The 264,232-nt window shown below is 42.8% G+C and overlaps 11 protein-coding genes across 37 annotated transcripts; 5 read left to right on the top strand and 6 right to left on the bottom strand.

Annotated features, from left to right (window-relative positions):
* The first annotated feature begins 30,208 nt into the window (after positions 1-30,208).
* On the top strand, positions 30,209-51,893 carry usp46 (ubiquitin specific peptidase 46). Of its 2 annotated transcripts, XM_080473039.1 has the most exons (9): positions 30,209-30,539; positions 37,573-37,653; positions 38,005-38,218; positions 44,652-44,890; positions 45,367-45,443; positions 45,555-45,638; positions 45,728-45,925; positions 48,328-48,406; positions 48,524-51,893. In XM_080473039.1, exons 1-9 carry the CDS (start codon positions 30,504-30,506, stop codon positions 48,623-48,625), a joined length of 1,110 nt encoding a protein of 369 aa, XP_080329165.1. In that variant the 5' UTR covers positions 30,209-30,503; the 3' UTR covers positions 48,626-51,893. The 2 variants fall into 2 exon arrangements, with proteins under 2 accessions (XP_080329165.1, XP_080329164.1); XM_080473038.1 differs by lacking the exon at positions 48,328-48,406 and having other exon boundaries at positions 48,524-51,885.
* A 14,347-nt stretch (positions 51,894-66,240) lies between these two features.
* Positions 66,241-72,931, bottom strand: spata18 (spermatogenesis associated 18). Its single transcript, XM_080473909.1, has 12 exons — positions 72,437-72,931; positions 70,430-70,535; positions 70,144-70,259; positions 69,842-69,960; positions 69,653-69,748; positions 69,426-69,560; positions 69,107-69,338; positions 68,869-69,027; positions 68,610-68,785; positions 67,886-68,009; positions 67,699-67,773; positions 66,241-67,506 (listed from the first exon to the last, which is right to left on the bottom strand). The coding sequence occupies exons 1-12, from the start codon at positions 72,521-72,523 to the stop codon at positions 67,450-67,452; spliced, it is 1,482 nt and encodes a 493-aa protein (XP_080330035.1). The 5' UTR covers positions 72,524-72,931; the 3' UTR covers positions 66,241-67,449.
* A 972-nt stretch (positions 72,932-73,903) lies between these two features.
* sgcb (sarcoglycan, beta (dystrophin-associated glycoprotein)) lies at positions 73,904-79,786 on the top strand. The gene is made up of 6 exons (XM_080473977.1): positions 73,904-73,944; positions 75,030-75,239; positions 75,331-75,516; positions 76,304-76,495; positions 77,112-77,243; positions 77,335-79,786. The coding sequence occupies exons 1-6, from the start codon at positions 73,930-73,932 to the stop codon at positions 77,533-77,535; spliced, it is 936 nt and encodes a 311-aa protein (XP_080330103.1). The 5' UTR covers positions 73,904-73,929; the 3' UTR covers positions 77,536-79,786.
* A 300-nt stretch (positions 79,787-80,086) lies between these two features.
* lrrc66 (leucine rich repeat containing 66) lies at positions 80,087-92,726 on the top strand (the record flags this gene model as incomplete). Its single annotated transcript, XM_080473967.1, has 6 exons — positions 80,087-80,162; positions 80,311-80,733; positions 83,258-83,427; positions 84,183-84,516; positions 84,623-87,606; positions 92,715-92,726. Exons 2-6 carry the CDS (start codon positions 80,322-80,324, stop codon positions 92,724-92,726), a joined length of 3,912 nt encoding a protein of 1,303 aa, XP_080330093.1. The 5' UTR covers positions 80,087-80,162; positions 80,311-80,321.
* A 4,639-nt stretch (positions 92,727-97,365) lies between these two features.
* dcun1d4 (DCN1, defective in cullin neddylation 1, domain containing 4) lies at positions 97,366-105,401 on the bottom strand. 6 transcript variants are annotated; one of them, XM_080473949.1, is made up of 11 exons: positions 105,328-105,401; positions 103,985-104,055; positions 103,840-103,879; positions 103,620-103,707; positions 103,445-103,533; positions 103,265-103,335; positions 102,833-102,924; positions 102,296-102,404; positions 100,839-100,943; positions 100,607-100,709; positions 97,366-100,515 (listed from the first exon to the last, which is right to left on the bottom strand). In XM_080473949.1, the coding sequence occupies exons 1-11, from the start codon at positions 105,344-105,346 to the stop codon at positions 100,460-100,462; spliced, it is 843 nt and encodes a 280-aa protein (XP_080330075.1). In that variant the 5' UTR covers positions 105,347-105,401; the 3' UTR covers positions 97,366-100,459. The 6 variants fall into 6 exon arrangements, with proteins under 6 accessions (XP_080330075.1, XP_080330076.1, XP_080330078.1 ...); XM_080473950.1 differs by having other exon boundaries at positions 98,738-100,515; positions 103,445-103,524; XM_080473952.1 differs by having other exon boundaries at positions 98,738-100,515; positions 104,892-105,337.
* A 3,631-nt stretch (positions 105,402-109,032) lies between these two features.
* On the top strand, positions 109,033-114,559 carry ociad2 (OCIA domain containing 2). Of its 2 annotated transcripts, XR_013935746.1 has the most exons (8): positions 109,044-109,217; positions 109,295-109,379; positions 110,459-110,512; positions 110,598-110,645; positions 110,719-110,869; positions 113,721-113,795; positions 113,899-114,003; positions 114,158-114,559. XR_013935746.1 is itself a non-coding variant. In XM_080473928.1 (7 exons), exons 1-6 carry the CDS (start codon positions 109,122-109,124, stop codon positions 113,785-113,787), a joined length of 501 nt encoding a protein of 166 aa, XP_080330054.1. In that variant the 5' UTR covers positions 109,033-109,121; the 3' UTR covers positions 113,788-113,795; positions 113,899-114,559. The 2 variants fall into 2 exon arrangements, 1 of the variants encoding a protein (XP_080330054.1); XM_080473928.1 differs by having other exon boundaries at positions 109,033-109,217; positions 113,899-114,559.
* A 6,287-nt stretch (positions 114,560-120,846) lies between these two features.
* On the top strand, positions 120,847-202,999 carry fryl (furry homolog, like). 13 transcript variants are annotated; one of them, XM_080472981.1, is made up of 63 exons: positions 120,847-120,974; positions 126,966-127,036; positions 157,797-158,005; positions 159,267-159,320; positions 160,363-160,502; positions 160,650-160,746; positions 161,459-161,538; positions 161,868-161,948; positions 162,051-162,219; positions 163,381-163,473; positions 163,561-163,659; positions 165,191-165,292; positions 167,162-167,206; positions 169,250-169,353; positions 169,472-169,580; positions 169,697-169,783; positions 169,871-170,042; positions 170,149-170,281; positions 170,387-170,494; positions 170,587-170,824; positions 170,928-171,104; positions 171,214-171,300; positions 171,392-171,660; positions 171,932-172,133; positions 172,791-172,915; positions 173,007-173,064; positions 173,162-173,253; positions 173,347-173,519; positions 173,620-173,780; positions 173,864-173,974; positions 174,709-174,863; positions 174,961-175,060; positions 175,177-175,345; positions 176,652-176,920; positions 177,028-177,168; positions 177,275-177,443; positions 177,532-177,616; positions 178,281-178,393; positions 178,487-178,637; positions 178,727-178,830; positions 179,050-179,232; positions 179,449-179,650; positions 179,969-180,090; positions 180,191-180,378; positions 180,816-180,910; positions 181,008-181,603; positions 181,844-182,112; positions 182,189-182,329; positions 183,975-184,175; positions 184,262-184,423; positions 185,184-185,294; positions 185,475-185,651; positions 186,308-186,508; positions 188,477-188,677; positions 190,460-190,869; positions 193,979-194,186; positions 194,302-194,451; positions 194,601-194,699; positions 195,477-195,545; positions 197,458-197,475; positions 198,249-198,359; positions 199,797-199,990; positions 200,579-202,999. In XM_080472981.1, exons 3-63 carry the CDS (start codon positions 157,886-157,888, stop codon positions 200,823-200,825), a joined length of 9,297 nt encoding a protein of 3,098 aa, XP_080329107.1. In that variant the 5' UTR covers positions 120,847-120,974; positions 126,966-127,036; positions 157,797-157,885; the 3' UTR covers positions 200,826-202,999. The 13 variants fall into 13 exon arrangements, with proteins under 13 accessions (XP_080329107.1, XP_080329114.1, XP_080329110.1 ...); XM_080472988.1 differs by lacking the exons at positions 120,847-120,974; positions 126,966-127,036 and adding exons at positions 138,507-139,075; positions 141,672-141,737 and having other exon boundaries at positions 185,184-185,258; positions 186,308-186,469; XM_080472984.1 differs by lacking the exons at positions 120,847-120,974; positions 126,966-127,036 and adding exons at positions 138,507-139,075; positions 141,672-141,737 and having other exon boundaries at positions 185,184-185,258.
* A 4,495-nt stretch (positions 203,000-207,494) lies between these two features.
* On the bottom strand, positions 207,495-210,646 carry slc10a4 (solute carrier family 10 member 4; the record flags this gene model as incomplete). The annotated part of the gene is made up of 3 exons (XM_080472757.1): positions 210,255-210,646; positions 209,783-209,993; positions 207,495-208,016 (listed from the first exon to the last, which is right to left on the bottom strand). The coding sequence occupies exons 1-3, from the start codon at positions 210,599-210,601 to the stop codon at positions 207,495-207,497; spliced, it is 1,080 nt and encodes a 359-aa protein (XP_080328883.1). The 5' UTR covers positions 210,602-210,646.
* A 1,701-nt stretch (positions 210,647-212,347) lies between these two features.
* On the bottom strand, positions 212,348-215,844 carry zar1 (zygote arrest 1). Its single transcript, XM_080473035.1, has 4 exons — positions 215,085-215,844; positions 212,872-212,964; positions 212,655-212,729; positions 212,348-212,586 (listed from the first exon to the last, which is right to left on the bottom strand). The coding sequence occupies exons 1-4, from the start codon at positions 215,661-215,663 to the stop codon at positions 212,443-212,445; spliced, it is 891 nt and encodes a 296-aa protein (XP_080329161.1). The 5' UTR covers positions 215,664-215,844; the 3' UTR covers positions 212,348-212,442.
* Positions 215,845-221,254: 5,410 nt separating this feature from the next.
* On the bottom strand, positions 221,255-239,295 carry slain2 (SLAIN motif family, member 2). Of its 8 annotated transcripts, XM_080473028.1 has the most exons (11): positions 238,570-239,295; positions 235,499-235,641; positions 229,708-229,875; positions 229,459-229,632; positions 229,010-229,363; positions 228,772-228,921; positions 227,588-227,674; positions 225,103-225,141; positions 224,450-224,687; positions 222,854-222,888; positions 221,255-222,388 (listed from the first exon to the last, which is right to left on the bottom strand). In XM_080473028.1, the coding sequence occupies exons 1-11, from the start codon at positions 239,031-239,033 to the stop codon at positions 222,363-222,365; spliced, it is 1,878 nt and encodes a 625-aa protein (XP_080329154.1). In that variant the 5' UTR covers positions 239,034-239,295; the 3' UTR covers positions 221,255-222,362. The 8 variants fall into 8 exon arrangements, with proteins under 8 accessions (XP_080329154.1, XP_080329153.1, XP_080329157.1 ...); XM_080473027.1 differs by having other exon boundaries at positions 221,255-222,888; XM_080473031.1 differs by lacking the exon at positions 225,103-225,141.
* Positions 239,296-239,856: 561 nt separating this feature from the next.
* On the bottom strand, positions 239,857-251,385 carry anapc4 (anaphase promoting complex subunit 4). The gene is made up of 29 exons (XM_080474196.1): positions 251,282-251,385; positions 251,122-251,162; positions 249,378-249,495; positions 248,103-248,208; positions 247,872-248,004; positions 247,707-247,781; positions 247,591-247,617; positions 247,441-247,485; positions 247,272-247,356; positions 246,870-246,977; positions 246,622-246,792; positions 246,471-246,535; positions 246,249-246,291; positions 246,072-246,148; positions 245,874-245,974; positions 245,638-245,689; positions 245,503-245,558; positions 245,354-245,400; positions 245,220-245,276; positions 245,086-245,142; positions 244,909-244,999; positions 243,224-243,321; positions 243,031-243,092; positions 242,912-242,947; positions 242,732-242,833; positions 242,573-242,650; positions 242,312-242,464; positions 241,756-241,879; positions 239,857-241,453 (listed from the first exon to the last, which is right to left on the bottom strand). Exons 3-29 carry the CDS (start codon positions 249,483-249,485, stop codon positions 241,223-241,225), a joined length of 2,388 nt encoding a protein of 795 aa, XP_080330322.1. The 5' UTR covers positions 249,486-249,495; positions 251,122-251,162; positions 251,282-251,385; the 3' UTR covers positions 239,857-241,222.
* Between the last annotated feature and the right edge of the window lie 12,847 nt (positions 251,386-264,232).

Raw genomic sequence — 264,232 nt, 5'->3', positions numbered from 1 at the left:
GTAGGGGGTGGGAGACGGTCTCCATCAGGGATGAAAGCTTCTTCAACATCTTCCTGTCTCCCACCACCTCCACAGGGTCCAGGGGGCAGCCCAGGACAGAGCTGGCCTTCCTCACCAGTTGGTTCAGTTGGTTCCTGTCTGCAGCCGGAGTGCTGCTGCTCCAGCAGACCACTCCATAGAAGATGGCTGATGCCACCACTGAGTCATAAAAGGTCCTCAGGAGTGCTCCTGGTACTCCGCAGGACCTGAGTCTCGGCAGCAGATGGAGTCTGCTCTGGCCCTTCTTGTAGAGAGCTTGTGTGTTGTCAGACCAGTCCAGCTTATTGTTCAGGTGAACACCCGGGTACTTATAAGAGTCCACTATCTCAATGTCCTTTCCCTGGATGTTCACCGGTGTACTCGCCTGGAAAATTAGGAAACAACTGTCAGGAAGCACTGTCTATAACATTTGAGCTCCAAAAACAAATAAAATGACCACCAAACTTGAAGACATTCAGAGGGCATTTGAAAAATACTATACGTCATTGTACACACAGCCAGACAAAGCAGACAAAAGTACCATACAAAAACTTCTCAAATCTCTCGACCTCTCCTCCATTGGTGAAAATGTAAATGACAGGTTACCCAGGACATTTCCTCTCAGGAAATTGATAGTGGAATCTCAAATCTCAGGACCAATAAATCAGCAGGTGGTGACGAATTTACTCCGGAATGGTATAAGAGTATGAGAGAACTTCTGCTTCCATTATTAAAGGCTTCCTTTAACTATACCTTAAAAGGAGGTGCTCTCCCACCATCTTGAAATGAGCCATATATTTCAGTTATACCGAAGGAGGGGAAGGATATATGGACTGTAAAAATTATAGACCAATTAGTGTCTTAAATGTAGACTAGAAATTATATGCAGCAAAACTGGCCAAGAGAGCCCTTCTTGATAGATGAGGACCAGACAGGTTTTATACATAACAGACAAACACACAATAATATAAGAAGAGCCCTTCATATCATTAATCCTATCTCTCAAGAAGACTCAAGCGAAGTCCTGCTCAGTCGTATGACTTTTTATTTGAGGTTATGAAAAGATTTGGTTTTTCTGATGCATTTATATAAAGTATAAGAGCGCTGTAATCTTCTCCAACAGTGAGGAATAAAGTCAATGGTGGTCTTTCAAACAGAATTACCTTACAATGAGGGTGTAGACAAGGTGGCCCGCTGAGCTCTCTACTTTTCAACTTCTTCATTGAGCCTCTTGCCCAGGCTATTAGGGAGGAGAAGAACCTGAGAGGTATAACAATTGGTAATGTTGAAAATACAATATGCTTATATGCAGACGACGTTCTGATAACCATTGAAAATCCGGATCGGGTATCCCTCTGGTCATGAATGTTTTGGAAGCATATGGAAGATTTTCTGGTTATACACTCAACATCCAAAAAACCCAGGTGCTGACCTTTAATTTTGCACCAACGAAACAATTACTTGACAGGCATCAATTTGATTGTTACCAATCACAAATTCAATACTTGGGTGTGATATTGACAAAAGATCCTTCACAGTTGAATGATAACTACATGCCGATAAAGAGAAGGATCTATGATGATCTGGACCGGTGGAGCTGCTCCTCCTTGACCTCGGCAGTAAAATAAAGGATAATTAAAATGAACATTCTCCCGAAAGTACTATAACTATTTATGGGACTTCCAACAGAGGGGCCTACAAAACAATTTAGGGAACAGGATAAGCCTTTTTCAAGATTCATTTGGAGTAATAAACGACCATTTCAATTGCTGGGGGGGGGGGGGGGGGGGGGGGGGGGGGGTATGGCTCTGCCATTCCTGTATGGTCATTATCAGTCAGCCCAGCTCAGGCCTCTGGTGTGCTGGGGTAACCCAGGCTATGAAGCAAGATGGAGGACATTGAATTGTCACTAATGCACATTCCTATAAAGTCTGTTTTGGGTTGTTTGAACAAGCTCCATGAAACATGCCAGCTGCAAAACTCATGGGTTGATTTATCTCTGAATACCTGGTCTAACGTCGTTCAAAAGTATCAAGGAGAAATACAACTGTTGAGCTGGCCTGCATTCCATCCACGCTTCCTCCCTGCTCTGCTGGATCATAATTATAAACAATGGACCAAACGGGGAATCACCTCCATCTGTAGTATCACCAAAAGTGGGGAACTAATTAGTTTTGAGGATTTCTATATAAAATATGATTTAGCTAAAGAAAACTTTTTTCGATATTTCCAGATCCGCCACTTTATTATAAAAAAATATATAAATGAAGACTCATGGACTTAAAGAAAATTCATGTATAATTCAAATATTTAACGAACCATATGAATCTAAAAGCCCAAAAGGTATTATTGGGAATCTATACAAAAGTTTATTGTCCAACAATAAGAACTCCACAGATCATATTAGACAGCGTTGGGAGAAAGAAGCCAATATAGTAATTTCGGATGACGTATGACTACAACTCTGGAAAAATGGATCTTTACCAATACGCTCTTTACTATGGCGGGAATTTAATTGGAAGAATCTTATTAAATTTTTTATTACCCCAAACCAGATATCAAAATGGAGTGGTTCAGAGGTGTCCTGCTGGAGGGAGTGTGGAACGCTTTCTGCAGACTGCTTCTATATATTCTGGTCTTGCCCAAATTTAAAGAAATTCTGGAAGGAGGTAGAACAACTAATATCAGAAACCCTGGATATTGTACTGGATCTCTCTTTCATTTCAATGTACTTGGGAAATCTTTTGAAGGGTTTGAGTAAAGGAGACTCATACCTGCTGAGGATCATTATGGTTGTCAGCAAAGAGGCAATAACCAAATGCTGGCTGCAGAGGAACCCACCCACCATGAAACTGCTTAAAAACATCATAAACCTGATTCACAGGATGGAGATATTGACTTTCACGCTATGACTACAGAAAGAAAAAGGAGAGGAATACTGGGGAAAATGGGATAGCATCAAAAATTCTTAAGGACTGTGAATATTAGAGTGCATGATCTAGCGTAACCTGTGTATTGCTCCTGTCTGATGATTTCAGTATTTTTTTTATTATTGTAAATATCCTTGCCCCCAACTGTTTTGTATGTTCATGCAGGATGTTGGAAAAAAGCTAAAATTAAAAGTTTCCACACAAAAAAAAACCCTAAAGACAAAACAACTTCACAAAAAGCAAGCAATCACATTGGGGAGAAACCAAAATGTCCGGACTGGTTTCTTTGAATCATTTCTATTCTTTACTCTGCATCAAAGACCGTGTCCCACCCGGTCCCTTGCTGTTTCTGGCTATGGCTTGGCCAATCAGAGCGGAGTTAGCTTCAGCGTTTCCAGGGCGTTTTCTCTGGCTGAATGGCGTTGGTTGATCCCCCTCGTGGTGAGGTGCAGGGATACAGCTTTCAGGGGGGGTCTGAGGGGGCCCCCTGGTGGGGGGTGAGAAATTGCGAATTTTTCCAGTGGTGGCCACATGTTCGTTTGTTCTCAAAGAAACGTGGTCCCCCCCCCCCCCACACACACCCCTTTGTGTCCGAATGGGGGTGAACCATGGATGCCAGGCCCAACAACCGGTGCTTTAAGCACTGGATGTTCCATCTCGTGCATGTGCAGGTCGGGTAATTATATCAACAAAGTCACCCATGAGCCCTGGATGACCCGGAGAGTATATATCTACCGGCGTCATCAGGTGATCTGTTCTTGTCAAAATCTTCTCGCTAGGACACGAGGATCTTTAGTGACAGGATGCTCTGGCAGTCAACCAGGATTCATAGAACTGTAGTTACATGCAGACCTTTCATTCTATTTCATCCTTCCAGACTGCTTTAAGCACTGGATTATTTATACCAGAAAGGTCACGAAGAATCCTCACCTACTCAAGGGTCTGAAGCTGTGGACAGTACAGAAATTGCTACAGGCTGGACACCCGCCGCATTCACCCTTTAGAAACGTCTTTAGGTGCAGGAAGCTGCAGCACAGATGTCCTGCAGGGGAACGCCTCTCAAGGCGGCCCATGTTGCAGCCATGCCTCAAGTAGAATAGCACTTTATGTCCTGAGGCACCGGGATGCTCAGTGCACCAAAGGCGTACTGAATGACCACTGCCCAGTGAAAGAGTCTCTGTTTAGAAGGCGCAGACTGGCAAACTGCTGCCTGGTCATAAATGCGAATGTCTGCAGAGAGGCATCGCTGAGGGACTGGGCCGAAAGGCTCCGCCCCGGAATCATGCAAGGTACGTGACAGAGCTAGTACCAGGTGTGACAGCGAATTACCCAGACTTCCCATACGGGCAGCAATGTTATAACTCTGGGTCAACAAGTCGTCTGTCAATCTGCACTGAGGCCGGGGGCAGCGTGCATCTAGTCTCATGGCCTCATCCGGCGAAACTATCAGTGCTGGAATGGCAGGCTTTTAAAGTTTGGAAGTTTGGAATCCATAGCTGCCAGCATCATGCGTGGCTGCCAGAGCTCTACCATTGCTTGTGTGATGGGAGAGAACCCTCGAGTCCGGCTAGCATCTGCGGAGCTCCACAATGTAGGGGTCAGAGGGAGGCACCTCAAAGGCCGGGGGGTTGAGGGCATGTCTTAAAGATGACGATGTGTATCGATGTTGTCATTGTGCATCGATGTATTGTTACACCCATAGCGCTTAGCACCCCCAGTGGCTCTACCTGAAGACGGCAGGTCTATCATGCCCTCTGCCTCAACCAACCTGGAGAGTCGCAGTGCATAAGGCATAAAACTGCAGTTCATGAGTGGTCACATTAGTCAAGCGGCGCTCTCACCTGCCACCGACTGTGGTATCCCAGCCACACTTGAAAAGGAAAACAGCGAGTCGCAGCTTCTAGCGGACAAGAATACTCGAGGCGCCAACCTTACGGTTACGAAGCGGCGAGCGACAAGCTGTGAATAGCAAACACCGACCTGCTATCGTATCCGCAATCATGAGAAGATAGAAGGAACAGATCACCTGATGACGCAGGTAGATTTAGTCTTTCCGGGTCATCCAGGGGTCACGGGTGACTGTTGATATAATTACTCTACCTGCACATGCGCGAGATGGAACATCCAGTACTTAAAGTACTCTGGAAGGATGAAATAGAACCTTACAGCTGTGGCACAATCCAAAATGGAAGTAAACTGGCTTTGATAAAACAAGTACAAGGTTGATGATAGAAGCTCTGCTACAACACAGAAATAATCTTCAAAACAATCATTTTCACACTTGTATGTTATGTTTGCTTATAGTGTAACTTCTTTAATAAAAATGAATAAAAGTAATAAAATCATCTTTCCTGAGCTGTCATGGTGGTGGTGTCCAGTGATTCGGACACTGCTGAGACGGGTCTAACCAGGACACAGTGTTTCTGGGACAAGGTTTACAGGTTTGACCCGTTTGACCCTTTCTGAGCCTCTGGGCTGGTTAACTGCCTCGTAAGGCCAGTGGTTCCTGCTGAGGACCAGAGTCGGGCCTCTGCAATGGTTTAATATAGACAAAGCTTGCTTGGAGGCTGTTTTCAAACGCTGTTTTGTTTTGGTTGTCAAACCCTGCCGGCTGCACGTCCCAACTATTACATAAACAGTATGAGAAGCCAATGCATAATCAGACTGTTCGTTCTGTGCAATAATGCAACACATGTGAAATTCTAAGTTTCTAAAAGCAACAATAGTATAGGATGAAAAATATTTTTCAGATGTAATTCTTTTTTTTTTTTAAACAATTATTTTCATCATTTCATAATACAGCACCACAAAGTGAACACATACAAAACATAACAGATGTACGATGTAATTCTGACACTAAATCTGCCCTTTCTATTGTGGGTGTTACTAAAATCCCCAGTATCTCAGCGGAGCACGGTGACCCGATTGGCTCATCAACTCACAAGTAACAAGAGCTCTGTTATGAATAGGGGTCAAAAAAATAGAAGGCACAGAGCATGTGCAGCCTGATTCAGGCGTAGAATATATTAAATTAAACATGAAAAATAGAAGAGCACTGTATGCATGTTGAAAATGGGCAGTGAATATTCATTTTGTTTGTTAGTCAAACATTTGTCCACGTTCTTAAGCTTGGTTTGTCACGTAGGATCATTGCCTGGTTCTTTTGAGATGTTCTTTATGTATCTGTCGTCGTTTTCTTTTGTCTGTGCAGGCAAAATCAGTTTTGGGGGTTTCGACTGACAGACAAGCTCAACTCTGTCACTACCTCTCACAGAAAGAATGGGACGTGGATGCAGGCGGATTAGACACCTGTGAACATATATCTGATGGTACTAATGTGCACGTAAGAAAAAAAAAACTGGGTAAACATCAGTATGGAACTGTTCTGCTTCGTGAATGAAGCATGTTCAGGCTGCACAATAATGTGACAAGATTTGGGATCTGGATGTTCTGTTAGCTGGTAGCAATAAATGGCACTTCCAGTTGAAACGACCAACAAAAGAAGCTGCAATGAATCACTACAGAGATGGATGAGGTAAGGTGAAGACTTATGTCTTCAGGGTTCATCAACCCTCTGCTGAGCACCCCGGTATTGAGGAGATTTAGACCCTATTTGCACGACAACAAATTCGAGTGTATCCGCAAAACTTTATTCACTTTTGTGGGGTCCATTTTACGGTGCACGGACAACTCGTCCACAAAACTGCAACCCCAGAAATCTCGTCCACAACTAATTTTTCCAGCATTATTGATTTGAAGGATTGAATTTCAAAGTATATTTGACACATCTGGAAGGTTTATTAAGTATAGTTGACACAGAAAACCCAGTACCCCCGAGGCTATAGCAACTCTCTCTGTTTGAATAACTTCTGGATATGAGGTGGAAGATTATAATTATGCGCCTTATACATTACAACTAGTGTATTAAGGTCGACAATATTTCCCAATATTTCCACACCATAACTCCGATATGGATCAATGAGGAGTTTTATAATAAGATGAGTGAATTTTGATCTAATACTGATCGGATTTTACACATTATGCCAGTATTTTTGGCTAATTTTGACTTCAAGATATTTATATGTGGCTTCCAACTGAGCTTTTCATCAAAAGTAATTCCTAAAGATTTATTTACATGCACTTGTTCAATTTGTTTACCATCAAGAAAAGGTAAACAAAGTGAACGAGTTGTCCTCTGAGGGTGCTGTCCGTGGACGAGTTGTCCGTGGACGGTGGGCAGATCCACTGTATCCGCAACGTTTTTATCCCGGCTCCCAAAGCGGAAAGATTCTTTCACGGTCGTGATTCCATCCTGCAGAGACTGACGGAGGCTCCGGAGCCTGTTACTGCGGATTTCTCCCCCTCCCTTTCCGTTGAAAATAGTTCCTTCTGCTCATCCACTTGTAAACAAACAAGGCGGACCCCTCGGGGTCTGACTCACGGTCCGTATTCTAGTTTTATCGTCCATATCAGTAATTTTATAGTTGAGACTCTCCCCTGATAGCATCCGATTTGTCATCTGTCCATACGAATGCTGGGTTCTCTCCATTTTTTTTTCACGTTTCTAGCGTATTTTTCACTGCACACATGTCTGTGTGGTTACTTTACTCAAACGAGCAACAGCGCCCTCCCATGGCCCGGCATACTATCTGCATCGTTGTCAGTGTGTCCTCTGCTGCAGTGTAAACGCAAGGCTTTTTTTTCATGGATTAGGTGTTGTCACGTGAAACATTGTCATCACTTAAAGGAATCACTTCAGCGTGGCAGAGAGATAATTGCACGTGTGCCCTGGCTGACAAGAGAAAGTGTCTTTCACCCAGACACTCACAGTCACGCTGACTCGGTGGTGTGCTTCACCCAGATCTTTGTGATTTCACAGTGTTTTTGTTCTTTGTTTTTAGGATTTTCAGCTTGACATCCATGCTTACGTGACTCCATCCATTCACAGTGAAGTTTACGCAACACATCCTGCTAACAAGGTGGCATAATCGGTCAATGTCCACTGACTCACACAGCAACATACTGTATATGAATGTTTCCAAAGCCTGCTGCTCATGGATAAACATGGTAAACCTTGTGCTCATCATCACGAGAAGAATAACGACATGATCAACACTGTGAATTACTGCATACAACAAGCCTTCCTGATGAAAACTGATCAAAATAAAACTATATTATCAAAGGGCGTGGCCATGGCGCTCCAATGAATATCTGATGGTTCACCATGAAACAGGAAGTGATGTGTCACTCTGCTCCACATGCTGCAATCTGCCTGAAACTGCATGTATACCATCACAGTGCTGCACTGAGCACATCCATATGCTGATATCTATTCACAGTCGTAGCGCCACCTGTTGGCAGTGTTCTGCCTCAACAAGTTCAGTGAACGCTAGTTCATGAACTCGTTCATATTTTAGGCGAATGTGAACTGAACGTATCATATTTCTGCCTGATGAACGTCACTGTGAGCGGCGCTCACTCTGGTGTTAGTGAACGGCTCTCACGGTTTAATGTTGTTTTAGAGAGTTGCCAGATTTCCGAGCCTTCCAGTGGAAAACCCGGCTAAGGCTCACTGTAAACGGGCCTTAACGTGTCGGAGGAAAACAGCCAATCTGGCAACAGCAGCCACCAGAGTCGCACCGTATACGTCATCATAATGCGAAGCGTCACGGCAAAAACAAATAGAAGACAGCAGCACTACCTCAGACTCTGCCTCCACCATTACTCCTCGTATGATTACTGTACTTTCTGGATGATAAACCGCTACTTTTTTTTTTTCTCTACATGCTTTGAACCCTGCAGTGGACTCAGCTTTTTAAGGGTTAACGAGCTTCATGCAGCTGATAAGTGGGTGATGCGTTCTGGTGCATCACGTAACTCCAAATTTCTTTTTCTCATTTTTAAATTTGGTGGCTGCGGCTTATATACCGGAAATCCTGGTATTTAAAAGAAATTCATGAAAAAGTCAGTGATGATCCAGGTGCATAAAAATCTGACCTTTTTGTGTAAACTTTGCCCGCTGGGTTTCAAGAAGCAACTTCGTAAAACAAACCTGAGACAGCACATTGAACCCGGCTGGTCTTTCAAGGTAAGTGTGAGTAACTAAATAATTCCTTGAGGGTTTTACTATTTTAAGTTGTAATTTGTTTGTAGAACCTGCCTGGCATATTTTCCTTTGCCCCTTAAGAACTACAGTCCGTTTTGGTTTTGTTTTAATAATTCCTCATTCATAAAGTCCATTCAAGCAGCAGGTTTGTCCTCATGTTTTTGAGAATATACTGTCGGGGTGGGAAGCTGCAGCTGCTACCAGTGTGGACTGACTGGGTGGCAACAATGGGGAAATGCCAGTATTCTGAGGGTAAGAGCTCACAGCAACATATTAGAAAAAAAAAAAAAAAAGAACTATGAACTAGTTCATTTTTGGAACTGTGAATTTAGAACTATGAACTGAACTGGTTCACTTTAAAATTTGTGAACTGAGTTTTGAACTCGTTCCTGTAGAAACTGAACTTTCCCAACACCGACTGTTGGTATGAGGAAGTTGAACTATTTCCACTTGAATTCTAACTCCCATGTGCTCTGCTACATGTGGCCACAGTGATTCAGAGACAATAGCTTTTGTTATGGAACCATGGAACCAGGAAGTGACTTCAACCTAAAGCCAGGGAGCTGGAGGTTTGAGTCTGCCTACAAGATAGGAAGATGGCTGTTGGTCAAGAGTCCTCCACTGTGATTGGCCGAGAGAGGACAGGGAGTGGGCCACAGGACATACCCAGATGGAGGACTGCCCCTTGAGTATAAGAACCACTGTTTGTGTTTGAATCACTCTTTTCCTACACCTCAGGTGCAGGGGGGAGCACGGCCGGACTTGTATGAACTGCCCAGTGGTGAGAATGTTCTTGTTAATACTTGTGTAAAGTATAACTATGTCAGGTCTGTTGTCCTCAGCTCACCACAGTTTGGGAACATAAAAGAAACTGAAAATATTTAACAAAGTTTAAAGAAATATATGTTCACATAGCACGGCCCCAAATTTTGTGATATCATCCTTGAGATTGGTCGGGTTGTGAGGCACATCGGGGCAAACCAAAAAGTCACTAAACCATAGGGTCCCAAAGTGCAGCCCGCGGGCCAATGGCGGCCCGCAGCAACTATTCTGGTGGTCTGCAATGAATTACAGTTAGTTTTAATCCAACTGTCCATCTTCAGCTGTCATGTTGGGGTGGATTAAGTTCTGATGCATAATAGTGGCCTTACATTGGATTCGGATTGTGTTTTTACTGTAGGACATAATGTGCGGCTGGTACATTAGCTGTACTGGCATAGGCAACAATACCTTTTTTTGGTGGGGGATTTTATTACTGCTGGCCCTGACTGAAACACCACTGCACGCTACTGGTTAACACGCATCAACAAACCAATAACTGACACCAAACACGCATGACCATCAGAATTTGAAAAAAAAAGGTCCAGACTACCAGACATCCAGTCCTCAGCATCATCATATACAACACAGTGCTGGATATTAATAATACAGTTTATTGACATTATCTTCAGACAGAAACCACCAGAGACCTGGTTCAGCTTCCTGTTGATGCTCCTCAGAGTCCCCCAGCTTATTTTTCTTAGGAAATCTGAAATGTAGGAGGTTTCTCTGTTGAGCGGCTGTATGATTTAAAGGATCTTAGGACTTCTCGTCCACTGACAACTCGTCCATGGACAGCACCCTCAGCAGATAACTCCATGGATGAGATTTCAGAACTTTCTGGAGAAAATAAATCCTGTACAATGTAATTTTTACATTATTTCTAATTGATATTTATATATGTTTCATATATCTAGTATACCAAATATATTTAGTATAGTACTTGGGGGAGCACTGCCGCGTGCTGCGCATGCGTGTTCCAGCTCGCTATTGACTGTATCAGTCGTATTTTAATCATGTTTATCATGTAACGTCACCATTGTAGGAGCCCCGCAGCTTGTTAACATGTCGGAGGACGAACTTACGTGATGCACCTGAACGCATCACTCAAAGCGGTCAGCTACGAAGCGGCGTTATCCTGTTCCGACATCGGGGCACTACAATGTCTTTACACCGTTATAAAGATACTTTGGAATCCAATCCTTCAAATCAATAATGCTGAAAAACTATGTAACGTCGCTACTGTATGAGCCCCGCAGCTCGTTAACATGTCGGAAGGCCGGTTTCCGACATGTTAACGAGCACCTGAACGCATCACTCAAAGCCGTCATCTATGCGTTTGAACCTTACGACTTGTGTCAAATATACTTAATATCTTATGTTTTCGTGTCAAATATACTTAATAATCCTTCGAAATGTGTCAAATGTATTTTGAAATCCAATCCTTCAAATCAATAATGGTGAAAAAAATAGCTGTGGGCGAGTTGTCCGTGGGCGAGTTGTCCGTGGGCGAGTTGTCCGTGGGCGAGTTGTCCGTTCACCGATTTAAAGTGACGTTTAAGACGAGCGCCCCCACACTTCAATGGTGAGGACAAGAACTGAATGGGGCCTAGAACTTTATTAAAACGAAAGAGTGAAGAGTCACCTTCATGCACAAATAAAAATAAATAAAAATAGCCTAATTTTACACATGATCATGACAAAACTGAAAACAAACAAAAAACAAAAGCTTGCAGCTTTAATTTTTCCTTGCTGCTGCTCATGTGAGCATTGTTGATTTCATTTCTCCTGTAAGGTTTTGACCTCTTTATGAGAAGCGCTCTGAAATAAGTATTTATTATCTATTATCATTAGTGGAGGACAGTGAGTTTGCAGAACACTTTGTCATGAAATCTGAGAATGGAGAGGTCCTCTAACACCTTCAGATGATTTGCTCTCAGGCAAAATACTCTGTATAAATTCTTGTACACCCACTCACACGCCCGCACTATGGTGAATCCACAGTAATTACGTAGGGCACTCACAGACATTTGTGTGTGAATCAGACCAGACGCCTGATTCTCAAGGTCCTTCTCTGCACACATCAATGCTCTGCAGAGGCCGCTTCACCGGAAGCAAGGGGGGGGGGGGGGGGGGGGGGGGGAATAAGCAATTTTTTAAATAATGGGCTGCATTCACTGTCTCACTTTAAGACAGAGTCAGAAGACCTTCACATTTTGTAATGTGTAGAGAGTAAATTATTTGCAAGACAAAAATGCAGCTGAACTTCCATTTCGTGGCATTTAAAACCTCAGTTTTAGAAAATGTCCAACTTTTTGCAAATGCAAATTAAACAGGATGCAATCATTTGCAATTCATTTTTAATTTATAAAGGAACAACCCAGTCAAACCTGGAGTCTCAGGCTTGAATGGGCAATATAACAAACAAGGGTGCAGGATGTACATATGTACACATATATACATGTATGTATGTATTTTACCAACTTTTCGCATAAAATACTGACCCGAATTCCATGAGGGATGATTTGTCATCATCCAAGGACCAATCAAATAGATTTTGGGATAGATCAACTCCTGGAGAGGTTAGATATTTCTTCCGTTGTGGACACACTGGAGGTCGGCGGTGAGCCGTCAGTCAGAATGCAGCAGTTAAGCCGCCGTTAGCCACCTGCTAGCACACTGCTAACTCCGCTGCAGAGCTCGCAGCTCAGATCTCAGTTTGAGAAATATCCAGAAACCCCGGTGGGAGCGCATTGACCCGGGTAGTGGTTTATCTGTGTGCCCCGATCAGTGTTTCACACGTAGGGCTTTTCCACCAAAAAGAACCAGATGTTAGTTTAGAGCCGGTTCTTAAATGAGCACCGTCAAAGAACCGGTTGTTCTTCCATTGTCAACGGAGCCACGTCACTGCGTCACTCCAAAACGTCGTACGTCACTGATTTCACCAATGTAGCGCTGACAGTGCTCATCCAGGTACCAGGAGACGGACTGTAACAGTGGTTTAGTCCGGGTCGCTCCATCTCGTCTGACCTGAACCTCGGATGCAGACCGAAGAGCCAGAAGACATTACGTCTCCTCGTATCTCTATTGGTGTTTTTTCACTTCTGTCTTGTCTTCTGTCTTTAGTCCAGAGCTCCTGATTGGACATAGAAACTGACGGCGGAGGAGCTCTGCAGCAACAGTTCGAGAGCCACGGCTCCACCGTCACGGATTAAATAATCTCGTTCCCTCGTATTATTGACTTGAGAGAACAATATATCGTTCCCACATAGGGTTGCCAACTCCCTAAAGAAAAACCAAGGGACAGCTCACTGGCAGGGCCGGCAGACCCGTTCCTGGTGTGTGGAATTGGTTTTAGCTCTTTTTTTCTGTGTGAGAAACAATTTTTTTACCATCTGACTTGAACCTGAATTTTAGTAGATGCATATTATTTGTGATATGAACACATTGAAAACTGATTATTCAGCTATTTATTTTTATTGCAAAATACCAACATTAACAGAATAAAATCTGTATTTTTCTGAAATCTGTTTTGCTTCATAGAAAAAAAATACATATTTCTTTAACAGAACTCCGTCTGGCTTAAATTAGAACAGAAAAAATACAAATTAACTTGACATTGAATAAATTAATAGAAAAGAATAGAAAGCAGAACATTCCTGTAATAATGCACATTTAGTGCAATAAGAAAAGTGCAAACAGAAAGTCTGGAAAAGTTCTAAACATAGATATTTGTTCCTCAAAGTGAATGAGGGGAGACTAAAGTAAAATAGAAAAAAGATTGAACTCATGAACTCAAAAGCTCAATGCTCCATCATGTACACTCAAAAAAACCCTCATTGGATTAACTCAATTGTATTTTGAGCAGGTTTTCCATCCAATAAAGATTCTTTGCTCCAACTCAATTTGAATCTGCTTCTGCACAACAATCTAACTAAATGTTTTCATATTTTGCAAACCAAATGAATCACATATATGTAAGATAATTTATTTAGTTCATTACTATTATATTCAATTAAAGAGAGTTTCAACTAATTATTAGTATTTTAGTAGTTATATAATTTTTCCTTTGGTTAACCCAAAAAGACATAATTGAGAATGAATTTGGTTTCTTAATTTATAAAAGAAACACAAGAGTGAACCTGGTTGAGGTTTCTTTTTATTTAAATGTAATACAAGCTTTACAGGATGTACAATGGAGGTCACATTTTAAAAAACCAACAATGTAATGAATAACATTTAAATAACAGAAAAAACCGGAGTCTGACCGTTTGCACACTTTTCCAAAGAAGAGTATATGATAACACAGTTGGCTTAAAATAATGTAGTAAGTTGAAATATTAAAAACATATCTATACTTAAGACTCAATAAATCTCCATTTAAGGTACATTAATATTTTGGGGAGAAATGTGCCGTGTTATACAAATGTAAATCCAAATTCAGCTCCAGGCAGCAAAACAGCAGGAGGAGCTTGTACAGAATAATGATCGCTGTCTAACAAAAACCAAATATCTTGAGAATGGGCTTTTACAGTTTCTTGGTAAAATAAACTACTTTTGAGGACGAAAACTAAGGTTCAACCTACTGAGCCAAGCAAACACTTACAAAAAGCACCGAATCACCTCAAGACTTCATGGCCAAAAAATGAATGTAAAATGAAAGTAAATATTTTGGAAATATGGGATTTTGATTGGGCAGTGACACCATCAAATATAATGACAAAGCATTGTTCTGTGGAGGCCACACCATTTTCACAGAATCACTAAGCAGCTTCAGTTCAGACCAGGATCACTTCACTGCAGACCAAACTGGGTTCTGTTCAGATCCAATTGAGTTCATTACGATACAGGAAAGGTTGGTCTCAGTCCAAAGCAGGTTAACGTGCGGCTCCGTTCAGAAAATGTTAAGTTCACTTCTTTTTCAACTGCTGAATTTCCGTGCTGAGCCTGTGTCCGTCCAAATTCATGAGCATCTTCTGGGAAAACTGAAATCCGTTCTTCAAGTGTCTTAGAAAGTGAGATCCAGGGTCGAGATCAGCCCAAACAGAAAGATGAATGTCATTATGGTACGTTCCATGTTGTTGAATGTCATTATGGTACGTTCCATGTTGATGAATGTCATTATGGTACGTTCCATGTTGTTGAATGTCATTATGGTACGTTCCATGTTGTTGAATGTCATTATGGTACGTTCCATGTTGATGAATGTCATTATGGTACGTTCCATATTGATGAATGTCATTATGGTACGTTCCATGTTGATGAATGTCATTATGGTACGTTCCATATTGATGAATGTCATTATGGTACGTTCCATGTTGTTGAATGTCATTATGGTACGTTCCATGTTGTTGAATGTCATTATGGTACGTTCCATGTTGTTGAATGTCATTATGCTACGTTCCATGTTGATGAATGTCATTATGGTACGTTCCATGTTGTTGAATGTCATTATGGTACGTTCCATATTGATGAATGTCATTATGGTACGTTCCATGTTGATGAATGTCATTATGGTACGTTCCATGTTGATGAATGTCATTATGGTACGTTCCATGTTGTTGGAGAATGTGAAGCCTTCAAAGACGACTCCACATCTTCTGAAAGACTCTTGTCCTCTGAATGTGTAAAGGGCTTTAACTGAGGTGAGGTCCCCTCCACATCCTCAGCAGCCAACGGCTGGAAAACACCAACATGAAACACGTTATACTGTGTACTTTCCTGAGTGTTTTCATTTCTATAGTCCCAAACTACTATCACAGTGAGATGGAGCAGACAGCTTCAAGGAAGGTTGTTTTTACTTTGTCTTTAGAGAGACTTTAACACGTCCTCTGTATCAGCAACTACGTTTGATAGTTGACCTCTTTGAAAGTTTGACCTTTTGCTTGGGGTTTGGCCTGAATTGACCCCCAGGCCTTATGATTGACTCTCCTGCTCTAAGTAGTGAAACCCTAACCCACCTTACTTCCACTGATCCGTGGATCTCTGGAATAATGTGAGTGCACAGCTTTACAAATTAAAAAAAATAAACTACTTTTGGGATATTCAGGGCAGAATTCTCACACAGTATATCTGCCTACTGTACAGACTCAAGTCAACACTCGTGTTTTGATGGAAATGTCAGGATGAACAGATGAACTATTGAGTTATCAAGATCAAGCTGCAAATCACAAAGTCTTGAACAATTTTCTTCAACCCAACGGGCCAACATGCTATATTTAAACTTGTTTCAAAGTTCCTATAAACTTTACTTTTTTTAAAAATATTTTACATCTTATTGTATTGTATACATTAAAATGTCATTTTAGATTTTGTTATTTTTCTTTTAAAGAACATAAGTATTAAAAAAAGTTACAATATTTTGTGGTGTCATTTATCTACAGACTAAACATTACATTCATGAATGTTTCATTCTTATGGAGACTCATCAGAATAAATGTGCCAGTTTAAGAAGAAGCAGGTAACACTGCTCCATGGACAATATCCAGTGATCAACTTACCCGGTCCTCCTTAAGGAGAGTGTATTGATCTTCATTAAAGGAAACAACCAGGCTTCTGAGGACACACACTCGTCCTCCTGATAGCGAAGACATCAGACTGAAACAGGAGACGGACAACAGAGCAGTTTAGTCCCATGTAGAAGAGGAGAAAGTCAGCATGAAGAGGACAGACTGTGTGAAGTACAGGCAGCCTGATTTGACTTGTTTTCACCAGGAAGACTATCAACACTCTTAAAACCACACAAATGCACCTGGAGTTGTCATTTCTAGTAAACAAGGGGTCGTTGGTGGGTGTACATGGAGTAAAATGAAGACACTGTCCACCACTGGAAATAACAACACTTCACAATCTTTTATGGAAAGATACCTCAGACAGTTTGTCTTCTTCTCGATGCTCTCTCTCAAACTGGAAGAAAATCACAAACTGGGAAAAAAAAATGGCCTCTTAAGACATAAACATTATCAAAATGCTGAAATACTTCGGAGGTCTCCTGTAAATCTCAATATAACCTAACAAATTCATTAAAATGTTGTTCTCTACATTTTTACTGAGCTTACATTAGATTGTGACGATGCTCTTTATATTCTGCCCCTTCACTCCTCCTTTACCCTGGAAAGTTTTCACAAGTTTTTCTGTGGTGGGACCGCGCGACAGAGTTGGGTCTTGGTGCGCTTTGCCATAGCGTAACCTCCCGCTCTGCCCTGCTCCGCAACGTACTGCATGGTGGAACAGCGGCTTTAGACCCTGATAGGCCGCGGCTTTGGCGGTGGAAAGACAAAGAACTGATGCTAAGATTGCCTCTGGCTCCGGCTCCAAACTAGCATCTGGTTCGTTCTGGTGGAAAAGCCCCCACAGTGATGTTGCTACCTGGCAGGCTGGTTCGCATCGATATGAGCTAACATGCTCACGATGCTAACTCGGTCCCGCAAACAAATGTAGCGTTGGCGAAGGCATGCACTCTACCGAGTGCCTGTTTCTAGTTATTATTGGTAATGTCATTATTATTTTGTCAATAAGTTCCTAATTTAACTCCAGCATCACACATTTATTTTCTTTTTTTTAAATGTATTGGTGGTATCACAGTCATAATGGGCACAAAATGTTTCAAATATGAAGAGATTTATAAGAAATGTTCTTAGTTTGGTTATGAGGGTACTTTGTGTTTGTACTAATTTCAGGTACATATACTGTTTACATGATCTACATATCACTGCATTTTTCATTGATGTCTGACGATGTAAGTTGTAAGGAAGTCCCACTGTGTGTTTATGTTTGAACTGGAGGATCAGTGTTTAAATTCTTTTTCAAGTACTTAATCACAGCAGCCGGTCACTGGGATTGTGACTCCACTCCTTCTCAGCTGCTCCGCAGACAAGACTTTTATGTTGGAACACGCCGTCTCATCACCATCAGTTTGGCTTTGAGGAACAGTCTGTCTGCTGCAGAGAGGTGTTGAGGTGCAGCTGGGCCATTAGGACACCACTGACTGAGTCAATGAAAACAGATGGGAGTAACGGCCCCAAACAGCCAGGGGGTAATGATGGAGGATTTGTGTCAGTGTTTTCAAAGTGTACAGGCTGTATTCAAAGTAAAAACAGGTAGGAGGATGTGCTTTAGACATCCTAGAGAAAGCAGTCACTTGCTGCTTTTATTAGACTATTAAATACCTGAAGAACATTTGATGTTTCATCATCGACTGCTGTGCTTAAAAACAACTTTGTGTTGAAACTGAAATTAATGAGGTATTCTTGAAATGATTTGAGAAAATTCTTACGTTACAAAAGGATTCATATGTTACAGATGGTGATTGCACGATAAACATTTTCAAAGGAGCTCTCATCCATCTCGGTGGCACATATTCTTCAGGTTTGATGCAGGACAACAGTCAACTCCAGGTGAGTGTAAAAATGCCTTTCATTCCCTCAGGAATGCTTCTGCTTCAAACAAATAAAACCTGGCTTGCAGATGTTTTACTGCAGTTGCCTTAGTGGAAAATTAAACATGCTGTGGAATTTGAGCTTCTTGCAGACTGAGGTTGAATCAATAATTGGTGTTTACATCTGGCAGACAGAGAATAGTCTCACATTACAAGTGAGTATTTAAAGGTTCATTTGACAGTGTGATCAGTTGGCTTGAGAGTTGCAGCATTAAAATCTACGCTTTGATGCCACTGCACAGTCTTAAGTACAACCCCAACTTTTTACAAGAATAAATGATTTGCAAATGTCATAAAGCCTTATCTTATTACCAGGAGAAATACGGACAAACGCTAACATGTTGAAAAGAAAACATCTTGTTTCATAGCTCATGAATTTGAATTCAGTTTTGCATCTCAGACAAGTGGGTCAAGTGCCATGGTATCACTGTGTTCCCTGTCCTCCTCATTCACCAACAGTCTTCGTGGGAAGACCAGCTGCTGGAGTCGGAGGAACAAGTCCTGTTATTTCTGTCTGATGTGTGATGTTCGCACTCCTGGGTCTTATTTACATAGACCTTGCCATGGATGGAGACATTGAATGGTTTATTATTAATTCTTTAAAAAGCTGCCGGCATTTCTAAAAGAGATGTCTGGATGTTGGCAGAAGTTGTACTGAAACCTCTATGTGCTTTTCAGGAGTGACGGCACGTTGGCACGTGTGAGCAGCCCATGTCTCAGCTGCAAATTTACCTTTGGCTCTTTGGCAATGTACTATTCACTGAAATAAAGCTTCATATGGAGGAGAGGGATCATGTCTGCACATGACGATTCGTCCAGATACTAGGAAGTTGATGTAATCTTATGTAGGTTTAAACAACTTTCTGCAGATTGGTAACACTCTGCTTATCCAGTCTGAGTGACTACGCCTCTCTAACGTGCTCATTTGATATCTGGTAATGTTGCTAATCAAAAGCTATATTGCAGTGGCAGCTGGCCAATAGAGGGTGCTGTCAAAAATAACGTGTTAATTTAGTTAATTGATTTGAAACGTTTAACTCTTTAAAAAATATTTACATAATTAACGCAGTTTTGTTTACTTCTGGGGTTTTTTTATTTGGCTTTTTTTACTGCCCCAGCAGTGGCAATGCACAGCACCGTGGCTACAGTGCAGCATAGTACCCAGTGGAAAAATATTAAGGCAGAAAGTTTCACATTAAAAAGTTCCCTGACAGCTGATTCAGAAAGTGAAAGTCATTAGCTTTACTTTGTAAAGCCGAATTTAATCACCACAGAAGTAATTCTGCAGCAGAACAGCAGGTTGCCATGTTGGCTGACCAGGAGCCACCAAACTGCTAAAGCTGGAGGAAGTACTTGCAGGTAAAATATCAATTTATTCTCTTTCTCTCTTTCCCTGGCTTTCCAGTATAGTTATTTTCAAATGCACACAAACAGAAATATGTTGAGAATTTTGCAAATGTGTCCAAGTTTGTTAATGTTTATAAATGTTTGGATATGCTCCTATTTAAAAGTTTTAAAAGGCACACTGTATAATTTGCACTTTTGTTTTTTAGATGGATTGATGTATTGGTAAAAATAAACCTGATACCTTTTTTTTCTAAACTCAGACTTTTATTTCAAGTAAACCAGCTACAAAACACATTCATTTTCTAAAAGGGACTAATGAAGCTTCTCATTTATTTTTATTTTTCTATTTATTAATTTATTTGAATGGGACAGTGCATATTGATGAACAGACACCCAGTGCTATAAATATGCCAGATTTAGCTCAGAGCTAATTTCCATCTACAGTCCCATGGGGTAAAACCATACCACCAAACACAAACACTCTGCTTGTATTTGTTTACAAGAATGTTAATAAAAGACTCATAAGTGCTCACGATACCGACAGCGTATCAGACCATGTATCATTATAAAAGTACAATAACTTTCCTCACTGGGGGCTCTCTCAATCTAAAAAAGGAAAGGTTGTTGTGATGTGGTTTGTAAACACACTGTATTTAAATGAAGCTAACATTGTCTGAAATTGAATTATAATGAAGAGCCCCACCAAAGAGATTTATCACTGCTTTATTGGTTGCTGTTTGTTTGTTTTTTATAACATATTCACTTTTCACACGTCATCCCATCAGTTTGGAAGTTAAGTTGATGAAACCTTTTCTGTCTGTTGAACTAAGTGAGTAAGCATAATGAGTTAAAGGAAAAAGAAAAAGAAAGTATGCAGTTTCAGCCGTCTCAGGAAACACCCCCACGGCTAAAAACAAAACTCCAAAAAGTGCATGCATCTGGATGCATATTTCATTCAGCTTGTGTCCAGTAATGAGGAGGGAACATCCAAAGTAATCTCCTCCCATCTGTGGATCAGTAAAGAAGCCACTGTAAAGCTCACCGAAAGTCCACAAATATAACGACTTCCCCTAATGACATGCAGACAGTTCCTCCATAGTCCTGAACCGTTTTCCCACCAGTGTACATTGATCAGTAGTTTGGATGAAAAGGCTTGTCTATGAGGGCCAGCTTTTCTCAAGGATGTCCACATACCTGAATCTGACTTTAAATTCTTGTGTCTTTGTACAAATACCAGCTTCAAGATTTTTTTCTTACCGTTTCACATCAAAATGTCAGACCTGAGTCTGTGCCGTGTCGAGACAGAAAAAAAACTCCAGTAGGTTCACTGAGCAGACCTCCAGTCTCCTGAGCACCTGGCAGAATGAATTAATGCGGTTCACGGGACTGGAAAGTGGGTCAAGCTCCAGCGCTTTCTGCAGTCATCTCAGCTCTCTGGAGACATGCAGTTATACAAATACATCTATTGTTATTGAACGCGACCAGGACACGACACTCAGTAGCCTGCCAATGGAAAGAAGGGGAGTCTGGAGCTGCTGAATGAATGTGGGAAATATGCGGGATATATATATACACATTGTGTGTGTGTGTGTGTGTGTGTGTGTGTGTGTGTGTGTGTGTGTGTGTGTGTGTGTGTGTGTGTGTGTGTGTGTGTGTGTGTGTGTGTGTGTGTGTGTGTGTGTGTGTGTTGTGATGTCCTTCACACTGTATGCTAAGCTCTGATACTTATTCAAAGGGCATTAAACTTGTCATTTGTGCTCGTATGCCTGCAAAGCATAACATCAGCTCTTCTCCTCTTTCATTCAGTCTTTTTCTGTTGTCCAGAAATAGCAGTCACACAGATCCCTGATAGCAAACAAGTTCAGAAATGTCACTGTCTTTCATTAAAATGTGTGAAAAATTCACCAAAACTAGGTCAGTGCTTAATGTAGACTGACCGCTGGTATTATCTTCTGAAACTCTGAACTCCCATCAAAAACCTGAGTGCTTAGTTTAACTCTTGAGGGACTGTTACACACACAGCAATTGTGAGCCTCCTCCATCTGGGAGGTGTACATTAATTTAATAACATCATGAGACACAAACACATTAATCAACTCTCACTTGAATGCAAATATATATGGAGCCATGCTGTTTCCAAGGCTGCCTGTATTACATGGCCACAGTGAACTCGTTTGCTCCCCGCTTTGAGAGATGAGAACAATGTCTTTCTTGTTGTCCCGGTCTCACTGGCTCAAAGTAGTGTTGCAGAACAGGTACATATTGGTATTACTCCCACAGACAACAGGAGAGACAGAATACACCATTTTCCAATGAAAGTAAACAGTTTCTTGACACGTTTTCCAGGATAAAGTATGTCATGTGTTTTTAACTTCCACAGACTGACAACTCATGTCACGCGTGTCTTGATGAGCACTCACAAGTGACAAGTTTAGTCGGGTTCAAATGTACCCTGGTGTGACCTGGTGTGTTACTGTCGGTAAAGGTCCATTTGTGTAGGAGTGAAGGATGCAACATAAGCTGTGGCAAAGTCTCCTGGAAAAATACGTTGCAGCAAGTTTCCAAACATACTTTTGTTTACTTCAAATAAAGTTAGATTGAAATTCAAAGACCAAACAGTTATAAGTGGATGAAAGACAGGACAAGACCGATACCAGCTGTGCTGTGGCTGTGCCTAAAAAATGAGTTGTTATACCCAAACCATGATAATCAAATGCTGTGTTGTAGTTAGCTCAGTGCAATATGTCAGTGTGAGCATGAAGCAAACCATACCCTGAGAGGGAATTTCAGTTTTTTCTTTCCTGCTTCCAGTGTGACCTGGATGGAGAAGTTTAAAATGAACTGAATAGAGACAGCTTAGGTAGAGCAGTTATTAGATAAAGCTAGACAGCCCAGGCTGTGATGGTTTGGACATGTGGTGAGGAGAGACAGTGGACATGTTGGACAAAGGATGTTGGTGATGAAGCTTCTGAGGAGCACCAGAAGAGGAAGACCTCAGTGAAGATGTGTAGATATTGTGAAGGAGGACATGGGGATGGTGGTGTAATGGTAGAGGAGTAGGAGGATAGGGCGAGATGAAGGCCGATTCATCCTCCATAAGAAGATGAAGAAAGTTTGGCACTCCGGGGTCCTGCCGAACAAAATGACATTATTTTCTTCAGCCAGCTCCTTCTGGCCAAAGAAATGTGGTTCTGCTGTGCCAGCCGTCCAGGCCGAAGTATGTCGGAGCTGCTCTGCCGTGTGCTGCACAGGTGTGTTCCAGCTGTCTAATGACACTCAGTCATATTTTAATCATGTTTAGCTCGTAGCCTCGTTACTGTGTGAGCGCCACAGCTGGTTAAGATGTCAGAGAGTGGGCTTACGTGATGCACCTGAACGCATCACTCAGCTCCTGCGGTTAAAACTGGACCAAAATGGCGGCCCGGACATAAACTTTCTCTTTTATTGAAATGAAATGAAGTTTTATTTTAGTTGTTCACATTTTACAATTGTATATTCCCTTCAAGAACACAACCAAAACAGGGTTTGGGCAGAAGCAATGTTTTTTTTTCAGCCCACCCTGTACATCACATCAACTCAACAACAATAAACAAACAAACTTTTGCCGCTATGCTTACCTTCATCTATAACCTTCAGTAAATGTTATTTTTTCAATTAAGGAAATGTACTGCACTGGCTCTTCACATAACCGATATGTATTATTCATATCACATTTGAGAGATTTTTTGAATTTTAACAGAGAATGGATTAACTTAAATCATTAAGATCGTTCCATAATTTTACCCCATTGTTCACCCACTAATAGAAAAAGTTCAGAGAAAATGTATTTCTGAAAACACTGAAAGTGAGAAATAAGCTGTTCCATTGAAAAATCAAAACGCTGCTTTACAGATGTGTGTTTGGCCGTAAGGGGGCGTGGCCTGCGAGTTCGACAGCTTCTTCTCAAAGTATGAACTCTCCTGCCAAAAAAGCTTTTTTTTCGGCATCTGGCTGACGTCACAGCCCGACTTTTCTTCTTGTTCTTATGGGTTCTTATGGGAGTCTGCAAGGGCCTTGACTCCTCTAATCCCTGGAGAGAGAACAGAGAGGAAGACTGATCAGGAAACCACACGAGTGTAAACACTGACTTGTGAAACTCCTTTTGTTGTGTGTGCCTTGTGCTTGTACCAGCTCTTCAATTGGCCTCCTTCTGAAAGGATCTTTTCAAGGCCACATGTACACGTACCCGGGCATTCAAAACAATTGTGATATTTCTCTGCGTTTGAGCCTTGAATTTGCACATAAATGCAGCTACGAGTCTCCACAAATGATGATTCCTGAAAACTCCGGCCAGAGTGGACATTTTGATCAACTCTGCTTCTGTTTGCATCTGAAGGGGGTAGGGGAAGATCGACGTCACAATTTGTGACATCGTGGTTTTTTTCAAGGATTCTGATTGGCTGTCATGGCTTCATGCTACCCGTTACACTGCCCCCTACAGGTTTGGCTGCTCATAGTAGCTCTGAACCAGATGTACTGTACATGCGGGTCCGTGTCAATGAAGATTTTTAGTTAACGAAGAGGGGGAAATATCTGAAAAACCCGGGTTCATGTAAAGGTGGCCTCAGTGTTTCTCTTTGTGTGTTTTAGTTGTTGGTGTATATCTCTAATACATTGTCAATACATTTCTGAAGGAAATTCATCATTATACTCATAAAAACATGCATTTCCAGCATTTAGATACCTGACCTTGCGGTCACGGAAACGCCCAAAGATTCCCAAACAAGATCCAGTTTATACACTCGGATCTTGAGAGATTCTGATTCGCACTGGGAAAACGATCAGATTTACAACATTTAAAACTATTCTTGAATCCTCTTTGTTTGAGAAAGTCTGGCTTTTGTCTTTTGTATGTTACCTATTTTCACTTGAACTGCAACGACGCCATCTTTGATATCCCAGAAACCCTTGTGGCAGGTTTCCGAAGACGACGTCAGTTTGCGACATAAACACAGTTTGACAGCTACAAATTCCAGTTTGTTCGTAAATATATCGACTTTGGTGTGATCGATTTGGGGAACTGCGGCTTGGAAATTTGTGTAAATGAGTGCTTATGGTCTTGTTTTCGTGTATTGGTTTATTCTCTGTGCAGAAATGATACCTTTTATGGGAAGTGTATTTTAAAGATTTGTTGTTGGCAATTAACAAAGAAACTTTCAAATGAGACTTTTCATGGGTTTTGAATTATTTTATTATGTTTAACAAATAATTAGCTTCTAAGATTAACAGATTAAGGAGCAATAAACCTCCTAAAGGAAATGAGCACTTCTGGGCTTTATTCTGCTGTTCAGATCATTACTTGAATTATTAGAATTACTGTATGTGGGTATATTACATGCTCATTCGCTGAAGACACAGAGAACTGCCAGCATGCCAATGTGCTTATTCTTCAGTGAGCCCAATATGGAGTCCAGGAGCTCTGAGTGCCGTCACCTGACATGCCCTTCTCTGTTTAAAGAGGCAAAGATACTTGAAACTGGGGACTAGATCAGCTTGTACCAAAGACCAATGAACCTGCCACACCTGTGTGCACAACTAATTCTCTTACCTCTCGTCTTTGCTGTTTTTAAATCTTCTCGCTAAGCTCTTTTAGCTTTTTTTATCACCTCTCAGTGCAACAGATGTGGAGCTTATTTTATTAGGTTTAAGTGTTCAGCATGCAATGTGGAGAATGCAACTTGATTATGCCGAGCAATGTGAGAAAGGGACATAAAGGAAAACTCAGATACAAGGAATAAAATGATCTTAAGTGAAATCATTTTACAAATCCAGTTTCAGAAATGCTGGGAGACTGTGGAAAGTATTGCATATTATTATCATATTATTATACATGCAGACTGTTGATTGGCATCACCGCTGTGAAAAACATATATGTTCACACTATTTGAAGTTTGACTTATCAGAGCTCAGTTTAATTCCCTGTAGTCCATCTTAAGTGACATCATATTGTTGTGATTATTAGTTATTTTTCTTTGTATAGTTTAGTTTTCACATTTGTGGATTCAGTGATGATTTGAGCTCAGAGACAATGGTTCCCCGAGCCCATGCAGTGACTTTAATTAACTCGTGATGTTGTTTTTGCTTGTGAAGCCAAAACATTGCAGGAAATTAATGTTGGTTTACGTTCTTGTCTCCTCTGACAAGGATTTGTGCACACTTTTTGAATCATTTCATATTGTGTATCTTATTTGATGAAAGTCTCAAATGTAGAGTAAGGTTACCATTGTAGTTCCGGGAGTACCTGTTGGGGCACGAGTGCATCGTGTACAGTGACAACAACCCGTTGCGCGACCTCCAGTCTGCTAATTTGGGAGCCACTGAACATTGATGGGTAGTCCACCTTGTGGCTTTTGACTGCAACATTAAATATTGTTCAGGCTGCTGCAACTAAAATGCTGATGCAATTTCACAGCAGTACCTGCCAGCTTTGAAGGTGGTTGCTGACTCCCTGCCTGGCACTATATTTCCCGCTGACCTTCAGCAAAACCCTATTTTAGTCCCTGTGATGCCATCCTGGCAACAGAAAGCTTTACCTACCTGAGCTGAGCGACAACAGCTTCCCAAGGCAGCCTAGCCCGATTGCGCCAATGGGAGCACCTGGTGGAGAAAGACGGGGTTCTTGTCCGCTGGGTCTTCCATTCAGATGGAGGAGAAGAGTGTCTCCAGCTCATCTTACCAGCAGTCCTGAAACAGGAGACCCTAAACCAGCTTCACCAAGAATATGACCAGCCCTGTCAGGAGCTGATAGTGATGTTCCCCACTGTTTTGTCTACACATGCCAGCAACATGAACATCGTCATTCATGCAGGCTCTTTTAACATACGACTGGTTCTGAGGTCCTAGAACAGAACTTTTCCTGCCACCTCCTAATGATGTTAATAAAGTGTTGTTGATGTTAGTAAAGTCATCATCATTCCTGTGTTTCAGATGCCTGTGCCCAATGTAACGTAGCTTCATGATTCATTCTTTACTGCAGGACTATTTTCTCTGGCTTGGTAAATATGCATAATTCATTCACTTTTCTGGGAGATGGCTAAATGGATTGTAGGACAACTCGTCCACAAAACTGCAACCCCAGACAACTTGTCCACGGATGAGATTTCAGATTGTTTTGAGAAAAGAAATCCTGTATAATGTAATTTAACATAATAATTTTAATTGATATTTTATATATGTTTCATATATCTAGTATATCTCCACATATATTTAGTAAAGTATCATATGGCTTTGTCTCTCACGAAGAATGGTCTTCTTTGTGCACATGACCCCCCCCCCCCCCCCCCCCCCACCCAAAACTTTGGCACTACCATGCACGTTCCAGCTCACTAATGACTGTCACAGTCATATTTTAATCATATTTATCATGTAACGTTGCTACGGTATGAGCCCCGCAGCTCGTTGACATGTTGGAAGGCGGATTTACATGATGCACCTGAATGCATCACTCAAAGCTGTCAGCTATGAAGCGGTGTTTTAACTTTTCAACTGCACAGCCCATTTGTTTTCAGAAATACATTCACCCAGAGCAAAATCAGCCACTGCTTATGTTTTTGTGTCAAAAATACTTAATAATCCTTCCAAATGTGTCGAATATACTTTGAAATCCAATCCTTCAAATCAGTACTGCTGAAAAAAATTGCCCTTGGCGAGTTGTCCGGAATCGCGTGGACGAGTTGTCCGAGGTTGCAGTTTTGTGGACGAGTTGTCGGTTCACCAGCTAAATGACAGGAAGGTCATCAATGCCTTAAATAACACAGCCGGTTTCTGGAACATGTCTCTATTTTTCTTTTTTTTTTTTATGTGTGTGTTGCAGCAGGGCACGTACGCCCACATATAAACCAAAACATTGAGCCACACTGCTGTTCTCAGTGGAGAAGGTCCTCCAACGTTCACCTGCCTGTTGGACAAAGGACATGTGGTGAATAAAGACGTCCTGTCAGCACCATCCAAACACTGGCAGGAAAACAAATGCACAGGAGAGATTAAAACTAACTTGTAATTCACCTTCTCTGGTCTATTGAAGCCTGATTTTAACACACAAGCTGCCCTGCGAGGATAACAAGGACCTCATTACATGTACAGAACAGGAGGTGTTTTTCTGCATAACTTGGTTTCACTGCAAATGTTTCAGAAGTGAGCACATCATCCATCTCTTCATACCCATCAGCGAGCACTCAAAGAGCCGTGATAATGACAATAAAAGCCGTGTGAGTCAGGAAAAGGGAAACTGGCTTCCACAGTGCCTCTCAGTTCTATAAATACAAGCTGGACTGAAATAGAAAATCAGTCTGGGAATGTTAAGAACCCACTGCACATAATTGTTTTGCTGCCCATCAAAGCACCCATAAATAAACCACAGAAATGCATCAATTGGCAGCTTTCTCAATAACTACCTGGTACATAGAGCACATCTGATGAACAAACGGATCCCCCCCTTCCTCTCCTGAACTAGGAATCCTCTTATTTGATTTTCTGTGAATACCTGCCTTCCTGTCTCTGTTCCTTTGGCGTTTGAAGTGTGTCCATCATAGTTGTTTTGCTGTTTCCTCTCTTTCTATTGACCTTCACATGATAAGGAGATAATTGCCGGGGTACTGGTTTGAAAGCACAAGCAAAGCCTGTGGTGAATAGGAGCATCCTGAGGGAGCCCCAGGGCCCCCCCTGCAGAGCCTCCCTCTTTCTTATGCTTGCCTAATTGCGTGCCGAATACCTGCAAATGAAATGATTTGAAATTAAGTCTGAGGAATGTCTTCATCAACAGCCTGATAACCAGTGCCCTGCATAAGAGTGGGAAGATTTTCTTCAAAGTAATACACCAATGCTCCACTCTTTGTTTACCCATTTCTATTTACATTATAAACAAATACTCTGTGAGTTCTCTCACCACATACTCATACACAAGTTATACTTCAACATTAACAATGTCAACAAATCTGTTTATTCACTAAAATCCATCAATTGACTGAGAAGGTTTCCATCATAATGCCGGCATATTTTGGGCACTGTTGTAATGTTAATAATAAAAACTGAAATCTTTCCTAAAACTTTCTGAAATGTGTGATGTACCTGGAGGAGCCTCGCATGGTCATAAGAAAAATCATCCATCAGTTATAGTAATGCTGAGAAGGTTAATTGTCTTATTGATTTCTAAAATGCCAGTGAGTAGACATACAAGTTCAATTAGTGTCTGGCCTGTCCACCTCTAGTACTTTGTAGAGCCCGTGTACTGTACATGTGTTTGAAATTAGAGTTAAACTTTTGAAATAGAGCCTATCAGACTGTTTTATAAGCCCCATTTCATTGTGAAATATACAAAAAAAATTTGAATGAACAGAAACCACAAGTAAAATGAAAACAAACAAAAAAAGACAAAACAAAGTATCCACAACTTCCAATATTCTTGCCAAAATGACTCTCTGAACATATGCAGCACTTACATGAGTATTTACATGTTTTTCTCTGCAAAACACATTTCTGGATATTGGTTAAGAAAAAAAATCACTGCTACTCTAAACTTCATAATTTGTACTTTACAAACTCAAAACAAGAAGTGGAGAAGTATGTCGCACCCTTGTCTCAAACCGATAATGTACCTGGTTCAAGTATGAGCCAAACTTTAGCTTGGTTGCATTTCAGTGTATTCTCCCTTTGCCTGCATGGCTTCCTCCCGCAGCCCAAACGCGAGAGGTCAACTGGTGTTTCTGAATTGTCAGGGTGGATGTGTTACTTTCTGGTGGACCCTGCCTTCACCTATAGTCAGCTGGGATCAGCTCCAGCACCCTGCAACCCCAAGTTGGATAAAGCGGTCATAGAAGATGGGTGTATTAAGTCCATAGCATGTGTGTTGATAAGAGATTAAACTACCTCTGGTACTGGAGGCAATCCCAGTTTACTGGGTGAGGGCGGAATACACCCTGGACAGGTCAACAGCCCATCTCAAGACAACTACACACACTCACATTCACACCTCGGGGCAATTTGGTGTCTTCAGTTAACCTCACATGCATGTTTTGGGACTGTGGGAGAAAAAACTGAGCATCTGGAAGAAAAACCACACACTGACAGGGAGAACATGCAAACTCCAGACAGTGATTTATATCTCAATTTGAACCCTTGACCTTCTTGCTGTGAGGCGAGAGTGATGACCACTGCTCCCTGAATGTTATCATGAACAATGTAACTGTTACGAATGTTTGCAGTGATTTAAGACTAGTTTAATTGGAGTTCTATGTTTCTGTACTTGTCTTGATTCACTGCAGAAACCCTTTTCCCTGTAAGACCCGGTAGTTTTACATAAACGTTACAGCATCTCTTTAAACGCTCTTTGGATATGAACTACAACTCCCTGCAGCCATTGCTGTAAATATCTCCTCGCGGTTGGCTGCAACTGAGGTGAACTTCCCCGTGCAGCTCTGTGAGTGGCTCGCTCACTGTGTCAATCAAATGTGACAACGCACGGACCAATCAGATCTCTCTGTATGGCGCGGTGGGCGGGGCTCCAGCTTCCTCTCCGGGTCGTTGTTGTCAACCTGCTGGCTGAACTTGGTCCGTCCACTCGGAGCTCGGTGTCGGTCTCCAGCTGTGCCTCCAGCTGTGCCTGCTCCGGTGTGCGCCAGGATGACACCGTGGTGAGGGTGAGCGCGGTCCGGGCCTCTGCTCCGTGCCGGCTGCATGGTGCTCCGTCTCTCCGCCTGCAGTCTGGCCTCCAGCCACGAATCAACTTCATTCCTCCGCGTCGCCGCTCCTGGTTTCTGTTTTTTTTTTTTTTTTTTACGAAGATGGCGGTGAGGGGGACACTGTGAACTAAATGACTGTCAGAAACATCGCCTCCATCTGTAATATGGTGAGTCTCTGTCCTGTGTGTCGTCGTGTTGATCCCAGTGTGTCGCGTGCCACCTGCACCCGGGCAGCCTGTACGGTGCAGCCCCCCCCCCCCTAACCCCCCAGGCCTGGACAGAAACCAGTGACATTTGACATGTTGCAACCACAATGTGCATCAGTGTGTCTGTGGGTGTTGAGTGGCAGGTGAAGGCACGCAGCTCGTGACAGCCTGTTGTGGTTGCGTAACGTGGTGCTGCTGCAGAGGACTGGTCACATCCCGGCGGCACTAATCTCTGTTTATGTTCACAGACATTGAAGAGTGTGTAAGAACAGACTTAAACGGCTCTGCTCTCTAAAGCCAGCGGCCTCGGCTTTATTTAGACCGCACTAATGGCATAAGCCTGCAGAGATGCTGCACACACTATACTGCTGTGTTTCCCTGCAGGACAGTAAAACTACATCTACCTTTTAATGTGCATCACGGGGGAGTCATTGCAATCTATGGTTTTTATGATATCAACATGTGCAATGTTGATATCGCCTGTGCTTATCACTAAAGACTAAACTGCAATCAATTGTGTTGATTCACTTTACCTTCATGACCTGATCATTCAAAATAACAGTATTTTTAACTTCTAGGGAAGTGTGACAAATTGTGAATAATTCACAAACATGAATCCTAAGCCCCGTTTACACGACAACGTTTCACGTGACACCTAATCCGCTAAATAAAGGAGTGTGTTTACACTGCAGCAGCGGACACACAGACAACGATGTAGTTAGTATGCCACGCCATGTGAGGGCGCTGTTGCTTGATTTTGTATTGAAACTACACAGATGTGTGCAGAGAACAAAACACTATAAACCTGAAGAAAATGGAGAGAACCTGACATCCGTATGGACTGATGAGGAACCGGATGATATCAGGGAGAGTCTCAACTATTAAACTACTGATCTGGACCATAAAACTAGAATACGGACCGCGGGTCGTACCACTACGGGTCGTACCACTGCGGGTCGTACCACTACGGGTCGTACCACTGCGGGTCGTACCACTGCAGGTCGGCCATGTTTGTTTACAACTGGAGAGCAGGAGGGAGGAGGAGATGAGCAGTAACAGGCTCTGTAGCCTCCATCAGTCTCTGCAGGAGGGAACAGTGACCATAAAAGAATCTTTCCACTTTGGGAGCCGGATTAAAAACTTTGTGGATACAGTGGATCAGAACACTGGTACCGTGTAAACGGACCCCCCAAAAGTGAAGAAAGGTTTGCGGATACACTCGTGTTCGTTGCGGTGTACACGGGGCCTAAATCATTTCATACCTGCTGGTGAAACGACTTGTCAGGAGAAAGGTGCTTTGCTGCTGCACAAAGACACTAAACACTCCTGACTTTTGATGGTGGTCAAGGAAAAACTGTCCAAAACAACAAAGTGAACAAACTGCTTCACTTCCTAAACATATCTGCAGCAGCACAGACCAGCCTGGTTTTATAAAGCAAATCAAGTAGATGAGCAAAAACAAATTCAACAATAAACAGTAACACAGAAGCAGCAGCAGCAAATATCAGAATCATAACGGCAGCAATGAACAGCACTGCAGCCAATAGAAACACTTTACCTTCACGGGGCTCTTCCTTGTTTTCCTGGCCGAGTGCAGCAATGCATTCATTGACTGATATGAATTGAACCTTTTTCCACCTTTCTTCTTCTTATGAAGAATTAAAGAGCGTATCACACCAACACAGATTTGAAAAAAAGCAATACAAATAAAAGTATTTTTATTATAAAACGTTATTTTCAAACTGCCACCATCCGCAAGTAATAAACTACTAAAAACGAGTGAAATGAAGTCCTGATTCTTGATCTCCGCCCATGGAGCTTTCTCAACCTCCTCCATCTTCCTGTGACGTAGGAGGAGTTAGAGGCTCCAGCTGCCGGCAGACGCACAGGAAAGTGAAGAAACAGAACTATTTTCTGACATTTCACACTGTTCAGCGGTAGATGAAGACTTTTTTAAAGAAGAGTATGAGAGAGTGTTCGCGGGAGCGTTGGAGGTCAAACCGAACAGATTTGGGGGAAAATTGACGATCAACCGAGCAACAGATTCAGATTCAGACAAGAAGAAGACGAGACGCCAACAACGATCGTGAGGAGTTTTCATGTTCTCTCCGTGTGTTCTTGTTCTCCTCCGGTACTCCGGTTTACTCTGATAGTCAAAACAACCTGCACCGTGACTCCCTGAGCTACACCCCCGGCCTCCGTCACCTCCTCCTTAGTTACACCCCTGGCCTCCATCACCTCCTCCTGAGTTACACCCCTGGCCTCCATCACCTCCTCCTTAGTTACACCCCTGGCCTCCATCACCTCCTCCTTAGTTACACCCCCGGCCTCCATCACCTCCTCCTGAGCTACACCCCTGGCCTCCGTCACCTCCTCCTGAGTTACACCCCCGGCCTCCGTCACCTCCTCCTGAGCTACACCCCCGGCCTCCGTCACCTCCTCCTTAGTTACACCCCCGGCCTCCATCACCTCCTCCTGAGCTACACCCCTGGCCTCCGTCACCTCCTCCTGAGTTACACCCCCGGCCTCCATCACCTCCTCCTGAGTTACACCCCCGGCCTCCGTCACCTCCTCCTGAGCTACACCCCCGGCCTCCATCACCTCCTCCTGAGTTACACCCCTGGCCTCCATCACCTCCCCAGAGCACCGCACTGTGTGGCTGCTTAAGACGTCCATTTGGTGAAGAAATGTCCCGTCGGAGGACTAACGAGGGACTTTTAATAAATTAACTCCGTCAATCTGTCCTGTGTAGTGAAGTCTACTCCAACGAGCCGACAGCGTAGACATATGCTAGTAGATGGTTAACTAAATGTGTAGAGAGCCTCTAGTCTACGCCATCTAGACAATGATCTACTACTGTATGTCTATGTATTAGATCATTCTGTGTTGAAAATCCCCTCAAAAAAAGCACCAACACGATATGAAAACGCAGCGTTCCCTGCAGACCGAGAGAACGAGTTCCTCCTGCTACGTCACTTCCTCATTCCTCTCCAGTCTCCGACCCTCATAGTGTTTTGACTCATTCTGCTTTCTTTGCTTTTCAGTCCATGAGCCACTTTAAAATGCGACATGTGGCATCCAATGTCAGGAGGGGTTGAATTTATGATCCAGCCCTTTTCTTGTTAATGTTTTCTGTAGATTTGGACGAACTTCCAGGTCCACTTATTGTACTCTTTACCGTATTCACAGCAGAGTATCCGTATCTGTACAGTGGGTGACTTGAATTTTTGCGTTTTTCTCAGACTGGAAGCAGTAAAACGGACAAAGGAGCATTCACCACCTGCTTTGACAGACAGAAATGACAGCTATTAAAAGTCAAAGCCTCCCTCAACCTAAATGGTCTCCCATGTTCGTTCAACAAAGCTGTGGTTTATGTGGAAATGCTTTGAGCTCTGACAAGCAAAATGGCTTGACAAGAGATAAGTGCTCTGCTGGTGCACTAAGACGCTAAATACTCCTGACTTTTGATATGGTTCTACTCGTTTGGACCATATCCGCTTTCTACTTTGACAGAGCTCTGTGGCGTGTGTGCATTTTTGTACATTCTTGTGTAAAGTGAGACCTCAGCTTTGTGTGAAACGGTCACTGATCAGTGTTCAAGTGAGATCTCTCACTTCGGCCATCTCTTATAAACTTTATAAACTTTACATGCCTGTTGCTGCTCTCGGACGACTTTAAATCAGCCACGTATTAGAAATAACTTGATTATGGATTTATTAGAAAACAATGTCACTTGGTTTTGTTTAGACAATCCTGTAATGGATTCGGTTCAGGATCGTCATGTGCACACTAGTGTTGTCACGATACCGATACCACCATGTATTTCGATACTTTTGATACTTTCCCAAATAAAGAGAGAACACAGTTGCGGCCTTGTGGATGTAGCAGCAGCCATTGTTTCCCTTCTCCCTCTCTCTCTTTTATTCCTCTCTTTCGCCAGACTCTTGCTCTTTGCTGCTCCGTTAGTGATGCACTCGATTTCTTTTTACGGCGTTTCCACGAGTCGTTTGAGTCGGTTACACATGCTCACTCTCACATGGACACAAACGCCGTGTCATTTACGCATGCGCATCCGGTATTCTTTTCAAAGTACAAGCTCGGTTGGGAGAAGATTGTTTTTAAAATACGTTGTTTTGACTTTTATTTTGAAGTTGTGTCCAGGAATGTTGTTGGTAAATAAGGTCGAGTTTGAAGCGCTATTCAGTTGCGGATCTTAGGTCGGAGCTCGGGAGTGCACGCGCACCCCGTCTCCCCACCACCACCACAACCACACACACACGATCGCGTAAAGAGCCGTCAATATCTCGCGCGCACCCTCCGACAACCATGGCTCTCCTAGAGGGATCCCCGGTCATTCGCCACGCTCCCACGTCTACAAGCTCTAAGTGAATGAAAGTCAGAAAGGAGCAGCCCGTCAACGCTTCCCCCACAGAGACACTGACGACTCTCCTCGGTGCAAATTACAACACAGTGACGCTCCGCAGCAACATAAAAAAGATACCGGTACAGGCTGGGCCCAGTATAGTATCATTTTAAAGGCGTCAGTACCGCGATAACAATACAGTACCGGTATACCAAACAACCCCAGTGCACACATACATTTGTATGCTTTGACAATCATGAGATGTAACTTTTTACTTTTGTCTTCCTCAAGCTTCCAACAGCAAAATTGTTTAGAGCAAGTCAGAATAATAAGAACAATATCAGTACTTACATTTTCGTATGCCAAGTGGCAGTATTGTAATTTGTTATTGGTCCAGTCCATGTTGTGTCAGCAACACCAAAAAATCACACTACTAAGATTAATCTCAATGCAAGGTATTGAGCATGTCAATTAGGGATGGGTACCTTTCACTTTGGAACTGATACGGTACCGATACCCGGTATTGATACCGGTACTCAACGGTACCAATTTTCTGTACTTTTGTTTGTGTTTATGTGATAAAAAACGGTAATTTGTTTAATAATAAAAACATTTGCATATTTATTTCCCAATATCTAAACTTTACCAGATATATCAAAACAACGTCCAGCTGTTTGTATGGTAACGCCGCAGTTGTTTCACAAATTTCTACAGTGTTTTTTCTTAATAATGCTCAAATCAGAACCGGCTCCAAGTCATGGTTTTAGGCAGCGAGCCGTCCAGCCGTCATTTTGATGGTCAATTTTCGGATAAGACGAAAAAAAATAACAGATGTGTTGCTCAAAGCCTCTAAATTATGTGTATAATGGCCAATCACTACTTGTCACCGTCTGATTTAGCTTGAATTCATGTTTTTACACCAAAATATAGCGAATAATTATCGGCTCTAGTAAACAACTGGCGACTGACTTCCGGTTTGTATTACGCCCAGCAGCCAGCAACATGATTGGTCAATTGATACCATGTGGTATACACGTTTTGAAAGGCGGCCTCTGATTGGTTTGTCATTCTCTGACTCATCCTTGATGCGTTCAAATGGGGCAGAGAGGAGGAATTTGAACAAATTTTCTTTCCAAGATGCTGAGGGATTATATCTGCAGAATCCACACAGGTGGGACTAATTCTATGGACCTATGATCGATCTGATTTTTTATTTCCAAAATGTTGACACTTGTTTGGATAACTGCACATCATTCATGCTTTTCATTGAAGAATAAAATATTCTTTGCGGTGATTTAAGTATTGACAATCATGTTTGCTCCATCAGCAATTTATTATTACGACTGTGACATTCTACGGTCTTGGTCTCGCTATAGATGGCATCCAGATAACAAATAAGCATCTGATATTCAATTAAAAACTTATAAGAGGAGAATAGAAACTATTTCAGAGTTCAGAGTCGACAGGTGCTCAGTTTAGGGGTGCAGATAGAAGCAATGTGCCAACTACAGGAGGAATAAACAAATACCTGGAGTAAAGTTTGGAGTGAAGTGAGTCAGGTACAGGTACAGGTACAGTTACAGGTACAGGTACAGTTACAGTTACAGGTACAGGTACAAGTGAAAACCATCACCAATGAGAACAAGCTATTACATTAAAAGAAAAATACAACATTTTAACAAAGAAGAACAAGAAAAGATATAGATGCATCAGCAAGGAGAAAAGGAAATACATTACTGTTAAGAAGCTAAATCTACACGTCACATTGGGGGCAAATCAGTTTAAAACAAATGAGAATCTCTTCAGCCTGGAGAAACATCTCGTGCTGAACCAGGCGCTTCCTCAGATTAGAAGTATTCCCGCCGCCGGCCTCCCACTTCACGTCACCACTAGTTAGTGAGCGTAATCCGCATCGCGTTTTGAAAAACGGAGCCTCTCGAGTGCTCAGTATGCTGCACAAGGATGCGTTTAGATACCGAAACATGGTACCGTTTAATTTGATGTGAATCAGTACTCTGTAGTACTGACGGAGTTTGGTCGGTACCTATAAAAATACCGAATTCGGTACCCATCCCTAATGGCAATTAAAACCCATATAGTGAGTTGTTTTTGTTATCTGATTTGAAGGTGTATCGAATTCCCTCTCACACAAAATAGTGAAAAATAGGATGATTTGGGAGTGAATCTTTACACCTCATGATATTATCAAGTGTTTAATTGAGTTTGACAAATATGATTTCTGATGACTGTGCAGTTCTTCAGCTAAACAACAGCACAAAAATAAAGAATATATATTAAAACTGTAAATTAAATGCCCTTTAGTGCAACGTTAGTATATGTCATCACATGTCAGATGACGCTCTGAGGAAGCAAGGTGAAAACACCCTGCTCTACTTTCTGAGTGTAAAAGAAACTATAACACACGTTTAAGATGACAAAATGAACCTAATTCAGCCAATAGTATGTATATTATGATAATGCAGAGATGTTTCTTACCTGTTTACTTATACAAGTCTATGTCTTCACTGATCTACACTCTCTTCTCGCTCTTTAAAGCCACCGGTGAGAACATATCTTTGTGAGGCGACTGTGAAAATGATGGCAGAATGTCTTTTTGTTTTGTTCTCTCAGGGCACCAATGCCTCTGCTCTGGAGAAAGACATCGGCCCGGAGCAATTCCCAATCAATGAACACTACTTTGGGTTGGTCAATGTGAGTATCACCTAATCCTCTCATACAGCAACAACACTGGTGTCGTCTTTCAGAACAAAGCCACTGACTCATGTTTTTTAAGGTATACCATTTTAAGGTATCAGTCTTGTTTTTGAGTCTCGTGGCCAGTCGAGGGACGTTCTGTTTCCTTCACCTGGTATTTACAGAAAAGATAGGCTTTCACAACACCTCTGTGGGCCTCTTGGATGTAAACAGTTGACAAAGTTTATAGGTTTCATAGGCAGTTACTGTACTAGCAGAGGCTTTTTTTGTTGTTTTTTTCACTAAATTGCCAAAGTTGATCTAAATGACTGTTTAGAAATGTGTCTTTGTTTTGCTTCCTTCTCTCAGTTTGGAAACACATGCTACTGTAACTCAGTGCTCCAGGCTCTGTACTTCTGCCGACCTTTCCGGGAGAACGTGCTGGCCTACAAAGCCCAGCAGAAGAAGAAGGAGAACCTCCTCACGTGCCTGGCTGACCTCTTCCACTCCATCGCCACGCAGAAGAAGAAAGTGGGCGTCATCCCGCCCAAAAAGTTCATCTCCCGACTACGAAAAGAGAACGGTAACAGCATTTACCTCCTTTTATTTTCATTTAATTTTGGAAAAACATGCAAAATGTCTTGCCTTAGTTCAGTCTGTTACGCAGTCCAAACCCGACTGAAGCGTTCCAGTTTTCACCAAATTGTTTCACGTGCATGTGCAGAAATGATCGGACCGCAGCGACTTGTGGTTTCGTGTAGGAGCGGAGCTTTAATGCAGTCTGACTGGAGGTGAAGGGCAGGTGCATGTTGGTGGTAAGGTCATTCACAGTAGAGCTGACAGAAAGGCCGACTGTTCTCCGCGGTCCATATTGAGGAAGCCCTTTATGTGAGCGAACAATGCCATCTCTGTTGAGACCAGGCTCTGGCCAGCTGCCTCATCGCTGGACCTGTTCTTGCTCTCTTGCCTCTCCTTTCCAATTCCTCCTCTTCTCAGTTTTCACCTTTCACATACAGATCTCTGAAAGCAGGACAGTCTCTGATGGTTTATATTAAATGTGCGGACTGTATTTATTTATATAAACAATCAGTGGATTACACGCTGTATCTCAAAGCAGAAATACTGATGCTGCCTTGTTTGAGGCCCAGTTATTCAACAATATTAAAGTTGATGATTATAACTCCTGTGCCTGTCAGCTTGTCATCCACTAACATAATCTTGTGGTTCATGTCTGTTTTTGATTTTTTGTTTGTTTTTTTCTCAAATGAAAAAGATGCACACACACACACACACACACACACACACACACACACACACACACACACAGCTGGAGTCTCAACAATGAGACAGCAGTCTAAATCGAATACATTTCCTTTTAAACACAATCAAACATATTGTTGATAAAAGCATGATTTAAAACAGGTACAACATTTCTTTGTGTTTTCTAAATAAGTCATCTGCATTTAATTCATTTATGTCACGAAACTACTAACTTTAAGCATTAACATTCAAAGTGTAAGCAGCCGGAGTGGAAGTGGAGGCACGTCAGGATAAAGGGAGAAGATAAATTGGTCGTAAAGCAAAAAGAGTATCGAGAGAACTGCATAGAATCTGGCTTCCTGAAAATAATGGAAACATTTATTGCTAAATGCACCTTTAGTGGCGGAAAACTGGTGAATGAAAGTGTGAAACTGGAATCCCTCGACAGTGACCCGGCCACTGCTTTTAGTATGTGTAGGTGAGGTTAGCCACGGAAAGGAGTTAATTGAGGAGACATAATAAGGCATGTTATTAAGTCCTGAATTGATTTTATTTTCTTGGCTGTCTAAACGCTAGTAATAGTGTGATATTTGTACTATATGCCTGCGTTCGTGTCTATTATTAATGTTTTTATTGTTCTAAGTGCTGCTGATCTTACTTGTTCTGACTGAGTAATGAAAGTTGACTGTGATGAAGAAGAACTGATGACTGACTTATGATGAATACTTGCAGGACTTCTAACAGTCGCTGTCTCACTAGCAGAATAGTCATAAATATACAGGAAGGTGTGTACTTGCATATCTGAAGGAGAATTTTTAAAACAGACCAGCATTCTGAGTTTCTAGTTGGTTTGATGGACCCAAAAGACCCAGCTGTGTGGTACTGCGTCACAACTTCACAAATCCCTCCTGTGCTCGTAGTTTCATGTCCAGATTCAAAACTCATCAGAAAACTTTACTATATCTTCTGCTCAGACCAGATGAGCCGGACAGGAATGTGGGCAAAATGGAAATTCCACATTTTTTTGAAGCACTGAGTTGTGTACGTTCAATTAAGTCCAACAGCTGTGTCAGAGTTGGTCCGCACCACAGCTGGACCCGGCCGGTCTGAGGGGGAAAACACACAAATGTTGTTTTCAACATCAGTTTTGACACTGAGCTTTTTACAGATATGAATCTGCAACATCTTCCATTTAGCTGGTGTAAGGTAGAACATGCATCGAACATAGGAATATAGGCTGAGATTAATTCTACTCTTTTTCTTTTTGTTTGTTTGTTGTTTGTCTGTTTGTATTTTTAAAATTGGCATGTGATATTTACATCGTTGGTTTTGAGAGTTTTCCTGGATAGCATAATTCAATGAGGACCAGGGTTCTGAACTTTCTGACAACTGCTCGTCCAGAGGGATTGTAGCCATGACCGTAACCACGCGCACCACTCTCAGAACCAGGCCTTGTGTTGTTGTTTCCTCTGTTCACACTATTAGAGACGTAATGGACACTGTCCAAAGGTTTCTTTTTTGTCAGCTTATCTACTGCTTCCATGTACAGTAGTATTGACAGACCGTCCTTTATAGAGAAGGACATGATTTAATATTCTAAACTGATATACATCACTTATTACAGGTAAACAAGTGAGAACCAAAATATGCAGCAATCTGATGTTGGTGTTCTTATATCTCAGCAAGCGATGATGTCAGGATTCCTTGTTTTTAAATAGATGTCCAAACGTGCACAACTGGAAGGTAGTAGTTTATACTCATATGAGTGTTTATTGCGTCTCCTTGGAAAACAACAAGCACATTTTGTCTGTATTGCAAATTTATTTTAAAACAATTCAAAACTGAGATGAGACTCATAGCCAGGAACCTCAAGTCAAAGTGAACACAGTCCTGAAAGTCAGTATTGCAGCATGTGGCAAATACTATAATATTGAATATGAATCAATTATCGCTCAATCAGTCCATCTCATATACTCATTCTGGGGGAGCCAGGACAACAAAGGACACACACACACACACACACACACACACACACACACACACACACACACACACACACGCACACGCACACACACAGCAGAGTACTCAAGAGAAAACTTCACCCAAGTACAACATGCAATATCTACATCGAAATGCTTGAATCTAAAACCCTCAGTCCCTCACAGTGAGGTAATGACAATAACCAAGACATCAATGTGTCTGTCAACATTTTGATGTGTGTGTACAGGTACTTCTCAAAAAATTAGCATATTGTGATAAAGTTCATTATTTTCCATAATGTAATGATAAAAATTTGACTTTCATATATTTTAGATTCATTACACACAACTGAAGTAGTTCAAGCCTTTTATTGATTTAATATAGATGATTTTGGCAAAAAAGTAAAGAAAAACCAAAAATCCCCATCTCAACAAATGAGCATATCATGAAAAGGTACTCTAAATGAGATATTAACCTAATCATCTGGAGCACCACACCCACCCTTGAATCAACGAATTAACTCTAAACACCTGCAAAAGATTCCTGAGGCTTTTAAAACCTCCCAGCTGTTTCATTACTCAAAACCGCAATCATGGGTAAGACTGCCGAACTGACTGCTGTCCAGAAGGCCATCATTGACACCCTCAAGCAAGAGGGTAAGACACAAAAAGACATTTCTGAGCGAATAGGCTGTTCCCAGAGTGCTGTATCAAGGCACCTCAGTGGGAAGTCTGTGGGAAGAGAAAAGTGTGGCAGAAAACGCTGCACAACCAGTAGAGGTGACCGGACCCTGAGGAAGACTGGGGAGAAGGACCGATTCCAGACCTTGGGGGACCTGCGGAAGCAGTGGACTGAGTCTGGAGTGGAAACATCCAGAGCCACCGTGCACAGGCGTGTGCAGGAAATGGGCTACAGGAGCCGCATTCCCCAGGTCAAGCCACTTTTGAACAAGAAACAGCGGCAGAAGCGCCTGACCTGGGCTACAGAGAAGCAGCACTGGACTGTTGCTCAGTGGTCCAAAGTACTTTTTTCGGATGAAAGCAAATTTTGCATGTCATTCGGAAATAAAGGTTCCAGAGTCTGGAGGAAGACTGGGGAGAAGGACATGCCAAGATGCCTGAAGTCCAGTGTCAAGTACCCACAGTCAGTGATGGTCTGGGGTGCCATGTCAGCTGCTGGTGTTGGTCCACTTTGTTTTATCAAGGGCAGGGTCAATGCAGCTAGCTATCAGGAGATTCTGGAGCACTTCATGCTTCCATCTGCTGAAAAGCTTTATGGAGATGAAGATTTCCTATTTCAGCATGACCTGGCACCTGCTCACAGTGCCAAAACCACTGGCAAATGGTTTACTGACCATGGTATTACTGTGCTCGATTGGCCCGCCAACTCTCCTGACCTGAACCCCATTGAGAATATGTGGGATATTGTGAAGAGGAAGTTGAGAGACACCAGACCAACACTGTGGATGATCTTAAGGCCGCTATCAAAGCATCCTGGGCCTCCAGAACACCTGAGCAGTGCCACCGGCTGATTGACTCCATGCCACGCCGCATTGAAGCAGTCATTTCTGCAAAAGGATTCCCGACCAAGTATTGAATGCATAACTGAACATAATTATTTGAAGGTTGACTTTTTTTTGTATTAAAAACACTTTTCTTTTATTGGTCAGATGAAATATGCTAGTCTTTTGAGATGGGGATTTTTGGTTTTTCTTTACTTTTTTGCCAAAATCATCTATATTAAATCAATAAAAGGCTTGAACTACTTCAGTTGTGTGTAATGAATCTAAAATATATGAAAGTCAAATTTTTATCATTACATTATGGAAAATAATGAACTTTATCACAAGATGCTAATTTTTTGAGAAGTACCTGTATGTGACAGAAAATCCTGAATAAGGTTCTACCTGCATGTACAGTTGTGCTCATAAGTTTACATACCTGGGAGAATTTATGATTTCTTGGCCGTTCTTCAGAGAATATGAATGATAACACAACAACCTTTCTTCCACTCATGGTTAATGGTTGGGTGAAGCTATTTATTGGCAAACAACTGTGTTTACTCTTTTTAAATCAAAATAACAAAAGAAAGCATCCAAATGACCCTGATCAAAAGTTTACATACCCCAGTTGTTAATACCATGTATTGCCCCCTTTATCATCAATGACAGCTTCAAGTCTTTAGTGGTCGTTGTGGATAAGGTTCTTTAGTTTCTCAGATGGTGAAGCTGCCCATTCTTCTGGTAAAAAGCCTCCAGTTCCTGGAAGTTCTTGGACTGTCTTGCATGAACTGCATGGTTGAGATCTCCCCAGAGTGACTCAATGATACTGAGGTCAGGAGACAGAGGGCCACTCCAGAACCTTCCCTTGGTTCTGCTGTAGCCAATGACAGGTCGACTTGGCCTCGTGTTTTGGATCATTGTCATGTTGGAATGTCCAGAAACGTCCCATGTGCAGCTTCTGGGCTGATGAGTGCAAATTTTCCTCCAGTATTTTCTGAGAACATGCTGCATTCATCTTGCCATCAATTTTGGACAAGTTCCCTGTGCCTCTGTAGCTCACATCCCCCAAACATCAGTGTGCACCTCCATGTTTCACAGTAGGAATGGTGTTCCTTCCATCAGAGGCCGTGTTGACGTCTCTCCAAATGTAATGTTTATGGTTGTGGCCAAAAAGTTCAGTTTTGGTCTCATCACTCCAAATGACTTTGTTCCAGAAGTTCTGAGGCTTGTCTCTGTGCTGTTTGGCGTAATGGAAGCGGGATACTTTGTGACATTTGCAAGGAAGAGGCTTTCTTCTGGCGACTCGACCATGCAGCACATTGTTCTTCAACTGCCTCCTTATTGTGCATCTTGAAACAGCCACACCACGATGTTCCAGAGAGTCCTGTATTTCAGCTGAAGTTATTTGTAGATTTTTCTTTGCATCTCGAACAACTTTCCTGGCAGTCGTGGCTGAAATCTTTGCTGGTCTACCTGACCATGGTTTGGTTTCAACTACTTTTCTACTTCTTCATCAGCGTTTGAACACTGCTGATTGGCATTCTCAATTCCTTGGATATCTGTTTATATCCCTGTCCTATTTTATGCAGTTCCATTACCTTTTTCTCGCAGATCCTTTGACAATTCTTTTGCTTTCCCCATGACTCAGAATCCAGAACCGTCTGTGCAGCACTGGATGAAAGATGCAATGGTCTGTCAGAAGCCCAGAAACTCACTGACCTTTTATACACACACACTAACTACAAACAAACAGGTCAAAGGTCAGGATGGGAACCTTGATTAGCCATTCAAACCTCTTTGTGTGTTATCAGGTCAAAGTCACTGGGGGATGTAAACTTTTGATCAGGGTCATTTGGGTACTTTCTTTTGTCATTTTGATTTAAAAAGAGTAAACACAGTTGTTTGCCAATAAATAGCTTCACCCAACCATCAACCATGAGCGGAAGAAAGGTTTTTGTGTTATCATTCATATTCTCTGAAGAATAGCCAAGAAATCATAAATTCTCCCAGGATATGTAAACTTATGAGCACAACTGTATTTCTGATGCGAAGCTTAGGAGCTGCTTTCTTATAGTCCTATTAGACAGATGTTAATCTTTTCTCAGAAAAGCATGTTTGATCCAGATGTTCCTCCGTCAGTTATGTTTAAAATGTTTGACAGATTTAAATAGTGACATATGTCAGTGTGGTGTTGTTTGCAAACTTGAAAATCAGATCATTTGTCTTCTTGGAGTCTTCTTCCTTCACTTACACTCGGTGTCACCTTCCCCTCCAGATCTGTTTGATAACTACATGCAACAGGATGCACACGAGTTCCTCAACTATCTGCTGAATACAGTGGCCGACATACTGCAAGAGGAGAAGAAGCAGGAGAAGCAGAATGGACGCCTCAAGAACAACGGAACCGCTATCGTCACGGAGACCGAGACGGAGAACAAGACAGAACCCACATGGGTCCACGACATCTTCCAGGGAACTCTGACCAATGAGACACGATGCCTGAACTGTGAAACGGTTCGCGGCCCCACTTTATCACTTTATCTGTTGAGTTTGGAGTTTGTCCGGATGTAATTTGTGTTGTGATGTCTTCAGCAGACCTGTCTGTCCTCGAGTCACCTTGAACAAGGGTCCTCTCCTGAATGAGTCTGCAAAAGGGATTAGCCCTTTTCAGAGATTCGGAGAGATGTGCACACACACAAGAGAGAGAGAGAGAGAAGAAAAAGAATAAAGTCTCGGCAGTCTCTGACCACCTTCTTTGCGTCAGGGCTCGCTGGAGGCTTTGTCCTCATAGTGTTGAGGGAGAGGTGTGGGATGGGTTGCCCAGAACAACCTCTGCAAACACCACAGCTCCGCACTGCGCAGAGACAAAAGCTCGTCGGTAAAATAAGCATTTCAAAGACGGGCATGTGTGTCGGTGTAGGTTTGTCCTCACTGAGTCAGTTTAGGAAAAAGACAGTTGAGTTGCATGAGTTTGTCTCATTTGTCTGCAGGTGAGCAGCAAGGATGAAGATTTTCTGGATCTTTCTGTGGATGTTGAGCAGAACACATCAATAACACACTGTCTCAGGTAGTGTTGCTTTATAATATGATTATTCTCAGCCAAAGAACCTGACATATTCCCTTTGGTTTATGCAACATTGAGTAATTGAGCCCTGTGTTGTGATGCTCTTTTGTCCAGGGACTTCAGTAATACAGAGACTCTGTGCAGTGAATATAAATACTACTGTGAGACCTGCTGCAGCAAGCAGGAAGCACAAAAGCGGTCAGTGAAGCGTGGGAAGAGTTTAATACCACTGCGATGTGTCATTGTACACGAACATGCCCCTCCTATTGATGCTGTCTTCTCCTCAGGATGCGTGTGAAGAAGCTTCCCATGATCCTGGCACTCCACCTCAAGAGGTTCAAGTACATGGAGCAGCTGCACCGTTACACCAAGCTGTCCTACCGGGTGGTTTTCCCTCTGGAGCTGCGTCTCTTCAACACATCTGGGGATGCAGTCAACCTGGACCGCATGTATGATCTCGTGGCCGTGGTGGTTCACTGTGGGAGGTACAGTACGCTGATTACCAAGTCAAAATAAGTGTGTCCCGTGGTGTGCTCATATTTCCTCCTGCCCGGGATGTGGAAATATAGTGTGAGGTGTGGGGATAAAATACAAAGCTAATTCCGGGAAGCCTCTTGTGACTCGCTGATCCGACTTTGCATTTGCTGATCTCCGACCTGCTAAAAAGATTTGGCCAAAAGAAACAGGTTTTACCTGGCGATCATCTGTCTAGGAAACAGTCTATTAAATCAAGCCCCCTCACTCTGTTCTGCTTGACAAAACTGAAGGATGCAGTGAAGGTGCAGCTATTTATTCCTCAGATACTCAAATACTTTATACTATAATGTGTATTCAGCTCATTTGAGTTAAAAGCTCAGGATTCAGACATTTAAGTTCTTGCTTTGTCATAATTTCCATTTTTTTAAAAACAACCTTTTGGGTTTCTAAAGCCCCGTTTACACGACGTTTCACGTGACAACACCTGATCCGCAAAAAAAAGTAGTGTGTTTACACTGCAGCAGCGGACACAGAGACAATGATGTAGTTAGTCTGCCGGGCCACTGGAGGGCGCTGTTGCTTGATTCTGTAATGAAACTACAAAGACGTGTGCAGAGAACAAAACACTATAAACCTGAAGAAACTGGAGAGAACCTGACATCCGTATGGACTGATGACTCATCGGATGATATCAGGGAGAGTCTCAACTATTAAACTACTGATCTGGACCATAAAACTAGGATATGGACCGCGGGTCGTACCAGTACAGGTCGTACCAGTACGGGTCGTACCAGTACGGGTCGTACCAGTACGGGTCGTACCACTACGGGTCGTACCACTACGGGTGAAACGGCGTTCTCCTAAGCACCACCAGTTAACCTGACATGCATGTTTTTGGACTGTGGGAGGAAGCCGGAGCACCTGAAGGACAACCCAGGCCGTACTTGAACCCACAACCTTCTCACTGTAAGGCGACAGCGCCAAGCGCTTTTCCAAATACATACATGCATAATGCTAAAGATCATCGGGATTCTGAATCTGAAGTCAAAAATGCAAAGTCGGGGATCACGTATGAGATACGGGCATTTGAATGAGACGACTTCAGATGAACCACAAATCTTAATCTGCGTGTGCACATTTTACCGATGTTAGCTCAGTTGTAAACTTTCAAAGTTTCACCAAGACACTTGGATTGCATCTTCATGGTATATCTTTCATAATGTTTTGTCTTTCAAAGAGGATAAAGCCAAACAAGTGTAACCTCAGCTGGCCCACACTGGGCCCAGGCTGATCGGCGAAAACTGACTGGAATCAGTCGTTTCAGTTCAATCAGCTCCCAGACCAAATAAACCCGTGGCCTTCCAGTCGCCTGGCCACAAGCTGATTCTAATAAAATACATCTACACGTCCACATGTCTGTCACCGGGCAAAAAATGCTGGCGTGAATCTCTTGAAATATGGCTTAATCAAGGTTACTTTGCTGTAGCCAATAATAATCGGTATATCAAAGTAATATTTAAAGTAATAAAGTAAGTACATAAGTTTTTTTACAACAACCCTTTTTTTTTCACACTGCGAGGAATGCCCTGCCCCACTTTGTTCATGCCTTAACTGCCTACACAATTTTAAAATGTTAGAATTGATGGATTGTGTTTTATATCCACCATAAAACTGCAATTATAAAGATGTATGACGCATCTTTTACATAGGAGGTTTTATTGTACATTGAAATGATTTGATATGTGGTGAACCAAATTTTCAGTGTCTATTTTTCTACTCCACCTTCAACCCAAAGAGTGAACATTGTTTTTATTTTCTGGGTGTCAGGGAGGCGAAAACATAATAAACTGTTTACTAAGACATGTGGTCAACTGGACCAACACCCATTATGCCAAAATAAAGTGATTTTCAATTAAATATTAATGTGCAAAAAATATTTACTCTCCCAAAAGCAGGGATTTTTGCACGTTTTCACTGACATTTTGTTTGTGATACAAAAACAATTTGAGAAACATCAAATCTGACTTGATTTTCAGAAAGTACACATTCTGGGTTTTCTAATGAGGTACAGCAAGATGAAAATCCCCATCATTAAACTTGCAGGAGTTTTTGATGAAATGTACCTGCGATGTTGAGCTCACAGTAAAACACCTGCAGCATAACTATCAGAGCCAAAGTTAGGTAGAAATATTTCATTAAAATTACCTGACATTGATTAATTGTTCTGTTACTTTAATTCAAGTCGTGTATAATTTAGTAATGCTGGTGTTTTCATACCATTGCATGTGGTGGAGCAGTCTTCTGTCTGAATGTGGGACCCATGTCAAAGCTTGGACAGAGCAGCATTGTAGGAGCTGAACGACTGCAGCATGCGTACGATGAAGCCTCTGTTTGTATCTTGTTTCCTCAGTGGACCAAATAGAGGTCATTACATCACCATAGTGAAGAGTCATGGCTTCTGGCTGCTGTTTGATGATGACATTGTGGAGGTGCGTCACTCTGACTCTCTCAGCCTCTCATTGTTTGCTTGATGCTCTTTGACTCATATGTTTGTGTGTGCTGCTGTTCACATTGTCAGTAAACACCGTGTCACTTCCGTTGTACAGAAAATTGACGCCCAGGCCATTGAGGAGTTTTACGGCCTTACCTCTGACATCTCCAAGAACTCTGAGTCGGGATACATCCTGTTCTACCAGTCCAGGGAGTGATGGGGAAGCCGGATCAGTGACGCAGAAGACGACTGTAGAAGAAGAAACCTCTTATTTTTTGCCTCTTCTTTTAAATGATGTTTTACTCAGCAGACCTTGACTCCTGCAATCTCTAACCCCCTCCATGGAGTCAGAGCTGTCTGACCTATGTGCCAATTCACCGACCCTGCTTCATCCTGTGGGTTTTCCCTGCGCTTCATCTTCCTGTCTGTCGTTCTCTATCTGTGTGTACGGGTGCAATTTGATTTGTCGTTTTGCCACCTGCATCTGGACTGCACTTTAAAAAACAAAAACAAAAATGCTCTATAGCACGACAGAAATGAAAAGGCATCATGTGGCGCTCGGTGTCGCTGCTGGGGGGAGCCTGGAGAGGGCGCTCTCTGCCAGGACGCATGATGAAGGAAAGGGTCTGGTGCACATAGAGTTGTCACAAAATGGTACAAGCAGTATATCATTTCTGTGTATATTAGGTCGACTTCCATGACGTGTCACCCAGTTTACCTCCTTCATGAGTGATATTTTCACCCCCTTTACCACTGCCCTCCCTCTTCCATTGTGGTGTCCTTCCTGGACTCATGAGAAGGTAATGAAGTTGTCTAACATACATCCACAGATTTCATGCAGTTCTGATGGTTTTCAAGCAATAGATGGACAATAATAAGAGAGGTCTCACAAACTACCTAAACCTGCCAGCCTTTATGGGCTGACAGGTTCATATGGAGGTCTGCAGTGGTTGGCGCTCTCGCCGCTCGGCGAGAAGATCGTGGGTTCAAATATGGCCCGGGGCCTGACTGTGTGGAGTTTGCATGTTCTCCCAGTGTGTGTGTCGGTTTCCTCTGGGTGCTCCGGTTTCCTCCCACATTCCAAAAAGCATGTACCGGGGCCTCGGGGCTTTTCCACCGGAAAGAACCAGGTTCTAGTTCGGAGCCAGGGCCAGACTTAGCACCAGTTCTTTGTCTTTCCACCACCACAGCCACAGGCTGAGGTCCTCATGAGGCAGCAGGGGGCGCTCCGCTATGAGATGCTCCACAAACTTCTCTATAATGAAGCCAGACTTTTGGTTCCTCAGGAACTACTAAACAAACTACAAACTACTGTAAATGAAAGCTTGGAGTTTTTAGCCATAAAATGAGTCTTTTAATGGCTTCATGTGAACGAGAACTTTAATCAGAGCGTTTACGGAGGTTACCATGGTAACGGCTGTAGAGCAGCGTTCTATCATTCTACACCTCCATTCCTCCATGTTGAAGCTTTTGATTCAGAAACGTTCAGAATTCAGAATGTTGAAAACTAAGACCCGACCTCATTCACCCATTGTTTTTTAGGGGTTTTTTCTCAATGGCCGCTCTAGGGCTCCAGACTAAAGCAACAATAGAGCGACAAGGGGACTCTATGTTTTCTGGCTCTTTGGTCTGCATCCGAGGTTCAGTGACGTACGACGTTTTGGAGTGACGCCGTGACGTAGCGCTCACTTTGCTCCTTGTCAATGGCAAAACAACCAGTTCTTTGGTGGTGCTCATTTAAGAACTGGACCTGAACTAGAACCTGGTGGAACCTGGTGGAAAAGCTCTACCAGAGCAAGACTCTCGGCTCCCCTGAGCGCTGCCCGGTGTGGCTGCTACCGATGGGTCAATGTGGGAAGGACTTTCCCGTCTGGGGACTGATATAGTGCTATGAAATAAGAAAAATAAAACCCTAATGTAAACGAGGCTGCAGCGATTTAAACACTATCTGGCTGAGCTGCATTCTCACGTGACTAAAAAAGAGCAATGCCTCAGTTCCTCTATCAGATAGAACCAGCTTAATCTTTATAATATTTTTATTGAATTTAAACCCCTATTTATTGAATCAAACCTATTTATTACTGTTTTATGTGGAATGTGCTTTTGCGAGCAGGTACGTGCTGTAACAGAACACCCAAACTAGTTCTGTGGTCAATTTTGTTTCTCTATGTAAAATATTAGAAGATTGATGTGCTGCAACGACGACGCCATCAACCACTCGTTAATCTTTTGATTTGACAGTAAAACATTGAAACAGAATTGTGCAATAAGAGGCAAACTCTTCCAGCTGGAGACACAAAAACCATCCTCGTCTTCATCAAGTCAACACAACTGGTGGGTGAGATGACGCTCGTCTCAATCTCATCAATAGCTAATAAACTGGGTCCAGTCAGTCGGGCTGCATCTTCAATTAAATTAGTTTGATATGGTGAAAGTTCAGATTTTAGACCTGGTACGACTCCCCCTTCCTCATGAACACATGAGTTACTTTAGTCTGTGTCTCTTACTTTTTAACGGAACCTATTTTGCACAGCCTTTGTATTTTCTTTTCCAATTCCCTGTTTTTTTGTCTTTGATAATATAAACTGTGTCATATTTAAAGCGTAAAGTTAAAATTCATATGTTAATGTTAAATACAATATCCCTTGTACTGTACTTTCCAAAGGTTTTTGGCCCTGCCTAGTAGAATAGTGCAACATCCAATGACTTTGTTTTCATGTGAATGACATTCCTGTAAGCTGCACATAAAAGGAAATGACCATTTCAAACACGTTGTTGCAGGTAGAAGTAGATAGGCTTTGGTAGGTTATTGTCTGTGTCTGAAGAGTCACCCTCTCTTCCACGTAGTTTGTTTCTGGGCGAAGTCACGAGGAAAACGTGCCAAACTGGAGTCCGTACTAGAGTTGCAACAGTCTTCAACAAAACGTTATTTTCTTTGTAAAGATGCATCTGTACATATGGAAAACTCTTCTGGAAATAGCAAATTATTTTTTTAAAGCAAAGATCCTACAGTGTAAATGCGCTCTATTAATGAAGAAATGCTGTGCTGTTTTACAATCATAACATAATCAGACAAGTGTCGGCCACAGTACTGTTTAGTTTGGATGGAAAGTAGCAGGAGTGGTCACAGGCATTTTAGACCTGGCTGAGAAGAAAGAACTTTTTAACACACTGATCTTCCATTAACTTATGCACTCGCTCTCGCTGAGACGCTCGGTCAGGAGCTGCTCTCTGCGTCCTGTATAGTGACTGTGACGGGGAGCCGCCGATCACGGCTCGGGTGCAGCGACTCCGGCACCAGCCGGGGCCTGATTGAGCCGGTGTGGAGCTTTAAAAAGAAAAAATGGAGAAGAGTCTCCGTTTGATAGTTAACTGAAAGTGCACTTTACTAGTGAGGAGCTTCAACGCTTTAACTTGACGAAACACAGTCGGACACGCTCACTTTAAATTGGTTCTTCAGTTCAATAAAATGACTATCAGCTCACCTGCAGAAGTGCCTGTCTTTATTTGCATGCTGACACTGATGCCGAGGTTTGGACTGGCATGTGCAAGACGACGTCTGGTTCCATTGTTTAAACCAGCTTAAGCTTTGTTTCCAGTGTCAACAGCAGTCAAGCCATTTCCTCTTCCATTGAGGAGTTTGCTGTACTGCTCCACTGGTACGTTACTGGTTTGAGGAATCATTTGACCAGCTGAAGAAAATGATGTTTAAATTTCTTCTGTCTATCTCACACGCCTGTCTTAAGTCTAAAACGAGTGAATTCTACAGTACTGACCCGGTGTCCTGGCTCGACCCTCAGGAGGGTAAAACCTGAAGCTGCTGGGAGTCTGAGACAATCTCCACTGTGAAGCTGCAGCCAACCAGGAAACACAAGAGACAGACTCGGTATTCTTCTGTGGAGTCTTGAACCTCCACAGGCCTGATGTAATCATACTTCTGTTTCCTGGTTAGATCCAACTCCTGTGCTGCCAGGCGGAAACATTCACCTCGTATGTATTTATATTCTACGTGTGTCCACTAATGATTGTTTTGGAGGTTAAACCACTTCGATGGGCTCTCAAGCCCCCTTCTCTCTCAATCCTTTTCACAGTACTTTACTGTAAGAGTGTTCATTACATGAAAATTATTACAAGTGAGTTTGTGTAAAAAAAATAAAGAAAACCTTCTGCTTCTATTTTCAGTCAAAGGCGGTAAATAATATATTAGTTTGTTTTGTAGTTTTATAAATTCACTCACTAGAAAAACATGTTTACAGACTCAATGGCCTGTTCTTTCTTTTCACAGTGGGTTTGATGTAAAGTTTTACAGTGTCATGATCCCAATCAGGCAGCATGAGGTTGGTGTTGCTTGGTTTTCCGAGTATTAACATTACAGTTACTATCAATCAATAGCCAGGGAATCTAAATAACACCAACCATATTGAAAGATTCCACATATCGACTGGGGCTGCCGCTGTTCACGCTAATAGAGTTTAAGGTTAAAACAACCACTGCCTCTAAACACAATCCAGGAAGTGAACTGTGTGTCAACATGTCAGTCATGTTGAACAAACCTTGTTGAGCATGTGTTGTGTTCATGCTTACCGCTTTGCAAAGGGTGCAGCTGATTCACAAATTTTAATAATCCATAATTGTAGTAATCATGTGCATCATTACCTCGCCACATCCTGCACACAGCCATGTTAATCCAGGAAAGCCTGCTGCATGTCAGATTAAGAGATAAATTACATAAACCACTCCCGGTGATGAAGAACAGCTGATTTAAGAAGGTTTTGTCAGTGGGTGAGTAATGCACACCGCTCAGTGACACATTATGGATATAGAGACGTATGATATTAAATCTTGTACCTTGATTATGTTTTCCAAACCCTTGAACATTCAGGCCATGAGTCCGTCTGGGTCCTGACATGCCAGATTATATTATGGTTACACAAGCTGATTTACGTTATTTTCAGGAGTGAATACACTTCTTGCTGACGTTCAGCACTCACTGTGTCTCACTGTGCCTGGAAGCAGTAACAGGAGAGAGTTTGCACACTCATCAAAGTTGAGCACTGACTTTGACACATGTTGCTGCTTTCAACGCACGTCTGTGATGCCCGGACCACCGGTTGTTTAGTGTGACTTGAGTCACAATAAGACCAGGGGTGGCGGGCTGTTTGTCGTCTCCTGTAATTTGTTGTAAGAGACAGACGTGGAAACTCAGCAAGGCCCTCGGTGGGCTCGGACATGTTAAGACCTCCTGTTGGTTTTCTAAGAAAAGACTCCAGGTGCTTCTCAGAATCACTTCCTCTCCCACAGATCAACAGCACAGAGGGATACAAATGCTCATTGTTGTAAAAAGACAGTATCCTTCATCCTCTTCACAGAAACTGACACAAGATCAGGCTGAGCTTTAATAATCCAGCTTTTTATCTCTGAACAACACAAAATTGTGTGACAGTGTAATTTGCACTGGATCATCAGGTATAAAAAATAGAAATATAAAAATACTGTTACTTAAAGAGACAGAAACAGTCACCAAATCAAATCAAACAATTTAAAATCAGTGTGAACGATAATATGTGTGTCACAGAAAAATACCTGAGGAACAGCAGCTTTATTTTTAGAGAAGAGATCACGAAGGTGTAAGGTGTAATGTCTACATCACGTTTTTCATTATCATTTTGCCAAATATGGCAGAAACCAGGATGCACAGATAATTCAATAATAGATCTTTGGTGGAGCAGCCTTCCTGCACAGTGACTCTAGTTACTGTTGATCAAGAACAAATAGTTACACAATGTGCAACTTTGCCAACACAGTAGATTAGATCTATGCTTCCCAAATGTTTTTTTATCTGCAAAATACAGAGAAATGTCCAAAATAAACATTTCTTATTGCTGTTGCATTATGTAGGTGTTGTGTGCTCTCAGTATGGCAGATCATGACAAATCTACTATATTACTAAGAAAAGCCACACAATGATAGTTACAAGCACTGAGCTACAATATCAAGTGTTCTAACCTTTCATGTGTCCAGCAGTCCTCCTGATGTCTGGGAGGACATGTCATATCTGATGACAGGATGGATGACAGAGAATCTGTGTGCAGCATTGTGAAATATGTTCCCAGGCTCATGTGCTGATCAGGAGGTTTTCTATGTGCTGGGATTCTGTCAGACGTTCACGGTTCAGGGCCGACGTGACGTCACACTGCTGCTTTGTGGCCCAACTACAAGAAGCTGAGCATGCAGAGGTCTGAAGGCCGACCATGATGCTCTGGGGGCTGCTGCTGCTCCGACCTCCAAGGTGGAACAGGACCCGTCGACGGCTCGTGTCCTCCGGTGTGCCAACCTGTGAGGCAGCACAGCTGTTCAGCTGAAGGATCCTCCGGAATTCTGCATCTGCGTGTGCGCAGAGTTCACGTGACATCAAAATTGTTATCCGCCCCGCTGTGCTCGGGTCCGCTCCGACCCTCTGAGGTCGACTGCACATGTGCCCCCGACCTGTGGTCTGGGGTCCTACGGTCTGCAGTCTGCGATCTGCAGTCTGTGGTCCTACGGTCTGTGGTCTATGGTCTGTGGTCTGTGGTCTGCAGTCTGCAGTCTGCGGTCCTACGGTCTGCGGTCCTACGGTCTGCGGTCCTACGGTCTGCGGTCTGCGGTCTGCGGTCTGTGGCCCTGTGGTCTGCAGTCTGCGGTCCTGCGGTCTGAGGTCTGCGATCTGTGGTCCTATGGTCCTGTGGTCCTGTGGTCTGTGGTCTGTGGTCTGTGGTCTGTGGTCTGTGGTCTGTGGTCCTGTGGTCCTGTGGTCTGTGGTCTGTGGTCTGCGGTCTGTGGTCTGTGGTCTGCGTTCTGCGATCTGTGGTCCTGTGGTCCTGTGGTCTGTGGTCTGTGGTCTGTGGTCTGTGGTCCTGTGGTCCTGTGGTCTGTGGTCTGTGGTCTGCGGTCTGTGGTCTGCGTTCTGCGATCTGTGGTCCTGTGGTCCTGTGGTCCTGTGGTCTGTGGTCTGTGGTCTGCGGTCTGTGGTCTGCGTTCTGCGATCTGTGGTCCTGTGGTCCTGTGGTCCTGTGGTCTGTGGTCTGTGGTCTGTGGTCTGTGGTCTGCGGTCTGCGGTCTGCGGTCTGTGGTCTGCAGACTGTATGAAGGCTGTAGACTGGGCGAGCCAGACCCTAGAAGGCCCGTTGATAGGCTGGTATAGATTTACCTCTAAACTGATCAAACATTGGCTCAATAGTTCACATAATTTTTAACCTGCAGTTGGTATGACGGTTTCTATAATAGTTACAATCACTTTAGACTTTTTTTTTAATATGCACAGTTTAGTACTTTGCATCCTGCGTTATTTTTTAACTACTCTTTCTACTTTCTCTAAGTACTTGTATGTTCTTGCTTTATGGACCATCAATACCAAATAAAATGGTGCTGGTCAGTGTTTAGTTCAGGCTGTTTTGATAGGAACCAGTAAAAACAGCCACTCAGTCACACTAACGTCACGATAACAGTGTCAGTTGTTTTGATCGACGAGTAACTGGGGCAGTTATGTCAGCATGCAGCGAGAGCCAGATGTCATCCTCATGCTGATTCACTCATTCACCTGTAAACACTTATCTCTGTTGTGCCTTGATCTACTTTTATAACCGACAACTTGTTGACCATGTTGGTGCAAGCGTGAGCATTTTATTGAGATCTGACCTCCCTTTCCCTCGTCAACCTCAGAAGACCAGACGGTGACGTGCAGAGTTGAATAAGACACAAAAAGCCAAGTATAAGTAATCTGTTTTCAAGTGATCTTCCCTGACCAAACCATCAAAACTCCATTCTACTCTCTTATAGTTAGTTTGAAATCCATTTAGTTTACATTGTTGATATAAACTGGATTTCCCAGCAGCTAAATATTTATTTATTTCTTGAATTGAAATCTGCAGATAAGAAAAAAAACCTATTAATTCATTGATGGTTACAACAATTGACTCATACAAAGTCCTCCTGAGGACCTCAGTGAAGGATCTGTGAAGGTTTGTATGAAGCAGGCAGAGGGAAATGATGATGCACAAGCAGGAGAAAAGGATGTCGGCTCCTGTTGGGTCATTGACGTTTTGTCATTTGACAGTAGAGTGTAACAGTAAAGCTTGGAGGAGCACGTTCTGTCTCCATGTCTGAAGTCTGAAATCACCTCATCAGAAAGTCTCTACCAAAACAAACATGCAGATCACAAACAAACCACCTCGAGATGCAGCCTTGGTCAGCTGACCAAGAGGGTGGGTATGGGCCAAGCAGAGGATCCAATGTGGAGACGAGCCCAGTAGAGACCACGAAGTCAGCAGGTAGGACGAGCCGGGTCTTTCTAAGGGCGAGCTTAAAAAAACTATTCAGAATTCTGCTGGGTTTGTGTATTAGGGAGCAGTTTCCTTAGAGCTTCATCTTGTACGTTGATAATAAATAATCCTTACACCGTGTCTACAGCCCCTCCCCCCTGTACTTTGTGAACACCATTACTTTGTACTTTGTTTTTAATTGGTTCATACTTGGACGCTGCCTAAGCTCCGCCCCCAAACTCTTCCTCAACCTCACTCCACATATAGAAATACAAAAGGACTTCAGTGTCGTGTGAAACCTTCCATGTTTTAACTTTAAATCCCCTCTCCAGTTGTAACCCCCATCTCTGCTAAAATATGGGTTTTGAATATTTGACGGAAGTTGGTTGTGTATTGCTTTATACATTGATTGTGTTGGAGGAAGATTTACCGGGTGGGGGAATTTTACTAATTTTGCTTTCAAGAAGAGTGGATTTGTATGATCTCTATAGCCGGTATTATGGATTATACATTTTGCTCTTTTTTGTAAAATTGATAGTGGCGGTAGTGAATATTTCTAAGTATTGCCCCGGACCTCTGCACAGTATTTTAGATACGTTGACACCAGTGAGCAGTATAACATGTGGAGTAATCTGTGGTCCAGAATGGGTCTTACTTTTTTGATTACTGAAATGCTTCTTGATATTTAGTTTTTTGGTTTGTTTTATGTGAGATTTCCAATTTATTCTATCATCAATTAAAACACCAAGAAATGTACTTTTATAAACTCTCTCGGTCTCTACACCATCTCCCTGTAACTGTGCCTCTACCTCTACTTTTAGTTTTGTTTAAGTTTAATGATAATTTGTTTATGTGAAACCACTTTTGTAATTTGCACATTTCACCACTGATTGTTCATCTGCGAAAGGAAATATCAATATGAGCTTTGATATTTTGGTAATGTCATTTATATAGAGCAAAAGTAATTTTAGACCCAATACTGACCCCTGGGGGACACCACAGGTAATGTCCAAGCACGATGATGAGCACTGCCCCATCTTCACAAACTGTTTCCTTCCTATTAAATAACTTTTCAGCCACAGCGTTCTAATGCAGTGATTGTAATGTTTATTGTGTCAGAAGCTTTTAGGAGTTCTATGAATACTCCTCCTGCAAACTGTTTCTGATCTACAGCATTTGTAATTTCCTCACTTGATTCTGTTGATGCCAGTGATGTGGACCTCTTTGACTGAAATCCATATGGACTGTCAGAGAGTATTTTGTGTTTGTCTAAGAATTGATCTGATCTGTTGATAAACTGTTTTTCTAAAATGTTGGAGAACCGTGGAAGCAGAGAACCGGCCTGCAGTTGGTGAAGTGGTGTTTATCCCCAGTCGTATACAGCGGTACTACTTCAGCTATTTTCATTTTGTCTGGAAACTTACCGGCTTGAAATGATCAATTCCAGATGTATGTTAGTGGCTCAGATGTCCCCTCAATGACCATTTGAACAGTTTTCATGTCTGTTCCATTATAATCAGTAGAGGTTTTCTATTTAGTTTTATTTACAACATCTATTAGTTCCTTTTGCTCCACTGCAGTGAGGAACATGGTGCTGGGCTTCCTGTCTCTTACATCATCACTCCTCTCTTCAGGGATAGCTCAATGTTTACAAAGAAGTTGTTAAAACTATGAACAACTTCTTCCATATTGTGCTTTTTTGTTCCATTATCAATAAAGTATTGAGGAGAACTTTGTCGTCTAGAATAAGTTTTGATAAGTTTAATGTGTCCCATATTCTCTTCACATTATTAGAATCTTTGTTGAGTCATTCTTGTATTATTATTATTTTTATATCTATCTTCTGCTTCTTTAGTTCTTTGTTTGATGAATTGTCTCTATAGTGTCTTCTTCTTTTCTATTAATCCTTTTGTCATCCAGGGTCGATCCTCGTGTGTTTGTTTTCTGCTCTATTGTTTAATTGGACAGTTTTTATCATATGATGATGTGAATATATCTAGAAAGGTATTATATGCTCTGTTTATATCTTTTCCTTTGTACACAGTTTCCCAGTTTATTGCTATTAAGTCATTTTTAATGTGTTACTGGTTTCCTCTGTCCTCTCTCTGCTTTGACTCTGTTTTACTTCGGGGTGATTTTTTCGGTACTTTCTGTTGTACATTGTAAACACCGGCAGATGATCACTAATATCGTTGATCAATACTCCACTCACAGTATTGTTTCCTTGGTCATTGGTAAAGATGTTGTCAATAATGTGGGGCTGTGGGACGTTATTCTGCTGGTCTGGTGATCTGCACTGGATGTTAGTGTGAACATGTTAGTCCCAGCAGTGCAATTCCAAGAAGACATGCATTAATTATATGGTACAGGTCAGCACAGCACTCTACTCTACTCTACTCTACTCTACTCTACTCTACTCTACTCTACTTTACTCTACTCTACTGATTTTGATTTCGCTTTCCTTTACTCACATGTAATATTTCAGACTGTGTTTTAAGTATTGTAAAACGTTATTTGAATAACTTCCATTTTAAGCACGACCCGGCTTATTCAGGTTAATATTATATAAACTGTTGATGTGATTGCAAACAGTAAAAGTTGATCATATCTGTATATTTGTCACTCACATATGTAAAAAAAAAGAAAAGAAAAGGCCTGTGAGCTGGAACAGGTTCTCCTGTATTGTTGTGGTCAATCAGATCTTCTTTCACAGGACTGGAATCTACCAGGAGACATTTCATCTGCTGGCTTTTAAATATCAGCAATTAAAGATGTGATTTTGTTATTGCATTCCTATTTGACATGTGTTTGTTGCGTATTTGTTGTATATTGCAGGAACACACTGAAATGAGGGGCTCTGCAATTGCGTTTATACCAAAGACTGAATTCAATGGAAAACTTGTGGCGCAGTCGTTTGCGCCTCGCCTCGCAGCAACAAGGTTGTGGGTTGAAATATTGCCCTGGGTCTTTCTGTGTGGAGTTTGCATGTTCTCCCCGAGTGTGGGTTTCCTCCCACATCCCAAAAACATACACTGGGAGTCCCTGTGCAAGACCCTCGACCCCCACCGAGCGCCACTCTGTGTGGATATACAGTCGGGTCAATTCAAGAAGAAATACAGAGAAATAAAACTAAAGAAAACCATTGCATTGATAGTGAACGTTATTGGTGACGTGAGAGAGGAAGTTTTAGTTCTACACTACCATCTAGTGACGACATAGTGACATAGTCCAGCTGACTGTGGGTGAGCAGTGTACACCATGAACAACACAGAGCAAACACTGAGACAGACGAACACACACACTCACACCCATTGGCAAACTAACCTGTCACCAAATAACCTGCCGGAGGAACTGGGAGAAAACTAATGTCTGCACTGTGAGAACATGGAAACTCAGGACGGCCCCCACCCGACTCCAAACAGAGATGAATGAAGTGACCCCCCCCCCCCCATCAAACAATACTATTCTTCACGAAGTAGCAAGGAACGAGGACCAAACCTCAGATCCAGTCCAGCCTTTTTTATGTTCAATCATCCACAATTAAGCTGAAAAACAAAATGCCACCAGACTGAGAGCATAATTCATTATTCTGACTGATCCTGTCTCCGGGGTGTAAAACCTGTGTTTGATTTGTGTTTGATTTGTGTTTGGTTTGTGTTTGATTGGCTGCAGTAACATTTTGCCTCCTCACATCTGTGTGACACAAAGAGATGAACGACAGAGACATCCAAAGACATGTTGTGTCTGCACAAGAGAGGCTGTAAATCCTACCAGAGGTCAAACCATACTCACAACAAGGTCTCCACATGTCTTACTGCACTTAAACCCTCCTTTCTTCCCTCCCGTCCTCCTTATTTCTCTTGCCGCTGGCCCTTTACTCCTGAGCAGTTCGGGGCTGGGACTGTTCAGCACAGAGGCTATTTGGACTCCGGCCTGGTGCCAGCTTTGATTGCATGTTTCCGTGAGAGGATCAAATACCAGAGTAACAAGCCCCAGTGGGGCAGTAACTTTCAAAACTCACACCTGCAAACACGTCACTCCACTCTGCCAATGCTACTCTGTAATGTAATGTAATGTAAGGTAAGGTAAGGTAATGCTGAATCGCAGGCTGTTAGTCACATTAATCACAGCATCCAGATGTGTTTTTTATGTGAGGGGGGGGAGGGAGAGACAGAGAGAGAGAGAGGGAGAGAGAGAGAGAGAGAGAGAGAGAGAGAGAGAGAGAGAGAGAGAGAGAGAGAGAGAGAGAGAGAGAGAGGGGGAGAGAGGGAGGGAGAGGGAGGGAGAGAGGGAGAGAGGGAGAGGGAGAGAGGGAGGGAGAGGGAGGGAGAGAGGGAGAGAGGGAGACAGATAGAGAGAGAGAGAGAGAGAGAGAGAGGGGAGAGAGGGAGACAGAGAGAGAGAGAGGGAGAGGGAGAGAGGGAGACAGAGAGAGATGGGGGGAGTGGGGAGAGAGAGAGAGAGAGAGAGAGAGGGAGAGAGAGAGAGGGAGACAGAGAGAGGGAGAGGGAGGGAGAGAGGGAGAGAGGGAGGGAGAGGGAGGGAGAGAGGGAGAGAGGGAGACAGAGAGAGAGAGAGAGAGAGGGAGAGGGAGAGAGGGAGACAGAGAGAGAGAGAGGGAGAGGGAGAGAGGGAGACAGAGAGAGATGGGGGGAGGGGGGAGAGAGAGAGAGAGAGAGAGAGAGAGAGAGAGAGAGAGAGAGAGAGAGAGAGAGAGAGAGAGAGAGAGAGAGAAACTCAAAGAGAGATCTTATGAACATCTCGTTGCTCTCCTCCATCCATTACAAAAGCCTCCACAGCTTTAATGACGTGTTGAAAGTCAGGATGTGGAACCAGACGACTCAGTCGGGTTCCTGCTGCCAGTGTGTCACAGCTCTTCTAAAATAAAAAGTTACACAGAAAGCAGCTTCACTTTGAATTCTTACCATTTTAACAGAGGTTGATGGGATTTCTTTATTATTCTTTAATAAACATTTAAACATTTCAACCTGCTGTGCACTGGCACCGTCCTTGTAAGACACCTGCTCAGCTAATACATTTGTCACACAATGATGTGCTCATCATTTATAACTCAATAATTACACCGTAGAAGAACTCATGTGACAGAAGACAGCTGCAACTCAGGCAACAAAGGTTTCCGTTTGCTTGATATTCAATCTGTTTATCACTGCATCACAAATATTACATTATTGCCATTATTGCATTTTTGTGGCCAAGGTTGTAAATACCTTGATTTATTTTATTTTATTTTATTTTATTTTATTTTATTATATTATATTATATTATATTATATTATATTATATTATATTATATTATATTATATTATATATAATAATAATAATAATAATAATAATAATATTATTATTATTATTATTATTATTATTATTATTATTATTATTATTATTGTTGTTGTTGTTGTTTTTTAAATATATATAAAAAAAAGGATCCTCTTTTGTTCTGCTAGTGATGCTGTGTAACTGCCCAAGACATAAAGGTACCTCACAGTGTTAATTATGTTATTTCTGTACAGAAACGATCTCTTATTTGGCCAAAAAACAAACAAACAAACAAAGAAGAACAATCCACAAGATCTTTTGCTGTGACACGTTCTTGAGCTTCTCCTTCCTCCACCAGTGAACCTGTCCTTTTCTTTCTTGTCTGTGATTTTGAAGGATTAATTCTATCTTGGATGTACTTTCTGCATATAATCATGTTGCTGACTGTTTGTTGAGCTTTATTATTTATATGTTTTATCATTTATGAGTTATTCTATCAGGTGTTGCTTAAACATTATACAACTTTATGTGTCCCAAATGTTTTGAAAGTTTTTCTTCTCATGAAACGCAGTAAAATAGCTCAGCACCAACATTTGTTGAGCTGTCATATTGTTTTCTAATAAATCGTACTGTGATTTTCATAATTTATACAGCTTTCTCTGATTATCAAGATTCCACATAATGTTCTAACTTTTCTGGAAAGAAGAATTTGTCAGTAGAATTTTAGGGGAATACAAATCACTTGATTTCATTTTTGCATGTGATAGCCCAGATGTGCAACGGAGGACAGGAAGGAAACGGTTTGTCCAAATGTCTGCTCTGGGAAAAAGAGAGTCCAAATTTCAAAGTCGTTTTTCCTTATTTGATACGATAGTTGTCATAGAGAGAGGAAGTGAGCATTTATCTTCGGTCACTTGATGCCTGACTTCATTGGAGCTGTGAAGACATTCGGTGGTCACGCCTGTTGGCTCCTCAACATCCACTGGACTGAGGCCTCAGGGTCAACCCACAGGCCGCCTCATGCCGTGGAAATCCTCCCCTGGGGTTGTAGCATGACTGAATGCAGGGTTAAGGAGGGTGCAGGGTGGAGGGTGGAGGTTGTAGTTTTTAGCCACAGCCATGAATACTCTTGTTTTCTCTCCCGACAGTCATAAACTGTGCAGCACTGCTGTATAAAGCCTGCATCCTGCTCTCCTCCAGATGTGTGTAATGGCTTTTCTGGGCCATAGATAGCACCAGTCCCACCTCGGAGAAACAAAAGCTGCTTCAGCCTGCATTTGTCCTCCTCCTCCTCCATTAAGGGGTCAACCAAGATAAAGCCTTCTGATTTTGTACTCGTGGTTTTGATTTCACTCAATCCTTCTGCCCTTTGTCCATTTCAGGAAATGGTTTTTGACGAACGCAGTGCAGTGCGGTCACCAATCACCGTGTCACCCTGTGCCTCCATTATATTCCAGCTCTGGCCTGGCAGTGGGATCAGGGTGGTCATCATGCTCACTCTTGCCAGAGCGAAGCACATTAAGAAGAGCCAGAGGACAACTCACTTGGTCCAGCAGCTTTCAGTCAGGCAGCGCCCAACAAACTGGAATCCTACCTCAGGGAACTACAACTTCCACTGTCCCTCCAGTTTCGGCCATGAACTAAGATTTAAACTGCTGAAACTTTAAATAAGACTTCTGTAATTCCTGCAAGCAAATGACTGAATGTAATATCAGGGCCAGAGTGTGCTCGGTCTAAAGAGGTGTGAGGCTGAGGACAAGCGACATGGTCCTTTGCGATCATCTCTCTCATCTCCATCCAGCCCCAGTTTGGAGTTGCTTTGTCCATGACCATTCTGCACCACAACACACCTGAATAAACAATCCCCATCTCCAACCCTCCAGCTGAGCTGAGAAAGTCTGCCAGGCCTCCCCCTGCTATCTCATGGCAGCAGGACCTGGAGGGTGGCTCAGGAGTCAGCACCTCGCCGAAGATCCCACAACACACTCATTGTTTGGGAATGTGACAAAGAGGCATGCTGCAAGTTTCCATGATGGTTTCTGCATGTCCCATACTCTTCCTCATCGTCATTCCATAATCTTTTTATACTACAAACTAAGGTTCTTACAGTGGACATATTGTCATTACTTCTATGAAGAAAAACTTGTATTTGGAAGCTTTTCCCATCTGGTAGTTTGGAGTAGAAGAAGTCGAAGGAAGAGCCGTACTTTATTAATCCCCTTGGGAAGATTTCTTTACCGACTTGACCCATCGGCAGGAGCCACACAGCAACTGGTGGGGGTGGAGGGTCTTGCTCAGGGACCACCGGTGCATGTTATGTGGGACCAGAGTAGGCCTCGGGGACCACTAACAGCCTTTTTTCTTGAATTGTTCTTTTTCTATTGGAGTTTTTGTGGAAGAAATCATGATGAAACAAAATAGAAGAACAGATAAACCTGTTCATTGTGATTGTGTGCAAATGGGTGAATGTGACGGGTAAAATATATTAAAATCAGCCATTAAAACTCAAAACTAAAATTACACTTTATTGTCAGCGTCATGCAGATGATTAGAGATTATAAAATAAACTTGAACATAACATACTTATATCGGAGAGATGCAGTCTGCACTGGAAAAAGAAAAGAGTTGGAAATAGTTGGACCAACTTCACTGAATAGCTTCATTAGTTTCATTAACTTAATGAATTTGATTAAGTTCTAAGAATTTGATTCATGTAGACATTACCAATTGAAGCTATTCAGCTAAATTGGTCCAACTATTTCCAACTGTTTTCTTTTTTCACTAATATTTCACATTTTTAACATCTAACTTGCAAAGGAACTATGATGTTTTTAATTGTCAATTGATTTCATTTTCGATTGATAATCTATTTATAATGTGAAAAAACATTAGGAAGTTTGATATTGAACCAAACATGACCACTTGGTGTGAGACAAACTTTGTCCAGTCTCCGCTAAAAGGATTCATCCTCCCATATTTTGAAAGTCCCTGGTCTAGAGGATGAATGTGAGTCCTGTTTACACTGGAAGGACACCGAAACAAACGTTCACCCTGTGAGGATGGATCCATCACATGATATCAATCAGGTTGTGCTATTCTTAGACGGATGTTTTGTTTTGGATTTTTCTCACACACTAATCACAGCAGCTACGATCTTTAATCAATCCCATTGCAGACCCATACTGTGATCCCCCGGGGAAGCACCGACTCTAACCACCAGCAGATGAAGATGATTCTCATCTAATCAATACTGAAGTTTTATTTCTTTCAAGCTCTCCAGATGTGAAATAGTTGAGGACAAGACGTCATTCAACACCAGCCGACAGGGAGCTGTCAGCTAAAGCTAATACAAATCTTTACGGAGGCCAAATCAGTTGCAGCTCAGCGATTCAAACGTGTGATTTGATATATTAGATTAGAGCTGAAGCTCTGGCAGTGTAATTAGTTTGCGTGGCTGAGGCAGTATGCTGTGAGCGAGGCCTGCGGATACAAGAACTAATTAGATGACGGGAAAACAGTCAAGGCTGGGTTGTTGTTGCCCACAAGTAAATTTTTCACTTGTCAACACAGTGTCGCACTGACATGCATGAATTAAGCACAGTTAGAGGACTAATATCACACGTTTCAAAAGAATTTAGAATCAGAGTGAAGTCAGATCATAACTGCATGGTGGTGCAATAACTATAATAATCTATAAGAACGTATTTACTATGTAAACGTATTTACTATGTAAAATACATCCACCCCCATATTCTGTACATGTCCACACTTATAAGCACCGTGTGCATATTCTTCTGTTATATTGTATTTTTATCTGCTTTTTTAGTTCCTGCTATGTGTGCTTCTTTCTCTGTACTAGCCTGCTGTACCACTGCAAATTTCTCCACATGCGAGATAAATAAAGGATATCTTATCTTATCTTATCTTATCTTATCTTATCTTATCTTATCTTATCTTATCATAAAAGTACATAAAATATCATAATACAAAAGTACATTCAAAGCTGTAACCAATACTTTGCATTATGTTTAGTTAAATATAAAGACCTCATCTTACTAGTTTGAGGTTTACTTGGAGAAATATGAATTGCACTGGAATCACTGCTCGGTGGACTGTAGCGGTAGAGCAGCAGCGCCCCCTAGTCCCAAAAGAGGTCAACACTTTTTACTGTTGCGTCTCAAACAGCCAGAGAAAAAACACACAAAACCCAAAACATAAATGTGGAAAAGTCCCTGATTAACCAGGTTGTACACAGATGTATCAAGACAACAGTAAAGTGTCTGGAATTTATTTTCAAAAAGACAGACAACAATTTGAAGAATCAACAAAGTAAAATAGACCATTTCTTTTTAGAAGATCTATCATAAAGTATATGTTCAAAATATAGCCATCACACATAAAATCGTAATAAAATCAAGATGATCACAAAGACCCTTCAGACGAATAACAAGTTATGCAAAGTAGTACTGAATACAGATGGTTATGTACAGTACACAAATAGTAAACTGGGGGGAAAAAAATAACAGCAGTGTAATACCAAATCTAACTACTTTAACTATTACTAACTACCTATAGGACTGCTCATAGCGTTTCACAGTCATCAACAACGTTGGGTGTTTGTATCTCTGTAAAGCCGTCAAGTCATTAAAACAGCAGCACCACAAAAAACCTATTAAAGTGAAAATATGAAAGAGAAAAACGTGAAACACAATAAACGTCGACTGATATCCGTCGCTCAAGTAGTGGAGGATAGCACTGATGTTTAGCACCACACTGTTCATCTTAGTCTGCCTGTAATCTCATATTATGCTGCACAGAGGTTGTACCTTAGTGGAAACAAATATCCAGAGATATGTTGAATAATAAAAGCTGCCTGAAAAAGTGCTACGATGCAGGTGAAGTGTTCCTTGAAAAATCCACCTGAAGTCTCTCAATATCACTTAAAATACTGTTTAAGATTATTAAGACCTCTCCGTGGAAGTAAACTGAAATTATATTATGTTATAAAGCTATTGTAAGTAACTGGGGGCTCTGATCCTCAAGCCAATTATAAGGTCATTTAAATACACAAAAACATGATATAAATTGTAATTACTGTTTAAAAACTGTATCACGACAAGTGAAAAATATTCTGAATTTAGATGAATCGACTGGTTGTTTTCCTGTAATGAGTGGCGGTAACTCTAACACACATTACTGGTAGAAGTGCTTGTTCATATTATGTCCATCTGGACGTGAGGATAACGGGGGTCCATCCTTCATCTCTATTGTCCTGCATGTGACATAAGCCGGCACGCCAGTGATTTAACCTCGGATCAGTCTGTGGTTGGGACCTAATAAAGGTTGCATTGTTGTTGTTTTCTTCCAAGTGGAAGTCCGACAGAAACCATTCTGTTGCGATGAGCTTTTAAATGCCTCATAGTCTGTTCACACCTTGATTGTGGGGTTGTGCAGTGCTGACAGGGGCTTCACAGGTGGCTCGCTTTGAGGCGTTCAGGAGACAGACTTCTTCTGCAGCTAAATACCTGAAAAAGATGACGATGATGTCAATTTAACTTTTGTGATAAAGTCAACTTTAGACATGTCCAATTGAATAAAGTGCATTCTGAAATACATACCCTTTGAGCCATAGGAGTGCAAGCATGTTGTTAAGCAGAAATGGTCAATGAAAAGTAACACAAGCTCCAGCCACACTATCACAGATCGTAGAAACTTACAAGAGATCGACTTGGACTGAGAGACCGGGAGCGCACCGGGCTGGCACTGCTGCTTCTACTTTGGCTTCTACTCCACTAAGATAGACAAAAGAAAGACATTAATTACAGATGAGCCTGCAGTGTCATGATTCCTAGATATTTCTATGGAGCGTCACATGGACTGATATTTTAGAAGCAATGTCCTCACCAGGACGCCCCTTCGTGTCACTGCTTCGCCTTTCACCATCACATTGGTGCCTTCAGCCAGAGCAGGCCACACATGATAGATCACCAGAGGAGCTGAGAACTCGGAGTCATAGCTGCGGCGGTACCTGGTGAAAGGAGAGAGAAGGTTTAGAATAGTTAGGGAGATGTGGTAGCTCGTGTCATCTGAGAGTTGAGAGTGACATCTACTGGTTGTCATAGGCGAGTCCTGGGCTGCGGGTTCATACAATAAAGTGTAGAGTGGTCGTCCTGGATGAGCCACACAGGCCCTGTTAACAAGGACCACCATGTACTGTGGATCTGATACACTGCATACTTTACATGGCAGCGCTGACTCACTGTAGGATACAGTCTGACCTTCAATGACACTCCTTTGTACTTTCTGATAGTCATTCTTTCTTTTTGACAAATTACATACGGCATCATATTCTAGTATGCTGCTGTGAAATTGGACAGGTGAAGACAAGTTGGTTTGTTTGCTGGACTCAGTCCATTACTTTGCAGACTGATGAGCGTATACCTTTCCCTACTGTGTGTTTAAATATTTGAAGTTCCTTCTGATGCTCTTTAAAAATGACATGCTGTGTCTTTACATTTAGTTCAGTTATAAAAGCATTACTATTTAGTGAGTGAACTTGGTGGCGTCACAGCTGAATGTCTGCGCTTCACAAACACAAACATTGTGACAAACAATGCAGAGGACTGACTTGCTGTCATTGTACAGCTCGCCATCACTTGCAAAGGCCAAGTCAAGAGGAGGGTCCAGTGTCTGCATGGCGAAGGCCACTCTGCATGTCTCCCTGATCAAGGTGCTGATGAGGACAAAGTCCACTTGTGGCGGGAAGGAGATCCGAGGGTTCACATTCATGGCATTGATCACGTCCTGGGGAGACGAAACACACAGTATGAGGCACAGCAGTGTTTTGTTGATAAGGAAACACAGGACGAAGTATTATTTCACCCTACATTGACGCTGGCCTGGACATCATAGAGGTCCAGGTTTCTCACAATGTAGTCCACAGCTGCATCTTCCAGACTCTCGGGCCCAAAGTGGGTTGTGGACAATGTCTTTTTCACGCGCAGCTTGAACTGGCGGTAAGCCAGCTTTGCTATCTTAAACGACTCCTGTGACATGAAGAAAGCAAACTTCCTGAGCACACAGTTGTGATATTAACCAGAAACTCAAACCTAAATTGAGTCATACCACGACAGCAATGAAGATGATTTTCTGGACCAGTTCCAGGTCAGCGATGTAGCGCCGGAGCAGGGTTTGGGCCTCCAGACGCTCCACAGCGTACAGGTCACTGAGGCGTGATACGAGGCGTGCATGGCGAGAGGAGCTGGTGAGCTGGGCCCTGGTGGGCGACTCATTCCTCATGGGGCTGGAGGAACGGCTGAGCCTGGGCAAAGGGCTCGGGGAACGACTTCTCACCAACCTGAGAGGCCGAGGAACCACGAGCAATATTCAAGACCCTCCGGGGAGCTCTGTGCACACACAGTTTGTTTGGTGTGTTTGTGATTACCTCTCCTGCAGCATGGCCTTCTCTGTAGTCAGGTAGGACACTTCGTCTCTGAGCAGGCGAATCTGTCGTTCATAATCATCAAAAGCCTCCAGCTTCCTCTTATAAGTGTCCACCTGTTCATGCGCTGATCGCAAACTGAAACACACAAACAGAGTTAACATCCAGACAACGTGCGGAGGCTCAGAGGAGGACAATACCTCATCCCAGTATTTGAGTGTGTCACTCACTCTGCTTTGAGTTGGAGTATTTCATCTTCGGAGGCAAAAAGAGTGGTGGCTGATTTGCTCCTTGTCTCGTCAAGTTCATTCTGAGCATCTATTAGTCTATCAAAACAAATAAAACAAATTGTGTTCATCCCATGAATTTTTGTGCATGAAAATAAGGAATGGTAACTCGCGGCTGTGTTTTGGACTCACTCTGCTCTGACTGAGTCCAGCTGAATACGAGTGGAGCACAGCTGAGTCTCCATCTTCTGCATGTCACTTTCATGGGAGACAGAGAGCTCCCTGATCTTCCTGTCTTTTTCCACCGAATCCTGACAGGAACAAATCACACGCTTCAAATGTAAATTACCTTCAAGATGCAGGAGACCAAACTGCTCCTAGAAATAGAATATATTGAATCTTTGTGTGGGTCGTTAAATGTCAATGATGGTGATGATGATGATGATGATGATGATGATGATGATGATGATGATGATGATGATGATGATGCACACCTGTATGAGCTGCAGACTGGTGTCACCAGTCACTGTTGGCCTTGCCATTGAGAAGCAGGTTCCAAGCCACGGGAGCAGTCGAGTCTTAAGAGTGTCCACGCCGGCATACTGACCGCCTGATCCAGGATAAAAGACACGGTAATCATTGGTTCGGTAGAGGCATTTTGAATTTATATCAAAGTTTCATATTTGACTCAAAAGTTCATATGAATAAATAAGAATAAGATTTTATTAATATTCTTCTTTTCATATTTTAGATTAATTTCACCTGATATTTAGAGCTCACCTTCTGCAGCTGTGAGGTTAAGAATGGCAAACAGTTGGCCTTGAATCTTGGCTGTGAGTTCAATCAGCTCGCAGCATCTGTTCAGATTCTGGTCACAGGAAATAACCTGCGAGGAAATAATGTGATGAGAAAAGCTGCTCGTCAAATTCTTTAAAACATTCAAAGCACTTGGAATTCGTGGCACACACTTGACCACTACATTCTGCATTTTGGTTCTGTTATACTTCACAGCATGTATTAAATTGCAGATGGATCAATTTTAGAATATTTACTAGAGAGTATCATTGTAGAAAATCCAAAATCTCAGACTGTATTTTTCAATCTTTGACCTTGCCTACGTATGGGGCGACTCTGTAAACTCAAATATTCCTACCAACAAAGGCATTGTGTCTGAATTTCTACTGGCCAGCACGGCCAGAAGGTCAAGCTAATGAGGGTGAGAGCTGTGGTGATAATCCTGTGGGGTTAACAGATCATCATGAACCAGATTAGATCAGAGACACAAATCAAACACCAAAAGCCAAACAGCCCAGACAAGATGTCCAAATAGAAACTATTACCTTATTTTGTTTAATATCAATGAATGCATCTTTTATTCATTGTCACTTCATTCATGTAAAGGCAAAGTAAAAGGTTGGTTCTTATGATAAATGAGATTTTGCAACCTTAGATGAGACAAACTATAGATCCCATAACCTCTGAGAAATGAGGAGTGTGTGTGGAGATCAGATCTTTCATCAGACAGAAACAGTACAAACGTTGGCCTGGAACTGCACTCATTTTCTCTTTTGAAAAAAAAATCCCTCAATTTGTCTAGATTTAAAATTTTGTTTTAAAGATTCTTTCATTACAAGTTAAAGCTCTTTTTTCTAAAACAAGCATTAGGGGCTAATTGTGCATTGGGTATTTTATGTTGTGGTTTGTCAGGTCTGGCCCTTGATCTAAAATGAGTTTGGCACCTGAAGTGTTATAATGAACTTTGTAATTTACTGTCACGCTGATGTCATCTTATCTCATATTCACATAGTCTGCTATGTCTTCTGCGACTTCTCCTGGAAAGATTCAAACATCCCAAAAGGATTCACTGATTCACTTGGTATAGTTTGGTCTGCAAAAATTTATATTCATATTTTCATCTACATTTTGCATTGTTTTCCTAATTGTGTGCTCGGGATACATCCAATAATTTATATTAGATGCCAGGTTTTAATTGTATTGACCAAGAGAAGAGTCAGCAAAAGGGGGGATAAATAAAATATTTCTTAGATATTTTCAATCGAAAATTCTCAAACATTCTAACATTTTAAAACTATCAAACATTCTTAAAACTGTCTATGTTTAACAATTTTAAGAATATTTGATCAAACGTGTGACCATTTTAAAACGTGTGAAGTCAAAATCAAAGAGTAAAAAATGTGCAAGAGGAGTCACGCGCTGCTCGTCTTGCGTCGATGTAAGAATTCGTATAATAAATGTTTTAAAACCCGATGGAATGATTGAATGTTAAATCTAAGCTGTAGATCTCTAAAACTCCCCGCAATTCGGCTTCGGGCATAAAAGTTGTTCTGAATATGTTTGGCGCTGTTGTGCGGCTTGTGTCCACAGGAAACAACAGGACGTGAACCATCTCAACACGGCCTCTTTGGTCTGGGTCAACCGTAACCATGGCGACGGGCGTCCATAGCAACCAAACTCCACCGGAAAATCAATGTAATCTGAAGGCGCGCATTCCTCCGCTGAAACGAGTTAAATGATTTATTACCTCAGTAAACATGTCGCTTCACACGTGTGCTATGTATAAAAGAGGAAAGTACAATATTGTGAAAATATCAGTCTGACTTTCCCCGTGAGAAAAATCAAATATCCACAAGTGTAAACAAGGTAATTCATCAATCCTGGATGGAGCGACCTTTTGATGAGAATAACTCCCAGGTCTTCATTAATTTAGGCTGTGCTCTGGACCCGGTGGTCAGGTGCAGGTTGATCCTGACTTATTGATGAACTTACATGGTAGTCCTTGTGCCAGCTCTCTAGTTTGTCCTGCAAGACGCTGAACGAAGACGTGTTGGTCAATCTCCTCAAAGAATCCGCCATGGCTGAGATCCTCGGGGGCTTCAAACCTCCTCAGGAGGGGATGGATGGGGGGCTCCTCTTGTATGAGGAGGGACGTAAAAATTCCTTGTCCCGACAGATTTCTCCACCTATACGACACAGATGCCAAACACCGCCTCAGTTGTGGCAACCGAAGAGGAGGAGGAGACGACACGAGACGAGACGAGACGAGACGAGCCCGCAAGGAAAACAAAAGAAAAGCTCCCAGAAAGAAAAGAAAAGAAAAGAAAAGAGAAGAGTTCGTCTGTCTGCTGCAGGGTGCAAACACCAGTGTAATACCACACTGTCAGCCGAAACCACACACACACACACACACACACACACACACACACACACACACACACACACACACACACACACACACACACACACACACACACACACACACACGGTGCTGATGTTAGTTTAGCCGTGCTTGCTGGATTAAATCCGATTATACCCTGCCTGACACTCTCAATCATATTAAATGCGCAGTGGGCACAGTATCAGTAGAAATCTGGGGGTCAAGTGGAGCCCCACCCCTTTTCATTCTCGAGAATAAATCGCGATGATCAGACATAAGTGTAATTCATTCCGTTGAATTACACATTTGAATTACTGAATATGTAATAAGTGTACTGCATATAAATTACAACAAGTTTTACTGTAAAACCATTGATGTTATAGACTCGGATCCGAACAAGCTCAAGTGTAGTTATGCTGTTTATTGCCTATAAATCCCCACAGCTATAGAGCCTTGAATGGAGTTTATTTCTCCAACAGGTCCATTTCGGGGCTCCGTAAATCTCCATTAACGTTACATTTTTTTTAAAGAAATGTATCCGAACATAAATTACTACAAAAGTTGCGAGTTGAAGCAGAATAGAATAGAATAGAATAAAATAGAATTGACTTGCTTCACACAATATTGAAATGTACAACTACCACAGTAAAGAAATACACACATAATAAATAAGCAAAATACTTTAACCACTATTTTAAATAATTATATTTCACGTAAATGTGTGTATAGAGAACATGCTGATAAATCGTTATTTCAGATGTTTAACATGTGTAGGCGGTGGTTTTTTTAACGCTGCATCACACATGGAAAATATGAATGGACGGGTCTCTATTTTGGGATCCTTCTCTCATTGGCTACCCGAACTCGGAATGCACCATCTATTCTTTTTGGGCCCACGACTTTCTATTATTGTAACCGCCGACAAAAAGTAAGGCAAAATCTTTTTTACTTGTTTATTCTACGTATTGTTATTCTTCTTTATTAAATAAAATAAGCAAAATAGCATGGAATGATCAGCTCGGAGCACATCGGGAGAAGCCCTCCCCCCCTCGGCTGTCAGATGGTACCTTCCCGTCACTCCGCAGGCAGAAGAGGGAGGGTCAACATGGCGTCCGAACAGGTCCGTTATATTTTTTTCTATTTGTTGTTATTATTACGTTTTGCTCATCTGTAAACCTTCATTCCATTTGCATGCCCATTGCACGGCCGTCGCCGTTATACAGAGTATGAAGTAAAGCTTACAGCCTGAACGTGCTGGTGTTTCTTGTTGGTGCGGTGGTGTTGCTGCTGACATGAATAACAGTAGAGCTAAATGGGCTTTGACATTGAAATACTAGTTGTTTGTTTGTTTGTTCGTTCGTTTGTTTGTTTGTTTTTGTTAAACCTGGTGTCAGACCTTGAGGTTGGTGTCGCTGTTCTCCACAGTAAGACAGCAGCGTGTCCCTCGATGAGACAGGCAGCGAGTTGAGCGGAGGACCGTTTATTTTTAGTCCGGGCCACAGACAGCTTGTCGGGGCCCGGTGGACGGCCGCATACCGAGCTCTGGAAATGACAAACAACTCAATTCATGTTTAACTCATTCTCACACAACATGGCACAAACACAAAGCACTGTGGAATAAATAACACAACAGTTCGAACGGACAGGTCACCGTGTGTGCCATGGTGTTCTGAAAATAGAATAGAAAGGAAATACCATGTATCACCAAAGAGAACCTCTTTGTAACGCTGCTTCACACAGTGCATAGGAGCTAAATGTCAATAAGACAGAATAAACATGAAAAAAAGTTATGGAAAGTATTAGATATGAATATATGTACAGGGCTAAGCAGTGACTGGTGCACAGAAGAACCAAAGTACCAGAAAAACAGAACAGACACTATTTGCAAGGAGTTACAGTTTTATTACCACAGAAATGAAGGATCTCCTGTTCTGCACTTTACTGGAATGAGTCTGTTGCTGAAGGAGCTTCTGCTGCTGACCGGGACGTCATGGAGGGTGAGAGATGTTGTTGGATGGATCCTCCTCTCTGAATCCACCTTTACAGAGTCCATCTCCACCTCCTCCACCACGTCGCTGAGCCCTGAGGACTGAGGAGTTTGTTGAGCCTGTTGGCGTCGGACACCCTCAGTCTTCCCATGTGGGATTTCAGTGAGACATCATTTGTTCAATACTGTGTTTACCAGTGAGTGTTTTGCCCTTGTAGGAAAGCTCCAATGGGCCCGTGAAGAAGTCCATGCGGGAAAAGGCTATAGAAAGACGTACCATCAACAAGGAGCACAACAGTAACTTTAAAGCAGGCTATGTGCCCATCGAGGAGGAGCGGCTCCATAAAACAGGCCTGAGAGGACGCAAAGGAAACATGGCAGTGTGCATCATTGTGCTCCTTTTCCTTCTTGCCTTAATTAACCTCATTGTGAGTACCTCAAACATGGGTCCTTCTCTGTTCGGAGCGTCGGGGGTTGATTATTATATGTTATTGCATGCATTGTTACCCTGTCCCTCAGATCACACTGGTTATATGGACGGTGATCCGCATCGGTCCTAATGGCTGTGACAGTATGGAGTTCCATGAGAGCGGTCTGCTGCGCTTCAAGCAGAAAGCAGACATGGGCATCGTTCACCCACTGCACAAGAGCACAGTCGGGGGCCGTAAGGACCAGGACCTGGTCTTTGTGGGCAACAACAACCCGGTGAGAACAAACTGTGGACATTCTGGTGTTACTTTCAGAGTATATGTTTTACTCTGCTGTTAGAACGAACAGACAAAAAGCCACCAACCTTGTATTGCCAAGGAACAATCATCATGTAACTTTGAGAGAGAGGCTCCATTCCTGATGCAGTGAGTCAAGTTCAGAGTAGTTTATTTTGCAAATAACAATATTGTCATGCAGCGGTCCTCAATAGTGTATTATAAAGCATGACATTTCACAGATACGCAGTTTGAAATATTTGCAGCTATAAATTGGAGAATTTGCATTTTACCCTTTCTATGTTTTGTGTTTCTTACAAATTGTCTACAATAGAATGTTTTTATTAAATAAATAGGAAATAGTGAGTAATGTCGTAAAAAGCATTCCAAATATCTTTAAATAACAACTTTCCATTTTGAAAGTTGAATGTTTGGAAGGTTCAGACTAGATTTGTCATAATGTGATGGGGGCATAAATATCACTGACTCTTGTGCTGAACAAGTTGAGTTCATGTAGAATACGCTGGCTCGTTTTGACAGTTTGCTCATACTGAATTGAATTTGTGGACACACTGGCAGTAAGACATGCACTGCAAAGGAAAGAGAGAAAAAACCAAGGTAATACATTTTAGTTTTACTATGTGAAGTATATATTTTTATATTTTCCTCTTGTCGTCAGCTTATCCCCACTGGGTTTAATGAAAGTACCAAAAGTAGGCAGGTAAAGCTTTACTTCAATAAGTAAACTGTTAAATGTTTCCTTTTTCATTTCACGTCTGGTGTTGCAGGTCGTGTTCCAGCAAGGAAACACAAAGCTGAGCGTGGAAAAGGACAAGACGTCAGTAGTCAGTGACGTCGGCATATCCTTCACAGACCCTCGGACACAGACCACCTTCTTCAGTACTGACTTTGAAAACCACGAGTTCCATCTGCCCAAAGGAGTTAAAGTCCTCAGTGTTAAAAAGGCGTCCACAGAGAGGGTGTGTATCGTCTTCATCACTGACCAAAGAGCGTCAACAGCATCAGTCACTAATTCAGCAGAAGTGTTAGAAGCAGTGCACAGGCCATGAATTCAGGTATCAGAACGTTGTCATAAAGAACTGTATGGCCCAGAAGAGGAGTACATTCAATCATTTTGTTAAACATTAATGCTCGGGGAGGTCTCTAGATTGTCCATCATGTGAATGTCTCTCTGTGTTGGCTCTGTGATGGACGAGCAGCCGGCCCAGAGTGTCATTTTCATTCTTGCATAGTGCGCAGGAATTGTCTCCCGCACACCGCGACCAGCATAGAGAGAAAGGAAACAAAAACACTTTATCGTGAGGAAATGATTTCCCTGGACATGGTACGAACAGTGGGCTGGCGCGGAGCGTCGTACCTGTCAGCAGCGGGATTCAAACCTGCAAACTCCTGATCAGGGGTTTATTTCTGAATAGCCATAAGTAGTTGAGGTAAAAGAGAAAGTGGAGACGGGGTTAGTTTGCTTTGACCACTCCACTGTGACCAGTATGACAAAGGAACGCTGATGATGTTCCCTTCATTTCCATTTCTTTGTAATTGTTGACCAAATTCTCACATTTTGTTTTGGATATTTAGATCACCAGTAGTGCAGCGTCAGATCTTAATATCAAAGGCGACGGGAAGGCCATTATTCGTGGTAATGAGGGTGTCAACATCATGGGACGCACTGTGGAGTTCAAAATGGGCGGAGACATCGAGCTCCGGGCTGTAAGTACAACATTCATCTGTACTGAAGCGTAAAGCTGCTCAATAACCGAGTCAAATATCTGATGACTTACAGCGGATCCTCTCTTTGCAGGAGAATAGCATCGTACTCAATGGATCAGTCATGTTCAACGCGACACGCATCCCGAACTCTGCGGGTGACGTGTACTTCAATGACGGATTGGAGCGGTACAAGCTCTGCATGTGTGAGGACGGCACTCTGTTCCGTGTGCTGGTGAAATTTACCAACATGGGCTGCCAGACGTCAGATAACCCATGTAGAAAAGTTCACTAGGACTGGAATCGGCCGTCACGTCACCCTTCAATCCGTCACCACCCAAACACAACAAACCACTTGCAGATTTGTTTATTTTCAGTAGAATATTTGGAGACCATAGGACATTTTTAATTGCTTGCACTTGAGGTCTTTGTGCATCACCTGACAGATTAATGGTTTTTTTGTTTGGTTTTTTTTTTCCTTATCTTTGCCAAATGCAGATTGTGTTGTTAAGCTTTGCCTTTCGGCCAAAGAAGCGTCTGAGTATTTTATTGTTCTCCAGATTTGTCATCTCAGTCAAAAAAGCTTCTTATCAATGCACATTACTTTATTATTTATGGATGATACTCTGGTTCAAGGCTGTCTGCAGCGAGAAACTAAAGTATTTATTTTTGCCTTACCGTCCAGTATTACTAATATTAAAAAGCTACAGAATGGTTTTTTTATTACACTTAACTTGCCATTTCGTGTTTTGGGCAGCTCTGTTTGACATTTTCACTGTCATAACCACTGACATGTGTGAGAACCTACATTGTTATTATGATGTATGTAAGACCTGCAGGTGAAATTTGCATTTTAGGGAAAGAAAATGCAGTAATACATGTATATTTAAATATAGGATCAATTTTAAGCCATTCAGTGGAAAAAGTGGAAAAGATTTATTTTTTTCACATCTGGGACTGTCAGTTCTGCATATGCCAATAGATTTAAGTCTGGCACACACTACAGGATGTTTAGAACCTTCACAGATCACGACACCAGTGACTTGATGATCACAAGACAGATCACACAAGATCTTCCTGTGATCTGATGGTGAGGTGGAGTGACCTGCAGAGCGATTCTTCAGCAGAGTACCAGGCTCTGCACCATATGCTTCTATAAAACTATTTATATAGGTCTATGTTCTTCACGCTCAATATTCCAAATCTGGCGCAGTCAAAAGTGACTTCAGATTAAAACACGGCCTGTACATGTAAACAAATCCACCTCGGGCCGACGTTGTGACTCAGGAGTTTCTTTTATGGAGGAAACTTCAGGATTAACCTGGGATTTCAATCCTGGGAAGCAGATTCACTTCTTACCAGGATAAATCACCCCGGTACTCTGATGTTTAACTCCGGAGCAGAGAATCTACTGACCAATCAGATCTCTTGGAAAATGACCTGCCTGTTTTTACAAGATCCTGATTGGTGCACGGATTGTCCCGGCTTCTTGGGAGCGGAGACGGAGTGGTGAGAGCAGTCCTTCTGACAGAATAAAACAAATCCTCCTCACGAGGCTTGAAGGACGTTTTGGTTCTTGTTCTTGACTTGTTCTCAAGTCTGTCTAGTTCCACAAGTGTTTATCTGTAATAATGAGGTTATTAATAATGGTCATGTCTGATATAACTGGCGAAACATGAATTTATGGAACGCACATCTACTCTGCTGATGAATTAATATTCCAACACAAAATGTATTCACACGGGGAAACAGCCTCAAAACAACTTGATAGAAAACAGAAAGTTAAAGAAGAGCAGTGAGGAATGATGAAGTGGAACTGAGTGATCACGCTGCCATGCAGGTCTGCTTATGTTGTCTAATGAATTCATATTGTATATTAATGTTAATACTCATGAAGTCAGCATTAACAAAGAAAGGAACGTTCTGGCTTTGGCTGCAGCAGCAGTGTTGCTTTTGGCCTGGTTGGTTCCATAGAATGCCGCCTGGACGTCACAGCCTCTGCTGCTCGGCTCCTCGTGGAGCAGAACACACACTACAGGATTCCTCCTCACAAATACTCAACATGTTCATTATCTACCAGCTCTCTTTCTGACACCTTCCCAGTGGATCGGACCAGATGAAATCACTCTTAACACACCACACACCACAATTTTCTTTTGCAGACATCCGACACTCGGGCCTTTGCTCCCGATGCTCGGGGGGAGAGGTTGGGACTAAATGGGCCCGATTATCCTGTAGTGTTTGCCGGCCTTTACAAGAGATGATTAAAAAAATACTCCCATTTTATTGCAAAAGGTGTTTTTACTGTACAATACCAGGTCATGCTACAGGTTAATAGAAATCTTTTAAATGTTGAGTTTACAGTTAATCATTAGTGAATTGAGTGAAGACTGTTTTGAGTGGTTTGAATTTTGTGCAATATACTTTTACTTTGCTCTGAGATGTGTTGTTGGTAATGGTGGAGACCCTTGAGTTGGTGGTTCACTATACTTCTCTTGATCGAGCATTCATCGGTATGTTTGTTTCAATAAAGGCACATGTCTGTTGCTATGTGAAACTCCTTATCGCTGAGTCAGTAAATGTCTTGAGTGTTTGCTCAGTGATTTAAAGTAATAAAATAGGGCTGCACCTCATTTTGCTGCTTTATAACCTAATAGAATGTCAAGCCAGGGCTGGGTTCTTCTTCGCCATAAACTTCACTCAGGAGCAGTTATCTGGCGTACAATAAGAGAAAAAGAATGACTGTAAGACATTAACCCGTCATGTAAATGATTGAATGAAATACAGAAAGGCATCTCTGTGAGGCGTATGTTAAGCTGGGCGCAGCAAAATACCTTTCAGACTTTGATCAGGAGTTGCTGGAGACAACAAAGTTGGTTCACTGACAACAACGATCGGTTTGGTGAAGAACACGTAACACAGGTGAGTTTTCATTTTTCATGCAAGTGACAGTTTATAGACAAATTTCAAGACTTGGATTCGTGGAATTTTATCTCGTAACAACTGATCCTACTGGTTGATTTGTAACTTTATCAAAAGGATTACTTCAGGGAACTCTCTGTGTCCACAGGAAAGGCTGCCATGGCAGCCCGACTGCTTGTGGCTGCTGTGCTGCTGCTTGAGTCTACAGGCCTCCTCCGCTCCTCCTCGCCTGCCTGTCCAAACTCCTGCACCTGTCAGACACCTCTGCTCTTCAACTGCTCTTCATCAGGCCTGTCCTTAGTGCCACAGCTCATCCCAGACTCCTTCACTGAGCTCGACTTGTCCTGTAACCAGCTCAACTCTGTAACGCTCCACCGGCCTCATCACAACCTCAGCAGCATATGGCTGGGAAACAACAGTATAACACACTTGTCTCTCTGTATGGATTGGAACTATGGAAGTCGATATCTAAGAAGCAGGCGACGGCTGAGCACACCAGAATGTGTTTCCTGGGCCCCCGCCCTGCAGCTGCTATCTGTTGAGAGGAATCAGCTCGAGCGACTTCCACAGGGTGAGTCTGAGTAATATGTGCACTTATATATATATATATTAAAAAAAAACAAAAACAGCACTGACAACACATGAATTTTCACTCTCAGTTAATCTAAAAGACCATTTCAGTTTGTCCACATCACCAGGAATCAGATGTAACTTTGATGACCTTTTCCCTAACAGTTGATTTCTTTATATTATATGTTTTTATTTGGGTTATTTTTGATTAATTTTCATCTTACTTAAATATACTTATTGGTGATGAAAGTCCTCGTGATCATTTGCTGAAGTAGTAGGGTACATATTAGATTCAATGCTTTATTTTGTAATATCTCAATCTAAAGTGTGACTGAGTCAGGATATGTAATACATTTATATTTGAAAACCACTTTATTGCAAGTAACTGCCTGAAATACTGATAATCTATACTGATTAATTTAGATAAATGCATTGTATTTTATACAGATGTACATACAAATGTATTGCATGACATATGTTATACTGAGATGTAACAGCAGCTGTTGGCATTAAGCAGATGTAGAGAACTGAAAGAAAAACCACCCTCATAATGACTTGAGGTATAAATAGGATTACTCAATTAAAGTAACTGCACATCAGTCAATAGCTGCACTTTGTTACTTCCCAACTTTATTGAGCAATCACACTTAATATATCACAGATATTAATTTATTTAAATATGGAACAGTTCCCACCTGGCGCGAATGAAAGATCTGAATTCACATTATTAATTTTCATTCTATAAATTAAACCCAATTTTTTTCAAAAACTTGACCCACGACTTGCTTCAATGTTCACCAAAGAAATCCATAAGATTCAGGAAAAAGGGTTTCAAAATATAGATGGGAGTACTTGAAGGATGTCCAAACAACTGAAAAGGAGAGTTATATATTCTCAAAACAGAATCAAACAGAACAATATTTAGAGATAGTGTGATTGTGGGATCATTGTTTTCCAACTTTCTAGAGTAGAGTTGGTTGTCAATGTATTTTTATTTGTCTGAAGTAAAAATATAGAATGTATCCTGTGTATATTCTTGAAAGTATTAAAAACAAACACACACTCAAGCGATACTCCAACTGCATTCCAGCAAAGCAACACTTGGTTGTCTCGGCTCCATGGTTGGGTGTCACTGGTCATAAATGACATAGGTTGGATTAGATTGTATGATTGTACAAATTGTATAATTACAAGCTTGCATAGTATCCAGGGACTGAATGTAACTGAACAAGCAAACTCATGAGGGGTTCCCAGGTATGAGGGGACGCTCATTAACTGAAGATAAAGAGAAATCCTGGGTTGAAGCATGAGTGTCACAATGTTCAGAACATGTTGAATAAAGCTCATTTAAAGCTGAATAACTTAGGTATATTCACATTTTTGTGAAGGTCTTTGTTCCAGATTTGATGTGACCTATAGAATGGTTTTGTGGAGAAATAAAACCAGTGTGGTGAGATGCCCGGCGGTGGTATAACCTTTAAATCACATATATTATCCAGGAGTGTAACCCTGGTGGGAGAGTCAAAGATAACACTTCGGACAGGGAGGTTGCAGAATCACTGCCTTTTCTCTCAGGAATGTCTTTGATAAATGTTCTTGGGTTACCTCTTAATCATATTAATTATGAATGTCTGTCAAAAACAACATTTTGAGGCCCACAGTGGGATCAATCTGAAATGTGGACACACCACTGTTACTGTTCTCTCTTTTGTTTGTTTGTTTGTTTGTTTTCTTCTCCATAGTAAGGGCGTCACACTGATATCCTTTATCTTTTGGTACTTTGTTCCCTGCAAAAATGATTAAACCTCACCAAGATAATGACACTGTACAGCTTTTAAACGGCGTTATAAAAGTGTTAAAGACATTCCTGTGGTAAGAAAACGTGCATAGATGTAATGCATGCAAAGTTTTTTTCTTGCACCTTTGTTTTGCTAAAATAAAGTTAGACAGTCCGTTCAACAGAACATGTGCATCTTTAAGATAAAAACTCACTCCTGTTGTTTCTTTTAGAGACATTTGCAGACAGTCCATTTACTTAGCAAGTGCTGTGTTGACAGTCAAAGACTCACTGCTGTTTGGTATTCAGATCACAGACCCTCCTTGCCTCTGTAATGAAGCACAGACCCACACTGTCTCACTTCAGCCCAGGAGTCTCAGGGATTGTGTCAGGATACTGAGAAGGAAAGGAGGTGCATGGCAGAAGAATTCTGAGCCCCTGATGAGTCTCATTATAAGAAAACAAAACAGAGGAATTTGGATTCTGGGATGAACTCCACATTGATTCAAACATTTTCTTTATTATGATAGACAGAGGCTTGTTGCTCATATCGTATAAACCAAATGTAGCAAGCACACAAATAAATGGCATTCCATAACTAAAAAATAAGTTCTTGCGAAATCTAAATGAATATTTCATAGCAGCCTGGCATTGAAAAGACAAGAGACAGGCCTGCTGTTATTGCTGAAAACCTGCAACCGACGTTCCACGCGTTTTCTAATTACAGTTCTTATTTCCTGTCATACAGGACTGGGAGCTGTCAAGTCTCTGAAGGTTCTGCAACTGTCTTTCAACAAGATTACTTCTCTACAAATAGGAGACATGAGTCACCTTCAACAGCTAAAAGAGCTGCACTTACAACATAACCTCATCACAAGTCTCCATCCTCAGATCTTCAAGGATTTAGTCCAACTCAAGGTAAGAATTATGCTCATCAACTATACATGTTGTATATTGTATGTACTTCAATACTACTACAACTACTACTGATGATAATAATAATAATAATAATAATAATAATAATAATAATAATAATAATAATAATAATAATAATAATAATAATAATAACAAGAAGAAGAAGAAAGCTTTTTTCCCTTTTCCTTGCAATATATCACCCAATTACTGAAAAATATTATTTAAACGGAAATTTATTCCATAAAAAGATTCCGCCACTGGTTGATGTTAAGGGCCTGCTTATTTTCCTATTGAGTAAGATTGTTTTCTTAGCGATGAGAGGTGTAAGTCGTGGATGTGATGAGTTGTTTGTGAGGTCAATTGTGGTTAGATCACCAAAGACACACGCTGGGAGAGAGGGGAATCCTGACGTCCATTATATAAGAAAGGTGATGAATAATTATTGACTAAAATTGTTGAACTGGTCAAAACAGCCAGAGGGCGTGGAGGTAAGTCGCTCTCATAATTTTATTGCGTAGAGTGGATATGTCCGCGTGAAAGAAGCCCATTCTTTTCATTTGTTGTTGAGTAATATGAGTCATGTCAAGGATTTTAAATGGGATCAGTAGTAGGTTTATGTTTCTTGTCATACTGAACATATTTTCACAGATCCTGGTCCATAATAATAATATTTTAATGAAAAGAAAAGCTACATTTATTGCAGTTGTGTGCTTTTAGTTACCTGTTGGCTCTATTTGAATATTTTGTTCCTTTCAAAGGTCATTGATCTAAGCTTCAACATGCTGACAAGCCTGCATCCGTTGACGTACCTCACTGTACGAAACATTGGCGCGGACATTCAGCTGTCTGAAAATAGGTGGCAGTGTGACTGCAGCATGCGCAGCCTGAAAATGCGGATGGCCTACGACAACAGCAGAGGCCTGCAGGCCTGGCCCTTGGTGTGTGCATCCCCCTCCACTTTGTCAGGCAGAGATCTACTACAGTTGGAGGAGGACGACCTGAACTGTGGCAGAACTGAAAACAACCCGGGAATCCGTCCAGATGTGACTATCCAGATTGGCTCTGAGATACTCCTGTCCAGCTCTACACCAGGTAATACTGTAAACATGACAAACGAAAGTAAAACTAAATAGATATATTCTACTGTAAGGCTGTTTTTCAAAGTACAATTGCATGTCCACGTTGTCTTTTTTTGTAGGCACACCGTGGTGGATGCCCAGTGGTCAATCATCTGTAAGCCAACCTCAAACCGGTCTGCGTATCAAAGACTTCACAGAGAGAGACACAGGACTGTATGTGTGTGTGTCTGATGGGCAGCAAGTGGTGTCAGTTTTTAACCTCCAAATCAGTAATATGGGAGGTTCAAAAAGAGGGCGTAGAGATTTACATCTGGTCGGCCAGCACATAATCTCAGAAGCTACTGCAAACAGGTTAGGTGAGGGTAGAAATCAGAGTCCTACACAATATGACCTGACTCTTGCCGTGTGTCTGTCTGTTTTTATCACATTTCTGGTAGCTTTTATTCTTGGAGTTCTTGCAAGGCCTTGTATTGACATCCTTTGGAAAAGGGTGACCAGCAGGAGAAGTGTAAAAACAAGTAGATCTGTGTCATCTGTTGAACAAGGACAATATAACAATGAGGCATACTATTCCAGTGATGAACCAGAGGTGATTGGAACAGGCAGGGAAAGAAGAGTCACGTTTAGCACTGTAGATTTTTTAGAGAATAACTCTGTACCATATTATGACACTGTGGCCAGTGATAGTCAGCAAGGCATTGATAACAATGTAGTGATTCAGTGTGATGTATTTGAGAAACACAGTACTGGAGCTTCGGGAAGTGAAAACAGTTCACAGGAAACGCATCCAGTTGATGGCAGAGATGTTTCTGGTAACACCCGTGCAGACCGCAGACACAACATCAAGTTTGAACCCACCCCAGACCCCGCTGAGCTGGATGAGAGGTGTAGTCTGTCGTCTTCTTCTTCCTCCTTTTCTGATTCTTCACAGTCTGAAAAGGGACTTAAAGGAAAACAAGTGCAGCAAAAAGCAAAATTCTCTGGTGACAGAAAAGTGGAGGTGTGTCAAATTTCCATGGAGGGCACAGCTAACATTATCAAAGGTTCTTCGGAACCCTTTGCTGACTGGTCACCACATGCAGAAACAACAGACCCTAATTTCTCCCCAGAGGTTGGAGAGCAATTTGACTTTAGTGATTCTGGTCAAAGCACACCTGCCAGGTCCAACAGTGTGTTTCTTTCTTTCAATAATCCAAAACAAATTGTGGCACAGAGTTCAGATGAACAGAAGAGACATGAGACATCCAGTTCCAGCTCCTATGTCAGTGATGGTGAGCCAACAGAGTACACAGTGAACTATGACCAGACAACAGAACAATACAAAAGTTTGAAACTGAAAAACATCAACACAGACTTGATCAGGCCCACTGTAGTTTTAAACCAGGGTGACAACAGATATGAAACAGAAAGTCCTGCAGTGAAGACTGGTCACTCCTCCTCTGATTCGGCTGACAGCGATCAGGAGCCAGGAAAGCGCTCATTCAAGCGAGAAACCATGCAAGAGATATGGACGGAGACCAGTTCAAAAGCTACACCCATGTCTCATTCAAAGTGGCGGGACCTGGCTTTGAGCGTGACCAGTAATGGTAAGATTCTGGATACCAGAGCACCTCCATCCACTGGACAATCGTCATCCTCTTCTTCAGGCAGCGACACTGAAGTAGAAGTCCCAGACCACACATTAGAGGAAGAAGGCACAGGGAGTCAAATCAACAAATATTTGAATATCCGTGCTTCTTTACCAGTTTCGACTTCATCTTCCAGTGATGAGAGTGGAGACCAAACCAAGCACCATGTGCAGAAGCAGAAGCATCAGGGGGCCAAAATCACAAGAACTCAGTTTGAAGAATCTCAAAGAGTAACTGTTGTTTCCAGTCAACGTTGGCCTGAAATTGATCTTGAGCATATTCCAAGACCTGGGAATCATCTCATTATCAAGGCACCAGCATCAGCATCCGCCTCTGATTCATCTTCTGGTAGTGACAGTGAGATTGAAACAAGCCACAGAAGCAAACACAGAGCTGGAAAGTCGGCTTTGAATGGGGAGTGGCCTACGATAGATCTCAAACGTGTTCATAAAATTAGGAGGCGTCTTGATGTCAAGTTTTCATCACCAGCTTCTGGTTCATCTTCCAGTAGTGATAGTGAGTCTGAAACAAATAAACAGATTAACAGCCAGGAACAAAAGATGGTTCATGTGTCAAGGCCTTCAGTGAAACCATCCCAAGTACTGAATCGTGAGCAAGAAACACAGTGGTCTCCTGTTGTCCTGGAGTTTCCAGCGCACACCAAGACTGGTCTTGATATCAAGAAACCAAAGTCCACTTCTTCTTCTTCATCATCATCTCATAGTGAAAGTGAGGATGAAACTACACGTAACACAAACAAGCAACCATTGGAAAAGCTAGGCGTTCCAAGGCCCCCAACTCAATCTTCTGAATTAAGAAATTCCAATGCATACACAGAGAGACCTGCCATGGACACTCAGCACATTCCCCGCTATAAGATGCATCCAAATATCAAACCAACATCACCGTCGGATTCATCCTCTAGTAGTGACAGTGAGGACGAGAAATCAAAACACATGGACAGAAGCCCCCAAGAGGAGTCTCCACTTAAAGTATATCCAACAGTGAGTAACAAACTCGAAGCACAATGGCCTGCTATAGATCTTCAGAGAACCACACGTGTCAAGAGACGTCTCGATATAAAAGCACCACCGCTGTCGTCTGATTCATCCTCTAGTAGTGACAGTGAGGACGATACAACAAAACCTATGCAAAGACGGGAAAATGGAGAGTTACTCTTGTCAAGACCTTCAACTAAACTGTCTCAAACAGTAAGTCATCCTGATGTAAATGTCCAAATTACTCAAACAAAAAAGAGAGCCCCCCCACCACCACCACGTCAAGCAAGACATGGGTCAACTAAAGAGCAGCCATCCTTGGATCTGGAGCATACAGCACATATTGAGAGGCTTCGACATGTCAAAGCAGCTTCATCATCTTCTGATTCATCCTCTAGTAGTGACAGTGAGGACGAGAAATCAAAACACATGGACAGAAGCCCCCAAGACGAGTCTCCACTTAAAGTATACCCAACAGTGAGTAACAAACTAGAAGCACAATGGCCTGCTATAGATCTTCGGCGAAATACACGTGTCAAGAGACGTCTCGATATAAAAGCACCACCGCTGTCGTCTGATTCATCTTCTAGTAGTGACAGTGAGGACGAGAAATCAAAACATATGGAGAAGAGCCCCCAATGGGAGTTAATGGTGCCACGCCCTCAACTTAAAGCACCTCAAACAGTGAGTTACAAACCAGAAGATCAGTGGCCTGTTATTGATCTTCAGCGAAATACACGTGTCAAAAGACGTCTCGATATAAAAGCACCACTGCTGTCGTCTGATTCATCCTCTAGTAGTGACAGTGAGGATGATACAACAAAACCTATGCAAAGACGGGAAAATGGAGAGTTACTCTTGTCAAGACCTTCAACTAAACTGTCTCAAACAGTAAGTCATCCTGATGTAAATGTCCAAATTACTCAAACAAAAAAGAGAGCCCCACCACCACCACCACCACCACGTCAAGCGAGACATGGGTCAACTAAAGAGCAGCCATCCTTGGATCTGGAGCATACAGCACATATTGAGAGGCATCAACATGTCAAAGCAGCTTCATCATCTTCTGATTCATCCTCTAGTAGTGACAGTGAGGATGAGAAATCAAAACATATGGAGAAGAGCCCCCAATGGGAGTTAATGGTGCCAAGCCCTCAACTTAAAGCACCTCAAACAGTGAGTTACAAACCAGAAGATCAGTGGCCTGTTATTGATCTTCAGCGAAATACACGTGTCAAGAGACGTCTCGATATAAAAACGTTGTCATTGTCGTCGGATTCATCCTCTAGTAGTGACAGTGAGGACGAGAAATCAAAACACATGGACAGAAGCCCCCAAGAGGAGTCTCCACTTAAAGTATATCCAACAGTGAGTAACAAACTCGAAGCACAATGGCCTGCTATAGAACTTCAGGGAACCACACGTGTCAAGAGACGTCTCGATATAAAAGCACCACCGCTGTCGTCTGATTCATCCTCTAGTAGTGACAGTGAGGATGATACAACAAAACCTATGCAAAGACGGGAAAATGGAGAGTTACTCTTGTCAAGACCTTCAACTAAACTGTCTCAAACAGTAAGTCATCCTGATGTAAATGTCCAAATTACTCAAACAAAAAAGAGAGCCCCCCCACCACCACCACGTCAAGCAAGACATGGGTCAACTAAAGAGCAGCCATCCTTGGATCTGGAGCATACAGCACATATTGAGAGGCTTCGACATGTCAAAGCAGCTTCATCATCTTCTGATTCATCCTCTAGTAGTGACAGTGAGGACGAGAAATCAAAACACATGGACAGAAGCCCCCAAGACGAGTCTCCACTTAAAGTATACCCAACAGTGAGTAACAAACTAGAAGCACAATGGCCTGCTATAGATCTTCGGCGAAATACACGTGTCAAGAGACGTCTCGATATAAAAGCACCACCGCTGTCGTCTGATTCATCTTCTAGTAGTGACAGTGAGGACGAGAAATCAAAACATATGGAGAAGAGCCCCCAATGGGAGTTAATGGTGCCAAGCCCTCAACTTAAAGCACCTCAAACAGTGAGTTACAAACCAGAAGATCAGTGGCCTGTTATTGATCTTCAGCGAAATACACGTGTCAAGAGACGTCTCGATATAAAAACGTTGTCATTGTCGTCGGATTCATCCTCTAGTAGTGACAGTGAGGACGAGAAATCAAAACACATGGACAGAAGCCCCCAAGAGGAGTCTCCACTTAAAGTATATCCAACAGTGAGTAACAAACTCGAAGCACAATGGCCTGCTATAGATCTTCAGAGAACCACACGTGTCAAGAGACGTCTCGATATAAAAGCACCACCGCTGTCGTCTGATTCATCCTCTAGTAGTGACAGTGAGGATGATACAACAAAACCTATGCAAAGACGGGAAAATGGAGAGTTACTCTTGTCAAGACCTTCAACTAAACTGTCTCAAACAGTAAGTCATCCTGATGTAAATGTCCAAATTACTCAAACAAAAAAGAGAGCCCCCCCACCACCACCACGTCAAGCAAGACATGGGTCAACTAAAGAGCAGCCATCCTTGGATCTGGAGCATACAGCACATATTGAGAGGCTTCGACATGTCAAAGCAGCTTCATCATCTTCTGATTCATCTTCTAGTAGTGACAGTGAGGAAGAAACTACAGGCCAAACACAAAAACAGACAACAGAGAAACTGGGAATTACAAGGCTCCACTATCAAAAGTATCAAAGAGAAAGTCGTACTGAAAACTGGCCTGCCATAAATCTTCAGTTTATTCCTAAAATCAAAGTCAAGAGACGTCTGGATATCAAACCATCATTACCAAAGACTGATTCTTCTTCCAGCAGTAACAGTGATGATGAAGCAACAACACATATAAGAAAACAGACACAATGGAAATCACACACGTCAAGGCAAAAAGTATCTCCATCACTGAGTCAAGAGCCAGAAAAACAGTGGCCTGTTGTAGATCTTCAACGGACTACACGCATCAAGAGACGTCTAGATATCAAACCAACTTCACTATCTTCTTCTTCATCATCCTCCAGTAGTGACAGTGAGCATGAAAGGACCTACCACAAACAAAAGCAGGGACCAGGAAACTTGCCCATCACACGACTCCCCTCAGAAAAATATGACCCAGAAGCAAAGTGGTCCGCCATAGATCTTCGACATATCCCTCGAATTAAGAGGCGCCTGGATATCAAACCAACAAAACCATTGTCTGATTCACCCTGCAGTAGTGACAGTGAGGATGAAAAAACAAAACATGGGTTGAAACAGGAACATGGAAAGTTACACTGGTCAGAAACTCCCACTAAAGTAGCTCAAACAGTAAGTCAAGGGCAGGAAACATGGCAGGCTGCCATAACTGTTGACAAAATTACTCTTACAAAGAAAAGAGCCCCATCTCCATCTCGTGAAGCAAGCCATGAGTCAACTAAAGAGAGGACTGCCTTTGAGCCCCAAATTCCTCGAATCAAGAGGCGAATAGATATTAAAGCTCCATCACCAGCATCTGATACATCCTCCAGTAGTGAAAGTGAAGATAACACTAAAGGCCACATGCAGAAGCAAACAGCAGAAGAACTCGGCTTTCCAAAGGTCCCATCAATAAAAACACATACCCAAAGGCATTCCCCAGATGCAAAGTGGCACACCATAGATCTTCAGCGCATTCCTCACATCAAGAGGCGTCTAGACATTAAACCAACATCCCTATCTTTTTCCTCCTCATCCCCCAGTAGTGATAGTGAGTACGAAAAGACACACCACGACCAAAAGCAAGGACCAGGAAAGTTGTCCATCACAAGGCTCCCCTCAGAAAATTATGAGCCAAAGTGGCCTGCCATGGATCTTCAGCATATTCCTCATATCAAGAGGCGTCTGGATATCAGACCATCATCAACAATGTCTGTCGCATCTTCCAGCAGTGACAGTGAGGACGAATACACAGTACATATTAAGAAACAAGAACATGGGGAGTTATACATGTCAAGACCTCCAATTAAAGTATCTCAAACACAGAGTCTCAAGCCACAAATGCAGTGGCCCATTTTAGATCATCAGCAGAATACATCCTACAAGAGGCCTCAAGACATCAAAGCACCATCACTCTCTTCTGACTCCTCTTCTAACAGTGAGAGTGAAGATGAAACTGTCCATACAGGCAAGCAGGCAGGTGAGATGTTTGGAATTATGAGACTTCAATCTCAAACAGGAAGTTATGCTCCAGATGCAAAGTGGCCTGCTCTAGATCTTCAGCGTATTCCTCACATCAAGAGGCGTCTGGATATCAAACCATCTTCAACAGTGGTTGAATCATCTTCCAGCAGTGACAGGGAGGACGGATCCACAGAACAAAGAATAAAGAAACAAGAACAAGGAGATTTTCATATGTCAAGACCTCCATCAAAAGTATTGGATAAACATGAAATGCAGCGACTTGCTGTAGACATTCATCCCACTGCAGACCTTGAGGAACATCTAGACAGAAAAAAAACATCATCATCTTCCTCATCCTCTAGTAGTGACAGTGAGGATGAGATTAGAGGCCCGACTCAGAACCAAAAAGCAGCGAATGAGGGAATTACCATGCTCCCATCCGAAAGGTATGATCCAGAAGCAAGGTGGCCACTTTTAGATCTTCAGTATATGACTCCAGTCAAGAGGCGTCTGGATATTAAACCACCATCACCCAATGAAACAATAAAACTAAAGACAAAACAAGAACAAAAGGTTCCAATTAAAGTATCTCAAACAGTGAGTCATGAGTCAGAAATACAGCCTCCTGCTGTAAACGTTGTCAATATCACCAAAATAAAGTCAACAGCCCCATCACTGCCTCATGCATCACAGTTAAGTGGTGGGAATCCAAACTATACCCTTAAGGTCAGGAGAGAGAAAACTGACAAAGGTAGTTCAAGTCAATCTTCAAGCAGTTCCGATGAGCAAGAGGACAGAGAGGATTTTGGCCCTTCCAAGCTCAAAGTCATGCCAGATAAGGATTCCAGCTGGTCTGACCTGGGCTTCGGCAGCACCCTACAAGTTAAAAGGCGTCTCGATATCAAGACTATGTCACATAGACCTGAGTCATCTTCCAGCGATTATCGTGAATATGGGACAACAGACCCGACTTTGAGTGAAATATCTAATGTTGAGCTCACAAGTTATCAACCAGGGGAAAAAGTATCTGACTTTGATGAAAATGTCACTTATAAATCCTACAACAGAAGAAGCCTCAATATAAAAGCACCATTGGGAAAATCAGATCAGGGTCTCAGTGGCAATTCCCTCTCTCAAAAGTCTGAATCAAGCTCCTCCAGTGACAGTGAAGGAGACGATAAACACAACAAAGCTCAAACAGAAATGGGAGCATCTTTCACATATAAAGCTTCTAAAAAGGAATTACTTGGGTCTCCAAAAGGCTCCTTGATTTCTCACAGTTCAAAGATGGATCATGACATCAAATTAGAGAAGTATAAAACTATTTCAGATGACTTGGCGGACAAGACAAGGAGTGACTCAACACACATAAATCCAGAGCTTCAGTCACGATGGGCGACAATGAATCTTGGCTTTTCCCGCTTCAGAAAGCGCCTTGAAGTGTCATCGCAGACACATGAACCTCTCCCCTCATCACCTCCACCTCACTCGCCCGACTTCTCCAGTGGTGAAGTTGGAACTGGGAGTACAATCAACAGGCCAAGGCGGAGAAGGGTTGTTGAGATGCAAGGAATAACTCAAACAGACTCATCTCCTGCACTGAAACAAACACCAACGTATGGTTCCTACACTCTGACGAGTCAGGGTAAGTCCAGTGAAATTAAAGAAAGCCTCAGAAAAGACTACAGCTTCTCCTCTACTGAAGAAAAGTCAAACAAAGGCTTTGTGGTACCACATATTAAGGGCTATCAGGATATCGGGATGAGTGAAAAGGCTCCCACAACACCACCACTACGCCAACGTTCCGATTCGTCGTCGAGCAGCAGCAGCGAGAACAAGGTAGACCATGTACCTGACCTGAGACATGGTATCCCACGTCTTAAAAGGCGTCTGAATATTAAGACGCCTTCACCCAAGTTAAGTACTTCCTCATCTTCAAGTGATGGTGAAAAGGAGGTGACAGGACATGCATCAAGCTGGTCAGGAATGACAGATAACGATTCTATCATTGCTTATAAGCGTATAATCATCAAAAGTCCACCACTGCCAAGCAACTCATTCTCCTCAAGTGTCAAAAGTCAAAGTACTGACAATACAAACAGAGTTTCCAGCAAGAGCGTTGATGGTGTAATGGGGAATGGTCAACAGTCCAAACACAACACCGGCGTAAGCGTGCCACCTGAGATAAAATGGACCGGCATTGGTCATCATCTGTCTGACCTTTCAAACTCCACTGAGAGGAGAACTCTGAATTCAACCTTAAAATATCCTGACACAACACCTCCAGTAGTGCCACAAGCCACTCCACCCAGTTCCTCTGACTCATCCAGCAATGACAGTGACAATGAAAAAAAGCAAGAAGGTAGGAAACCAAAGTCAACATTAACCAATGAATACTCATCTATTAGTCCATACAGGGTTTCAACTGCATCCAACATTCTTGACAGGCTTGACGAGTCTCCTGACAGCGTGAGTGAAACTTTGAGGACTGTATCACTGGACAAGCGTGAAAGAAAAGGTCTCAGTGCCCTAAAAGTGATGTCATCAGCAAGGCATAGGTGGGACACAGAAGATGCAGATATACTTGGTAATCCACAAGATGAGGTCAGTTTTAATTATCGCAGGTCTCAGACGGACATCAAATCTCTGTCCCCACCACCGCTGGCACCAGCACATTTTTCCTCCACTTCAGCATATGCTACAAGAGAAACAGATTTGTTACACACCATTCCTCGCTACAGGAGACACGACATTGAATATACTGGACCACAACAGGAGGCTCCATCTCCTGTTCCAGCAACACCACCGCCAGAGGAAGCTGCTATGTTGAGATGGAGATCTCCCCAAAGCACGAGGAATCAAGAGAGGGAAGTGAATGCATTCAGTCAGCAGAGCAGGAACACAGACCTGACTGATCCTGTCTCACTTACATCAGAAAACCTGGCACAATTTGACTCCATGAACACCATCAGTGAAGTTTGATTTTTAATTACTTTTTGTAATCCGTGCCTCTTGGAACAATGAGGCTCATTTTTTGATCTGAAGACCCCCTGGTGTTTCTGCAAATTTTGAACAAGTTCTTAGGTTTTTAGCCATATTGGAAATGGGCCTGAGCTAAGAAAAGAGTGCTATCCTGGCCCCAACAGGCTGGTCGACAGCAAAAGAATCAGAGGGGATGGTTTTAAACAAATATGAGACCTTATGAATCAAACACACACACATCCTTTTTGTAAAAGTCACTTATGGATCTTTTATGATTGTAACATGCTTTTTAAATTAGTTTTATGTGATGATGATGATGATGATGATATTCATATTCATATTCATATTTATTATTGTAATAACATTTTAAAAAATAATCAGGGATTTGCAGGAGATATCATTTAAAATGGATATGCTTGTTTAAAAAGATACGATTTAAAAGAGTCCAGAGATGGAATGTTTCTGTTTGGTGGGAGGGAGATCCAGAGCTGGGGGCCAAGCGGCTGAAGGCTTGGGACCCCATGGTGGCCACATGGGCTGGAGGCACAGTGAGGCTGAGAGAGCAGGCAGACCTGAGAGTGCAGCTGGGTGTGTGGATGTGGAGGAGGTCAGTGAGGTCTGGAGGTCTGGAGGAGGTCAGTGAGCTCAGTGAGGTCTGGAGGTCTGGAGGAGGTCAGTGAGCTCAGTGAGGTCTGGAGGTCTGGAGGAGGCCAGTTAGGTCTGGAGGTCCTTGAATGTCAGTGGGAGAATTTTTACGTGAATGCGTCGTTGAACTGGGGGCCAGTGGAATTTATGGAGAACTGGGGTTTTGTATTGGATACAAGGAGTTCAGATGATGATTGAAGCGGCAGCGCTTTGGACCAGGTGGAGTTTAATTATGGATTTAAAGGAGACCAGACAGGAGGGAGTTGCTGTCGTCCTGGTGGGAGGTGACCAGGGACTAGTGTGGCGGTGCTGCGAGCTGAGAGGGAGGGGAGGAGGCGGTTGATATTCCGATGATGGAATAATTCTGACTCAGTGATGTTATTGATGTGTGCTTGAAATGATAGTGAACTATCGAGGATGACACCCAGACTCTTAACTAGAGCCGAGGGAGAAACAGAGGAGCCGTCAAAAGTGATTGAACAACTTTGGTGAGGGCGGACCTCACCTCCCGAGCCCAGGAGGAGAACCTCTGTTTTGTTAAGTTTGAGAGAGTTGAGGGAGATGGATTTGATGTCCTGTCGACAGGGTTGAAGAGAGGGAGGCGGGAGGGTGGAGGTGGGTTTTGTGGAAAGGCAGAGATAAAAGATAAACCAGTAGTAGAACATGGAGGAGACAGCTTGAAGCTTGAAGTGTGGTCATTATTTTAAGTTTAGATCCCATTTGAAAATGTCTGGGAGAAAAAACTAAGACATCCAGAAGAAAATGACTATTGGTGGTAAAAAAATTAAACAATGCTTCATATTTAAATTTTTTATATTTTTCCACCATATTAGGATCCTAAAAGTGCAGAAAAGCTAAAGTCTCTGTTTAAACAAAGAACTACATATAGACTGACTTGAACCTTTAACATGCTTTTCAACCATTCGGTGGAGGAAATCTTGAGCTGCTGTTCTTACTACCTTTTTTTAAAAATTCACCTGCAGATACTATTTCAGAAAACTCAGCTTTATCTTAATTTAAGGTGTGTTCACTTGAAAGACCCCATTTGTACCTCAAATAGTCTGGATTTGGAATTAAATGCCCCAGTGTAATTTAAAGAAGATTTTGATATGTGTAGGGAGGTTTTTAAAAAGTCCAGGTGTGACAACATAAAAATGGACCGATTTCAGGTACGTTTGATCGGTTCAGGTGTTTCAAAGCATCTTTATTACTGTATAAAGAGGAGTCCGGTCTCAAGAAGCAGGTGTAAAGAGTCCAGTAGAGAGAGTCTAGATGTTGTTGTAAAAGAAGAGGGTTGTTTGAAAAGTAAAACGTCTACTTTCAAGAGTCCAGGTGTATATTGAAAAATGTTCTGCCTATAAAGAGTCTTGTTCAGGTATAAAAAGAAATCATGTTGAATGTGAAGAGTCCAAGTAATTTAAAGTCTGATTGTGTTTTAAATAGTTCACGTAGGGTCTGTAAAGTCTGGGTCATATGTTAACAGGTGCAGTTTTAATGGATGTGGGTCTAAGTTAGAGAAGCCCGCACTATCATGAAAAGTTTTACTTTAAGGTGTTTGCTTGTTTGTTTCTCTGTTGTTTTCTTTATCAAGAGGACAAACAAACCAATTTGTTCCTGTAACTTGAACCGACTAAGAACCATGGATGGAACTAACAAATTACAAATACTGTCAGTATATTGTATTTCAGGGTACTTGTACTTTATGAGCATTCTATCGTTTTTGAAGTATGCAATTGTCTTCTCTTAATTGTAAAATCATGTGTCACTATTGAGTGTCAATATTTAAACCTTTTAATTTGTACGTCTGTAGTCAATTTGTTCTTTATCAGAAAAGAAAAAAACATTTTCTTGCCTTACAATTGCAACAGTGGCTTTTCATGTACTTTCAACAATGTGCTTGAAAATTAAGTTTGAAAAATGTAATTCCCAGGTATTACAAGGCCCTTTAAATGCAGTTAAAGATCACTAATGCTTGGAGAAGTTTTTGAGAATGGTCCTTTGTACTGCTTAGTTTTTTTAACTGTACTTTAACTTGCAACTGAATACATTTGAAGACCAAATTTTCAGTTCTCCTTCTCTGATGATCGACTGTTGCAGGTTGTGAAGCAGCGTCTGGCTCTCGGGAGTGGAGTTTTAAGAACAAGGACCCGTGTTATTTCATGTTGAGCTGACCTATAACTGATAATATTATTGTGAATTGAATGTCGAGGAACATTTTGTGCCGTTGTACACCATTTAAAAAAAGGACCCCATGTGTATCACATTTATGTTCTTCACCGATATCTGTATACAATTTTAAAAATAGAAAACTAAATGGTGACATATTAAATGTATCATCAATTATACCATTACAACAGACGACTGTTTTTTGAGGAAAGAACATCAGCGGCAGTAAGTTAAGGAACTTGTGCTTTGTAATTAAACTTCATGACTGAAGAAATACAAGCCAGTAAGGTAATAAACCTTTTTATTTAAGTATATAGACATAGGTTATAGTGAAAACGGACATATAGACACATAGTTTACATACATATATACAGATGGAACAAGGCTGTTCATCCTCCTGCATTGTCAAGGGAAAATATTAAAACACGGATTTCCACACAGTATTTGGTAAGCAATCCAACAACTAGAATCTCACTGTGTATGCTGATGTGATGGGTTATATTGAAAAGAGGTTTCCACTCATTGGATTCAACAAATGCTTGCGTGCATCATCTTCCCCACCTATATTCAGTGTATAACTTGATAGCGTCGTGCAACAGCCTACAAAAGACTGTGTGCACCACGAATAAATAAAATGAGACTCTTTAGCTGCATGTGTCGATGTGGAAAATGGGTCTAAATGCAGGAGGGAATCCCTGTTCCAGTGTGAGGTTACAGGTGTGTTCCAGGTCTCAATAGACACAATCACATTTTAGTCATCAGAACTAAAAATGACTGATTGTGTTTATCAAATCAAGCACAAAACACTTGCACAAATTTCTGTACAAAACAAAAACACTTCTGAAAAATGTATCTTGTTTTCAAAAATTTCTCATCCATTCACAAAAGGCTGTGTTGGAACATGCATGCAAATATTAAATTTTTCTGACAATTCAGCATCACATTACAGCCAAAGACAAAAATTGTATACATGTGTTACAAGAACATTATACTAAGCAAAAAGAACAGCATAGCATCATCACACAGCTCCAAACCGTCAGTGTCCACTGTTTTCATAGGGTCTTACGGGTGGAACGAAGCAATGCTTTGACCAAAGACTACCTTTAACTCAGGCTTAAATGACCGTGTCCTGAGAAGGTCACTGGTCTTCCACTGCAGTTGTATTAACACTGCCAGTGTTGGGAGAGATGCTACTGGTAAGAGGAGACCTGAAACTATCAGTGGACTAAGGAAGACAAAACAGATGCCACATATGACAGAAATGAACACCACCTAGCTCTAGGACAACTTAGAACACAACTCAAACAGTCTGATTTCATCCTGAAATAATCCCTGACCACTGTGTTTGTGTGTGCGGCATTTATTCTCACAAGTGTATATACACATTTCTGTTTGTTATGTGTGTGGGACACACAAAGTGACTTCCATGTTTTGAGGCACAAGAATACCCTTACCTAAACAACGTGGATACATAAATTGGTCACCAGACCAATAAATGCTAATCAGAGCACTAGTGGCTCACCGCTGTACTGTGATAAGAGTTAGTAAGCAGCAACGCTGATTCATTTGGTGTTATGAGGTCCAAAGCCATTACGTGCAGGGGGTTAACATGAACTTGGGCAAAAAAAAAAAAAAAAAAAAAAAAAAAAAAAAAAAGACTGGCACAAATAAACAGTAAACGGCACAGGCATCAGAAACCTGCAATCTACCATTTTGACACAGTGTGCTTCTTGAAGTACTCCTATCAGAAGAAAGACATGACAAGAACTAGTGCGGTCTGTCCAGAGAAGTTCAAGTTCATTGCACGGATAATACTTGAATGTTTCCAGGTCAAAGAGACCCCGTTTTAAGACTCAGACACAATGCATGAATGGTCACATCTGTTGGTTTCTTCTGTGCTGAAGACGAGGAAGAGGTCAAGGAGTGGTTTCCACACACGCCATTTTGCTCCCACCGTCTCTGTCCAACGCCACAAAATCCTAAAGGTTCGTTCATGCTCTATGTACGCACAAAAACAGATGACTGCCTTTCAAATTGTGTAAACGTCACTGCCATAATGCGTCCATGTGTCTATTGCGCTGAAATGATTTCATGGCCTTCAATTCACCTGAAGGGCGCTGCTCTGATTCAACATACTGGCCAAATGTCATGAATAAGATTAGTCTTTCATTTAGAGATTAAAAGAAGAATGTCAATGATAACCAACGTGGTGAGGAGGTAGCACTAATGTTGAAACTTAAAAAGAATGCTTTATTCGTCATACATACAACAAATGTACAGCGAGTTTTCTCTGCCGTTAACCCATCCTTATGGAACAGCTTGCAGGTACTGTGCAGCACACGGGGGGCCGTTGGGGGTCAGGGACTTTTCTCGGTGACCCACAGTGACAACCCACCAGCAGTTCGATTTCAACCTACAAACTTGTTTCTGTAAGATCTAGGCCACCGCTGCCCCGGATATTCAGATGGAGGTACAATCAGAGGCAGCACTGCACGCGGCGGCGCTGGTCTTTAAGGCCAGTAAACTACTCTGAAGCACGCCGATAGTGATTATTGTTGGTAGTTTCTCTCACAGTTGCTTGTCAAACATTTCTGTTATTAGCCTTTAATCTCAACATTACCCCAAGGATTCTCTGTGGTACTGCAGCATTGGGTCCATATCCAGAAGATGGACAGATAAATAGTGGCTTGCAAAAGTCTTCATACCCCCTTGAACTTTTCCACATTATGTCACAACTGTACAATGATTTTTTTTATGTGATGGACCAACACCATGTGCCATATAATTTAGGTGGAAGCAAAATGATAGATGCTTTCAAAATAAAAGTGTAATTTCCCTTCCACTTCACAATTATGTGGCACGTTGCGTTGGTCCATCACTTAATATCGCAATAAAATACATGTACAGTCGTGGCTGTAATGTGACAAAATGTGGAAAAGTTTAAGGGGCATGGATACTTTTACAAGCCACAGTACGGAGATAAGGAATGCAGAGTACGGACGGATGGCTGTGTGCATATCCGTATCCAACGTAGAGCATGAATGAGCCTCAACACTGACAGCAGTACGACACATCACAGTGAGAGAGAGCAGTGCTGCCAAGGATCGCACCAAGCTTGCTCACTATGCAACTTCAGGAAGGAACATAAATCCACAATGACAATCCCCTTCACTTCTGCACACTTTAAAGCCCCAAGGCCCACCACCCCCACCCACAGCCAGAGCCCCCCTTCTTTACAGGGGAGCCACACACTGTCAAAGCTTTATCGTTTTTTTCGTTGGGGTGTTTTTGTATTGTTTACTTATTGTTTGGAGATTCTCAGAGTTGTCGTCACAGTTGTATTCAAACCCTCCTTTTAATTTTCCATTTAGCTCCACAGCTATGACATCTGTCTTTCCTTGTACCATTCAACAAACTCGTCCAACAAAACGGGCCCTGATGAGAGGAGGAGACAAAGATTGGAAAAATTAGAAATCTCAATTAAATCCCTCTTGTTGCTTTCACACACTAATGATGGTTGACTCACAGGCACCGTCCTCATCGTAGTTGCTGAGGTCCAGGTTGATTGTCCTGCTGAACTCTAAAACATTACACCATTGGTCTTTGTTGATGACTTTATACTTTGATTGCTGGGGAATGAAACATGATGAATTGAGATTAGGACTACGCCACATGACAAGAGGTACCTCAAATGATCTTGTATACGAGCTACAGTGTGGGGCGTCTGTTATCCACTAAAAGGTCGATAATACTATTACCTCTAGAAACTGATTGAAGACAGGAAACAAAGACCACGTCTTTCCCAGAAGAAGGCCCAACATGCACTTCGCTGTGTTCAAGTCCAAACTTCTCTGATCCTTTTCCTGTCCAATCAAAACACCCAAAAGTTTGTGAAAATTCATTGCAAGTGTCAACCACACTTTGAAAATTCCAAATGCAATGTTAAGGTGATGCTACTTGTGTGTTGGACGATTACTGCATCTAGGCCCTGTTTACACGACAACGTTTCACATGACAACACCTAATCCGCTAAAACAAAGGAGTGTGTTTACACTGCAGCAGCGGACACAGAGACAACGATGTAGTTAGTATGCCGGGCCACTGGGGGGGGGGGGGGGGGGGGGGGGGGGCGCTGTTGCTTGATTTTGTAATGAAACTACACAGACGTGTGCAGAGAACAAAACACTATAAACCTGAAGAAACTGAAGAGAACCTGACATCAGTATGGACTGATGACTCATCGGATGATATCAGGGAGAGTCTCAACTATTAAACTACTGATCTGGACCATAAAACTAGAATATGGACTACGGGTCGTACCACTACGGGTCGTACCACTACGGGTCGTACCACTACGGGTCGTACCACTACGGGTCATACCACTACGGGTCGTACCACTACGGGTCGTACCACTACGGGTCGGCCATGTTTGTTTACAACTGGATGAGCAGGAGGGAGGAGGAGATGAGCAGTAACAGGCCCTGTAGCCTCCATCAGTCTCTGCAGGAGGGATTTGTGCCATGAAAGAATCTTTCCACATTGAGAGCCGGATTAAAAACTTTGTGGATACTGTGGATCAGAACACTGGTACCGTGTAAACGGACCCCCCAAAAGTGAAGAAAGTTTTGCGGATACACTCAAATTTGTTGTCGTGTAAAGAGGGCCCTAGTCTGCACAAAGTCTGAGTATTTTACCAAGAACTTTAGTCGATATTGTGTTGACCATCTCATTAACCATTGTTGACATCTGCTCTTATAGGTTACCCTGAGGTGAGGACAGAGCAGACGCTACACCACACAGGGCTACACATCCTGAATATCAGGAGAAGTGCAAAACAATCATATTTGAGACCGAGTTGTCAAGACAGACATAAGCAATGTAAAGCAAAATGTTGTCAAAACTACAACTAACATTTTCCATTTGATGAAGTGACTTGCTCTTCTACTACATCTATGTCAAAGTGTTTTAGATTATTAGGATTCCCAAGTTTGGTTATGTATCTATGCTTAGAACTTGCTTTTTCACCCCCAAATCAACTTGCGAAGGGTTTTGAAACCTTCTCAGTGCATCAAGGTAGACGACAACATGAGTCCTCACGAGGAATTTCACCCAGACTGGGTCGGTCATTGACTTTTCTATGGTGATGAAATCTATTTAAATTGCTTCAGATACGGTGTGTGAGTTTTCTTCATAGATGAAGGTTTGTGCAACTCACCCGAGCAAAATCAAAGGCATATCTATAAATGAGCTTAAAACTGGTGCTTTCGTTCAGGACAGATCTCAAGTAGTCGAGCGAGTTCCTCAGCCTCTCTGTGGAATCGCACCTGACAACAACAGAAAAATGTCTGAGACACACTTTTCCCAACAACACACGCTCAACTGAGAATAAATGGCACTTATGAAACATAATTCCCCGAGACAGAAGACATACAGCAAGGTGATAATCTATCTTTACAAGAGCTTAAAAACAGAAGACCTAAGGCCAATTCATCCTCCATGAGAACAAGAAGAAAGATCGGCAGTGCGGGAGGTGACCTGCTGTGAGGGGGCGTGGCATGTTGTGAGGGGGCGTGTCCTGTTGTGAGGGTGCATGGCCTGCAAGTTCAACAGCTTATGGAAGTATGAACTGTCCTGCCAAAAAAGCTTTTTTTTTTTTGGGCAGCTGGCTGACGTCACTGCTGAATTTTCTTTTTGTTCTTATGGCTTCAAAAAGGGAGTATGCAGGGGCCTTAAAGGTGGACGCCAGACATACTGCAGTGAGCCCATGCCTCTCAGCCACTCCTGCAGTGTGAAATATCCCATACTCTGGGCATCCAGCTTCCAAGCCAGAACCAACATCACCACCTGGACACAGAGAGAAAAATGACCACTGTAGACAAAAGTTCCTTCACCGAAATTGTGTAAGTGTAGCAGTGAAAGACATGGAAAAACTGATCAGTCACCACAGAAACAAACAAAGCGTGACCATGAAGCGACAGTGCCAACAGGCTTACTTTTTCTGTGATAAATAATTAAGAGCAGGTTTTAACGAAGCCTGAAACGATGATGCGAGATACTGATTTTGCGTTACTGCTGCCAAAGATTGTCTTAGAAAAGGACTAAATTTGTCTGCCTGGTGTCAAGAGAAGAGTGAGCTGGATTAAACGAAACCTCCTGGATAAAACAGGAAGTAAAGAAACCTTACATTTTCTGGTTCCACCCCAATGTCCTCACAGAACTTTTCCATGCCCTCTGGGCCCACCACATCGTCACAGCCTATTTCAGACAGACATGAACACAAGTTTCACACGTAGAGCTCAAAAAACAAAGAGCTCTAATCAGGGGTCACAGCTGACTATTTCAAGAATTTGCCACAACTGCTCACCTGCATATTCGTAGAACCATTCCAAACACCTTTTACTAGAAAACGTCTCCTCTTCACAGATTTGCGGTGTTTCGTGTTTCCTGAAAACACTGAAAATAAAAAAGAAACTCCACAAACAAATTCAACTGGATGCGAGTAAGTACAGTTGTGGAAGCTGCACGACAGAAACTCAGACCTGTCCTGACGGCTTTTCTTGGCAGACATGTCATCTCCAGCAGAGGTTCTCCTCTTTTTCCTAGGAGGCATGGCTCTTGAGCAGCAAGCTGGGAGAAGAAAAGACAAAAATGCGTAAACTAAATACATTGACCCGTCTAAATGGATCAGTTCAATTACTAAATCAGCAATAAGACCAAGGAAGCATCTCAACGTAAAAACTTAACAGGCTGCATTCTTACCCGAGGGGTGGCTATCCTGTCCAACGTCTTCTGTCAGGTTCTGTCCAAACAGACACAAGTGAGTTCGACAAATGCAGAGTGCTCTCTGACTCCCAACCACAAACATGGTGGCACACAAAAACACACACTTCTAATGTGTATTTACCAGCCTGTGCAAGGTGTGGTGGATCTTATGGATGCTAGCCAGTGTAGTCAAGTGGGAATTCAGCGGAAAGTCTATCAACACACAAAACATCACAATATAAATGCAAACTAAGGCTTGGTCACAGCCATCTGCTAATCAAGAGTGTGCAGTGGACAAGGTGACATCATCTGGAGCTTTGGACCTAAACATGTTTTGAGTATTTTGCTTCAGGACAAGCAATAGGCCGGCTGCACAGTGCACACAATACTTTGGTGAGGCTCTCCAGTGCAATGGTCTACATTTCAGAAAACGTAACGAAAATACCTCACGACTGAGGGAGGGACTCTGCGTTCCTCGAAAGACGTGCAAACTGGAAAACACTCGGTGTTGCGCACCACCTTGTCGCGCTAAGTCTTCAGCACTGTCGAGGTACAGCTTCATGATTCAAGTCACTGGAAGGCAGACAGACCGACACAGTGCCGAACACAGCAGTCGCTGCATACCTAAAATAGCAGTGTAGACGCGCAACTTGCACAGAGTTTACAAAGTATCTGGAGAGTTGTGCGCATGGGCGTTGTAGTTCATTTCCTTCAACACAGCCATGGCCAGCCACTCTCTGTTCGGAAGATTAAACTACAATTCCCAGGTTTTAACAAGACAAGTATTTCCTTCAGACCCCTCTACCCCTCGACGTTTACCCCAACTGATTGAATGCATTTAGCTTTGTTTGAAAAATCCAGACATTAAACGCTCACTGGAGCAAAAGTGGTGCGCAGACGTTTTGCAGCAGCTGACGCGACAGCCGCAAAACTCGACAGCACTGCTGCAGCAAGCAATGAAAGATGTTTTACACAACTGCGTCACAATTTTCAATCTCTGCAACAGTCCGCAGTTGACCAGAAAACTGGCCGATATAAGCGGGACTCACCCGGGTCCCGAGCCGGAGTGGAACCGTGCGGGACACCGGGAGAGGCGACGAACACGAAGACCACCGCGACCTGATTACCATCGAAGACCGCCTGGCTTCAACTAGAAACGGCTGCATTTCTTAGAGCACAGCTGAGGCACGTCAGAAAAAACCTATTCGAAAAGCTGCCGTGTCAAAAGCAACGAGCTGAATGTCAAACCCGACTGAGATACAGAAGCGACCCCCCCCTTTGTTGTCGCCCAAGAGCTTCTGGCAAATACAAAGAGGAGAGAGCAGCAACGAGCCCCGAATGCTGGCGTCCCCGTCAAAGCCTGAGCCGCGGGACTGAAGTCACTGCAGACACCCAGCCAGCCGCTCCACCTCTTCGCGATACTTGGCAGCGCCCGCGAAAGGACGCGGCTTCACGCAGGGGAAGCCTTCGAGCGTTACTACTTACTTGCCGCATCAGAGTGCATCTTTATGAAACATACAACTGAGTCTGTGGGAAGTCCGCAGACCGGCCAATAGGCGGGCCCTGTCGACGGAGAGCACGCCCGCAGACTGTGATTGGCTGCCTGCGCCCACAGGCTCCCCCTCTGCTGCATGTTGATTGGCTGATAGAAGTGTCTTTTTCAGGACAAGGAAGACGGAGGAATAGGCTCCGCCCACTCCCTGCTGTGATTGGTCCGGTTTGCTAAACAGGCCGCGCCACGGAGCCGTCAATCACTGGAATTTCCTCGTGCACGCCTGAAACCAGCCCACGACGAAATGTGATTGGTAGTTTGAATGTAGGTTCACGACAGACTCGGCTCTGTTTATGTTCCTTCAATGTTTCTGCAAAAGGTGAAGTGCCAGTGTGTGACATGATGCGCTACTGTGCCTGAACGTCTCTGGCCGTCTGGAGTGACAGGTTCCGATCCCAAACCATACCGGGCGTCTCATTTACAAAGTACTGTCTTATCAGACTGACAACAACAACAACAACAAACCCCAGTGTTTCTTAGTGATGCACGCTTCAGTTTAAAAGGATTTTATTGCAAAATATCACACAATTTTATTGGCCTCTCGGCAATGTGATTCAGGATTTTTTTATTTCAGAAACACTGCTGCAGAAATAATGGTTTAGTGTTTTCTGTCAAGACGCTTTCTAATTGTTTATTTATTGACTTAAAGGACCATCACACATTTCTTTCCAGGTATCTGATAAGAAGGTATTTTCTCGTGGTTACTGCCATCACACTGGTATTGGTATTTAAACATACTGGTGTTTACTAAATTGCTGAGACAAATCAAGTTTGTGACAGGGATGGGATTACAATGTTGTTTATAATGGCATGTTTACCTGGTTTTATCAGATGAACGCAAGCTCATAGGCCATCTCGCCATCTTCTATACCGCTTGCATCCTGTGCAGGGTTGTGAGGCGCTGGAGCCACTCCCAGTTTACTGTGGGCCAGGCCATCAAAGCACAAACACACAGAGACAGACAAACACACACTCACATTCACCCCAAGAGGTGGTTTAGGGTCAACAATTAACCTCATATGCACGTTTTTGGATTGTGGGACAAAACTGGAGTACAAGGATTCTTCCTTGTACTCCCTATGCACACACAGGGAGAACATGCAAATTATTCAAAGAAGGGCCCTGGCAGTTATTGGAACCCACAACCTTCTTGCAGTGAGGCCAGAGTGCTAACCACTGCCCCACCATGCACCCCCGAGGCCTAACTGTTACTTCTTGTTATTTTTTAGCATATTGGAGCCCTATCAATCTAAGGCCCCGTTTACACGACAACGAATTCAAGTGTATCCACAAAACTTTCTTCACTTTTGGGGGGTCCGTTTTCACCACACCAGTGTTTTGATCCACTGTATCCGCAAAGTTTTTAATCCGGCTCCCAAAGTGGAAAGATTCTTTCATGGTCACTAATCCCGCCTGCAGCTACTGATCCTGTTACTGCTCATCTCTCCCCTCCCTCCTGCTCGTCCAGTTGTAAACAAACATGGCCGCCGCATAGTGGTTTGACTCGTGGTCCATATTCTAGTTTTATGGTCCAGATCAGTAGTTTAATAGTTGAGACTCTCCCTGATATCATCCGATGTGTCATCAGTCCATACGGATGTCAGGTTCTCTCTAGTTTCTTCAGGTTTATAGCGTATTGTTCTCTGCACACGTCAGTGTAGCTTCATTACAAAATCAAGCAGCAGCGCCCTCCAGTGGCCCGGCAGACTAACTACATCGTTGTCTCTGTGTCCGCTGCTGCAGTGTAAACACACTCCTTTTTTTTTTTTAATGGATTAGGTGTTGTCATGTGAAACGTTGTCTGGTAATCAGGGCCTAGATGTTCGGCGGCTTCAGCTCTATTTTGTTGCTTTGAGTGCTTTCATAAATATGTTGTCAATTCTCGAATAGCGCTTAGCCTGATTTTATTTTCACGTATCCCATGGTATTGCTTTCTATGTTTTTATTGTTTATTTTAGTTAAGTACTTTGTAAGATCAATAAAAAAAGAGAAAAGTGCCATACGAATAAAGTTCATTATAAAAATTGTCAATATTAATGAAACTTTGACAATCTGTGTCTGTGTGTTGGTATTTACCTAGTGAACTGAGGATAGACTGAGCATGGGGATATGGGCAGGTATTGACCTCTGCCCTCTCCTTCAGTTATCTTATCAGTGCACAGCGACATGATATTTGTGTTTTTGTGACACAGCCAGGAACAAGACAAAGAGAGGGACAGCTGCAGAATAAGCCACTTGTGTTTTCAATTTGTACGTTCTTATTTTTTCTTTTTCTTTTGTTATTATCATTTTTTTTTTCACATGTTCAGAAATAAAGATTCATTCATTCCTTTTTGTTCTATTCAACTGAATTCCACTGAAGACATCATACTAATACCTGGGCTACCCAATCAATCTGATGCATGGCGTTGAAAAGATGACAGTTGATTGGTGTAACAAATTCATACTTTTAATATTTGTGGAAAAACTAAATCACTGCAGTCACTTTTTAATGTTGGTTATTAAGTACAAAGTTTACAATGTGTGATATTTGATCAGATTTTCTTATTAAAGCAAAGTTAAAGGCATACCCTCAATGGAAGGGATTCACATTACAAGGTTTATTCTATAACTTCAAATAAGCTGCATATTAACAATAGTAAAGACATTTTTCTCTTTTACCCACCTTCAGATAAAAGCTGTAGGAAGAACAGACACTGTGGCCCTGATACCCTTTGAACTTTATTAGTGGTGATAAAGAAATAGCTATATGACTAAATATAATAACCATTCAACACTGTCTGATAAAGGAGAAACTGTCCTGACGTTGGACTAGAAGGAGTGTGCACCACATTAATCTACTGGTTTTTACACTCTTTCCACTCCACCGATGAATAAATAATCTGTGATTTAGCGTACAGCGTGAGTTCATGTTAACATTTAACCTCATATGTTTGCAAGTAGCAAATACAGTGACTTTAAGAAAAACTAAAGTTGACAGGAAAAAAACAGCGTGACATCATAATACTGGTAAGCCTCATGGGTCCTCATTGTGAAGCAGAATTCAAGCGGATCGTTCAACCACTAATAGGGAACTTGAGCTGGGTTAGACTGTTTTGAGACAGGTTAGTTTTACCCTTAGGATGATGTCTTAATATGTATTGCACGCTCCCTGTGCGTCTTAATTTAAGACACACAGAAAGCCAGAAGAAAAGGATATCATATCAAAACTTTTTAACCAGATGAATGGAATGTCAGCTTCTTAATGTGTGCTGAAAGGTGACATTTTATGGGACATTGGCCTCTTACCACACTCCTGACATATCATAAAATCAAATAAATACAGCCTTGCTTGAATAAAGGCGTGCCACTCTTGATTGTACATGTTAGTCTACAGAGGTCAAGTCCCGTCTTTCACTAAGAAGACATTCATAATATATTTTTTTTAATGATTCCTATAAATTGTGAATACGATCCAATTTATATAACCCCAAATTTATATTTTTACTGACTTTTTAATTAAATATAACTTTCTATTTGCAAGCAAGTGTGTGTGTGTGTGTGTGTGTGTGTGTGTGTGTGTGTGTGTGTGTGTGTGTGTGTGTGTGTGTGTGTGGGCGGTCCTAAACACGTAGTGGCTGGGAGGAGCCACCAGTTCCACTCTAGGTGCTGTGTGAGAGAGGAAGTAGACATTCTGCTGGGAACACTGCGCAGCTCTAAAGAAAGCCCACCAGCAGACCTGCACATCATGACTTCAGAAAGCAGTGAGCCGACTGTAACAGTGACTACAGGGGGAGCAATACCACCTGAACCCGACTCAGCGGCAGGGAAAGGACACTGGAAGGTGAGAAGCAGAAGAAAACCACAGGACTTCAATTGTGGGTCATGCAAGTCACCTCACTTGACCCGTGTGCTTCCCAGTGCCCAGTGAACGACGGCCACATCCACAGAGAAGATGTCAGGAAGATTTGGAAAGAGTGTCAGGAGGAGAGCTTCTGGTACAGAGGTAATCTCATTTAAACAACCACACACTCGCCAATCATTTTGGTATTGTAGTAACTTCTGAGGCAAAAACAAGTCAGTCAGACGGGAGTAGGTGAGAGGCCCTATGTGGCTGCATTGTGTCTGTGCTTATGTTGTAAGACCTGTGAACGGGGCTCATTAATCAATCTCCTATTTATCTAACGGGTGTGTTTATCTCTTCACTTTGGAATTCACTGTGAGGCACCGAAAACACTCCCACATGTGGGTACATTGGTAGAACACACACACACACACACACACACACACACACACACACACACACACACACACACACACACACACACACACACACACACACACACACACACACACACACACACACACACACACACACACACTCTGTGGACTGTAACTTGTGTGGGTGGAGTTTGGCTGAGATCATGAGTCCTGACATCTCAGACCTGATTTTAAGACCTGATTTTGAGTCACCTGCTCCAACAAGTGTAACAAAACTACCAAAGAGTTCAGTGATGCAGACTGACACAACTCCAATGCTTGAAAGGGAAGCTACTGTACCTACACGCTGTTAGGATTTAGACAAAGAATTCCATGTAGACATAAAATGCTGCAACTGTCACCCACCTGACCAGCCAGGATTAAGGTTCCACTATGTGATAATCATCCATGTCTCAAATGATAACTTTTTCTGTTTCATGCAAATGTGTCAGCTGTTCCAATCCGTGCCAGCAGTGCAGCTGCTTTTTGTTTTCTCTTGTCAAGAAGTTATGTTAATGTGAATCAGTGACAATGACAGCTTTCTGCTATCATCTGTTACCTTATATGAGGAGGTCAAATGGAATCTCCCTTACTTCTACATACCACAAATAGTTTTTTGGTACAGTCCAAAAACGTGTGTTTGGGGTCAAAATAGCCTGTAGGTGTGAATATGAGTGTGTGACTGTATATTTGCTTTGTGATGGACTGCTGAGCTGTTCAGGGTGTATTCTACCTTCACACCCATGGATTCTGATTGTATTTCAAAATGTTGACGACAGTTTGATCCCCAGCTTCAAATGACCACCCGTCTGTTTTTCTCTTCAGCGCTCCCCCTCTCAGTGGGCAGCATGGCTGTCACTGGGGGTCTCATCTATAACGGTAAAACTCTTCTGAACATGTAAACTATTGTTATTCTTGTCATTATTGTTCAATTCAACAAATTCAACTCGTTTTTCCTTTACAGGTGTTTGGAAAGCGTCAAAGAGATTTGGTCCATTTCCAAAACTAGCCGGTTTGTAATTTTCTTGGAGTTCATTTTACAACCTGTATTGGGGCTCAGTCAGTGAGCTTTGATTTGCTTACAGTGGCTGGCATCCTGGGTTACGCTCTGGGGAAAGCTTCATATGCTCCGACTTGCCGGAGCAAGTTCCAGACCCTGGGCCTGCAGGATGGGCCGGGATTTGGACCTGGATTTGGACCTTGGTCCAGAGGGAGGCCTCGCGGTCCTGGACACAGGTGCAGAATTCATTGAATGTTTTTACTCAGTTACATAGCCTAATGCTTTAAGGTGATTGATAATATGGACAGATCCTGCCATAAGTCACAGAAATTTAAAGTAGCTGGGCTCAGCACAAATTAGCTCCCATAAGGACTCACTATGGCCAGTTAATGCACAAAGGTGGCACTGAGACGTCAACATGTACGGCGGACTATATGTAGTACGGAGTATCTAATTATTTGATCCCTCACTAATTTTGTTAGTTTGCTCACTGACATGGAAGTGGACGGTCTATAAATTTAAAGGTGGGTTCCTTTTAACAATGACAGATAGAATATTAAAAAGAAAATTCAGAAAACCACATTCTATAAAAGATAGAAATTGATTTGCAATTTATCAAGTAAAAAGGGTATTTGATCCCCTGGCAAAACATGGCGTGGTACTTGGTGGCTAAACCCTTGTTGGCCAGCTCAGAGGCCAGAGGTCTCTTGTGGTTGATTACCAGGTTTGTGATATATATCGTACCATATCAAGAGGAATCTTGGTCCACTCTTCTCTGCAAATCATCTCCAAACCCTTGAGGTTTTGAGGTTGTCGCTTTGCAACTCTGAGTTTCAGCACCCTCCACAGATTTTCTATGGGATTAAGGTCCGGAGACTGGCTCGGCCACTCCATTACCTTAATATGCTTCTTCTTGAGCCACTCCTTCGTTGCCTTGGCCGTGTCTTTTGGGTCATTGTCGTGCTGGAAGACCCATATTCAGGAAGGGGGGAAGAAGGTTGTCACTCAGGATTTCACGTTACATGGCCCCGTCCATCTTTACATCAGTGCGGTGAAGTCGTCCTGTCCCCCCAGCAGAGAAACACCCCCACAGCATGATGTTTCCACCTCCATGCTTGACGCTGGGGACGGTGTTCTTGGGGTCATAGTCAGTATTTTTCTTCCTCCAGACACGGCGAGTCGAGTTGATGCAGAAGAGCTTGATTTTGGTTTCAGCTGACCACAGCACTTTCTCCCAAGACTTCTCTGAATCATTCAGGTGATCATTGGCAAACTTCAGACGGGCCTGTACCTGTGCCTTCTTGAGCCGGGGACCGTGAGGGCACTGCAGGATTTTAATCCATTGTGGCGTAGTGTGTTACCAATGGTTTTCTTGGTGGCTGTGGGCCCACCCAGCTGCCTTGAGATCATTAGCAAGCTCCCCCCGTGTAGCTCTTGGCTGATTTCTCACCTTCCTCATGATCAGTGACACCCCACGGGATGAGATCTTACGTGGAGCCCAGAACGAGGTCGATTGTTGGTCATTTTGTGTTTCTTCCATTTTCGAATGATTGCACCAACACTTGTCTCCTTCTCAGCCAGCTTCTTGCTGATAGTCTTGTAGCCCGATCCAGCCTTGTGCAGGTCTACAGTCTTGTCCCTGATGTCCTTAGAGAGCTCTTTGGTCTTGTACATGGTGGAGAGGTTGGCGTCTGATTGATTACATGGACAGGTGTCTTTTATACAGGTGGCTGATTGACACAGGTGTCTTTGCTGGAGGTAACACGTTTTTTTCTAGGAGTATTTAAGCAGTCTGTGGGAGCCAGAATTGTTAATGGTTGCCAGGGGATCAAATACTTATTTCACTTAATGAAATGCAAATCAATTTATATATTTTATATAACTTGTTTTTCTGAATTTTCTTCTTGATATTCTGTCTCTCATTGTTAAAATGAACCCACCTTCAAAATTATAGATCGTTCACTTCTATGTCAGTGAGCAAACTAACAAAATTAGTGGGAGATCGAATAATTATTTCCTCCACTGTATGTGATTAATAGAATTTATTGAAAATAGCAAACGGTTACCATGCCACAGAAACAAAAATACTGGTTTGATGTGCTTTAATTTCTTTTTACTTTAACACGTTTGATGACAGAATTTCTAGGCACAGCCAGGGACCGGAGGGGGTCTGGTTTGGGGACCACAGGATCTCGTCTCTGCTTTTTGCAGACGATGTGGTCCTGTTGGCTTCATCAAACCTGGACCTTCGCTGTGCACTGGCGCGGTTCACAGCAGAGTGTGACGCAACTGGGATGAGGATCAGCACCTCTTAATCCGAGGCCATGGTTCTCGACCGGAAAAAGGTGGCTTGCCCCCTTCAGGTCGGTGGAGAGACTTTGTCCCAAGTGGAGGAGTTCAAGTGTCTCGGGGTCTTGTTCAGGAGTGGGGGGAAGATGGAGCGTGAGATCGACAGGCAGATCGGTGCAGCGTCTGCAGTTCTGCGGTCGCTGTATCGGTCCGTCGTGGTGAAGAAGGAGCTGAGCCAAAAGGCGAGGCTCTGGATTTACTGGTAGATCTTCATTCCTACCCTCACCTATGGTCATGAGCTTTGGGTCATGACGGAGAGAACGAGATCCTGGATACAAGCAGCTGAAATGAGTTTCCTCCGTAGGGTGGCTGGGCGCACCCTTAGAGATAGGGTGAGGAGCTCAGTCACCAGGGAGGAGCTCGGAGTAGAGCCGCTGCTGCTCCACATCCAGAGGAGCAGCTGAGGCTCGGGCATCTGTTTGGGATGCCCCCCGGACGCCTCCCTAGGCAGGTGTTCTAGGCATGTCCCTCCGGTAGGAGGCCTTGGGGCAGACCTAGGACACGCTGGAGGGACTAGGTCTCTCGGCTGGCCTGGGAACGCCTTGGGGTCCCACCGGAAGAGCTGGAGGACGTGTCTGGGGCGAAGGAAGTCCGGGCATCCCTGCTTAGACTGCTGCCCCCGCGACCTGGGCCGGGATAAGTTGAGGACAATGGCTGGATGGATGGGTTTGATGAAATGACCACAGACTGCCCATGTCACAGTGTGTCTGCATTAATCTGTGCATGTTGTCTCCACAGAGCCTGCCACCATGTGTGTGAAGAATGTAAGCAACAAGCCCAAGTGGCACCTGCAGAAAAAGTTTGAAATCCGAGGTGACTGGATCCAACACTTACAGTTCACACAAACCTCATGCTGTACCTGTACTTCTTAAGTAGCCTTGGATTCTGTGTTCATCTAATTCTTTGCTCTTTGCAGCCTCAACGGGAACACTGAAGGAATGTCTGTCGCCATGGATCTAGCAGTTTCAGCATTTCCTTTCTTCAGTACCATGAATACTGCACTTTGTAACATTTATCTCGAGCATCTTTGCCTCTAATGCAATTCCTAAAAACGCCAGCTGGGGGTGCCACTATCCACTCAATCACCAACCAGGAAGCTTTCATTTCCATTCTCATCTGAATAAAACCAACACTTCCTCTGCAGAGGAACAGTCTGTTATTGGATTGCAACAGAGGCATAAAACAGAAGCTATACAGTTTAATCATTAGCAGCCAGACAAACCATGAGGTCCAAAATATAAAACAAGTTTTATGTCTCTCATGGTGCCATTTATTTTTAAGATTGCCTACCAAAGAGTAATGACCAACATGTTCATTTCATGAAATTTCCATAAAAATACAATCGTTCCAGTGTAGACAAAAATGGTTGCAGTGGTCAAAGTGTCACATATGGGAATCATCATCATCATCATCATCGTCATATTCCTTGTCATCAGTGATCAACAACTTCATTCTTGTTAAAGTGTTGAATGTCTCTGTAGACAAGTTTTTCTTTTATCCAACTACAAACAATAGGGCAAACCTGAAGTAGTTTGTGTTGCCTTAAAGTACCTAACCAATAAATAACTTTAATAATTCAGAGTGATTGTGTCTTCTGTCTACCAAATTATATTTTTAATGTTGTTTGAGTTTACAGGCATGACGATGCTCATGCATTTGTGTTCACTGGTGTCGACTTCAGGGTGTCTTTTATAAGCTGTCAGTGTGGGTATACTTCAGCTTTCTACAGGTTGTCATGCCTTTTGTGTTTTTAAACATGTACCAAGTTCATTTTATAACATGTACAAAGATTAAATGGATGTCAAATCTGCAGGTGATCCAAAGGATAATTAATAGAGCTTAAGCTGTACATTTGGACATTGATGTTATTCTGTCCATCTTTGTGGAAAAGGAAGTTCAACTGAACACAGCAGAGCCAAATTGTGAACCAGTGTTTCATTCATGGTGAGAAATCTTGATTTCTATAACAGCAGCAAATGAGAGCAATTGAAAGTTATACAGACATCAGCAAACCTTTTTTAGTTAAATATGAAACACAAGAGACGTGTAAATTAGGACTGGATAAAAATCCAACCTGACCATGACGCAATAATAAAAGCTGGAGAAAAATACTAAGAGGAGTTTTTGTCAGTTATTATGAAAGAGATTTTTTCACTTGTCAATATTGCAAAGTCTTTGTTTTAAATTGTGGCAAGATCTTCACTGTGATGCAAACTCCCTCTTATGTAATGATTCAAAAAAGGAAACACTCAATTTGGCTAACTTTGTTTAAAAAAACTGGGGGGGGGGGGGGTGTTAACCTCTGAAATGAGGGGAACAAAAATTAAACTTAAGCAGTGACTTCCTTACAGTGCAGCATTTATAAATGGTAGTGCTTCTTTGTAATTCACAACTTTTAACGACACAAAACATTTGATGTATGACAACTTAACATGTATTCTGGAAATAAGGTGGAAAAAGTCTACTTTTCCAGAAGATACATTACTTAATTTCAGTTTGATCCATAAAATGTTTACGCTTTAATAAATGATTCACTCTCCCAGTCTGTACATCAAGCACCAGCAACTCTTTACTATTTATGTTTTGCACAGTGTAATTGAAGCAAAACCTGTATAAAATTAAGATAATTATACACGTGCAAACACAGCCATAAGGCACACATACAGTGAGATTTATTAATTGTTTTATTTTTTAATTCTCTTTTTATTTCCAAAGGCACAATTCACATACAATATATAGAGCGATTGTCATTCAAAGTCCCAATGTAGCACGGTTTGGAAAAGTCCAGCTGATTTTCTCTATTTTGCTTTTCCTGCATTTTCTTTTAACAACAAATTATATTAGTTATTTTCATGAACAATAACACACAATGAAATAAAGAACAAAGAGAACAGAAGAGGAGAGTGCATCTCCTCAGGTCTTCAAATCATCTTGTTGACGAGGAGTGTTAAACATAAGGCTCATGGGCCGAAAGCGGCCTGCAAGAAACTCCAATCTGGCCACCAGGCAAAGTATAAACATTTTAAAGAAAACTCTTATTTTTTAAAACTGTTTTCTTAAGAGTAGCAGACACGACGCAACACTGAGACCTGAGCTGAGATATCGGGGATGCTGCCATGAAAGATAGCAAACTAGCATTAGCCACAGAGCCATGCTGTCAGGCTGACTGTGTAGAATCGGGCATAATTAATCAACTTTAGGAGATTTTCTTTTCTTTTCTTTTCTTTTTTTGTGAGACTTAATTGTCTTTTGCGCCAGAAGGTTTCGTTAAAATTGGCTTTATGTTGAGATTGTAGTCATTCCTCTTAGTAATTGTTAGGTTTTGTGAAAATATAGACATTTTCATTATGTATATTCTGTGCCAGAACAAAGTAAAATGAAAACATGATGGCCCACTCAAGATAAAGTTTGGCTTTATGTGTTTGACAGCCTTGTTGTTGACAATGAAGCAGGCTCATACGGAGCACATGTACCGTCAAAGAAAGTCAGATCTAATCACTTTTACACACTCAATCCATTTGGTCCAGCTTCTGTCAAAGTTTTATTTTTCTATCTCGACAGAAAAGGATTTTTTTTTATGGCATAACTCTCCTACACATGTTAACCATTCATCCTTGTAATGGACTTGTTACTGGCTGCCATTAGTACAGCTTGAAGTTTTTTTTGACATTGTCATTCCATGTGTGTTTATCCTAATACCTTGTTACAAATGTATATTGGATATTTAATCCTAAGATATTTTTGAAATGTTTGTGTGTCTCTTTGCAGTAAAAGGTCTTACTACCTGGCAGTCCCAAAACTGATGGAAGTGGTTGGCTTTATTAGATCCACAAAACACAAGGAGATTTGAAAACAAAACTTTGTTTTTGACCAGTTTTAAAGAGATCAATAACTGATCACTGCCTAATCTGTGCAGAATTTTTTATTTTATTTTATTAAAGAATCAGAACAATTGAACAATAGCACAAACAAAGACAATTCACATAATTTCAGATTTAATTGTAAACATCTTAAATGCAACATTCTTCATTATTATTATTTTTCAGCCAATGTTAACTTAATTTAAATACAGTGCATTTATAAACCACATTACAATATTGCCTTTTTTTAAATTGATTGAGGCCCTCAGTGATGAAAGTTATTGTACTTTTAAAGAGCTAGTGAACAGAGAGCACTTAATAAAATCTGACTCTTTTATTACCAACCTTGTAAACAAATACAAGCAGATGTTTCATTAGTCCCTTTAAGAAAATGAATGTGTTTTGGGGCTGGTTCACTTGAAATGACAGTTGGTCTGAGTTTAGGGAAAACGAAAGGTATAAATTTCTACTTTCCAAACAGGTAAATTAGAAGAGATGTGACTCACCGCTTGTTGTCTTCATCTCAACATCTTGTAGAAGAAACACGTGAGAACAAACCAGAGGCCTGCACTACGAACCCTGATCTACATATCCAGGATCTCTCTGTTTCCTGGGTTAACTTACCCAGACACTTTGGATCCTGATAATCATTACTACGAAGCAGGTTATCAACTCACTAGTTCAACTCAGACCTACGTGTGCATGTTCACATGAAAGGGGCGGAGCTTGCAGCGTCTGACCAATCACACACAGGGAGAAATCCTGCAGAGCAGATTACAGATTACTGAAGGATCAATAATTCTCTGAGAATATGAAGAATTCAAACTCATCCTCCAGGATAAAAACAACACTGCTGCTGCAGCCAAAGCCAGAACATTCCTGACTTGTTAGTGCGTGATTTAGTGAGATTATATGATTTTAATCCATCAGACGATATAAACAGACTGTGATCACTGTTTCACTTTATTACAGCAGAAACGTGTCGGGCTGAACGTCCTCACTGATCTTCTTTCAGTTTAGATTTTCCATCCAGTTGATTTGAGGCTGAGTTTCTCTTGTGTGAGAGTTTTGTGTTGGAATATTAATTCATCACTGTGATGGTACAAGAAGTTCTGTGTTCCATAAATTCATGTTTCTGCAGTTCGATCAGGTGTGATATTAACTCCACAAGGGTTGATCTGTAATAAGGACGTTAAACTGACCTGGAACAAGTCAAGAACCAAAACATCTTTCAAAGTCTCAGTGACCAGGACTTATTTTATTATGTCAAAAAGATAAATTACTTTCTCACCTCTGCTCTGCTGCAGCTCAGTGCTGAACCCTCCTTTAAAGGAGACATATCATGCTTTTAAATCCTTCCTTTTTACATATAAATCATACAGTTGTGGTCTATATAAAGCGGAACTGCAATGCTTGGGTCTGAATTCCTCATTATTAGAGCTCCACAGGCCCCTTTTCTACCCCTTTTCTGATGCGCTTCTGAGAGCAACTCGTTTTGGGGCGGTCTCTTCAAATGCAAATGAGACACTTCATACCCCGCCTCCTCTCCAGGTTGCAGAGGTGACACTCGGTTCAACGTCACCCTGTTCGGCCATCTTTGTAGTTTGATAGAACAGATACAATTATCTAGTGGCAAAGAAACTTTATATTCACACATTATTTACAAAATGTCAACAACGGAAGATTTGTCCATCCAGCCATACATGTTGGAGCCAGAGTCGGACCCGGCGGAGCGAGATGAAAATGACGATGATGCACCTGAAGAACAACGTCTTCATATGGATGTAACGCAATGGTGTGTTACTATATTTACACTAACTTCTCCATCCATGCCCACTACTACAATACTGCCTGTATTACAACGACTATTTAACACAGAAGTTACATTATAATCTAAAAGGAGCACACAGCGCTAACATATGAAGACGGTGCAACTGCTAATGCTAACAAAACAATGACAGGGACGTCTTATCATCACACTTTTTAGCGTTATATACAGCTTACCGAAGTGCTCTGTTCGTCGTCTCCATAGATAGAAGGAACTGACCGCTCAATCAGACCAAGTCTTTCGGCAAATCCTTCTTTATACTGGCGGAGGTTGCTGAAGCAGTCGTCCTTAAAGTGATTCGCGCACACAAAAATGACCTTACCCACAGATGTGGGTACATTTCTGTGAAAAATAAAACTCAACCAGGCACTTGGAAAAGGTTCTGATGCTGGGAGACGGTGTAACGAAGCTTGTGGGTTACTACATCCAACAACCGAACATTTCGACTTATCCTCTCGTAACTTCGGTTGGACTACAAAATCGCAGCGAGAAACAAAAATGGCGGATTGCTCGAAATGTCGATGTCCTAATTTGGCAGTTCCGCTGAGAATACTGTGACGTCATTGTTCAAAAAACGTAATAGAGAATAGAAAAATCGAAACCGATCGCAAAATATGACCAAAACAGAATATAAAGATATCAACGGAGCACCTGAAGAGACTACTTTGAACTTTTCTGTACTTCTAAACACTCTAAATATACAACAACATGCATTTAAGGGCTAAAAAAGTGGATTTAGCATGATATGTCCCCTTTAAGAATGGGCGGTCATTTTCAAGAGATCTGATTGGTCAGGAGGCGGAGCTCTGACCACTTCTCGAGAACATAACCTGCTCCTACGCAGGTTAGACATTCAGCATAAATTGTCAGGGAGATTTATCCCCGTGAGAAGTCAGTGAGTTGTAGTACGGAAACCCCAAGATTAATCCTTGACAAAATCCAGTGTCATAGGACAGGCCTCAGAACTGACTTTAACTAAACACCAAGCAGCTCAGAATGGGCGATAAAAAGCTCCAACTCCGGGACATGAAATGACGCTGATTGGTTGAATTTCATGTCAGTCACTCTGGAGTTAATCAGTCATTGGTGGCATCACTACTTAACCCGCCTCCTCGGGGCAGCTTTCTGTAGCACCCCAGGCTGCTCTCTCTCTCTCTCTCTCTCTCTCTCTCTCTCTCTCTCTCTCTCTCTCACACACACACACACACACACACACACACACACACACACACTTACAACTAGAGAGAGAGAGAGAGAGAGAAATCAAGAAATCTTCACTTTAATTGATGATTATCTATAGAAAATGAAATGAATACCATTCAGGGGCCCATTGTTAGTTTGTTGGCAAAAAATATAGTTTATTTAAACTAGAGCTACACTCGGTAGAGCACATGTTTTTGCCAACGCCAAATTTGTTTGCGAACCGAGTTGGCGAGCATGATTGCCGTTAGCTCATATCAATGATAACTAGGTAGATCATGTCACTGCATCACTGTGTGAAACACTGAGCAGGGGGCATCTCCATGGCAACAGATAATGATCTCCTCCATGAGGTGCCTCTCTCATCTGCTTTGTATTAGAAATTGTTTTTGCAGTTTTTGGGGATTTTTTCGGAAACGGCTCGCCATTAATGTCCCAAAAGCTAATCGAATCATCCCTGAAAATTTTATGCAACTCCAGTGAATAGTTTTAGGGAAAAGTTGGTTACATACATACATACATACATACATACATACATACATACATACATACATACATACATACATACATACATACATACATACATACATACATACATACATACATACATACATACATACATACATACATAATAAATAAATTAATAGATACACGCAGACGAAAACATAACAGTCTTGACCCAACTTTCGTTGGCGAAGGTAAAAAACAAATAAGTAAACAAGTAAACAAACAAGGGGAATCTGTGCATAAGTAGATGTACGTCGGTTGCAGTAAAAGTTCGCCCCGCCCCTAAAAGACGTTATCCAATCAACAGGTCGTTCTGTATTAATTGACACGCATTCTGTCAAACGGGACGCAGAAGTTTAGGGAGGCGTTTAAACAACAGCCAATAGGAATGAAAGGAGGCGGGACAAACGGGCTGCCGTCCGCCGTGACAGTGGAGCTCTTCCACCGCTGAAACGGAACGAAGGAGAGAGAAAATCACACTACTACGCAAATCCTTCCAATGGAGGAGGGCCAGGACGTGGACGCTTGTTCGGCAAATGAAAAGAACGTCTGCAAGCTAGCCACCTAGCTCAACTACACTGAGGAGAAAGAAAAGTTGTGAGTAGCGCCAGTTGGGTCTCCGGAGGAGGAAGCGAGGACGGAGCGCCGCTTGGCGCAGTTAACGCCGCCTCGCTCCAAGTTCCGTCATGAACTTTGCCGTTGAGGAGACCGTTAGCTTTCCTCCGTAGCACCGGGACTGGCAGCCGTAGCATGCTAAAGAAGGAGTTTGGTCGCTGTGCTGCTGAGAGTTCATCGCCGGCTGGTTTTGCAGCTGAATAGTTGTTGAGGTGAGCCGCGGCCAGGGAGGTCGCCGGGCTGGCGGTAGCGGTGTGATGCTAGCCTGGTTAACTTCAGCTGTCAGCTGAAGCAAGTTGCTGCTAAAGCTAAAGCTAGCTCCTGCTCAACATTGGCCACTTGCTCATTCCAGCTTTAACAGCAGGCTAGTTGCTAACTAAAACCAACTTCAGTGATTAGTAACTTGCGCTTTAGGCAACCGAGCTCGTTCTGTTTGCTGCTATCGTTGAGTTGTTTTGCTCGTATTAAACATGAACGTGACAAACTTGTTTTCGTTTTTTAACCAACCGTGATCAAAGCATCACCCAACTCAGAAGTAGCCCATTGTTTTCTATCATCGTGTGGTGTCTGGAGCAGAAATAATCAAGACAGTGGCCGTGCTAACACCGGAGCCACCCCGCTGATTTGTGAGAGGTTACACTCCACCGTGCGTCTTTTAATACCTTGTGACTCCAATTGATTTGGCTTAGAAGTGAAAGAAATGTCTTGTAAAAGCTGTTGTATGCGACATTCCCAATAGAACTTCATTCTCTTTGTCCAGAGTGCATCAGATGTACAATGAAGCATTTGTACGGGTTCAGTAGAAGAAGTGGCACTTGGATACAGACAGAGGAATCTGCTCAATCTGCTGTGTGGCTGACTGGAGGTGGACACAACCAACGTGTTACATAGAAAGGCACATTGACAGAAGAAAAGCTGGTCTGTGTTCATTCAAAAGCCCATGTGAGGGTGTACGATGCTGAGTGATAGGAATTTTGCAATGCATATTTTCTTGTAAATGTTTCACAACAGCTGATGCATAATTTTGCAATTAGAAGGTGAAACAAAATGTTGGACTTGTTTATCTGTAGTTGATTGTGCGTCATTGTCTTCCCCCTTACTTGAATGTGTTACAACAGTCGCACATCACGTAGTTTTCGCATTTTACACACAAGACCATACTTGTCTTTGCAACTTGCTGACCACCTCTTCCCACACAGCAGGATAAGCCTCTGATTGCATTGCAGATGTGCAATCTTTTGTCTTTTACACACACCAAACCAGAGGGAATCCCCCTAGATTGCAGCTCGCTCGTCTATCTGTGATTATCTGAGGCATAATTCCAGTGAATTAGTATGTTTGCTGCTATCTGGTAATACACTAATGGCATTGAAGAGTATGGGGATGAAAATCCAAGCTCTGTAAAACACCCCAACAATGGCCTCTCACTAAGCTGCCCCCTGCAAGGATTAACTGTTAACTCAGCATTTCAGCGGTGATGACAGAAATAGTGTGCACTGCAGAAATGACGACTAACTTTCTTAACTTTTCATGCAACGTTTGCAGTGATCCAAAAGCTGCTTGTTTTGAGCTTTTGGTGAATGAACCCTGCAGCAGGGTTACATAGCTTTTGGGTGTCGAATTACCAGTAGTTTCTATATTGGCAGATTTCCTCCCTGAAACTTTTATTTAATTCAAAAGTTGTTTTGTCTGTCATCCTGACACAAGTTTGAAACGGTATCTATATTGTTTCATTCATGTTTCAGCCAAACACAAATCTTTTAATTCCATCACGTGATGCAGCCATTCATTTCAAAAACCTTGCGAGGTTAGAAGTGACATCTTCTTGGTCTGATAAAGAAAAAAAAATTTGTAGTCTATCAAAATATGAAATCCTAGTGTCATAACAATTAAAGTCTCTTGACCTGCAGGTCTTGGAGTTGGATATTATCAGCCACTGTGATACACACACATTGTTGTATTTTGCTTGATCACAACAGATGGCCTTTCATTTGAATTTAGACTGATCGGTTGGATCCAGGTGCATGTCGGTGAGGTTGCATTTGTACATGGCTCAATGATTAACTGGGCAGCTAAACAAATAATAAGATGGAGAGTTGCACATGCATTTGGCTTGAAACTTTGTTTTTGAGATAAAGCTTGACCTCAGTAGGCCTGTATTTTGAACACGGGGCAAATAGCATGTTGACCAGCACGCAAACATATATCATCATTACTGTCAGTCAATTGTTAGTGTAGCAATGATAAAAACATTAATGACAAATAAATATGGGCTGTGTGCAATTGGTGGTTGTTTCTCAATTATAGCAATTGAATTCTGTCTGTTTTGGACATCAGAAGTTGGCTTTCATTTCTGTGACTAAAGCTAGGTTTTTAAAGTGTTCATTTTTCATTCATGCCATGTATCGATGCACGCCATCACTCTTTCTGAGTTATGTGCATTCTTTTCTTTGATTCCACTATAAGTTTTGGTATGATGTAGTGCACAATGAGGATTGAGTCGAGCTAGAAATAACCTATAATTGAGCCCTGCTGAGCAAGATTATCCTTGGCCTTGGGGAAAAAGGTTTGGGAGCATAATTGATGTTTGGATCTGCCTTCACCAAAGAAACCACTGCGTCTTTGCCCTCAAAAGGCTACAGATGAGTTCTCTGTAGGTTCTACCATGTTTGGATCCCTTGACGGTACATAAAATGCCTCCAGTTACTATGGATGTATATGTTTTTTTTAAGGTGATGATAGAAATATCTGTTGAAAAATGCAATAAGGTGCACTTCCTTTCCTGGTAGGAACAAACCAGTAATGTCTCTGGTTAAGAGGTAGTGATTACAGCAGGCCTGGTCTGTCATTTACTGTTGGAGGAGCCAAATTTAGGCTTTTCCTCCTTTGTCAAATTTACTGTTGCACACTGCCTGTTTCTGAGCTGGCCCAGATTCTCTTAGGGCACTTAGGTTGGCCTTCATTTTAGATTTTTAGATGGGAGTTGAGTAGCTTGAATTCAGTTAAATGATGTGAAGTTAGTGTGAGTAGTAAGGTCTGCATATGAGCTATAGCAACATGAAGCTGATATTCAAGTGAAAGAAGGAAACACGACAATATAAGGCAGGACAAGCTCATCTTTGCAGGGTTATCTCCCGTTTCCTGGATGGTCTTCTAGTTGCTGCATCTTTACTGTGCTAGACCTACAACATGGCATATTTGCCCATGGTGTCAAGTTAACCATTGATCAGGTCAGTTAAGCTCTGCTGACCTTTGACTCATCTCACGAGTTCTGCTAACATCAAAAATGTACTGTGTTTAAACCTGCTGAAGGTGCACACTTGAAGTCAGATTCGTTTAGAAGAATTATTGGGTTGTGTTGAGATATGAGAAACGTTTTGCTGCTGCCAAGGAGACTTCATGTGTTTGAGGGCTTAAATATAGAGCAGGAGCTCAGTCTGTGGCTTGATGTAGCTACAGCTTTCAGGACGTGCGCACTGTTTGGTTTAACCCTTTTTCTGTGGCCACATTTTTTTTGTTTTAAGGAGTCGCTGAGGTGGAACAGGAAGTCAGATGTATTATTCACAGGTTTTTCAGCATGAGAACCGAGTGACGGCGCCTGAGAATTTTTCTAAGCTGCGTTTATGGTGGGCGGGATAAGGTATGTGCGATGGTATGTTGCTGCGACACGACGTTGGGGCTGTCAGGGTATTTTGTTTTGCTTTGACTTGCTGTCTCCGCTGACCTGTTCTATCAGTCAGTCCACAGTGCTGCAGTGGAAGTTCTCACACCTCAATTTCCCTGTCTGACTGTTTGTGTCAATAAGTGGTCTGTTCTTTCTTCCTTCCTTTGTTTGACTACAGCGTGATGGTTGTTAAGTGTTTCTGGTCTTCTATAATTAATGTTTTTATCTTGTAATGTCATCAGATGATCATTGAATGGCTTTTTTTAAACTTCAAAAACACAGTGAATATGCTTCAATCTGCTCAGGGTCAGCTACTAACAATGAATGTGTGACTGGATTTGAGGTTACTTGACTATAAAAGGAGCCCTTTTCAGCCACTACAATGGTGGAAGGAAAGTAGTTTGAGTCTCTGAATGCTTATGTAACTGCCTCTTGGATGTAGTGGGTAATCTTCAGATTATTACTCTGCTCAGGAAGAGGTTTTAATCCTGTCCCAATACAGAGCAAACCAGGCTGCAGCCAACAGTACCGGGAGGCTGACCTATCACTTTGTCGTGACCGAGGCTGTCCTGTCCAGCAGTGCTCCGCCTTGACAATCTTTTGGTTATACAAGATGCTGCTCTGTCATGGCAAAGCATTATGGAACTAAATTTAATTCACAAGCAATTCTCAAAAGTTACATGCTCATTGTTCCAAGGAAGTGAAAAAGAGCGATTTTGGAAAATAATCTAATTGAGATTTTGTTTCCTCAATATTGCGATTGCGATTTAATATGGGATTAATTTTTTTCAAGGTCCTCTTCTCATGTATTTTTCAACAAACACAAGCAATAAATCAATGTGTATTATAATAAACAATATCAGATTTATTATACATAAATTGTTCTTTCTTATAGGTGAGGCTTATGTTAAGATAAAGTCAAATGAAGCATGTATTCATATGAAAGACGGTTTATTTATCTTCTACTTCAATTACAGTTGTAAATTTACTAAATACTGTGACTTGCAGTCTAGTAAACGTTCACCACAACAAGCCAACCGCTTGTCCATTGTGCTTATCAAAGCCGTAAACCCAGGCTGGGTCACTATACTAATGCAGGGTGATATTAAGGATCAAACTATTTTTGTTGCATTTGGACAATGTGGGGGTCTGCATGACGTCATCATCTCATAATAAACTAGTTCTATCTTTAAAATCTCAATCACTTTATTAATCCCTGGAGAAATTATTTAGCAAGGCAGCACAAACACAATGTTTCCAGCTCGAACAACACAAATGATTGGGACTATTTTCAGGGAGTTTAGCGTGGAGTAGGACGCAGCTTCACGGAGGTGTGAATCGACTGCTACAGCGGAGGAGCTGCTGTTCATTGTTTTGATGCCGCGGTCAGTGCCGTTCTCCTCGTCGAGCTGGCGTTTTAAAACGGTGACGTCTGGCTGCAGAGCGCCGCCTCGCTGTACAACTGCTTTGCTAACATCCACGTTGCTGCGTTGCTTTGTGGTGTTTTGAGTGTAAAATCCGTTCAAACAGCAACAGGTTGCCATGAAAAGTTGGACAGCACAGTGCTACTTCCCTAGCCTGCTCGCTGGCTGCAAACTGTGGAATGAATTTCCTGACTCATTCCTCCTGGTCTCATTGAGACCCGCCTCCCTTCAGGAAATCCAGTCCACAGTTTGCAGCCAGCGAGCAGAGCAGCAGCAGGGAAACACTGTGGATCATTTCAGCACCATGAAGCAGACCAGGATCATGGATCAGGAACCTCTGCAGGTTGGATCGGAAATTTCAGATTTTCCGTGAATTACGTTGATATCGGAACCCGATACTGGATCAGACCCATCCCTAAAAACCACTAGCCCGTTCGGGCAAGGTGGACAGATGATTCACTTGCCCACGCGCAAAGCTTTTACTCGCCCCGGACGTTCGGGCAGTCCTTACTGTCGAGCCCATTAAATGGGTATCATATCTTTGGCTATGAACGCCGTTATGGCCTGAGTTATTTCCACCTGCCGTTTCGAATTATGTTCATAAGGAGTAATCCTGCTGCTCTGCTCCGCTCGCTCACCACGTATATGTGGGTTCATGAGACGCGCAGGACACGCAAGTCGTCACATGACCAGATCACGTGAGCAGTCAAATCGCAGCCCTTGCAATTAGAAAATCAGGTTTTATCATATTGCGATATTATCGCAAATGCAATTAATCGTTCAGCCCTAAAAAGAACACAGTGGTATTTAAATGTATAATCTCATGGTTTTGGTAATTTGGTCTACATTTCACTGTGTTGTAACTAATGGTGCTGTTTCTCTCAGATCCCTGGGCATTGAATCACTGGGCCCTCCTGACTCAAGTTCCAACACAGCCCCCCTCCCATGGCCTTAAGGTACGTTGCACGGGTTAAGTGAATGTGTTCTGCTGCGTGCCATGGTTTAGGCTTTTAAGCAACTGTGAGCTAAGTACTGTGGGAATGAACAGGCTGTTGGAGCAATTTCTAGGTTGGTTTTGCTGTGGTCTAAAAGTATAAAAGTGGAGTGTTGAGTCCTGTGGGACTTTTAGTGGTGATCTCCCTGTGCTCAGATCACATTATTTTTGCTCTGTCATAAGAAACAAGATGCTTCACTGTGCTGAGTCAGCAGTTATGCTATATTTTTCAGCTCTGAATTGTGAGTTTGTATATTGTGTTGTCGTCATAAGGTAATTTTTTTGTTTGTATGTTAAGCAGCCCTGCTGTGTCACATAGTAAAAGGAGCATAGGCTGTATAAATGATCCATGTGGGTCCACTATCAAGCTGAAATGTGTGCTAATGTGAAGCTTTTTCACTTGAAATAAGGAAAAATAGTCTGTCCCTCGGTATCATTGCATTAACATTATTGTACACAGCTGCTTTTTAATCAATCAATCAATCAACTTTATTTATATAGCACTTTTTTATACAATTAATGTAATGCAAAGTGCTTAACATGATTTAAAAACAGTACAAAGATACAATAGTGAACACACACACACACACACACACACACACACACACACACATATGCAGACGCCTAGTGGTATGGAGACATGGCAGGGCACTGAGGACTTAAGGTGAGGAAAAGGACACATTTGGGGGCCGTCCACATTGGGAGTGGCACAGGCTCTAACCACAGGGGGCGCTGCCCCACAGACCCCCCCAGCCCGGGTAGACCGGAAAGTCCCACAACATACGTGGGGGACCAACCAGTGTTGTGACCCCTGAGAGGAATCACTGGAGATAAAAGATTCAGTTAACAACCTAATACAAGTAGATAAGTAGTTAAAGTAGATAAAAGTAGACAAATAAATAGGTGATTTAATCTATTAAAACATTAAGCATTTTAAAAAGTATCTATGATACCACCTTTGGGTTTACTTCTTATTGGATCAAAATGACCAAAGACAGTACTGGAATTGCTTTAATTCTCATTGTTGTTATAGCTATCACTGCCACTAATTCGACTTTTAATGGGGTTTTAGAAATATAACAGGTTGGCGCTGCTAAGTGATGTTAAGGGACTCAATAGTTTACTATTTGCAAAAAGTTACCAAACAGGCATATTCATTACTATCCAATTATTACAGTGCAAACCTGTTCTTTCTACATATATCTGCACCATTACCATGAACATATTTAGTTGGAAGCACTGGGCAGCTTGACATATCATTTTCACCAAACAGTGATTTAATTTCAACTTTTCTCATCATCCAAGCCAGACTATGGCCTTTAACATGTTGAGCACAAAGAGCGTGCACACATATATATATATATATACACTGCAAATAAAGGGAACACAATGTAACTCCAAGTATATCACACTGGTGTGAAATCAACCTGTCCAGTTCGGAAGTAACACTAATTGTGAATCAATTTCACCTGTTGTGCAAGTGCAACAGACAACATGTGGAAATGAGAGGCGATTAGCAAGAGGCCTGACACTGACACCAACCGGCTTTGTGACCCCGGAGTGGCTCCGGGGTCACACAGCCAGGGCGACGTCCACTCTCTCAGAACCAACAGGGAAGTTGCAGCTGCAGCTCTGTGGCTGCAAAGAATAAAATAACTAAACAACTAGTGCAAAGCGGAGGATGTAAACAACAACAGAGGATTCATAAGGTCCAGATTAGTCACCCCGGCTGAGATTACTGTTGCAACGTCACATACATTTTAACCCTCCCCTCTGCGGTGGAAATGCGACCCAAATTTCGGTCGGGGTCTGCTTTGCCGTACCGCTCCGAACCAGTAGCAGGACCACTACCTCCTCCTTTGTGCAAGAAGGAACAGGAGGAGCACTGCAAGAGCCCTGCAACATGACCTCCATCAGGCCACTAATGTGATGTTTCTGCTCAAACGGTCAGAAACAGACTTCACCAGGGTGCTATGAGGGCCCACGTCCACAAGTGGGGGCTGTTCTTACAGCCCAACACAGTGCAGGGTCATTGGCATTAGCCAGAGAACAGCAATATTGGCAGGTTGGCCATTGGCGCCCTGGGTTCTTCACAGATGAGAGCAGCTTCATACTGAGCACATGTGACAGATGTGACAGAGTCTGGAGAACGTTCTGCTGCAGGAACATCCTCCAGCATGAGGTTTGGTGGTGGGTCAGTAGTGGTGTGGGGAGGCATTTCTTTGGATGGCCCACAGCCCTCCATGTGCTAGCCAGAGGTACCCTGACTGTCATCAGGTACCGGGATGAGATCCTCAGACCCAGTGTGAGACCAGATGCTGGTGCAGTGGTTCCTGGGTTCCTTCTGATGCAGGACAATGCCAGGCCTCATGTGGCTGAAGTGTGTCAACAGTTCTTCCATGATGAAGGTATTGATACTCTGGACGGGCCTGCCCGTTCCCCAGACCTCAATCCAACTGACCACATCTGGACACCATGTCTGGTTCCATCCACCAACCAACATTGACCACAGACTGGCTAGGAGTTGACTGATGCTTTGATCAAAGTCTGGGAGGTCATCCCTCAGGAGGTCATCCCTCAGGAGAACATCCCTCAGGAGGTCATCCCTCAGGAGGTCATCCCTCAGGAGAACATCCCTCAGGAGGTCATCCCTCAGGAGGTCATCCCTCAGGAGAACATCCCTCAGGAGAACATCCCTCAGGAGAACATCCACCTCATCAGAAGCATGCCCAGGCGTTGTAGGGAGGTCCTACAGGCACGAGGAGGCCACACACACTACTGAGCCTCATGTTGACTTGTCTTGAGGAATTTTACCTGATGTTGGATCAGCCTGCAATGTGATTCTCCACTTTTATTTTGATAGAATTCCAAATCCAGACCTCCATGCGATAATCATTTTGATTAACATTTTGTTCTCAACGTACTCTACTATATATTGAATAAAGACTTTCAACTGCAATATTTCATTAATTGAGATCTAGGATGTGTTATTTTAGTGTTCCCTTTATTTTTTTGAGCAGTGTATATGTGTATGTGTATGTATATATATATATATATAAAACTAACCAATCAAGGCTAATGAAAACCCTGCTTGATAATAATGTAAAAAAGCAAGTCGCTGCAACCTCAATATCCGAAAGAAGTCTTAAGTAACTAGCAATGTGAGTAACATAAGAAATGAGTGGGCATTTTAAAAGTGAATGCACAAATCGACCCTTTACTGAAAGGAGCATAAGGTTTATTTTTGAATTCTTCATGTTAAAAAAGAAATGTCTCAGAACAACGGTGATCTGGTGGAACAGTCCTTCACAGGATGACCCACTATGTTTCAGTGGCTTTGATTATTTGATTTTACATATAGAAACCATAGATCAGTACATCAGAAAACGTTACGGGTAGCAACTTTAGTTTCAGAAAGGTTTAACTTTAAAAAATACTGGGTGTTTGGAACACACTCTTGCTTAAGTGAAACCAATCGGAACATTTATACAACACATAAGAACAACCTGTAAAAGCCAAGAAGTCACATTGTAACCATGTATAGAAATAGTCTTCCTGTGTTGTGACTGTGGTCTCAGGGAGATGAGTGTCATCTCTCAGTTGATTAGCAAAAGCAAAAAAGATGATGTTGATGCTGGTCTGGTTAAGTCACATTCTCACATTCTTCCACGATGACAGCCCAGCTCTCTGTGGGCTGCCTCATTGCTGTCATTCATGACTGGGCAGAACCAGCTTGACCTTTTTGTCTGACTGTCAGAAACTCCACTGCTGAGATATTTCTTCCAAGTGTGCAGATTAAAAAAAAAAACATCTGCCTACCAGTTAACACTCACAGGCATGCTGGTCTTCGTAGCTGAAGCAGATGGACGAACTCAGTGTGCATTTGTATAAACAAAGTGGAAAAGATAAGTCCTGATATAGCTTGGCTGAGAAAGAAGTTACTTTCATGTGGGTTTAGAGTAAGAAAGTGACCTGCTCTTTTCAAAGTTATTCCAGCTATCAGAGGAGTATGACATGTAAGGTAGAGTATACAATCACAGATGGCTGAACATGCTGATGCAGAAGTGCTAAAATCTGAATATTTCTTTGTTTGCATACATATGGTTATTAAGTGATGTGCTTGTTTTGATGGATACATGCTTAATTTGAATTTCAGTTTAACATACTACATTTATATTGCTGGTGTCCTCATCCATGTAGCGATTACGGCATGATTCCAACTTGATGATGCAATAATGGCAATCATGTCATTCACATTCCAACTACAAGCCAGTTTCCTGTGTTTTGGAAGTTCTCAGAGCCTGGATCGTAGTTATCCCAATAGAAATGTTTAAAATGGCTCAGAGTTGTGTGTTTATTCATCCACACAAACAGCCAATTCAGAACATTGCTATTCTTAAGTTTAGTCAACTCATTGACAGTATTGCACATATTACGATTTTAATAATTTATTAAAAACATACTACAGTGGAGCCTTATGTCTCACTCCTGTTTTAATTAAACCTTTTTTTTTGTTTGTTTTTAAGTTAATTTCTTGACAATAGTGCAACTTTGTAGAAAAAAAGTTACATTTCAACCATATAAAGTGGTCAGTTCCCTCTGAAAGGAAGTGTTTGAGAGACTGGGTGTCATGGTGGAAAGCAGGGTTGCAGGTTGGCGGTGTTGTAACTGATTTTTACCATTAGGGGGCAGTGCAACATTGTTTTGACAGTGACTTCACCTGACTGGGACCTCAGACTGTTTACTCAGAGCCAGAGGAGGAGTAGAAGTTGAGATTTATGCATGCCCCGAGTGATCATGATGGCTGTAGTAGTAGAATTAATGCTGACGGAGGTGTAAGCAAACCCCCCCTGCCCTCACCCCCCACCCCAGCTGATTGTAGGACAGACCCTGACTTCTGGGCCCGAATCCATGTGTTTTCCTGTTTTCTCCGGCTTAAAAGCAGACTGAGGCAGAATCGGGCGGTACCCAGAATGGCCCTAGGAACGCTGTACATTGTTCCCAGAGTTTCCTCTTCCACATTCCTGGACTGATTGGGATCTGGGCCTCCTGTGCAGGAGTATTGTTCTAACTCAGCAGCTCCACCGACCTGGCCCCAGCTGCCTCCACGAGCCATTGTGATGGCTATCTATCTATCATCAGCCATTTCTCTCCCACTGAACACCCCCCCCCCCCCCCCCCCCCCCCCCCCCTCTCTCTCTCTGCCTCCCCACACACACACCTCAATCTTGCATTATGTCCTACCTTGCACTGTAAAGTAGTTGCTTTTATCAACCTAGAAAACACTTAACTGCTCATCTAAGTAGTTTGTCATGACTAGTTTAACTAGTTGAGCAAGTAACTTAACAGGCAATTACATCTGTTTAAAGTTCTGTTTTGTAAGTGCTTCAACATTCAGAGGACTACACAATCTATTTGCAGTAGGATCTAATCTATTTTTTTCACCCCTGAAAGCAGCAACGAAAACAGCTTGTGCCTTTTATATCAAAATTGCCTGACTGTGGCTTCAATTCTCCTATTTTGTTTCATTCTATGCTTTCTTGCTGATGTACATGTTTAAAGTGTATTAAACAATTTTTCATGTAATAGTACAGAGAGAAAGTTAGTACTTAGTGTTTATCAAACTTTGATGTGCTTTCAAATGAATTAAGTAGTTTTGTAAAGCCTTTTTTGTTTTTTTAAATCAGCCAGCTCTATCAAACCTTCTGGTCATTTTCCATTAAATCTTGCTGAGCAGTGCCTTTTTTTGCCTCAACAATTTGGGTCTTGTCAGTAGATTTCAACCATCTGTTTGTGCTGCATGGCGTATTTTCTGCCAGCTGGCCTCTAGAGGGTACAGTTCTTGCAAACTGCTGTACTTCATTTATTGCGGATTTGTAGAGCTGGACTACCTTTTCTGGGCAATCCCAGCTGGCTGGATTTCAGGGCAGAAGTGAACTACAATTCCCAAAGTGCATCTCTGTGTTAAGCGTCCAATCACTTGGCTTCAAAGTCTGTTACGCAAGCAAAAGTGCAGTGCTGGGAAAACTGCAGCATAAATTCACGTTTACTAGTTTTTGGGGGGAAAAGGGCAGCAATTGTCTCATTTACGTTTCTGCCTCTGATTGGCTGCTTCTCCATCACAGCTTCACCTGAAGACTTTTGGTCATTTTAGTTCTTATTAAGAAATTAACAAAAATATGTCAAATTGAATAACATTGTAAACTTACTGGGTCATTTGGTGGCAGGTTAGTTCCTTTGGGAAACGATTAATCAACCGCGTGCCTGTTTGATCAAAATATCTAATAGTGGGCTAGTAACGCCATACTGAGAAAAGTTGAGTAGAATTTCAGATGCAACATGGATAGTTTTTCCTCAGTCAGCAGCTCATGGCTAAACTATTAATTAATTCTCCTGATGAAAGATTAAAACATGCCTTTAAGTAGTGTCAACAATCCTGTCAGTTTTTATTTAGTGAAAGGGATTATTCTTTAAGATATTGAAATGAATTGTGTTCATCAATTAATCTAGCGTATTAAAGGCGAACTGTAGAGATGAGAAACATTTTCAGAGCGAGCATCCCGTCTCCCCTGACACCAATTCAGATATTCAAAGATTCACAATTTGTGCTTACTGAGCAGTTTTGGAGCTGGATTATTGTCATGAAAAGCTGAAAAGACAGGACTTGAGAACTCTACTACTTTTGTTTTTTAATGATCTTCAGAAAGTAACGGAGACGATGCAGGAGGGGAATGTTTTTTCCTCTAGTTTGGACATGGTTTACACACTGGAGCAATTACATCATCTGGCTGACATTTTCACACTGCAGCAGAGGAAAGCACTTCCTTAATAAATGTCTGACCACACTCACTGGTCTTACACGCAGGCCATTTTCTACCACCCTGTCTAAGAAGTGGGTACATGGACACAAAGACATGCTCATACAATAAGTAGACTTCTTCACACTTGCTTAACTGTATAATGTTATCTCCTTCACATAAATGTACTCGTTTCATATTTGGAAATAACCCAAATTTTGATGAGTCGATGAGTATAATGTGACAGCTACAGCATTTCATCAAGCCTTATATCCACATAGACTCTTGTAAAGTCCTAATGTCCCATACTGATAAAGGGTTTGTTCACACCAGGCAAGTTTGGTTTAATCAAATCAAACTTGAATGCTAATCCTCTGTCGGTTTTTGTTTGGTGCTATACTCGGACTCTTTCAGTCAGAACCGAGGAGGTGAGAGGTTTTCAGATTTTGACTTATGAACTATTGCCTATGAACCACAGCAAATATCCAGTATACTTTACGTACATGTGACATACTAACGACAGTAGGATACATCTGGAGATGCACTTGGACACACCATCAGTGATAGTACCTGGTTTCCTCGGGTGTTTCGAGTCTTTCAACTTCAGACACCCTCACCCAGGCGACCCGACCAGGAGTGATCAGTTTTTAGTTTTTACTGTTGCGCTACTCCTCAAAGTGTGTGTGGCCTGTTTGCTTTTCCTCTCAAAATGGTAGGATTGACTGCTGTGTCACTACTACTTTAGTACATTTATTTGACATGTTTTTCCGGTCTGCTAGTACGGTAACTGCCTATGAGAGGAGAAATCATTTGAACCCTCTTTGATCAATAAGATTCATAAGAAGGGAGTCTTGCGTAAATGTGTCACACACAAAAAAACAGTGCTGTGGAGTTGGTTGTACACAGCTAAATACTCATTTATTTATTTATTACCTTCACCAACGAAGGTTGGAAGCAAAGATTATGTTTTTGGCTGCGTGTATTTATTAATTTATGTATTGGTTCGTATGAATGGATTTGACCAACTTTTCGCAAAAACTATTGACCTGAATTCCATGAAAACTTCAGGGCTGATTTGTCGTCATCCAAGGACCAATCAAATAGATTTTGGGATAGATCAACTCCTGGAGAGGTTAGATATTTCTTCCGTTGTGGACACACTGGAGGTCGGCGGTGAGCCGTCAGTCAGAATGCAGCAGTTAAGCCGCCGTTAGCCACCTGCTAGCACACTGCTAACTCCGCTGCAGAGCTCGCAGCTCAGATCTCAGTTTGAGAAATATCCAGAAACCCCGGTGGGAGCGCATTGACCCGGGTAGTGGTTTATTTGTGTGCCCCGATCAGTGTTTTACACATAGGGCTTTTCCACCAAAAAGAACCAGGTTCTAGTTCAGGGCCGGTTCTTAAATGAGCACCGTCAAAGAACCGGTTCTTTTTCCACCGTTACCGGAGCCAGTAGAGCCACGTAATTGCGTCACTCCAAAACGTGATACGTCACTGATTTCACCAATTTGGCACTGACAGCGCTCATCCAGGTACCAGGAGACGGACTGTATTCATCGGTTTAGTCCGGCTCGCTTCATCTAGTCTGGCCTGAACCTCTGATGCACCACAGAGAAAGAAGACATTACGTCTCTTCTTGTCTCTATTGGTGTTTGTTCACGTCCGTCTTGTTTTAGTTCGGAGTCCCAGAGTGGACATAGAGGTGAAAAAAATAATGCGTGAATGAGTTTGTGTCTTATTTATCAACATTTTGGCATTACATTGTTAATTTTTGCTCCTTTCACTTTATTTCTGGGTGTGTCTGAATCAATGCTTCAACATCGGAGAACAATGGAGGTTTACAATGATAGAACGCTGCTCTAAAGCTGTTTCCAAAGGCAACCTCCGTAAACACTCTGATTAAAGTTCTTTCACCGTTAAAAGGCTGATTTTATTCCTATAAAACCCAGGTTTTCATTTACAGTAGTATGTAGTTTGTTTTTTTAGTTGCTGATGAACCAAAAGTATTCATAGTATTCTATAAAAACGTTCTGTGGGTTAGAAAATAATATTGGAGCGGAGCAGCCTCACACTGCATTGCGCAGCGGCTGCAGCTCCTCAGCCGGCGGTCTTAACGCGAAGCAAGACCTGGACGTGACGTTAGTTATAATAATGTTACAATGAAAAGTGTGAAAAAAACCACAATGGAAAACAACTTCTGAATTATATCTGACGTAGCTGACTGACAGGAGGAGCTCTGCAGCATCTCGAGAGCCGCGGCTCCATGAACGCGGATTAAATAATCTTGTTCCCACGTATTATTAACTTCAGGGAACGACTTATTATATCGTTCCCACGCGTTAGTTTTATTTTTTTCTCTATAACCACTCTGGGGCTCCCTGTTCGCTGTGGTTTTCAGAAAGCCGGTTCAACCTCGCTTCCTCCTTTTAGGTAGCGATAACTCTGGCCGCGCTCTGGCCCAGCAACGAAGTGGGGCCAGCGTAGCAGCAGTTTAGCCCCTGTTTAGCCGGGGCTTTGGCAGTGGAAAGACAAAGAACTGGTGCTAAGGCTGACCGTGGCTTCGAACTAGCACCTGGTTCGTTCCAGGTGGAAAAGCCCCCACAGTGATGTTGCTATCTGACATTGATATGAGCTAACGGCTAACATGCTAGCGATGATAACTCAGTTCTGCAAAGAAATGTGGTGTTGGCGAAGGTTCTTTACCACGTGGCCTTTGTAGGTTAGTCTATGGCCGGATTTATGGTTGCTGTGTTATTTCAGTTAACATGGATCAAGAAAAGTTATTTATCCAGTGATTGTACTGTGGCTTTGCATGTTCAGAGCATGTCACGTAGCAGGCAGCCAGATTAAATAGCATATACACAGTGATCATCTGCTCATCTCTAGCCTTCCATCCATCCCACTTAATCCTGTGCTGGGTCACAGGGCGGAGGAGCCGATCCCAGCTTACTAAGGATGGAGAGCAGGATTCACCCTGGACAGGTTGTCGGTCCATCACAGGGCAAACACACACACACACAGACAACCACACACACACACACACACACACACACACACACACACACACACACACACACACACACACACACACACACACACACACACACACACACACACACACACACACACACACACACACACACACTCACACCTAGGGACCATTTAGGCTCACCAGTTAACCTCACAGACATGTTTTTGGACCGTGGGAGGAAACTGAAGCACACACAGGAGGAGAATGTGCAAACTCCACACTGGTGTTTGAACCCAGACCTGTGAGGCAAGAGCACTGACCACTCCACCACTGTGTGACCCTCTGCTTATCTCATCTTTGATTAACAAAACAAAAGGTTGGACGATAAACAATCAGGTTTTTGTTACCCATCATTTGAATGACATTATATTGGAAATTTACACAAGTTCCCTGAAATTCATGTGGTAGTGGAAATGTTACATGCTAGAAATATGTGGTCAGGTTATAGTGCTGCTTGTTAGTTATAAGAACATTTCCAGATGAATTGCAAGGGTTTAACTTTTTGCTTTGTGTTGTAAATTCAAATGTGATTCATTTCAATAGCAAATTTGTTCCAGTAGTACCCGTACTGCTCTCTCAACTCATCTTTTCTTACAATGTAAATGTGTTTAAGAAAACATTCTCCTCACAGGTTAAGAAGTTAAACAAATTTCAACAACAGGAAAAGAATACCTGCTGTGATCAATATTTATCGATTTAGAAAATTACTTACTATTTTTGCCATGACACAACCCCAATCATGGCTAGTATTTACCAAGATCCAGAAGCATTTTTCTATCTCAATATATTAACGTTCATTGTATTTTTTAATGTACAATCCCTGATGCTTTCAAACTTTTCCATCATGTTACTTTAAGTTACATTTTGCAGCAGCATCTATGTTGATTCATGGTTATAATCTGAACATTCAAATTCTTTCATGTTCTTCTGGCGTGACCGTTTTCTCTCGCTGTACAATACTGGAAGTTTTTGTGCTTGGTAAGCTTTTTAAATTTTCCCAGGGAACAGCCAATTGGTGTTTTCTTTAGGCAGGGAGCTTTTATAAGCATCGGCACCATGTAGTCCTCCCTACTCTTCAGCTCGGGGTATTTGGAAGGGTTTGGGTTTGCTGGAGGTACAAGCTGTGCAGCCAAGCAGAGCGCAGCAGTCTGTCATCACTGACACCATTACTTTGCTCGTGGTAAAGGCCCGAACAAACAGCTGAGCAGAAGAGAAAGCACAGGAAATGCTGCTCGTGTTGTGTGAGTAAGTTTGCAAGAAGGCAAACAAGCATTGTGTATGGCTGCTAACAAGCAATGGCACTGGCTTTGATAACAGTTATCAGTATGTGCAGGCGAGCGAGTGCAGCCAGCTTCACAGTGGTTTCCTACTTCTTGTACCGTCTGTCAATCTTCTTCCTCCTCACTCTGTCTTTGACTGGTGAGCAATGCAGGTCAGGAAGGTGTGGCCACTGTCATTGCTGTTGTGATTGGCTGTTGGCCCGGGCTTGTGTTATCTCCTGTGGAACATGTTTCAGTTCCCACCCTTGATAGTGCCTGGCCCTCAAACATGGCCCTGCCTACTTACAATTACATCACAACCAATGAAAAGAGCCATGTCTCTTTGCTTTCTCGTTAGTCTATGGACAGACAGGTAATGTTGTCTCGTAGTGGAGTTTCTCACTCTACCACAATAGCTAGCCATAGTCATAGCTCTCTCAGCAACCTCAGCAAGCCTGACAGGTAGTACCTGTTGTAGTTGGTAAGGGCTGACAGAAATAGGCCCTGACAGGCAGCGAATGTGAAACTACCACATGCAGGTATCAACTTGGCACAAGGACTCTAACCTACTTTCTCTTTGTCTGTAAACGGGGTAGATAAGACAGCTAGTTTGCGAGCAGGAATGGCATGGAAAAGGCAACTGGATTGTACATCTGAGAGAAACCTCTAAAAACGCTTGGAGAACATGGAGTTTCTCAAGAGCCTGGTTCCCAATGTCATCTCAGGGGAGGGGAGCTCTGACCATGGAGGAGCCATCCCCAGAGAAACAGGGCCTCGGCTGCTACGCATGAAAAGACTGGGCCTGCTAGCCATGGGACAGGCCACTGAGGAAGATCCAGTAGATCCCGTTGTAAAGGTAGATCCAGTGATGGGCTCCTCCAGACCTGCCCGCAGTAAACAAACCCGCTTCAAAGGTACAAATTATTCAACTGACTGTGTGATAATGCACTTGATCTCTGCTAATAAACAAAGTCGCTTTTCAAGTGCTTTTAGCGGTCGCAGTTTTGAAGTGTGTCCGAAGCTTTATTAACATGTAACTAAAGACTTGTATCCATGCTAACATGCGCAGGCATACACTATTTAAAGAGCTGCATCTGCACTCAGGTTGGGTTAGCTGGGGTAACAGTTTGATCAGTGGTGCTTCATCCCAGTGGGTCCTTGGATCCTGTGCTCCCAGCTCACCATCTGAGTTCGGGTGTCAGCTTATCAGAGAGGTGGACAAAAATCATGTTTTCATTGCAACAATTCTCTCACCAGCTGACTAACCACAAAACTTATCTCACAGATTCTTTGAATTGCATCATATAAGAACTTAGCAAGACGACATAAAGAGAAATTGCACTTACCAGTTGTTAAGTTGGAATTCTGTTTGTGATGGCAGTTTGTTGTGGAGATAGCCAATAAACTGAGAGAGCTGACTATAGATATTTTGATAGGTTTCTGTTGGAATTAGGCATGACATTTATGCCTGTTTGTTTTGGCATACATGTCAAGCTTTTGTACACATTCCACATTATTTGCAGTTTTTGAGTCCGCCTCTCCTCCATTCAGCCAAAAGGACAATACGATTCTAGGTCAAGTGGAATAGTGGTCACTGAACCTGTCCTTTAGGCACTGATATCAGTCTTTCAGGCCTCTAGGCGTCCTAACAGGAGAGAAGTAGAATAACACTAGGTAAAATAGGAAAACCCAAACATTTTTGCAATATCCTTATACATGCACACAAAAATAGGTGTTTGAGAATCTATAACAACTAACAATCTAATTATATTTGCGCAAGATGCTTCAGCCTTTATAATTGGAGTACAAGCCTTTGTATCTATATAACTTAGTTTCTTTGTAGTGTCCAGAGTGATTGTTTTAAAGAACAAGGAGCACTTTTTTGTCATGCTATCTGATCCATCAGCTGGATTCACCAGAAATCAGTTGATGTGTTTTTTTTAGTTAGTTAGCCCCCTCCTGAAAGTGTAGCATCAACCCTTAACCGTAGCGTTCAAATTGAACTGAGTGGCTTTTGGTGTTTAGGGAGTCCTGCAATGATTACAAACATACCAACAGACTGTATCAGCTGAAGAAAGAGTACTTTATGTTTGTAATTAAAGTAGAACAACCGACCGTATGGGTTATTTTTGCCTTAGAAATATTTCTGACTATCTGACCTGTGTACTGATCAACCCCTGGAAATTTAACCTTAGGAGCTGTTCTCATTGTCTTGCTACAAGACAACACAATACTCTTGCAGTTTTGCTAGTTTCATGCTCTTAATAACGTGCTGTTGGCAGCACCATGCAATTCTTTTTAGTAAACACACTCTGCCCGCATTACTTTATGCAGCACGCTCTGCACCAGACTGCAGATTTTCATCAGGCAATATTGAGCAAATTCCACAAACTTGTTAATACCGTCTTAGTTTTTTCACACCAAGGCTGAACTGACAGTTGTTTTTGAATTTACACCAAGTGTCGGGAACTTTGAATGACTGCATTTAAAAAAATAAATAAATAAATAAAAAAAAAGTCTGGCAATGCACAAAGAGCTTTTACATGGTGATATTGTCAGAAATGTGGGGGTTTTTTTCTCACTAGATTATTGTGGATTTTGTTTTTAAAGATTGGTTTAACTTATCCCCAATTAATTTGTCTGGAGCTGAAGTTCATCTTTGAAGCACTTTCTCCCTTTTTTCCCCAGTATTTTCTTTTTGAAGAGTGAGTCTGTCACATATGAATACTAGAGTAATAATGTGTTATTTGGACATGTCTTTTTCGTTCTCATTCTCTCACTCATGATCCCTGTACTACAGTTTGCCTCTATTCACTGTGTAATTGATGCTGTTAGACAACATGGCAGTTGATGGGGGTGTACGAGTTGCTCCGGGAGAGTGATTGAATCTCTCTTGAACATTTTTGGAACATCCATTCCATTTTCAAGTTTCTGTCTTTGATCTCATGTAGTAAGAACTGTATAGCTGTAAAAAATAAATACTCTTCTTTTATTGATAATACAATGAGCCGGTGGAGTTGCCTTAATACAATTTTAGAAGTTTGGTTTAAACCAGTCATAACACTTCTGTAGCACTCCTGCTATTATGTAGGAATATAGTGGTACAAAGTAATGCATGTGTGCGTGGACAGATTACAGGGTAGGTCAACTGCTTTGCCTCAGCTGTGGGGAAATGACTTTCAGATAACTTTTTCGCTGGGCTACCTGTCGGAGCATGCTTGCTCCCTGTTTGTTCATGGCTGAAGCGTGACTCAGTTCTCCTTTCTGCTGTTCTCACCCAACCTGTTGGTCTACAAGAATAAAACTAGTCAGCTAGCTAAACTAACACATGACAACAAAGATTGCTTCACTGCAGTGTCTTTTTAATGTGAGCTGTGGATTTGTCAGCTTGATTCCTGTGTATGTTTTCCTGATGCGCTCATTCAAAAATAATCAGAAAAGCTGCTTTTCTGCTGATTGCATGGGCAACATATTTCCAAATCTTTCCTCTCTTTTTTTCTTTCCAATTAGGAAATCTACGACATATTAGAAAAGTCTCCTTTTTACAGCATGCTGCTGGTGGCAGAGGTCACACGGGTGAGTTGTGTTGAACAATTGATTTGACTACTAATGTAGTCAAGGTAAGAGCAGACGTTTTAAAAGTGCCACTCCCATCTTGCAACACTGGCATAGCCTGAGTTGGATTTTAAGGTGCTGCTCTGTTCTGTTCTTTCTGTCATTTGTTTTTCTTTGTACACAGTGACGTCACTCTGCTGCTCGACATACAGCAGTGGTTTCAGAAAGACTTTAATTGACACAGTATTTAGTAAATGGGCACACCAAGATTCCTGCGTGATCAGGGAGTGTTTTGAGCATGTGAATGAACATGAGCTTGCTCTGGTTGGTTGCACCTCTCTAGGGTGTGTTTTCAGACAGACAGCAGTTTTATTCTTTTCTTTACTGAGTTTCTTAAGTAGTTATTAGCCAACCATACAGTAACAAAAGCCATAATGGTTTTGACTCTGCACTTCGTGGGAATGTTGTGTCATAGGATGGAACGAATAATGCCATGATTCATTGTTAGTTCTCTTGCTGCCGCCAGCTTTCCCAGTAAATGCTCCTCCTTGGTGGACAACTTGAAGATGGGCCATTTGAAGAAGTATGATGATTAATGAGCTGACCTTTTCATAGCTGTATTAAGATGGGTTTTAATTCAGATTCACCTGATGTTCTGTTACCTACCCTTTGTTTCTGACCTAAGAATGACACTTTGCGTAAATTAGCCTCTCTTGATTAGTCTGGCAAATCAAAAGAATGTGCTTGTTCATTCGGCTTGATCTGAGGAGGATAGTTTCGCTGTTGGGTTTGAAGATAGCTGTAGCTGAAATAGGTCTAGGCAGAACAACCCATAAAGTTACCCAGGACACCAGTGAAAAAAGATTAAAAAAACAAAACAACTAAACATAACAAAAGTAATACGAAAGAGAAAAACAAAAGTAGAAAGGTGAAATTAGTTATTTAAAAGGACACTTCAGATAATTCTGCAACTCAGGCATTTTTACAGAAACCTGAATAACCTTAACTTAAACAAGTGGTTCCCATTGTACTAAAGCTGAGTGTCCTAGTGGGCAGAGAAGGGTGTGTGTTCATAAATATCACAGGGAAATGTGAATTAGCTGGCTGTTGACTTGAGCGAGTGTGTGGAAGTGAAGAGCAGGTTGCAGAGTTGTGCTGCATACTCAAACTGCTGTGATGGATCTAAATGGCATGTCCTCTGCAGCCCAGGCATCACTAGGGAGGTCAGGGATTGAATTACAGCCCCTATCGATTATTGTTCCCACCACTGCCCTTCAGAGAGGCCAGGACAGGAAATGCATCCTCCACCCATCGGGCTCCAGGGAGGAACAGCTCTGCTACACTGTCTGCGGTCAAGATGGCTAGCTGTCAGTCTCTGCTGACACACTTGGTGAATGAAATACTGTAACGTGACTAGATTTTGCATTTAGTTGAGATTATTTGATCAGTGAGCTCTTCTTTCCAGGAAGTCCGTCTTAACGTTGTTTGAAACCCTCTGCATACGTCAGCTCAGTTGGACAGTCGCTCTTAGCTTCAGTGTTCCCAGAGACATAAGGCTTTTTTTTCCCCGTTTGCCTCACAGCTTGCAGAGTTCTGCAGCTCTATTGTGCATGTGGACTGGTTTGACATTATTGTGAAACATTATTAAATTACCAAATGATTCCGCCTTCAGTGCATTGCCCATGCAGGAGGTTACGCTGAAGTCATTCAGTGTCCAGGGATGGATATGGTGTTGGGACCATCCCCAATCTTTATAAAGCAGAGCATTGTATCACCCAGTACATCGTTTGAAGGAAGAATGTGTTTTCAATGTTACCTTAATGAAATGAATGTCAGCTGTGCAACCTGTTTTTGCTTTATATCTTCCAAAAATAATCACAGACCCTGCTCATCTGCACTGTCGTCTCAATGTCTGTGCTTACACTGACAGACAACAGTACTGTGCAGGACCAGCGGTGAAGCAGGATTAGTTTTAAGCATGAGTTTCAGAAATAGTCATCTCAGTGATGTGGAAGACACTTTTATGGTAGTTTTTTGTGGAATTGAAAGATTCATTCTTACCCATGCTACACTGTTGTGTATTTATTACCTTTCAGTTGAGTACATATTTTGTGTCAAAGCTAAAATTGTTGTAGATTTTGGCAGTATTCACTAAACCTTAGTACAGATGTTAGTTTGGTTTTATTACAATTGCTATTGCATTTATGAAACACTAAATTTATATCAAAATACTGGATATGTGGATAGAAATTGAGACATTGCTGTTATATTTAATATCAACAATAATATTCCAGGTATTTGGAACTCGATTACCTTTTTGAGTATGCATACCACCGTTCCTAAAATGGAGCGTTCAAACCAATAAAAAAAAGTTGTTGTATTTGTAGGGCTTTACAATCATATGGATCACATCTCTTAAACGTCTTCATCGTTCATACGTTCAATCTTATTTAACACATTATTTATACCTTTGGCTCGACTATACTGGTGTGAAAACTTACAGTTGACCAATTCAGTCTGTTCTTAGTCTATCGGAGGAAATGAGAGTACCCAAAAAAACCATGCATGCACAGAAAAAACAAATGTGAACAAAAAAAAAAGTAAAGCTTAAGCCCATTCCTGGTTGAAACACAGGATCTTCTTGTTATTGTGCTACACCATCCTGAGGCCCAACAACCATTAAATATAGCCATGGAAACGTGTTTACTTTCAATGGCAGGATAAAAACTCTGTTTATTTATTATGAGGCAAAGTTGTACAGTGGAAACCTGAATAAGGGTCGCACCAGCTTGACAAAGCATCTGGTTGTGTTGTTTGTTTGCAATGAGCTCTGCCTCGTTTTGCATAACTTATGTAGTGTGGAGGACATGTGATGGGGAGAGACCGAGGGCGCGAGAGAAATGAAGACTAACCCAAAAGAAGACAAAGAGCGTTTGTCTTCTGCAAGTTTCCCCACTGCTGCCCTCCCCTCAGTATATTTTGTTAACAAACTTAATCCTGTGCCTGAATACAAATTGCTTGATGTCGTATGGATCTATTGTTAAGTGTTTTTGAGAGCAGCTATAAACCCCATGAATACAAACTGAAGACGACCAAGTCAGCTGTGTGTTATGTTGAAACCAAGACAATGGGCCATTTTCTAACCAATTGCAGTGTGTAGTCAGTTTGTGTTGTAGTATTTTTGTCACGATGCCTGGTAGCTTTTGGACAGAGCAGTGACGTCACACATGTGACATCAATGGGTGTGATCAGTTCTATATGAAATCACATGAACTTTGCCATGCTATGATCTGGGATTAGAAATAAGTAGAAAGTACCTTTAAGACCAATGCTATTTTCAAGTGACTTATTTTAACATGTCCAGGTTACTTTATATTTCTATGTGAAATCAGTTCACATAGTTTGAAGATGGAAAAATGACTGAGAATCATATTTTTTATTGCATATGGAAAGAAATGTAAGTGTGAGACTTAATGTTGTGGCGTGTGATCCGTAATGAGCAGCCTTTCGGTTGTTTCTTTCTTTTTCTCTCCTATCCTCCCATTTGTTCTTTTCCCTCCTACTGCAGTCAGGAATGACGCATCAGTATTGCTGTGGAGCTTACAGGAAGTGTCGCTTTGATAGGCCAGTGGAGAGGCAGCACAGTAGCAGCTCTGACATGCGTATGCATTGCTGAACCACAGCCAGGGAACACTGGCAGCATTTTGATGACATCACCCACCCCCACACTCTTTATTTTCTGCTCCCACCTCCCTCTGTTTGCTGAACCCCCCCCCCCCCCCCTCTTTCTCTCTCTCTCGCGCTCTCTCTCTCAGCAGGCATTAGTACAAGGAGGAGAGCCAGCGCTGAAGAGGAGGGGCTCCCTGTGAACGAATCAAGAGAGAGAAGGGAGGAGGATGAGGAGGGTGGCTGACAGTGCTAGCGGGCTAGGACTGGCACACACACAGGAAGAGGAGAAGGAAGATTGCTGCACATTGTTGACTTTTATTGCCAACTGTTCTGCTGCTGTTTTCTCGCATATCTGGAGTAAAAGTTGCCGGCTACTTCCAGCTGTGGCCTCTGTGGATTTTTCTATGCTTGAATGGAGATGAGGGACTACTTGGACTGGCAAGTGGGCACCAGACGGCGGGGTGGAATAATTCTATAACTAGACAAGCTATGCTCTCTCTCCTCTCCTTTTGCACTTGTGCTCCTGAGTGAACTAGGTGGTGGAAGGAGAAGAACCAACTGGTAGCACTTTTAGTCCGTCTTTCCTCATGTGCTGCTCACACCATTGCTCGGGATGCTAGCTTTGAGTAGCACCTGTAGAGGGTTGTATTTAACCCCAGTCAGGGCAGAGGAGACGCGAGTTTGATAGGCGTGGGCATTTTTATTGTCTCAAGTTGCACAAGAGGTAAATATTACATTGGAGAGGAGAAGGATGTTTGGGATTTGTGAAATGAAAGTCATAGGCACCCCTTAAACTGTCTTCTGGTGAAGCCAGCCTTTCAAAAGCCACCATGCTGAGCCTGCAGGATTCAGTTTTCTTTGAGATCAGCATCAAATCTCTCCTCAAGTCTTGGAGTAGCAGCTGTGAGTATCTCGCCAAGCTTGCACACATGTTTACATACCACACTGGCTGCCACAAGACTTTATCTAATGCACACAACCAGCAGACCCCTGTGCTGTATCGGACATAATTGCATGCAATCCATGTTTGGACTTTCATAGGAAAAATGGTCATTAATAGAGATGTCAGGATAAGTGATTATGTTTAGCCCAGGCTAGGTCATCCTGTTTGATGTGCATGCAGGTGGCAGCATTTTAACTTATCCTGCTCATCACTGTTCTCATTGTTCCTGGTTTCTCTCTCTCTCTCTCTCTCTCTCTCTCTCTCTCTCTCTCTCTCTCTCTCTCTCTCTCTCTCTCTCTCTCTCTCTCTCTCTCTCTCTCTCTCTCTCTCTCTCTCTCTCTCTCTCTCTCTCTCTCTCTCTCTCTCTCTCTCTCTCTCTCTCTCTCTCTCTCTCTCTCTCTCTCTCTCTCTCTCTTATTTATATATATATAATATATATATATTTTGTTATCTTTTTTTTTTGGGGGGGGGGGGGGTCATCAGCATCTTTAGAATAAAAACATGAAAGAATTATGTGCTGTTACTTTGAAGTTGGTGGCTGCTTCAAACTTTCCCTTACTCCTTCAATCTTTTTCAACTTTTTTTTTTTTCCATCCATGTTGCTCTTCATTGACTTCCACAGGAGCACTCAACATACTCCTCATCCTATTTCCTACTATTCTAACCCTCTTCTTCCATTTCTTCATGCCAGCTAATGTTTCCCTGCTATTGATCTGGCTCCTGGGTGCCTCCTATTATTAGCTTCTCATGCAGCCCAAAATACATCAGGAATCAAAAAGATGCTGCTTTCTCCATCTCATTTGAATATTTGGATCCATGGTGAGCAGCAGTCTGAATTTACTAGCTTACTCTGTATGTGCTTTCCACGCGAGAAACCACCTTGAGTGCATTTTCCTAATCCAGCAAATCCTTTGTCTGAAAGAGGAATCCTGTATTCAGTTCGACCTTTTCAAAGGGATCACCTGCGAGTCTCTCACTCTACTTGTTCTGCTTCTGTTAAAATGATTATGGGCAATAATATTTGAGATGGGGCTCAAATATTTTAACCAGTGCTAGGTGACTCAGAAAACTATTTACTGCCGCAATAAAGCCAGTTTTATGTCACAATCGGAACTTTACTGGTGTAATGAATTGTGAAATAGAAATAAAAAAAAGTAAATTTTCAGATTACCAATCTAAAGTTGTGACAAAAGTGTGCATGTTTTGGCTTGAAAACTGTGAATGTGGTGGTGAATTTATATTATGGCTGTATTATATCCCTAATAACGTCATCTTACTGAAAAGACAAATGTCTGTGAACCATGCAAATCAAAATATCAGAATCAAACTGATGAGACTTGCAGTTTTGTTCACAATAACTAAATGCACTCAAAGTTTTTAAATGTTTTTATATCATCATGAAAGGCTGTCAGGGTGCAGATCAGTCTGATTGATCACAGCGTGATCTATACATGCTGATGAGAGGTTAACAATAGCTCTCTTACTCAGACATCCAGTGAATTCAATCATTGGGGGGATTCATGTTTTTTTAAAGATAGATGTTTTTAGTCTCTTGTAATTATGTGTGTTGTCTTGACTCAGGCCCATTTACACGACAACAAATACCAGTGTATCCGCAAAATTTTCTTCACTTTTGGGGGGTCCGTTTCAACGGCGCCAGTGTGCAGATCCACTGTATCCACAAAGTTTTTATACCGGCTCTCGGGGTGGAAAGATTCTTTCACGGTCGCTATTCCCTTCGGCAGAGATTGCCGTTTAGACTGTGTTGTTCTCTGCACATGTCTGTGTGGTTTCATTACAAAATCAAGCAACAGCGCCCTCCCGTGGCCCGGCATACTAACTACATCATTGTCTGTGTGTCCGCTGCTGCAGTGTAAACGCACTCCTTTTATTTTAGGGATTAGGTGTTGACACGTGAAACGTTGTCGTGTAAACCGAGCCTTAGAGACTTCAGCCTTTATATTTTAAGCTGGGAACTGTTGAAACATCAGATAGTGTAACCAATCCGCTTTGCTAGTCAGACGGCTAAGAACATTCCCTAATTCATCATAGTCTCCTAATGTCTGGGGATGGCCTGTACTCAGCATCATTGATTGTGCTTAGACATTTTTGTAATTCCTAAAATAGCTAGATTTTTATCAAATATACCTAAAAAGCAAAAAAAGTATTTTTTTATGTGATGGAGTTTTAATTCCCAACCTTCAATAGCATGCATATTTTCTTTTTCAGTATGGAGGTGACGTATATATATTTTCATAAAATTTGTTTGTGGCTTGTTGAGCTTTGTTTTGAAAATAGATTTGAATGTTGTGCTAGGGTTGAAGTTCATGTTCTTTTAGTACTTAAAGGATGGCTTGCATATGAACCACAATAAGATTAAACTTTATTAAGGAGTGGCTATGAAAGAAAACCAATTCCATTTCACCTGTCTGACACCTTTTTTTAATCTATCTGCATGCTTTCTGTCAGTGTGTTGTATGAACTTTACTTTCAGATTTGTTGGTTAAGCTAATACAAAACCACTTGAGTACCCAAAAGTATTTGAATGCAGTCCTTCACTCCATTCCTCATACTGTTTGAAACAGGCCTCAGTCTCTTGACAGGATATGTGTGGCAGTCATCAGGATTGTTGCAGCTATTTATCTAGAACTCCTATCGACAATGCTTTGTTTTACATTTTAAAGATACAACAATGATTGTTTATAATTAGCAACTCAAAAAGCGTGAAAATGTAAGTATACAAGTCACAATTTATAAAACTGGATTCTTCCACATGCAAGTGAATTAAGCGACTGATAATCACTATAGTGAGTTGCAGGTCAGCAGGACGTTTTGCAGATTAAGTGATTTTTAGACCGAGTGGGATTTGACTTGATGGCACCACTTGTTGAATACACTTCTCATGAATGTACTTTTCCCCCTAAATTCTAGATATTTTTCAGAACCTGTTCAAACAAAGTCATGCCTTACCGTTAAAGAACTGCTTTGATGCATCCACCCATGCAGTTTTTCATGTGAATGTTGCAAGCACATTAAATAATTAATTCAGCCAGCTGTCGCTGTAATATTTGATGTAAATTAATGTAGATCATGATGCAAACTTGCTGTTGTCTGTTGGATTTCTGTCCCTTCATGAAGAATGCCAAGTGCATATTGGTTTCTTGTTATCTTGTTTGCTCCTGGTATGGGATTAGTTTTGCTCTCTTTTGGATTCACTTTTGTTTGCAAACCCTAATTGTAAAAACCAAACCAGTAATGACTCGTCAGGAACTGAGCATGTTGAAACATAATAACAGAATTGGCACCAACACGCCACATAAACACCAGCAGTGATTGTTTTGTGTCTCTGAAAAAAATGAAAGCATTATAAGCCCCGCATTCCAACAGTATGTGTGTGTTTGGGCTGTTGTTTCTGGTTGTCCTGCCAGGGGAAGTGAGCAGATTTTAACTGTGACAAGGTGGAGTCGCTGCTGTAATAGTTGTGTAATCTTGCGGGTCGCTCCGTTTCTCAAGCAAAACTGTGGAACTCGGGCAGAGTGCAGCTCACAGGCCTCTCTCAACCAAACATGATAAGCATTTTCTTATGCAGCACTTTAGCTTCTCTGTCTGAACTATAGCTGCAATACTGTTCATCTGTTGGGCCAGGATGTTCTGCAAGCCTGAGGTAACTGTGTTCTCTTGGGAAGAGGGTTTAAAATTCTTCACTGGTCAGGTAAAACATATTTGGCTGAAGTTTTGTGAGAAGGAAAACAACTGATAAAACTCAAAACTATTCAATGTCAACTGGATTTTGAGTAAAGTATAGCCTTGAGATTAGGCCTGTCACAAAAACAAATTTTGCTGGACGATAAATTGTCCCAGAAAAGATTGCGATAGACTATAATATTGCCGTTTTGATACCATTTTTACACTAATATATTAATAATGGTATAATAATGCAAGTATACCCTTGTGAAGATAAATAAACTTTTATTCCTTAAGAATATTTAAAATTTGAATTGTATTATGAAAAAAGACATTGTAAATATCCAAAATAAAGAATCAAAACAACCTCTCTCTCCCCTCATCTCTCCCTCTCCTCCTCACGGCGTCTCATGCTGCTCTCAGGTGTGCCAGGAGCCCCCCCCACACACACACACACACACACACACAGGAGTGATTGACAACCAGTGTTGAGAAAGTTCAGTTTCTACATGAACCAGTTCAAAGTTCAGTTCACAAATTTTAATATGAACTAGTTCAGTTCATAGCTCCAAAAATGTTCATAATGATTTTTTTTCAATATGTTGCTGCGAGCTTTGGAGTTACGTGATGCACCTGAACGCATCACCGTGTATCAGCAGCAGGAAGCTTGTTAACCCTTAAAAAGCCGAGTCGTCCTCCGTTCAAAGCATGTAAAGAAAAAAATAAAAGTAGCGGCTTGTCGTCCAGAAAGTACTGTAACCATAGGAAGATGAAGTATTAATGGTGGAGACAGTCTGAGGTAGAGCTGCTGTCTTCTACTTGTTTTTGTCGTGATCCTTCACATGTTGATGACGTATGCGGCGGTGCCACTCTGGTGGCTGCTGTTGCCAGATCGGCTGTTTTCCCCCGACATGTTAAGGCCCGTTTACAGTGAGCCTTACTGGGTTTTCACTGGAAGGCTCAGAAATCTGGCAACTCTCTAAAACAACATTAAACCGTGAGAGCCGTTCACTAACACCAGAATGAGCGCCGCTCACAGTGACGTCTTTGGTAAATGAAAAATTATCCAGCCTGGCAAACTGATCCAGCTCATTTTTAATTATCGTGCAATTAATTGATTTATTGATTATCGCAACAGGCCTACTTGAGATTCCTAGTAGAGCTTTGTCACTTTTTTTTTTTTTTTTAAAGTTGCAGTTTTGCGAAAGCAGAGTTGGCAATATTTGGACACATAATGATATTATATTCATGTTTTACTGCATTACTAATAGAAGGGGTGAGTGTTTGTAGTGAAATCTTAACTGGGAATAATGGAAACTACAGTAGAGAGACGTGAGAAGAGGCTAATGCAGGTTCAGTTCCCTCACTAACATATGAGCTGCTTTGTTGTTGTTGTTGTTGTTTTTCATTATTTCTTCCACTGTCTTTCGGTTGATGACTGGAGGGGTACAGTGTTGGGGTATTCAGTCGTGTGTAGCAGTTGGCCGAGGATGGGAAAGAAAAGGAAGAGGGAGAGGGTAAAGGACACGACTCTGATTGGGCATCAGGAGCTGACTATGTGACATCATAGGGGGTGTTGGCGAGGCACAGCAAACAAAGAGGGAAAGGCTTGAAAGGCTCTCTGTGCTGCTGGACAACATCAACACAAGTAACACTCAATACTACACTGGCTCGACCAGCTCAGACCCTCTGCTTTCTTTCTTCTTTTTTTTACAAGACTTGTTTTATTTAGACAAGTTTGAGTTTCTAATAAATAGGTTATATTATGTTGATTTTCACAAAAAAAGACTTTTCTTTTGAACAAACAAATGAGAAGTAGTTGAGGATTAACAAACATGTTCACAGTTTTCTTTATCATAGATTTGGCCTGGTTTCTACTAGTGTTTACTAGTCATCACTCTTCTTCAGTTTCTTTGTCTTATGGGCACGTGGTTCTGTGGATTAATGCACCTTTTGATCTGTGTACAATAGTGTGGCAACATTTACAGGACTATCAACCATGTGAACATTCTTACACAGGCAAGCAGTGGGTGATAACTCATGAGTGGTTTTCAGACTAACCTGGAATTCAACTCATCTCCTGTCATTTGAATTTGCTGTGTTATCAATGAACCAAGTTTTCTTGAAGCAAACTGAGTAACTTACCAGTTTGTTGACACCTGCTTTGTCCCCACTGCAACATGTATTTGTTGTTAAACAGAAAACATGTACATAAGGTGTGAACGTTGTTAAAAGGCTTTTTTTCTGCACTTCTCTTCCTTTGTCGGTATTTGGGCTGTTCACAGTGCACAAGTGTTTCTGTGACAACCAGGAAGAAACAGTCCGGGGCCTTTCCTGGGAGGGAATGAGGGAAAGGGTCACTTCTCTCTTTCTAGTGCACTGAGACCACTGAGCTCCACACTTGAAGCTGGGTTTCAACATTATGCAAATGTTCTTTAGCAATAAAAAAAAATTATTAAATAAAATCGCGACTTGTCTTTTTGAATCTGTGTATAAACGAGAATTATAGTTTATATGTATTTTATTTCATTGAACAAACGCTGGATTATATAGAGTCTTATCGTTCTTGAGGTGACCCGTCTTTACTATAAAGGAGTCATCACCTGGTTTTTTCATGTGTCCAGTCTCCCTTGAATTATCTTAAAATCAACAATCAAACATAGAGCTCGTTCTGACCCTTTTTCATGCAACAAATTTCTCTCTGGAGAGGACATGCAAGGTTTTGTCTGGTACGGATGTTCGGCGTGTGTTGATTGTCTGCAGGAACTGTACATCATGGATACAAGCGCCAGTCTGATTGGCAGCTGCTGTATGTGGCCCCTGAAGTAAAGTTTTATTCTGTGTCTGTGTGTTCAGTTATGTGCTTGGAAATGTAAACGTATTTATCACATGTTGTATTTACAAGTCTAGAATGCACCATTTAAGCTCTATATTTTCCAAATAGTCCCCGGACACCCCCCAGGCAACATTTATTTATTTATTTATTTTTGTTGCAACATTTATTTAATTTATTTTTAGCTATATACTTGATTTTATTGTATGAATGTATGATAATAACATATTTTTTCTACATACCCCTCAGAAAATAGCGAGCTACGTTTCTGGGGACACTGAAAATATTTTTGTGTTAAGTTTGGAAGCAGTAGACATGGGAGCAACGTTTAGACCTCTTTCTCACAATTGGTTAGTAATAATGGCCTAAATAAGCGGGAGGTTTGAAGTGGTGGGCAGGACGAGGTGGTGGAACAAAGGTGGGCTTATGATATTAGCCTCCTGTGTTGACGACGACACAGTAGCACAATCAAAATCTCCTGTTTCGGGGTGGATGCCCTTGGTTGCGATTCTGGTTTGAACAAAGAGCCCAAACAAAAATCTAACTCGGCCACACCAATATACATGTTTTAACAAGGAAAATGCCATTTCTGGGTGATGACTCCTTCAAACATGGTTTTCAGAGATCTCATTTAGGATTTGGATAAACATAGCCTGCTGTAGGGTTAGAGTTTGTTTGTTAATGTTTTGTGCTCCTGTACATAAAGTGTGGATTTAGTATTATTGCCTTGTATGGCCAAAAGCACAGGGGCTACCAAGGCTCTTTTGTCTTAGTAAAAACAGCTTCCTCCAGATTTATATATTTTGAATAGGATTAGCAAATTGACTATGGTCATGCAAATTCAATTCAGTTAAATTTTATTTGTATGGCACCAAATACAACACAGTCATTTCAGCACTTTTACAGAGGAAAAACTCTTTTCACATGAGCAAACATAAATGATAGTGGAAAGGAAAAACTCACATTTAACGGGAAGAAACCTTTAAAGAACCGACCTCAGAGGTGGCTGCTTTCTGCTGTTGTAGTTGGGGTTAGAGGACAGAAGGAGAGAAAAGGATAGGACAGGCAGATTGAAATCCTGGTTGGGGTAGGGATTCTCCATTCAGTTCAGCAGACAGAGATGAAGTTGCTGAAGATGGGGACAGGAGGCTCAAACCACAAACCTTCAGTTCCACTGTCGGAGATCCTGCAGGGAGGTAGAGACGGAGAAAGAGAGCACAGACGACAAGAGATACAAAATGTTAGTGACATGTCATGGATAAACATGGTGAGTGAGAAAGGAAAGAAGCTCAGTGTAGGTCCTCCAGCAGTCTTAACCTATGGCAGCTTCACTAAAAAAAGGTCCAGGGTGGCCTGAACCGGCTCTAAATGTAAGATTTCTTAAATAGAAAAGTCTTAAGCCTAACCCTAACGGCTAAGACTGTGCCAGCTTCCCTAACTGAAACTGGGAGGTGGTCCTACATGTATTTAGAGCTCTTGGATTTCTTAGTAACTGAACATAGTCAATCTATATATTTGATAAGTCCTGTGGAGGTCCAATTAAATTTTATTTATCTTCAATATAACAACCATGTCAAGGCCCTTTTCCTAAGAGAAAATCAACTATCCCAAAGTAATGGAAAGGAAAATCGCAGTTTTAACAAAGAAACCTCTGCAGAGGTGCTTTTGGGGATAGAAAGTAGAAAAAAAAAAAGCTTGACCAGAGACCACAGAAAACAGTTTGTCCATCCGCAGGTAAAGTAATCCACTCGCTGCAGCCTGGATGTGGATAACAGTGTGGCATTCATTTACTGCCAAAATCCACCTGCATAAACATAATCGGGACGCATTAATCCCACTCTCTACGCTCTCTCTCTCTCTCTCTCTACTCTCACTGAGCTCTCTAAGCGCTTTTCCTCTGTACTCTCTCTCTACGCTCTCTCTCTCTCTCTCTCTACTCTCTCTGAGCTCTCTATGCGCTTTTTCTCTATGCTCTATCTCGCTTTCTCTTTCTACGCTCTCCTTACTCTCTCTCTTTACTCACTCTGTGCTCTCTCTCTGCTTTTCCTCTGAGCTCTACACTCTTTACTCTCTCTTTCTGAGCTCTCTGCTCTCTCTTTTTATGCTCTCGCTACGCTCTTTCTCGGAACTCTCTCTCTGCTCTATCTCTTTACTCTCTCTGAGCTCTATGCGCTTATCCTCTGTGCTCTCGCTTTACTTTCTCTGCTTTCTCTACACTCTCTGCGCTCTCTGCTCTCTCTTTATTCTCTCTCTGAGCACTCGCTGTGCTCTCTCTCTACTCTCTCTCTGAGCTCTCTCTGCACCTTTCCATTGAGCTTTCTCTCTGTGCTTTCTCCCTGCACTCTCTCTCTGTGATATCTCTCTCTCTTTCTCTGTGCTCTCTCTCCCCGAGCTGTCTCTTTCTCTGTGCGCTCTCTTTCTCTGTGCGCTCACTCTCTCTGTGCGCTCTCTCTCTGAGCTTTCTCTGTGCGTTCTCTCTCTGTGCTCTCATTTGTGCCCCGAATCCAGCTTTTCCTTGATTTTCCTCCATTTGAATATTGAATCATAGGAGCTGCATTCAGAATCTGCTGTGTCTGTGTGAGCTGGACTGGCTCTGCCCACACATGCCCATTTTGGGAAGATGAGGAAGTACTTCCCTCGTGGTGCCATGTGCCAGAGCAGAGCTGGTTGGAGCAACACTCTTTTTAAAACCTGAAACAAGCCAGGGAGAGAGAGAACAGATAGAGGCCTGGGATACATGGCATGTTACCAAGATAATCTGATCTAATTAATTGATTAATTTTATTTCTGCCACATTATGGTACTGGTTGGGGTCAAAGGTCTTGCTCAGGGACACACAGTGGTAAACGGCCTGTTGTGAGATTTGAACCTGCAAACTTCCAAAGCTGCTTCTGTAACCTTGAGGCCTCTTCTTATTTTTTTATGCTGTCATGTGAAACTGGAAACTGCTCACCTTCATCCAGAGAGTCAAGCTATAACATATAACCCAGTCTAGCTACAATGCAGTTTTTATGCTTGGGTTTTAATAAATAAATGGAATTAAATTCATTTAGATTTATTGTGTTTAAAGGTGCTGTAACTGGAATCAATTGCCTTCATCCAATACTTTGTAGCCATTTGTTTACATCAAGTGATTATATGTCGCGGTTCCCAGTCATGTAGAGTTCTGCTTACGAAAGAGAAAATTACTATAGTCTCAGTGTATATCACAGACATCACAGCAAATATTTAGATTTTTAAATAGGTTTTCGCAACTTCAGTTCACAATATTGATTTTTGGTTTTTGGCTGGTTCGAGCCTTTTACAGTTTGTTGTGTAGGGCTGAACGATTAATTGCATTTGCGATAATATCGCAATATGATAAAACTGGATTTTCTAATCGCCGTGGCTGCGATTTGACTGCTCAGGTGATCTGGTTACGGGACGACTTGCGTGTCCTGCTCCCACATATACATCGTGAGCGAGCAAAGCAGCAGAGAGAGAAGTCAACTGAGCCTGTTGTACAATGGCCTGGTGTTTAGGGATGGGTCCGATCCAGTATCGGTATCAGGTTCTGATATCAACGTAATTCACGGAAAATCTGAAATTTCCGATCCAACCTGCAGAGGTTCCTGATCCATGATCCTCGTCTGCTTCATGGTGCTGAAATGATCCACAGTGTTTCCCTGCTGCTGCTCTGCTCGCTGGCTGCAAACTGTGGACTGGATTTCCTGAAGGGAGGCGGGTCTCAATGAGACCAGGAGGAATGAGTCAGGAAATCCAGTCCACAGTTTGCAGCCAGCGAGCAGGCTAGGGAAGTAGCACTGTGCTATCCAACTTTTCATGACAACATGTTGCTGTTTGGACGGATTTTACACTCAAAACACCACAAAGCAACACAGCAACGTGGATGTTAGCAAAGCAACGCAGCAACGTGGATGTTAGCAAAGCAGTTGTTCAGCGAGGCGGTCGCTTTGTCAACAGACGTCACCGTTTTAAAACGCCAGCTCGACGAGGAGAACGGCACTGACCGCGGCATCAAACAATGAACAGCAGCTCCTCCGCTGTAGCAGTCGATTCACACCTCCGTGAAGCTGCGTCCTACTCCACGCTAAACTCCCTGAAAATAGTCCCAATCATTTGTGTTGTTCGAGCTGGAAACATTGTGTTTGTGCTGCCTTGCTAAATAATTTCTCCAGGGATTAATAAAGTGATTGAGATTTTAAAGATAGAACTAGTTTATTATGAGATGATGACGTCACGCAGACCCCCACATTGTCCACATGGAACAAAAATACTTTGTACTGCTTCTCTTTCTGACCTGATACTGACCTCAAGTTGTCTTTTGACAGAATACATGTATACATTAGTACATTTCATACTTTACTGTAGAGAGGCGTTTATTACAGCCTCATTTAAAGTCAACAATAATGATAATAACACACAGTATTTAGTAAATTTACAACTGTAATTGAAGTAGAAGATAAATAAACCGTCTTTCATATTAATACATGCTTCATTTGACTTTATCTTAACATGAGCCTCGCCTATAAGAAAGAACAATTTATGTATAATAAATCTGATATTGTTTGTAATAATACACATTGATTTATTGCTTGTGTTTGTTGAAAAATACATGAGAAGAGGACCTTGAAAAAATAATCGCATATTAAATCACAAATCGCAATATTGAGGAAACAAAATCTCAATTAGATTATTTTCCAAAATCGTTCAGCCCTAATGTTGTGTATGAATGAGAAAGTGAGTTGATAGATGGAGACTTGAATCCAATGTTTACTGTTGTCAGCAGTGCGATCTCTCTTGTTCAGTCTTGAATTCAGCCCTTCAGTCTCTGTAAGAAATGTCTGCCTTCATGTTTGGAGTGAAGCTAGTGAGTGTTCTTGATTTGACCCTGCTGCCCGTGACTCCTTCGGTATTGTTTCCTGACCTAAACCCACTTGTCTCCCTGCAGCTTCTACACCAGTGAGCAGCAGTGTAAGTAGACGCCGTGCCCCTGCCTCAGTGACTCCTCTGTCGTGGGAGAAACACAACATTGCCGCCATGTCGAGCATCACCATCGACCCTGAGCTCAAGCCTGGGGAGTTTGTCATCAAGAGTCTATTTGCTGAGTTTGCTGTGCTGGCTGAAAAGAAGATCGAAATGGTGATGGCTGAACCGCTGGTGAGTGCACGGGGGGGGTGAAAGTCGGTGTCAAGAAACACAGGAAATGAAATTCAATACTCGACACGTGATGTAGCACACATTGTTGTCATAACCTCTTCTCTTTCTCTATTAACTGCAGTGATGTGAACCCTTTTATTGAACATTTAAACAATATGGAAGAAAACTCTCTAAAGGGGCATATGACTGTGTTGCTCGAGAATCTGATTTAACATGTATGGATCACTACATTTATCAGCCTTATCACAGGATATCACAGTGAAGTCAAAATGGCATATGAATATTGCATAGATTGAAAATTTAAAAACATACAATACACACACCACTAACCAGTGTAAATCTTAAAAGTACATCCATATTGGATCATGGTGTTTACCCCAAATCCATGTAATACAACCTTGGTTCTTCAAGTGAAGATAATGTGTTAAAATGCTAATGTAAATGAATTGTAAAGGTTCATGGTTTTTTGCTGTTTCTGAAATATATTATCTCGTTTTTGAATACCTGAAAAGTTAATTGTTTTTACTCTCATGTGTCACCTTACCTTGTGTAATTTTGTGTTCAATATGCACTTGGTTTTGGGTGGCATTGTTTGCGTCCTGCCTTCACCCAGTCACTAATCTGAATGGATGGATCAAAATAATAAAATGCTATTGAGATCATAAAGTACACTGATGGTGTAAAGAGTATTTCTCAGAGGAGAAGATGTGGCCTGATGTGTATGTAAGGCTAAAAGAGTCCAATATTGAAAAGGGGCTCACATGTGATACAGCTGACATTGTTACTCAGCGTGGGTTGATGCAGGACAGTGTTTATTGTAAGGTTTTCAGCACATTGTAATCAACCGCAGTGTGAATATTTCAATTTTAGATAGTATAACTCATTCTCAGGGTTATTGTCTTGCTTTACTGTAAAACTATCCATTTTCTAAACTTCTTTATCCAGTTCAGGGTAACAGTGCACTGGACCCACTCGAAGGCAGACTAGATGATGGAAACATGAAAACTTCAACAATAATCCCATTTATTAACTGTTTAAGATGTTGTTTTATTTATATCAAGGTTGACATTATATTCTCCCATGAATGGATGTTTTGCTCTCATCTACCTCTTCAGCTAATGCAGGAAGACAAAACATATTTTCTTTCACTCGCTTACTCATCATCAGCCATGCCCTTTAAGTGACTGCAATGTGCCATTTGCAATAAACAGGAATGTCTTGCTTGGTTTAGTAACTCATTTGAACTTCTTTTTTCTTGCAGGAGAAACCCCTATCCCGATCCCTACAGAGAGGGGAAGATGCACAATTTGACCAGGTCAGTCCTGCCATTTCATGACCAGGAGTTAAATAATTGCGTCATCCACAGGTGCATAAATGTGACAGTCCTGCGTCAGCAGCAGCCCCACACCCAACCCACCTCTGTGTTTGTACGCAGTATCTGAATCCCCAGCTCCCCAAAATCAATCCCCCACTCATTGGCTTGTCTGTCGCTCATCTGTGGCCGGTGCAGAACTCTTTACAATAGGCCTGCCTGCTGCAGAATGCTTTGTTCAGCACAACACAAAGCCAATGAGGATATGGTGGTATAGATCCAGCTGTCCCTATTGTGAGTGAGAGGGAGAAAAGAGGTATAGAGAGTCGAAAAGTGAGAGCGGAGAATTGCTGTGTCATCCTCGGCAGTAAATCAGCACTGGGTGCTGAAGTGTTTCTGCCTGGCACCGTAAGGGCAGAGGGAGCAATTGCATAACTCTGCTGCCGAGCATCCATCATCCACCTCCCTCATCTTGTCACACTGGCCCTTAAACACACATACATCTAACTTGCTTATGCATGCAGAGCTCCTCATCTCAGCTTATGTGAATTTGCTCAAAAGGATCTACTGTAAATTGGATACTGAGTACTGCCTTCATTACTAACTGGATTAGGTTAATTCATTCAAACAAAAAGCAACATATTCTTGTTATACATGGATGTGTTGTTGGAGCTTGTTAACATTGAGCTGGGCACCAGCCGACATCTCTCATGCAAGTGCTGAGGAAATGATTGGGGTCAGCCCATGATTTATGTGGCGTAATATGAAAACCACAGAGGCACATGCATTAGAAAAGAGCCGCAGTGATGTTCTAAAGCATGTAATCTAACACTGTGCTCTGAAATGTCCATCACACATTGGTGATGAAGGTTCCCCTTACATTTTCCTCATGAGGTGAATATCTGTATTTAATCATATGAATAATTAGATTGTCAGGAACAACATTTTCTACAACTAGAGTATTTTGTAAATCAACATTAATACTTTTTTTGTGATCCTACTTCTATTAAATTGGCATTTTAATGGGCTGTTGTCTTTTTTACAGTTAATAAGCTCTATGAGCTCAATAGCAGAACACTGTTTGCCCTCCCTACTGCGCACACTGTTTGACTGGTACCGACGGCAGAGTGGCACTGAAGACGAGTCCTATGAGTACAGGCCTCGCTCAAGTACAAAGTCTAAAGGGTGAGAGGCATTGTTTTGCTTTTGTTTCCACTTTGTCTTCTGTTGCATCTCTTCTAAACATAGTGATATTGGCATCTCCTTCAGATGTTTAAATGAATCCAATTTTGCACAGTTTCTAGCTTACATTTCTGCTCTCCTCCATTGTAGAGACGAGCAGCACCGGGACAAAGATTACCTTCTAGAACGGCGGGACTTAGCCATAGATTTCATATTTTGTTTAGTTTCCGTGGAAGTTCTTAAGCAGGTGAGCACTCCAACAGTCTTTACTGTTTCTGTCTGTTATTGCCAAGATAACTAAGCTGATGGTTTTAGTGGATGAATGCTTACGTAAGGAAATGTAGTGCACCTCTATGTGACTTGTCATTGAAAGTACTCACTACTGTGTGACTGTAACCATAACTATACAACATTGTGTAGTGTTTATAGTAGCCTTTTCTGGACAGCCCCATTTTAACTCATGATAGAATATTAGTTACTTTTAATGTAGTTTTACTCAATGTCACATGTTTTTGCTCTTATGGGGCTGGATAATTTTCTCAATGTCTTTTTGTTGCATAACATTATTTGTGAATTGTTCACTTGTTTACCAGGGCTTCTTGTCCAATTATTACATTTTCTGGTCTATTACTGTCAACAGTAATATCAGACATGGTATTTTGTAAAGTTCGATAAGAGTTTTGCTTTGTACTTATTATTTTTGGGAAGGTTTTCCCTGCAGGGAAACAAAGTAAATAAACAGGATGGCAAGTGACCAACTCCCAGCTGAGTTTGTTGCTCAAGCTGATTGTCCAAAGCCTGCATTCTTATCTAAAAGCAGATCCCTGGAGACCAGAGCCGAAGAGCTGAGATGTATTTGGCATTGCTCTGGCAGGGAAGCTGTTGAATGGCAGCAAAGACAGTGACTGAGAAATATCACTGCCTCTAATAAGACTAATGCTTCTGTGTTTACGTCACAGATTCCTCTTCACCCAGTGCCAGATGTTTTAGTACACGAAGTCCTAAACCTGGCATTCAAGCACTTTAAACACAAAGAGGGGTAAGTGGGCATCATCTCACAAATACAATGAATGACTGCTTCAGCAACAGTGAAGATGATGTGATACGTTAAGTTTGGACTCTCACGATTGTGGCTTGTCCTTGTAAGAGTGAGCCACGCATGCGGGTGTGTGCTTGTGCTAGCTTTATGGGCATTTGTGTTACTTCCTAATTATTTACATTTATGCAAAGCGGAAGTGTTTCTTCTTCAATCAGCCTCAAGAAAGCATGCACAGTGCTTACAATGTTTTGAAACGAATCATCTGGATGTGTCTTAAACAGTACTGTGCCTGTTCAACACTAAATGTTGTATCTTTGGTTAATTTACAGGTACTGTGGACCCAACACAGGGAATGTGCACATCATCGCAGACCTGTATGCTGAAGTCATAGGGGTTCTCACGCAGTCAAAGTAAGCTTAAGTTTGACCTTTAACTTGACTCTTGTCAATGTCAATTGGTGTTGACTGACATGTGATTACTTGCATTGTAACCTTGTGTGTGTGTTTGCTCAGATTTCAGGCAGTGAGGAAGAAGTTCATCACAGAACTGAAGGAGCTCAGGCAAAAAGAGCAGAGTCCCTACATAGTCCAGAGCATCATTAGTCTCATCATGGGCATGAAGTTCTTCCGGGTTAAAATGTATCCTGTGGAAGATTTTGAAGCTTCTTTTCAGTTCATGCAGGTAAATTAGTGCTTGTGTGTATTTGTTTATTGTTTGTGTGGTTTGGGTGTTTTAGCTGTTTGTTTGCTAAACTGCACCAGTCATTTTCTTTTTAAATTACTAGCTGATGCTTGTTTCTTAAAACCCTGTAGCACTCTGTAGCAATGGTTCATGAAGTTAGATGAGTACCATCAAAGTTGAGGTTTGGCAAAGTGCTTGTGTGTGTATGTCAGATGCCTTCTGTCCTAGGATATCATTTCCATCTAATCCTAATGTGTTAATGGAACGCACTCTACTTCTGTGTGTCTTTCCTTCTTTGATCATTTAGAGTCCAGTCAATACAGGATATTTACTTTACTTTTGCTACTTAATACTAAATCCATTATAATTATGTTTTTCTCTTTATTAGATTTGTTATGCAATTGAAAAGTGAGTTCTCTTAAGTGGTCCGGCTCAAAAGTGGAAAAAAAGCATGACAATGAACATGAATCTCTGTTGTGATAAATCTTGCCATGTGAGCTACAGTTATCTCAGGAGTCATCAATCTCTAGTCACATCTACAACCACAATATGCTCATGGAACAAATTCAGGCATTGTTCTACACTGCGAACATTGTCCTAAGCCCGACTTTCAGAATAAAGCTCAACACCTATTGGTACAACTTGCCTTCATTGTAATGAGCAGCTTTTCTCCCGGGGTTCTACCAAGCTTGATATTGGTGCGTTCAACAGATTCAAGTGGTTTGTAGCAAGGATTCAACACCACTGCTTAAACAGCTTCACAGTGAAAATGTTCTGACTAGTTTGACAGCTGTCATCGTTACACTGTGGTGCTCGGTTGCTGGGAAAGCAGTAGGGTCTACAATGAACCAGTGATGTGCCCTTAAGGCCACATATAATCAAACTAATCCCTGAAGAGTTTGTAACTTGAACCAATCAGTAGTTGTAGTATTCAAAAGGACATACCAAAACCATCCGTCTTTTCTACCAGTTTATCCAAAAATGAATTCTGCTGAAGCAAATATGAACCTTTAAATCTTTCAGGATGTTTCACCTAAAGCTGGTTCCAGTTCTGCAATATTACTTTCCAAACTTTTATTTTTAACAGTTTTCTTTCAGACTTGTCTGTTTATGTCCTTTTTGTTTTCTTCATGTATGTGTGCCTTTGTCATCCTCCTATAGGAGTGTGCCCAGTACTTCTTGGAAGTCAAGGATAAAGACATAAAGCATGCACTGGCAGGCCTCTTTGTTGAAATCCTCATCCCTGTTGCAGCTGTGAGTAGCCATTTCCAATGACTTGTTGTCCTTCTTACATCAAAGTAACAATGTCATTTGGGATTCGTGCTGTTTGTTTCTCCTCAGGCGGTAAAGAATGAAGTCAACGTCCCATGCCTAAAAACCTTTGTGGAGATGCTTTACCAGACAACCTTTGACCTTAGTTCCAGAAAGAAGCACTCTTTGGTAATAACTTTACCATTATCATTTATTTTTTTCTTGTCCAACACTGAAGTTGTCAATAATACTTTACATTGCTAGAGCACCAAGTCAGAAATAATGATATTGAAATACAAGATATGTGGTAAATTCAACCTTTGTTTAATGGCAACTACTGTATACTGAAAGAAGGAAACATTTTAAAGTTCACATTTTTACTTTTGTCATTTTATTTCAAAATTTTTATAATGTATTCCTCCACTGAAATCGACAACCATTACAAATAACGTTTATTGAAAACATCTACAAACATCTCCAACTGCCACAGTTTGAATAGTCCATGATAACTACTAATCTTCCATGTTTTTTTTTTCAAGTTGAAGACAAAATGTCATTTTGAATGACTTGTGCCATCTCAAGGTTATTCTACCAAATGCATCATACCTCACATTAAAACACCTGTTTCCAAATCAGGAGTACATAAACACCCAGACTAACTTTGGTTTTTCTTCTTAGTGAAGATTGATTATGTGTTACAAATAAGTATTTATGATTATCCCAAAAATGTGGAGAATTGATCATGGTCTTTCACAACAAGGCAGTTAATAAAGTAACATAGCAAAGGTGCTCAATGTTCCTTGTGATCCTTTACGAAGCATTGTTTGGAACATTAAAGAGATAATGGGGCACATTGGAAAATGTCTTATGGCAGAAAGATCAAGCTATAAACAGCTGGCATTAGATTTTTGAGGAGGCAAGAGGCCAAACTCTCTGAAGCGACTGCAAAATACCTGCTGCAAACCTCGGCTTCAGCAAATCCTGAGATGTCTACAGTAAGGTGCTCGCAAGGTCCTGACATTCTCAATGCCCAAAGTCAAAACTGTTTACCACCACCAAACCTAAACACCAGAAAATTTGCCTTCCAAACTAGTGCATTCATTCAAAACAGGAACCTTTTGGGCCTTTGGATCAACCGTCGTTCCAGGGGAGGAAGAACGAGTTGTAGGCTGAAGGACAATAATTCTCTACGATGCGCCATGGTTATGGTTCAGTAATGCTCTAGGGCTGACTGCTTTTTATCTTCTGGCACTGGAAATATGTAACTCTTGTGAAAGCAAGCTGGGATCAGTCCTGTATCAGCAAATCCTATTAGAAAATGCCATAGTGTCTTGTGATGGAGCTGAAGCTTTAATGTCATTGTCCTTTTAAAAAGGACAATAATCCACAATGGCATGAATCCTGTGGAAAATCTTTGATCTGGATTGAAATAGACAGTTGCAGCATGCGAACCCAATCCTATCGGACCGCTGCAGGCTTTTCTCAATTAGGAGTGGTCTTGGATTCCTCAGGAAGTCAGCCAGACAATGTTGAACCTGCTGTCTGGCTGAACATCATGTTTACAGCAGGTCATAGCAGCTGAAGGGTGCTCTGTCAAGTACAAACGATTTTAAGAAGTTGTTGAGTAATTTTGAGACGGCAATAGGCATTAAAAGGAATTTTAAAAGATAAAGCATTTATTCCCGTTTCTCACTGATGGTGACACTGTTTCTGTCCCCAGGCTCTGTATCCACTGGTGACGTGTCTGCTGTGTGTCAGTCAAAAGCAGTTCTTTTTAAACAACTGGCACATCTTCCTCCAGAACTGCCTCTCACACCTAAAGGTATGTCCAGCCTCAGCAATCAGTCTAGTTTCAGTAAGGGTGTGCTCTGTAGCTCTAAGGGGTAGCACAATGCAGACATTCTTCAAATTAGCCATTCATAATTCAACTCAGTGCAGGTCTTATGACATGTTATGAAATGTAAAATGCAATTCTGATCATCTTGTGGGTAGTAATATGAATAGATCACAGTTCTCATAATTTCCCTGTTTAGTTTTTTTTAAACACAGTGAAAGCCTTACCTTTATCTATTCAACACAAGCTTAATACTAACAACTGTGCAGGTTGTTTTAGATGTGACAGGTGTGTTCTGTGTGATTATCACAATGTACTTTACCCTCCATTATCAATCTACCAGATCTGGATGGGAACAGCACTTGATTTGATGAGCTTATACTAGTGTTGTTCCGGAAAAGTACGTCATGAATGAAATGCTAACAAGCTTTATAATTATTTCTATTTAGCAGTGTAACTGGACTAATTTCAAAGACCTTAATTAAACAATCAACATCATAAACCTTCTATATTCACTCATGTTGCTTCAAGTGCTGTTTTACCTCAGGTCTGTTAATGGCTCCTTGGAAACCAATTACAAACAAATTCATCCTGTTTTTCTCCTATTCTTGAATATTAAAGCCAGAAGCTGATTGACCAAATTACTGACCGACCAACCGACTCCGACTGTCTCGTTCCTACAATTGTTGATCACTGTGAAAACTGTCTGATCTTGTTGCGGATAAAAGGGTTTTTTGTCTGTGTGATGGTGATTTCTGATGGCTCTTAATTGCCATCTGTCATCTCTGTGATCTCATGTCAGAGTTTTTCCTTTCACCGTCCTGATTGTGTCCGATTTCCTTGGTTTGAAACGTGATCAGTTTCCTGAGCATTTGTGCTGATTCTTGTTTTTGATTGACATCATTTTATGGGCTCGTGTGACCGAAATAATGGTTCTGTGTGAACTCCGGTGTCTTATATGCATGAGGACTTTCACCCTTGTGTCTCCTCCTGACAATTGTTAGTGCAAGAACTTTGTTTCACTAAGCAACAAATAACATCATTTGTATAACCAGTGCAATGCAAATGAGCTTTGGTAAGCAAAGTCTAAAAGTCATGCAGCTCAGCGGCCTAATATATAATTGTGTACCTTTCATAAAACATTTTCATGCATGTGTCTAATCAAAAACTACAGTAAAAACAGACTAAAGCAAAGGCAGCCTAGCAATCACATCAAAACTTTCAAATTAATGGTGTTTTCTGAAACCTGATCGACATTGGCGAGGATTTGAATAAGATTTTAATGCCTGACATAATTGCACACCTTGATTTATATTTGTGACCTCCACTGGAATCAAATGAAGCATCGTGTTTTGAATCTGGCGGCTGATTTGGGCTTCACTCCTTGTCTCTTTGTGTAAAACAATATTTTGTGTGCATGGTTTTTCCCATTTCATCCTTCTGTTTCTCTCATATCCATCCCCCTTTATGTATCTTCTGTCACTGGTAGATTTCCCTACCACAGTACACCTCCTTCAATTTTCTTTTTCACTTCTTTATGAATATCTTTGTCACGTCATTAAAGTGCAAATATATTTGTGAAACAAATGAACTGTTAGTCTGTAATACTAACATGTGAGTTAAAGCCACATGTGGCGTGGTAAACAGTTCATCTTGAGTCATTTCACTTTGTTAGAGTTGATTGCCACACTAAGCTGACAAGAGTGAAGTAGCTTTGGCCTGCTCTTGTCACAATTATTTAGGCTGTGTCTTTTTGTTTTGGTTTCTTTTCCCTATGACCTGCATGTGTCCCTCCCCAAACCTTTCATTCTTTGTTTCCTGTCGTTTGATCTTTTTTCTCACACCGACTTGCTCCAGATGCCGTCTAACAACAGCATCCGAAAGCAGATTGAGACGCTGCAGGTGAGTTACCTGGTGTCAGTGGCGAGCCTGGTGCTCCCTCCCTTGTGACCATTCTTATCACAATGTAGGGTAGCACACTTGACCTTCCTGTTTCTAAGAGGATTGAGTTATTCCCTGCTGTGAAGGAAAAACGAGTGACATGCGCTCCTTGGAACTTGTGACGTTGCTATAGGCTTTGTGGTTTAAGCTTGTTTGTGTTGACTTTTTGTTTGGTTGTATGCTTGGATTTTTATTGTAGATTAAAGTTGGAATCAGCAGTGTTGGAAATGGTACTCAGTTGTTTGTCTTTTAACTTTCAGTAAAGTCACAGTATAAGAGTAAAAGCACTGATGCATTAATGTCACAATATACAAAACGTTGTGAGAAAGAATAGGAAAGTTGACATATGTTGAGGGTGGAGTTGCAAGGCAAAAGGAGTACAGGAGGCCCAGTGACGAGTTTCAAGGATGCAGTAAGGGAGAACATGCAGGCGATTGGCGAGAAAGGTTACATGAGAGAAGAGTACTGAAGGAAGAGCCGCTGCAGCAACAACTACCGGGTGAACAGAGAAAGGAAGATTGTGGTATTTGGCATACTTTTCCTGCTGGTGCTGTAGTTTAGTAGACATGATAATAATGATACAATAACAATACATTTCATTTGTCCGGTCCTTTCAATATACTCAAGGTCACTTTAAAATACTAGTTAAAAATATTAGTAGCAGTAAAAAAACAAAATAATAAAAAAAACATTCAGGCATTTGCAGTAGACTTGACAAAGTTTAAAATGAATATGCTTGTCTAAAAGTTTTGAGGTGAGATTTAAGAGTCCAGGGATTGAATGTTTCTGAAGTTGGGTGGGAGGGGACATGCTTATGCTATCCATATACCTGCTTTTTGCACAGTCCAAACTTCGCCTTTGTGCCTGCTATCAATAACTGGAATATTGTTGATATTAGGTATTCAGTCTCATTGACATTCAACTTTAGTTATGTTAAGATAGAGTCCTGTTTTAAGGGAAAAAAATAAGTTCTATGTCTTTGTGCATCTGTCAAAGGCAATTAAAAAATAATCCCTGTAACTGTTGAAGAGGGCTACTAATCCAACATAGAGTAAGAAAGTAACATGTGGACTTGGTCAGTAAACATTTGGGTTTAAGGCTGGTTCAAACAAAATCCACTTTTTCTTTCACCAAGAAATTCAAGACAGCATTAACAATGTGAAATTGAACCTCATAATGCTGACATAGAGCAGCCACATTTGACTGGCTATGTCAGTGGATTTAGTGATCTGCTGTTTTAAGTTCTTGAGGTTTTCTGATTTTCCAGATGACAACAGGAACACTTACATGAATGGTTGTTGTGCAGTATGGATTTGTAGATGAAATTCTTCACTTCGTCAATAACGCACAATACTGTGTTTTTGATCCCCCGCTCTGGTATGTTGACTACCAGCTACTTGTATATTAAAGGATATATATGTCAGTTTTACAAACTCTATTAGTTAAGAGGATAGAAGTTTTTCATTGTAATATGGGCTTTTTGTTGTTGAGGTCTGGGTGAGATTTGGAACCACAGAACGTCATGGACATGGACAATCAATCACACCATCGCCACAGTTTGACGCTACATAGCTTTTTGTTCTAGGATATTATTTAAGTACTCAGGTCATGCTTTTGTTCTGTTATTTCTAACATCAGTTATGACTTAAATTTAATGATTCTTTTACTTAATTTATTAAAGTTACAGGTCTTTTATTTATTTTTATTTTTTAAATGTCCTCTGTTTAAAAAAGACTGAATTACAATCTGCCACAATTTATTCTACTGGTCCTACTGGTGACGGAAAATAGCTATGGTGTGACTGTGTGGACTCTCGGTACTCGGACATCGGTCAGCAGGACTGAAACTGGGGTTGTCATACGCTTCTTCACAGCGTTATGTTTGGGTTTCTCTATTTTTAATCCAAAGATCAACAGACTCATTCCTTCAGTCTCACAGGTGGGTAATAAAATTGTCATAATAGAACGCCATACTTATAGTTTTTCATATGTCTAAAATCCACAGAATAAAGACCCCAAAATGTCCCGTGTAGCACTGGAGTCCCTCTACAGACTGCTGTGGGTCTACATTATCAGGATCAAGTGTGAGAGTAACACGGTCACACAGAGGTCAGTAACGAAGCCATCCAAACTCTTAATAGTCTTAATTCATCTCTTTGCATCACATGGCGATTAAATAGTCAGTCAGTGTTGTAGCAAATACAGTCTCTTTGTCTCTTTCGTCTAGTCGATTGCTCAGCATAGTTTCAGCACTTTTCCCCAAAGCCTCTCGCAGCGTGGTGCCCAGAGACACGCCCCTCAACATCTTTGTCAAGATCATCCAGTTCATTGCTCAGGTACACGTTGACCACAGAACACATCAAACCTGATGTTTCTCAAATGTGCCCAAGCTACAGACAAACCACACAATAGCTATTGTGTCATTGATCACTTTTGTTTGTGGTTATTCCAGGAAAGACTGGATTTTGCCATGAAGGAGATTATCTATGACCTTCTGTGTGTGGGCAAGTCTCACAAAACCTTCACCATCAATCCAGAGGTAAACCTTCAGCAATGCAACAGCTTTTTGTATTATACAATTGACTCCATTATTTCATTCATTCTATCTCTCATTTCACCTTGGCAGAGGATGAACATTGGTTTGCGAGCTTTCTTGGTGATCGCTGACAGCCTGCAACAGAAAGATGGGGAGCCTCCAATGCCTACTACAGGGATCATCCTGCCCTCAGGCAACACACTGCGTGTCAAAAAGATCTTCCTCAACACCACCCTCACAGATGAAGAGGCAAAAGGCATTGGTTGGTCAACATACTAATATTGACATGAGGCTTTTCTTGTTTGTTTGTTTGTTTGTTTGTTTGTTTTGTCTGCTTTGAATGCAATAACTCTGTTTGATGCCCGTAGGCATGTCATTGTACTACCCACAAGTACGAAAAGCTCTGGATAACATCTTACGACACCTGGACAAGGAAGTAGGGCGCTCCATGAGCATGACCAGTGTGCAGATGTCCAACAAGGAGCCAGAGGACATGATCACGTATGTAACCACAACTTGGATCTATTAGGTTACTCTTGTTTGACTGTTGTTGCTACTGTGTGTACATGACCACTGGCATGTTCTCATGAATCGTTTGTGCTGCAGGGGAGAGAGGAAGCCAAAGATCGATCTGTTCCGAACATGCGTGGCTGCTATCCCAAGACTGATACCAGATGGCATGAGCAGACAAGACCTAATAGAGCTTCTAGCCAAGTAATTCACCATCTGCAACCTTTTCACAGACACAGCAGTCCACAATTTACTGTACCTCATTTGTTTTAATGTCTGACTGTTGATTTCTCCAGACTGACCATCCACATGGATGAGGAACTACGTGGCCTCGCCTTCACTACTCTTCAGGCTCTGATGGTGGATTTCCCTGAGTGGCGGGAGGATGTACTCTCAGGCTTTGCCTACTTCATAGTCAGAGAAGTGACTGATGTCCACCCGACGCTGCTGGACAATGCGGTCAAGATGTTGCTGCAGCTCATCAGCCAGTGGAGGCAGGCACTGCAGAGCAGCAACAAGAGTCATGATGCACAGGTTGGAAAAATGGGCTTCAGTTGGATTTGGAGCCATAGTGTTATATCTTGTGTCAACAGTGATCCATTGAATATTGATTTGTAAAAATATTTGTTTCCACCAGACCTCAACCAGTAGTCGCTCTCTGTCCCTGGAGCGTACTCTCTCATTGGGTGTTCTGCACGTCGTCGAGGGTTTAGCGCTGGTGGTGCTTTGTAGCTGCCGTCCCGCTACACGCAGGCTTGCCGTCAATGTTCTCAAGGAAGTCAGAGCGCTGCACACTGCATTGGGCATTGGCAAGGTAATTTTTGCAGACAAACTGTACATATTTGTTATTGGGCAAATCCACACATCTGCAGAAAAGTTTTTTTAAAAGTGGTGATTGCTTCCATCATTTCTCCATCATTCAGGGAGATGAAGAACTGGCCATTGATGTAATGGATAGACTAAGTGCATCTGTGCTGGAGAGCTTCATCCACCTCACAGGAGCTGATCAGGTTTGAATACGCTCTCTCATTTTCTTATTCTGCAAATTGAAAGCCTTAATATTTTACTGTTTCTGGGCGTGTCCTCTACTCCTCTCTTCAGACTAGCCTACTGTATTGTCCCAGTGGGATTGATCTTCAGAGTCTAGCAGAATGGAGCTCATCTCCCATCAGCCACCAGTTTGATGTGGTGAGCCCCTCGCATATCTGGGTGTTTGCCCATGTCACTCAGGGCCAGGACCCCTGGGTCATCAGCTTCTCCAGCTTCCTGCGGCAGGAGAACTTGCCCAAACATTGCCCTACCGCACTCAACTATGCCTGGATGTTTGCCTACACCCGCCTGCAGTTACTGTCGCCGCAAGTTGACATAAAGTATGTTTTGGTAAACTTTGCTTGTATGTGTTTTGTGTCGCTGTGTGTACTTTTCCATCCTGTGCTTTATTTTTGGGGTTTTTTAATTGTAGTGGTTGAGGATGTCTTTATTCGTGGTCCGAACACTAGAGTGAATATTACTTTGAAATGGACACGGTACAAGAAAGTTAAGATTGAAGAGTCAGTCAACATGATCCATCCTCATGTTTTCTACTACCAACTGCCTGAATTGTTTCTTAATGTCTATTCATCTTTTTGTGTGTACTTGCAGCAGCCCCATCAATGCCAAGAAAGTGAACAGCCTGAACAGTAGTGACTCCTACATTGGCCTTTGGAGGAACTACTTGATTCTCTGCTGCAGCTCTGCCTCCTCCTCTATGTGTTCCTCTTCCTCCACCTCTGGTTCCGTCCGCTGCTCCCCCCCTGAGACGCTGGCGTCCACGCCGGACAGTGGCTACAGTTACGATTCAAAGGTCAGTCACACAGCAGAAGTAGCATCTCATTGCATGGCCATCTTAAACTGTCTAAGGTGTCTCAGATATATGTTCAGATTGTTTTGATTTGGTCTAATTTCAATGAAGTCTGGAATGATTTCCTTGTCAGTGTGACTTGCTTGTGAACTTATACATATTTCCATCAGATCCTTGGGGTACATCAAAATATGTGCTTTTCTGCAGCTTCCAGTATGAGCCAGTGTGGTTTCTGAACAAAGACTTCCATGATAAACCAAACAGGATGTGACAATATTCTAACAATGGATCTTTTTGACGCAAACGATGAATGGCAACTGCGATTTTGACTGTCGTATACATTTTAAGTGACTATAAGCTTTTAGCTGGTCAATAACAACAGGATAATTCCAATAATTTAAGTTTGCATTTTGCACTACTGTCGTGTATGTGAAGGAAATCACATCACATCATTAAGCTCAATGTAAGTTGTCTGTTTACATCGTCAATTCCAAAGTTTGAAATATACAGTGAACATTAAGCAAGTCTCACTAGGTTGCTGAAATAGTCACCGAAGAGAGGACACGACAGTGATATATTTAGCCATGTATGCCATGTGTCTCTTTATATAATGTTGGGAGTATACCACATTATACAATTATGATATTTCTGTATTCATAGATTGTTGGCACTCCGTCCCCATCTTCCCTGTTCAAACACATTGTTCCAATGATGCGCTCTGAGAGCATGGACATCACAGAGTCTTTAGTTCTGGGCCTTGGCAGGACCAACCCAGTGGCTTTCAGGTAAATGACACTCTGCGTTGACTATGTATGCACACACTGGTTTACATTATTTTATTTAGTAAATTTTACATGTTACTTTCCTGCTCTTCAGGGAATTGATAGAGGAGTTAAATCCCATCATAAAAGAAGCTCTAGAGAGAAGACCTGAGGTAAGTGCAGCCCATTGATGACTTGTAAAGCTTCTCTGTGTTGCTTCCTTGTTCATTAAAGACACGGTGTGCTCATGCTGTGTACTTTGCTCCACAGAACATGAAGCGACGCAGGCGTCGTGACATCTTAAGGGTCCAGCTGGTCCGGATATTTGAGCTACTTGCTGATGCTGGAGTCATCAGTCAAATGTACATACTCCTCAGTTATTTACATGAAAATTGTGAGATTCGGAATTACCCTGTATCTGCTGTTTGACAGTTGTGAACATTTCTCATTTGCAGAGCCAGCGGCGGGTTGGATGGGGAGAGCCATTCTCTGAACAGCACACTGCTTGAGTATGTTGATCTGACCAGGCAGCTGCTCGAGGCTGAAAATGACAAGGACTCTGACACATTGAAAGACATTCGCTGTCACTTCAGTGCGCTTGTAGCCAATATTATTCAGAATGTTCCAGGTATGTCTTGTGAAATAGGTCAGATTCTTAGTGGCACTCAAGTTTCTCTAAAATCAAAGTTAGAAAAATATGTCTCACATGTAATTTTATTGGTTTTTAGTCCACCAGAGGCGGACCATCTTCCCCCAGCAGTCACTGAGACACAGTTTGTTCATGTTGTTCAGTCACTGGGCTGGGCCCTTCAGCATCATGTTCACTCCCTTGGACCGCTATAGTGACAGAAATATGCAGATCAACCGGCATCAGTACTGTGCACTGAAGGTACACATGAAGTCACATGAAAATGTAATAACAGCCAACTATTATCACCCAGATTAACTGGAGCTAATTTGTCAATGTTCTAGGCCATGTCTGCAGTGTTGTGTTGTGGACCTGTAGCTGATAATGTTGGCCTGTCCTCCGATGGCTACCTCTATAAGTGGCTGGACAACATTCTGGATTCTCAGGACAAGAAGGTAGGAAGATGTGGCATGTCTAATTCTTTGTCTCGTGCATATTTGAGATTCTCCAAAATTCAGTAACACGTCCCAAAAAAATAAATGATCAGAACGGTTTAAATGTGACAAGTGACGTAAATAATGAATTGCATATGAAATATTTAGTGTTCTGTCAAAATTCATAATAAATCCAAGTAGCAACAAATAAAGTGAATATTCCTGGGACAGGAATAAATCTTTACTATCCCATAGATAAAACACTGCTGTAACTAGGCAAGATTAAACTAGAGAATAGACGTTTAAATCAGGAAGTAAATAACTGAACAGTCATGCACATCACTTGACTTGACACCACTACTACCTAGTGGTGGCTACAAGTACTGCACAGGGTCTACACAAAACTTCCACCTCAATCAATTATATACTTTTAAGGTTAAAAAAGATACAATAATCTGTTTTCAAAAATGAAATGCATCTTTACACTCGACATATTAGGATTTTCTTTTAAGGAAGGAAAAGAGTCATTCGTATGGTCTTGAATACTTAGTGAAAGGAACTAGGTCTTCTCATGATGTGGTTGTCCAAATGAAGTGTTACTTTTTTCGAAATACAGAGCTTACTGGAGAATTTAGCTTGATATTGAATGCAAAACCTGGATAATGAGAAATTAATTGATAAACTTCATCAGCATATGGACTTATGAGCAAGTAGGCTGACTATTTTAACATGGTTTCTTGTGTGGCCCGCTATAGGTTCACCAGCTTGGTTGTGAGGCTGTGATGCTGCTGCTGGAGCTGAATCCAGACCAGAGCAACCTCATGTTTTGGGCTGTGGACCGTTGTTACACCGGCTCCCGTCGGGTCGCTGCTGGCTGCTTCAGAGCCATTGCCAATGTCTTTCACAACAGGTTTGTCACATTCCCAGCAGAACAAGATATATTCAAATAGTCTTGTTCCATATGAGATTTGGTATTTGTATTCTAAGTTTTTTGTTTGTTTTTTCAGGGATTATCAATTTGACACTGTGGTGCTGCTGAACTTGATTCTCTTCAAGGCGGCTGATTCTTCCAGGGAGATTTATGAGGTGGCCATGCAGCTGTTGCAGGTCAGGGATTCACTCTCATGAGGAAATGATCGGGTCACATCTTCAGCACATAACATCCCTGTGTGGTTGTTGCCCTTTATTTAAGAATGTTGTGATTCTTGATTTGTATGAACCAGATCCTGGAGCCCAAGCTCTTCCGTTATGCCCACAAACTGGAGATCCAACGAACAGATGGCATCTTGACGCCTCCTTCGCCGCTGCCACACCTCTACTCCGTGTCTTACTACCAGCTATCTGAGGAGCTTGCCAGGACTTACCCAGAGCTCACCCTGCCCATCTTCTCAGGTTTGTCTTAATATGATTAGATGCTGTTCTTTGGCAGTGAGTGTGTGTTGTATAGATGATCTTAATCAGAGGTCTTCAGTCTGCTGAGATACTGCCGGGTGGCAGGTGACTTTTTTAGTTTATGGGCAAGTTTAAAAAAAAAAAAAAAAAAAAAAAAGTCCTTCAAAGGAAAAAAGTCTTTAAATACACATTAACACAGATCCAACATATCGTTAATGGACAAATGAAGGTACAATATTTAACCTTTCAGTTTTAAATCCATACAATTGGCAGCAGAACCTATAGTGAGTCTCCTTGCAACATAACTTTTCAACAGTGGATTTTCCTCACTCACCTATTATGAGCCATTGGCTTACGATCTCCATCCATCCATCCATCCATCCATCCATCCATTAATCCATCCACCCACCCAGCCACACAACAGACAGTTCAAGGATTCACTGCTCGTCTTACACCTACAAAAACATGTTACTGTGCATTATTTTGATAGCTTAGTGTTGTATGTAAGATAATCAGAATGTTAATGCTTGGCAAAGTCACTCATAGGTCATCAGGCAGTTTTGTTTTAACATTTATTTTTTAAATTAAAAACATCAGTCGAGCTTGTGTGCTATATTGTCATGCCGTTGCCAGTGCTGATAATGGTATTGCTATCAGTTGGAAAAAATGTTTATAAATGGCACACCTGCCCCTTGCTCATAAATATATCTACTTGTGCAATATTTGATTAGGTTTGTATATAAAGGAAATGGTCTAGCTGAGATATTGGTTACTTAAGACTGCTGACACACACTTCTTTTAAATCAGGACTTAAAACATTCCTATATGCACAGGGGTTTGAATAAAAAATAGATTTTACTTAGTTATTAAACTTATCTTAATAAATCGATTACCTTATTTATTATACTTTTCTTCATTATTTGTTTTAATACATTTCTTTCATTTCTTCTGAAGCTTTAATGTATTTCTTTATTCTGTATTTCTTAATTTTTTTTTTATTTCTTTGTAAAGCACTGTGAATTGCCTTTTGTTTGAATGGTGCTCTATAAATAAACTTGCTTTGCCTTAATTTGTTCCTTAATTTGTGATCAAATAAGATTTTCACAAATGTCTGTACAGCATGACAAAATCAAGTTGAACGGTCATCATATTTTTCCCTCTTTGTTTAAGAGCAATCAGCTTGAGTATTTACAAACGCAATTTGAAGACTAAAGAGTTGCTAGTGAGTCAGACGTTATGTTTTGAATCAGTTTGACAAATCAATATTGATGTTTCCCCGTCACCCTGCTCACCGTTCTCATTGTAGAAGTAAGTCTACGCATCCAGACGGCACATCCTGGTGGTCGCCAAGTAATGTTGCACTACCTCCTCCCGTGGATGAACAATGTGGAGCTGGTGGACTTTAAACCAATCCCACGGCGACCAGAGGACTGCGGCAGTGGTGAAGAGGATGAGGATGTACAGGAAAGGGAAATCATGATGGTCAACAGCCGAAGATGGCTCCGTGGAGAAGGATGGGGATCCCCGCGAGCAACAACCATGGTGCTAAACAACCTCATGTTCATGACCGCCAAAGTAAGACTGTGCTACACTGTGTTTGCGTCTACATAAAAAAGTTTATCATCATCATCATCATCATCATCATCATCATCGTTGATCTTGAAATGATTTTATCTTTTCAGTATGGGGACGAGTTTGCTTGGTCAGAGATTGAAAACGTGTGGACCACATTAGCGGACAGTTGGCCAAAGAACCTCAAAATCATTCTACACTTTCTCATCAGCATGTCAGGAGTCAACAGTGACCCCAGCCTCTTGCCCTATGTAAGTCACTGTACACTTACATCATGCAGTATTTCCGTCACACTCCAATTTGCAGTGTCCATTCAATAATGTCTGACATTTCTCTCTGTCAAATGTGTGTCCTCAGGTGAAACGAGTGGTTGTGTACTTGGGCAGAGATAAAACTATGCAGCTGCTGGAGGAATTGATGTGTGAGCTTGAGTTGACAGATCCTGTCAGCTCAGCTGTCACCCACATGGACAATCCCCCTTACTACCGCATCACCTCCAGTTTCAAGATCCCCTCAGTCACCTCAGGTATGTTGGCAGCTGAAGCACACGTCTATCGTTCTAAGACCCAATGTTCAGAAGCCACACGGTGAATGTGTCGTGTCTGCTCTATCAGGAACAACCTCCAGTAGCAATACCATGGTGCCAGGACATGATGGTCATCATGATGCCAAGATCAAAGACTCCAACATGGAGGAAAGGTACAGGACAACTCGCCATCCAGTCGTTTTCTCACAGCAAAAGCAAAGTGTGTTATTTAGAGACGGCATCAGACACAGAACGTCTTTACAGTCTGATGTGAGAAATAAACCGACAAAAGAGAAATGCTTGATTCTGTCTAAACTAAGCGTACTGTCGCCAGGTCCGTGTGCAAAAAATATTCAATAGGTGTTTTGTTTTTTCCTGCCTGCTCATGGCGTATCGCTGAATTGGGATTTGGGATGTGAAAGTGCGCTTGACCCAGGTTGAAAAATTGTGACTTACAAAAAAAAAAAAAAACCTGGTAATTGTTTTCTGAAAGCCTTAACTGACATGGAAATTAACATTAAACTCTTCAGAGTTTTAAAAACAAAAATGAGCTTATGACTGTCTTTAGCACTTAATATAGTATTTCTTTAATTTTCTGGCATTGTTAACCAAATAATTTTATAGTTATAACATTTGCTGATGCACAACTTCTCTTATAATGTACAGTACATCATCGCAAATGTCTCTATCCAGAACTTTTTTCCCTCTTGGGAAATTTGAATTACTGCTATTATGTTTGAGTTGTTTATATGAGAAATATTTTTCAGATAAACATGAGGTAAATATCAGTATGACTGAAGATTTTGCTCAGTCATTCTAAACTGCTTTGCTCTGCAGTTACACCCACCTGGATATATACAGCGGTCTCAACAGCAACCTGAACCGCCAGCACCACCGTCTGGAATCTCGCTACAGCAGCAGCTCTGGAGGCTCCTACGAGGATGAGAAGAGTAAGCACAGAATCTTCACTCCTCTCCAGGCAGTACAAGATTAAAGTTTACCACTCATAAGCACTGCTTCCACTTATCTCCCCTCTATTTCAGGTGACTCCATGCCACTTTATGCGAACTGGCGTCTAAAGGTGATGGATCACAACCGTCCGGAGCCTCTGCCCTTCCCTCCAACTGGAGGCTGCTGGTCCCCTCTTGTGGATTATTTGCCAGAGACGAATGCACCTGCTGTCCCGCTCCACAGGTACACCGAGCAGCAGCTTCTCTCTGAGAGAAAAGAAAACAGTGCGTGCATGATTGTGTTTTGTGACTTAACACACATGTCTTCCCTAGATGCAACATTGCAGTCATCCTGCTGACAGACCTCATTGTGGATCATGGGGTCAAAGTAGAGTGGGGTGCCTACCTGCACCTCCTGCTGCACGCAGTTTTTATCGGTAACGTTCTTGGATGCTTTCTGTGTGGGCAGTTTAAAAGGCTTGTCTCTGCCAAGAAAGAAAATGTTCTTACTTTTAGATGTCTTGTGTCCGATGCATAAATAATCTGATGTCTTTAACCTAACCTGTAAATTTAGAAGTACTGTACATGTGCATCAGAATGACCAGTACGTTGGGTGTGATGTGGAACCTAACCTGACTCTCTGTACCTTCCCACAGGGCTTGATCACCAGCACCCAGAGGTCTACGAGCACTGCAAACGTCTGCTGCTTCACCTGCTCGTTGTCCAGGGTGCAAATAGTAGTGTTCAATCTGTAGCTATGGTGCTTTTACGAAACCGGGACTACAACGAACCTAAAGTTCTGACTGTAAAACCAGCAGCTCCAGAGTTAAACCTCACAGGTTAGTTGTGCGTTTAGTACTCAGAACTCTGAAGGACATTAATAGTGAAAGAATCACTGTTAGTATGAATTTATTTAAAAAGATTTTCTTCACGGGAAGGATTACTTTCTTTGGTATATCTTATCGTGCTATTCCATAGTGAATCACAAGGTGGCAGCAAAACTCCTATCCCCAAATAAGTCTGTGTATTGTGGGAATGTTTCTTGCACCTTCCAGGCTTACAGGAGTTGTTGCCAGACTGCCAACCCTCACCTATGACGGACTCGGGTCTCAGCTCCAGCTCTACATCTTCCAGTATCAGCATCGGAGTAGGAGGTACTCCTCTGTCCCACCTGTCCCCCAGTCTTCTCAGTGAGGTGGATGTCACTGCTGAACAGGATGAGAAGGCCAAAGGTCTCATTGAGTTCATTACATCAAGGTGAGAAGGCACAGTCTAAATGAAATGCTGATTTCTCAGAGACATACCACTAATAATGAAAGTGGTGTGAAAAACCGATTTAGTCTAACGTATAATCTTACAAGTTTAACAAATGTCAAATCGATTTCAAGCGTCTTTACCTCATTACTGTTTTGATTTCATGCTTCCAGCAGTGTCTGAGACCTTGGGGTATTTTGCTTTGCATGAGTTTGATCGTGGGATTTGAATCCGATGCTTGGTGTGAAAACCTCTAATATTTGAGAGCGACATCTTAGTAATGGCTCCCAATGTGTCGTCTGTTTTACCTTCTCCTTGTAGGAAGCGGGGTCCACTCTGGAACCATGAGGACGTGTCGCCCAAGAACCCCAACATCAAGAGCGCAGATCAGCTGAGTGTTTTTGTCAGACACGTGGTCACGGTCTTCAGATATTGCCAGCCAGGTCTGTAGGGCTAATAGCTGGTTGTTGTCTAATTCTACCAATTCCAGCAAGAGTCCCAGTCTGCCTGGTTCTATTCATTTAGATTCATGTTTCATTTCAGGTTTCCAGTTGGAATCATTGCTGAGTGAAGTAGCTTTAAGGACAGCTCTGTCATGTTCTTCTCGCCACTACGCCGGTCGCTCATTCCAGATTTTCAGGGCGCTCAAACAACCTTTGACTCCCGCCACGCTGTCTGACATCCTATCCCGACTGGTTGAGACTGTAGGAGACCCAGGAGAGGAGGCTCAGGTCGGTCTAATAGTAATTATAACAATAATAAAGACAGGGATGGTCCTGCTCTGCACTGTTGAAATCAAAACACCACATATCCAAGTACAATTTACTTGCATTTTTTTTATTCTGAGGTGTTATGTGTGTTTCAGGAAAATAATTGTTTGTCATCAAACACACCTGTAACATTCACTGTAACATTGAAATTTCTTTATTCTGTCCACTTAAACCCAATCAGTTGTTGCTCTGATAAACAGAAGGTATGGGAGCACAATTGATTATCTGATCTGCTGTTTTGTATTTGATATAGGTTTGTTAAAACATTCACAACTTGAAAATAGTTCACATTTATGTGTATATACCACAAATGTTAATACAAACGCAATGCTGATGTGGGATGTTGTAGCACAGTGGTATTAGTTTCTTTTTGATGAACTGGCCATTTTTTTCTTCAGGGCTTCGTCATTGAGCTTCTCCTCACATTGGAATCTGGCATTGACACACTCGCCGACACGCTCAAGAACTATGACCTCCTCACTGCTCTTGCACAGTAAGTCTTCGTACCATTTCTATATATGACATATCTATACTTTAAGCAGCCAGCTGATTAGCATGTGTAACCTGAGTGACACTTGGTCATTTCACAGAACCCCTACTCGCGATCACTTGCTTGGGCCAAAGTTTGCTTCCAACAGGAAAAGCACAGGTCAGCTGAACACCAGCAGCAGTGGCCTCCACCACTACGTCCACGCTCGCAGCAATTCGCTCCGTGCCAGCCTGCTGAGCGAGCGGAAAGCTGACAGGCGTAGGTGTAACACCTTAGACATAGCAGACCGACTCGGTGGAAGCCACGGAAACCTGGCACGAACGCGGAGCTTATCATCGCTTGGCGGAGGAGGAAGTCCAGGAGGGGAAACCGTTCCACCTGTGGACCCTTCAAATCTGATGGCCACAGTGTTCTGGATCGCGGTCTCCTTGCTGGAGTCAGACTATGAGTTTGAGTATCTGCTGGCTTTGCGTTTACTCAACAAGCTGCTGGGTCAGCTGCCTCTGGATCAAGCGGATAGCAGAGAACGTCTTGAGATGGTCCAGGCAAAGCTGAAGTGGTACAACTTCCCAGGGCTCCTGCAGCTCTTCCTGAAGGGCTTCACCTCTGCTTCTACTCAGGAGCTCACCATCCACCTGCTTAGCAAGCTAATCAGTGTCTCAAGACAGACACTGGTAGACCCTTCACAAGTAGCAGGTAGATGCTCAATTATACTTTACACTGCTCATGATACTAAATCAAAATCTACTTTGTAAAGTAATTACTGTTGCAAATGACAAACTATTCTCCCACAAATATTCAGGTGTGTTCATTGCATTTCTGTTCGTTCTTTAAAGGTTCTCACTATTTTAGCATTTTTATTTGTGTATTTTATGTATTGCTAATTTTGTGAGCTTCATTCCAAATGTTAATTTCCTTTGTGGTGTATCTATACAGGTTTTCCTTTGAACATCTTGTGCCTCCTACCGCACCTTATCCAGCACTTTGACAGCCCCACTCCCTTCTGCAAGGAAACGGCTGATAAAATAGCCAAGGTGTGCGCTGATGAGAAGTCGGCCACTCTTTCTAATCTGGCCCACATGATGAGCCTGTACAGCACACACAGCTATTCTCGTGACTGTACCAACTGGATCAACGTAGTCTGTCGCTACATCCACGATGCCTTCGCTGAGAGGACCCTCAACCTGGTCACTTACTTAGCTGAGGTAAGAAGTGTTATCGGGCTACGATATGTCTCCTGTGATGAAAACCAGCCTTGACTGTGAATTTTGTCTCTCGTAGCTGCTGGAGAAGGGCCTTCCCAGCATGCAGCAGTCCTTGCTGCAAATCATTTACAGCTTGCTGAGTCATATTGACCTGTCAGCAACCCCTGTCAAACAATTTAACCTTGAGATCATGAAGATCATCGGCAAATATGTTCAGGTGAGTTATTGCAAGCAAACCATAATTCAATGTCTTTAATATTTAGTATACTATAGTATACTTTACTATATTTTATAAAGTGGAAAGGGAATATTTGCTTGTTCAAAAACTAGCAGGGTCTGCTTTTTTTCTTCCCCAAACTCAAACATGAAACATCGTGCTTCAAGATTTAGCTTTCTTGTCTGAGCTAATATTTAGTTATTTCCCCACATTGTGTTGCACTGAATGAGTTAACTGGTACCAGTGAACAAGTATACCAGAATGTTTGAACTACATTCCCTGATCCCTCTACATTTCTTGGTTTGCCTCATTTTTAATGTCAACACACAACTGTCTATTGGATGAAGGTTTGGTTGTTGGGCTGGGCACGCCATAACTAGAATCCTGTTTATCTGAATACAAGCTCACTCACTGGTGTGGTTGACTTGTTGAAACCCCAATTTCAAGGACATTTCCTCTCAGACATAAGGCAACATGACCTCTTCCATTTTATAAATATTTTCAAAGTGGTTTATAATCCCTGTTAGGTGGAAATAGGCCCAACACCATAGTTTAAGAAACATCCCCATATCATGATGCTAATGCCTTCATGCTTCATGTTCTTTCCTTGGATTTCGTGCTTTGTGGACATTGGACTAACGGTCAGCAGAACCAAAACAACAGTGTTGCTTTTATCAGACCACAAAATGTGGCCTCTTTTCTCTTCAGCCTGGTCAGTCTGTTGTTTCGTGAATTGAAACCTCCTCAGCACATGTTGTTTTTGTCACAATGGGACTTTATGGGGGGTGTTTTGCCACAGAAGAATTTTCATAGAATAAATGACCTCATCTTAACTTCACACTGCTATTAGTTTTAGGATGTCCTTTTCGATAAAACAGAATCAGCGGCATTTACATAGTAACTGTTGGGTCTATTGATTTTCTAACACTCTAATTTGTCTGCCAGTAAATTATTGTCCATGTAGGAATGTACTTTTTACCAAAAACAAATAGTAATGCGGTCAGTTATGTAAAACTGCTTGTATTCTGAACACAAATATATTATTACTTTTAATGTTCATGAGTTTAAACTCAGGCTAAAACCTGGATTGCCACAGTTGTTGACAAGTTTAGCAATGTAATGGTAAGAAAATGTTAAAGAGCACAACCTACAGTATTCTCTCAGACATCCTAGATCATAGATACAAGGAGAGACTATAAATAGTGGCACAGTTGCGATTAAGACAGAATGTGTCTTTCATGGTCTTTGTTGAGAAGCCTTTTTCATGGGCTAAAGCACTTTATGGAAGCCTTTTACCAGCCTTGACCCTGGGCACTATTTGCTTCGCATCTGACAGCTTCTATAGCATTATAGCCTGAAGCAAACCCTGTACTGACTGACTCTCAGCTTTGCCTTTCATAGGGGGCTTTGTGTTTGTGTGTCTACTGTGCCAGTGCATGTGTAATGCAAACTGTATTGTTTGGCGTCTTTTCAATGTTCCTCAACAAGACCATATGCGATGAAAGTCACAGACATTGGACCTGCGGTGGTTATGGGTCATTTTGAGATTCTGAAGCAGAACTTGTCTTTTCATTCTCGAATATTCTCCAGAAACAACCACTCAGATTCTTAATCCATAGTCAATCGTTATGCTTCTGTTTTCTAGAGTTCACATTGGAAAGAGGCCCAAAACATTCTGAAGTTGGTGGTGTCCCGCTCAGCCAGCCTTGTTGTTCCAGACGATGTGCAGCGCTCCTACAGTTCTGAGTCATGCGGCTCTCCAGAAATTGCCTTTACACGCATATTCAACAACTCTTCTAAGGAGCTGCCAGGCAAGACGCTGGACTTCCACTTTGACATCTCAGAGGTCAGTGTTCCAGTACTTCAGCACACTCATGGCACCTCGCCTCATGTTTTCCCTTGACATGACCTTGTCATAATTTCATTCCACAGACACCGATCATAGGGCATAAATACAGTGATCAGCGGACTGCAGCAGGCCGAAATGGGAAGCCGCAGGTGATTGCTGTAACAAGGAGTACCTCCTCCACATCGTCAGGCTCGAACTCCAATGGTCTGGTTCAAGTAAGCTGGAAGAGGCCTCAACTTTCCCAGGTATGAGTCTCAATACATACAAAGCATTCTACACTGTACTCTAAACAATCTGAGGTTTTCAGACCACTATGGCTTGAAGTGAAGCTTCACCAGATTCAGAGCTGAGGCCTAAAAATACTACGATAACCAGTTTTGAAAGTCTGAGTCAGGACCCCCGACGAGCGCCAAGGAGATTCGGGAAGAAAGCAGAATCTGGAAAAATCTGCCTTTTCACATCATTATTTATCCCCTTTCATTTTTGTTGAAGAAATCATGATACAGAGAAATATGTAGGGTAGGACCAATAAATGTTTAATTGATCTACACATTTAGAGTATATGCTTTTGGTAAATTGCATAACAACTATTCAGAATCTTGAAATGAAAACTGGCACAACCTGAGTGTAATGTTACCATAGTTGTGGACTCTGTGTAAATCTAGGATATTTTGCTTTGGAAAAAATATCTTAACTAGCAGAAAAGAGCTTTTTAATGCTGATTCATCCCAACAGAATTCCGAAAATATTATTTTATAATATGAAAAACGTTGTGTGATCCAGTTTTAAACCAAAGGATTACTACACAGGTGCAATTGGTCGTTGATACATTTAGAAATGTAAAATCTTTCACCACAGCAAAGAAAGGAACCAAACAAATGTGCCAAAAGTAAAATAATGAGCAAGCGGTTAATCATATTTATCGGTCTAGCTTTGTCACTCCCAGTGTGAATCACAAGCAGTTTATCCAGAGTTACCCCATCCTGTCCTGTGTTCTTGTTGCAGAGACGGACCAGAGAGAGGCTCATGAATGTGCTCTCTCTGTGTGGCCCAGAAGCTGGCGTTCCCAAAAATCCATCTGTAAGACTCCTCTCCTACTCTAAAGCCTCAGATAAGGTCTGGAAATTCACTGTAATACATACTACTGCTTTGTGTGGTGCTGCTGCTGCTGGTGGTGGTGGTGGTGGTGGTGGTGGCGTTATGCTTATCCGGGCCTTTAGATCCAGCTTGCATGTTTGAACACCCATATTTTATTAGATGAGAACAAAGGTCTTCATACACCACCTTTTTATGCAGGTGGTGTTCTCGTCTAATGAGGACCTGGATTCTGCTGACCAGCAGACCAGTCTCATACCCACTGTGGAGGAGGTGGTCCGAGAGGAGGACTTGCAGGGAGAGGATACAGGCAGTGAGCAGCAGTTTGGGGTCTTTAAGGACTTTGACTTTTTGGATGTGGAGCTGGAGGATGCCGAGGTGAGAAATGCCTGTAAAGTTTCCCAAGCAATGGTCAATGTATGGATTCTAAAATAATGAACTGAAGACAATGTTGATGAGGTGATAGTCCAGATATTTTGTCATAATTTTGTTAGAATGGTGTGAGAATGCATGTCGTGTAGAAAAGCAGAAGCTAAAACAATTGGAGACTTTACTGGACTGGACTTCATGGTGTAACACGTTAACCAGTGCCTTGCTCCACTGGTTGCTCTGTTTGTTTAGGCTACTTTTGTTGAACGCAAATCTTTAAAATAACCGTCTTTAGTCTATTAACATGTGTGTTCCTTCTCTTCTCTTGCCACAAGGAGTTGCAGGTAAGTCTGTGGGCCAGACACTTCTTGGGATGTCGCTGAATGCTGTGCCCTGATGTCTCCCTGTGTTGTATTCACTCATACTGTTTTTACAATCAGTCCTCCTGTGCTTGTGAACTTTTTGCCTCTGTAGTTTTAGAGTTATGCATCCCTCATTGTCCTAAATTGTAGAGAGAAAGCGTCTCACCCTCTCAAGCACATGAGCAATTGTTTGTTTGTCAGTTTCTGAATTGTTGGGGTTTTTTTTTGTCTTGTACCTTGTTTGTATATTTTATAATATATTCCACAACTATATTGTCTCATTGGTGTTTGGTTTTCCTGCAGGGGGAGAGCATGGACAACTTTAACTGGGGGGTTCGGCGTCGTTCCCTGGAGAGCATGGACAAAGGGGACACACCGTCTTTGCAAGAGTGTCAGTACACGGGCAGCACGCCAAGCCTCAACCTCACCAACCACGAGGACACGGATGAATCATCTGAGGAGGAGGTACTGAGCGCTAGCCAGATTCTCACCTGCACTGGCCTTGTAAGTCTCACTCTAATCAGGGTCCTCCTGCCCCACCCACCCCGAAATCTACCGTGCAACTCACGCAGCCTGCTGGCATGGTGTGCGTGTGCGTGTGTGTGTGGTGTGCGCACATACTGGGCTGGACCTGCTGGCGGCGTGGACAGGGGCTTTATGCTTGCTTCTTCGTTGATGGTAGACGTCATCTGAAATAAACAAGTTCAGCGCAGTGCCTTTATATCTGACTGCTGACTTAATGCTATTACTTAAGCTTTCAAGTATGTAAAGGTTTTGAGTATGACGTGTCGGAACGGAGAACTAAAAGTTGGATAAGTTGGTTTAATTCCTGTTTATTGACGTGTGATCAGTTGTAAAAGATTCTTTGAACTTGTTGCTTTTTGTACTCAGTTATTTCTCAGGTTTTAGTGTACATCATAGTATGTCTTTTCACATTTACTAAACGTTTGGCTGCTTGTCTCTAACCCCTCATTCTTTGCTTTGCGAGCAAGTACTTGTGCAAATCTGCTATTAATAATGCTGTTAGTGCACAATGCTTTACCCCTGTCTAATGGGGATATTTTCTTTCTTTCCTCTTCTGCTCTTCTTGATCTTGGTAGTGCACGGTGAGAGAATGAGCTTTTGCCCCAAGTAAACAATCTCCTTCCCTCAAAGACCTTTTTTTTTGTGATTCTGTGTTTATACTAGAGAAATGAGCATGCAGCATTTGTGTTTCACCCTAGATATATATTGAGTTGAGCTATTTGGAAATTATTTACTCACAGGGATTAAATATATACGAATTGGTATTTTAAATATAAGCATGTTCTTGCTGTGTTTAAGAGGGTTTAAGTTGCAGAAGTGAAAAACTAAAAAGACTAAAATTCTCTGCTTGTCACAGAAACATCATTTCAGTTGTTGAAGTGCAATTAATAATAATATTATTTTAAGTAGTTAAAAACATTAAATCAACGCAGTGCAAACTCAATAACAGGCTAACCAGTTAACCACATGAAACGCTCTCTTGTCCAACAAGATAAGAACAAGCAAGAAGTTGAAGGTAGATTCCATGGGAGTACAGTGTCTCCCAGCAGGCACTCACTAACAAGCCAAACAGATATAGAGAAATGAAGATCGACTACTCGGTGAACAAAAGGGCCGGTACTTGAATTTTACGTATTGCTTCTTTAACAGATCGTCATTTACATTTCAGTCTGGTTCAATTCTCTCAAATTGTGAAATCAAAATGTCCCATCTCGATGAGCAGAGAATGAAATGATTGACGCAAAGCAATTATTGGCAGTTTTTGACACTTGTCCATGACCCCACATCCAGCTTCATCCACAGCATTGAAGACAGATTCATTAGACCAATCAAGCTTGTGCCTTCTTCATAGTCTGTTCACAAGACTAGCACATGTTTAAGCGCAGCTTTGTCTTCTGAATTGTCCAGTCGTTCTCCCTGAAAAGTGAGTTTGACCCATTATGTGATGGATTTATGGAAGATAGCAGTGCAGGTTGATGCTGAACCCCCATCCAACTTGGAAAAAATCTCTCCAAGTGTTTATGAAGCACATTAGTCTCATTCGGCAATCATTCCAGTTATTTGTGTCCATGTGGGTACATCTGGTGTGAAGTCAGTATCTACTGTATTTATATACATAAATGTGCCCGTTTCACAAGAATTAATTGATCAAATTCATTAGTTGATTTTGAACTTACGTGTAATTTGTCCATGTATTTCTGGGACTGCATTGCAACATATAAAGACCTGTTGAGTGTGACTGAGGTGTATTTATCCCCGTAGTATCGTCAGTACTCTATCAACCATGTATGTGGTGCGTATGTGTTTTTGCTGTAGTGGACATGTTGGTTCTTGGTGTGTTTTTTCCAAAGTTTGAGTTCAAATTATATAACATGTCAATGTTTTGTAATTTTTTTTTGTCCACAGAAAAGCTAAGAACGTTTTTTATTTTGTTCTTTTCTTCTGCAGCTAAACAGTGACTCGGCCACGGATGACACCGCATCCAACCATGTGGACTCTCTGCAGCAGTCCCATGAATCGTCTAGCAGTGCCATGACGGAGGAGGCAACCATCCTGCCCTCTCTGCCCTCTCTGTCCTCACTCCCTCGCCTGGATAGTCCCCTTTTGGAGATGGCCCACTCAGACAGCACCAGCAGCCAGCTGCCTGAGGTGCGATCAATCGGGAGTGGCAATAAACTGTGGTGCTCGGGTGCTTTTTAGCTTGCCTTTTTATGTTTCTGGTCAACTTCTGTCTGCTTGTGCTGTGTTTTTTGACGCGGTCTGTTGTTCAGACTGACAATTCGCTGCCTTCCTGGGGTTTTGGATGAATCTAAAAGTGCTGGTTCTCTGACTGTTCTGTCCTGTCGTTGGGGGGGGGAAGACATAGTGTTCTGCTTTGGCTGTTTCTGGCTCTTTATGCAACTGCTTTCTTTTGTTACTTCGCTCTGGGTGTGGGTGCCAGATGGCAACTCTTTATCTCCCGTTCCCCTTTTTAGTGGTGAGGCTTGACGATGTGATTTTGGGGAAACTAAATTTCACCTCAGGTCAGCTGTTACTGCTCACCTCCAATTACTCATCAACTGACTATTCCAACTAAAACCTCCATTTAAAAACTTTTGAAAGGCACACCAGCTCCTTTGTCTTCAGCCAACGCATGTGTGAGTATGAGTCCTTTACAAGATGTGTGTTAACTTTAAAAGTGCAATTACATGAAAAGCAGTCACGCTCAAGCGAATGAAACCCTTCAATTTGCTACCATATTAACATGCCATAGCCCTTCCTTGTGCCGTCTACTGCTACTGACATTTATCACTTATACTAACAACGGTGAGTATATTGACTTGTCCTGGTATCAATTTGCATGTTCAGTGTGTGAACGCAATTCATGAAAAACATGAAAAAAGCCTTCATCATACATGTTCAGTGTAATATTGTTATATGTGCAGTACATTTGTGACCAGGTGCAGTGACGTTGCTTCATGCGCAGATGTAAATGCAACTTTCTAGGAACTCAATCTTGCCAGTGGTCTCAATATCATTGCAAGGACATCTCCCCCATCACAACCCCAGCTCTTAGTGTAATGAGCCCAAGATAAAACCATCAATACTCTTGCTCATTCCCTCCAGGATGGCCACGACCACTTCTAAAAGCTTTCTGTAATATAGCTGCCGTCTCTGTGATGCACTGGCTGTCTGCCACATTCAGTTTTCTGAATGCATTAAGCGTTCCACAAAAAAACAACTTCTCTTCGTTAAAGACCTCCTTCATGTGTGGGATTTACATCAACATAGCAAATGTATGCAATGTGAATGTTTTCAGTTGTGGGTCGGTAATCAAGGAGCCTCATTTAATGAGTGCTTTTACTTTATTTAGCCGTTTTTTGTTGCATCATGCATGCAATCCATTAGGCATGTGCAGCAATGCAGGGTCAGTCATAAATCAGTCATACATGTGTGGCGTGCACCACAGCAGATGCTTTCATCTGCACTTGTCCTGATGGCGCTTGTTCTTCCACTGGTCCTCTACAATGTTGACATTGTATTAGCTGCCAGCTCAGTTTTTAGTGATTTAGTGATTGATGTTGGCTGCAGATTTTTAACGATTCTTTTTCTGTACTTTCTTGGGTTGTTAGCTTTTGTTTATAGAATGACATCCAGAGCAGTCTCCAAGGAGCTGAACATTTTCACAGTTCCTCACTCAAAGGTTGCTTCTTTTATGATTGATACTAATATGTGCTCTTAAGTACTGGATATAGTGGTCTAATTACAGCCATAACGGTGGTTCGTCCGGGAGCCTGTGTTGTTGAAGTATGAATAAGCACCACCGTTGCTAAGACGGTTCAGACGACAGACTAATTTGTGTGATAAATACATTTTATTACGTGTTGTATTCTTCTTTCAAACCGCCTGCCACAGTGCAACTAATTGCCCCTCTTTGGTTTGGTATCACAGGATGCTGTGAGCATGACTGCCGCCGATGAGCTGAGCAGCAGTGTGAGCGAGGACACGGGGTTCTGTAGCGCCCCCCCTCTGCCCTCTGACCCTCCAGAAATGTGCGACCTTCAAGATTTGCAGGAACCCCAGGATCCTCAAGAAACCCTGGACCCTCAAGAGGACCTGGATCCGGCCCCCCCTCCCCCGCCGGCCATAGACACGCCGCCCGGGTTCCTTTGTGAAGACGAGTCCCAAACAGTACTGCCTCTTTGTTTGCCCATGATACCTGAAACAAAACCTGATCCAGATCCCGACCCAGATCCCGACAGCACCTGTGGCTCTGTGTGGGAAGAGGATGTGACGCAGGCCCTGAAGGAGCTGGACGAGCGCTGTGAAGAGGAGGAGGCAGACTTCTCCGGCATGTCCAGGTAAGACGATCAGACTTTTATCATATCAGCGTACGTATGAAATGTAGCCCCGCCAGAAAAAAAAGTAATCGTGTGTTTACAGTTTTGTTCTTTACATGTTTGAAAATGAAAACCACGTGCACCAAAAGAAAATTTACTTTAAGCTTACCTGAAAGCAAAATTAAAATAGGATAAATAAAAAAAAAAAAAACAGTAAAGATGCCCAACTCATTTTGATGAAAAAGACAAAAATAGGCAACACTCCAGCCTCATCTGAGGGAAAGCAAAACTCTGTTATCAGCAGAACAGGATGCCTTAACTTCCACATGAAACCTGCTTAATTTTATTGATGTTCTGTATTTGCTCTTCTAAGACGATAGGATCATATACTGCGTCATTTACAGGTACAGCTCAAAAAATTAGAATATCATGAAAATGTTCAATATTTTTTCACTTTTTTCACTTTCACTATTTGTCACTCATTTCAGAAAGTCAAACCCATATATGATCTAGGCTCATGACACAGAGTGAAATATTTCAAGCCTTTATTTCTTGAAATGTTGATTATTATGGCTTACAGATGGTGAAAACTGAAAATTCAGTGTCTCAGAAAATGAGAATCTTGTGGAAAAGTTCAGATTTGGAAAGTCCTGGTGTCTCACCCTAATCAGCTAATGAACTCAAAACCCCTGCAAAGGTTCCCTGAGCCTTTAAATGGTCTCAGTCTGGGTCAGGAGGCCACACAATCATGGGGAAGACTGCTGACTGGACAGATTTCCAGAAGACAGTCCTTGACACCGTCCACTAAAGGTCACTGCTAAAGAAGCTGCTTGTTCAGAGTGCTGGATCCAAGCATGTTCAGAGAAAGTGGAGTGGGAGGAAAAGGTGCAGCAGCAAGAGGGAGGAGCGCAGCCTGGAGAGGACTGTCAAACAAAATGCAGTGAAGAATTTGGGGGAGCTTCACCAGGCTGGACGGAGGCTGGAGTCAGCGCATCAAGAGCCACTAGGCACTGACCAATCCTAGACATGGGATCCTAATGTGGCTTCCTGGGGTCAAGACACTCCTGAACAAGAGACCAGGTCGGAAGCGTCTCACCTGGGCTGTGAAGGAAAAGAACTGGACTGTTGCTCAGTGCTCCAAACTCCTTTTTTCACATGAAAGTCCATTTTGCATCTCTTCTGGAACTCCAGGTCCCAGAGTGTGGAGGAAGAGAGGAGAGGCTCAGAATCCACCTTGCTTGAAGTCCAGAGTGAAGTTTCCTCAGTCTGTGATGATTTGTGCTGCCATGTCCTCTGCTGCTGTCCCTCCACTGGGTCTTCTGAAGTCCACAGTCAAGGCAGCATCCAGCAGGAACCTTTAGAGCTCTTCATGCTTCCTTCTGCTGACAAGCTTTATGGAGATGCTGAGTTCATGTTCCAGCAGGACTTGGTACCTGCCCACACTGCCAAAGGTACCAAAGGTACCAGAAGCTGCTTCAATGACCCTGGTGGTACTGAGCTGGACTGGCCAGCAGACTGGCCTGAGCTGAACCCCAGAGACAATCTCTGGCTCTTGTCAAGAGGACGGTGAGAGACACAACACCAACAATGCAGATGACCTGAAGGCTGCTGTCAAAGCTACCTGGGCTTCATTCCACCTGAGCAGTACCACAGGTTGAAGGCCTCCAGGCCACGCCGCTAAGACGCAGTACTTCATGCTAAAGGACCAACCAAGTATTGAGAGCAGAGAGATGAACAGACTTTTCACAAGCCCTACAGTTTGGTTTAAAATATCATTTTTTTCTTGATCTTTTGTAATATTCTAATTTTCTGAGACACTGAATTTTTGGTTTTCCTTATCTGTACGCCATCATCATCAACATGTCAAGAAATTAAGGCTTGAGATATTTCAGTCTGTCATCATCCCATGGTATTCTTTTTTTTTTTTTTAGACGTGCCTGTATATAAAAAAAGAGCTGGGACATCTCACCTCTGCTAAATTGCTTCAGGCCTGATTGTAAGATTATATTGAAAAGATTTGACTGCTCTCTACTGTTGTAGCTTCTATTCTCCTACATTTGATTGAATGTTATTGTTGTGGTGTGTAATAATGTGAAATGATTTGATATCTGTTTATGAAAGATTAATGTATGGCTGGTTATTTTTGACAACATGATGGGTAATTCTTTATTGACATGACTGGCTGGAACTATGAAGGTGGGCCAACATAGGCTGGCTCCAGTCCACTTGAAAAGCCTTTTCTCCTCAAGGTGGGCCAATTCTGGCTGGAGGACGGCTGTAAAGTCAAGGATTCAAACTACAATGAAGCAAAATGAAGACACAACATAGAACAAACATGCAGACAGTCATTCCCTCAGCCTCTGACACGTATATCACAGAGATTTTAATGCATCTGAGCCACACACAAATGTGCAGTCAGTGCTTTTGAAGCTGACTGTCTGAAACGTGGAGCAGCCGAACCGCTCCGTATCTCTGTGTGTGAGGAGTTTTCTGTGAGTGGGAGAGGGCAGGATAAAAACAACTACGCAACATTAAACCACAGTGAGCCTGTGAGCTGGCTCCAGTGCAGAAATGTGTGTGTATGTGTCGGTGTGCCTGGCTGGTACAGAGCTCTGCGGTCCTGTGTGGGATGAGAGTGCAGTGCGCTACCGCTGTTAGCCGTTGCTGCGCAGACGAGGGGAGAGTGAGGGAAAGAGACGCGATAGTTGGGGTGAGGATGAGGACAGAGACCGTGTCCGCTGCGGCGCTCGGCAGCGCAGGCTTCAGATACTTGTATTCTGTCTGCTTTTTCAGGCTGTTCGGTCCTACAGGCCTGTGAGTATCAGTACGCGTGTACACGCTTGTGAGTGTATGTGAAAGGCAGAGAGCTAGAAATGTTTGCATGATGCTAGAATGCTAATAGCTCTTATGTTATTGTGGTGCCACTGCAGCAGTTTAGAGTTCTCAGTCTAGTGCAGCAGAATATGAAGAAAGGGCAGCAGGGGTCTGCTAATGCGAGGTTGTTTACTTGCAGCCAGAGGGGTGTGTGTGTGTGTGGAGGGGGGGGGTGTTCTACTTGTCCTTCAGTTGAGACTGAGGGGAATGCAGAGCGTGTTGTGTTGTAGCTTACTGGCCCTCGTGTTTGTTTCAGTCAAGATGAAGGTGACGCAGACAGTTTCCCAGAGATTCAGGCCTCTCCACCGCCGTCACCCTTTCTCTCCGCCATCCTGGCGGCGTTCCAGCCTGTTGCCTATGACAATGAGGAAGATGCTTGGCGTTGCCATGTCAACCAGATGTTGTCAGACACAGATGGGTCCTCTGCTGTTTATACTTTCCACGTGTTCTCCCGCCTGTTTCAGGTAATGGCTCTTTATCTATTTCTTTTCTTCCATTTTGTGCAGTTTTCTTGTGTTGTGCCTGTTGTACTGTTAACCAGTGAGCATTTCATTGTTATTCCTTGCTTTTGTTCTAAAGGGCATTCAGAGGAAGTTTGGCTCCATTACACATGCATCTGTTCACTTTCTCGGGGAAAAGCTCCAACGAATGGGAAATCAGTTCCTCAGCTCCCTGGAAGTCATGACATCACGCTCTCAGTGCCCCACTGTGCTGCTGGACGCCGAGACGGTGAGGTTCTTCTACACGGTGGCCTCCTGCGACAAACACAAACTATTGTACTCCTTGATGCTAAAATGTCACAAAGATATCATGTGTGCATTTTGTCCATTTCGCTGTGTTTTGGTTTAAATGGTTTGTGGTTCTCTGTGTTGTTGTAGCTGGTCTCTTGTGGACTATTGGAGATCTTGAAGTTTAGCGTGCTGGAGCTGCAGGAACACTTGGACACCTATAATGCCAAGAGAGAAGCAGCGGAGCTCGTAAGTCATCATGATTCTCTCACCATGTTCACCAAGCTGTGCTTTCAGAACCGCTTTTCGCCTCGGGTCACGTTGCTCACGTTGCTCTACATCCTCTGTGGTTGTCACAACCACATCTTCAGCTTCTGTGTGAGAATGTGTGAGCAACAGACTGTAAGGAACTCTCTCATAATAGCCGCTCATGTCACGAGGGATGAGCTTAGAAAATATGAAAAGTGCCTTGTACATCTATGCCATCGTACAGCATGGAAGGCCAGGAGGACATAAAGACTAATACCCGATGCTCTGCAAGATAGCTTCAATCTGTCTCATCAGCAGGGCTGACATTGAATCAGCGTGAGGATGAGTAGATTTAGCTGCCGTTAGTGTCTGCATCACCAGTGACAACCCCTGCTGAAGGGATAAAAATAACCCTCAGCACTCCTAAATCAGTTATAGAGGGCCAGGCGGCAGGGAGCTGGAAGGGGTGGGCAAAGCGGGGAGGGGAAGAATGAGAAGAGATGAGATTGCAGAGGGTTCTGGGATGCAGGGGCGCTAATTGAATGAGACGGCAATGTTCCCTGGAGAGCCAGATACCATCCCTGCTCTGGAGCAGGCCGCCTTTAATTTGTTAAGTACAACCGTCTTATTAAATCTCCTCCCTGACCAACCTTTATTGTGTACACACACAAATTTAAAATGCATGAGTCTTAACACAGTAAAAAGCCCTTGATGCTTGTGTTACCAAGTCTCCTTGTCTTGTAACTGTGGTTTTGTCCTCACTGGTTTGTTCTCCAGTGGCTGGAGAACTGCAGAAAAACATTTGGGGACAAAGACAGCAGCCAACGGCCCAATACTCACGCACAGGTAAGATTGAACGGCCACTTCATTCAAATAAGAAGAAGAAATCAGTCAGACATTGGTCCAGCTGACGATTCCAGAACGGACGCCTCTTGTTCTCGCTTGTTCATGGGAAGACTGCAGTTTGAGTAGGAGAAAAGAAAGACGGGTCATTGCTCTACTCTTGGACTACATCCCATCAAGAGTCGTGTCCTCGTAGAATGTCTCAATAAAACGTACCAATGCTGTTAGTAGCTGTGTGGTTAGCAGAGTGAGACTATTCCTGGTGTAAGACTTCCTTTTAGGTTTTATTTAATCCTAAACCTTTTGTAAAAACCATGTTGGCCTTTGATTTGGCTCAATGACTTCATGTTGGAAGGATCTTCCATAAGGATCAAATCAATCCCGCTTCATGTTAGTGAGGTGGAGACATTGAGATGAAAGAAAAGTCTCCCAACCCTTCTGTGTCACATCCTATACTATTGGAAAAAGAAAAAAGCATTAATCATCTCACACAACCCAGCCCATTGAAAGAATGCTACTCGCTCTGCTTATGTTGACAGCCTGTGTTGTGTTTGTTGTGCATTAGTTTAACTGTTTGATCAATTCAGTTTTCTTTTGGGTGTAAATACAAACATGAGCTGAAAATACCAATAATTTAGTCTTTAAGATAAAAGTTGGTGGAACAGTTTCAGTAACATTTGCAGGTTAGCAGCTTTTTGTCGCCTGTGATAGTTTTGATGAGGTTGAGAAAAATTGTAAAGAGTGACGTTGACCTGTTGACGTTGACCTGTTGACGTTGACCTGTTGACGTTGACCTGTTGACGTTGACCTGTTGACGTTGACCTGTTGATGTTGACTCGTTGATGTTGACCTGTTGACGTTGACCTGTTGACGTTGACCTGTTGATGTTGACCTGCTGACGTTGACCTGTTGATGTTGACCTGCTGACGTTGACCTGTTGATGTTGACTCGTTGATGTTGACCTGTTGACGTTGACCTGTTGATGTTGACCTGCTGACGTTGACCTGTTGACGTTGACCTGTTGATGTTGACCTGCTGACGTTGACCTGCTGACGTTGACCTGCTGATGTTGACCTGCTGACGTTGACCTGCTGACGTTGACCTGTTGACGTTGACCTGTTGACGTTGACCTGCTGACGTTGACCTGTTGGAGCTCTGCCAGCTCAAGAAAAGGAGCATTTATAACATTTCTCTCAAGGCCATCATTACTTCATTACTATGACAAAATAAAATCACAAACGTTTGAAGAGTTGGTCTTTTGCATCAGAGCACTTCATTTCCTCTCTGAGACGTTGAGGATTCCACCATTTTAACTCATGACCTGTAAAGTATAGATGCGCTCACAGGTTATAGACTCTGAACTTTCATCTGATCTCTTCCTGGAATTGCAGACAGATATGAACCGAATGCTTCCTCCTCCTCCTGCTCTGTGTAGCGTTCACCACGTGTTCTCTTCCCCTCATTGCACCTGCTGTTACTCTGCTTCTCTGAGTTGAGGTTTTTATTACCGCTGAGCTCGGCTCCTGTGTGTTTTGACACCAGACTCTGGAAGTTGATGAAACCACTGCTCTGTGCCCGTCGGGTCTCTGTGTCTCAGCTGTCATGTTAAAGCTCACTAATTCTCCGTCTTTCTCTCCTTCTGTTTTGTTTGTTGTTTTGTGTGTGTGTGTGTGTGTGTGTGTGTGTGTGTGTGTGTGTGTGTGTGTGTGTGTGTGTGTGTGTGTGTGTGTGTGTGTGTGTGTGTGTGTGTGTGTGTGTGTGTGTGTGTGTGTGTGTGTGTGTGTGTGTGTGTGTGTGTGTGTGTGTGTGTGTGTGTGTGTGTGTGTGTGTGTGTGTGTGTGTGTGTGTGTGTGTGTGTGTGTGTGTGTGTGTGTGTGTGTGTGTGTGTGTGTCCCCTGCTCACCTTCTTGCTTAGCAAATGGAAAATCTAGCAGTAAGTGGTTCTCCTATTTTAGCCCTTATTACTGATGACATCTGGACAAAGCACTGACCACCTCATCTCTCTCTGCATACCTGCACTGTTGAAATTCACTGACTGCCCCCCCCCACCCCACCCCCGCACCTCGTATCTCTCCACCTTGATTGGTCACCTAACCCGGCACCACTCCCCTCATCCTCCCAATCTTGACTGTCCTGCAGCTCATGCTCTGTTGTCCCGTCGGCTGGATGAGCAGCATCTCGGCTCACTGATCCTCGACGTCCTGTCCTCTCATTCAGAGTTCCTGTTTGATTTGAGAGTCTGCAGCTGAATCAGTGGGACAGGATGGGTGGACTGTTCATGTCTCTTTTGGCTCACTTTCAGTCTGCATGTGCATCGTTTCATTCCCATCTCTCTTCACATCATCATTGTTTTGTTTTTTCTTTAGTTTTCCGGAATTAGGGTCTTAATTTTTCATAACTTCCGACTTCTTCACTCATTCATCCAGTCAGCAAGGCGTAGCCGCTGTGGCCCCTAGCGAGTGTCGCGCAGGGCGGTAATGGAGAGTTTTTTCTAGTTGAGATCTCATCACTAATCCTAGAAGTCGTAGGTAACTCACCTTTGGCAACACGACGCCAAGCAGGCGGCACTAGTTCATGTTAACCTCTTCATCTCCTCCATGTCTCTAACCCAGGATGCCCATCCCTCTAATCATGTGGCCGTTACAGTGTCTGCAGTGCAGGGCAGCCGCTGTGAGTGACGCACGAGTCTTGTCTTTGTCTTCATAGGAGCTGGAGTTGTGCCGGAGGCTTTATAAGTTGCACTTTCAGCTGCTGCTGCTGTTCCAGGCTTACTGTAAGCTCATCAGCAGAGTGGACACCATCAAGAGAGAGGCCGAGGTGAGAGGCACACTGTGGAGGCTCAAGGTTACTTTATTAGCGCCGTAGGTAGACTTGTTTTACAGATCTTGTGATCGTTGGCCACGTCATAGCAAATAGACACACCATGAACCAGACAATTGGTCGAGTGGAAACAACACAAACGCTCAATGTTCTGCTATTCATCATTAAATAATTAAGATGAGATCAAACCACAATAAGACCTTACAGCGATAAAAAGTCAGTCACAAACAAAACCAGGATAAGAACATTCAGTGAAGAGTCACGATAATAAATACAGCTGAAAATGTATAAATAGAATAAATACGATCAAGTGCAATGTCACTGGGTCTTGTTCAGTTGAATGATGGCGACAGGAACAGAGCAGTTCCTAAAACCTCCGTCCAGAGGGGAGGAGCTGGGAGAGGATGGGAGTCACTATTAAGGATTGACGAAGCTCCTCTGTACCTCTTTAGTGAAGAGGGAGGCTGAAAAAGACCAATGAGACGACGGGACCATTTTACTTTTTGGTCCAGTGAGTTTCTCTCTTTCAGGGAGTTCTGACCGAACCGAGCAAAACGATAAACTGACTCCATAAAAGACCGATAGAAACGACTCAGGAACATTCCGTCATTGTGGATAAAAGCAAGTTTCCTGAGGCAGTGGCGACGCCGACGCCTTTTTAAGAACAGTTTTCCATCAATAGTGTCTCGAGGTGTTTATACGATTGCACTCGCTCTATTTTCTGGCCTTTTAATTACACAAGAAGACACCATCATGTGCAAAGTGAGCTCATCCTGAAGAACTTCCTGTGCTTTGCTCATCAATCAGTTGATCCTGATAGCAGTGACTCAGTGAAACAAATGGAACCAAAGACAGAATTTAGTTTTTGAGTTTTCATCATTTATCTTGATGGAAAAACTAAATAATCATTCAGGAAAAAGTACATCACTTTAGTTGTAACTCATTAACTCCAGACAGATTCAAACCAGACAGATTGTAGGTAATTAGTCAGATTAACAAAGGAATTGATTTAGTCTTGTCAGGTAAAGGTGAGTTTATACAAATACACATGACTCAGTCTCTAGATTGTCCACTGGAAAACCCTGATGACTCCTGCTCTGTTTTATAAACTTGGTCAGGGATCGCAAAATATTATTTCATTGGCTGGCATCTTATTTACTGTTTGTATCTTTTAAGTTCTTTTAAATCTGTTTTACTGTCAAATATTTAATGTAATCACTTCATCTCATTAGATCTCTAAACTGTTTAGCCTTCAACAGCCTCATTGAGTCTCTGGACAGGAAGTCTGCGGTTGGATAAATAGTCTCAATCCACACAAACTGTTTTGCAGTTGATTCTCGGCTGCATTAAGACGGACCTTCACTTAGTTGATATGAACTCGTTCCTCATACAGTGTCAATGCAGTAAACATCCCATTGTGCCTCTGGTTCAAAGGTCACCAACATGTCTGAGGAACTGACCATCCTGGAAAGCTGCCTGAAAGAGGCAGAAGTAGGCAGCGATGTCCAGGAAGACGTGTGCATGTCCGACAACGCCCACAGCAACACGGAGACGGCCATCCAGTCACTGATCGAGACGCTTCGAGGCAGAGACTTCAGCGCCGCGCTCACGCAGGTCAAAGTCTTCAGGTGAGTCTTCAGGCTGCTCATGAAACTGGCCACTGCCTGGAAACCCTCCTGGATTCCTTCTGAACCCGCAAGGCGCGCTACATTTCTAACTGTGTTTTGTCTCCTGGCGTATGTTCTCCATAAAGGTTTTCATAAAGGAATGCATGTTTGTGATTCGTCCTTTGAGGAATCAGTGACAACAAACAAATGTGGAGCTTTGAACTGCAAGTAGCATTAACATAGTGAATGCTCACTGCAGACAGAAACTCAATGTAGCTCGATTGTAGTGTTCTGGATATGTGATGCCATTTATTGTCACAAAATGAAGTTGCGATGTTAAAAAGCAGTGAAATTCCCAGAAACCTGTGACCCGAGTCTGAGCCGCCACATTAAGACGATAACAAAGACGTCTTCTCTTCACCTAAAAGGATTAAAGGACAGGAGACGGAGGCTGAAAGCAGACTATGACTATGACATTTGAAACTCCTCCATAGTTCAGGACAATCTGTGATAAACTAGCATTTTACAGTTGATTTAGTTTTTCATGATCAAGTTCCATCAGTAAGAAATGCTGATAGTCTGAATTCTCCATTCCTCCTTTACATAAAGGTCTTTGTGGCCCAATGACATCTTCGGCAATGAGACGGACAACGCGGTCCAGACGCTCCTGCACATCTACTTCCGGCACCAGACGCTGGGCCAGACGGGCTGCCTGGCAGTGGTGGGCCCCAGCGGGGACCTTTCTCAGGCCAGCACTCGCCTCATGGAGCTCAACCTGCAGATCCGTGAGGCCCTGAGTCAGGCTCAGTCCTGCTCAGTCCAGCCCCACAGCACCATGGTGAGCACAGGACTGTGAGGCCCCGCCCCCCACAGCACCATGGTGAGCACCGGACTGTGAGGCCCCGCCCCCCACAGCACCATGGTGAGCACGGGACTGTGAGGCCCCGCCCCCCGACAGCACCATGGTGAGCATGGGACTGTGAGGCCCCGCCCTCCCACAGCACCATGGTGAGCACAGGACTGTGAGGCCCCGCCCCCCACAGCACCATGGTGAGCACCGGACTGTGAGGCCCCGCCCCCCACAGCACCATGGTGAGCACGGGACTGTGAGGCCCCGCCCCCCGACAGCACCATGGTGAGCATGGGACTGTGAGGCCCCGCCCTCCCACAGCACCATGGTGAGCACAGGACTGTGAGGCCCCGCCCTCCCACAGCACCATGGTGAGCACCGGACTGTGAGGCCCCGCCCCCCACAGCACCATGGTGAGCACGGGACTGTGAGGCCCCGCCCCCCGACAGCACCATAGTGAGCACCGGACTGTGAGGCCCCGCCCCCCACAGCACCATGGTGAGCACCGGACTGTGAGGCCCCGCCCCCCCACAGCACCATGGTGAGCATGGGACTGTGAGGCCCCGCCCCCCCACAGCACCATGGTGAGCATGGGACTGTGAGGCCCCGCCCCCCCACAGGACCATAGTGAGCATGGGACTGTGAGGCCCCGCCCCCTTCTGGCCGCTCTGCACACACCTCACTTCAGTAGACGGGGAGGGGAGGAGGGAAAGACAGACTCCACCAATAAAGGGCTAAAGGATGTGTGGGAATAACTGTGACTCTTAATATATATAAAGATATATTATTACATATATGAATGCTTAAAGCTAATATCTTTTCCCAGACTAAGCCAACTTGCAAAATTCTATTGCAATAAGTCATGTGGTGTGTCCTGGAGAGCGCACAGGGAGATAACCTTACTCTGTTTTAGTTTTATTTTTGGGACTTGTATTTTTGTGTTTTGTTGGAGGGGGGGGTTTTGGGGTGGGGGGGGTGGGGGTGGGGGTGGCCTTCCCACGGCACCGACGTGAACGCACCCGAGACGGCCCGGAGCAGAGGTCATGTGCGTGGCGACACGTCCTCAAGATTCACAAGCAAACTCGTTTAAAACAAAAAACTCAAAGGTTTTCAAAGGCATGCTCGAAAGAGAACAGGCACTGCAAGAATATTTTTTTGAGAAATGTATTTTTATTAGAGCTAACATCATAGGTTGTAAATGTCAGGATATATTAAACGTGTAATTGTAACCCTGTGGGGGTGGTTTGCCTTCAGGGAGTGTACAAAGAGAAATATATCTGTTTATTGATCAGTTGTGAGAGGAGAGCCCCCTTCTTCTCACAAAAACTCTTTAACCAAATAAGTAGATGCCTTTAGAGACTCGACTGTGTGATCATATACTGGAGCTTCTGGTATCACTCACAAATGCGTATGAGTGCGGACTGGCTATAGCTCATTATGGAAACATAACTTATTTTACTCTGTATATATTTTAGAAGATGTATAGTGTAAAACCAGTATTTTTTCCCCTGTACTTTTGTGTAATGCACTGTTCATCCGATTAGGATGTTATGTATAAAGCTGACGTGATGAGAGAAAGCCAAGACCACATCTGAGTCGTTCATGATCCGCTTCACCCGTCTGTCATCCACATCACACAAACTTCTAAACTTTCCCAAAGGCTGCCTCGGTCCATGGCGGCCTCCCAGATGCATGTGCGGATCTCTGCTGGTTCCAGACCAGCGGTCTGCCCGGTTCTCGGGGGGGCGTGGGAGATGACCAGTAGCCTCCATCTCCTGCAGGACTCCAGCAGTCCAGCCAGACCATGTCCATATGCATTCCTCCTCTCCACTGTGATGCACGGTGCTCCGGCACACGCTCTGCTTAAAGCCTTACGATGGGAGACGTAAGGGTTTGTTGGGTTGGTCAGGCGACGGCTCGGCTCTCAGAATGGCCCTACTTGCTGCTGTGACTGCAGGACATGAACTGTTCTCTGGATGCTCTTTGGAAAACTTGTCATGGCACATTGTAACCGTCACTGTACTCATTCCTCAGAGAGCCTGTGCGCCCTCTTCCCCTCGTCTGGTTTCAATTTCTGTTTAATGACATTTACCAGGAAGATGTTTTGATGTAGAGCTGCATTTTGCTTTTCCTCCACTCACATACCAGCCTTTTTTCTGGATGAATAAAATCCTAAGCATACCAAATAATCACAGCCTCCAGTCATTATGAAGAATCAGTGTTGATCACATTCTTGATTATTTCCTTCCACTGGTAGAAAGCCTCTTTATCTTCCATTTGAAGGCGGCCATCTTTGTAAAGAACATTGTGGTATGAGCTTTGGATTACATGGGTTGGATCGTTTTCCGCAGTGCGGAGCGAGTGTTTTCTATCATCCAATCAAACGGCAGAAGCTCTGGCAGATTGTATGTATGAGTCCAGGTCATGGAGTGCTGCGATACTCATCCTGCAAATACAGCATCGTTTAGGAAAAAACTGTTAAAACCCAAAAAGTTAGAGAGGAACTGTTGTCCTTACATTCATCCTCTGTGATGGATAAACACCAACAAGTGAAACGAAACATTCCAGAACCACAAGGAGGCCGCCTGAATCAATAAAACAAAATGGTTCAGGTTCTACAAATCCTGACCGTCGGAGGTGGTACTTCAGCTCTGGGTCTCTGGGTCTCGTACATCTGCAGGTCAACTTCTTACCAGTAAAGTCCCACGTGGACAGTTTAGGATTTCTGGTGTTTGAAGATGATGTGCAGCCTCCTGCTGAACCAAAGGCCAAGGCTGTGAGGAATCCGAGTGGCTTAATGCTGCGATGGTCCTCCAGGATTCATAGAACTATAGTTCCAGACTTCATTTCCGTTCTATTCCACCTTTGTTGAACGCCAGAGGCGGAGCTTCAGCAGCAGAGTGAGGCTGCGTGGCACAGCTCACTGGCTAGAACATTGGAAGAGGGCATTAATGTAAAGTAATCCATTTCAACTCATTATGGAGTAACTTCCACAATATAGAGCCAGTTATCAAAAAATGTGGGTTAAATGATTAAATGCACTCGGTGGCACCAACAATCGGGTTTCATTTCTTCAAGAAAATAGAAATGTGTGGTTGTCTTGTAACTTTAACCTCTACCAGCCCCAATGGCAGCTGGTCTGAGTCAGTCTGACCTGGAGTCAGTCCTTCATTCCTCCTGACGGCAGGAAGTGAGCAAAAGCAAAGGGACATTTAATTCTAGGTTAATTGAAACTTTATTAAACATACAACCATGTATACTGATAAACTACATTTATTATATAATGCACCGAACCTACGTTTTCAAAAAAAAAAGAGTGGAACACCCACATCTTGTATTAACTGCTGCAGTTTGTAACGCGTTATTACATAATGCTGCGTTATTACATAATGCTGCGTTATTACATAATGAGGTGAACATTTGTCACATTATTACAGAATTATTATCCCCCCCCCCCCCCCCCCCCCCCCCCCCCACACACACACACACACTGCACTGCGGGGGTCTCGGTCACTGGCTCTCTGCTGCCTTCGCCCTTCCGCTCTGCCACCGTCTAACTCCTCACTGCTCGGGGACAGAGGGACAGAGGGACGTCCTGTCACTCTGCAGCTGTTCCTCCACTGAAATCAAAGAAGGAAGCAGCACTGGAACAACGGACATCAGTGAAAGATCATCTGCCTCTGAAAGGAGGGAGCTGCTGGCTGGAGGGATGATATCGTTTGTCTTCTCTCCCTCTTTTCATGTGGGGTTCCTGGACCTTCAGGGACGAGGACCAGGCGGACTGGAGGGAAGCTGGCAGCTCCTCCAGGTGCAGCCATCTTGTGCCACTCATCAGCTTTTCATTGAGATCTGGGAGGATCTTCACTCCCTGTAGCTGCAGGGTCAGACTGAGCTGCTGCCACACAGCTGGACAGGAAGGGTAGGTGGGGACAACTGGAAGATGAAAATAAGATTTCGATCAATTAAAATGAACCGCGTGCTGGAATAGAATAGAAATACTTGGTATGTAGAACTGCATCTTCTTCAGAGATTTAGGATCCTGACATCCAGAGAGTAATGGGAGTAGTATCCTCCTGGCAGTGACGGTGTCTGGTGAGTGTCTGGAAGGCTGCAGCTGCAGGTTGGAGGTGAGAGCTTCCAGTGCTTCTGCTGCTCTTCTTCCTGCCTGAAGCCCTCAGAGTGCTCAGCTCCTCCATCACCAGTTCTCCTGCACGACAGAGTCCGACCCGCTAAAAAATCCCTCCCATCCACAAACCAACTTCATGAAGCTCCTCCTCATGCTGCTTTCCATGTTACGTTGAGCACCACATTATGACATCATCCAGTGTCGGCACCGTCACCAGCACTTCCTCCTTGGCCATCAAATGGACTTTTTCTCTCTTCGTCTCACTGCGACTGACTTTTCCGTCTCTGATCAAGTGTTTGGTTCAACACTCACAACAACTCAACCTTTATTCAGCATCTCTTTAATCTGCCAATATCAAAAACACTGACTGATCATCTGCTGCACCGGGTGTTGACAGTCCTACCGGGACTAATCATTCAGTCCTTCACACTTTACTGGACTCAGGTTCTGCCTCCTGGTTCTCATCTCCACCAACCCAAAGCCAAAGAACAGCGAGATCCTCCTCCCCGTCCACCTGAAGATCAAATCCTGGTTTTCCTCCTTTCAAACTCGTCACTGATAAAACTGAGCTTCTCCTTCTTGCCTCCACTTTTCCTCCGTCGGCTTTACAGCCGGGTGTTGTTGGTCACTCTGCACTGCTTCTCACTGCCGAGGATCTTCTTCTTCTTCTATGTCTGAAAAGACCTGGGCAAAGACAATTTCCCTGAACCTGGACGTCGTGTCCACACCACAGTTTGGGTTGAAGTCCAACAGGACGGGGAGAAGTAGACCTGGAGGAGCTCGTTCAGACTCAATACAAGATGGCCGCCGATGACGCGAGTCCTGTGTGGAATGAACCTGATCAGCTTCAGCTTCGTCTCTTTCAGGAACGTGTCCCAACATTCTGCATTTTGCAGATGATACTCTGAAAAGTACTCATCAGGTACAGTGTAACTTCCTCTGAATACACGGAGGCCAAGTTACACATGAACGCAGGAACTTATGATACAACTGAATGAAAGATGGCAGTATCAGCGAGGTAGAACACGAGTAGTACCTCCAGTGAGTCAAATGACTTTACGGCAGGTTTCGTCCAAAACAACAAAGTCAAACTGACTCAGAATGATTATACTTTATAATAAGAAGTATTTTTGCTCAATTTTGAGAAAAGAAAAACGAGTTTAAATTCTTCTGTCCTGAGAAGCGAAACAACGTTTTTATTGTTGTTTCTTGGTTTTCTGAACGAGCATTGGACACTAAAGAGCCCAGGTACCAAGACAACTGCAGCACAGCAGAAACACTGATCCTCCGACGGTTCAAAGTACGACAAGAGAAAATGAAGAGCGACGGTGGGTTGATGAGGACAGGTTATTCTAAATGTGTCACGTAAATACGATACAAGAAGGAACCGTCCAATCAGCTCCTTTTGAATCTTTCAAAAGACTTTCTAAGGTTATTCAGACCCCGGATCTTGTGTTGGATCCCTGCGGTCAAGAAGACGTCATTGTTAAAGTCCCACTTGGTGTTTCTTTAAGGGTTACTCAGGGTTACTCAGGGTTACTCTGCTCATGGAAGCGTCTCGGTCTCAGGGGGACAAATAAAGACCACTGATGATCAGACTCTTCACAACATGACAAAAGAAGCCTGCTGGTCTCTGACATCTTTAATTCTCTTCTTCACAAGACAAACAAATGGTTCAGCTGATTTAATGTGATGTATGACTTTAATGCAGAGCTGCAAACTCCTGGTCCTCTTGGTCCTGGTTCCTGGTCCTGGTCCAACTGGTCCTGGGTCCTGGTCCACCCAACTGGTCCTGGTCCTCTTGGTTGTGGTTCCTGGTCCTGGTCCAACTGGTCCTGGGTCCTGGTCCTCTTGGTCCTGGTCCAACCCAACTCAATCAAAGGCTCAATGGAGCCACTCATTGGTCAGGTGTGTATCAACACAGGGCCTCATCAGAGCCAGGCAGGACCCCAGGACCAGGACATGTGGTCCTGGTCCTGGGACCAGAACGTTGGTACAACAGTGAAACACAGACTGAAGCAGACCTGCAGCGTCGCTCTTCGCTTCAACCTTTGGCTTCATGGAGGGACGAGTTAGAAACCGTTTCATTTGGACAAGTGGTTTCAGATCAACTCTACAACTCATCATGTTCCAGTCGTGGTTTTCAATTAACCTCATTTTATATCATGACTCAGCGTCTGTCACTCTCATCATACATCGTCTTCTCAATCTGTGTTTCAAACAAAACGTTTCTTAGTTTTACCCTCCAATTGGTTTTATCATAGCACACACACACACACACACACACACACACACACACACACACACACACACACACACACACACACACACACACACACACACACACACACAGTTTTCCCGTCACAATAAAAGACATCAGTGGTTACGAGATGTGAGCGATACCGATGTCATGAAGCTTCTTTTGCAGTCGTGTTCAGTGATAAATATTCTCTCTCTTTTTAAGCAGTTTTTCTTTGAATGATGAATCTGGATGCTGAATCCACCTTCACTCCTGCGTGAGGAAGAAGAGCTGCTTCTGCTGTGTTCCTTCACACAGCCGTGGGCTCGGGGGGACAGGGGTCCAGCATGATGGTGTTCGGGTCGCTGACTGTCACCGCACCATAAGACGAATCAAAGTCTTCATCATCGTGAAACCGCTGATACGTGATGTCTTCACCGTCCACCGCAGGGTCGGCTTTATGCAGGACCTTCTTCCTGTACACCCGGTAGGCCAGGATGAAGACGCCGGCCTCGGCGGCCTGGAACAGAGCGTAGAGCAGTGGGAACATGTACATCCCTCCCATCAGCTGAGGGGGGAAGGCCAGCTTCAGGATGGCGGTGCACAGCTGCACGTTCTGGCACCCGGTCTCCAGGGACACAGACCTCCGGCTGTTGGGGGGTAGGTCAAAGAGCACCGCCAGGCCGTAGCCCGCGGCGTAGCCACACAGGGGCATCAGCACGGCCACCACGTAGACGGAGGGCGGGATGGTGGAGAGCAGCTCCGGCCCCAACATGGCTGCCGTCAGGATGAAGAGCATCAGCAGGGTGACCAGCAGAGACCACAGGGACGCCTGCAGAGACCAGCGGACTGGGTGAGGTACTGCACATGTGCATTCACACAAGTACAGATAAACATGTACAGTGTTTTAACAATGCTTCTCAGCAGAGATCAAATAAAACAGCTTGTAAACGGGAATCTTTTGTTTCATGTGAGGAATAATATTAACATATGTAAATATGTCTCACATCAAGTGAGACAAGATGTGAGACAAGTGTATGAAATGCAGCAATTACATTGACTACTGCACCATAGTAGTACCACAATATTGTCCCTTTAACCTTGAATAGTTGAGGAAGCAGCAGATCACCATCGGGGTCTTCAGCTGTGAGAATAGTCAGACTGTCACCGTGAGCAGTGACGTTACAGTGACTCGTCCATGTTGTCATTGTTACATGACTTTGGACATTTTCTCCAGCGCTCCTGACTGAGGCACAAACATAACGCCACTTAATTATAACACCCAGTGAGTTCCAGTTCACCTTTACATTCATGAGGATCCGTTTTGTTAAAGTCTCTTTCTTTTCCTTCTGATAAGATGTGACAGTAGAGAGATTTCATTTTCACTGCAGGATTTGGTTCACAGGGAAATATAATGTTTATAATGTATAGTAGTAGTTATTGTTACTGGTATTTATTAACCTCAGGCTTTCCTTTTAGTTGCTGAAATGAGAGTCACTGTTTCTTTGTCTTCTTGAGATTCTTCTTTCCTACTTTATTTCCATCGGCTGACAAACATAAAACATCTTAAATTGAGAGATTAATCAATCTGAGCTGTTTGTCCTCTGACCTTCTGCTGTGGCTGAGATTACAGACAAGAGAACCGCTGGAGCCCAAACAGGACTGATTGATTGATCGATTGATTGATTGATTGATTGTTTGTTTATACTCTTTGTTCATTGCTCAACTATAAGCAGTGTATGTCTGGGAGCACTGAGCAGCAGGAGGAGGAGCAGGATGAGGAGGAGGAGCAGGAGGAAGAGGAGCAGGAGGAGGAGGAGGAGGAGGAGGAGGAGGAGGAGGAGCAGGATGAGGAGGAGGAGGAGGAGGAGCAGGAGGAGGAGGAGGAGGAGCAGGAGGAGCAGGAGGAGCAGGAGGAGCAGGAGGAGGAGGACAATGCCATTTAAAACAAGGAATCGATGAAGAAATTGGAAGAAAAAAAAGTTGCAAATGATTTTCAGAACTGGATTCTGTTTTTCTCTTCTTTTTGTTGCACTTTTCATCTATTTGGGCGCGTGATTCTCTGAGCTTGGTTTCACTGTAAATAGTTAAAACATTATACGACCAGAGATTAGATCATTCTGATAAACTGAGATTATCTGTTTTGTTTAATCATTTGTGGAGCACTCTGTTTCATGTTGCCTTTATTAGTCCATATAACCAATAAATGTTTGATATGGCATGTTTGGTCCATTCGTGAATAATTTCACACATTTTTTGTCATTATTTTAGAAATAGAATAATTCAAACATCGAGCCCTTTAGAGCTCAATCAACCGGAGAACCACAATCCCCATCACCTATCAGTGCGTCTGTGTAAGCTATGACGTTCCTGCGTCCTCGGATGATGTGACCCTCCCTCGTTTGTGGCTTTTATCAGAAATAGCAGAGAGCAGCTCCTCCTCACGCGCTGATGTCACCCGTCCTTTGGTCAGCGGCACCGAAATTTACGCACTGCGCTTTTACGCAAGGCTTTAGTCTCTTCGCCTTGAGACTCGCCAACTGATCCAAACTGGATAAAGTCATTAAGTCATCATTCAGTTCGAAAAGAAGCTCATACCTTTAAAACAATGTCAGCCGTACGTGTGTAGCGGTACCTCAGCAACACGCCAAGACCGATGGGGATCAGAGTGCTGCACAGGGTCAGGATGATGGCCCCGAAGGGCATGAGATTGACCACAGGAGTGTTGATCCAGGCTCTACTGTAGATCCACAGACAGAGTGGCATCAGAACGAGAGCCAGCAGGGTGGAAGAGATGGTCATGATGATGCTGAGGAGAGAAGAATAACGGCTCGCCGTTAGTTCAGTGAACGTGGTGTTTGTTCACAGATTGTGATCAGTTTAGTCAAGTTTGTAAAATATCAGAACCCTTCAAAACCACATTCAGAACTTTATCATGCGTAAAGATAACATAGCTGTGGTCTCCGTGCGTAAATGTTTGGGGAACTGTGAGACGCGCAACCCTTGGTTAAGTGTTGGATACATCAACCTCTCAAAACTCAGTACAGGTTCAGTCGAACAGAAAATCTACCTGAGGTTCATTTCTCCGTGCACCAGCAGCGACATGATGTTTGATAAGTTCCCTCCAGGACAGCAGCCACAGAGGAGAACGGCCATCGCAGCTACATCGTCCAGAGAGAAGGCTAAAGCCAAAAGAAAGGCCACCAGGGGCATGATCACAAACTGACACACTAAAGCCAGCAGCACCCCGATCGGTCTGCGGATATGTTCTCCAAGCTGACTAACCTCCACCGTGCAGCCCAGCCCCAGCATGGTGAAGCAGAGCACCAGTCCCACAAACACGTTGATTCCGTGACTCAGCGGGGAATCCCAAAATGCAGGCACCAGGTGAAGGGATTCCGTTGGCGGAGCCCCCATGAACGCTGCTCCAGCTGCAGCCTCAAACGCGCTGCCTTCACGGAAGACAGCTTTACCGACCACTCCTAATCCACTCATGACCGCGTCCACCGAAGAAGGCACAACTCGCCTCAAAGTGTCTGACTGAGCGTTGACCAGGCCGGCACTCTGCACGCTGCCTCCCAGCAGGCTGGAGTTCTCCATGGCGCAACAGGAGGACGGAGAATCTCCACAGTGGCTTGTGTACCTGTGGATGCTGATGCGTAAAATGACTCCCCAGCGGCGCTCAGTCACCAATAGGACACTGCAGAGGATCCGGTGACCGGGGGGTGTGATGGAGACATCGTGGCGACTTAAAGAGACTCACTGAGTCATACTGATGCCACGGATTGGCTCTGAGCCGGACAGCTGGAAGGGAGGCTGCTCACAGTAAGAGTGGTCTGGCCAATCAATAAGGCCGAGACGCTCTGTCCACGAGGAGCTCCGCTCCCTGTGGACAAAAAGATGCCTGAAATGTCACAGCAGGTTTTGCGCAATGATAATTTTAGACCTGAACAAAAGATGCTGTTTTGTCGCGTCATGTCTGTAGAACTATGGAGATGACGTGATGAGTGAAGCTGTGAGGACTGATGTTTGAGTAAACATGAATGAAAACTGCTTTTCTTTATACTCGAGCAGCAAACTGCTTCTTCCTTTGGTTTGTTGTGCTCTTAATTCGCTTCTCATTCACACACACGGAACAATATAAACTCGATCAGCTGTTTAGAAAAGAAGTTTAAAATATCAGAGGAAAATAGGTTTTCACAACGCAAACCATATGCCCAATACCCCCAGACGAATACGCAACAGACAAACTGTCCATCTATAACCGAGAACATTAATTCCTGGAAAATGGAAAGGAGGCGTACTTTTTGAACCATCGTGGCTTCTTGAAGGTTATTGCGTCTATTCTCCTGTGACTATTATTAAATATAACACCTGGGGTATTGTAACATGTCAAATCAAACATGTCCTACTGGATTCCATTCAGGTCATTTGGTTAGTTTGTTCTGTGGAGCATCACTAATACACTCGAGTGTCTTTGACCCTCTCAAAACGCAAACCCGACCACATCATTAGAAAAGGTTTCACTTCGGGGTTTTGATAAGGACGCGATCATCTGACATGACAGTTTCCAGTTTAATTCGAGATTGAAACTGTTGATCAAGTTATTTTTAAAGATTTGAACGTTCTATTGTGCTGACCTGACGTTCACACGGAGTGTTCAGCTGATCGTCAGAGTTCCACCACTAGGTGGCGCTGTGACCCCAGCTCTGTCAGGTGTCCAACTCAAGCCCAAACATTGGTTTGGACTATGAACCACTACGTCACGAGACCCTCCCCTCTTCATCAGCAAAGGTACAGGTCTGATGTCAGACAGTCTGAAGGGGAAACTTCAGGGAACGATGGAAAACCCATCTGAAGCAGGAACTCCCACCCTGGAGGACCAAACTGGAGGACCAGAGTCCTGCAGTTACACCGATCGTGTGAAGTTCCCTTACAAACTGGATGTCGAGACATTCAGACATTTATATTGAAAACATGCAGGAAATCAAAACTCCCCAGACAGTTTAACACAATTATTAATAAAGAGCCAAAAATGGTCTCTTTACATTGTACGGTGGTGAAAGGACATTTGTCCGTCCTCAGTTTGACATTTCTATTTTTCCAGCCGACCCTCTCCAGAACAGGACCAGAAAAGAAAAAAAACGATCCTGAAACAAAATGGATGATCAACTGTTTATTTGTGACTCATACCACAGAATAAAGTTCTGGAGCATTGATTCCAGGACGCTGCTGCAGGTATGAAGCTCTGACGTTCTTCACACGATGTATTTGAAGCTGAATGTGCTGTCACAGGAAAGCCGTCGGTCTTTGCACCGGCCACACAGGTCCTGTCTGTGGGGTCGTTTGGGGTCGATGTGCCGTTGTGTTTGTTCGCACAGGCAGCGCTGCTTTTTGCAGGCCTGAGGAGGAAAGGACAATCGTCATGACGACCGTTCAAACTGAAGCAGTGAAGGAGCTGCATTCTTACAGAACATTTGATGTCCTCAACAGTGTACGGATTGAGGCCCTTCTGGCATCTCCTGCAGTACTGTTTGAAGTAAACCTGGAAGACAACATTCAGACTCGGTCACGCCACAAGATGACGGCTTGACAAGAGTTCTGGGGCATAAAACTGCTCAATGCGCTTGAGGTGAACAAGAGCAACGGGATTTGCACATTTTAATCCACAAGTGAAATCAGATTACCTTACTGGTTCCTGCAATACACCACACGTAGGCACTCTCCCAGCGGAGGTTGCAGTCTTTGCAGTGATAATATCCGTACTTCTGTTCCAGAAACTGGTGGAGAAAAGCAAATTCATGAATTCAGTCAAACTTCAATTTATTTTTCTTCACGTGGAATAAACTGGTCTAAACATCAAGTCTGCCGGCAACAATAGGGGGTCAAGTTGGGACAGAAAACACCACCAGGAAGAGAATCTGAACTTGGACTAAATGACACGTCGGTTTAAAACTCAACTCCAACCAGCAGGGTGACGGAGGCCCCTGCAGACTCCACAAGAACCCATAAGAACAAGACAAGTTCGGTTGTGACGTCAGCCAGCAGGAGAGTTCATACTCTGAGAAGAAGTCATCGACCTCACAGGCCCCGCCCCCTCGCGACAGGCCCCGCCCCTCACGACAGGCCCCGCCCCCTCACAGCAGCCACACATCTGTGAAGCAGCGTTTGAACTTTAACTGCACAGCTTATTTCACTGACCTGTTTCACTAAAAATAAGTGTCCGAGCCGCCATGTTGCTCTGGTTTTAACCACAAGGGGCGACTGGAGTGTCACTCCTGACAACTTTAGGAAAACATTGAAATCAGATCTCAAATCCATTAATCATAAAAATTAAATGTCCCAACACTAAAGACTTCTATTACGATCCCATTATTTAAACTTTCCTATTCCCCCAAATTGACAGAACTCCATTTTAAAGGTATTGAATGAATGGACCCAGCGCCGGCTCTGCTGAGGCAAACATTGGGTTTTGAAACCAGTAATTCTTTCAATTAAAAGAAGAAACCACTGAACAAGTTCTATGGTCTGATATTCATGACTGGCTTTCTACTAAATGATATCTTAGTCTTGACGGAAACTCACCATGACCTCCTAATCAACAATATTATACTTGGTCAATTTATTTATACACAAAGCAAAATACTCGAAAGTCAAACCTCATTTTATGCCTTTCACAACTCATTCTTACATTTAATCCCTCAAAATGCTAAAAAATAAAGCCAGAAACTTGTTAAACATGATTGGGAAAATCAATGGTAGAGTACAGATTTAAAGGAGCTCTGGTTTGGCTCTCTACAAGAAGGGCCAGAGCAGACTCCATCTGCTGAGGAGACTCAGGTCCTTTGGACTGCAGGGGGCGCTCCTGAGGACCTTTAATGACTCAGTGGTGGCATCAGCCATCTTCTATGGAGTGGTCTGCTGGAGCAGCAGCACTCCGGCTGCAGACAGGAACCAACTGGTGAGGAAGGCCAGCTCTGTCCTGGGCTGCCCCCTGGACCCTGTGGAGGTGGTGGGAGACAGGAGGATGATGAAGAAGCTTTCATCCCTGATGGAGACCGTCTCCCACCCCCTACATGGTACCGTCACATCACTGGGCAGCTCCGTCAGTGACAGGCTTCTCCACCCGCGGTGTCTGAAGGAGAGACTCCGCCGGTCCTTCCTCCCTGCTGCAGTCAGACTGTTTAACCAAGCCTGCTCCCAGTAGACCACTGCACACCACCACCGGACAATATCACTCCACTGCAACTGGGCAAGAAGTGGTGCAATAACTATAATAATCTATAAGAACGTATTTACTATGTAAAATACATCCACCCCCATATTCTGTACATGTCCACACTTATAGGCACCATGTGTATATTCTTCTGTTATATTGTATTTTTATCTGCTTTTTGTTTCTGCTGTGTGCTTCTCTCTCTTTACTATCCTGTTGTACCACTGCATCTTATCTTATCTTTTCTGTCCGTGTAAATTCTTCACTTTAAAAGCCCCTATGCATGCATGTATTTTACATTTTTCCTATTGTGTCCATTTTGTTCTGTATAAACATTGAACTTGTGGTTTTGACCTCGTAGCCTAACTATTGTTATGTTGTTCATTGTAGATGACATTCTATATATATATTCTACACTTTGGTTCAATAAAAGCTTTCAGTGATGCGTTCAGGTGCATCGGCCCATATAAACGAGCTGCGGGGCACACGCATGCGCAGCACCGACATACTTCCGTCAGGACGGTTGGCACAGCAGAACAAAGTTCTTCTGGCCGAAGAAAAAACAAAAACTCATGTAACTCAGTTCGCCAGGACTCTGGAGTGCCGAACTTTATTCTTGTTCTGGAGGAGGAATCTGCCTCCAGAGTCTCTGCTGCTTTTCCTCCGGCGTGGAACTGAACTCACCTGGAAGTCCACTCGAGAGCTGCTCCTGGTCTTCATCCTCCAGGTCTGCGGCTCCTCCCGGCTCTCCTCCCGGAGCTCCCGGCTCTCCTCCCGGCTCGCCTCCGTCTCAGCCCCGCTGTCTTCACACTTGTGGTCGGTGTCACACGTCGCTTCGAGCGGGTCGTCGCTGTCCTCCACCAGGTAGGACGCCACGTTCCTGTACGCCATGGGCGAATACACGGCCAGGGTGGGGGGGAACCGCACGGCGCCCAGCAGGAAGCCGGAGGCCCGGAGCTCCTTCCTCCGGCGGCCCAGCAGGTCGAGCTTCATGGCCGACAGGGTCTTCGGGCCGATGCTGCACTGCACAGACACGTCCTTCCTCGGGTTCACCTGCACCGCCGCGTCCCGGGACTTGACCCTGGGGGTCAGGGTCAAGTTGATCTTGGCCAGGATGGAGGTCAGGGCCGCGTACTGCTGGTCGCTGAACGCGTCCCAAGAGTCCCCACAGTGTGGAAACTCAGTCCGGTGGTTCCAGCCCACATCTTCGCCCCAGGGGGACAGAAACATGTGCGGGTGGTCTGGCACGTTGTCAAAATCCATTTTTCATTCATCCAGCATGGCGGCGGACAGGCTCTCCATTTAAGCCTGGTGCTTCTCATTAGGCTTCATGGAGGTCAGGTGTGGGAGCAGAGCTCCACCAAGACGGCCTCCACCTGCATCTTCAATTACAAAACTATTGGAATCAGGAAACACACTTGGTGTGAGCAGAACCATCTGCTGTGGTGAAGACCGAGGAGCTGGTGGAGGACCTGGGGGGGGGGTCTGTGTCTGTGTCCCCGTCCCGTCCCTGTCCCCATCCCCCCTCTCCACCAAGGGGGCAGTGTGGAGGAGTAGAACTATCTGGGGTATATATTGACAATGAAATGGACTGAACACTAGAGGAAAGTCCCCCGTCCCCGTTTGAGGTCCTTCAACCTTTGTGGCAGGATGCTGAAGGTGTTCAATGTGTCCGGTGGCGAGCGGCGTCCAGGAACCTGGTGCATGCTGGGGCAGCAGGCGAGGGTGGCCACGCCAACAAACCCATTCAAAAGGCCTGGTGGGGTGGAGCTGGACTCTCTCTGTCCTCCATGAGGTCCTGCAGCTCCATCAGTTAGTTGTGAGAGGCAGCACTGAGCGCCTTCCTCCCTCATAATTCTGCTCCGTCACAATTAATCAAATAAATCGCAATAATTCCATAAAATGTCAGATTTTAACAAATGAATTCAGTCTGCCAAAACGTTTCTCTTCTAGTATCAGTGCGGGTTGTCTTCAGGTCACTCTCATTGTGACTACAAGTGACACTTTTTTAGTTGTTTAGGTGGGACCATGACTGACAACTTATTAATCACCATGTCCTGGTATATACCAGCTGTGACCACTACATGGCGCTGTGTCACAACAGAATCCTGCTGCAGCCCCACAGGGAGACCTCCAGAGAGCACAAGCAGAATACCAGTAGAGAAAAGCTACACAGAAGAATATGGAACTGAAAAAGAGAAGTTTCTGTGCTGAAGGCATCAATAGTGAGTTCTGGAGGAAATCGTTCACAGGTGGGTGCATGAAAAGTGAGGTGCTGCTCCAGGCTTTGCAGTGTCGTCACATCTGGGCTTAAAAATAATAAATGCAACTTATACACCAGTGGGATTTATGATTTTTTTTTCATCCTCATTTTTTGACCATGCAACTTAAACACAATGGTGACTTGTAGTGTGGAAGTCTGGTTTGTCTTTCCTTTACTGCTGGTTCTGATAGGTTCTAGGTCTCCGTGGTCCCGCTAAAACAATCCAATATCTTGGGGGCATATCAGGAATATAATTTTTTTTTTTTTTACAACATCTTTATTGAATTTAAAAGAAAAAGAAGAACAAACATGGTGGTTAACAGAGTTCTTCTGTCCAGAAGACATCATGAGTCCTGACAAGCTTCTTGGCTGTAACATCCAGTGACCCAAGAATCAGGGAGGAGTTTGGGGGAAGATGCTCTTATTCTTCTCCACGTTGGTTCAACAGCTGAACTCAGTCTTTGTTTTTAATGTGATGGATAAATCGACCGCACACTTTTTGAAAGTTCTCCTGTTTATTCTTAAGACTGTAAGACATTTTTTCCAAAGTCAAACAGGAAGATAATTCCCTAAAGCACGTTACACATTACATTACAGTACGGGACACATTACAGTACCAGACACATTACAGAACCGGACACATTATAGTACCGGACACATTACAGTACCGGACACGTTACCGGACACATTACAGTACCGGACACATTACAGTACCAGACACATTACAGAACCGGACACATTATAGTACCGGACACATTACAGTACCGGACACGTTACCGGACACATTATAGTACCGGACACATTACAGTACCGGACACGTTACAGTACCGGACACGTTACAGTACCATACACATTACAGAACCGGACACATTATAGTACCGGACATGTTACAGTACCAGACACGTTACAGTACCGGACACATTACAGTACCGGACACATTACAGTACCGGACACATTACAGAACCGGACACATTATAGTACCGGACACATTATAGTACCGGACACATTACAGTACCGGACACATTACAGAACCGGACACATTATAGTACCGGACACATTATAGTACCGGACACATTACAGTACCGGACACATTACAGAACCGGACACATTATAGTACCGGACACATTACAGTACCGGACACATTATAGTACCGGACACATTACAGTACCGGACACATTATAGTACCGGACACATTATAGTACCGGACACATTACAGTACCGGACACATTACAGAACCGGACACATTATAGTACCGGACACGTTATAGTACCGGACACATTACAGTACCGGACACGTTACAGTACCGGACACGTTACAGTACCGGACACGTTACAGTACCGGACACATTACAGTACCAGACACATTACAGTCTCTTACATGTTTAAAAAGATTCTTTCGTGATGTTTTACATTACGAGCAGCTGGGTGGAGGCCCAGTAGAAAGAGTTTGGGATTGAGCTCTAATCTGATTGAGAGACTGTCCTGCACATTTAATCTAACTTCTTTCCAAACCCCCCTCACTCTAGGCACTGCCACAGGCAGTGGAGGATAGGGCCCTTATCCACACCACACCTATTGCAAGCATCTGGGATATTCATATTAAATGTATTCAGTTTTTCTGGAGTGATGTACACCCTCTTCAGCCGGTTGTATTGTGGGAGTTTGAAGGGAGTATTACTGGTCCCTGTCTGGGCTGCCTTCTGCTCGGTGCCACTGTTCCAGTGTTGGATCCTCCTGTAAATCACATTTCTAGGCATTAAACTTAGAGTCAGAAGACTCAGTGGAGGAGGCGTTCAATGAGTCGTAACATGTTGTATCTGTGACCTGTGCAGGATCGTCCTCTGGGCCCATTTGGACCCAGTACTTGTTCTTCTGGTCCATGTATTTTGCTGGTGGTCGAACGCTGAGCCGGCTGTGAGGCTTGTGATTCTCTCTGTCCAACATTATTCAATAAAGACGGCACAACGCACTTCAGAGTCTGATCTGAGAAGCCTGATAGGGAAAGCATCCTCCTGCACACTCCTCGTGGTCAAGTGGCCTGAATACCTGCAGGATCCAGTGGATCCTGTGGATCCAGTGACCAGGAAGTGAGAGAGCTGTGCTCTTCACTTGTCTGGACTGTGGAGTAGATTGTTTTTCAATCAAGGTTGCAGGTTCAGCCTGCCTCGCCCCGTCCAACTGTCCTCCAGGGACTCCTGCTCTCCTACCGGGACTCCCCGCTCTCCTCCAGGGACTCCCTGCTCTCCTACCGGGACTCCTGCTCTCCTCCAGGGACTCCCTGCTCTCCTACCAGGGACTCCTGCTCTCCTACCGGGACTCCCCGCTCTCCTCCAGGGACTCCCTGCTCTCCTACCAGGACTCCTGCTCTCCTCCAGGGACTCCTGCTCTCCTATCGGGACTCCTCGCTTTCCTACCAGGACTCCTGCTCTCCTCCAGGGACTCCCTGCTCTCCTCCAGGGACTCCCCGCTCTCTTCCAGGGACTCCCTGCTCTCCTACCGGGACTCCTGCTCTCCTCCAGGGACTCCTGCTCTCCTATCGGGACTCCTCGCTCTCCTACCGGGACTCCTGTTCTCCTCCAGAGACTCCCTGCTCTCCTCCAGGGACTCCCTGCTCTCCTACCGGGACTCCTGCTCTCCTCCAGAGACTCCCTGCTCTCCTCCAGGGACTCCCTGCTCTCCTACCGGGACTCCTGCTCTCCTACCGGGACTCCTGCTCTCCTCCAGAGACTCCCTGCTCTCCTACCGGGACTCCTGCTCTCCTCCAGGGACTCCTGCTCTCCTCCAGGGACTCCTGCTCTCCTCCAGGGACTCCCGCTGTCCCACCGGGGGCTCGCTGTCTTCACACTTCTGGTTGATGTGACACGTTGGCTCCAGCTGGTTGTTTGATAGTGAGTGAGTGGACGTGTAACACTGAACTCTTGTGTCCTGCCCAGCAGGCCGTCCTGGACTGAGCACCCATCCAGGGAGCATCCTGCCTTCGTCCACACGAAGCTGGACCCGGCTCCTCCGCCCTGCCACGCTGAACAGGATGGAAACGCAATAGAAGATGGACGGACAAAAGTCCAGGTGGGTTTTGTCCTGCAGCCTGTTGCAAACAGGGCTGCTGAGGTGCAGCAGTGCCTGTCATTTAGTAAGGCCATAAATAACAGAAACATTACATGAACCACGGCTATCAGCAATAACAGGGTAACAGCAGCAGTTTAAAATATTAGTGTCGGCCATTAATACTATTCCCCATTATCATTTCATGGGTAGGCCTACAATAACAATGTGTTTTCTTGTTTGTTGTTTTTCTGTGTGTCCTTTTTCCACTGAAGAAAAACAACATTTTGTTCCTCTGAGACGTCTCTTCCCACACAGATCATTTTCTCCTCGCTGCTATGAAGAAAGCAAACCAGCCTCTAAAGCTGATTTCACACTGACCTGGCAACGTGTGCAGCAAACTGAGGAGAGAAGGGCTGTAATGTGAAACCTGTCTGCTTCTCAGAGGAACCAAAATCAGCCTCATGTCACTTCATCGGAAAGTAGTGCAAACAGCTCCTTTTACTTAAAAACATCCCCTCAAGTGAAATTATTCTGTCCATTCAGCAGAATTGAGCAGAGCAGCACTGGAGCACATCAGTTGTTTGCATTTGAGACCATTTCTCTGTAACTCTTTTGTTTTGTTTATTGGTCAACAACTAATCCAGCCGTTTGTTGCCACTGTATGGTGTCAGTGCTGCAAAATGATGTCTGTATGTGTTGAGTTTCATAGATTTCAATTTGTTAGTGGCGACACAGATTGTGTGTGCATATCAATAAAGTGAGCGTAATTGAGTTTGTGTATTAATATTGTCAGCCTTAGTTTTCTCCAGGTGGTTTAATTGAATCTCAGCGTCTCAGAGTTCCGTATGAACGCAGGTTGTCAAACCTAATTTAGTTAAGCAGCCACACAAAACACACGTTCAGCCTGACCAGTAGTGAAGTAACTATAACTAACTCCCTCGCCACTTTTTCCCAGCTTTCAGAGAAATCTAAAGAAATGAGTGAATTGTATTAATGTTCACATTTATCAAATTAGTTCAAGAAGAGTTGCGTCCAAAACCTTTGAAACACTCAGATGGCTGCTTTCCCAGTAACATGGAGCTCCAACTGCCCGTTTGTCTTGTTCTCCTCGTTGTATTAAAGTCTAACTCCAAGTATACAATGATAAACAGAAGGGCACTAGACACACCAGGTCTGCCTGTTGTTTATGTCTGCTAATCAAATTAAAACTTGGTGATCCATCGTGGACAAATCAGCCACAGCAGTTACTTTTATTTAAACATTTTACTTAAGGTCCACTTGCATCATCATCATCCTGCCAGGTGGTTTTAACTTCCTGGAGTGTGTGACACATCGAGTCCAATGAGTTCGTACTGCAACTTGAGCCAAGAAGGACCGAGAAATGAGACCAGGGGGTTTATTTGCCCTTGATCAAGACTGTCAGGCGATGTGAGCAGTGGTCTATGGCCAGGCGACCCTGAGGGCAAAGAAAGCCCAACCTTTTGAAATGATCATGGGAGTGCACGGTGGACGCACGCACACACACACACACACACAACAATAAGACATAATGCTTCAATATTTTATTTGAAATGTGACTTTACACTGGGGAACCAAATGGCATGTTTGTGGATATAAAAAAAAGTTCAATAACAAAAACTTTCACACAAAAGGTGTGCGGTACATCTTTTTGCAATGTTCGTCCTGGCTCCCGCTGAATTTGAACTTCAACTCTCTTTTCAATAAATAGTTTCATTTACAGAACGAGTAATTAGTTATAAATAGGAAGGAGCATATTAGATCTTTGTAAGCAAGGTTATTAGGTCAAAAATGACAAACGAAATGAAAAGAAAAACCAGGCATAACAAAACCCATCAAGCACAGCTAGAAAACTGATATTGCAAATATTGGCAAAGTTAGAACTTGGCACAAAATGATAAGCAAACAAAAAGTACATGAGGTTCAAACTCAAGTGAAAAACTTTAAATTATAGGCACTAGTTTAAGAACACCCAGCATATCTGTCACCAGAACAGCTTCCCGAGCACTGGCATGCCTTTGATTCATGCTCATAGCACAAGAGGTAAAAGCCAGCTGACACTTCTTTTCTGTTTTGTGTCCTCCATCTATCACAGAATCACATCAACACATTTGTGAGAGGAAATTCCAGGAACCACATGTCGGGTCTTTGTTTTAAGGTCTGAAGAAGACACCAGACACAGTTAGTTTGCCGTGTGTCTCCAGACTTCCTGCAGGTCTGCTTTTTTAAAGCAATAAATCAAAGCACTTTAATGGAAAAACATTAACTTGGCAAAATGGAGTACAGGTCAGGATAAAGGCTTTGGCCGCGGCGGCATGAGGAGCTGGAGTTCCTTTCCAGTCCTGACGTGATGCTTTCAAAACTCAGGGGAATAAAAATGCTTTGGAGCGTTAGCTGCAGTCGAGGTTTAAATGAGGTTTAAATAGCCAAATGAAACATCGCAACAAAATACTGATATGGATGTTTGGACATAGACTTTCAATCATTTGAATAAATAATTTCTCAAACAAACTTGTGCATACATTCTGGCTGATTTGATGTGAGGAAAGATCCTCACATGTGGGACCCACACGCTGATGCCTTCACTGCAGCGAGACGTCAACAATTCATTTACGGAACGATTCACCTGCAACAGCATCATGACAGATATCGCTCACCAACATCTGTAGACACAGAATGTAAAGAAAGAAATTGCAGAAACATTTCAACCTGAGGGAGGTGAATGCAGAAGAAGTGTGGTGGGTGGAGAAGGAGCGCTGGGCGCGTGGAGATCCAGACAGTCTCAGATGATTGCAGATGAGCTGAAGGCAGCTGACGTGTCCTCTGCTGGAGTCGGCCTGCTTTCTTTGGCATTATCTGGGCCTGCACTACCTGCCAGATCCCTTCAGCAAGCAGCTCTCACAGAGACACCGGCTCCGAGGGGCTCTAACACCGGGTGGACACCGTCCTCTCCGCTTCTGTCCCACTGCGGATTTCTATATAGTTGTGGAACTGTCTCTGGACAGTTCATGGTAAAAGTTATCTGAGTAGGTAAAGTGCCATGTTGTAATGTCTGCCTTAAGTCGATGGTTTGACTGGAGGGCCCCCTGCTGGCCAACCTTAGTAACAACCTTCTCTCCAGTTCTCACCTGTGCCACTGTAGGTCCGAGGAGCAGGAAGAGATCTGAGGAGACAAGAACAAAACCAACTCTCTTAGAACACTTCAGATTTTATCTTCTGTCATCAACATGAAGGGTGACGCTACGATGTCACTGTTGAACATTCGTGGTTTTTAAATATTCAAAACAACACACAGATTTGTCTTCTTTATACGTCGACTTTAATAATACGTTTGAATTACAAATTTATAAAAGAATGAAGACTCAACATTTAGAATTTCTTCCAAATAATGATGAGCAGTGACGACCCTGTGGCTCACACAGTCAGGATGAAGGTGAATTCAGTGGATTTGAATTGTCCACTAAACGATGATCTGTAGGTTCACAGCGCAACGTAAATGACATAGAGCCCCCAGTGAGCAGCAGTTCTCTGACTGAGGATGTTGTGATGTCAGATGAAATCATCAGACTGGTTGTGGATCACAGAAAGAGAACAGCAGCTGAAAAACTATGCAGAAGACCATCTATCTCTGGGGACGTGAAGCAGAGGGACCCCAGCAGCAGAACACCCCTGGAGGGGCCCACCAAGAGCAGCAAACTCAGGCTACAATTCACACAGATCAACAACACTGGAGGTTAAAATGACGTGGCCCAGTCCGATGACTTTCTGCTTCCACGTTTACATAGTGAGCCTCAATGTAACATCAATAACACAAGAGCATTGCTCCTCCCTGCTTCGTATCAGACCGTCTGCTGCTGGTGTTGTGATGGAACCGTCCTCCCTGCCGAGTGTTTTTAAACACAATATCCCACCAGAGTACTGCTGCCTTTAAGAGCTGCTGCTCACTGTGCTCCGATGGTTCAAGCTGGATAATCCACCAGGGTCTGACATGATTTGGGAATTGGCAAAATTGGAGATTTGCCAAACACATGAGATGCCACCGTGTTAATGTGGAGCTCAGAGTCTGAGGAATGTCTCCAGCACCTTGTTGACTGTGTGTGCCATCACACCTGATGGTCTTAGACAGACCCAGCTGAGTTCTTCAGTCCCGGTGCAGCTTGGAAAGTGTGAACACCCCTGGTCTTTTGGTACTGTGCACCACAACAGCCCCACCTTAGAAGGTGCTCTTATTACGACTCCAGGCACTCCTGCAGTGCCAGTATTGTGTGAAACCGACTGCAGCAACTTGCTCACTAACTGCCTGGCGTAGTCCACATGCATGAGCCCAAAGTACTTCCTGCTTGTCTTCACTCATACTTTACCTCCTTTCAGTCAGTAGATCCTAAACATGGTGTGTTTGTGTGTGTGTGTGTGTGTGTGTGTGTGTGTGTGTGTGTGTGTGTGTGTGTGTGTGTGTGTGTGTGTGTGTGTGTGTGTGTGTGTGTGTGCGTGTGTGCGTGTGTGTGTGCGTGCGTGCGTGCGTGCGTGCGTGTGTGTGAGAGAGAACGGTAAACTTGGTGCTTCACACATTACACTTCATGGAGGTAAATGTAATCCACACCACAGCTTCTGGCAGCAGGACGAGCAGATCTACTGTGAACCCAGTGAGTCTTTATGCTAAAGTTGAGATGAAACAACATGAGAATGACGATTGTCACTGATTGTGATTTTGTTGTTTGACGTACCTGCGCACAGGTTGGGCCAGTTTGCTGCGAGGCAGAGGGATGCCTCCGCCTCCGCCACCTCCACCTCCTCCGCCTCCTCCGGCAGAAGCACTGGGGCGGGGCAGGCCGCTGCGAGGCGGAGCCAAGGAGCGGGTCGGGGTGGACGTGGCAGAATTCGGGGTGGACGTGGCCTTTACGGGCTGCCTCAAAGCCAGCGGAGACGGGGTGACAGGAGTCCGCAGCTTACTAGGAGAGGGGACTGATGACAGGCAGAGCAGGAGAGCAGTCAGGTGTCATGGTGAGGTGATGCAGCTTCATAGGTTTGACTGTATTATAATAACAATGAAGTAATGACCAAGACCACAATGGTGTGAGACAGGAGATGCCAGAGTACAAGAGTACACACATCTAATACACTCTACAGACCACGTCCATTGGAAATCCACAAATGAATTCAATTCTGTTTGAATGCAAGCTCAAACAAAGAACGTATTTAATAAATCAATCAATAATTAAAGTGAGCGTCTATGAATCTGGATGTGGAAAACACAATGAGGTGAAAAATACACAGAGAGCTTATACACATGAAGACCAGAGGCACAACATCAACACAACCACAGTGTGGAAGCATCATCACGATATTGAAAAGGTGGAAACCCTCAGTGAATACTCACTGAAATCCCCTTCTTCTCCAAAGCAACAGGAGAGTGGGACTAGACAAAGACGAAGACAAAACACACAGTCCTTCATTCAGAGCAGCGTGGGACAGGATGAGCTGAGCTTTCATGTGGGCCGACTTCTATACAAACTTACACAACTGTGGGTGAGGTGCGAGCTTTGGTCATGTGGTCCACGTTACAAACGGCCTCAGCCTGCTGATAATGCCGAGGGCTACTTCATATGTGGAAAAGTCCTGACGGTTTTAGCCTCCAGAGGGCGCTGTGTCAAACCAAATAGATCCACTATGACTGAGTTTGTTTGGTCTGTAGAAATAAAAACGTTGTTTACCAATATTACTCATTTATTTATCTATTTTTCTATTCCTCTTTTTGTCATCCTTTTCTTTTTTCTTTGTTTTGCTTGTTGATGCTTTCTGACCTTCGCTTGACTTCTTATTTTGTTACTTGTGGTGTGAATGAGTGATCAGATGAGTTTGGTAGGGAGGGGAACTCGTCTTCTGCACCTTGCTTTCAAAAGGAGACATTTTCCAAAGTGACAAGGTTATTAAGTTATTACACCAGAGAGGCGGCCACTGTTCAGTATCTGTAAAGTCCCTGCTTTTACTTTCTGAACCCTTCCCATAAAAGATTTGTTGTTTTTATATATTTAAACCAAAGAACAAAGAAATAAAAACTAAACTGAATAAAACTGTAGACATAAAAACTAAATAAAAATCTGAGTTCACTATTCATCTACATCACTCCCAAAAGGTTAAAGCCAAGTTCGTTTCAAACAGCAGCTCTCCTCCTGCAAGTCACTGTTGAGGGCAGCACGGTGGAGCGCACGTTGGCCTCACAGCAGGTCACAGCTCTCGCCTCCGGGTTCAAATAATGTCTGTGTGGCGTTTGCAGGTCCTCCCTGTGTGTGCGTGAGTTCTTCGTCCCACAGTCCAAAAAAAACATGCACCGGCGGTCCCCGAGAGAGACCCTCGGCCCCCGCCAGCCCCTCCGAACGCCACGCTGTGTGGCTGCCTGCTGATGGGTCAATTCAGTGAAGAGTTTTCCCACAACAGGATTAATAAAGTACGATATAAAAAAAGAAGAAATCCGCGTTGGAAGTGGAGCGAGGAAGCGGAACAAAGACTGCAGGTGTTGATCAGAAAACCCAAACTGTGAGTCTACTGCATTCCCTCTATTATAGATTGTTTAAGTGTCATCAAGGATTCGTTTATATTCTGAAAATAAGTTCCTCATGTCACTACAGGACATAGAAAGAGTCAAACCAAGTCACAGTCCTGTAGCTTGTTGGTGGTAGAACTTTGAGTTTGGCCAAATAAAAACATTGTCAAAGTGATGTCCAGTCATGAACAATTAACAACTAATTAATCATTTAATTATGCTGATAATTAACCTTTGCTTGACAATTCAGAAAATAAGGGAAATATCAAACGGGTTTCTTTCACTAAGGTATCAAAGGCCAATATAAACATCATTGATGCAGCAGACGAATTTCTTCTGAATGATCCAACAATCTGCAACCACAATGAATTTTGTACTTGTGTTGTTTACAACATTATTTCTGTGAATGATTAAAAAACTGAAGGGATTATAGAATGGCTTTCATGACCTTTAATTTTGGAAGACGTTTCCCTCTGAAACTAGACTTGACATTATGGCACTTCTCCCTTTCATCAGGGTCTCAATCCTCCTCCGACCTTCAGGCATGGCAAACATCAGAAATGAAGCATCTTTCATTACCCTCGAGTAGCTAAAGTGGTTAAATCCTTGAAGTCCTTCTGTGGGACCCCGGTTTGAATCCCGGGCATTTGGCCGACCGTGCACACATCTAATGACTTCCTCTGAAAGGGAGCAGTCGAATACACGAGTTACACTAGTTCTACGATGTGTTGTTTCAATTCCTATTTATTTCAACACTCCCAGATGCTTCCATTTTTGAACTATATGTAAGGAATATAGTTTATGTTCCCAAACCCCCAAAATGTTTTGTAAAATCTAACCGAAATAAGAAGTGGTGCTAAAGGGTTAAACCAGTCATTTGCATTTACACATTTTTTACCCTTACCACATGCACTGCTCAGACAGTTGTAAAAAATCTCAACTTCTTCACAAGAGGGGGTTAAATTGATTTGCACACATTGGAGACGTACAGATGGAGGATTGTGCTCACGCTGCGACAGGTTCCTCTGGATAAAACTGCCTGCAGGAGCTGCAGATCATCCTCATGAGTTAACAAGCCTCCTTTTTTCCCTCTCACAAAGAAAGCACCAGCCTCACCACCTCAGAGAGCCAAACAACAACAACCACAATGAACACGTGTGCACTGCATATTCCTCTTCTGATCAATACATAGAGTCCTGTGCACTCATCACCAGTCCAGAACTTCAGTACTCAGCTGATCTCAGTAAGCCAAAGATGGTGCACATGTCTAAGTGTGAGACCAACGTCACAGCCTCTGGCCGGTTTGGGAACGGACCGTTACCTCGCAGGGCTGTGGGGCTCTGCAGGCGCTGTTTGGGTTTCGGGGAGGAGCGAGAAGGGGTCGAGTATCTTGGGAGCTGAGCTGCTGCTGGAAAACAGGGACATGTCAGCATAGATTCATTCAGCTTGGGAGTCACAGAATGAACGGGCAGAGGGGGGCTGTGGAGGCTTTCAGAGAAGGCCACTTCAGCCTGAAGTGAAGTTTTAGGCCACCAGGGGGCTCTGCAGGCAAATGTCCTGATGCAGCCTTGGTTGAGCGAAAGAGCAAAGTGTCAAAGCCACTGTCAGGTTGTAACAGCCAGTGCACCAGCATCAGCACGCACAGAGACAAGAAGTTAAACATGCTTTATAGCAGAGAGTCAAAGATGGAGGCAGCCATGGAGCTGTGTGACAAGCCTTGCACAGCCAAAACACACTCGACCATCAGTCACATCCCAGAACTCTACAAAGACTTCAACCACTAACACAATTCCTACTCCAAAGTACTAAGCCGAGGCCCTATGAAGCACTGCAGTTAATACAGGATAACCTACACCTTTAACCAGCTGAAATCTGCCCTTTAACCCCACGACTATCTGTTCTCTGTAACAGAGAGGGATTACCGCTCCGGGATTAGGAACAAATCTATTACCTCTATCTCCTATTACAGGATTACATCAAATGGATAGAGGTACCTTACAGATGTAAGATTCCTAAGAAGCTTGAAAAAGACCACGGAAATCAACGTTAGTGTGGCAGAGCCAGGAGCTGCTGTGGCTCCGTGGTGCTGCCGGCTTCATGCTTCTCTACCCTGCAGAATGAGCACACTTCTTTGACGTAAACGCTACGCCGAGAGCAAGGCAGGAAGGGTGTGAGTGAAGAAAAGACATTAGCGACCCAAAATGATCAAAGAAAGCAGATCCCCGAATCTTGTAGAAACGTCACTACAAAGCAGCCAAGTCCCTTCTGTGTCGATGCAGCCAGAGGAAAAAACACCGTCCCGTCGCACAATGACGAGCAGGAGAAAGCCTGTCGTGTGACTGAACGTAGAATACAAAACAGATAATGAGATGAAAACAGCTGCTGATTTTAAGAATGAATTTAACAACCTGAAAACAGCCTCATGCACACTTTCAAAGTGTTTGTGTATTTTGTGTTTAATAAATCAAAGTCACTAAGAGTCATGGTGTCCGTCACAACACTCACTTGCAGACTGGCTCTGGTGTCGGGGGGATCCACCGTTTGGCACTTGCAGGTTGGACTCGCAGCTCCGGCTGTTCTTGACAGGTTCTGCCACCTGAGTTGCAGCCGCCACCGAGGAACGTGTGAGGTTAGGAAGACTACGACGCAGCTTTTCTGCAAATGCATTGCGGAGGGGAAGGATCAGCTTCAGCTACATTATACAAATAAAACAGCAGAATATAGAGAATGGATATTCTCAAACCTTCGTTCTTCACCACGTTGGTCTGCAGGTCATGCCCATGGCCCTGCAACGAGTGTCGCGGCTGTTGCAGGCGGCTGATGATGGGCTGAGGCGAGCCACGGCTGTGGCTGTAGTCGATGGAGCGAGCAGGGGAGCGGGAACGAGGAGAATTTCTCGGGGAGGCTCGAGGTGAGTGACGAGGCGAGGGGCTGAAGCGGCTGGAAGGCAGGTGGAAGGCCGGGTGCACTGCTTCTTCCTCGTCCTCCAGACTGTGTGCATCCAATTCCTGGTCACTGAAGGTGCTGCGCCGCAGTGAGTGGCAGGATGAACCTGAGCTCCGTCTGGACGCTGTAGCAGCATATTCCTGTCGCAGACCTGTCAAAATAACCAACACAAAACAACATGTAGACTGTTTAAGAAAACCTAGTTTGGTTTTTATCAAAGTGAAGAAAGATGCTACTGAACCATACTCTCTTCCTGCATGCGTGCCAGTATCTGGACGTCAGTGACATCATTCAGCTTGTAGGTCGTTGAAGAGCCAACAGAGTCCTCATCCATTTCTGAGGTGCTCAGCTCACTGTCCACAGACGACTGCGGACTGACTGCAGGAGGATTCCTCTCCGCTGCAGTGTTTCGCTGGTGTGCTGTTGACATAAAAGAACAATTTAGTGACTAAACAGAGATTCTGTAACAGAGAGTGAGTGAGGGGAGCTGCATACCTGCGTTACTGGGCATCAGCTGCTGTCTGACTATGGGCACTCTGCTGGGGGTTGAGGAGGGTGAGTTGAAGCCACTGCTGTATGGGCTGTTGGCTGTGTTTGTGCTGTATGGGCTTCCATAACTCTGCTGATTATAAGGACTTCCATATAGGCTCCTTCGCTTGTTAGCTGCAGAATCAAAAACAGTTGAAAAAATTAGCCCACGCAACATGCGACTTGGTAATGCGATGACCCGGTTTGCTCTGTGTTTATAAAAGACAAAGTCCTGTCCATATATGGTTATATCCCAAGCTATAAGAATTTCAAGGTGCAGTTGAAGGCAGTTTAAAATGTCCCCAGTAGACGAGAAGTATGGACAGCAAAACCTAACCTTCATTGTTGAGCATTTTAAAGCCTGCTAACTTGTCCCAATCTGCACACTGTAACCCTTCAAGGGCTCCAACAGTCTGATGGTGAGGGTGGCATGCAAGTACAAATGTCAGCAGTGTCTCGTCAAAGTGTCTCACAGAGCGGACAGTCTGGTCAAGTCTCTTGTGCCGTATGCTGATGGAGAGTTCCTACATTATTAGCCGAGAGACACGTTTAACAATACAACCCATTCAGTGCATGCTAACAGAGCACAATGCACTTCTCTGTGAAAAGCAGCGAAGCAGCAGTCAATCATGAGATCAGAGTCTGACCAAGCTGCTGCTGCTCGCTGACAAAGGAGATTCGCTTGTTTGGCATCTCCGTGTGTCTCCGTTCTACCTGACTGGACGCGTTTCACACCGTGCAGTGGCCAGTGGAAAGTTGCCTTTTAAATGATCACCTGCAACATCTGCTCCACGTTGTTCCCTTTTCCACCTGTTTCCTCCTCAATCTCGTCTTCCTGCATTATTTAGAAAATACCATCATGTCCACTCTGCTTGGGTTGGTTGCTGAGAAATACTGTTCACACTCGGCCACTAAATGCTTTGTATTTCCTGGAAGGACACTGGGGTCAATAACAGATGGAAATCAGACGCAGGAAATATCAACAGTCACTTTTTGGTCAATCTGATTAAATTCTTAGCGAGTGAGAGATCAGATTGTCTGGTTGACATGAACACCGAATAAAGTGATCAGATTGTCTCAATGGCTCATGGGCTACAAGAAATCCTCTGGTTCAGTTAATGAATTAATCCCACAATGCTTTGCATCGTGACGTTGGCTATTAGTGACATGCATACATGATTCAACATTCAACTTTATCTGGATGTCCACGAGTATGGAAGGTGGATTTGTTATCTAGACTAATCAATCTTGTTGAAGTTCTTCTGTAAATGAAAAAAAACCAAACTTAATGCCTGTTGGGCCTTTCAACCATGTCAAAGTGTTTATAAATATTCAGGAGCACCGTTCTTTCTGGCATCAACCAGTATCTGCTATAGTTCTCAAAACACCATGTGGAGCATCCAACTGTGAAGCAGACATACTGGAAGCAGCCTGATGTGCCTGATGTTTACATGGGACTGCGGTCGGGTTGTAAACCGGGTTCGGTCACCTTGTTCGATCCAATGCTAAGTTTAATCAGAGAGGGCCAATTCAAACAGGTACAAGTGTGTACATGACTTGGTTTTAATTGGACTGATGTAAAATGAGAGTGCTTATCATCCATGTAACTGCAGTTGGAGACATTTAGGAGTTACAGCTATGTGCCTGTTGAAGCCGTAAAGGTACGCACACATTGCAGACAATCAGGCCAGCATAATGAAATAATTGAGTGCTTAAGGTACAAATAATAATTATCTGTGTGTTGGTGTGTGCTATGGAGCAACAACCATTGTAGACAAAACTTACTCTGCACTGGGTCAGAGCAGAAAAAACACTTCCATGATAACAGCGATTCTACCAGCACTTTGCAAGGAGAAAGACACAGATCTGAAGGGATCTGCAGCACAGGGACCTACGGAAATAGAGCATCCTCAAATCTCCATGTCCTGAATCAAGAAAAGAGTAGAAGGAAGCAGAGCTAAGAGTTCTTTCCTCTGTGAATGATGGCTTGCCCTTTTGGCCATTCAGGCCAAAAGATTCCACAGGCTCCCCCAAAAGAAAATCCCTACAGGAGGTCATGCATAACCGACTGCTGAAGGCTTGATAGTTTCAGTGTTCAAGGAGGAAATGAAAGCTTTAGTGTCCATTTGGTACAGAAGTAAACTAAAGAAGCAAGTTAAAACAGCTGCAGAGAACATACACTTTCACAAGAAAAGAGCAAACAAAGACACTTTTGTAAACGAGAGAAGAAAGAAGAAAGGATGATCCTGGCAGAGACATGCAAAGAGGAGGAGAACTAACTGTACAGAGGGAAGTCGACCAAAAGTCTGAACTTTTCTGGGACAAAAACAGGGCAGGGTGTCCATGTGACCTTTGGGCTTGCCCTCCGGATCCACACGGCGGGGCAGCTGTCAAAGCAACAACTGTGTTTGAGTGTCGGGCTGTACCAACAAAGTTGACTCACTCCCCGTCAGGAAGAAAAAGTTGCACCGTCCGAAGAGTGCAGTCAACTCTAGCAACATTCTCCCAGGCGAAAGTTTCCTCCCTCCTGCTGGTTATGTAACTGAGACACGTCATCTCGGGATGTGATTTTATGAGGGTGTGTGATTACTAAAGACCCAGTCACTCCTCAGAGATACAATATGAGGCAATAGTTAAAGCATGTGATTGTATTCGCTGGAATCAACCTAATGTTTTCAGACACAAACACTTTTCCTGTTTGTTTCTGCTTAATAAGACCAGTTTGGTCAAGATTGATGAGATCTGGAAGGTATTTCTCTCAGAAAAATAAACTTCATCATTTTAAATATACTTCTAGATCTAAGATGAAAACATTAGTCCCTGTTTTATCCCTTTAAAAATAATGAAAATAATGGTTGTTTCTTTGTAATACCATGTCTTTTTTTCTTAAGTTATTAAAGTTCTAACTTGTACCACTGAGTGTTTGTACTATGGTGCTAAATGCCTTCAGTCTTCACATAATCAAATTAATTCATTAAGTCAGCTCAGTTCTAAACATATTATTTAGGTTTCAATACTTTTGCAGCGGGAATAAATGACTTGAGAGTCATCTTTGAGTAAACATTGTAATCTTATTGGATATTTTCAGTTTAGTTTTAAAATGTTCAGTCTCCTTCACTATTGGAATACATAATATAGCACGACAACACAACAAAATATCTCAACCTTAAACTGAAGGAGGTCCATACATGTCAATTTAACATGTTTTTAAACCATGTTAAGAACTTTATATTACATTTTGATTGTCTAAAAAGTGTTGTATAAATGAAGTTGATTGATTGAATGTGTGTGTACATATATATATATATATATTTTATCTTTTTAAACTGCTGTTCTTTTGGTGACATAAACTTGACCAGTCCATGGTTACAAGGTGCTCATGGTAGAGACTGGCTGTGAAAGACCGAGGCTGGGAGCCCAAACAGATGCTTTCACTATTCAGCAAAAAGATGTAAATATGTACAAAAAGTCTTTGTCAATCTTGCGATACTTCCCTTGTGTTGTCAAAACGTAGAGGTGTATTAACTCAAGAAGATTTTAGAAGTTGTTTCTCTTTCAACACGCATCAAGTGAAGAGTGAAATGAAATGAGTGTGTGATGTCAGCAGGGTGAGATCAGTGAAGGGGTTGTATTTTCAGGCCAAAGCAGGTTGATGGTTTCGTTCTTCCACACGTTTGGTGATGAGATCAGCACTAACAGGCACAATTCCCTAAACCCAACTCAAGAGGCATTTATTTTTTAGCATTAGTCAGCTGCTACACAGACAGCGTCCTTTGTTCACCAGGGTTCAACTTAGGTCACGTTGTTTTCTTTTTTCAGAACTCTGATCAAAAAGTTACTCTGGGGGACAAAAATGAAACCATTTTGTGACGACTCTGGAGACTTGTTCCTATTCTGCCTCAGGGATACTAGACTCCACAATGGAAACCTTCCCTCCTGCTATGACCGGGAGAAAGCAGGACACTTTCATACATATCAGAGTATCAGTGGTCAACAACACCTTTCTTTATCCAGGTGCTATACTGATTCTTACACAACGGGGCAGAGAGGTGCTCTACAACCCGGAGATGGGCCTGCTGTGGCCGATTGCTCAACATGATCTAACGGTCACATGGGCATACCGCAGTCAAAATGGAAATGACCCATGCTCAGTTTAGCAGCGGGGATTTAAGGCCTGCCTCCTCATAGAGAGGTCAACTAAAATTAGTGGGAGCCAAAAGCTTAGAAAACAGACGATGCAATGTGGTGTAGATCAGCTCAGCACTCTGAGGATGTTTGCATGTATGATTTAAACCTCGCCGAGATTAATCCAGGCGCTAACAGATCTAAGAAAGACGAAAAACTATCAAAATTGCGTACGTTCAGCAGAATGAAAATGGCATATCATCATTGTAGTATAGAGTGAGCTTGAAAACACTATCCCATAATAAGCACTCACTGCTGAGAATCATCACTGGGAGAGTCACTTGGATCTAGCCAGCATAACGCTGTTCCTGTTTAAAAACAAAGCCTACCTATATGGATCAATATTAATTCTATATTTGCACCACATGACACAACCTTTCGAAAGTGTAGAATCAGCTAATAACACAAACAGGCTGTTAGGCCATAATTCTTTTATGTATGTAACTGTGATAAAGTAATATACAGTAAGTTAAGCTGACTGGTTTGAGTGACATTCATTTCCCTGTGGACTGGTGATCTATCTGTTGCCATCCTGGATTTCCCTTGACATCATGGATAGGTTGGTTTCAGCAGAAAGATCGTTGGATGTTTCAATTTGTTGTAAATGTTCACAGAGCAGGGGTGTAGTGGTTAACACACTTTCTGTGTGGTTGTCTTGCTGTACGTCTCCAGATACTTCAGTTTCTAATCACAGTCCAAAAACACGGGTTTGAGGTTGATTAGTGACTTTAAATGGCCGGAGCTGTGACTGTGGCTGTCTGCTTCCATTTCTGTTCCCTGTGATGGTCTTACATGTCAAACAGGGTGTAGGTCGTTTTGGTGCATTTAAAAAAAACAAAACAAAGATCTTTAGATGTTCAGAGAAAGTAAAAAAGAGCATTTCCTCTGGCCCATGAAGTGGTCAGAGTTATTACAGGCCAGAAGGAAATCAAGACAGTGAAAATTCAGTAAGTTTCTTTAACATTAAGCAGTTAAATAAATCTGAGAAGGAAAACCAAGAAAAACCTAAATAGATTGTCAAAAGTGACAGAAAACATAACACCAACTTCATAGCACCTTTTCTCCCGTTATCACAGTCGATTTGTTCACAGATATCTTGAACTTAGATCAGGTGAAAAAACAAACACCAGATCAGAGCGCAGTCAGGTGAGTCACCAGACGGAGGCCGTCGTGTTTCCACAGTGACTAGACTTCAGCAGGTGTGAATGCACAGTGCGACCGCTGCGAGGAGAACTAATCTGATCAGCAGGTTAAAAGTTACCTTTTCCTGTAAACTTGGGCCGGCACCAAAAAAAGCTACTCCACAAAACTTCTAATCAATTATTGGCTAAAAGGTCAATTCTGCTTCTCGAGACCAGGGAGGAGTCGTGAGTGTTGAAACCAAATGTGCCTTTTTGGAGTGAAACTCCAGTAAAGGGTAAGGTAAGAAGTTTTAGTAGATATAACAGCCTCTACATTACATTTACTATCTTGTTAATATTCCGTCTATATTTAGGTGATTAAATACAAAAGACAACAAACTGAATACAAAAAGTAAAAGCACAACAAGTGAAAGCAGAATGTTTTTGTTTACCCAACATGGTGAGGTCTAGTCTGTGGATGAGGGAGCGCTTTGCCGATTCCATCTCCGGGCTGGGGTTATCCAGAGCCTGACGGCACCACACCATCGGGTTCTGGGCTTTCTGAAGGGGACTGTCCAGCTTCGCCTCGTACAACCTGGAAAAGCATGGAGAGAAAACACAGGTCACCTTCCTGCTCCATCTGCTACACCTTGTGTCCAATGTGACTGGACAGCACCAGCAGGAAATTTGATTGAATGGATAACAAATATTTGGAGTTCATTTTATTACAATCTGCTGCACTATAGCAGATAATTCTGACAAATGGGAAGGCATTCAAGAAAATGTGTTCTTTTTAAAGCAGAAGAAAACAAATACTGTTTAGTTCATTTTCACTGATTTCATACATAATTATTTAAAACCTTCAACTCAATTAAGTTTTTAAGAAACATAATTCTCCAGAAGTAGTGACTTTCCATTTTTAAAAAGTGAATACGTATTCTCATTTTCATTAAGATCTTTATGCATTGATTGAGCGTGAGCCACTGTTTTCTGCCTCCACAGTCTCCTTCAGCCATGAGAACCATGCAACACCAAGGCCCTGCAGCAACAAACTTTCAGAGTGAATGCCTCCTGTAAATCATCCAAAAGGTTCAACACTTTCAGTGCTTTGACAATGGCATGGATTCAAACCGTCAAACTCTCCGAGTGTCGTCAGGAGCACCAGAAAGTATGGAGTAAGGCTACAAACTAAGTTAACATCAACAGATGCGCTTCTCGTTAAGCTGGAGAGGAGAGGAGAGGAGAGGAGAGGAGAGGAGGAGAGGAGAGGAGAGGAGGAGTACTCGAGTACTCAAAGGAATCTGAGTCAGCAGCTGTCAGCAGTGTTGCAGCCACAGACGAAGGCTTTCATGATGAAAGCAGAAACATTAGAGGCCAGTGCAGAAGAGCAGAAGCCTGAAAACGAGGTATCTCCTTCTCATTGTTTACCAACAGAACCAACGCAGTTCATCTGCACACAATGACACACTGAGCCAAGACTTCACGTGTGAAGATGCAGACTTCTAGTGGTTTGTGCAACACACAGGCAGTAACGGGTGTACTAAGCATCTCTCAATGGGCAGAGTACTTCTACGGGGCCAGCAGCGCTTTAAATCCACTCTGATGCTAATTCTCTGGATTACAGGCGTCTGTGGCAGGAGCTGGCAAGAGCTGGGCACTGCGGGGTAATCCTAGATATCAATCTGATCTAGAGGGCAGACAAACAGCCAGAGAATAATGAGACTGGGCTCCGTTAGGCATGAGTGAGCAATGTCTGAAGAGCAGTGTGATGTTAAAGGCTCACAAGCTGACAAAGACAAACTGCAGCAAGCAACCGAGGAGGGACTTTGGTTGCTCTGCTAGTTAGGGCCACGGGTTGGCCTGAAGACAATCCAAAGAATACATTCATAAAGAACAAACATCTTATTATCATTTGAGGCTATTTAGCGCAGTCCACGCAGACCTTCCCTGACTGAACGAAGCAGCTATCATTAATATAGTTAAAGGTTGTGTCCCAGTGTTGCCTGCTAATGTCACTATTCCTGCTGAAAATCAAACAATTCCTTCCCTACAGGACAGATAGCATGGACAGATAGCATTATCAGTATTTCAGCATTCTTATATTCATGTCCAGTCAGGAACTGCTGTCTCACAAATATGAACAGTTTTTTAGTCGTGGCGGCGCTCGATGCAGTCTTGTTGGTATACACACCACGGATAATCATTTCACTTAAGGAAAAATCTTTCCCTGACATGCAAGGTCGAATTTGTGAATTTCAAATTTCTGCTAGATCCTGCAAAGCCTGACAAATGCAATGTTGTGGGAGTGGACTGAGAAAAGTTATATGTATTGACATAAGGGCTATGAAAATAATCCTCAAAACAGGAGGTACATCAAAATGGCAAAAGGTCATGCACGCCCACAACATTCTGCGTGATTTGTTTATATCACAATAAAAGACATTACATGCGATCCCTGCGAATGTGATTCTTGTGATCAGCTCTACGACAGCATCACAGCTTTTATCCCTGCGTTATGAGATGACTGGCCAACTTCACATCTCTCGTCTCTCTTGCTTGGTGCCACTGAGCACTTGTAGCTCTATGCCAGTAACTGTGCTGAAGGGAATTCAGAGGAGGGAAATAACCATAGCTACACCTCCCACATGCCTGCTGGGCAGGAAAACAACATTACACACAGATCTCCTGCCACCTCTGCCATGACAATCCAAGAAATCTGCCACATCAGAACCCCGAAATGGTCCAACAGCTGATCTGGGGCTTCAGGGTTCTGACAGTTGAGAGGCCGGTGTCTAAGCCTTATTGCTGGTCTGTTCCTGCAAAAGATACAAAAACTAAGAGAAGTATGATATGATTGCAAATGCATCTTCGTTCTATAGAACATGTCTAACACTTCAGCTACCTCAACATCCATTTTATCACACACCAATACTACAGGCTTGTACACTATTGGGAGCAACTTGAAATTGAGCTTTTCTCCAAAAATATTGGAATACATGGAGATGGTGAGATGGGAATCATCCTGCCAACCTTAAAAAAACAACTGTTCTACAAAAAAAGAAGAAAAAACGACAATGTCATTGAGTAGCCCAGCAATGACAATTGCAGTGATTTCAATCATAATCAGAACACAGATTTTAAGCGGAATCCAGGATAATCTTGTTGACTGAACATAAACCTGGATGATGTGTCATCGTGCCACATCAGACTAACATATCCAGATTTCTGAAAAGATGTGTAACACATGATCAAGACCCATCCATCACCTGGGAGATAGTGAGCGTGAAAGCTGTCAATGGCAGCATGACAAGCCTTTGCTTATTGGTGAGACAGTCATGGAAGTGGCTTGGCCTCGTCTGCATGACTTGTCAAATAATCCCGGTCCAGATTGAGTGACCGGGTTCAGCTAGATTGTTGCTGCCGGTTTTTGGCGAGGAGCAGCGGCTGTGCCAAGTCACCCAGCCCCAAACACACTCCACCCGACCGGACGGGCGAGTCGCCTCCCAACACGAGCCCGACTCACCAGCTGTCCTCGTCTTCGTGGAGACAGTCCATGTCTTCCAGGTCCAGGAGCTCCACCTCGTCCAGGATCGAGCTGTTGTTTTCCTCCGTGAAGCCCCCGGTGTTGTCTGAATAAAGTGAGTTCATACTGGACAGGGAGGCGGCGGCGGAAGCCCCCTCGCAGTCATACGCCCTCCCGAAGCTGATCCCGTCGTAAGAAAGTCTGGGGCTCAGGCAGCGGCTGTTCTCCAGCAGTCCTCCGAACCCCACCCCAGGGAAGCCGGCCAGACCGGCTGCCATCCCCGCTGACAGCGACGAGTCGTAGCCGTCGCTGAGGGGTCTGTGATGCCCTGACATCGCCCCGGACGAGGACAACATGGTGGACCGGCTCCTGAGCTGCTCGTTTTGCTGCTCGAGTTTCTTCACCAAGTCCTGGAGCTTCCGCACCTCCAGGTCGGCGTTGATATTATAGTTGATATCCTCCATAGCCACTCCTCGGCACTACGACAATACGCGGCGGTTTGCAGTACTTTCGACCGTTTCTCTGCCGCGAGCCTCTCTGTTGTTGTTTACCTAAGTGTTCGGAGAAGATAGTCTGGTGTTGGGCCGACTTAGAAAGCTTCTCATCGTCATCTTCTCCGGTATATCGTGCTCACGGGCACGGTCGAGGCCATTTTCATAATAGTCGTCACCAACTGTGAAAGACCAACAGGCGGCGGACCGCGCACGTCACCGCGTTCGATATCGGGAACGAGCACGTAACCAACACCTATATGCGCGTGCACGCCCGACCGCGCCAGCATGACACGGCGCGTGAACCCAATGTAACCACGTGACCGCCGGCACCCCTGAAAAGTAAACAACCGCACAGAGGATGGATTAAAGTGACCAAACTACCAAATACAGCCGCTGGCCTGATTCATTGTTAATGCTGATTTATAACCAATACATTTCACAGATGAACCTTCCACTCTACAACAGCATGACAGTTCAATTTTAGCTGTTTTGGTTTGAACCGTTTTTAGAGAACACAATTTAGCGTAAATTAGGTTTCAATAAAGTTCAGGAAGAATACTGATTAAATGTGGATTCCGTTTTTACTAGGAACTCAGACATTTGTTGTTTCTTTTTTTAAATTGTTTATGAGTGTTTTCCCCCATTAAGGCCATTACAATACTGGTATTTTGTAGTTTAACAGTTTTATATATATATATATATAAAGTAGTACAAATGAGCATACATACAAATTTATAAAAACAAATACTTTTGCAAAGGTTTTCACTATAATGGTTTAAAGAAAAATCGAAATGGGATAAAAGCCTAATTTTATTTAGCTTTCACAATCACGGTCTCGTCCTCTACTCCAATGTGCACTGAAACCTCCGTATGTGACTGAAGCACGTGACGCAGCAGGACACCTACTCCTCATGGTGTTCAGAAGCCCGGTCGTACACTTCAGTAGGATGGACCCATTGTTCAACAAGCATTTGTGAGTGTTCAGCCATTGTGTCACTCTGGTATGAACAGCACACCCAAGCTGATCCCACAAGGGTTTAATGAGATTGAAGCCTGCTGGCAGGTCATTCCATCCTCTCCACTCCCAAATTCTATAATATCTATAATAAGCTTGCTTCAGGACGGGAGACTGGGTTTGTTCTCAGACTATAGAGATATGTGATTAATACTGGCTTCAATTAAAAGGTCCAATATTAAACTGTGTTTCAACAATTTCACATTGGTTTCGAGTGGTCCAACATTGTACTCCGTGTATTTCCCCAAATCCAGCCCTGGTCTTGAATACGAGCCAGCCTGAAAGTTCCTCTAGTGAGTTCTACTGAGAACAGCCCGTTTGTCTCTGCAATGAGCTGCGTCCGTCATGCCTCTCCATGTCTGCTTTCCGGGGAGCTTCTGTGAGGAGATAAAACGGCGCCAACTCGGTATTTCAGAGGGAAGAGCTCATCTTCCGGTGGGAGAGTCAAAGTGAGTATCAACTACCAGAGGGAGTGGTTATTTCCCTGCATGATGTCAGGAAGGGAAAAGCTCTGATTCGCCTGTATGAGCACACATTCACTAAAAAGTAGAGCAAGATGACAGACTTTGCTCACTTCTGGGGCCTCGTACACATTACTGTTAGAAAACAATTAGAAGGTGGACTTGGCATATTATGGACCTTTAAATCTACTGAAACTGTCGTTAACACACATCAGTTATTTATGCGCCACTGGCAGCGCCACTAATCAGGCGATCAAAGTGACTAAACATTTTGATATTTCAGAATCAATCAGATATTAATCCCAGGGGAAATTCTTGCAATATTGTTCTTTAATAAGGGTTAAGGGTTCCTTTTTCTTTATGGAGTTTGTTTGTTTTGTTATATCACCGTAATTTACGGATGATGTGATAATTTCAAAAACTACCTCTAATGCATTACCTATTAAATTACAATAGATTAATAGAGGAACTATGTCAGCATGGACTCCTTCCACTAACCTTTAAAAACAACAACAACTGAGGTCGTTGGAAACTATAGCACATTATAAAATCACTTAAATGCAAAAACCCAATACACGTCTAAGACTAAGAGTACTTTTGAAACAAAACAGTAGTTAAAAAAAACAAGTGAAACTTGAAGTCATGTTGTTTGGGCATGTTCAAAAGTTTCAGACTCAGAAGAGCTACAAGGCTTCCTCGGATTCCAGATGTTTCTCAGGCTTGAGCGCGGAGTCTCCACCGTCCTCCACGGCTTCATCTTTAGCCTGCTGACTCTCCTCCACCTCCATCTGGTTGGCCGAGGAATTTTCCAGCCCGTCCTGGTCGGCGCTGGCATTGTGACCGTCACCGCCTTCATCATCCTCATCCTCAACATCCATCTCAAAAACACGGATGTGCCTTAGATTGGCACTGACCTGTCAGGAAGGACAACTATTAAACACAATAGCAGCGCTGCCCAGTTCCCCTTCTCATTCAGTCGCCTGTCCGTTTCATTTGTGATCATAGTGCAGTCAAGTCAGCAGCTTTGTCCACTGCTCGTGTATATTTACACACTTTTGTCACCACCGCATTTAAGAAAAGAATCAGACACAAATACTGATCATTTGAATAAATAATGAGTTATTTGATAGGACTGATTTTAAACGTGCAGTCCAAATCATTCTCATACAACATCCCACAACTAACGAAAGATCACATGAAATGAGGTAAGACGTACCACGCAAGCCACTTTGCGGTTTCCATTGACGGCGACATACTGAGCCTTCATGTTATCGAGATCACGCCACTGATTCCCCAACACCAGAGTCTGTGAAGGGATGGCTCCGCTCTGTTGGTCCAACCTGACAACAAGAGGAACGGGCACTGAATCAGGGGTTTAAATAACATAGGAAGAGAAGAACAGCTTCACCTTCTTGTCCAATTAATTACAATAGTTTCCTTGAATGACACCAAAATACTTCACATTTTTCTGCTTTACAAGGATTATTCAGAACATTCCTCATCCTCATGTACATTTGGAATTATAATTGAATAAACACTCGTGTTTCTACATAGCATCAAAGTGTCTTCACCTTTATTCTTAATGCTCTTGCAAAATAAAAATTTATTTTCATCAAAGTTATATGTCTGCATTTGACAAAAACACAAGCTATTGCATTGTATGAAAACATACACACACAAAATGCAAGAAGAAATTAAAACAATTGATCTCAAACCCGACGATGAAAACCAACGATGGCATTTGCTAAAGAAACATGTTATCCTAACTGCACCTCAGGTTGGAGTCCCAGTTGAATTCAGTCTCGCAGCTGCTGAGGCTGGAGGCGAAAGGCAGCTGAGCCAGCACTCGGTAGCTTCTCTGTTCCCTCAGTCCTTCAAAGACCACAGTTAGCGTTTCATCATCATAAAAACGAGCGTCCAGGGGGCTAGAAATGTAACGACGCCAGAAAACAACCACAGTAAAAGTCAAAGGTTTTGTCAGAGGCTTCAGTTTGCACTCAAATAGAGTTGCAGAAATGACAATCGACACTCACTGGGCTTCAGCAGCTTCACCGTCTGTAAAACCAAACTGGTGGCTGAGGTTGATCGACATGATGCCGTTTGGAATTTGCCTGCAGAAGAACAAAATAATAATTACAAAGCACATTTTAAATACGAAGAGGCCCCGGCTAAAGTTACAATGACAAACATGCCTGTTTGGGTCGGTTCCCCTCCGCATGATGAAGACCTTGCTGGGGGAAATCTCTGGCATGCAGAACACAACATAGTGCATTTTGGCTTTTTTGTCATTCCATCTGAAAAAGGACAATAAAAAAATAAATACATTTCCATCTTCCTGCTACAGAAGTAAAACTTGTCATGGTTTTACGTACAAAGACGGAAGTTCAAAATGTTGCGTCTTTTCAGAGCTGCTGAAGCAAAAACATCAAATTAATTCCATAAAATACTTTGAGATATTTAGATTATTATCAGCAGGCACATAGGAACGTACCTCTCTGGGACGGCGTACAGAGGCATGAAGGCAGCAAGTTTTATAGAGCTTCCAATGACCTTCTGCAAACAAGTAAGTATAACAGTAATGAAGTGTAAGAGAAATGATAACAGCTTCAATGTCAGATTGTTTTGTTTTTTAACTCATTGAATAATTGCATTGGAGGGAGAGAAGGAAAGGTCCAACTACTTACTGCAGGGTTCTCAAGACAATGCTCAATTACATTCTCCATCAGCCTCTTGACAAATTGAAGTGACTTTTGGGGATACGAAGGAAACAACAAAGGACTTGCTAAAGAAACCAAACATGAGAGATCAGTTGGTGTCTGCATATCACACTGCGAATAAGACACACAGTCAAATAATCGGTGGTCACACAAATGCAAATAACATACAATACCACATAAATTTTAGTCTGGCAGAAAAAATAAATACAGGAATTTGTACATCATCATTTTGTTTATAATTGCATTATGGTTGCTGCCTTACAGTCACCAGAACACACGTTTGATTTGACACAAGTTTTACCTCGAATGACCAAGAGGGCACGTGTCTAAATATTGTGTATGGTGTTATGATTTTAGGGCTTTGTGCTTTTATTCAGATTGTTCTCTGCTTGGTTGAGGACTGTCCGGGGTGTGAGTAGTCTTTTATGATCAGGGAGGTCAGAGAGTGGAGACACCGGAGGATGGGAGAGGAGACGACTAAAGGCCCCTGCAGACTCCCATAAGAAGAAGAAAAGTTTGGCTGTGACGTCAGCCAGCTGCTGAAAAAAAAAAAAAATGCTTGTTTGGCAGGAGAGTTCATACTCCAAGAAGGTGTGGAACTTGCAGGCCACGCCCCCTCACAGAAGGCCACGCCCCCTCACTGCAGCCGCACGTCCGTGAAGCGTCATTTTAACTTTTCAACTGCACAGTTCATTTCTCGCTTCCAGTATTTTCAGAAAATCATTTCTCTGAAGTGTTTCAGTGATAAAAGAGATCGTTTGTGTCCGGGCCGCCATGTTGGTCTGGTTTTAACTGCAGGAGCTGAACGCTTTGAGTGATGCGTTCAGGTGCATCAGGTAAATCGGCCCACCCACATATTAACCAGCTGCAGGGCTCACACAGTAACGAGGCTACAAGCTAAATATGATTAAAATATGACTGATAGTCATTACCAAGCTGGAACACACCTGTGCAGCACCGACATACTTCGGTCTGGACGGTTGACACAGCAGAACAGAATTTCTCCGACCAGAAGGAGCTGGCCACAGAAAATGACGTCATTTTCTTTGTCAGGACCCTCGAGTGCCGTACTTTCTTCTTGTTCTTATGGAGCATGAATCAGCTTTAACTACTGAGCTGTTCTGTTTTGCTCAGCTGACGGAGAGCATGCTTTCCACAGTGCTGCTATAGAAGCTGCTCAGCACATCCTGTGAGGGTGTGCTTCTTTACAGTCTTCTATTGTTCAGGTCAAGTCTTCTGATATGTAGATGTCCAGGAACCTGGAGTAAAGAACCCCTCTACAACCTCTCTTGTCAATCTGCAGTGCGGCACATGACTCTTATGTTTATTACAAGCGCTCTAATTTTTTTGGTATTCAGCTGCAGGTCACTTTACAGACGGTACCTAAACCTCATCTTGTCAATCAGACAAACAAATGTTCCACCGTGTTGGAACTGTTGGTGGGGTGACAGTGACTGGCGAGTAGAGAACTGGTCTGAGTACACAGCGTGGATGTAAAATGCATATTCAGTGCAATAGGCTGCAGAAAATAGCAGTCAACTCTGGAACAGACCATCTTTACATTGATGGGATATTTACTCCAAAACTGGTACATCACTCAGACATTATTTCAACTAGTCTTTCATATATGCACTATAGAAATATGAGCTCACCTTCCAGGTGTGTACCCTTCAAGAACTCCAGCCACTGGTTTCCCTTTGCATCGGGGGGAGAAACGAGATCTTCATCCTTGTCTTTCAAATACTGTAAACATCCAGAAGTCAGCCAAATCACTTTGTTGCCACCTTCATTCAAGATAATCCACAGCTCGATGCAAGAAACTTACTTACTTGACCAACTCGTTCGATGTTGAAGTACTTCCCTTTGCGAAGGAAGAGTTCCTTATTCTATGACCAAACAGAATTATGTTTCAGATTGTAGAACTCAGTTGACATAGCCACACTCATTGTTATGCTGTTCTTACCTCACTGAAGTGCTCAGACAAGAAGTCAGCAACAAACGCAATGTCCTTCTGAGTCATCTGAGGAGATCAATGGATTAACGCGATAAATTCCCCCCAGAACCATAATGAATCTGCACATGACTGATAAAGCTCACCTTGTTGAGTTCTGGAGGCACATGTTCCTCAGACATTCTCAACATAGCTGCCAAAAAACACACGTAGACAACCACCAAAGTTTTATGCTTAAAAGTCTACAAACATTTGAACTTGTACAAATTGAGAAATAAGTAAACTGAAATCTTACCGACGTACAGCCACCTAAAAAAGGCTTTGAAGTTCTTCATGCTCTTGTCAATCACCCTAAATAAGAAAAAGGTTCAATTGGACCGAAGCCAGATGGTTCACAAAAAATAACTGATGTTCGTAGTCATGAACTTACTGCAGAAGTTCATTTGCTTTGAGAGAAAAGGAGCCCACAGCAGTGATGGCATCTGAATACACCAAAGACACGTGATTCTTCATTTAAGATACTAAAACAACTTTCCTATGTTGTGTTAAACATAAATAACAAATCTCGAGACAATGATAGTAACAGGAAATATATCAGAACCTTTTTCTGCTGTTCATTAAATACTGGTAATTGGAGGTAATCACTGAGGCAGATTGAAGCGGTACCTTCTATGGCTGTTGAATCCAAACCAAGAGGCTCAAACTTTTGCTTCCAGAGCGACATCCCTTTCACCTCACTGAGGTGATACAACAGAGCCTCCGCGCCACTGCAGCCAGCGGGGGGACGATGATGGGAGGGAGACATTTTCATTGAAAACCAATCAAACAGCAGAAAACATTGTCAGCAAGTAGAAAACAAAGTACCTCAGCAGGTGACTGATGACGAGCTTCTGGATGCTGGAGTACGACGACTCGATGGACAGGCCAAGCTTTTTCAGACCCTACAGTGTGCACACACAAGTTTGTCACCAAATGCATTTAGATCAAAACTCCAACAAAAAGCCTACAGAAGGAAGTCGTGTCTGTCGTGTTCGTCCTCACCTTAACAGTCAGCTGGTTCATGAGAAGAGCCTGCAGTTCTGGACTGGAGACAAAACCAATGGCAAGAAAAAGATAAGCGCTGTGTAATTTATCACACAAAACAAAATGTCTACAAAACAAGGTTCAACTTGTGGAAGAATCCTGATGCCATCTACTGGACATCCCAGGTATAACACAATGCTGGAGGAGAGCATAAAGTAGAATCGACCATCGCTTCCCAACCTGGACTTTCCAAACAGCAGCAGCTCCAGAAACTCATCCTGAACCTGTGTACTTGTGTTCTTTTCCTGAAAAGAAAGATAGTCAAACATGAACTGATGCCATCTTATTTGTGTGTTTGAGCCGGCATAGACTACAAGCACTGCCTACAAACCTGTACAAACTTTGTGAGTCTTAGATCCATCTGGATGAGGATGTCCTCCCAGGCTTCACACATGCAAGTCAAAGAGAGGTTCAAATACTGCAGCGAGGTGGAGATGTGGGTGAACTTGCGTGCCATTCGTGTAACTTCCGGAAGGTAATCAGACAACAATCCGGTGTCCAGCTGCAGGAAAACAGAGGAGACAAGTCTCTAGGCTGGTCGAACTGGGAGGCCAGGGCTGACAAAATGATCCTTCCCACCTGAATGTAGCAGGACTCCTTGTTGTAGTTGCCAGAACAGACTTCGGTGATGGCAGCGAGAGACTTCAGATCACTGGACAGACTGAGGCTGCGACAGACCCCCGAAACCTGCAGCCCACAGGTGTCAGCCTCATTAGAACAGAACGGCTACCTGAAGCCCAAGTTATTCCTTTTGTGCAGGCTTCTTAAAAATATAGCAAAACAACCAGTAAATAAAGAAAACTCAGGATGTCGTCTTATTTTTAGTGCAACAAAAAACAACAACAACATATCATTGTGTTTTTCATTCAATCCATGTCTTCACTTGAGAAGTGTTGTGGTATACCACCAGCTGATTAGTAATATTTGTCAGTTCCAAACACACCAGATTTCTAATAAACAAATGAACAAAAAGAGACATACTCCGCTGAGGGTGGCAATCTTGTACATCCCGTAGGCGTAAAGCTCCACAACTCCAGACTTTCCGCCAAGAACAAGAATGTTCAATCTGATGGGAATCATAATATATATTGGTGGAACATTAAGAAAAAGACACTTTTCCATGCATGTGTACACAGTAAGCACGGTATACCTGATTTCTCCCAAAAGATTGAGCATCTCATCAGACTTTTCCTCACTGAGACAGAAACAAGTCAACATGTTTAAATGTTGAAACAACAAAATACAAACTAACCAAGTTTACTTTATAAAAGAGATTTTAGACATAAACATTTTGTCCCACCTGAAGATCTTTGAAGTTGTGCTATAGCTGAGGGGGAAAAAAGGTTTTAGAAATTTTATTGAGCCAACTCGCTCCATTCTTATTGAACAGAATGTATTTAACAGTGCCGGTGTTACCTCTTGGGCAGAGTTGGTAACTTTGGAAGAAACAATTTAGATTCATCCTCTGTGCTGTAAAAAGAGCTGAGGTCACTGAAACACAGAAAAACAATCCCTCACAATGTTGCCAACAGCAATGCACTGCTTCCAGCACAGGCTTTGCTCCCCAAGCCTCAAGCTTACTTGCTCTCTTCCGTCACCTCCATCCAGTGCATGCATGTCACAGAATACTGAATCGGAAACACATGGAGGATTTCTGCTTTCTCAACGCCACACAGCACCACCTGCTTGGTGTCTCCAACACTAAATGCCAATACTGTGAAATGGAGACAAAAACAAAGTGTAACATCCACCAGAATTCCTTTTGTAGATGATTAAAAAGAGTGAAAGATGAAGCCTGAATGAATCCCTTACTCTTGCCATCTGGTCTCCAGGCAATGGCAGTGATCTCTTCTCCAGGGTATTCACTGGTTGGAAGGCTCCATACACGTGGCAAACCATCCAAGCGATGAAGGAGCAACTATCAACATAAAAACTATTTAAGCATATCATCAAACTTGGTGGCGGCTGGCCAATATATATAAAAATAAACTGTCAAAATCTGTTTGTGCCAAAAAACTATAAATGGGCCAAGAATTGTATTTGCTTCATTTTCTAAAGATAATCTTCAATAAAAGAGAGCATTTCTTGATTTCTCTCCTCTGTGTGTGTGTGTGTGTGTGTGTGTGTGTGTGTGTGTGTGTGTGTGTGTGTGTGTGTGTGTGTGTGTGTGTGTGTGTGTGTTAGGGCAGCCTGGGGCGCTGCTGAAAGCCGCCCCGAGGAGGCGGGGCTTAGTAGCAGACTCGCCAATGACTGATTAACAACAGAGTGATTGACATGAAATTAAACCAATCAGCATCATTTCATATCAGAGACTTGAGGCTTCTTAAACCTCCCGTCACCAGAGCTGCTCTGTGATTAGTTAAAGTCAGTTGTGGTTTGTTCTCGCTTGTTCCTACCAGATGCTGAGATGAAGACAACAAGCGGTGAGTCTCTGATTATTAACTCTGTCTCGTCTCTTCTAATTTACTCATTTAAAAGGAGAAATTTGTCTGAAAAGCTGCAGGTCAGGTTCAACTTTCTCCATCATGGTTATTTTCAAATGCACACAAACAGAAACGTGTTCAGAATTGATCACGTGTGTCCAGGTTTGTTAATGTTTAGAAATGCTCATATTTATTAATGACTGAAAATCTAAGAGCTTAAAAAAGCCGTTCTTTTTAGGTTTCTGTCAAAGCATTCCATGATGCTTTTAAAGATGAATTGATGTGTTGTTTGATAATATTCCTGATACACCTTTTGTTTTTTCTTAACTCAGACAAACGGTCATTTCAAGTAAACCAGCCCCAAAATACTTTCATTTTCTTAAACGGACTAATGAAGCATCTGCTTGTATTTGTTTACAAGTATGATAATAAGAGTCTTAATAAGTGCTAAAGTTTTAAAGGTTCAATAATTTCCATCACTGAGGCCTCTCACGATCTAAAAAGACAAGACTGTTGTAATGTGGCTTATAAAAGCACTGTATTGAAATGAAGATTGGCTGAAATTGAATAATAATGAAGAGCTCCACCAAAGAAACGTATCACCAGCCGCCACTGATCAAAATACTAAAAATGTGCTGGATGATGATGAAACGCCTCAGCTTACCTCTCCTGCTGTGTTGGCCAGAGCGATCAGATCTTTCTTGGGTGACCATGCCATACACAGCACAGGGTTGGGAAGCTGCTTCTCCCCTACTTGCCTGAAGGCATTCATATTGTTGGTGCTGAATAAAAGGTTGAAATAAACATAGGTTTGAAACACATTTAAAGTAATGCTGTTCTAGAATATATTGTTGTATGAAGGAATAACAAAATTAAACTAGAAGAACTAGAAACTTGAATCCAATAGTAAAAGTGAAAAATGTCAGAAGACAAAAGACACAATTCCTGTCTTAAATCTTATATAATTGATATCAACATTAAAATCCATAAAAAAAAACCAACACATTTCAAAGTAGATTATTGAGTCTCAAAGTTGGGCCACAGTTAATGAAAAAATAAATTATATCTCATGTTTACCAGTGAATTAAACTCTCAGCTTTGACAGTTTATCAGGGGTCAAAGCAAGAAGTATATATATATATAACCACACTATATTGCCAAAAGTATTTGCTCAGCTCGCCCAATCATTGATTTCAGGTCTTCCAATGGCCACAGGTGTATAAACTGAAGCACCTCGGCATGCAGACTATTCCTACAAACATCACAGTGAAAGGATGTGTTGCTCTCAGGAGTCCAGTGAATTCCACCTGGTGTAGTGACAGGAGGCCTCCTGTGCGACAAGTCCAGCAGGCATTAGCTCACAATGAACTGTTAGTAGTACTAGAACAAAGTAGAAGCAACAGCAACTCAGCCATGAAGTGGACGGTCACGAGAAATCACCACAGATGTTGAGGCGCATGGTGCGCAGCCGTGGCCAACTCTGCAGAGTTACTAGCCACAGACCTCCACACCTCATGAGATCTTCAGATTGGCTCCAGAACGGTGCGTAGAAAGCTTCATGGAGGGTTTTCATGGACGAGCTGCTGCACATCACCAAGGTCGATGCAAAGCGTCGGATGCAGTGGTGGAAAGCCACTGGACTCTAGAACAGTGGAGACGAGTTCTCTGGAGTGACCAATCACACTTCTCCATCCTGCCGTGTGACGGACGGTCTGGGTTTGATGGGTTCCAGCAGAACGGTACTTGTTTGACTGCCTTGCAGCGAGTGTAGAGTTTGGTGGAGGGGGATTACGGGGCGCTGTGATCCAGTTTGACCGTCCTGCACAAAGTCCAGACCTCAACCCGACAGAACAGCTTCAGGATGAATTAGAGCAGAGACTGTGATCCAGGCCTTCTCATCCCACATCAGTGTCTCACCTCACAAATGGTCCAAATCCCCAGAAACACTCCTAAACCTTGTGGAAAGTCTTCCTAGAAGAGTCGGAGCTGGTATAGCTGTAAATGGTGGAGAGACACCATGTTCAGTCCTCTGGTGAAGGAAGGGGACGTCACTCAAGTTCATCTGTGATGAAGGCAGGCGAGCAAATACTTGTGGAAAGTCTTGGGACGCTCCGGCCTTGGTCGGACTACAACACTAATTTCTGTCAAATCTGTTTTGAGTTTAAAGGAAGTTGGATTAAGGCCTCAGGTAGGTGACAGGTACCAGGTGACAGGTGACAGGTACCAGGTACCCGGTACCAGGTACCAGGGAGAAGAGGCAGCGGCACGTCACTGAGACGCATCTTAACCTAGTTAGCTACCGTATCCTTCCAAAACGTGAAAATACAGTCCCAGATGAGGCGGCTGATCAATAACACCAGGCACAGGCAGAACATGCACTCACACGGAGTGTTTTGAATGTTACTCACCGCTCAGAGCGACGGGAAGCGGCTCCCTGCTGAAAGGCGCGCTGTCAACAGAACGAGTCCGTTAGCGAGCAGAAACGATCTCAACGGACAAACACGGCATCATCTGGGAACGTCCGAAGAGGCGAGCTGAAGCTCGGCTGCATTACAAAGCCATCCTTACCTGCCGCCGAAAGGCAACTGTTGGTGCGCTTCCCTTTTTCACAACTGCGCGGACGCCATCGCGACGTCACCACCACCAATCACAGCGCGGCGACGGCAAGCGACGCGGGATAAACCGCGGCGCGTGCGCAATTAAAGAAATTTAAAAACGTGTTTAATAACAACTGAACAGTAAGATGATTTTCAGAAGAAGGAAGTCAGTCAATTTATTGAACCGTATACTCGTGTATTTAAATTTTTTAGCGACTTTGCGAGAACACATTTGTTCAACATCCAGTCTGCACTTCGGAAAACGACGTCAAGCCAGCCGCCACTATGTTTAGCGGTGCGCCTATATACTATGCATTACCGTAAGAGCAAACTCAAATGGATTTTCAAAATAAAAGCGATGTTTCAATGAACGAGATCTCGCCTTCATTCAGATGGTTAATAAAACACAAATTAATACTATGGCTAATAATAACACATTAAAACAAAGAAAATAAATGAATGTATCATTGTTCCAAACTATTAATATATCCAGATTGTGGTGCAGTGGTCTGCGCTGTTACCTCACAGTGAAATTGTCACCGGTTCAAATACAGCAGCACAGACCAAAAAAGCATTTTACCCCCCCACAGCCCCCCCGCTCCAGCCTGTCCTTCACAACAGCCCAGGTGAACAGAGAGCTGAGGAGGCTAAAGGTCAGGAAGCAACCGGTCCGGATGGCATCAGCTCCAGACTCCTCAGAACCTGTGCAGACCAGCTCAGTGGGGTCATGGGGCACATGTTCAACCTGAGCCTTCAACTGGGGAGAGTACCACAGCTCTGGAAGACGACCTGTGTGGTACCGGTGCCGAAGACCTCCCGCCCCAAGGACTTCAACCCCTTCAGGCCGGTGGCGTGAAGTCTTGAGTTGAGTTGGTTCAATGATAACAGGGAAATTTATTTTAATGTCAGTCTGAAGTTAGCGTGAATGGAGCCCAGATTTGCTATTTCAATGGACTCTTATTTTGTAATGCCACATCAGATTGGGCTGATACTAGTTGAGTGACATCTACAGGTGATTTACTGTCAGTCTGATATCGAACAACTGAACAATAACAGGGATTTTCATCTTAATATCAGTTTGAATTCTTATCAATGAGAGCCCAGATGCGTTATTTCAGTGGGTTTTTATTCAGATATGACAGATACTGAACAGGTCAATCAATCTTAAATTAAAGTGGTTTATGGCAATAGAGGGATCAAACTTTTTTCAAAGATTTTGTTTTGTTGGCTTTTAATTTTAAAGATGTCATCAGAATGGGCACATGGTTATTGTATTATAGTAATATTAATACACCACTGACAGAAAATTAGTTTTCAATTTATTTTTGTTTTTTGTGTCGCTTTTTCAGGCAGTAAGTTTTATAATTACTTGACTAATAATAGTTATCCAAGTATTAATGCATTCATTTATTTGCTGTCTTGTTGTCTATTATTAGCCGTAGTATTAATTTGTGTTTTATTAACTATCTGAATGAAGGCGAGGTCTCGTTCATCGAAACGTCACTTTTATTTTGAAATCCGCTTGAGCGTGTTCTTACGGTAATGCATAGTGTATAGGCGCACCACTAAAAAGAGCGGCGGCTGGCTTGACGTCGATCTCCGCAGTGGCTTGACACCAGTGGTCTGCAGGCTGAAGCCAGCTCTGTCGTTTTCAATGCAGCCTGGCAGAGTGGTGAATGTTTATTTTGAAAGGTAAATGTTTTAGTCAGTGGGAGTCGCACTGTTTTAGCAAGATTGGGATAAAAGATTGAGAGCCGGGACTGGACGGCTGATGGCAGCACGATTCATAAATGTATAAAGTTAATTTCACCATAGTGATAAGCACAAGGTCGTGGGCTTCAGGCCAGGCCAAGGCCTTTTGATGTGCAGCTAAACTAAATAAAACGCCTCTGGCTCCACACCTTTTTTAATTGTCTCTCCTGCTCGTTTTTTTACCTTCGCCAGCAAAAGTTGGTGTCAAAGCTTACGGACTGGCTGGCTGCATTTATTTATTTATTTGTTGGTTTGTTTGTTGGTTTGCATGTATTTTACCAACTTTTCACAAAAACTATTAACCCGAAATGCATGTAATTTTCAGGGACGATTTGGTACCAATAGTTTAGACGACGACTAATGACTCATTACTTGTTGCACATGGTGCCGGTATTACAGTGGAAATTCCTTCTGGACTTATCACTGGTACTCAACTGTAATCAGTAGATTGATGATGAACCAGAATAGCTCCAAGAGCACAAAATGTGATAGTGGCCTCGAAATAGACCAAGTGAGACTACATGGTCTTCAACTGTCTGCGTCTTTTATAACTCACTGTTTTGGAACCGTCTGAGCCAACTTATTCTTAATTATTCTTCATACAATCACAACATTCGTAGCAACTATTTGTATCCTGAATGGAAAACTACACATGTTAGAAATCATCATTATACAAACCCTTTTACTGTTTCGAGCACAACGCTGGTTTTCATTGAAATGGTGCTGAACAAAGAACACAGCTCCTGCAACATTTTAAATAATGTACCTTTAGCTGAAACAGATGACTGACTGGCCTGAGGACAAGGGGTCAACTCAGCCAGACACAACAGCAGTGGCAAGGCTGACCTGCTGCTGTCAGCCTCACTGCCGTCCCGGATGTCTTAACTAGACAGTCAAACAGTGACAGCAAATCTTCTAAATTACTTCTTCTTTAAGCACATTTGTGAGTACAGATGTTATCAGTGCAGACAGTCTCCCAGTGCTACGAGCCCTGCTTGCATAGACTTATAGAGTTGTAGTGTTGGTTAGTAGTTTCAAATATTAAAACAGCCCATGTTTATTGCGTTTAATTAACAAGCACTTGTTCAGTATAAAAATGTCACCGCCACCTTCTGTTACCCAGGACTATCTCGATACGCTCTCTCTCCTCGAGCCAGTATTCTGGCTGTGAAACCTGAGCCCAGGGCCAAATATAGCCACACACAGTGAGCAGTTAGGGACCGGGACAGATGGGACAGCGGGCCACTGCAGAGGCAGTACGCAATTGGACCCTGAGCTTGAGAGATCCTTCCAACCGTCTGACCAATACGGCTGCTCTTCTGGAAAGAGAAGCTGCTTTTCGCCTTTTTCTTACTGAAACTAAACAAACCTGGACCCACGAAACCAGGAGGGAGCATTCAGACGAAGAGATCACTCGAAGGTATGTTCTGGATTGGGTTGCCAGATCTTTCTACTTTTCTTTGTGAAGTGTTGAAGTGACCTAATTTATTTACAGTAACTGCCATTTGAAACACTTCATGTATATCAAGCACAACCATGTCACAGAGAGCATCTTCACCAGCTGTTTCTTTTACAACTATTTGGATCCTTTTCGTTTTTAATAAATAAAATACATTGACACTGAACTAGATTTCTTTTCACTGTAAAAATTAGGAAACACAAGGAACTACTGGAAACTTTGACAGCACCGGCAGTCATTAACATTGTCTCTTTCCCTTTCAGTGTTTATATTGAATCAACCCCAGGCCATTGTTATTGTTCCCCTTCAGATGAATCAACATCTCAGGCATATTGTCTGGGTTTGTCATGTCGGAAAGGATCATTATTGAATGCTTTAATCACGTGTGTGGCTTGTACCTGTTTAGAGGTAGCGACCCTATCTTCTGCCGTGCTACTGTGAAACATAGCCCAGGGGATTAAAAATAACAACAGCTGGTCCTCAGGACGCCATGAGGTGCTGAGTGTCCCACTGAGTCATACATGCACAACAACCGTTTCACAACACACCTTACATCCAGAGTCAGTTTCAGCAGCGGCCAGGAGCTGAAGCTCTAGGACTGTTTTAAACTACATCTCAATGTAGTCTGTTTTATATTTGAGTCAACAAGCAAGACTCCTGTTACATCTATAGAAAGCTGAAATAGAAGGATGCGCCCAGTGAAATAAATGAAGTCATGGACGTCTGTCTGCATCCTTATTTTAGAATGTGGTTTAAAGAGACTAATTGGAGCTTGTTCCATCACTTGCTAGTTAAATGTGACAACCAATGCTAATGTAAGGAATGTATTTCATAACTGAACTTTATTATTATTATATCTATTATTAGTCTATCATTTTGTAAAAGCCAGGACTGTACAGTTGTGCAGTGGTGTGCCATCTCACCTCGCTAAGGGTTGAAGTCTGAGTTATCCTCTTTGTAAACAGAGTTTGCATGTTCCTCATGTATGTGAAAGAGTTTCTCCCACATACTGTATATATGAATTTAAGTTCAATTGATAGTTGGTTGTAGGTTTGACTGGGAGTTGTGTGATTGTCCGTGGCTTGGTGTTTTCCCTGTAATGGCCTGATGACCTGTCCTTCATAGTTGGACTGACGGTATAGAAAACAGATGGATTTCTATACATAAAATCTAATCTATATGTACTCGGACTGCATAGGCAGGTTAATGTATTGTTGTCACGTTAACGCATTACGGTGGCCCAGAAGGGCCAACAACACAACACACCAAAAAAAGCCACAATATAACAACAAAGAGTTGCAACACAACAACAAAATGCCACAACGGAAGGACGCAGCAGTCGGAGAGCTTTTAAGAACATTTGTTGATGTGTTGTGTTGTTGGCCCTTCTGGGCCACCGTAACGCATTAATTGATTTCCAACAATGTCTTAATCACATGCTAACTCGGGTTGTTTTGCTTCCTTTTTTAAAACCCCAGATGTTTATTGGCTCTCAATACAGATGCAAACCATGAGACACAGCAGGGGTTCCTATCCTTGGAATATTTTAAGTCTTAGGTATCACTTAAATGCAAAATACACTGTAGATACCAGGACTGCATAAGCATCCTTTTTATATTGTTCATTTTATCTGTAGTTAATGACACGGTAGAACTCTGCTTGCTGCAGTCTGATTATGCTCCTGAAGTTCAGTTATTTCCAGCAGCAGACGTCTCCAGTCCTTAAATGTCCTGTTAAGGTCACGGCCTCTGAAAATTGCTGTGCGTTTGTAGGATTACAATATTGAATTTTTATTAATGCATGATTGAGCTAAGCAGACCAATTTAACATATCTGCATCATCATTTGACTTTTGTAACTGTTGTAACTTCAGCTGAACTTAATGAGTGAACCAGTTATTAGACTCACCCACACAGTGCTGAAACCTGCAGCGACAGGCAGATTATTAAGACAGGACACACTGAGGGAGAACATTATAATGAGACAAATTGGGATTTTACAGAGTAACTTGTGACTTTTTGTTCATAGGAAAAGTATCAGTATCAGTTTGTTGTTCACCAAGAGGTTTCATATTTTCTTTTTTCTTTCGGTCTCCATTGGCCAAGGAAACTGGTTGATGTCAACAAATCAAATAATACAAACAGTGCTGGAAGGAGCAGAGAAATCTCACTAATGCTATAGAAAAAGATCAAAATATTACTGATTAATCCTATTGACACATGAAAACTCAGGATTTAAAATGGATCTCTTGAAAATGTGTGAAGGAAACACTGCTTTTTCGAAATAATGTATTTCTTGTTGAAGTTGTATGTAAACCAAAAACTATATATCAGTTATATTGCAGCAACTTTAGAATAAAAATATACAGCCCACGACTACTTCTTGTCAGCTCATAACCACGTAAATGCTTAATAAAATAAACTAAGCTGCTGTATAGAACCCAAGTCCCAGTTATTTTATATGTTAGAAAACTGACAGTGAATGAAGACATAGCAGTACACCAGTGTTACTGAATGAAGACTGAGAGGAAGTCATGCCAGTCATGTTCACTCTGACCTCAGTGAAGGCCTTTGCTAATACCCACCAACTGTGTCCTGACAACAGTGGCCTGAGTCATCCTGTCAGCGTGAGAGCAGATGATGCACTAATAATATATTTTCTTTTGCTTGACTTTTGCTAGTTAGTCATTGTGATTCCACTTTTGGTCAGTACAGTATTGCTGCGTTATTGGTTAAGTAATTATCTTTTATAGGGGTGGCATGGCTTGGTTGGTAGAGCGGTCATCTCCCAATCGGAAGGTTGCAGACTCGATCCCATCTCCACATGCCGAAGTGTCCTTGGCCAAGACACTGAACCCCAAACTGCCCCCACTGGAGAGACAGCGCCTTGCATGGCCGCAGCCTCCATTGTTGTGTGAATGTGTGAGTGAATGTGTGGATGTGATAAAGGATGTACAGCGCTTTGGGGCTGCTCACACAGTTGAAAGGCGCTACATAAGGGAAGTCCATTTACCATTTTTATGTGTGTTTCAGGATGCAGGACGGGAGTTGGAATCAGCCACTCCCCATCTCTCTGCTGCTAAAGGAGCCGGCAGCAGGCGGGAGGTTGGAAGGTGATGTCTGTGTTTTTTCGGAGGCATCCTCTGATGGGGAACTCTACTTGGACTCAGTGACAGAGCTGGAATCTGGAGATGGGGACTTTGTAGATCTGACTGCCTTTTTGAGCGCAGACGAAATCAATCTTAGTCTAGACCTGGCCCGGGAGGCCTTTGTTGACACAGGTGAACCTGAAGCTCCGGCAATCTCTAATCCTACAGAACAGGAGCAGGCTCCTCAATCTACTCCCTCCTTTTCTCTGCCCCTTCAGACCACTCAGAACCTCACAAGTCCAAACCTGCACCAACAGACCAAAGTGCCATGTCCAGACGATAATATAGCCGTTACGATTCCCTCCAGTCAGAACACCCTCCTCAGCAAAGTCACACCCAGAGAGGCCCCGGCCTCGGTTGAGAAGGCAGTCCGTCACAAACCCATCCAGCCAGTGTATAAACAGGATAAACCTCGACTGCTTCATGAAGGCTTGGAGCTGAACGACCGGGCCTCTTCAGCCACGGAGTTCTGCAGCCGTGCTGCAACGTTCATCGAGGAGCTGTCATCCATCTTCAAGGGGTCTGCTCATCTGGAGCAGCAGGTGGAGGAGGACTCCTCTTCCCCAGACAGCGGGTATCTGTCTCCGAGAAGCCAACGGCCAATCCCACAGGGTTCAGGCTTGGTTCCTGCTTTGCCTCCTGGCCAGCAAGAGGAGACACAGTACAGCCAGCCAGAGACAGGCCCTCACCCTGAAGTCAAGGCTGGAGCAGCAGCTTGTGGAAGGTACCAGGATTCTGGAGCTCCAACAGCATCTGGACCCCTGTCCCCTCCTTGCTTCCTCCAGAAGCTGAAGAGTCAGGAGGTGGCCGAGGGGAACCCCATCCGCCTGGAATGCAGAGTCAGAGGCAACCCGCTGCCGCTCGTCAGGTAGGATTTAACTCGTTGGTGGCAAAGGTTATGTTTTTGGCCGCAATGATTGATTGATTGATTGATTGATTGATTGATTGATTGATTGATTGATTACCTTTGCCAATGGAAGTTGGGGGAAGGTTATGTTTTTGTCTGCGTGTATCTATTTATTGGTTTGCATGTATTTTACGAACTTTTCACAAAAACTATTCACCGAAATTGCGTGTAATTTTCAGGGATGATTTGTCATCATCCAAGGACTAATTGATTAGATTTTCACACACAGCAGCTCCTGGACAAGTAAGCGATTTGCTCCTTTGTGGACACACCGTAGGTCCACAGTGAGCCGTCAGTTCCACCTAAGCTGCCGTTAGCCACCTGCTAGCCCACCGCTAACTCCACTCTGGAGCTCACAGCTATTATCTCAGTTTGGCAAGTATCCAAAAATGCTGGGGTGAACACATTGACTCAAGTAGTGGTTTATCTGTGTGCCTCTGCACAGTGTTTCGCACAGTGATGTTGCTATCGGACAGGCTAGTTAGCATCTATAAGAGCTAACGGCTAACATGATAGCGATCGCTACTCGGTTCTGCAAAGAAATATGGTGTTGGCGAAGGTCTGCACTCGACCGAGTGCCTGTTCTAGTTGTAACGTTACTGTGCGGCTGAAAGGTCTGTGTATTATTTAACAAAGGATGTTTATTGATATTTCTTAGAGTTAATTATTTTCCCCTAATTGTTTCCATTTATGTCTGGTGAGATAATATGGTATCTCAAAGCTGTGATTGTTAGTTTAATATTTTCCCCTTTCTACAAAGATTCAAGCATAAACTGTAAACTATTACATTAAAGTACAAAAAAGAGTGACACAAGTTAAATGATGATTTCAATGTATGATTTACTCTTTGAAAATAGTTATTACTTGATTGTTCAGCCAAAGTGCATGAACCTGTGGCTGCCTACCGAAGGGTCGATGTGGTAAAGCACTTTTTCTGCCAACTATCTCTATGTGGTTATTTATTTTCATTACTTAATTTGGCAATGCTATTAGTTGTAAATACTTATTTATTTAAAAAGGTGGTAGAGTAACTCGACTAGTCACAGAAATGTCAAAAAAGTGCCTCGGTACTTCAAAGTAACTCTTCAATTACTTCAAGTTGTCTCCCTCAGTTCAACTCGTCTTAGTTGCACTTGTCTGTCTTGGCACTGTGTGAGACTAATTTGCACTTTAAATTCAGCTTAAGTTGCATTGATTACTTGGAGGTGACAAACAAATTAATCCTGAATCTGTTTGTCACTTGCTAAAATGTTTACCTTTGCTGTGTAGGCAATGATTGCACCAAGCAGGTGTCTGAAGGTGTGACATGTCAAGACGTCCAGGCGTCGGTCCTTTTGTTAATTTGGACTGTTCAACAGAAGAAGATCTGCTATTCAATACCAAGTGAAACTTGACTCTTTATTTAAATGAAGAGGAAACTATTTTCATTTGTTATACGACAGGAAAACTGTTTAATAATGAATGTTCCTCATGTACTGTTGGAAAAAAGGGGATCTCAATTTGAGTCAATTTGACTTTGATATTTTCTAAATATGCTTCATTTATTGCACTGAGCTGCTCCATGGAAACAGTCCTTCATATCACAGCGTCAGTGATGTTGACCAGAATGTGTCCCGATCCGGCCGTGCTCACTTTGCTGTTTCAGATATCCTGAGTGAGGCGTCCACGAGGTGAGAGTTACTACTCACATGTTGACAAGTGAGGCACCTGGTTTTGAGTCGGTGGGGGGGTGGGGGGGGACTTCCACTCTCTGTAAGCACATTTGTTCATGGGTACCTGTTGCCAGTGTAATGTATGCCTGTTCCTTTGGAGAGGGCAGCTCCTCCCTGTGGCTGGTTTTGTACCAGTTCATCAGAAAACTAAAAATACCCTCCTCTCTTGTTTCTCCGTATGTCAGCCTCTCTGCTCAGTCAACGCTTGCTGTTTACTACACTGACATACCTGAGCTCATTAAGGTTTTGGTCTGTTTGACTGGGAGGTCATTCTGCAGAGCTTTTGTCGTACTGATGGATTTTACCAATACAGGACAAACCATCACAGCACTGACTCATAGTTTTAACCTCTAGTCAAATTGTATACACTTCGGTCAATTATTGTTTCTAGTATTACATTTTAACCCAATATGTTGTTTGAATTTATTTTCCTATAATTGAAGAAATTAGAGTGTTGGGTTAAGCAATCAGTATATTTTCCAGGTAATTGTCCCGCAATATATGTCACTTGTAGACTTCAGTAAAATATACACAATTTTGCTTTGTTTAAGCATCACATCTTTGAGAACATGTATGTAAGTAAAGTTCATCTTAAGAATGCTTCACAGATAAAAATCCCAAAATGATGTACATAAAATAGGGGCAATAAAAACAAAACATAAGAATTTCATAAAATATATATAGTAAAAGTGGTAGATTCATTTCATGAAAAACTTTCTTAAATAAAAAATTCTTCGTTGTTCCATAGCCTGGGAGCTACAGCCTGAAAGCCCCCCCCCCCCCCCCCCCCTTCAGGTTTTAAAGCGGGTCTTTGGGACCTTCAGGAGACTCTCGCCTGAAGATCGGAGGATGCACCCCGAGACTCGGGGCACAGCATGTCAGCAATGTATTGAGAGCCTGACCATGCAACCCCCGGAAAGTGAGGATTCAGATTTTATAGCGTGGGAGTGACTGGGAGCCAGTGGAGTTGACAAAATGGGGGTGATGTGGGCTGTTTGGGGCGTACCTGTCAAAAGTCTTGCAGCTGAATTTTGTACAACCTGCAGTCTGCTGAGTGGTCGTACTGAAGCAAGTGAAAATAGAACTGCAGTAGTCAATGCGACATGAAATGAAAGCATGGATGATCATTTCAAGGTCTGATTTTAACAACATTAGAAATATTTCTCAGGTGGTAAAAGCAGTTTTTGTTCAGCGGTCGGGGGAGACGCTCCAGAGACATGGCCTGATCAAACACAACCCCGAGGTTTCTGAGGCTGGATTTAACAGATGAGTTCAGAGCACCAAGGTGGTTTTTGATCAGGGGAATCTTTATTCAGGAACAATAATCAGAGTTTCAGTTTGTCAGCGTTTATTTCATATGTAGCTTTCCATAATATTTAAATGTATGTGGGATCGACAGGTTTTTATTTTTAATGAACCAATGTGGGTTCAATTGTTTCAAAGAGGATTTTCTTTCTAACATTTGTGTAAAAATAAAGCATAAAGATTCTTTCTCTGGACCTGTACATCCCCAGCAAACTATTGCGGCCTCTCTCTGCTGCTGTATAAATAGTCTTCAGGCCATTGGGAGCCAGGCAAAGGAATGTGGGCAATGCAATGACAAGGCATTTTCAGTCTCCAGGCTCCATATCTCCCCACACCTTCTTGGGGAGATATGAAGGTAGTGTGTAGGGAAACAGGGGAAGCCCAGACTCTGTGGCAGTTCTGACTTTATATACCACAGGCAGTGAAAGCAAAGCTAATATGTGAGACGGAAAAGTACAAAATGTTTTGTCCCCCCAACCCAAGAAGGTTATAATTTGTATGATATAAGAGACTAATGACAGAGTAAGTTGGAAAGATTGGGCAGTAACTGATGAAGATATGAGTAACTGCTTTCGTCCCTGGATTGTTTGTTTTGCTCGTTTACTGACAACAAATCAGTCTGTTGCTGTTAAAGTTCAGTCACTTCTTTTAGTGGCCGTTGAGTGTGAACACTAGAGGGCAGCAAGTTGCTTCTTTGGGGGAAGTTAAGTTCTCCAGGCATCTTCCAGAAGAAGTTGTTGGAAAAGGTGAAGCACAAATTGAGGGTAGGGCATTCAAAGATGCAAACGTGTTTTTTTAATCTCACTGAGATGTTATATTTATTGGACAAAACCCTCCAACAGATATCTCAATCAGCTGCAGCCACAACATATAGAGGCTGCAGCTATATTGCATAAAGGGATGTTAGATTGTTTTTTTTAATGTCTTGAAAAGCATTAATTCAGCCTTTCTTTAAGGTTTACTGTTAGTGGAACAAGGTGGTGCACGCAAGTGTGTCACAGCATTTCCACTTAAATCCAATATCACTGCCTTATTCCTCATTACCCATGTTCAGCGTCTCTGAGCGCATGATGCACCTCCTCACCTCTCTCTCTCTCTCTCTCTCTCTCTCAGGCAAGTCTCAGATTAAAGAGTTGGCCCTGAGCTGATGCCAGGGTTTTGCACAGCCAGTGAAGAAGGCATTCCTGGTGGCCGGGCGCTAGGCGCGGTCTTCTGTGGTCAACCAGCAATTTGCCTCGGACGGAGAGTTGTACGGTGCTGAGCGTCTGGTATTCTTCATTATTACTGCACACAATGTTTTTGATGCAGTGGTCTTGGGATACATGTGAGTTTATTCATGGGAGAATGTGTGCATTTTTTCACTCTGAGGTCATTCAGGTCACCTTTTATTTCCTTAAGGGGCGAGTTCTGGGTCAAAAGTAGCTCTCACTTTACTGTATAAGGAAGACATCCAGTCAGTGTAAGCCTGTGTTTGTGTGTGTGCATGCCTATAATACATCAATCTAAAATATTTCTAAAGAAGATTATGCAAGAAATAAGATATAATAGCACAACATATTAGGTCAATGTGTTGTGCTATAGGTATGGTAACTAAAGTTAGCAAGTAAACCAGCTGGCCTGGCCCAACCATCCCAGCAAGTCTAACATCCAGCACACAACAGAGCCGAGTTCTTAATTACTAATTAAACCTCAAACTGTTGGAACTCTGAAAGGAATTCAGTTGGACTGAAGACAATTTGGGTACTTTGCTGTCTACTACCACCTAATGCGCACATGTGACATTATTGGAATATTAAATACCCCCTCTTTATACAGTAGAGTGCATTTCTAAATCATATTGATCAAGTGATGTCTCATTGTGCAAGAAAAACCGAGATACATGCTGAGTGATATCTCACAGTTCCACTGCAAAGCAGACAGAGAAAATCCATCTCAGATTATGGCAAGCCCTGTGAGGCATTTTGTTTGATGTTCTTCCACCTTGTTATATTAATTGCCTGCTTGGCAACCTAATGTGTGATCATGGCAGAGAGCAACTTTAGCTTTTACGTTTCAATCCAACTGACACCAAGCCACAGGGAAAGCTATGGAAACCTTTCAAGGATGAAAGAAGGATGAAAAATGAAGTTCAGGCTTGGATGTGAGGCTGTGTGTTCAACAGAAGGAAGAGAAAATATTCCAGACATTGACGGTGGATTTTCGTGTCAAATATGACACGAAAGTATGATGCTTGTTCAAACTTAAACCTGCTTCTCCTTTGGAGAAAACATTGATCGACAGGATGGCAGACAGCAGCAAGCTCACCTGAGAAGAAAATGCAAATACAGTGTGTCTGTACAAACGCTATTAGTTTGGGATGATGTTTGAAGTATAGATCAAATCTCTAGATAATTCTATCAAAACCATATTTTTTCCAACAATAAAACATAGATAAACTGCCAGATATAAAAGATAAGACACGTTACATTTTGTGGCATTCTTTCTACCCTTTAACATCCATCCAGCTTCCATATCTCTTTATCCAGTTCAGCGATGTGGGATGCTGAAACCAATCTCATCTCCCAGTGGGTGAAGAAGGCATGGTGCACTCTGAAGAAGTCACTAGTCCATCACAGGGGAAAAACAGAGACAGACAACCAC

Source organism: Lipophrys pholis (genome assembly GCF_963383615.2).
Source record: "Lipophrys pholis genome assembly, chromosome: 10".
NCBI classification, from domain to species: domain Eukaryota; kingdom Metazoa; phylum Chordata; class Actinopteri; order Blenniiformes; family Blenniidae; genus Lipophrys; species Lipophrys pholis.
This window is presented reverse-complemented; position numbering and strand designations above follow the sequence as displayed.

Coding starts and splice junctions, on each gene's coding strand:
- fryl (XM_080472978.1), top strand. CDS start 138,847: ATGGAGTTTCTCAAGAGCCTGGTTCCCAATGTCATCTCAGGGGAGGGG. Junction 173,975..174,708: donor TGGATTCTCAGGACAAGAAG/GTAGGAAGATGT, acceptor GGCCCGCTATAG/GTTCACCAGCTTGGTTGTGA. Junction 175,346..176,651: donor CACCCTGCCCATCTTCTCAG/GTTTGTCTTAAT, acceptor TTCTCATTGTAG/AAGTAAGTCTACGCATCCAG.
- slain2 (XM_080473027.1), bottom strand. CDS start 239,033: ATGGAGGATATCAACTATAATATCAACGCCGACCTGGAGGTGCGGAAG. Junction 229,633..229,707: donor GCTGATGCCCAGTAACGCAG/GTATGCAGCTCC, acceptor TTATGTCAACAG/CACACCAGCGAAACACTGCA. Junction 225,142..227,587: donor GAGCCCCACAGCCCTGCGAG/GTAACGGTCCGT, acceptor GTCTTTGTCTAG/TCCCACTCTCCTGTTGCTTT.
- dcun1d4 (XM_080473949.1), bottom strand. Junction 103,336..103,444: donor ATGGTTCTACGAATATGCAG/GTGAGCAGTTGT, acceptor TGTCTGAAATAG/GCTGTGACGATGTGGTGGGC. Junction 102,925..103,264: donor TTGGGGTGGAACCAGAAAAT/GTAAGGTTTCTT, acceptor CTCTGTGTCCAG/GTGGTGATGTTGGTTCTGGC.
- anapc4 (XM_080474196.1), bottom strand. CDS start 249,485: ATGAATGCCTTCAGGCAAGTAGGGGAGAAGCAGCTTCCCAACCCTGTG. Junction 247,357..247,440: donor AATCTTTTGGGAGAAATCAG/GTATACCGTGCT, acceptor GATTCCCATCAG/ATTGAACATTCTTGTTCTTG. Junction 242,465..242,572: donor GGTGAAGCTGCTGAAGCCCA/GTGAGTGTCGAT, acceptor TTACATTTCTAG/CCCCCTGGACGCTCGTTTTT.
- spata18 (XM_080473909.1), bottom strand. CDS start 72,523: ATGGCGGATTCTTTGAGGAGATTGACCAACACGTCTTCGTTCAGCGTC. Junction 70,536..72,436: donor GCTGGCACAAGGACTACCAT/GTAAGTTCATCA, acceptor ATTTCCTCGCAG/GTTATTTCCTGTGACCAGAA. Junction 70,260..70,429: donor TAACCTCACAGCTGCAGAAG/GTGAGCTCTAAA, acceptor ATCCTGGATCAG/GCGGTCAGTATGCCGGCGTG.
- sgcb (XM_080473977.1), top strand. Junction 75,240..75,330: donor TTGCCTTAATTAACCTCATT/GTGAGTACCTCA, acceptor CCTGTCCCTCAG/ATCACACTGGTTATATGGAC. Junction 75,517..76,303: donor TTGTGGGCAACAACAACCCG/GTGAGAACAAAC, acceptor CTGGTGTTGCAG/GTCGTGTTCCAGCAAGGAAA.
- usp46 (XM_080473038.1), top strand. CDS start 30,504: ATGACTGTCAGAAACATCGCCTCCATCTGTAATATG. Junction 30,540..37,572: donor TCGCCTCCATCTGTAATATG/GTGAGTCTCTGT, acceptor TTGTTCTCTCAG/GGCACCAATGCCTCTGCTCT. Junction 37,654..38,004: donor ACTACTTTGGGTTGGTCAAT/GTGAGTATCACC, acceptor TCCTTCTCTCAG/TTTGGAAACACATGCTACTG.
- ociad2 (XM_080473928.1), top strand. CDS start 109,122: ATGACTTCAGAAAGCAGTGAGCCGACTGTAACAGTGACTACAGGGGGA. Junction 109,218..109,294: donor CAGGGAAAGGACACTGGAAG/GTGAGAAGCAGA, acceptor TGTGCTTCCCAG/TGCCCAGTGAACGACGGCCA. Junction 110,646..110,718: donor TCCATTTCCAAAACTAGCCG/GTTTGTAATTTT, acceptor ATTTGCTTACAG/TGGCTGGCATCCTGGGTTAC.
- zar1 (XM_080473035.1), bottom strand. CDS start 215,663: ATGGATTTTGACAACGTGCCAGACCACCCGCACATGTTTCTGTCCCCC. Junction 212,965..215,084: donor GCTCTCGAGTGGACTTCCAG/GTGAGTTCAGTT, acceptor TTTCTCCACCAG/TTTCTGGAACAGAAGTACGG. Junction 212,730..212,871: donor GTATTGCAGGAACCAGTAAG/GTAATCTGATTT, acceptor GTTGTCTTCCAG/GTTTACTTCAAACAGTACTG.